Here is a 238,250-nt window from a genome sequence, read left to right on the forward strand (position 1 = left end):
TGTGTGCCCTGACCCCCAGGAAAACACTGACCCTCACTCATGGAAAAGCCTCCAAAGCTTCAAAATAAACCAGAGACCACAAAAGTGTGAAATAGTAGAGATGAGAGTAGTTTAGTATTAGTCACATGGGTGAGAAATTTAGATTTTAGGATTTTTAGCGTGTTGTAGATGGGGACAAGATGGAGAACACAGGGTGTTGTCTCATGTTCCTTTCTTCTTTTTGAGTTTGGGTGGTATCTTGTAATTGGGGAGTGTTGGAACCCAGGGCAAGGGGGATATTCCCCAGGAATATTCAGTGCTCTGACCCCCAGGAAAACACTGACCCTCACTCATGGAAAAGCCTCCACAGCTTCAAATAAACCAGAGACCACAAAAGTGTAAAATAGATTGTAGAGATGAGAGTATTTAGTATGTCACATGGGTGAGAAATTTAGATTTTAGGATTTTTAGTATGTTGTAGATGGGGACAAGATGGAGAACACAGGGTGTTGTCTTGAGATTCTTTCTTCTTCCTTCTTCTTGGGTTTGGGTGGTATCTTGTAACTGGGGAGTGTTGGAACCCAGGGCAGGAGGAATATCCCCCTGTGTGCCCTGGGGTGCTCTGACCCCCAGGAAAACACTGACCCTCATTCATGGAAAAGCCTCCAAAGCTTCAAAGTAAACCAGAGACCACAAAAGTGTAAAATAGATTACAGAGAGTGGTATGGCATGTCACTTGGGTGAGAAATTTAGATTTTGGGTTTTTTAGCATACTGTAGATGGGGACAAGATGGAGAACAAAGGGTGTTGTCTCGAGATCCTTTCTTCTTTCTTCCTCTTCTTCTTGAGTTTGGGTGGTATCTTGTAATTGGGGAGTGTTGGAACCCAGGGCAAGGGGGATATTCCCCTGAGTGCCCTGGGGTGCTCTGACCCCCAGGAAAACACTGACCCTCATTCATGGAAAAGCCTCCAAAGCTTCAAAATAAACCAGAGACCACAAAAGTGTGAAATAGATTACAGAGAGTGGTATGGCATGTCACTTGGGTGAGAAATTTAGATTTTAGGATTTTTAGATGGGGACAAGATGGAGAACACAGGGTGTTGTCTCGAGATCCTTTCTTCTTCTTCCTGGGTTTGGGTGGTATCTTGTAACTGAGGAGAAGAATCCACACTTGAGGATTGGGCCTTGAGGGGTCAGTTATTGGGTTAGAAAGGGAAATAATCCAGGTGTCACTCCTTAACTGGGCAGTTTTTGATTAGGTTTAAAAGGCCTTGTGACTCGAGGCTGTCAGGCATTTTGTGCCTGCAGGGTCTGGGTGCAGCCAGCGCTGAAGTTTTGATAAGATAACAATAAAACAAGAAGCTGAAGACTGAGGAAGTCCTGTGTGTCTCCTTTTCCTGACACAAAACTGCTCCAGGAGGGTTTCCCCTGCCAGGGGAGCACTCAGGGACTTGTCCAGAGTGGGGCTTTGGAAGCTTGGGGTGAGCATACACCTCTTTTAAAAAAAAAAAAAACCTGAATCAGTCACCACTGCACAGCTGTGAGCAAGCAGGGCAGGAATTCCACCTGCTGAGCTCCACTCCGGGCTCAGGATGGGATTTTGGGAGGAATTCTTCCCTCTGAGGCTGGGGAGAGGTTGGGATGGATTTCCCAGAGAATTTGTGGCAGCCCCAGGGGTTGGAGTAACCTGGATAAGTGGGAGTGTGCCTGGCCATGGTGAGGATGAATTTTAAGGATTCCAACCCAAAATATTCCAGGATTCCATGGCTCTCTCCTGCTTGTGCCACCCACAGGCTCAAAAGTGGCACTTTCTGTAACAGCAAGGAGAGGGAAATTTTATCCACATCCTGAGAAAAACAACAGCAAAGCCAAAAAAATGCTGTGGCCAAAGACAGGGAGCAAACCAGGCTCCAACCACAGGGCTGAGCACCAGATATTACCTAAATATTATACAATAGTATACAAAATATCATACAAAAATAATCACTAAAAAGCAAAACAAAATACCTCAACAAATCAAAAATCCAGTGAGTTTCTCAAACCCACCTTTACCTGGTGCTAAATTTTTTTTTTTTTTTGGCCAAGCTGGACCAGCCCCAAGCATTGAAGAGATTCCCCACAACTTGTAGAGGTGAAAATTCACATTTTTTTTAGCCAGTTTTAAAGGCAACTCACTAGAACTTGGATTCCTTCTTTCTCGATTGGAGCTTGATCATAAGTGGCATCACAAACTCGCACCAAGGTCGTCACCCCATATTTCTTCAGCTCCTTGAAGAGAAAGGAAAACACCTGAGCACTGCTGAGTGAGAAATCTCTTCTTATCAGCTCTAAAACTCAACATTTTTCAGGGCACCAAAGTGGAAAGGGGCAAAAGGGGTAAAAAGTTGTGAGGAAATTTAAAAAGCGACAGGAAAAAATGAGAAACGTTTCTGAGGGTGGGGGGGGGGGGGGAAATAAATTGCAATTATAAGAGTAAAATTGCAATTATAAGAGTAAAATTGCAATTAGAAGAGCATTAAAATAGCTGCTTAAATGCTCCATGTGGCTTCTCCTCCTCTTTAAATAGAAGCCTGGGGCTGTTTGCTTCAGCCAGCGTTGACATTTGGAGGCAGGGAGGAACAGAACACACACCCCACCATAGCCCAGCTTCCTGGTAATGCACTAAAATTAGTGGGTGCCACATAAAGCAGCAGAGGATCAAACAAAAGCTGCTCCAGCTCACTCTGAAGGCTCAGAAATGAGAATTTCCTCTGCTGTTTGGGGCTGAGTTGCACCTCATCATTAGCAGGAATGTCCATTGCAGAGAGTGCTGAAAAAGGGAGAAAATTCTCAATAATTGGGGGGGAATAAAAACAGAAGGATGGGAGGGGAAAAGAGCAGGTCCATGGGAAGGGACACTCAGGATCCCTCTGGAGTGACAAAACCCTGCACACAGCAGATTAAAAAAAAACCCTCCTGAGAGAAGGGCTCAGAGATGTGAAAGCCACTGTGCTGCTGGCCCAGAAAATGGAATTTTGCTGTGTGACCCAGCAGAGGCCGCTTTCCATGGCTCAGTTCTGGCTCCTGAAACCCCTGCCAGCTCCGGGGTGGACACTGGAGTTAAAAAACTCATCCTCTGAACCTCAACTTCAGCTTTTTATTTCATTTTCTGAGCAATGGCTGATTTATTTATCACACACGGCGCATTGCTCAATGGAAAACAACATTTAGAGGCGCAAAATCAAAATGTTTTTATCATGGGATGGGAACTCAAAGCTCACCCAGTTCCACTCCTCTGGCTGGGGACACCAAGCTGGCCTTGGACATTCCCAGGGATCCAGAGCTCCTCTGGGAATTCCATCCCACAGGGGGAATTCCCTGTGTTTTTAACCTAAAAATCTCCCATTTTTCTCTTTGAACCCATTAGGATGCTTTGTTGGGAAGGGGGATGTGTTTGTATCCCAAAACTGCAGCTCATCCAAGCCAAGGAATGCAGGAATTCACAAAAAAACAAAAAACAAAAAACACCCAAACACCAGTGAATTCTGCTCTCATACTGAGGAGAAGGTGAAAAATAAAGAGAAAAAAACCTGAAATTTCAGGTAACAGCACTGAGGGTAAAAAATAAAGACAAAAAAATTTAAATTTCAGGTAACAGCACTGAGGGTAAAAAATAAACAGAAAAAACCCTGAAATTTCAGGTAACAGCACTGAGGGTGAAAAATAAAGAGAAAAAACCCTTTAATTTCAGGTAACAGCACTGAGGGTGAAAAATAAAGAGAAAAAACCCCTTAAAATTCAGGTAATGGGCAATGAGGGTGAAAAATAAAGAGAAAAAACCCTGAAATTTCATGTAACAGCACTGAGGGTAAAAAATAAAGAGAAAAAAACCTGAAATTTCAGGTAATGGGCACTGAGGGTGAAAAATAAAGACAAAAAAACCTGAAATTTCAGGTAATGGGCACTGAGGGTAAAAAAATAAAAAGAAAAAAACCTGAAATTTCAGGTAACAGCACTGAGGGTAAAAAAATAAAGAGAAAAAAACCCTTAAAATTCAGGTAATGGGCACTGAGGGTGAAAAATAAAGAGAAAAAAAGTTTAAATTTCAGGTAACAGCAGTGAGAGGGGAGGAAGGAGGGGTCAGCAAATTCCTGGCCAGGAATTTTGAGGGATTTGAGATTTTTTTTTGGACTCCTTACCTCGATGAACTTGCTGAGGGTTGCATTGGTTGGGTTGTGAGTGATCAGGAAACGCAGATTCTCATAAGTAATTTCCACAGGGGCTGGACGGTTCATAATGGCAAAGAAAATGTGTGAGGGGCCAAAAAAAGAAAAAAAAAAAATACCCAAAAGAAGAGAAATAAAGGGGGAAAATAAACCAAAAAAAAAAAAAAAAAATCAATGACCTTGGAAACTTTTCACAGCAGAAAACATCAAAATATCACTAATATGCCTGGGATTGATCAGAGCTTGCTTTGATGGGTTTGTTCCTCGGGGGATTTTGCTCCTAGAAAAAGGAAATGCTTCCAAATCCTCAATTCCTGGCGGGGTTGTATCCTTCAGATTCCCAAAATCCCCACGGCACGCCAGGCTGGGCAATTCTGCATCGAGGCACTGCGGAGGTGAGGGCAGGGTGGTGTCTCCACTTGGTTTTCCACTTGAGCTGTGGCAGAGTCAGTGCCAGGAATGTGCTGCCAAGGGCCAGGAGATATCCCATAAATCTGAGCCGTGTCCCGCTGCGCTGCCGGAGTCTCGGAGGCCAAAAAAAAAAAAAATAAAAAAAATAAAAAAAAAATGGGAATTCTGGCGCTCACACACGCGTGGGGAGCACCCTGAGCTCACTTGGCAGGCAGGGTGCTGTGCTGGGCCTGGCAGAAGTCTGCCCTGACGCTCAGAATCGCCATAAATGTGCCAAGTGTCCTCCAACAGAACACCTGGAATGGGGAAAACAGGGGGGAAAGTTAGTGGGATCTGTCCTCATCACTCACCCACCCCAGAGAAATTCACATTTTAGAAAATGTGCCAAGTGTCCTCCAACAGAACACCTGGAATGGGGAAAAAACAGCAGGAAATGTTGGTGGGTTCTGTCCCTGTCAGTGATTCCACCCCAGAGAAATTCACATTTTAGAAAATGTGCCAAGTGTCCTCCAACAGAACACCTGGAATGGGGAAAAAACAGCAGGAAATGTTGGTGGGTTCTGTCCCTGTCAGTGATTCCACCCCAGAGAAATTCACATTAAAGTAAACCCCAATAAATCAAAGTCCTGATAGGCCTAATGATAAATATTATGAATATTCTCCTGGGATATTGTGCCAAGTATCCTCCAACAGAACACCAGGAATTGGGGAAAACAGGGGGAAAAGTTGGTGGATTCTGTCCCCATCACTCACCCACCCCAGAAAACTCAAATTAAAATAATCATTAAAAAAAAAAAAACAATAAATCAGAAATCCTGACAGGCCTAATGATAAATATTGTGAATATTCTCTTGGGATATTGTGCCAAGTATCCTCCAACAGAACACCTGGAATTGGGAAAACAGTGGGAAAAGTTGGTGGGTTCTGTCCCCATCATTGATCCCCCCCAGAGAAACTCAAATTAAAACAAACCCCAATAAATCAAAGTCCTGAATCATAAATATTGTGAATATTCTCTTGGGATATTGTGCCAAGTATCCTCCAACAGATCACCTGGAATGGGGGAAACAGGGGGAAAAGTTGGTGGGATCTGTCCCTGTCAGTGATCATCCCCAGAGAAATTCACGTTTTTAAAAATGTGCCAAGTGTCCTCCAACAGAACACCTGGAATTGGGGAGAAGCTGCAGGAAAAGTTGGTGGGTTCTGTCCCTGTCAGTGATCCCACCCCAGAGAAACTCAAATGAAAATAAACCCAAATAAATCAAAGTCCTGAATCATAAATATTGTGAATATTCTCTTGGGATATTGTGCCAAGTATCCTCCAACAGAACTCCTGGAATGGGGAAAACGGGGGGAAAAGTTGGTGGGATCTGTCCTCATCACTCACCCACCCCAGAGAAATTCACATTTTTAAAAATGTGCCAAGTGTCCTCCAACAGAACACCTGGAATGGGGAAAAAACAGCAGGAAATGTTGGTGGGTTCTGTCCCTGTCAGTGATTCCACCCCAGAGAAATTCACATTAAAGTAAACCCCAATAAATCAAAGTCCTGATAGGCCTAATGATAAATATTGTGAATATTCTCCTGGGATATTGTGCCAAGTATCCTCCAACAGATCACCTGGAATGGGGGAAACAGGGGGAAAAGTTAGTGGGATCTGTCCCCTTCAGTGATCCCACCCCAGAGAAATTCACATTTTAGAAAATGTGCCAAGTATCCTCCAACAGAACACCTGGAATGGGGAAAACAGGGCGAAAAGTTGGTGGGTTCTGTCCTCATCACTCACCCACCCCAGAGAAATTCACATTTTTAAAAATGTGCCAAGTGTCCTCCAACAGAACACCTGGAATTGGGGAGTAGCTGCAGGAAAAGTTGGTGGGTTCTGTCCCCATCACTGATCCCCCCCAGAGAAACTCAAATTAAAATAAACCCCAATAAATCAAAGTCCTGAATCATAAATATTGTGAATATTCTCTTGGGATATTGTGCCAAGTATCCTCCAACAGATCACCTGGAATGGGGGAAACAGGGGGAAAAGTTAGTGGGATCTGTCCTCATCACTCACCCACCCCAGAGAAATTCACATTTTTAAAAATGTGCCAAGTATCCTCCAACAAAACGCCTGAAATTGGGGAGAAGCTGCAGGAAAAGTTGGTGGGTTCTGTCCCTGTCAATGATTCCACCCCAGAGAAATTCAAATTAAAATAATCACTAAAAAAAATCCCAATAAATCAAAGTCCTGAATCATAAATATTGTGAATATTCTCTTGGGATATTGTGCCAAGTGTCCTCCAACAGAACACCTGGAATTGGGGAGAAGCTGCAGGATGGATTCTGTCCCCATCACTCACCCACCCCAGAAAACTCAAATTAAAATTATCACTAAAAAACCCCAATAAATCAAAGTCCTGACAGGCCTAGTGATAAATATTGTGAATATTCTCTTGGGATATTGTGCCAAGTATCCTCCAACAGAACACCTGGAATTGGGGAAAAAACAGTGAGAAAAGTTGGTGGATTCTGTCCCCATCACTCACCCACCCCAGAAAACTCAAAATAATCATTAAAAAAAACCAATAAATCAGAAATCCCGACAGGCCAAATGATAAATATTGTGAATATTCTCTTGGGATTTGTTGTAATTCCTGCTCCTGGAGCCACCAAGGATAAGGAATTCTGTGCTCCCCTCCCCAGCGAGGCGTCCTGGAGTTACAGAAAACAGCACAAAGCCAAGCCCACCCTTGGAAATGCCACGGGCACAGCCCCACCTGTGGGGATTAATCCCAAATCCATCAAAAACAGCCCTGCTGCGGCTCTATTTTCTGAACAAAACCAGCAGCAGGAGCAGAAGTAAGGCCATCATAAATAAAATTATTTAATATAATCCATTTTTCATGTATTTCTACATCCTGCTAGCAGATAAATTTCACCCAACTCGAAATATCCCCCCCAGAAATCCATCAAAGTGATGGCCAAATGGTCATTTAGCAGCAATAATTTTTAGTTATTCTCAATTATTTCTGTTATAACCATAATAACTTGGGGTTATTCGCTGCCTTATCTCTATTTACAGACCTGGGCTTTAAAGGCAGCCACAGCTCTCAGTTTGAAAAGCCAGAATTCAAAACACAAAAATTCAGCAATAAAGGATGTGGAAATTCAGGGGGAGGAAAACGAGAGTTATCCCAAAGTACCTCAAATCACAAATATGAAATTATCAGCGTGGCTTTTAAAAATAATGAAGCTGCTGGTGCTTCTTCTTTTTTTTTTTTTTTTTTGGTTTTTTTTTTTGTTTGTTTGTTTGTTTTTTGGGGTTTTTTTTGTTTTTTGGTTTTTTGGGGTTTTTTTGGTGGTTTTTTTTTATTTTTTGGGGGTTTTTTGAAGGGGAAAAAAGGTGGAAATCAGCTGGCTAAAATCCCAGCCTGCAGGCAGGAATCACCAACCCCCAAGTGGAGTGGAAAGGTCAAGGTGGCACACTGGAGTGAGGATAATTAGGGAAAAACCCACCCCCAGGAGTGTTTAATGAGCTCCTCACTTTCAAACAGGCAAATTAAGCACCCCCAAATTACCCTTTTTCCGCTGCCATCGAGTCAAAAATCACCCAAAGAGCAGCAATCACGGCCTCGAAGTAGAGCTTTCAGTGCCAAAAATGCTATTAATTAGCTGGCCAGAGGCAAGGGAAAAGCTGTTTTCAATCACCTCCCCCTGACCTCAAGGCAGCTCCTTCTCCGAGGGACTGAAATTCAAATTCCCAATTTCATCCACGGGATGGGAAACACATCCCACTGCAGTCCTTGCATTTATCAATTCACTCTCTCACACAGCACAGACAATTAAAGAGGTGAGAGCCCAATTAGGATAATAAAAAATGGTTTTATAAATAATTTAATGGCAAAATGAGGAGAACCCCCATTCCTAGGTTTTCTCCTCTCAGATTTGGGTGGAAGAGCCTCATCCAGAGCTGGTTTTGCCCTGAAGTTGTATCAAATCGGGCTCATTTTGGATATCCTTTGAACCAAAGAGGGAATTTCACCCCAGTTATTTTAAAAGGCAGTTGTACAAACAATTCACCAAGCGATCAACAAGTGGAATATTTCATTTCCAGAGAGTGGCAAGGAGTCAGCAGCTCCTCTGAAAACCAGGAATGACACCAGCTCCCCTTCCCAGAGGAATATTCCTGAAGTATTTAATTAGCTCCTAGCTCAGGAGTGATTAAAAATGTGTTTTTACTAAAGCACTGTATTTAAGCCTGAAAAAAAAAAGCTATTTCCAGCAGGATAAGGAGTTGATGCAGCATTTTAAAAGTTTGGGTTGCTGACAGATATTGAGTTTAAAAAGAAAAATCAGGCTTCTCATTAAGAAAATTAAAACTTTTTATCTACACTTTCTGATTTTTCCCAAGTAAGCATTTAAAAAAAATGCTTTAAAAAAGTAGATTTGCACTTCAAAACCCCGATGAGAATAAATTGTAACCGGGTCTGTGGACAGCAGCAAACAAGGAATGGCTTTGCAGCCAATTAACCCTTCAGATTTTCTAGTCACAGAGCGAGACAAGGCATGGAGAGAAACCAAAAAAAAAAAATGATGGGGCTGGGCTGGAAAAGGGAGCAGAAGCATCCAAGGAGGAAGAGCAGAGACCCAGCAGGACAGAGAGCTGGGAATGAACATTCCTGGAGCTGGGAGGGAGCTCCTGCTGGTGTCACCAGGGAATTCTGCCCAGTCCAGGTGTTCTCTGCCCAATCCAGGTGTTCTCTCCTCAATCCAGGTGTTCTCTGCCCAATCCAGGTGTTCTCTGCCCAATCCAGGTGTTCTCTGCCCAATCCAGGTGTTATCTCCTCAATCCAGGTGTTCTCTGCCCAGTCCAGGTGTTATCTCCTCAATCCAGGTGTTCTCTCCTCAATCCAGGTGTTCTCTCCTCAATCCAGGTGTTCTCTGCCCAGTCCAGGTGTTCTCTGCCCAATCCAGGTGTTCTCTCCTCAATCCAGGTGTTCTCTGCCCAATCCAGGTGTTCTCTGCCCAATCCAGGTGTTACCTCCTCAATCCAGGTGTTCTCTGCCCAATCCAGGTGTTCTCTGCCCAATCCAGGTGTTCTCTCCTCAATCCAGGTGTTCTCTGCTCAATCCAGGTGTTCTCTGCCCAATCCAGGTGTTCTCTGCCCAATCCAGGTGTTCTCTCCTCAATCCAGGTGTTCTCTGCCCAGTCCAGGTGTTCTCTCCTCAATCCAGGTGTTCTCTGCCCAATCCAGGTGTTCTCTGCCCAATCCAGGTGTTCTCTCCTCAATCCAGGTGTTATCTCCTCAATCCAGGTGTTCTCTGCCCAATCCAGGTGTTCTCTGCCCAATCCAGGTGTTCTCTGCCCAATCCAGGTGTTCTCTGCCCAATCCAGGTGTTCTCTCCTCAATCCAGGTGTTCTCTGCCCAATCCAGGTGTTCTCTCCTCAATCCAGGTGTTCTCTGCCCAATCCAGGTGCCACCCGTGCAGGTGGGAGGGATTTTGGGATATTTTTAATTGAACACGCACACACAGATCCCACCAGGATTTCCTCCCCTCGCTCACAGCCTGACCCAAGGTAAATTTGAGAGGAATTTCTTCTCAAATGGGCAAAAATAAGCTGAAAAGCTACGGAAAGGGCAGGCATTAAGCAGCATAAATTAATCAAGGTAACAACTTGATCAGGGGAGAAATGAATTCCTGGCTTGACAGGAGTGAAATCCCAAACAGCCACGATGAATTTAGGATTCCTAAATGTGAGATCCCAGCAGCAGCCCAGGGTAAAGGGAAAACAAGGAATGACACCGTGAGGAATTCCCAGTTCCACCAAGACTACACGGAGAGGGAGGGAGAGGAACAGCTCAGAACAGCTGCAGCCTGCAGGGATTGCAGAACCAGGATCCCCCTGGAAAGGTCACTGGGATCCCCTTTCCAACGCCCCAGGGCACAGGATGCAACAAGCACTCCCTGCTAATTTGTTACTCAGAATTAAAAGGATCCTTGGGGAAGGCCTCGAGCAAATCCCAAATCATTTTGTTCCTCTAAGGGAGGATCCACGTGGAATTCATGAGCTGCTGGATTTTCCTCTTCCATGAAATCTCTGGAATTTCCACACGTGAAATCAGCACCATCAAACTTCCATCCTGCCTCAGGATTTTGGCTTTTCCTGCCAGGTTTTACTTCCCCTTCCTAAAAATTCCCCGCTGACTTTCCCCTCTCTATCCCTACACTGCCAAAATATTTCACCTGCAACATTCTCCACGTGAAAGAAGCCAGAGACCTCCAAAACGAGCCTTAAATCAGCCAAAACAAAAGATCTTTTTCTAAAATATCCTCTCAAGGAGAAAAAAAAAAACTGGAATTCAATGGTTTTGGATGAACTCCTGGCTGAAGGAAGCTTGCTCAGACTGACACGTGCCCCGGAGAGGGGTGAGGTCAAAAAAATTTCACTGTTCCACCCTGTCCACCCCCGCGGGCTCCTTCCCAGTTCCCTCCCAGTTCGCTGACAAGCTCTGGGGTGACTCACTCGTTTCCTCTGTGGCAGCAGATAGGGATCTGCCCGAGCAGGAACAAGAAGCTCAAAGAAGCCTCGAGTGACAAGTGACACTGTCAGGAAATGGTGACAATTGTCACCTGCCCCCAGGGGGGGAGGACAGCCCTGAGGCAAAGCTCATTCCCTAAACGGGAAAAATCACCCTGGGAACACTGGGAATAGCTGGACACTGCCACAATTCTTCCAGGAAAGTGCTTCAGACTTTTCCCTGTTAATGCTGTTCTGACATTGGGATTATTTTTAAAAAAACACCTTCCCCACCCATCACTTAAGTTTTTAAAGGACGTGTTTGAATGGTATTTGCATTCCATGCCCAAAAAGTTGAAAGTTGCTAAAAGTGTTTGAAGTCCAAGTTGCTAAAAGTGTTTGAAGTCAAAAGCAAAAGGCTCTGCTAAGAAAAAAAAAAAAATAAATAAAACTTGAGCTACAATCCTGTTTAAGGCACGGAATTATATTCAAGTGAAATCAAAAATTACTTTCAGAAATTTGTTTGTGACATCAATAAGTCTTTCCTAAAATCAGAAGGCTGAGTTGTCTAAGCTGGGCTTTGAAAACAAGGTCCTGCCTGATCAACAGCTCAGCCTAAATATTCTCACACGAAATATCAAACCCAACACCAAAACCCCATTAACGAGTCGAGCAGGACTTAAAAGCAACTTCAAAAATCACACAGAAAACACAGAAGCTGCAGAGTTGAGTCACTTGCACCTTGCTCATCTCCCTAATTTGAGTTTCCATCCACCTCTGCTGGGAAAACGCCTCGGTTTGGAGCCGAGGAGTTAAACCAGGCTGACAGCTGAGCCTGGGGCTGACTGATAAATGTCACTGCCCGGCCACAAAGTCCCAATTGTTCCCAGGCACAGCCCATTCTCAGGGGCGCAGCTCGGTTTTCAGGAGCAAAGAGCTGAACTTTTTAGGAGGGCACAGAGAGAAAACAAGAAGCAACAAAAAGCTACCAAGTAACAGTGACCCGAGTGGAGGCAAGCCGAGGAGCTCGGAGAGCTGGGAAAGGACATCCCGCACCCCTTTGGCCCCTCAGGGTCAGCAAAAAGCTGGGAGATGATACCAGGGTCACAGGCACTCGAAGGGGATTTGATATTTCTTATTTAAGAGGTGCTCCAGCTCTCAGCTGGCCCCAAAAGAGCAACCTCCAAGGCACGGGGGCTGATTTCCAAGGTTCACACGGAGCTGCTCTGAATCCCCAGCTGCCCGAGGAACCCAGAGGCACCACGAGCCCCCAGCAGGGCAGCAGCAGCGCTGAAATCGGGTCTTCCCCTCCCAGGATCCACAAACATCATTTGGAATCGCAGCGTGGCTCACCTCCAGCCCTGCCAGGTGACTCCAAGCTGGCCTCGGGCACTTGCACAGCTTCTCTGGGAATTCCATTCCATCCCCATCGCCTCACAGGGAATTCCTGCCCCACCTCTAAAGGCACTGTCAGTGTGAAGCCACTCCTGGCACTCTTGCAGGAGCTCCCTGCTTGCCCTGCACCCCCAGAGCTCCTTTCCCAGCTCTGCATCCCCCTCCTGGAGCCTTTCCAGGAATCACCCGGCTCTGGGCTGCTCCACAGGTAACAGACCTGGAATTCCAGAGGGGGCAAAGTCCTGGCAGGAGCCAGGGGAGCACCCTGAGCTCTGCCCTGACACGGGGAAAGCTCCGAGCACTGCAGTGGGGAAGAGCAGGATGGATCTCTGCAGGGAATTCATCCACTGAAGTTTATAAGGTGTTTTAAAAAAAAAAAAAAATCACAACTAGACCCTGAGTAAGACCCACATTCCTGGCTGTGCATCCACACTCCTACCTTAACTCCAGCTGAGTTGATTAAATCCAAGTATTTCTACATGTTGAGTCATACGGAGACAGAGTTTTCTGGCTGCTGCTAGTGGTGGGTTTCTCTTTTTTTTTATTTTTTTTTTTCCCCCTCTCTCCTTTAAATCCTAACTGCAGTTCTGAGTCAGACCCTGCCTGGTTCATTCGGGGAGTTTCGAGGCGAGTTTCCATTTATACAGGAGCTTTACAAAGCCAAATTTCTGCCTTCCTCCTCCTCCTCCTCACCCCGAAACCAGCGAGCACACACTGCCCCGGGAGAAAACGCAGATGGTGACTAATCACACCCAGGAACCATCATGCCACGGAAGGAAGCCACTTCCAGCACTTCCCCACAGCCTCACCTGTGCTCCAAATCCCCCAAATCCCAAAGCTCAGCTCCTTCTCACCCCCCCCAGCACGCCCCGAGCTGACATTCCCCAGAAATCCGCCCCTCCCTGACTCAGACCTTCCCGCGGGTCACTCGCAGCACCCTGGGCCACGCCAGGACTTTTCCCGAGGCATTGCTCGGCCCAGAATCCATCGGCTCCCCCCTTTTCCCAGCCCCAAATCCCACAGGGGCAGCCCTTTATGCAGACAAACCGGCCCCACAGCCCTGCCCCCAATTCCCACCCCAGGAAAACCACCACATCCTGGACACCCTTCCTTTCCTGCTCCCCCTCCAGCCTGAGAAATGCCAGCTTTTTCCAGCCCTAAAAACAAAAAAAAAAAACCCAAAAAAACCCTTCACCCTTTGCAGACCACCTCGAGGCTTCCCTTTCCCACCCCCCCCCCAAAAAAAATCCCCAGCTTTTATCAAACTGGTCCCCCATCCACACAGGAATCAGTAACACCCCTCCCCTCAAAACCCTGCTCCACATGCCCCCCAACACCAGGTAAAAAACCCCAAAGCCAGGTACAAATTCCCCCCAAAGCCAGGCACAAACCCCTCAAAAAACAGGTAAATTCCCCCCCAAGAACCAGGTAAAAAAACCTCAAAAACCAGATACAAATTCCCCCCAAAACCAGGCACAAACCCCTCAAAATCCAGATACAAATTCCCCCCAAAGCCAGGCATAAACTCCTCAAAAACCAGATACAAATTCCCCCCAAAAGCCAGGCACAAACCCCTCAAAATCCAGATACAAATTCCCCCCAAAACCAGGTAAAAAACCCTCAAAAACCAGATACAAATTCCCCCCAAAAGCCAGGCATAAACCCCTCAAAAACAGGTAAATTCCCCCCAAAAGCCAGACACAAATTCCCCCCCCAAAGCCAGGCACAAACCCCTCAAAATCCAGATACAAATTCCCCCCAAAGCCAGGCACAAACCCCACATTCCACCCTCCTGCAGCCTCCCTGTCCCCCCACTGTTTCCATCCCCCAGGGAATGCCCTCCCTTCCTGAACATCCCCCCAAAAACCGGCTGCAAGGGGGGGCTTGGGGACCCCCAGGAGCCCTGAGCCCCCCCCACATCCCACAGGTGAGGGAGAACCCCCCCAAAAACCATCCCTGCAGGGAGAAGGGACCCCCAAAGCTGCAGGTCAGCAGGCAGCCCCTGGGGGTTGGCAGCCCCCCAAGCACAGGGGGGGACCCCAGAGGTTTGAGGTGCCCCCCGAACCTCCTCCTCGCACGCAGGGAGCCCTCAAAGCCCCGCAGGATCCCCCAGACAAACGCCACAGGCCGGGAATTTCCTCCACAACAGGAAGGACTCCCCGAAGCAGCCCCTCGAGGACCCCCAAACCCCCCTCCAAGCGAGCCCTTCGACCCAGAGGGAGCCTCCTGCACCCTCAGCCTCCTGCGACCCTGAGACCCTCCCAAAGCGTCTCCAGGAGCACCAAAGCCCCTCCAAACCACCCACAAGGGCCTAAGGAGACTCTCCAGGCCAGAGCGGCTCCCCCCGAGCAGGGAATCCCCTCCGAACACGCCAAGCAACACCCGGGATTCCTCTCTTTGCCCAGCTCCCGGGGCGGCGGCTCCAGCCTCCCCCGGTCCCCTGGGTTCCCCCGAAGCCCCCTCGGTTGGCCGCTCACCCTGGGCATTGAGCGGGCCGGGGGCCGGGCGGGGTCGGGCAGGGTCGCGGGCGGGCGGCGGGGCCCGTGACGGGGCTGGGGCTGCGCTGGGCCCGGTCCGGCCGGAGACACCGAGAGCCCGCGCGCCGCCACACGGCTCCTCGCGCACAGGCCGCGCTCCTCCCGCCCGCGGCCCCGTGGTACGGCCCGCCCCTCACACCCACGGCCGGCACAGTGGTACGGTCCGCCCACACGCGCCCCCGCCCCGGGGCAGCGCGCTGGGCGCGTCCATTCGAGGCGTGCAGGGGGGGACGGGGGGGGAAGAGCCGGGAATGGAGGGCTGCGGGAGGAGCTCGCAGCACTTTTCAGTGCCTGGAGTGGCCTGCGGGGAAACCGGGGGGATCCTTCGTCACGAACTGCAGTGGCGAGACAGGCAACTATAGAGGTTAGGTGTTAGGAGGAAATTCTTCCCTGTGAGCGCGGCGAGGCACTGGCACAGTTGTGGAATGCCCCGAGCTTGGCATAGTTCGAAGCCAGGTTAGGTAATACCTTGAGCAACTCGCTCTAGCGGGAGGTGCCCCCTCTCCATGTAGCGGAGAACGGCTCCTTCCATCCCGCTGCTTTTATAGCAACCCCCCCTTATGCCCTATGGTACAGGCCTGTCCCCCCCGCGTTGGGCATTGGTATGGCCCGGGGGCGGCTCGCCCTGACCAGGCACGGACCGTCCCCAGTCACCCTTGGTACGTCCCGCCCCCCCCCCCGCAGCCCCCGCGCACTTGGACCGGCCCTCTGGCCGCACGTGCACACGGAGCCTTCCACGCCAGCATTCCCCCCCACCGCGCTAGCGCAGTGGTACAGCCCGCTCCTCCCCACCGCGGCCAGTGGTTCGGCCTGCCCGGGGGTTCCCGCGGCTTCCGCTTCCCGGAGCGCGCGGCGGGACCGGGACCGGGACCGGGACCGGGACCGGGACGGGGATCGGGATCGGGATCGGGGACAGGGACCGGGGACCGGGGATCGGGATCGGGGATCGGGGACAGGGACCGGGGACAGGGGACAGGGACAGGGGACAGGGATCGGGGATCGGGGACAGGGACCGGGGCCGGGATCGAGGTCGGGGCCAGGATAGGGATCCGGGATCGGGGACCAGGATCGGGATCGGGGACTGGGTACCGGGAGCGGGGACAGGGATCGGGGACCGGGGACAGGGATCCGGGAGCGGGATCGAGGACAGGGGTCGGGGCCAGGATAGGGATCGGGGATCGCGATCGGGGCCAGGATAGGGATCCGGGATCGGGATCGGGGACCGGGATCAGGGACCGGGACCGGGGACAGGGATCCGGGATCGGGGCCAGGATAGGGATCGGGTACCGGGATCAGGGACCGGGATCGGGGACCGAGGACCAGGATCGGGATGGGGGCCAGGATAGGGATGCGGGATCTGGGATCAGGACCGGGGACCAGGATCAGGATCGAGGACCGGGATCAGGGCCAGGATAGGGATTGGTATCAGGGACCAGGATCGCGACCAGGCATCGGGATCAGGGACCAGGATCAGGATCGGGGCCAGGATAGGGATCTGGGACTGGGATCGGGACTGGGATTGGGGACTGGGACCAGGGACGAGGATCGCAATCAGGGACCGGGATCCGGGAACCGGTTCCCGGGTCAAGGACGCACGGGGAAGCGCTGGGGCGCCCAGCCGCGTCCCCCGGTGAAACGTCGGGAAATCGCTGAGCCGCGGATCCGCTGCCCCGCTCCCGGCCCGAGCGCGGCACTCCGTGCCTCGGATCCTGGCAGCCCCGCGCGCCTCGGGGGACACGGGGTGACACCCCTGTGCGGCCAGGTGTGCCAGTGTAATCAATCCCACCTGGAAAAGGGAGGCTGCTCCCCGTCACAGTCCTGCTGGGACGGTGCCAGAACCCGCTCAGAGCCAGCTGGGGCCGCCGAATGGAGCCAGCGCGGTGGCCCCAGCGTCGGGTGGCAGCTCAGGGAGAGGTGGATAAACAAGGATCCCTTGTTTCCTGCACAGGCTGGAGGAGATGTGTGATTTCCCCAATTATAAAAGCTGCTGTCTTCCCATCTCCCTTGCTCTGACTGTGGAATTATTAATAGAGGGCCGTGTTGTATACTAATTTAAGCAACTGGAGTGTGTCTGTGCTGGCGAATTGCTGCCTCCACACACAGTAACAGAAACCCCTGCAAAACAGACTTCTTGCATTTATAGAGTCATGGAATAGCTCGAGTTGGAAGGGACTCACAAGGGCCACCAAGTCCAACTCCTTGCCCAAACCCATCAGCAAAGAAACTCGAAGAATCATCCATGAAGGGGCAAAACTGAGGGTGAGAAAAAAGGAACCAGCAAACCTTTGTCCCTCCAAATACACAGAGAAGCTGCTCAGTGCCACTTTGCTGGGTTTAATGGCTCTGCAAAGTCGTAACTGGAGTCACATAAACTTAGGCCTTAGGGCTCTTTTCTTTCCTTCTTCAGCACTGTGTGACACCACCTGATACGAGCAGCTTCGTCCTTCAGGGACACCGAGGGTTTTAACCCCAGAGCGAGCCGTGCCCCACAGCACCGTGAGGGCAGCGAGGGGAAGGCTCAGCTCCCACAGGGCACTGCCAAGGCCCTGCCGGCCTCTGGAGGCCGGGGGGGGGACACGCTGAGCCCTCACAGCGGCACTACCCCTGTACCTCAGCGCAGCGCTGTGATCCGGGCAGGCCAAAGTCCCGGTCGCCATGGCCCGGTGCCGGTGCCGGTGCCGGTGCCCCCTCAGGCACTTCCCGCGCCTCAGCGCCGCCGCCTGGCGGGAATTCGGAGCGCGCATGCGCCGTCCCGGCAGAGCCGCCGGTTCGAGTCCCGCAGTCGGCGGTTCGCGTGTGGCCGCGGGTTCGAATCCCGCCCGCGCTCCCCATGCCGGCATCGGGTCTCTCACAACTTTGATTTTTATGGTTCTCTTTACTCGAGTGCTGCGTTCAGCTCTGGGCCCCTCAAAGGCTCGTGAAAGGTCGAAGAAAATGCCTTGTGAGGAGCGGCTGAGGCAGCTGGGTTTAGTCTTAAGGGGAACCTCATTGCTCTCCACAAGCACCTGCCAAAGCCAAGGTACAAATTGTCAGGAGCTTGTGGTGAGGTGGGGCCGGTCTCTCTGCTGTGTGAAGAGTGATCTAACTGAGGGGAAACGGCCTCAAGCTGAGACAGGGCAGATTCACAGCAGATATTTAGATTTTTTTTTTTTTTTTTTCGCCGTCCGGGCGGCCAGACATTGGAAGGGACTGCTCGGGGAGGTGATGGGAGTTTTAGAGGCGCTGAGCGACGCGGCTTAGGGATTCCAACGGCAGCGCCGTGTGGGTGAGTTACTCTCTTCCCACATCCACGATTCCCTGCCTCCATCACCCCCCCGCTCCCACGGCTCCCCTCACGCCACCGGCAGCGCGCCATTCCCGCGGGGGCGGCGGCGCGCGGCGCATGCGCGCAGCGCTCCCGCGGCGGATTCCCCCCTCACACACACACACAACGGGGGTGGGCGGGGCTTCCTCCGCGGCACTTCCGGCCCGGGCGCTGCGCGGGCGGTGTGGCCGCTGCGCTCCCGCCGCCGTCCCCGGCCCGGCCCCGCGTTCCCCTCCGCGGCACCGCCTCATGCAGCGCCGTGACGACCCCGCCGGTCGTTTAGCTCGGGGACAGGGCCCCGGCGGCCGCGCGCCGCCTCCGCGCCGGCCGCCCCGTGGCGGAGGGCCCCGCGGGGCCGCCAGCGGAGCGCAGCCGCCGCCCGGTGGGGCCGCTGCCGGCGGGGCCTCAGGGCCGGGGGGATCCGGTGCTTCGGCCGCTATGGTGGGCGGCAAGATGGAGCCTGAGAACAAGTACCTGCCCGAGCTGATGGCCGAGAAGGACAGCCTGGACCCGTCCTTCACGCACGCCATGCAGCTCCTCAGCGCAGGTACCGGGAACCCGGGCGGGGCAGCGGGTCCCGGTGGCCGTGCGGGAGGGAAAGGGTGGATTTATTTCCCTGGGTAATCGCAGCTGAATCCGCAGAGCCGCGAGTTTAGTGCGTGTTTTATTGGTGGTTTTATGTTGCATTGTGTGGTGTGGCCTCAGCCGGACAGGAGAATCAAACCCCCTTGAGATAACTGAAATTAAATAGGGGGTTTTTTTTAATAATAATTTTACTATGTGGGTTTAATAGTTGAAATAAAACGTGGCGGTATTTATTTGGGTTTTTTTTTTAATAATGATTTTATTATTCAAGTTTAATAATTGAGGTAAAATGCCGTGGCAATTAGTAAATCCGCTGGTGCTAATTGTGATGTTCGGAGGGAGTAGAAAACAAGCGATGCCCGTTCTTCCTTACGCCGTCCCCGAGCTCCTCGCAGCTTTTTGGGGTGGGATGGAACGTCCCTTGGGACCGTTCTGGTGACCTGCTTTGGCGACAAGTCATGAGTTAAAGGCAGCTCGGCAACAGCTGTTGGTAATAAAAACCAGCCGAAATCAGGGCAGCGCTTCCACCCCTGAGGGACAGAGGAGCTCAGAAAGCGCCTTGAGGAGCAGGGAGGGGGTGGAGGCACTGAGGTTTGGGGTTTTTCCCCCCCCCCGCTGGAAATGCGGAGGCCGGCGGAGGAAGGGATGGCAGCGGCGCTCTTTGTTCTGTGCCCGGGATTGTCCTTGCCCAGCGCTGTGCAGCTCGGCCCTGCCGGGCCCTGCCTGGTTCTCCCTGGCCCTGCCTGGTTCTGCCTGGTTCTGCCTGGCTCTGCCTGGTTCTGCCTGGCTCTGCCTGGTTCTGCCTGGTTCTGCCTGGTTCTGCCTGGCCCTGCCTGGTTCTGCCTGGCTCTGCCTGGTTCTCCCTGGCTCTGCCTGGTTCTGCCTGGCTCTGCCTGGTTCTGCCTGGTTCTGCCTGGTTCTGCCTGGCCCTGCCTGGTTCTGCCTGGTTCTGCCTGGCCCTGCCTGGTTCTGCCTGGTTCTGCCTGGCCCTGCCTGGTTCTGCCTGGCCCTGCCCGGTTCTGCCTGGCCCTGCCTGGTTCTGCCTGGTTCTGCCTGGTTCTCCCTGGCTCTGCCTGGTTCTCCCTGGCTCTGCCTGGTTCTGCCTGGCCCTGCCTGGCTCTCCCTGGCCCTGCCCGGTTCTCCCTGGCCCTGCCTGGCTCTCCCTGGCCCTGCCTGGCTCTCCCTGGCCCTGCCTGGCTCTCCCTGGCCCTGCCCGGTTCTCCCTGGCCCTGCCTGGCTCTGCCTGGCCCTGCCCGGTTCTCCCTGGCCCTGCCCGGCCCTGCCCGGTTCTGCCCCGTTCCCACCGGCCCTGCCCGGCCCTGCCCGGTTCTGCCCCGTTCCCACCGGCCCTGCCCGGTTCTGCCCCGTTCCCACCGGCCCTGCCCGGCCCTGCCCGGTTCTGCCCCGTTCCCACCGGCCCTGCCCGGCCCTGCCCGGTTCTGCCCCGTTCCCACCGGCTCTGCCCGGCCCTGCCCGGTTCTGCCCCGTTCCCACCGGCCCTGCCCGGTTCTGCCCCGTTCCCACCAGCCCCGGGCGGGCGTTCGCGGGCTGCGCTCGGGGCTCGGTGCGGAGCTGGGGGGCTCCCGGAGCGAGGAGCTGTTCCGGTCCCACCTCCAGCGGTGCTTTTCTTGCTGCTTCATTTTTTCCACCTGCTCTGAAAATTGTTGTTGTTCTATTTATTAGCATTCTGTTTATCGTGATTTTTACCATTATTATGTTATTTTTTTCTCATTATATTTATTATTAAATTTATTCTTATATCCATTATAATATTTTTATAATATTTTTATAATACTTTATTATATTTTTATTATATTTATCATTATATTTATAATATTTATAATATTTATCATTGTATTCATCATTATATTTATTATATGATAATATTTCCCATTATATTTATCATTTTATTTATTATTATATCATTATATTTATTAGATTTATTTTATCATTAGATTTGTCACATTTATCATTAGATTTATTATATTTCCCATTATATTTATCATTAGATTTATTATTATATAATTATATTTATTTTATCATTAGATTTATCATATTTGTCACATTTATCATCATATTTATTATATTATAATATTTCCCATTAGACTTATTATTATATTTATATCATTATATTTATTATATTTATTTTATCATTAGATTTATCATATTTGTCACATTTTTCATTTATTATAATATTTCCCATTATATTTATTATTATATATTACATTTATTTTTATTATGTATTATATAATTATAGACATGATTATATTATTATATTCATTGTTATATTATTATAATTTTTATTGGGATTTTAAAAATCATTAGAATTTTAAAATTATTTTAATTGGTTAAATTATTAAATTTTATTTTATTAAATTTAATAATAATTTATATAGTAATGAGTAATCATAATTTATTTAATCATAATTTATTTAAGTTATTTTAATTAATAATTTTTAATTATCAATTGGATTTTTAAAAAAATATTTATTTCTCCTCCTGCTTTTTTTTTTTTTTTTTTAATTTTATTTCTTTTTCTCGGGGCTTAAGAATGCAGAGTTTTGGTGCAGCTCTGGAGCTTTTAGGAGCTCGTTTTATGCAGGGAATAATTCATAATTCTTGGGAATTGCTGCCTGTCCCATTGTGCAAACAACTCTTCACCCGCCAGCACCTTGCTGGAAATAAATGAGTTTTGTAATCCCATTTTCCATCGGTTCCGTGGCTTTGATAAATCAAATTCTTCACCTGACTCCTCCCAGCCCAAGGAAACCCAGGGAGTTTGCAAATTCCCACATCCTGCAAAGCCTCCTTCACCCGAGGGGTGTAACGAGGCTTTTTTTCTTCATTAATTTATTCATTGAACGCTGGCAGCTTTGGGGGATGTAAAATTGCAGCAGCTCCAGCTGTGAGGATTTTGAAAATAATTTTTGTTTTTTGGAGGGGGGAGCATTCCCAATCCCAGCTCGGGGTGAGCTGAGCAGGAAAACAATGAGGAAGAATTGGAGGTCAAATTATGAGTTTAGGTGAATTTTTTTTTTTTGCCCAGAGCACTCTGGATTCCTTGGAATTTCAGTCTGGGCCAAAGCTGTGATGCACAACTGCAGCAAAATGATTTCCAGACACAGAAACCATCCTGAGGGTCAGCACAATTCTCATTCTGGTTTTTTTTCCTTCCCAGAAGTGGAAGTTGCTCAGGCTGCCTGCCTCGGGGAGGGAGCCCTGCTGGAATTCTGCGTTCATTTCTTTTCAAACAACATCTTAAACTTGTCCAAAATACTGTGGTGCTTCTGTGTTTTTAGAGGAAATTGGCTTTTTTTTTTTTTTTTCTCACTGTCAGTGATGGGATTCCTATTGATTCCATGGACTCTGAGGGTTCTGTTACCCTAAAGAGAAACTGAAAACTGGGATTTCTTGCATTTTCAGATATATTCCTTGTTTCCCTCCTGGGATTTGGGGTCTGTGTGACCTTCCTTTTCCACAGGAACAAGAAAATCCTTTTTTTTTTTTTTTTCCCTTTGGGTTTATGCTGTGGAAAGAGCAGGGGAGGTGTGAAGGGCACAGCCCTCTCTGCTTCCCTGCTTTGGGAAAATGTGTGTTAGCCAGGTGTGGGTTTTTGGGGTTTTTTTTGGGGAATTTTAGCCAGTTTTATTTCATGGAGAAACTCCAAGGGAAAAGAGCTGAGCTTCCCAGGGATGTGGGGTGCCCGGGAGGGGTGGGAATGAGAGCAGGAAGGAGCAGCTGGAGGTGCCAGGGATTCCCCCAGGGAATTCCCTGCTGGATTCAGGCCAGACCCAGGCTGTGCGCTCCTGGGGAAGGGTTGGGTGGCGATGTCACACGGGGGGTGGTGGCTCCTGGGACACAAACAGGGCTGAGGTCACTGGAAGTGAGGGGGTCACCCTGGAGCTCATCGCCCGTGGAGCCCAGGCTCTCCTGGGGTGGAGATTCCCTCTTCCCTGTCCTTCCCAGTGGATATCCTGCCCCCACACGGCCACCTGCCGGTGTCCCCAGCTGTCCCAGGCTGGATTGTTCCGAAACCGTTTCACTTTGCGCTTTTCAACTTCTATTTTGTTCAGCCGTGGCAATGTTCTCAACTGCTGGCACTGCTGTGGCCACTCCTGTTCCCAGAGCTGTGGCCATTCCCATTCCCAGAGCTGTGGCCACTCCCGTTCCCAGAGCTGTGGCCATTCCCATTCCCAGAGCTGTGGCCATTCCCATTCCCAGAGCTGTGGCCATTCCCCTTCCCGCCTCTGTGGCCATTCCCATTCCCACTTCAGTGGCCATTCCCAGAGCTGTGGCCATTCCCCTTCTCACCTCTGTGGCCATCCCTGTTCCTGCTGCTGTGGCCATTCCCATTCCCACTTCAGTGGCCATTCCCATTCCAAGCTGTGGCCATTCCCATTCCTGCTGCTGTGGCCATTCCCGTTCCCACCTCTGTGGCCACTCCTGTTCCCACCTCTGTGGCCATTCCTGCTGCTGTGGCCATTCCTGTTCCCACTTCAGTGGCCATTCCTGCTGCTGTGGCTATTCCCATTCCCACCTCTGTGGCCATCCCTGTTCCTGCTGCTGTGGCCATTCCCCTTCCCACCTCAGTGGCCATTCCCCTTCCCACCTCTGTGGCCATTCCCATTCCCAGAGCTGTGGCCATTCCCATTCCCAGAGCTGTGGCCAGTCCCGTTCCCACCTCAGTGGCCATTCCTGCTGCTGTGGCCACTCCCGTTCCCACCTCTGTGGCCATTCCCATTCCCAGAGCTGTGGCCATTCCCATTCCTGCTGCTGTGGCCGTTCCCAGAGCTGTGGCCATTCCCGTTCCTGCCTCAGTGGCCACTCCCGTTCCCGGTGCCCTCCAGGAGTTTCTCCCACCTGTGCCACATCCCAACCCTCACCTTTCCCTCCCCGTGCCCCTTCTCCAGGCAGTGCCCTCAGAGCCCCAAAGGCAGAGCTGCCCGCCCGGGAATCCCGGGCTGCAATTCCAGGCTGGGGGGTGTTTTGGGGTGGGAACAGTGGGATTAGGATTGCCAAATTCATGGAAATTGGCCAGGAACTGCTTCCCCTTCCTGAGAAATCAAACCAGCTGGGAAGCAGGGACGGATGGAGGAGGCTCTGCTTGGAGGAGCTTGGAATTCCCAAAGCTTGGAGGAGCCTGGAATGCCCAGAGCTTGGAATTCCCAAAGTTTGGAATTGCCAGGGCCTGGAATTCCCAGAGCTTGGAATTCCCAAAGCTTGGAGGAGCCTGGAATGCCCAGAGCTTGGAATTCCCAAAGTTTGGAATTGCCAGAGCTTGGAATTCCCAAAGCTTGGAGGAGCTTGGAATTCACAGAGCTTGGAATTCCCAAAGTTTGGAATTCCCAAACTTGGAATTCCCAAAGCTTGGAGGAGCCTGGAATTCCCAAAGTTTGGAATTCCCAAACTTGGAATTCCCAAAGCTTGGAGGAGCTTGGAATTCCCAGAACCTGGAATTGTTTTATGCAAAAGTTTTATCCCAAAGTTTGAAATTCCCAGAGCTTGAAATTCCCAAAGCTTGGAGGAGCCTGGAATTCCCAAAACTTGGAATTCCTAAAGCTTGGAGGAGCTTGAATCGAATTGATTTCCCAGAGCTTGGAATTCCCAGAGCCTGGAATTGTTTTATGCAAAAATTTTATCCCAGAGCTTGGAATTCCCAGGGTTTGGGATTCCCAGGGTTTGGGATTCCCAGGGTTTGGAATTCCCAGAGCTTGGAATTCCCCTGCTCCTCCTCCTCCCTTATATTTTATGATCCATTTCAAGGCCTGGAGCTGCTGCCGCCGCTTTTTTAAAATTTTGTTTCGTTTTCCTCAATTTCGTTTCGTTTTCCTCAATTTCATTTTGTTTTCCCCAATTTCTCAATTCCCTGTGGCGCTCCCAGCCCAATTCCCAGATGTTTCTGCAGCTGTGGCAGGAGGCAGGAATGGATTTCGCTGGCTGTGAACTGGGATTTCCTGCTTTGCAGAGGTTCTCAGGAGGCAGAAAATCCCCGTGTTGATTTCATTTTAATTGAACTGTCATTAATTAGTTCCGTTTAATTTTATCAAGGAAATTTGTGGGTGTTTTTATTCTGGATGTGTGTGTGTAAAAAAACATTTCTTGTTTGTCTGCAGGGTGCATTTTTCAGGAATTATTTAAGGGTTTTAAGTTATCCTTAACCAGGCAACCAGTGCAACATTTAATTTCGAAATCTTGGTTATCTGCTCTGTTCTTGCAGCTAAAATTAAAAAAAAAACCTCCATAAAACGAACCAAGGCACCTCTTTTGTCTTATTTTATAAATTTGGCAGCGTGTGAACTTGAGGTTTTTTGGGTTTTTTTTACTTTTGCTTTGTACTTTCAGAAAAATCACTTCTTACAGTAAAATTCAAGAGATTTCTTTTAATTTTGAAAATTAAGGAGTCGTGGTAACACTTTTGTGAGGGAGCCAAGGGGCTGCTGGGAGTAGAAATACAAAATTCAGCTTTTTTTGCACAATTTTTGTGTCATGGTTTGAGGCCCCACCAAAATCCCTGAATTCTGTGTTCAGATCTTCCAAATAAAACCCAATTTATATCATTGATCCCATTAAAAAAATTAAAATAGAGATGATTTAATGATTTTCCATTGAGGTTGGATTTAATTCTTTTGGTAACACTTTTGTGAGGGAGCCAAGGGGCTGCTGGGAGATCTTCCAACTAAAACCCAATTTATATCATTGATCCCATTAAAAAAATTAAAATATAGATGATGATTTTTCCTTGAGGTTGGATTTAATTCTTTTGGTAACACTTTTGTGAGGGAGCCAAGGGGGCTGCTGGGAGTAGAAATACAAAATTCAGCTTTTTTTGCACAATTTCTGTGTCATGGTTTGAGGCCCCACCAAAATCCCTGAATTCTGTGTTCAGATCTTCCAAATAAAACCCAATTTATATCATTGATCCCATAACAAAAAAAAAAAAAATATAATTAAAATAGAGATGATTAATGATTTTTCCTTGAGGTTGTATTTCATTTTTTTGGTCATTTTAATTCTTTTGGTAACACTTTTGTGAGGGAGCCTAGGGGCTGCTGGGAGATTTTCCAAATAAAACCCAATTTATATCATTGATCCCATTAAAAAAATTAAAATTGAGATGATTTAATGATTTTCCATTGAGGTTGGATTTAATTCTTTTGGTAACACTTTTGTGAGTGAGCCAAGGGGCTGCTGGGAGATCTTCCAACTAAAACCCAATTTATATCACTGAACCCATTAAAAAATTAAAATACAGATGATTTGATGATTTTTCCTTGAGGTTGGATTTACTTCTTTTGGTAACACTTTTGTGAGGGAATCAAGGGGCTGCTGGGAGTAGAAATACAAAATTCAGCTTTTTTTGCACAATTTCTGTGTCATGGTTTGAGGCCCCACCAAAATCCCTGAATTCTGTGTTCAGATCTTCCAAATAAAACCCGATTTATAGCATTGATCCCATAACAAAAAATATATAATTAAAATAGAGATGATTAATGATTTTTCCCTTGAGGTTGTATTTCATTTTTTTGGTCATTTTAATTCTTTTGATAACACTTTCGTGAGTGAGCCAAGGGGCTGCTGGGAGATCTTCCAACTAAAATCCAATTTATATCACTGAACCCATTAAAAAAATTAAAATACAGATGATTTGATGATTTTCCATTGAGGTTGGATTTAATTCTTTTGGTAACACTTTTGTGAGGGAGCCAAGGGGCTGCTGGGAGTAGAAATACAAAATTCAGCTTTTTTTGCACAATTTCTGTGTCATGGTTTGAGGCCCCACCAAAATCCCTGAATTCTGTGTTCAGATCTTCCAACTAAAACCCAATTTATATCACTGAACCCATTAAAAAAATTAAAATAGAGATTAATTAATGATTTTTCCTTGATGTTGGATTTAATTCTTTTGGTAACACTTTTGTGAGGGAGCCAAGGGGCTGCTGGGAGATCTTCCAACTAAAACCCAATTTATATCATTGATCCCATTAAAAAAATTAAAATACAGATGATGATTTTTCCTTGAGGTTGGATTTAATTCTTTTGGTAACACTTTTGTGAGGGAGCCAAGGGGCTGCTGGGAGTAGAAATACAAAATTCAGCTTTTTTTGCACAATTTCTGTGTCATGGTTTGATCCCAAGACACAATGAAGGCCCAGCAAAATCCCTGAATTCTGTGTTCAGATCTTCCAAATAAAACCCAATTTATATCATTGATCCCGTAACAAAAAAAAAAAAAAATAGAGATGATTTGATGATTTTTCCTTGAGGCTGGATTTAATTTTTTTGGTAATTTTAATTTTTTTGGTAACACTTTTATGGGGAGTTGGGAGATCTTCCAACTAAAACCCAATTTATATCACTGAACCCATTAAAAAAAATATTTATAATTAAAATAGAGATGATTAATGATTTTTCCTTGGGGTTGGAATTATTATTTTTTTTTTTGGTCAGGGGTTGTTCACAAGGGTGGTGGTGACCCTTTATTCCTGCTTGGATGATCCCTAATAGATAAAATCCCAAATATCCCAAATATCCAACGTCTTCGAGGCCTCGGCCCCACGTTGGGCGCCAATTGCGGCGGCGCGGGTTTTCGCTCTCCCCGGCTGCACGCAGCTCTTGGGAGCCCGGCCAAAAATCCCTGGAAATACAAAATATTGCAGCTGCTGTGGTGGCAATGCTGCCTGAGCAGGCTGCCCAGCTCAGTCCCAGTGCTGTGGATAATTTTGGGTTAATTATCTTTTATTTGGGTTAATTATCACCTTGGGAAGTGTCTCCTTCCTTTGGAAAAGGCTCAGAAATTAAATGTCCAAGCCATGGGTTTGGTGCTGAAATGGCGCAATTGGGGGTTTTTTTGGGGTTTTTTTTTTTCACCTTTCCTGATAAACAACTTAAAATGAGGATTTTTGGGGTGGATGTTTATGATGGGATCAATTTGGGGGTTTTTTTTTTGGTTTTTTTTTCACCTCTCCTGATAATCTAAAATGAGGATTTTTGGGGTGGATGTTTATGATGGGATCAATTTGGGTTTTTTTTTTTTGGCTTTTTTTCACCTCTCCTGATAAACAACCTAAAAAGAGGATTTTTGGGGTAGATGTGTATGATGGGATCAATTTGGGTTTTTGTTTTTTTCACCTCTCCTGATAAACAACCTAAAATGAGGATTTTTGGGGTGGATGTTTATGATGGGATCAATTTGGGTTTGTTTTTTTTTTTTTTTCACCTCTCTTGATAAACAGCTTAAAATGAGAATTTTTGGGGTGGATTTTTATGATGGGATCAATTTGGGGTTTTTTTGTTTTGGTTTTTTTTCTGTTGGACCAAAGGCTCAGCACTAATTTGGCGTCGTTAACGATGGATTGACTCCAGATTTGGTGGGGATTTGTTGGCCTTGAAATAAAAATTGTGGTTTTATTCCCCCTGAGGAGGGAAATCCAGGCTGTGTTCTCACAGTAGATGCTGGGAAAACAGGAAAATTCATTTTTATTCACTCAGAAATGCCTGGAATGAGGATTTTCTGCTGGCTTCTCTCAGTAAAAACTGAATTTAATCCTTAATTTAATTCCCTTCAGGACCTAATTCCAGCAGGTTTTTGGGAATTGTCACCTCAGGCCGCCTTTAAAACTCATTTTTAATTAAAAAAATAATAATAATTTTAATTTTGGGAGATTAAACAGTCATAATGATGTTGCTGAATTAAGAATTTCTGGGAGTCACTTTTACTGAGGGATGAAAAACCCACTCAGGAATAATTTGTGTGATAAATCTGACTTTATTGCATGAAATGAAGCTGGGAGAATTTCCTAACCAACACCACACCGAGTTAGGAAATAAAAACACTATTCCAAATAATTCTATTCCAAATAATCACACTAATCCTGGGAATATTGAAATATTGGGAATATTTCAAATATTTTAATATTAATATATAATATAATACATAATAATTATATATAGTAAAATTATATAATATATAATAATCTATAGTAATATTATATATTATATAATAGTATAACAATGTATTGCATATTAAATATTATATTAATATATAATAAATTAATATATAATTATATATTAAATATAGAAAATCTATAATATATATAACATATATTTTTATATATAATTATATATTTATATGTAATTTTTATATATATAATCTAAATTTATATAGATTTTTATAGATATAATTTGTATATATATAAAAATATATAATATATATTTTATATATAATATATAATTTTTAATATTTTTTAATTTAACCAAAATTTAACCCAAAACGCATCACTGGACGTGTTGCCACCACTAATTAAAGGGCGGATTTCAAAATAAATTTGAGTTAAATGATGAAAATTTGCTGATTTCTGTCACAATTTAGCAAAAATATTGAATTTTGATGTGGTTTTTGGGCTGGTTTCCTTGCAGATTTAGATCCCTTCTGGTATTTGTAGGGTTCTGTCCTTGTGATTCCATCTCTGGTCTGATGCTTAAGCCTTATTTTTATATAAATTAATAATATTCTATGTTACATATATAAAAATATTAATACTCTTATATAAATTAATAATATTATATATTAATATAAATAAATGTATATAAATTAATAATATATGTTAATATTAATAATTTTTATATAAATTAATATTGTTATTATTTATATTTATAACAGTTCTATTCTTTTTTATATTTTTTTTATTTCAAATTTTACAGATAAATTCCAAATAAGCACCCCCTTTATCTCAAAAAATATATTATTTTCTATAATTATTTCTATTATTTTAATTTTCTTTTTACATTATTCCTATTTATAATAGTTATTTTTATATATTATTTTTTAAATATCTAATTTTAAAGATAAAACCCAAATAAGCACCCCTGTTATCTCAAAAATATATTATTTTCTATAATTATTTCTATTATTTTAATTTTCTTTTTACATTATTCATATTCATAATAGTTATTTTTATATATTATTTTTATTTTTATTTCAAATTTTACAGGTAAAATCCATATACGCACCCCCTTTATCTCAAAAAAAATATTATTTTCTATAATTATTTCTTATTATTTTAATTTTCTTTTCGCTCAGAAATTGAAAAAATTCAGAAGGGTGAGACAACAAAGAAGGAAGAGGAAGAAAATTACCTGGATTTATTTTCCCACAAGAATATGAAGCTGAAGGAACGAGTTCTGATCCCTGTCAAACAATACCCCAAGGTAAGAGCCAGAAAAAATAAAAAATAAATCAACCAAATCTTTTTTTTTTTTTTTTTGGGATTTTGTAGCTGGCAAAATGACAGCAGGAATAAAAAAAATTTCATTTTTCACCCTAAAATTCAATTGAAAAAATCAAGAGTTGGATTGATTCTTTGCAAAAAATTCAGATTTTCTTCTTTTTTTGGGGGATTTTGTAGCTGGCAAAATGGCAGCAGGAATAAAAAAAATTTCATTTTTCACCCCAAAATTCAATTGAAAAAATCAAGAGTTGGTTTGATTCTTTACAAAAAATGCAGATTTTCTTCTTTTTTTTTTTTTTTTTTTGGGATTTTGTAGCTGGCAAAATGGCAGCAGGAATAAAAAAAAATTCATTTTTCACCCTAAAATTCAATTGAAAAAAATCAAGAGTTGGATTGATTCTTTACAAAAAATGCAGATTTTCTTCTTTTTTGGGGGCGGATTTTGTAGCTGGCAAAATGGCAGCAGGAATAAAAAATCTTCATTTTTCACCCAAAAAATCAAGAGTTGGTTGGATTCTTTGAAAAAAATTCCGATTTTCTTCTTTTTTTTTGGGGGGGATTTTGTATCTGGCAAAATGACAGCAGGAATAAAAAAAATTCATTTTTCACCCCAAAATTCAATTGAAATATCAAGAGTTGGTTTGATTCTTTACAAAAAATGCCGATTTTTTTCTTTTTTTTTTTTTTTGGGATTTTATAGCAGGTAAAATGACAGCAGGAATAAAAAATTTTCATTTTTTCACCCTAAAATTCAATTGAAAAAATCAAGAGTTGGTTTGATTCTTTGCAAAAAATGCAGATTTTGTTCTTTTTTTTTGGGGGGGGATTTTATAGCTGGCAAAATGGCGGCAGGAATAAAAAATTTTCATTTTTTCACCCTAAAATTCAATTGAAAAAAATCAAGAGTTGGTTTGATTCTTTGCAAAAAATGCAGATTTTTTTTCTTTTTTTTTTGGGGGGATTTTATAGCTGGTAAAATGACAGCAGGAATAAAAATAATTTCATTTTTCACCCCAAAATTCAATTGAAAAAATCAAGAGTTGGTTTGATTCTTTACAAAAAATTCAGATTTTCTTCTTTTTTTGGGGGTGGATTTTGTAGCTGGCAAAATGGCAGCAGGAATAAAAAAATGTCCATTTTTCACCCAAAAAATCAAGAGTTGGTTTGATTCTTTGCAAAAAATGCAGGGTTTTTATTTCTAATATATTGAATTTTTGGACTATTTTGGGCTAAGGGATCTTGGATTGCTGGAACAGATAATTCTGTGTGTGGAGTATTTTTTTTTTAAATTTTTTTTTTTGACATTTAACTCCTTAAAGATTTGCTGAAAAGCTGCTGCAGGGTAAAATTGAAGCACTTAATTGAGCTTGAATTTTCTGCTGGGGCTTTTTTTAAATTTTTTTTTTCATGAAAAGAAAGGTTAGAAACTTGAATTTCCCTTTTGAAAGTTAAATTTTCCTTTTGTACCTTGAATTTTCCTTTTGAAACATCTTGAATTTTCCTTTTGAATCTTGAATTTTTCCTTTTGAAAGTTAAATTTTCATTTTGAACCTTTAGTTTTCTTTTCAAAACTTAAATTTTCCTTTTGAAAGAACTTGAATTTTCCTTTGAAAGTTAAATTTTCCTTTTGAACATTGAATTTCCCATTTGAAAATTAAATTTTCCTTTTGAACCTTGAATTTCCCATTTGAAAATTAAATTTTCCTTTTGTACTTTGAATTTTCCCTTTGAAGGTTGATTTTTTTCTATGAAAGTTGAATTTTCATTTTGAACCTTTAATTTTCCTTTGAAAATTAAATTTTTCTTTTGAAACATGAATTTTCCTTTTGAAAGTTAAATTTTCATTTTGAACCTTGAATTTTCCTTTGAAACTTAAATTTCCCTTTTGAGCCTTGAATTTTCCTTTTGAATCAACTTGAATTTTCCTTTTGAACCTTTAGTTTTCTTTTCAAAACTTAAATTTTCCTTTTGAAAGAACTTGAATTTTCCTTTGGAAGTTAAATTTTCCTTTTACATCTTGAATTTCCCATTTGAAAATTAAATTTTCCTTTTGTACTTTGAATTTTCCTGAAAGTTGAATTTTCCTTTTGAACCACCTTGAATTTTCCCTTTGAAAGTTAAATTTTCCTTTTGAATCAACTTGAATTTTCCTTTTGAAAGTTGAATTTTCCTTTTGAACATTGAATTTTCATTTTGAACCTTTAGTTTTCTTTTCAAGACTTAAATTTTCCTTTTGAAAGAACTTGAATTTTCCTTTTGAAACGTGAATTTTTCTGAAAGTTGAATTTTCCTTTTGAATCTTGATTTTTTTCGTTGAAAGTTATATTTTCCTTTTGAACCTTTAGTTTTCTTTTCAAAACTTAAATTTTCCTTTTGAACCTGGAATTTTCCTTTTTAAAGACCTTGAATTTTCCTTTTGAAAGTTAAATTTTCCTTTTGAACCTTGAATTTTCCTTTGAAACTTAAATTTCCCTTTTGAGCCTTGAATTTTCCCTTTGAATCTTGAATTTTCCTTTTGAACCGTGAATTTTCCTGAAAGTTGAATTTTCCTTTTGAACCAATTTAAATTTTCCTTTTGAACCTTTAATTTTCCTTTTGAATCAACTTGAATTTTCCCTTTGAAAGTTAAATTTTGATTTTGAAACACCTTGAATTCTTTCTTTGAAAGTTAAATTTTCCTTTTGAATCTTGAATTTTCTTTTTGAGCTTTGAATTTTCCCTTTGACTCAACTTGAATTTCCCTTTTGAAAGTTAAATTTTCATTTTGAACCTTGAATTTTCCTTTCAAAACTTAATTTATCCTGTACATTATTTTTTCGTGAGGTGAGGACAAAATTGAAAATAAATTTTTTTTTTTTTTATCAACTGACAGAAAATTCACAAAAAATATCTGTTGACATTTTTAAGCTCTGCATCTGATTTTTATTTTTTTTTTTTTCTTTAATTTCCAGTTTAATTTTGTTGGGAAGATTTTGGGACCCCAAGGCAACACCATTAAAAGACTTCAGGAAGAAACTGGTGCTAAAATCTCTGTACTGGGGAAAGGCTCAATGAGAGATAAAACCAAGGTAAGAGAAAAACCAAAAAAAAATCCCATTTATGCTGGGAGAATTCAAGCATTTTATTCAAAATTAAACCAGAAAAAAGCTTCAATTAAAGATTAATTAAAAACTTGATAAAATAAGGATTATTCTCCTGAAGAGCCATTCACTCAATTTTTTTTTTTCCCTTTATAAAAAGATAAAAATCTCTTTTTTAGCTTGAAATATGTAAATATTTACATATTATTTACATATTATTTACATGTTATTTACATATTTGCATATTATGTGATATTTAAATTATATATTTAAATATTTCAAGCGAAATATTTAAATTCTCTGAAATATTTAAATTCTTCTGGTTCCTTTTTAATTTTTAATTAATTTTTAATGAATTTTTAATGAATTTTTAATGAATCACAAAGTTCCAGGAGGGGTTTTTAAACAGCAAAAAAGAAAAAAAAAAAGGGAAAAAATACATTTTTATTTCTTCCTGCTTATTTTGAGCAGAGCTGTGGCTTAATTCTGATTTTATTTGAGCAGCACAAAAAGGTTTTATATTTTCAGATTGTTTTGTAATTTCTTAAATAACTGCAAAAAAAAAAAAAACCTGAAAAATAAAAATATATTTAAGATAGCTGGAGGAGCTGCTGGGGGAAAAATTTTCCTGGCATCAATTAAAAACTGTTGATTTAGCAAAAAAAAAATAAAATAAAATAAAATAAATAAACCAGCTGCAGAGGGAGCAATAAAAAAATGGAATTTTTTTTCTTTTCAATTTTTGTGCCCTAAATGTCTTTAAACGCCCTGTTAAAACTAAAAGAGGTAAAAAAAGAGAGAAAAAAATCGGATTTTAGGCCCTCCTGGGTTGGTTTTTTACAGAGATTGGGCAAGTGAGAGGAGTTTTAAAAGATTTTATTCCTTTAGCAGTCTTGATGATATAAAATATAAATAAAATTAATAAAATTAATACAATAAAAATGGTAAGAATAAAATATAATATAATAAAAATGGTAAAAATAACATTTAAAAAATAAGAAAATTAATTTTAAAATGGAATGAAATGAAAATAACGGAAATGAAATTTTAAAGAAAAAGTGAATAAAATAAAACGAATAAAAATAGAATTAAAAAAATGAAATTAATCAAAAATAGCAAAAAAATTAGAAATAAAATAATGGCAATAAAAAAATAAAAATTAAATATATATAAATGTAATATATATATTTAATATAATATATACATAAAAATATATTGTATGTTTTATTTAATATATATAATATATATATTATGTGTAATATATATTTAATATGATATATATTTAATATAATATAATACATTAAATATGTATAAATTAATAATTAAATAAAATAAAAATAGTAAAAATAAAATTTAAAAAATAAAATGAATAAAGTAGAAATGAGAGAAAGAAAATTTTTAAAATTAATGAAAATAACCATAAAAATAAGTTTTAAAATCTAATTTTAAGAAAAAGCAATGAACAATCTCTGTGTTTCCACACAAAAGAAAATGTTGAAATTTAAAGCAAATAATCATAAAAATAAATTAAGAAAAATAAATAAAATAAAATTTAAAAAATGTCAGTGTTTCCACACAAAAGAACATTTTTTAAATTAATGAAAAAAACTATAAAAATACATTTTAAAACCAAATTTAAGAGAAATAAATGAAATAAAAATTAAAAAAAACTCAGTGTCTGCACAGAAAATAAAATTTTTAAAATTAACGAAAATAATCTTAAAAATAAAATTTTAAAGCAAATTTTAAGAAAAATTTTAAAATCTCAGTGTTTCCACACAAAAGAACATTTTTAAAATTAACGAAAGTAATCATAAAGATAAATTAAGAAAAATAAATAAAATAAAATAAAAATCCCAGTGTTCCCACACAAAAAAACACTTTTTAAATTAACGAAAATAACCATAAAAATAAATTTTAAAACCAAATTTAAGAGAAATAAATGAAATAAAAATAAAAAAATCTCAGTGTCTGCACACAAAATAAAATGTTTTAAATTAACAAAAATAACCATAAAAATAAATTTTAAAATGCAATTTAAGAAAAATTAAAAATCTCAGTGTTTCCACGCAAAAGAACATTTTTAAATTAACGAAAGTAATCATAAAGATAAATTAAGAAAAATAAATAAAATAAAAAAAAAATCCCAGTGTTTCCACACAAAAGAAAACTTTTTAAATTAACACAAATAACCATAAAAATAAAAAAATAAAATAAAAAAAATCTCAGTGTTTCCACACAAAAAGAACATTTTTAAAATTAACGAAAATAACCATAAAAATAAATTTTAAAACCCAATTTAAGAAAAATAAAAAATCTCAGTGTTTCTGCGCAAAAGAACATTTTTAAAATTAACGAAAGTAATCATAAAGATAAATTAAGAAAAATAAATAAAATAAAATAAATCTCAGTGTTTCCACCCAAAAGAACATTTTTAAAATTAACGAAAGTAATCATAAAGATAAATTAAGAAAAATAAATAAAATAAAAAAAAATCCCAGTGTTCCCACACAAAAGAACATTTTTAAATTAACACAAATAACCATAAAAATAAAAAAATAAAATAAAAAAATCTCAGTGTTTCCACACAAAAGAACACTTTTTAAATTAACGAAAGTAATCATAAAGATAAATTAAGAAAAATAAATAAAATAAAAAAAAAATCCCAGTGTTCCCACACAAAAGAACATTTTTAAATTAACAAAAATAACCATAAAAATCAATTAAAACCCGAATTGAAGAGCAATAAGTGCAATGAAACGCCGTGCCGCGCTCCGCGGCTCCGCCTGCAGGAGGAGGAGCTGCGCAAGGGCGGCGACCCCAAGTACGCGCACCTGCACATGGAGCTGCACGTCTTCATCGAGGTGTTCGGCCCGCCCTGCGAGGCCTACGCCCTCATGGCCCACGCCATGGAGGAGGTCAAGAAGTTCCTGGTCCCCGTGAGTTCTGGGGTGCTGCTGGGATCTCCTGGGAGATCTGGGGTGGTGCTGGGATCTCCTGGGATCGTTGGGAATGGTGCTGGGATCATGGGGAATGGTGCTGGGATCATGGGGAATGGTGCTGGGGTCTCCTGGGATCATTGGGAATGGTGCTGGGATCTCCTGGGAGCTCTGGGGTGGTGCTGGGATCTCCTGGGATCGTGGGGAATGGTGCTGGGATCATGGGGAATGGTGCTGGGGTCTCCTGGGATCATGGGGAATGGTGATGGGATCATGGGGAATGGTGCTGGGATCTCCAGGGAGATCTGGGGTGGTGCTGGGATCTCCTGGGAGATCTGGGGTGCTGCTGGGATCTCCTGGGATCATGGGGAATGGTGCTGGGATCATGGGGAATGGTGCTGGGGTCTCCTGGGATCGTGGGGAATGGTGCTGGGATCTCCAGGGAGATCTGGGGTGGTGCTGGGATCTCCTGGGATCATGGGGAATGGTGCTGGGGTCTCCTGGGATCGTGGGGAATGGTGCTGGGATCTCCAGGGAGATCTGGGGTGGTGCTGGGATCTCCTGGGATCGTTGGGAATGGTGCTGGGATCTCCTGGGAGCGCTGGGAATGGTGCTGGGATCTCCAGGGAGATCTGGGGTGGTGCTGGGATCTACAGGGATCATGGGGAACGGTGCTGGGATCTCCTGGGAGCTCTGGGAATGGTGCTGGGATCTCCAGGGAGATCTGGGGTGGTGCTGGGATCTCCTGGGATCGTTGGGAATGGTGCTGGGATCTCCTGGGAGCGCTGGGAATGGTGCTGGGATCTCCAGGGAGATCTGGGGTGGTGCTGGGATCTACAGGGATCATGGGGAACGGTGCTGGGATCTCCAGGGATCATTGGGAATGGTGCTGGGGTCTCCTGGGATCATTGGGAATGGTGTTGGGATCTCCTGGGATCATGGGGAATGGTGCTGGGATCTCCAGGGAGATCTGGGGTGGTGCTGGGATCCCAGGGAGATCTGGGGTGCTGCTGGGATCTCCTGGGATCATGGGGAATGGTGCTGGGATCTCCTGGGAGCGCTGGGAATGGTTCTGGGATCTCCTGGGATCATGGGGAATGGTGCTGGGATCTCCTGGGATCGTTGGGAATGGTGCTGGGATCTCCTGGGAGCTCTGGGAATGGTGCTGGGATCTCCAGGGAGATCTGGGGTGGTGCTGGGATCTCCTGGGATCATTGGGAATGGTGCTGGGGTCTGCTGGGATCATTGGGAATGGTGCTGGGATCTCCAGGGATCATGGGGAATGGTGCTGGGATCTCCTGGAATCATGGGGAATGGTGCTGGGATCTCCAGGGAGATCTGGGATGGTGCTGGGATCTCCAGGGAGCTCTGGGATGGTTTTGGGATCTCCAGGGAGATCTGGGATGGTGCTGGGATCTCCAGGGAGCTCTGGGATGATTTTGGGATCTCCAGGGACCTCTGGGATGGTGCTGGGGTCTCCACGGACCATTTGGAATAGTGCTGGGATCTCCAGGAAGCTCTGGGATGGTGCTGAGATCTCTGGGGACCATTGGGAATGGTTCTGGGATCTCCAGGGAGCTCTGGGATGGTTTTGGGATCTCCAAGGAGATCTGGGGTGGTTTTGGGATCTCCAGGGAGATCTGGGGTGGTTCTGGGAGCTCTGGGATGATGTTGGGATCTCCAGGGAGCGCTTGGATTATTTTGGGATCTCCAGGGTTCACTGAGATTATTTTGGGATCTCCAGGGAGCTCTGGGATGATTTTGGGATCCCCAGGGAGCTCTGGGATGGTGCTGGGATCTCCAGGGAGCTCTGGGATGATTTTTGGGATCTCCAGGGATCATTGGGAATGGTTCTGGGATCTCCTGGGAGTGCTGGGGTGGTGCTGGGATCTCAGGGAGATCTGGGATGGTTTTGGGATCCCAGGGAGCTCTGGGATGGTTTTGGGATGTCCAGAGAGATCGGGGATGGTTTTGGGATCTCCAGAGAGCTATGGGATGATTTGGGGATCTCCAGGGAGCTCTGGGGTGGTGCTGGGATCTCCAGGGATCACTGAGATGATTTGGGGATCTCCAGGATCCTTATTTACCTTTATTTTGTCCTTTATTTGTCCTGCTGTGTGCTTGGTGCAGGACATGATGGATGACATCTGCCAGGAGCAGTTCCTGGAGCTCTCCTATCTCAACGGGGTCCCGGAGCCCAACCGCGGCCGAGGCGTCCCCGGGCGGGGCCGGGGGGCAGCGCCACCTCCCCCTCCACCCGTGCCAAGGTATTCCCAAAAACCCAAAAACCAAAAAGCCCAGCCCTGGCAGTGCTGCCCTCACCTCTCACAGAGGTTGAGCTGCTGCTTCTGGCACTTCAGCTAAGCCTGGCTTTGGGGCTTGTTGGGACACCCCAGCAGTGTGAAAGTGCTTTCCCCCAGCCCGGCAGCGAGGAAAAAGTCTGCAATGTGTGAAGCTGAGTTGTCAGGGTTGTTTATTTCTCCTTATCTGTAACTTTCTGTCTCTGACCTGCCGAGCTCTGCCTGGTACAGAAGCCCTGGCAGTCTCTGCTCAGCCCCGGGCGTCTCCCACATTTCAGACTCAAAACTACGTGTGCCACGTTCCCAGTTCCCACAGCAATACCTAAAATCTGTGCTGGGCAGTGTGTCCCTGTCCTAAACCAACAGAAAAGTGTCACCAGCACACCCAGACATGGAGGGCAAGGAGAAGGGAAAAAAGACCCAAATTCTTCCATCTTGTACCCCTGAATCCCATTCTAAAAACCCCAAAATTGTGCTTTTGCACCCTGTGTCAATTCACCCATCACACTGCTCAAACCCTTGTGGTTGTAATTCCTCAGAGAAGGTTGGCAGCCTCTCCCACGGGCTAAAATCAAAGCCACAGGGGGTTTTGACTTCGTGCCAAGGTCCCCGAGCCCCCTGGAGGGTCTGGAGCCAGCCAGGGCAGCCCGAGGGATGCGCTGGACTCTAACAGGGGTTCTGCCCAGCTGGCTCAGAGCACCGTGTTTGGGGTGTCACCCAGCACTGGGGGGCATTTGGGGTGGGTTTAAGCAATAGTTTCCTAAAGGAAGCTCTCAGAATTGGGATGGATGTGCTGTAGCCCCCTCAGCATTCCCAGTTTGAAATGCCCATCCCTGCAGAGCTCTGGGGTGGCATCGTTCTGGCAAAGCTTGGGGATAAATTGGCAGCAAAACGGTTCCTTCAGTGCTTGCCTCACTCCCTGATCCGTTTTCCTTCTGCTTGGAGTGTGCCTGCCCATGTCCTCAGTGATCCCGAGGGATCTGGAGTGATCCCAGGTTTATTTCTTCGTCTACAGCCTCCTTCATCCTCACAGTCCCTGATCCTGACTCTGTAGATCTGCTCCAAAATTGGATTTAAATGTCACGAGGAGCCTCTCCTTGGCTGTGTGGAGCCAGTTTGACTCAGTAGGCAAAGCTTAGCTAATCTAAATTATGTATAACTCCCAATTCAGGCTGGGCTGAACCAAAATTTGGTGATTTAACCCCAAATGACAACCAAGCCTCACTCACTCCCTCCCCACTCATGGGATGGGGAGAGATCTGAAAGGATAAAAGTGAGGGAATGAATGGGCTGGGATAAAGTCCAACAAGAAAAGCAAAATAAAACAAGGAGTTCATTCCCTGCTTCCTTGGGAAGACATTCCAGAAGTGCCCCAGTGCCTCCTGCTCTTTTCAGCTCTCCACCTCCAGCAGCAGAATTTTCACCCAGAGGAGAATTCTGTGCCTCTCACAGCAGAACAATTTTCACTTCTGTGCCTATTGTAAATTCAGGCAAACCCAGAGGGAAGAAATGCTGATGTGTGACTGCAGCTCAGAAATTGAATGATTTCTTTATTATAACTATGCTAAAATACATTAATATATTACTTAAAGGAGATACTAAAACTACAAACCTACTGTTCTAACTACCAAATCTAACTACTCACAACTTGTGACCCTCTCTAGAGATTGGATTGGATTGGATTGGATTGGATTGGGTTGGAATGGATTGGGTTGGAATGGATTGGGTTGGGTTGGAATGGATTGGGTTGGATTGGGTTGGATTGGGTTGGGTTGGATTGGGTTGGATTGGGTTGGATTGGATTGGGTTGGACTGGATTGGATTGGATTGGATTGGGTTGGATTGGATTGGGTTGGGTTGGATTGGGTTGGATTGGATTGGGTTGGATTGGGTTGGATTGGGTTGGGTTGGATTGGATTGGGTTGGATTGGATTGGATTGGGTTGGATTGGGTTGGATTGGATTGGGTTGGATTGGGTTGGATTGGGTTGGGTTGGATTGGATTGGGTTGGATTGGATTGGATTGGATTGGATTGGATTGGATTGGGTTGGATTGGATTGGATTGGGTTGGATTGGGTTGGATTGGATTGGATTGGGTTGGATTGGGTTGGATTGGATTGGGTTGGATTGGGTTGGATTGGATTGGATTGGGTTGGATTGGATTGGATTGGGTTGGGTTGGATTGGCCACCAGCCCCAAACAATCCTCACCAGAATCCAACCAAGCATCACCCCAGGTAAACAATTCTCCAAGCACATTCCACATGGAGAAAACAAGGAGCAGAAACAGAAATTGTTTTCTCTTTGTTTCTCTCTGTGCTCTATGAAAATCCTGAGAGGGAGAAGAATGTCCCTGCCACGCGTGCCCATCCGCAACCCCAGCTCCGCTGAAAATCCCCATCCTCGGCCTGTCCAGAGCAGCAGCAGCTCCTCACCAGCCTTTCTCTCTCCTCCGCAGGGGCCGTGGGGTTGGTCCTCCCCCTCCTCCTCCTCCTCCTCCTCCTCCCCCGCGGGGCGCGCTGGTGCGGGGAGCGCCGGTGCGCGGGGCCATGGCGCGGGGGGCCGCGCTGGCCCGGGGGGTGCCCCCTCCCCCGGCGGTGCGGGGCGCTCCTGCCCCCCGGGCACGGGCGGCTGGCATCCAGAGGATACCCCTGCCCCCTCCCCCCGTGCCGGAGACCTACGAGGAATACGTGAGCAGTGATTAATTAGCGGGATTAACGGGGCTCCCGGCGGCGGGGGAGCGGGCGGCGCGGCCGAGGGAGGGTTGTGCCGGGATGGGGATCACCAGGGATCATGGGGTCACCAGGGATCCCTGGGAATGGTGCTGGGGTCACCAGGGATCCCTGGGAATGGTGCTGGGATCACCAAGGATCAGTGGGATCACCAGGGATCCCTGGGAATGGTGCTGGGGTCACCAGGGATCAGTGGGGTCACCAGGGATCCCTGGGAATGGTGCTGGGATCACCAGGGATCCCTGGGAATGGTGCTGGGGTCACCAGGGATCAGTGGGGTCACCAGGGATCCCTGGGAATGGTGCTGGGATCACCAGGGATCCCTGGGAATGGTGCTGGGATCATCAGGGATCAGTGGGAATGGTGCTGGGATCATCAGGGATCCCTGGGAATGGTGCTGGGATCACATGGGAATGGTGCTGGGATCACCAGGGATCAGTGGGGTCACCAGGGATCCCTGGGAATGGTGCTGGGATCACCAGGGATCAGTGGGGTCACCAGGGATCCATGGGAATGGTGCTGGGATCACCAGGGATCCCTGGGAATGGTGCTGGGATCATCAGGGATCAGTGGGATCGCCAGGAATCTGTAGGATAGTGCTGGGATCACCAGGGATCAGTGGGGGGCTGTTGGGATCAATGGGATCACCAAGGACTGCTGGGAATGGTGCTGGGATCACCAGGGATCAGTGGGGTCACCAGAGATCCCTGGAAATGGTGCTGGGATCACCAAGGACTGCTGGGAATGGTGCTGGGATCACCAGGGATCCTGGGAATGGTGCTGGGATCACCGGGGATCAGTGGCGTCATCAGGGATCCTGGGAATGGTGCTGGGATCACCAGGGACCATTGGGATGGTGTTGGGATCACTGGGGACTATTGGGATGGTGTTGGGATCCCACCAACTCCTGGAATGGTGCTGGGATCACCAGAAGCCTTTAGGATGGGTCTGGGATCACCAGGGACCATTGGGATGGTGCTGGGATCATCACAAATACTGATACACCTGAACATTTGGTTTCTCTTCGCTGCAAAATGGGTTTTTTTTTTTTTTTTTCCCACTGAAAAATTCAGAGTTTGGGGGTTGTAAGTGTGTGGTCTGGATGACACAGAATTATGGAATATCCTGAGCTGGGAGGGATCCCCTGGGATCATCCAGCCCAGCTCCTGGCCCTGCACAGACACCCCAAAATCCCACCCTGTGCATCCTTGGGAGCATTATCCCGGAGCTCAGGGGAGCCTGTCCAGTGCCCCAGCATCTTCTGGGGCAAAACCTTCCCCTGACAACAATCCCAGCCCTCCTGGCACGTGGATTTATCCCTGGAGATGGAACGATTCCCAAACACCAGCGGGATTCATCCCTTCCCAGCCCCGGGGCTGTGCCTGAGCCCTTTCCCTGGGGCAAGCCGGGATTTCCAGGCTCCTCTGGAATCTGTGCCTTGGATTTGGTTCCTTTTTGGTCCTTCCCTGGGGAAAGCCAGGATTTCCAGGCTCCTCTGGAATCTGTGCCTTGGATTTGGTTCCTTTTTGGTCCTTCCCTGGGGAAAGCCAGGATTTCCAGGCTCCTCTGGAATCTGTGCCTTGGATTTGGTTCCTTTTTGGTCCTTCCCTGGGGAAAGCTGGGATTTCTGGGCTCCTCTGGAATCTGTGCCTTGGATTTGGTTCCTTTTTGGTCCTTTTGTGACATTTTTTGTGTCCCCATCCTCGCCAGGGCTACGATGACACGTACGCAGAGCAGAGCTACGAGGGGTACGAGGGCTACTACAGCCAGGGCCAAGGGTGAGCTGCATTCCCTCTTCCCAAAGGGGCTCTGCATGGCCCTTTCCCCCTTTTTTCCCCCTTTTCCCCCCCCTTTTCCCCCCCCCTTTCGCCCCCCTTTTTCCCCCCCTTTTTCCCCCCCTTTTTCCCCCCCTTTTTCCCCCCCTTTTTTCCCCCCCTCTTTCTTTCCCCCTTCTTTCCCCCTTCTTTCCCCCTTCTTTCCCCCTTCTTTCCCCATTTTTTCCCTTTTTCCCCCCTTTTCCCCCCCTTTTTTCCCCTTTTTTCCCCTTCTCTCCTTTTTCTCCCCTTTTTCTCCCCTTTTTCTCCCCTTTTTCTCCCCTTTTTCTCCCCTTTTTTCCCCCTTTTTCTCCCCTTTTTCTCCCCTTTTTCTCCCCTTTTTCCTCCCTTTTTCCTCCCTTTTTCCTACCTTTATCCTCCGCTTTTTCCCCCGCTTTTCCCCCCCTTTTTCCCCTTTTTTTCCCTCTTTTCCCCCCCTTTTTCCCCCTTTTTTCCCCTCTTTTAAATCCAATTTGAAGCCAATGGAAGCACTGCTGAGCTGTAGAGCTCAGCTGGAATCCAGGGAATGACACAGAGCACCTTCTCTTTTCCTGTTCTTTTTTATTTTTGGGGTTTTTTTTTGGTTGGTTGGGTTTTTTTTTTGTTGTTGTTTTTTGGGTTTTTTTGGGTTTTTTTTGTGGCACTGTGGCAATGCCATTTCCCTGTGTGTAACCCCCTCGTTGCTTTTCCAGGGATACAGAATATTATGATTATGGACACGGGGAGGCACAGGAAACCTATGAAGCTTATGGTATGTCTGGGAATTCTGGGATCAGGAAGGAGTTGGGAATGGTTTGTGGTCAATTCTGCAGTTTTCCAATGTCTGGATAAAAAATTGAGGTGTTTTTATTTAGGTCTGAACAACCTCTCCGTGGGTTTAGGTTCTTCTCAATTTTGATCGTCTCAAAGGTGATGCTTTTTTTAAAAAAAAAAATCCATTTTTTAACTCTGGAAATGTCTTCATTTCCTTGTAGCTTTAGAATATTTCAGGAGGTCTGGATTTCCACCCACAGCACTTGTGCTGCACTCTGGTTTTCATGGGCTGGATTTTATAGGGTTCCATCTGCTTCTTTCATCCTCACAGTCCCTGATCCTGGCTCTGTAGATCTGCTCCAAAATTGGATTTAAATGTCACGAGGAGCCTCTCCTTGGCTGTGTGGAGCCAGTTTGACTCAGCAGGCAAAGCTCAGCTAATCTCAATTATGTAAAACTCCCAATTCAGGCTGGGCTGAACCAAAATTTGATGATTTAACCCCAAAGGACAACCACGCCCCACTCTCACTCCTCACCCATGGGACAGGGAAGGGTAAAAGTGAGGGAATGAATGGGTTGGGAAAAAGTTCCCCAGGAAAAGGAAAGTAAAAGAAGGAATTCATTCCCTGCTTCCCTGGGAGGACATTCCAAAGGCCTCTCCCTGCCTCCTGCTTTTATTTTGGGAGGCAGTTCCCATATCCAGGCTTGGATATCCACACCCTGGCTGTGGCAGTGAGGGGGAATCGTTGTCCCCTGTCCCCAGAGCTGGGCCAGAGTTCATTTTCCTCCCCAGGCCTGCTCTGGGATTGCCTCTGGATTGGTGCTGATGATCCAGAGGCTTAGACACATCCAAGGATTTTCCTGCTCCTCACACAGGGAAACTGGGAGGGACCCCAAGGAATTTTCCAGACCTCATTCGACATCCCAAATTCCCAAAGCTCTCTGTAAATTCTATCCTGGCAGAATAAAGGAAGCAGAGTTGTTGTTGTCTCACCTTGCTCCAGGTTTGAATTTAAATCCAGGTGTTCCCTGCTCCAGGTTTAAATCCAGGAGCCTCAGGACCTTCCAGGTTTAAATCCAAATTCAGGAGCATCAAAACATTCCCTGCTCCAGGTTTAAATCCAGGATCCTCAAGGTGTTCCCTGCTCCAGGTTTAAGCCCAAATTCAAGAGCCTAAGGACTTCCCCTGCTCGAGTTTAATCCCAAACCCAGGAGCCTCAGGACCAGGTTTAATCCCAAACCCAGGAGCTTTGAGACCAGGTTTGATCCCAAACCCAGGAGCCTCAGGACCAGGTTTAATCCCAAACCCAGGAGGCTCAGGACCAGGTTTGATCCCAAACCCAGGAGCCTCAGGACCAGCTTTAATCCCAAACCCAGGACCTTTGAGACCAGGTTTAATCCCAAACCCAGGAGCCTCAGGACCAGGTTTAATCCCAAACCCAGGAACTTCGAGACCAGGTTTAATCCCAAACCCAGGAGCTTTGAGACCAGGTTTAATCCCAAACCCAGGATCCTCAGGACCAGGTTTAATCCCAAACCCAGGAACTTCAAGACCAGGTTTAATCCCAAACCCAGGATCCTCAGGACCAGGTTTAATCCCAAACCCAGGAAATTCAAGACCAGGTTTAATCCCAAACCCAGGAGCCTCAGGATGTTTTCCTCCAGCTGCTCCCAGGAGCTGTTTTGGGGGTCAGGAGCTGGTTTTGGGAAGCTGTTTTTAGGGAGCTGTTTTGGGGGATCACAAGCTGGATTTTGGGGGTTCAGGAGCCGTTTTTGGGGAGCTGTTTTGGGGATCAGGAGCTGTTTGTGGGGAGCTGTTTTCAGGGAGCTGTTTTTAGGAGCTGTTTTGGGGGATCAGGAGCTGTTTTTGGGGAGCCGTTTTTGGGATCAGGAGCCATTTTTAGGGATCAGGAGCCGTTTTTAGGGATCAGGAGCCGTTTTTAGGAGCCGTTTTGGGGGGATCAGGAGCCGTTTTTGGGATCAGGAACCGTTTTTGGGGATCAGGAGCCGTTTTTGGGATCAGGAGCCATTTTTGGGGATCAGGAGCTGTTTTTGGGTATCAGGAACCGTTTTTGGGATCAGGAGCATTTTTGGGGATCAGGAACCGTTTTTGGGGAGCCGTTTTTGGGATCGGGAGCCGTTTTTGGGGATCAGGAGCATTTTTGGGGATCAGGAACCGTTTTTGGGGATCAGGAGCTGTTTTTGGGGAGCCGTTTTTGGGATCGGGAGCCGTTTTTGGGGAGCCGTTTTGGGGGGATCAGGAGCCGTTTTTGGGGATCAGGAGCATTGTTGGGGAGCTGTTTTTGGGGATCAGGAGCATTTTTGGGGAGCTGTTTTTGGGGATCAGGAGCTGCTTTTGAGGAGCTGTTTTTGGGGATCAGGAGCTTTTTTGGGGAGCCGTTTTTGGGATCAGTAGCCATTTCTGGGAATCAGGAGCCATTTTTGGGGATCAGGAGCTGTTTTTGGGGAGCCGTTTTTTGGGATCAGGAGCATTTTTTGGGATCAGGAGCCGTTTTTTGGGATCAGGAGCTGTTTTTTGGGATCAGGAGCATTTTTGGGGAGCCGTTTTTTGGGATCAGGAGCCATTTTTGGGGATCAGGAGCCGTTTTTTGGGATCAGGAGCCATTTTTGGGATCAGGAGCCATTTTTGGGGATCAGGAGCTGTTTTTTGGGGATCAGGGGCCATTTTTGGGGAGCCGTTTTTGGGGATCAGGAGCATTTTTGGGGAGCCGTTTTTGGGGATCAGGAGCATTTTTGGGGAGCCGTTTTTTGGGATCAGTAGCCATTTTTTGGGATCAGGAGCATTTTTGGGGAGCCGTTTTTTGGGATCAGGAGCCGTTTTTGGGATCAGGAGCCGTTTTTGGGGATCAGGAACCGTTTTTGGGATCAGGAGCATTTTTGGGGATCAGGAGCGTTTTTGAGGAGCCGTTTTGGGGGGATCAGGAGCCATTTTTGGGATCAGGAGCCATTTTTGGGGATCAGGAGCCGTTTTTGGGGAGCCATTTTTGGGGATCAGGAGCATTTTTGGGGATCAGGAGCATTTTTGGGGAGCCGTTTTTGGGGATCAGGAGCCATTTTTGGGGAGCTGTTTTTGGCGATCAGGAGCTGTTTTTGGGGAGCCATTTTGGGGATCAGGAGCCAATTTTTGGGATCAGGAGCCATTTTTGGGGATCAGGAGCCGTTTTTGGGGATCAGGAGCCATTTTTGGGGAGCCATTTTTGGGGATCAGGAGCCGTTTTTGGGGATCAGGAACCGTTTTTGGGATCAGGAGCCATTTTTGGGATCAGTAGCCGTTTTTGGGATCAGGAGCCATTTTTGGGATCAGTAGCCGTTTTTGGGATCAGGAGCCATTTTTGGGATCAGGAGCCGTTTTTTGGGATCAGGAGCTGTTTTTTGGGATCAGGAGCCGTTTTTGGGGATCAGGAGCCATTTTTGGGGATCAGGAGCTGTTTTTGGGGAGCCGTTTTTTAGGATCAGGAGCATTTTTGGGATCAGGAGCCGTTTTTTGGGATCAGGAGCTGTTTTTTGGGATCAGGAGCCGTTTTTTGGGATCAGGAGCTGTTTTTTGGGATCAGGAGCCGTTTTTGGGGATCAGGAGCTTTTTTGGGGAGCCGTTTTTTGGGATCAGGAGCCGTTTTTTGGGATCAGGAACATTTTGGGGATCAGGAACCATTTTTGGGATCAGTAGCCGTTTTTGGGATCAGGAACCGTTTTTTGGGATCAGGAGCATTTTTGGGGATCAGGAGCTGTTTTTGGGGAGCCGTTTTTGGGATCAGGAGCATTGTTGTGCAGCTCTCTCGCTGCCCTATTCTGCAGCTCCCATCCCCGCCTCCCCCAGCCCGTTTTTCCCTCCCTCCCTCCCTGACTCTCTCTCCTTTTCTCCGCAGGCCAAGACGACTGGAACGGAACCCGGGCGTCCCTGAAGGCGCCCCCGGCCCGGGCAGTCAAGGGGGGCTACCGGGAGCACCCCTACAGCCGCTACTGACCCCAAAACGGGGCCAGAATCCCCATTTAGGGGCAAACTCTTGTTTCTGGTTCTTGTATCTCCCGGGATTCCCGTTGCTTTACCCACAGCAGACAAGTAATTGTCTCCCTGTTTTTTGTTTTTTCTTCCTGGCCCCCTTTTTTTTATTATTATTTTTATTTTTTTTTTTTTTTTTCCTCCCACTTCATCCTCACTTTGCATTTTGGCTTCTGGAGGTGAATTTAAATAGATTTAGAAGGGGAAAAACTTTAATTTTTATTATTTTTTTTTTTCTTCTTCTTCAGTGTTGTAGATGGCTTTTCTTTCTTTGTCGTTTTAGGTTAAAAAACAAAAAAAAATAATGTACCTTTTTTAAAGGAAAAAAAAAAAAAAAAACAGACTAAAAAAAAAAAAAACAAGTTTTAAAAATGTTAGTTTCCAAAAGTGACATGCTTTGCTTAGTTCTGAAATTAAGGTTTTGTTAAAACTTTTAAAGTTTGTTTTAAAGGAACCCATAAAGGTTGTAGTTGCAGAATCCCAAAGTAGGCTACATTTCAAAATTCAGGGTTATTATTATTTTTTTTTTTTTAAGAATTAAAATCATAATGTAACAGTAGTGGCTGCCACCATTAAAAAAAAAAACCAAAAAAAAATAACTTCAGTTGCCAAACCTTTAAAAGGAGATTGCTGGTGAATCTTGAAATTTAAATTTTAACCCAAAGGATCCTCCAAACAAATTAAATAGCATTTCTTCTAAAGAGAATTGACTTAAAAAGAAAAAATTAGGTTGGTAAAAAAATTGACTTTTCTCATGTGGATTTTGAAATCTAGCCCCCCCTGTGCAGTGTTGAGATATGCTTGGGAATATTCTCCCAGTGGAAAGGGATTTTAGTTTAATTCTAAATGAACAATTCTTAAAAAAAAAACAAAAAAAAAACCAACAAAATATGGCTCTAATTGCCCAGTGTTTAATAGAAAGAATATTCCGTGTAGGTCTGTAAAATTCTCATTTTTTGTCGCCCTTTTGGGGCAGAAAATCTGATGAAAATTCCAAAAAATTTAAAAAAAAAATCAATTCCAAGCAATCCCAGCCACTTGTTCAAGTGTATCTCAGCACGAGCTTTGCATAAAAAGGGACACTGCAGCTGTAAAAAAAAAAAAAAATATATAAAAACCAAACAAAAAAAAAAAAAATTAAAAATAAAAAAAAAAAACCAGACAAAAAAAAAAAAAAAACAACCCAAATTTCACTTTGTACATAAAATAAAGTCCTAATTGGATTTGTTACATTGTCCTCCCACTCTGTTCTGGAAGAGAAAAATGCAACATTTTGTGTAAAGTCTGCCTAAGTAGGTAGCTCCAAACGTGTCAAAATGTCTGTCTCAAACTGTCAATAAAGTTTAGTCCTTTTTTAATCAAAGTCAATGTGATGAATTGTCATTTGTTTTTGGAGGTTTTTTGTTGTTTTTTTTTTATTCCAAACTACTTTAAATCCATGCTAAACTTAATTTGTCATTATTATTATTATTATTATTATTATTATTATTATTATTATTATTACTCTTATTAATATTACTATAATTACTATAATTATTATTATTATTATTATCATTACTATCATTATTACTATTATTAAAATTACTATAATTACTATAATTATTATTATTATTATTATCATTATTACTATCATTAATATTACTATAATTATTACTATTATTATTATTACTATCATTATTACTATCATTAATATTACTATTATTATTATTATTACTATCATTAATATTACTATAATTACTATAATTATTGCTATTATTATTACTACTATTATTATTATTATTATCATTATTATTAATTTTAAAACCATGGAGGCATTTCTTTTAAAAAATGGTGGTTTTTTTGGGTAATCCTCGTGACAAAACAAAAATTTTTCGAGCTCGTCGAGCTTCGATTTATTTAAAAAAAAAATACAAAAAAAGACCAAAAAAAAAAAATTTTGTTTTTCACCCCCTGGGAGTTGCTGAAAGCAGTTTTGAGCCCGAAATCTGAATTTGGAAAGCTTTTGATTGTTCTTTGCTTGATGATTCAGATTTCAGGAGGCCTCAGAGAATATTCCAGAGGCTGCTTTAAATAGGAATGCTCAGTTGCTTTCTGGTTGATGCTTCCAAGCAGCTTTTCCTTGGAAAAAAACACTTTAAAAATGAATTTATATTTTTTTTTCTGTTGGTGGAAAGTGCTGCAGCTGCTCCTTAAATCCTGAGAGGGTGTGGATGTAGAGATATTTAATATATTTCTTATTTTAAAAAAATATAAATTCTTCGTGGTTTGTTATTTCCCATCCTGCAGATGAATTTGGAATTTTAGGGGGAGAGGATTAAACTGCTCGGGGGTGAAAAATAGAATTTTAGAGGGAAAAAAAAAAAAAAAAAACACACAAAAAAAAAAAATTAAAAATAAATTAAAAAAAAAAAAAACATGCAAAAGTTGTATTTGTAGATTGTTATTAAAATGCAAATAACTGAATTTTCAACACTGGTTTGGAGTCAGCTTTCAGGGCATAATGAGATGAAAAGATCAGCCTATGCCCCCCCTTTTAAAGGAAAATTATCAGCAGGAGAAATCAGGATGTGTAAAGCTAACAGGCACCGCAAAGCCCAAAAGGTAACCTAAATGTCTGATTTTAATCCAGCACATTTCTCTTTTTCCATAAACCTGTCACGGAAACTTTTTTTACCCAGCCGTCCCTTCGGATGTTAATTTAATGTTTTAAAAAAAAAACATCAAAACAACAAAAAAAATGTTTTAAATATAAACGTTTAAACCGACCCACGTGGCGTAAATTAGAGATAATTTTTTTAATAATTTGCCCTTTGGGCAGATGCACTGGGATGGAATGTGGGCCAAAAGGAATCTTTAAATATCCTGGATTTTATTCAAATATAAAAGATGTAAAATGAACACGAATCCGAGCTAGTCCTGCTACTGCCAAAACAACGACGACAACAAAAAAAAACCAACCCCAAATTGTGCTCAGTTGCTTGAAAACCCCAATTTTTAGCCCCCCCAGCATTGCTGTGAAATGTCCATAGCTCAGCTGAACTTGCATGTCCTTCCCTCATGTGTAATTGCATGCAGGAATTTTTCTTTTTCCTTTTTTTTTTTTTTTAATTTTTTTTTAAATTTTTTGTGTGTGTGTGCGTGTCTCTTTGTGAGGATCCTCACTATTTTTTTCTTTTTTTTTTTTTTTTTTTTTTTTTTTGGATTTTGCAGGAATTTTGGGGCCGTGACTCAGCGGGGTGAGGAGGAGGAGGAGGAGCAGGGCCGGCAGCAGCTTGGGTGAGTTTTGGGGGATTTTTTATAAAACCCCCCCTTGTTGAGTTCCCAACGTGGGGGTGGCACCATCTGAGCTGCTAAATTCCAATTTTTTCCTCGGATCCACACCAAAAAAAAAAAAGGGGGAAGCTGCTTCCCTGAGGTCACAGCGTGGAGGAAGCTCCTGAGCTGAGTTTTTAGGGGATTTTAAGGGATTTTGGGGTGAGATCCGTGCCTTGGGATGCAGGGATTTCATGGAATCACAGGCAGGCCTGGAAAGCTTTGGGATTTTGTTCCCCCGTGCTCTGGGAATGGCTCAGGAATTCCCCAAAATCCAGGGAAAATTCCAAGCTGCAGGTCTTTCCTCATCCACGGATTCTGGAATGGGATGTGGCTGCTGGGATTGGGTTTTTATGGAATGCTGCCAGGGAATCTCCCTCAGTGATCCCACACAGCTTTTTGGGGTTCAATCTCACCCCGTTCCTTCCCCTGGCCCGAATTGCTCCAGCACTTCCAGGGATGGAGCACTGGAGATGCTTCCCTAAAAAAACAACAAAAAAAAATCTCTTTGCTGAGTGGCTGGGAGTGGTTGGGGGGTGATCACATCAGCAAGGACACAATTCCTTCCCCCCCTTCCCTGTGGGGTTCCTTTGGGAACAGCAAAATGCTGCCCCTGAGCTCCACAAATAAAAACCACCAAGGAATCTACCCTTGGAATGGTGGAGAACCCCAAATCACCAAGGGATCCACCCTTGGAATGGTGGAGAACCCCAAATCACCAAGGAATCCACCCTTGGAATGGTGGAGAACCCCAAATCACCAAGGGATCCACCCTTGGAATGGTGGAGAACCCCAAATCACCAAGGGATCCACCCTTGAAATTCTGGAAAAGCCCAAACCACCAAGGGATCCACCCTTGGAATGCTGGAAAAGCCCAAATCACCAAGGGATCCACCCTTGGAATGGTGGAAAAGCCCAAATCACCAAGGGATCCACCCTTGGAATGGTGGAAAAGCCCAAACCACCAAGGGATCCACCCTTGGAATGGTGGAAAAGCACAAATCCCAGCTGAGCAGGGGATGTAAAAGGATAAATCTGATTTTACAGGGGGATCATAAAGCTCCCAAAGGAGCCCCTCTCACCTCAGGAGCATCTGGAACAGGGGAGAGCCAATTTGTGGGAATGCTGTAGCAGGGAGTTCACCCTGAATCCCTGCACTTGAAAAGTGAATTTCCCTCCTGCCAGGAGGGGAATGATAACAAGCCTGGATTTGTGCTCATCAAATCCATCTTCATTTGCGGTGGAATTGGAAGAGCAATTTTATTTTTTTTTTTTTTTATGGCAATGCACCAATCTTTCCCATTTCTCTCCTAATAGGCCCAGCTTTTAGATGAAGTGGAAAGGATTTGATAGAGAATCACCTCTTAGGAAGCAATTTATTCCCAAGTGGATCTTGTGATGCTGCCTTTGGAATAACCCAGCTCGTGCCTTGCTTTTTTTTGTGGGATGCTGATGGGAAAAGGATGGAAATGCTGAAATGACTGGATGTGCTGGGAGTGTTTTGCAAACATTCCTTGGATCAGACAGCTCCCTCCCTCCTTCCTTCCCTCTCCCTGCACTTTTCCAGGCAGGATTTAGCCCTGGAGCCTGCCAGAGCCCATCGGAGATCCCAAAATAACCCCTCAGCATCGGAATCGGCCAAACATTCCGGGGTGATGCAGGGATTTGGGAGGGATGGAGATTCCTGGGAGTCTGAGGCACCTCAGTGACCTGGAGAAGCTTCCCTTTCCTGCTGGAATTCTGCTCCCAAGTGCCAGGGATCTTCTCCTCCCCCTTTTTTCCCAAAGGGCTCATCCACATCTTGCCCTTTGTAGGGTTTTGGGCAAGACCCCGACCCAGAGAAAATCCCCCCGATGTTCTTGGCTCTGTTCACATCTCCTCTCTGGAAGTGTTTCCCAACAAAAGCCTGGTTTTGTCGGGAGAAGCTTGGCTCTGGGAACACCCTCCTGCTCCGTGGCTCGGCATTCCCACCATCCCAGAGTGGGAACAACTGCTCCAGCCTCCAGGGCAGCCCTGGGGTGTAAAACCCCAGCCTGGCCTTGCTCTGAGCTGCCACAAACCCGGATTTTGTCCTTAGCGGGGAGTGAATCCGAGGAAAAAAACCCTCCAGCTGGAATTCCAGAGGTTTCCCCAGCAGCTTTTCCTGGTGGGAGCCTCATCCCCTGCCCGTTCCTTCCCCCTGCTTTCCATTTGCTGTTGGGATTAGTGCAATAAAGCGAGTGGCTCCGAGCTTCATGCGATGGAATCGTGGATTCAGGGAATGCTCTGGGGTGGGAGGGACCTTCAGGCCACCTCCCACCATCCCAGCACTCCAGGGATGGGAATTTCACAGCTTTCCTGGGATTTTTTTTTTTTTTTTCTCTCAGCTTCACAGTGGTTTCGTCTTTTACCTCCAAAATTCCAGCTGAGTTGGAGAGCACAGCTGCATTCCCTGTCCACATCTGAATAAATTGGAATTTTCTATGAGAGCATCTGCCACCAGGGAAAAAAAAAAAAAAAAAAAAACAGCTGGAATGTGCATTTTTACCTCCTTAACCCCTCCTGCTGCTCTCCCAGAGAAAACTTGGGATCAGGGGGATTCCAGCAGCCTGGAGAGACCCAGGAGGAGGAGGGAGAGGAGAGCAGGGGATGATCCAGCTGGAGCTTCTGGGGAGGAAAATTTCTCAGGGAATTCCTCCTTTATGGATCAGGGAATTCCTTCATGGATCAAGGAATTCCTCCTTCATGGACTGGGGAATTCCTTCTTGGATTGGGGAATTCCTCCCCCTTGGATCAGGGAATTCCTCCTTCATGGATTGGGGAAATCCTCCTTGGATTGGGGAATTCCTCCTTGGATCAGGAAATTCCTCCTTGGATCACAAAATTCCTCCTTCATGGATCAAGGAATTCCTCCTTGGATCAGGGAATTCCTCCTTTGGTCAGGGAATTCCTCCTCCATGGATCAAGGAATTCCTTCATGGATCAAGGAATTTCTCCTCCTTGGATCAGGGAATTCCTCCTTCATGGATCAGGGAATTTCTCCTCCTTGGATCAGGGAATCCCTCCCTGGATCAGGGAATTCCTCCTTGGATTGGGGAATTCCTCCTCCCTGGATCAGGGAATCCCTCCTCCCTGGATCAGGGAATCCCTCCTCCTTGGATCAAGGAATCCCTCCCTGGATCAGGGAATCCCTCCCTGGATCAGGGAATTCCTCCATGGATCAGGGAATTCTTCCATGGATCAAGGAATTCCTCCTTCATGGATCAGGGAATCCCTCCCTGGATCAGGGAATCCCGCAGGCCGGGCGGTTCCTGGGGGCTCCCAGCTGGCACAAAGATGTTTTTTCCCCTCATTTTTTTCCCCTGCTGTGAGCACAGCTCAGCTGAGCCTTCCATCTGCTCCCATGGGAATGTTCTTCCACGCTCCTTTTGCTCCTTTTTTGCCAAGAGGGAGCTGATTCCAGAGGATCAGTTCAAACTCTCTTTGCTGTGAGTGGGAAATGGGAATCTGCCAGTTTTTGGGGGTTTTTTTTTGGGAGTGTTGGAGGACACCAGAGCTTCCCTTGGATCCTGGGAACTCCCTTGGATCTCCAGCTGCCTGTTGGAAAACTGCAATATAAACTGTTTCCTGATGGAGCTCTTCATTCCACCGCGCAGTTTGGAATTTTACCACTGATTTTGGACCCAAAAAAAGGTTCACATTTTTTTTTTTTAGCCTGACTGGGTTTTTAGGGATTCCCTGGTACCTTTAGAGCATTCTCTTAAATATCAGGTGTCTGATATTTCATGATTTGATGATCTCCTGATTTTGATGATTTGATGATCTCCTGATTTCATGATTTGATGATCTCATTATTTGATTATTTTATGATCTCCTGATTTTGATGATTTTATGATCTCATGATTTGATGATTTTATGATCTCCTGATTTGATGATCTCCTGATTTTGATGATCTCCTGATTTGATGATTTGATGATCTCATGATTTAATTATTTGATTATCTCCTGATTTTGATGATCTCCTGATTTTGATGATCTCCTGATTTGATGATTTGATGATCTCATGATTTAATTATTTGATTATCTCCTGATTTTGATGATCTCCTGATTTTGATGATTTTATTATCTCCTGATTTTGATGATCTCATGATTTTGATGATTTTATGATCTCCTGATTCGATGATCTCCTGATTTTGATGATCTCCTGATTTGATGATTCGATGATCTCCTGATTTGATGATTGGATGATCTCCTGATGTTGATGATTTGATGATCTCCTGATTTTTGATGGTTTTGCACAGTCCCAGAACCAATTTAAGCTGGAAAAGCCCTCCAAGCTCTGTGTCCCATCCCCACAAAGTCATTCCTTGGACACCTCCGGGGATGGGCACTCCAAACCTCCCTGGGCGGCCAAAAAGAGACTAAAAAAAGCAGCAAATTTTGGCTTTGTACAAATCCATTCATTCCAGGGCCGCTTTTTCCTCCAGCTTAGACAGGGCTGGCTCTCAACTTCGTACCGAAGCCTCAAACCCCCCACAAAACCGACAGCAAATAATTGGGGGAAAAAAAAAAACAAAAAATAACCCAAACCCCAAACTGAGGGCGCTCTGTGGAGAGGCCGAAACCCTTCCGGGAGCATCCCAGCGGCGGAGCAGCCTGGAGCCGCGCGGGTGCCACCGCTTCCTCCCGTTCCCCCGCGGTGACACCGGGAGGCGACACCGGGAGGCGACACCGGGCGTGGCCGCGTGGGCGTGGCCGCGGGCGGGGCGTGGCTTTGCGCGCGTTCGCTCCCCGCGGCGGCTTGTCCCGCGCCGGCCGCCGTCGCGCCCCGCCCGCCATATTGTGCCCGGCGCAGGCGGAGCGGCGGCCGGCGATGGGTGAGGGGAGCCGGGCCGGGGGGACAGCGCGGCCGGGAGGGAACGGGCGGAACGGGCTGTGGTGGTGATGGGGGGGAACCCGCCCGGCGGCCGGCGGGGCGCGGGAGAGCGCCGCGGGTCGCCCCGCCCCGCCGCGGTGAAGGGGGCGGCTCCCGCGGCGCGGCCTCGCCCGCAGCCCCCGAGCCCCTCACGGAGCCCCTCACGGAGCGCCCCCGGAGCCTTCCGTGGCGCTGCCGCGCGGGTGCTGAGGAGCCCGGTGGGGTTTTGCGAGCCGCCCAGGGTCCCGCTGAGCCCTCACAACGCCCGGGGCCCTCTCAGCTTTTGTCCCCCCAGATTTCTCCCTCACGGCTGCCCCGCCGCTCCCGTGGCCCCCGGTGTTCTCCTGCAGCCCCCGCATCTCCCCGTACAGCCCCGGCTGCTCCCCCAGCCCAGAGCCACTTTGAGCCCAAATTTTACCCCTCAAAATTCCCCTTTTCAGCCCCCCCACACCCACACATTAACAGTTTCCCTCCTGGAGCCTCGTGGCTCCCAAATCCCCCCCTCAGTCCGTGCCCTCACAGCTCCCAGAGCTCCTCCAGTTCCCAAAATCCATCCCTGCAGCTCCTAAAAACAGCTCTAGGACGGCGATTTTGGAGCATTCCCCAGCTCAGCATCAGCTTTAAAACTCCCTCGAGATCGGTTTCTAAGCTTTCAGCGCGGGTTTTGTTGCTCCAGATGCAAATTCCAGAGCTGGAAATGATCCACCAGGAAAAAGGAATGTGCCTGAGTTTCCCTCACAGCTCAGATTTCGCTTGGAAATGGGGATTTTTCTCACTTGTGTGGATTCTCCCGAGGTTAACGGCATCCAGAGGAAGTTTGGAAAAGCTTGGGATGAGTTTTATGTGTGGCAAACAAGCCCTGGAAAAGCTGAATTTGGGCTGACCCCGTTGACCTCAGTGCCATCAAAACATAAAACAACAAAAGCCCTAAAAATGTGTTGGTTTTTCCCTCATCTTAAAGAGCCAAAACCAAAATAATAACTTTAAAAAGCTTCAATTCCAACACAAAACGAAAACCAAAATATCCCAAATTCCTGAATTTTTGGGGCCAGTTGTTGAGCATCTCCAGAGTTTGGAAAACAGGGGTGACAGCACAGGGATGCAGATGGAATTCCTTGTGAGGTGAGGAATTCCCAGCACCTCAGCAAGGCTGGAGGAATGACCTGGAGAAATGTGGGAGACAGGGAAAAAACAAGTGGGGAAATTTGGATTATCGTGGAGCAAACAGCTCCAAAAATTAAATTGAGAAAAATTTGGATTATCGTGGAGCGACAAGCTCCAAAAATTAAATGTGGAGAAATTTGGATTATCCTGGAGTGAAGGTGAGGCCTGGAATGCTCCATAAGGAATGCTAATTAATACATACTCATTAGTACATCCTCATTAATATGGAAAACAGGGAGGACCACATACCCTGATGATTCCAGCACAGGGATGCAGATGGAATTCCTTGTGAGGTGAGGAATTCCCAGCACCTCAGCAAGGCTGAGGTTGCATCCTTGACCTGGAAAAATGTGGGAGACAGGGAAAAAATAAGTGGGGAAATTTGGATTATCCTGGAGCGACCAGCTCCAAAAATTAAACCTGGGGAAATTTGGATTGTCTTGGAGCAACAAGCTCCAAAAATTAAATGTGGGGAAATTTGGATTATCGTGAACAGCTCCAAGAATTAAATGTGGGGGAATTTGGATTATGGTGACCAGCTCCAAAAACTAAATGTGGGGAAATTTGGATTGTCCTGGAGCGACCAGTTCCAAAAATTAAATTTGGGGAAATTTGGATTATCATGGAGTGACCAGCTCCAAAAATTAAATGTGGGGAAATTTGGATTGTCCTGGAGCAACGAGCTCCAAAAATTAAATTTGGAAAAAATTGGATTATTGTGACCAGCTCCAAAAATTAAATGTGGGGAAATTTGGATTATCGTGGAAGGACCAGCTCTAAGAATTACACCTGGGGGAATTTGGATTGTCCTGGAGTGACCAGCTCCAAGAATTAAACCTGGGGGAATTTGGATTATCATGGAGTGACCAGCTCCAAGAATTACACCTGGGGGAATTTGGATTGTCCTGGAGTGACCAGCTCCAAAAATTAAATTTGGGGAAATTTGGATTATCGTGACCAGCTCCAAGAATTACACCTGGGGGAATTTGGATTGTCCTGGAGTGACCAGCTCCAAGAATTAAATGTGGGGGAATTTGGATTGTCCTGGAGTGGCCAGCTCCAAGAATTAAATTTGGGGAAATTTGGATTATCGTGACCAGTTCCAAGAATTACACCTGGGGAATTTGGATTGTCCTGGAGTGACCAGCTCCAAGAATTACACCTGGGGAATTTGGATTGTCCTGGAGTGACCAGCTCCAGGAATTACACCTGGGGGAATTTGGATTGTCCTGGAGTGACCAGCTCCAAGAATTACACCTGGGGGAATTTGGATTATCATGACCAGCTCCAAGAATTAAACCTGGGGAATTTGGATTGTCCTGGAGTGACCAGCTCCAAGAATTAAATTTGGGGAAATTTGGATTATCGTGACCAGCTCCAAGACTTACACCTGGGGAATTTGGATTGTCCTGGAGCGTCGCGGTGGCGGCAGCGAGGCTCCATAAGGAACGCTGACGAATCCGTGCTAATGAACACGTGCTCCGTGTCTCCCTGCAGTGGTGAGGGCTGAGCCCAGCCCGCAGTGAGCAGCCAGAACCCCCAGACCCCCGGGGATGGCCGGGGGACGCCGGGGTCCCAACAGAAGCTCCTACTGCCGGAACCCCCTGTGCGAGCCCGGGGCCGCCGGGGCCGCCGGCCACTCCTCGGGCTCCTCGGTGAGCGGCGTGCGCTCCCGCACCAGGTACGGCACGGCACGGCCCCCGCTGGGGCTGGGGGCCTTGGAGCTCCTCACCTCGCCTTCCTTGGCCTTAGAGCTCGTCCCGTTCCCTGACCTTAAAGCTCGTCCCGTTCCCTGACCTTAAAGCTCGTCCCCTTCCCTGACCTTAAAGCTCGTCCTCTTCCCTGACCTTAAAGCTCGTCCCGTTCCTTGATCTTAAAGCTCGTCCCATTCCCTGACCTTAAAGCTCGTCCTCTTCCCTGACCTTAAAGCTCGTCCCATTCTCTGAACCTTAAAGCTCATCCCATTCCTCAGTCTTAAAGCTCATCCCATTCTCTGACCTTAAAGCTCGTCCCATTCCCTGACCTTAAAGCTCGTCCTCTTCCCTGACCTTAAAGCTCGTCCCATTCTCTGAACCTTAAAGCTCATCCCATTCCTCAGTCTTAAAGCTCATCCCATTCTCTGACCTTAAAGCTCGTCCCGTTCCCTGACCTTAAAGCTCATCCTGTTCCCTGACCTTAAAGCTCGTCCTCTTCCCTGACCTTAAAGCTCGTCCCATTCTCTGAACCTTAAAGCTCGTCCCGTTCCTTGATCTTAAAGCTCATCCCATTCCTCAGTCTTAAAGTTCATCCCATTCTCTGACCTTAAAGCTCGTCCCGTTCCTCAGTCTTAAAGCTCATCCCATTCCTCAGTCTTAAAGCTCATCCTCTTCTCTGAACCTTAAAGCTCATCCCATTCCTCAGTCTTAAAGCTCGTCCCATTCTCTGAACCTTAAAGCTCGTTCTCCAGTCTTAAAGCTCATCCCGTTCTCTGACCTTAAAGCTCATCCCATTCCTTGATCTTAAAGCTTATCCTATTCCCTGACCTTAAAGCTCGTCCCATTCTCTGAACCTTAAAGCTTGTCCCATTCCTTGATCTTAAAACTTGTCCCGTTCCTTGGTCTTAAAGCTTGTCCCATTTCTCGATCTTAAAGCTTGTCCCATTCCCTGACCTTAAAGCTCATCCCATTCCCTGATTTTAAAACTTGTCCCGTTCCCCAACCTTAAAACTCATCCTATTCTCTGACCTTAAAACTCATCCAATTCCCTGATCTTAAAGCTCATCCCATTCCCCAACCTTAAACCTTGTCCCATTCCTCAACCTTAAAGCTCCTCCCATTCCCCAAGCTTAAAACTCATCCCATTCCCTCATTTTAAAACTCATCCCATTCCCTCATTTTAAAACTCATCCCATTCCCTCATTTTAAAACTCATCCCATTCCCTCATTTTAGAGCTCATGCCATTCCCTCATTTTAGAGCTCATCCCATTCCCTTATTTTAAATCTCATCCCATTCCCTGACCTTAAAGCTCATCCCATTTCCCCCCCACCTTCCCCTATCCCAGGTTGTTCCAACCCCAGCCTTGGACACTCCCAGGGATGGGGCAGCCACAGCTCCTGTGGGAATTCCATCCCAGCCCCTCCCCACCCTCACAGGGAGGATTTTTCCCCCAATATCCCACCTGACCCAACCCTCTGGGACTGGGAAACCATTCCCACCTCACTTTCCTGTCAACTCCCAGTTCCCTTTTCCTACATCCCAGTTTGTCCATCCTTGGAATGGGGATGGGTGTCCCTGAGACTCTTCAGAACAGGCTCCCAGGGGAGTTCAGAACCCTTCAGTGACCAAGGAATGAGAAATAAAATTGGAGACAATTTTGCATCCAAAGCCCAGCTGGGGTTGTTGCATCTCCAGTGCCCTGAAGTTCAGAGTTTAGCTCAGGGGTTTTTTAGGATCAGCTGGATTCTGAGGCAGAGCAGGAGGGAGAGGCCAAGGAGCAGCAGCATGAACTGGAGGTTTTTTATTTACTCTGCAAAGAAAATGTTCAGTCTGCCTGAGCTGAGGGCCCTGAGCCAGGGCTCTTTAGGGATACAGTTATCCAGACAAGTCATTGCAGGGCCACGGGAGGTGGAGCAATGCAGCTTTCCTGGGAAAAGCACACAGCCAGGGCCTGATCCAGGCAGGGGATGCCTTCCCTCTGCCAGGTGGGATTTTAGGGAGAAATCCTCCCCTGGGAGGGTGGGGAGGGGCTGGAATGGGATTCCCAGAGAAGCTGTGGCTGCTGCATCCCTGGAAGTGTCCAAGCCTGGAGCCACCTGGGATAGGGGAAGGTGTCCCTGCCCATGCCCTGGGTGATCCTTGATGTCCCTTCCAGCCCGGAGCATTCTGTGATTCCATGGTTTACCAGTCCTGAGGATCTGAATCACCGTGAGTTTGGGAATCTGGGCATTTCAGGGAGACAGCTCAGGCTCCTCAGGTTCTCCCCTCGCTCATGGCCCTATTTTAGGTTCTCCATCTCCTGTTTTAAACCATGGCCTGATCCCCCTGCATCCCCCTGGATCCACACTTAGGATTTCATTTGGGGATTTACAGCAGCACTTTGTGCCCTGCAGTTCCTTTGAGGCCCACACCCAGATTCCTTTGCCTGTTGTTATTTAGAGATTGCAGCTCAATCTGGGAGATATTAATTCCCTTTGATGCAGAGGATCAGTCTGGGATCCTGTGCCTGCTCACACAGGAGGAGGCACCTCTGGCTAAACTCGTTTTGTCTCCTCAGGTGAGCAGAAGGTGAAGAATGAACAAGGGCTTGTGTGTAATTGCTCTGCCTTTCATGTTCAAGCACTCTTAGATATGTAAACACCAACTTGAGCTCTGAAAGCTTCCAATTAATTAAGAGAGCCACTGAGTAGCACAACACAACCCTGGGTCTGAACAACACACGGGATTTAATATCAGACATGGTTCCAAATACTGCTTTGTGTGGGCAAATCCCTGCTCACATCTGCCTGAAATCTGTGGTTTGTGCCAGCCCACTGATAGCTTGAGTTTCCCCATCAGTCTCAGAGCTGTGGGGGCAGCTGGAGGACATTCCCCTGTTCACCCCTGGCTCTTGGCTCCCCCTGGCAGGAGTGGCTCAGGGACAGGCCTGTCCAGCCCCCCTCTGGCAGCTCAGACAGTCGTCCCCCTGCGGCACTGCAAGATCCCCGAGCTGCCCGTGGAGAGGAGCATCCTGTTCGAGCTGCAGCTCTTCTTCTGCCACCTCGTCGCCCTCTTCGTCCACTACATCAACATCTACAAGACAGTGTGGTGGTACCCACCCTCCCACCCTCCTTCCCACACCTCCCTGGTAAGCACCAAAGGGCAGCTGGAGCTCCCAGGCTGTCTCTTGGGTCAGTAAACATAAAGTTTTAGAGATAATGTTTGATAAAAACTCCATCTGACTCTTCATGGCTGCTCCTTCCACTCTCCGTTTACCACAGCTTCAGGCTGTCTGCTTGGCATTCTCTTGGAAGAGAGATTCTCCAAAGAGAATAATTTGGGACTTTCTGTGTTGAATGTGGGTTCCTGGTGCTGATGGAAATGGAATAATTTTGGTTTTGTCCCCACAGAACTTTCACCTCATTGACTTCAACGTGCTGACGGTGACAACCATCGTCCTGGCACGGCGGCTCATCGGTGCTGTCGTCAAGGAGGTAAAGTCAGAGCTGTCCTTCCAGGAGATTTGTAAAGCCCTGTGACCCTTTTGCCATTCCCAACCCCTCCATCCTTCCCTAAAGACCTCTGTGATGTTCCCAAGTCAGAGTCCCAGGCGAGGTTTCCAGTGGGAGGAGCAGAGAGCAGAACTGAGCTCCCCAGATCACTGCTCCTCCTCTGAATTTCTGTCTCAGCCAGACTGTAGTGACTGATTCCCTCCTCCCTTCTGCCTCTTTTCCTGCTCTCTCCATCACTCCAGCTTTCCCCAGGGAAGGGCCAGGGGATGCTCCCTGTGGAAGCATCCCATGGGGAGCAGTGCCAGAAGAGTGTGCTGGGCACTGCTGACTACCAGACCTTCCCTAGAAACTCTCCTCACTCCCCGAGCAATGAAGCCCAGATTCCAGAGGTTTTGGAGAGCCCAGATTCCACAGAAAGCCTCCTTGTCCTGCTGTCAGCTTGACGCTGGCACTTCCTTCGTAGCTGTGATTTTACACACTGAGTTTTCTCCTTTTGAGAAGAAGGACTGCCCAGCTGTGCCCAGCTCTCTGCTGTGTCCCACAGGCTTCCCAGAGTGGCAAAGCCTCCCTGCCACGCTCCATCTTCCTGGTGGTCACTCGCTTCGCCGTCCTCACGGGCACGGGCTGGAGTCTGTGTCGCTCCATCATCCACCTCTTCAGGACCTACTCGTTCCTCAACCTCCTCTTCCTCTGCTACCCGTGAGTATCCCTGGGTCAGGGCTGGGGGATCCACCCGAAATCCAGGGGGAGGGTTCTGAGCTGGGAGTCTGCAAGGCTTGGAGCAGCCTGGCCTTGTGGAAGGTGTCCCTGCACCTCTCCCTCCTGCTGTGTGACATTCCATGGTGGCAGGACACATCTGTGACATTGAGCCCTCTTTCAGCTTGATGTGAGCATTAATTATTACTCATTATTGCTGCTGAAAAGGGTTGTGTGCTTTTCCCACGGCGCTCACAGAACTCAGGGCTTTGTTTTCCCTTTGTTCCTGGGCTCCTCTGCCAGGTGGAGGGATTCAAACAGCTCCTGGGTTTTGTTACCTATCAAAAGGAAATGTTTGGAGTGGAAGTAGCTCCCTCCTCCCTGCTAGATGCAGGAGGAAACATCCCCAGAGATTTGCTGCAGGAGGAAACATCCCCAGAGATGTGCTGCCTGTGGTTGAGCTCAGAGCTCTTTTTGGGAGTTTCCCTTTGGAATCATGGAATCCCAGACGGGTTTGGGATACATTCACCTTCCACTATCCAGGTCTCTCCAAGCCTTGAACTCATCCAGCTCAGAGCCCCAGAGGGAAATGTGGGATTTTGGATGGGATGCAGCTCCTGAGCCCTGTGCTTTTCCAGGTTTGGGATGTACATCCCCTTCCTGCAGCTGAACTGCGACTTCCGGAAGGCGGGGCTCTTCGCCCAGGTGGCCAACATTGGCCCCAGGGACACGGGGGAGGTGACAGCCCGGGGCAGGGACTACCTGACAGTGCTCAAGGAGACCTGGAAGCAGCACACGAGGCAGATGTACGGCATGGAGGCCATGCCCAGCCACGCCTGCTGCCTGTCCCCGGACCTCATCCGCAACGAGGTGGAATTCCTCAAAATGGACTTCAACTGGCGCATGAAGGAGGTGCTGGTGAGCTCCATGCTCAGTGCCTACTACGTGGCCTTCGTGCCTGTGTGGTTTGTCAAGGTGAGGCCTGGCTGGGAGGTGACACTGGGCTGTGGTGGCACCACGAGGGAGGACAGTCCTTCCTTGTGCTGATTGACTTCTGAATGTCCGCTGGTCAATGGGGTGAGGCTGTCCCTGTCCCCTGAGCATGGGCAGCATCAGGAGCTGCCTCCCTGGTTTTGGTGATGATGGCACGAATATTTTGCAGGAATTCTCCATCCCCCGTCCCATGTGGGCTCTTCCTTTCCAGGCAGGATCAGCAGCTCCACGCAGAGCCCTCGTTTTACCTGCCTGCCCGAGTGCTTTGTGTGGTGATGCCTTGGGCAGGTGAGGCTGTCCAGACGTGTCCCACAGTGTCCAAACACTGTCCCACCTTCCTGTCCCCCCCCAGAACACTCAGTACTACGACAAACGCTGGTCCTGTGAGCTCTTCCTGCTGGTCTCCATCAGCACCTCGGTGATCCTCATGCAGTACCTGCTCCCTGCACGCTACTGTGACCTGCTCCACAAAGCTGCAGCACACCTGGGCTGCTGGCAGAAGGTGGATCCAGCCCTCTGCTCCAACGTGCTGCAGCATCAGTAAGGAATTCTCTCCTGGGCTTAAAGGCTGGAGTTTTCTTGTTGCTGGGTGGGTGGGGAGCTCAGCCTTCAAGTAAAGCAGAGAGAAGTGGGAGCAGAGTTGCTGGCTGACCCATCCAGCAGCACAGACGCTCTGGGCACTGCCCCCTGGCAGGCAGAGCTGATTTTTGGCAAGGTGCCTGCTGCTCCTGGCCACAGCTACCTGCAGTTTGTCACTGCCACGGTGACAATTCCAAACAGGGAGCGGAATTCCCGTACTCCTCACTGCTGGTGGGGAGGCAGCAGGGCCCAGTGCCCCATGCAGGTGGGATTAAGGCATCTCTTGTTCCCTGCAGGTGGGATTAAGGCATCTCTTGTTCCCTGCAGGTGGACTGAGGAGTGCATGTGGCCTCAGGGGGTGCTGGTGAAGCACAGCAAGAACGTCTACAAGGCCGTGGGCCACTACAACGTGGCCGTGCCCTCGGACGTCTCGCACTTCCGATTCCACGTAAGCTCCCCTCTCCTTCCTGGCAGCAGGGAGAACTCGGCAGGATCGTGGTCCTGGTGGCCTGGACACCTTGGGCTGGGCGGGTCAGTGCCCAGGGTGGGGTTCAGCCCCATGCCACGAGGGTGACTCCATCCAGAGCCAGTGTGTCCCCAGAGGAATCCTCACATCCCTCACCCAAAGGTTTCACCTCCTGCCCGGTGCCTCACGCTGCTCTCCCACAGTTCTTTTTCAGCAAACCACTGCGAATCCTCAACATCCTGATCCTGCTGGAAGGAGCTGTCATCTTCTACCAGCTCTACTCGCTGATTTCCTCGGAGAAGTGGCACCAGACGATCTCTCTGGCTCTGATCCTCTTCAGCAATTACTACGCCTTCTTCAAGCTGCTGCGGGACCGCCTGGTGCTGGGCAAAGCCTACTCCTATGCTGCCAGCAGGGACTCAGAGCAGAAGTTAAATTAAAACAATTGCACTGATGCTCTCAGCATATTACAGAACAAACAAAAACGAGAAACCCTCAGAGCTTTGTATTTTTGTTACCACTGCTTTTTTTTTGTTGTCGTTTTCTTTGATAACTGATGTAATTAAAAGGAAAAAAAAAAACAAAACATATTTTTTTACTCCCAACAAGTCGTTTGTGTGTTTGTTGTTTGGATCCACCTCCACCAAAAGGTTTGCTGCTGTTTGGGTGTGAGGAGGGGTTTTTTTAATGGTGCTGAGGTTTGACAGGGGTGGGGTGGGAGGAGGAAGGTGAGAGTTACAGGTGTGTTAAAGGCCCCAGCTGGGTTCCTTTAGGAGGGGGTAAACCCTCATCCCGTCCTTTTGGGGGTCCCCAGGAGCTCCTGTGCCCCCTCCCCATGCCCTGCGTAGGGAAAGGTGGTGCCATTTCTCTGAAATGTTTCTTTTCAAATTGCTGAGCTCCAGCTGCTGCAGCGCCCTGCTTCGAGGGTCCCCTGTGGATGTGGGACACGGGGGGGGTTTGGGGGAGCCCCAGCCGCTCCCCTTTGCTCCTTTACCCGCGGGTCGGGTGTTCTCCCCAGGCTCCTCCTGCCCCACCTGCCCGTCAGGGTCTGCGGAGGAGGAGAAAGACGAGGAAGAGGAGGAGGGGGAGGAGGAAGGGACGCGGCGCAGCCCCGAGAGCCCCGGCCCGGGGCCCGAACCCGCTGCCGGGAGCAGCGCCCGTGCGGCCGCGGCAGGGGCTCGGGGCTCCCCCTGCCCGCAGGAGGATCCCGGGGGGTCCTAAAAGGGGTCCCGGGGGTCCCAAAGGGGTCCCGGGGGGCTCGGGAGGGTCCCGGCTCCGGCCTTTGTTCCCGCAGGGCCACGCGGCCGCCAGGGGGCGCCCGGCGCGCGCGCTCCCGGTCCCGATCTCTTGATCCCGGTCCCGATCCCGATCCCGGTCCCGATCTCCTGATCCCGGTCCCGATCTCCTGATCCCGGTCCCGATCCCGATCCCGGTCCCGATCTCTTGATCCCGGTCCCGATCCCGGTCCCGATCTCTTGATCCCGGTCCCGATCCCGGTCCCGATTTCCTGATCCCGGTCCCGATCCCGGTCCCGATTTCCTGATCCCGGTCCCGATCTCCTGATTCTGGTCCCGATCTCCTGATTCTGGTCCCGATCTCCTGATTCTGGTCCCGATCCCCTGATCCCGGTCCCGATCTCCTGATTCTGGTCCCGATCTCCTGATTCTGGTCCCGATCCCCTGATCCCGGTCCCGATCTCCTGATCCCGGTCCCGATCCCGATCTCCTGATCCCGATCCCGATCCCCTGATCCCGGTCCCGATCCCGACTCTGATCCCGGTCCTCATCCAGGTCCCGGTCCCGATTCCCATCCCGATCTCATTTCGGTCCCGGTCCCGGTGCTGATCCTGGTCCCGGTCCCGACACCGCCCCCGATTCAGCCCCGAGCACGCCGGGGGAATTATTGCCGCTGAAAGCGGAGATCAAACACCGGAGCGGGTCCGGGGGAACCGGGACCGGGAGCAGAACCGGGATCGGGATCAGGACCAGGAAAGAACCGCGACCAGTCGCAGCATCGCCCGTGGCGCCGGGGAGGGGAAAGGGGGTGTCGGTGCCCGGCAGAGCCCGGGGGACGGCGGGGACAGGGCAGGACCAAAGGCCACCGGAGCGGAGCCGCCGCCGTTTCTCAGCGCTGCCGTCAGCGGGGCAAAGGGCGAGGAAGAGGAAGGAGCAGCGGGAATAGCGAAGGCTGGAGGGAAGCCAGAAGCGGCGAGCCCACGGGATTGTGCCTTCCCTCACCCCCACCCCACACCGGGACCGGCACCGGCAGGGAGCGGGACCCCCCCCCATTCCCGGGGACACGGAGGGGCTCCGCTGCTTGGAGCGGCTGCGGGAACCCCCGAGCCCCCCCGGCAGATCCTGCGGGTCTGGGGGGCACAGAGCGGCCCCCCAGCCTGTCCTTGTTTCCCGTGTGACCCCAGCAGGACCAAACCCGGTGTCCGGCCGGGATTTCCAGCCGGGTGGGGCGGGGGGTGATGTCGGGGCCCCGGCCCCCTGCCCAGCACGGCGGGAGGAAACGGCCGTGTCCAGCCTTTCCCGAGGATGAGGATTTCCTTCCTCCCATTGAGCGGGGACCCTGGGGTTAGCACGCAGCCGTGGGGCACTCGGCCACAGGACGGGGGGCCTGGCTGGGAATTGGGGGGCAGAGACCCCCGACACAGCCCTGGGGGCGTCTCCCTTATTCCCCTCTGCCTTGCCGCGACCCCGAGAATGATTTGCGGGGGCACAGGGTGGAGACACGCGGCCATTTCCTCCTCTCCTTCCCTTTTTCCCACCCTGAGAGCGCTGCGGATATTTCGGGGGCGAGAAGCAGCTGGACACGGGGGCTCTTGGCTTTCCCAGAAGCCGGGAAGAGCTGTCACCGGGAGCAGTGACACGTCTCATTTCCCTTGAACCGGGGCTTTCCCAGGGCCCCCGGGCAGGGCTGATGTCCCGGGGGAGATCCCGGTGGGAATCCCCCTGGGAGCACCACGGAGGTGGCTCCGCTGGGGACTCAGCTGCCGTGGTCACCTCGGGGGTCCCGGGCTGCCCCCCGGGGGTCCCGGGCTCCATCTGCCGCGCTCCCCGCGGCCGCTAATCCCGGGATTAGCAGCCAGATGCCAGGGGCAGGTTTGCCGCAGGTAACGAGGATCCCTCGGGAGGAGGTGATGACATCAAGGTGCGGGAATTGTGGCCAATCCCACCCGGCCTGGGGTCCCCCGGCCAGCAGGGCAGCGGGGACAGGGAGCTCCCATCTGCCAGGACACATCCTGGGGTGTCCCCAGGCACAGAACCCCAGCAGAGCGGCCACGCTGGAGCAAAACTCCCGGCAGAAATTCCCTCCGTGTGCACACCCGAAATGGGCAAACTTCACCCTCCTGCTGCCCGCCGGGAATCCCCTCCCGCTTCCCAGCGGATGCAGCTGATGGGAAGTGGTTGTTTTCCCCTAAAAAGCCCGTCCCAGCATTCCTGGGAAGCCGCGGCTCCCACCCTTATCCCAGTTCCTGGGACCTCCAAGCGGCCAATTCCTGCCTGCTCCCAGCCCAGCTCGGCACAGACGAAGGATTGCGGGGCCCTGGATTTCTGGGTGATCCTGGGTTGCTGCACCCCGGATTTCTGAGCGACCCTGCAGCTCAACCCCCTCACTGGGGACCTGTCAGACACCTCCCAGCTCCTCCTCATCCATCCCAAACCCCCAGCCCATCCCTGGCCGCTTCACTGCCAAATCCAGCATCCAGCAGCTCCTGATGTGGACAAGAAAGTGGGAAGGGAAGGAGCGTCCCCCAAAACCAAAGGTGATCCCACCTGAGCTGTACCCGGAGACGGGCAGCTTTAATTCCTTCCTAATAAATAATTTTTACATTAACAAAGCCAAATCCCCAAAGTGGTTAATTAGGGATTCATTTACTCACTGTCACCTCACACCGCAGCAGGTTTGGGGTGAGACCAAGGCGGGGGAAAAGCATCAGGGAGGGAAAAATATCCCAGTGCCGATCCTGTCAGCATCCCCCCGGGCTGGGGAACCCCTGAGCATCCCCCCGGGACCAGAGCCGCGGGGTCCCCTCGGGACACCCAAATTTTGGAGATGCTGAACTGGCCACAACAACCCCGACCTCGCCCAGCGCTCACCTGGCCAAAACCGGGGCAGGCCCCGTCCTGCCGTAATTACAAGCCCTTAATTAGCATACGCGCATCCTCATTAATAATTAACACGTCCTCATTTCCTCATTGAAACAAACCCGCGGTGGGGACCCAGGAGCTGGAGGGGACCCCGGGCCACCCCCCGGCCTCTCCCATCACCTGAGGCCACCACAGCCGTGCCCGGGAGCGGGGACAGCGCCCGCAGCACCCCGAGCCCCCCGGCAGCGGCTCCCGCGGGGACCAGATGGCGACTCCGAGGCGGGGGCCAGATGGACCCTCCCGCCCGTGATCCCCCCTCCGCTTCCGCTGCCATTTTCCCCGGCAGCCGCTATAAATATTTAACAGCTCCGTTCCCGAGCCCGCAGGAGCAGGGACCGCGGCTCCCGGCGCTGCAGCTCCTTTGCTCCGGCCTGGGGACACCTGGGTGACACCCTCGGCAATGGGGACGCGGCCCCCGCGGCGCTTTGAGCTGGATATTCCCGGTGATCTGAGCTGGAGGTGCTGAAAGGTGGCGAATGGAGGCTCTGGAGAGTGCTGGGACATTTCCCAAAAGTTGTGGAGAAGAGGGGGAGCGGTGTCAGGAATGCCGCCCACCCCCCAAGTGGGTGTCAGGCTCTGAGGTGGCCCCATCCCTAAAAGACTGAGCCCTAAAAGTCCTCACAGAAGTCCAAAAGGGCATCAGAAACCCCAGCCCGCCCTACAGCCCAGGAGGTTCTGAGGCCTTGGCCAGACCCCAGCCAGACACCCCACGAGTGGCAGCGCCACCTCCACGGCCACCAAAGGGGTGTCCCAAGGGTCCCGTTCCCCGCTTTTGGGATCTCCCACGAGGCTGCGAGTCCCGAGGTGTGGCTGACACGGGGCACGCCGGGACCTGCAGCCCACGAGGGGCGTTTGCAGCCGGGCACGGGCGAGTTTCGGTCCCACCGCGGGCGCGGCCGTGTCCCATCCCCTCCCCTCCCGCGGGGACAACGTGCACCGGGACAGCTCCTGGCCGGGGCCAGGCTTCCTCCCGCCGCCACCACGGTGGCCTCGAGCCTTTCCTCCGCTCTTCCTCCGCTTTTCCGCCGAGCCGGGGCTGCCTTCCTGCCCCGGCCCCGCTTCCTGCCCGCCGGCGCTGCCTCCTCCGCGCTCAGCATTCCCGGCTTTTCCATCCTCCCCGGGGCTCCTTCCCGAGCTGCACACAGGGGGACCTGGCCTCCACGCGTGTCCCCAACCGCTGTCCGAGCTCCCTGCGCCCTCCTCGAGCCTCCGGTCCCCAAAGCTCCACGTGGGACCTGTCCCCGACGCCGCTGCCGGGGGTCCCGGGGGTCCCCGTTCCACCGGCAGCTTCCTTCCAGCTCAGCGGGAAAATCATCGAGCGGCGCGAATCTGCCCCCGGGCTCACCCCAGGGAGCGGCAATTCCCCGATTCCAATCACTTTTGGGGATCTCCCGCTGAGCCAGTTTGTAATCCCCGCTCCGGGCATGGCACGCAGAGCGCCGGGAACGAGCGGGAGCTTTCCGGGAGCATCCCCACCCCCCCAGCGCGCGGGTTTTGGGGAGCTGGGAGCCCCGGGGCTGCTCCCGGCTCGGGGTGCTGCTGAGGGCAGGACATTCCCACGCTGAGCCCGAGGGTGTCCCCCAGAACCGGTCGGACGCGCGGGGCCGTGACTCAGCCCGGCGGGAGCGGGCGGGCGGCGGCAGGACGGGACCTGCGCGGGGCCCCCGCTTCCCCGGCAGCCCTGAGCAAACAGGGAAGTGAAAAATTTTCCTTTTCCATCCTCCCGCCGAGCTGGGTGTCACCGCGTTGGGGTGACCTTCCCCTGCACTCCGCTGCCTCGAGCATCCCCCCCGCCTCTCCCCGCCGCTCCCTCCCGGCTCCGGGTGAGGGCTGGGCCGGGCTCCTTATCTCCCTTCCAGGCTGACGCAAGGTTTGCTCATTCTGCTGCTCCCCGGGGCCGTGCTGTTGATGGTGTCACCTTCCCCCGAGGATTCACCTCTCTGCGGGGCTCACCACCCCCTCCTGGGCTTCACTCGCTGCCCCACGGCCGAGAGCAGCGAGGTTTTGCCCGCCGGGGCCGGGAGGGTTCAGCGCCCGGCGGGTGCGGGGGGCCGGCTGCCGGCCCGCTGCTCCAGCCAGGAATAAGTGGATTAGGAGCCAATCTCGTTATCGCTGCTGGCAGCCTCACAAGGGCCGTGGCATGGGGACAGTGACGGGGACAGGGGTGGGGACGCTCCCGCTGAGGGGGGACAGGGGTGGCCGGTGCCCGGCGCGGGGTGGAACGCGGCCACCATGCGTCGGTAGCCAGGGCTCGGCTGCCTGCTGTTCCCAGGGATGCGGCTCTAATGAGGCGGGACGGTTAATTAGTCAGTGTCAATTTATGCTAATTAGCCGGGGAGGGAGTGGAGACACCGATGGCTCTGCCACCTGGCTGGCACCGGGGCGCGCAGGGCCGGGCTGGGGGGACACGCGTGGGGCTGAAGGTGTCAGGGCAGGACAGCGGAGCTCCCTGAGGGTGCTCCCAGCCCTGCCTCGCCTTCCCCGCCCGGTGAGTCAGGGCTGAGACCCCGCAGGAAGCCCCAGGGATTTCCAAAGCGCCCTGGAAACCCCCCGCGCTGTGATTTCCTCCCTCTTCCTGAGGCTCTGTGGGTGACGGCAGCAGCACGCGGCGGCCGGGCTGGGAATTTCGGAGGGAAAAGGATGGGAAGCACGGATCCGGCCAAGGAATGAGCCCCTCTCCGGCAGGGATGGAGCAGCTCCGTTGTTTACTCAATCCAGCCTGCGCTGCTGTTGGCTCCTGGGGTTGTTTCTCCTTCTCCAGACAGGGCTGTGACCGCAGAGACAAAGGCAAAACTTTAATCCCGCAAATCCTCCTCTCTTCCCACCGAAGGCCGCGGCTGTTTGTCCCTCTCCGAGGGGACGCTGGGGTCGGACACCGCCCGGGGGCTGCCCGGGGGCCGCTCAGCCGGAGCGCAGAGCAGCTAAAAATATCCCCGCGTCTTCACGGAGGTGTTACGGCCGCAATCAGCCATGCAAACGAGAGCGAAATGAAATCAGCCGCATGCGACAGGAGCTGTTAACCCCTGCCAGCGCGGGGACGTGTCCCTCCGGCACCGCGTGGGTCCCGGGGGGGGGACACGGGGTGCTCGGAGCGCGGGGTCCGTGTCCCCCCCGCTGCCCTCCCCCCCGGGCTCGCTGCCATCTGCTCGGGGTGTGTTAAAGGCGAGGAGGAGCTGCAGAGAAACGAGGTCAGGGCTGCGATGGCAGGGCCGGGGCGAGGCTGAGCCCGCCTGCGAGGACGGTGCCACCCGCCCGTGCCACCAGCGGGACGCTCCGGTGGCACCGAGGGAGCGGGGGCGGGGGTGACTCTTTGGGGTGTCCCTGGGCTCCAGCGGCAGCTCCCTGCTGGCGCTCCGGGTGGATTTCGCTCCGCCACGGAGCTCCCACATCCTGCTGCCAGCGGCCCCGTGCCACCCCCCGCCCTGCCCGGCGATGCACCGCGATTCAAACACCGCCAGCCCCCCAAACCTGGGCAGCCAGAGCAGCGCACCCCTTCCCTCCCTCCCCAGGGGGGGCTCCCCGTGCCCGCCCCGGTGCCCACCCGAGCCCCCGCCCGTGCCCGCCCCGCTGCATGTGCCAGCCCCCGCGGCAGCTGCCTGCATTTCATGCATTTTTAAGGAGAAGAAGGTTAGTGGGTCACTCCAGCGCCGCAGGCTTTTCTCCAGCTGAGCTGCTCTGCTGCCAAGCGCGGCCGGGCTGGCGGCGCGGGGGCTGGGCCGGCCGGGGGGGCGGGCAGGTGGGCAGCACGAGCCTGGCACGGCCACCCCCGGCTGCCCGGTGTCCCCGGTGTCCCCACCGCTGGGAGGAGCGGGATGCGCCCGGCGCGGTCCCCCCAGCAGGCACGGGGGGGGGGGGGACACTCAAGTTGGGGGGGGGGGGGGGGTCTCTGCAGCCCCCCGTGGTGCTGAGGGGGGGTGCAGCACCCCGAGGTTCAGAGTCCTGGAGAGGAAAAACAGCCGAGAGTTCAAAGTTAACGCGGAGCCGAAGCGCGGCCGAGCCTAAACAAACAGCGGCGGCTTTTATGGCGCCCGCGGGGCCCCCCCGCGCCCTGCCCGCCCCTCCCGGGGCGCTGCACCCCCGGCACCCCGGGACGGGGGCGCATCCCCGTCGGGGGGAACCCGCGCGGGGGGAGCCACAGCCGGGGGGACGCGGGAGAGGGGTGAAGGCGGCTTTGGGGTGGTGGCAGATGTGGGGTGAAGGCAGGCCTGCGGGAAGCTAAATGTGGGGCGAGCCCACACCTGGGGAAAGCCAGATGTGGGGTGAAGCCAGACCTGGGAGAAGTCAGGTGTGCGGAGAATCCTGGTGTGGGGTGACCTCAGGTGTGGGGTGACCTCAGGTGTGGGGTGACCCCAGACTCGGAAAAAAACAGATGGGGGGCGAATCCAGAGCTGGGAAAAAGGCAGACCTGGCTAAAACCAGATGTGGGGCGAATCCAGACCCAGGAAAAGCCAGATCCCAGATGTGTGCAAACCCAGATGTGGGGCGAATCCAGACCCAGGAAAAGCCAGATCCCAGCTGTGTGCAAACCCAGATGTGGGGCGACCCCCGACGCGGCCGAGCCGGCCCTGGGTGCGATGGCAGCGCTGCAGCCCCGCTCTCCCCCACTCTCCCCCGGTCCCCCCGGTCCCCCCGGTCCCCCCGCTCTCCCCCGGTCCCCCCGGTCCCCCCGGTCCCCCCGCTCTCCCCCGGTCCCCCCGGTCCCCCCGGTCCCCCCGCTCTCCCCCGGTCCCCCCGGTCCCCCCGGTCCCCCCGGTCCCCCCGGTTCTCCCCGCATCCCCCCGCGCTGCCGTTGCCATGGCTACGGCCATGCGACTCTGCCCGAGCTGCATCCGCCGCTGCATCCCAGCGAGCCGTGGGGGCGGGGACGGCCCCGCTGCCCCCAAAACCGGCTGGAGACCCCTCCGGGAGCTCACCCAGAGCGGGTGGGACTGGGGGGGGGGCTGCCGAGCCCCTTCCAGCGGGGACCCCTGGAAGCCGTGCGGGAGCAGCTCCTGATTCCCGAGGGTCCAAAACCCCTCCGCGCCCCCCCCCAGCATCCCGCCAGCCCCCAGCGGGATGGGAGCTCCTCGGGCACGGCTGGAACGCCTGGGAGGGCAAAGCGCTGCCCAAAAACCGCCGGGCTCGGCGCGGACCCCCGCCCCGGAGCCACCCCCGAGCTCTCCGTGGCGCGGTTTGCTCGGAGGCCAAGGGGGAATTCTGCTGCCGGCGATGAAGCAATCCCGGCCGGGGACAGCCCGGGATAAAGGGAAGGAGGGGAATTCTGATGGAAAGTTGCGGACAGCCCTGGCACCGCCGGGATTCCCCCCCCGGCCCCTGCCCCACCCCGCCCGCCTGGGATTTTGGGGTGAGGTTTTTTCCCTGGATTTCCCGGGGGTTCAGGCGCCCCCCAGGAAAGCCGGCAGGACCTGGGGGGAGAGGGAGCAGCAACGCTCCCGTTGGTGGTGCCGATGATGCAGGCTCCTGATGAGGTTTTGTAATTAATATTCCACCAGGACGAGGGGCGCGGGAAGTTTGTGGCTCTCGGGGATGATTTTCCACACAAACAACACCCCCATCATCCCAACGCTCCTTAAGCTCCCTCCCAGCCCCAACCGAGGCGATTTTAGGCGCTCAGCATCCCTCCGGCGCTGCCCATCCCGACATCCAGGCTTGGTTTGGGTGTCCCTGCGCCTTCCCTGCCGCCCGCCCGCCCGTCCGTCCGTCCGTCCGTCCGTCCGGTCCCTTCCCCCCTCACGCCGGGCTCCCACTGGCCTCTTCTCCGCGTCAGATGTTGCTGAAAGGGAACAATGGCACGCATTGTCTGTCCCCGCTCGGCGCTATCAGCGCAACAAAACCCGCATTGAGTTGCGGGGAGAAAGGGGCCCTCACATCCCGCGGCTCCCGGGGGAGGCAGCGCGGCCCCGGAGCGGCCCCGGAGCGGCCCCGGAGCGGCCCCGGGGACACGGCAAAGGGGGCGGGGAGGGGCGCGGGGTGGTGTCCCCCTGCCGAGGGAGCTGTGGGGTCTGTGGGGTCTGTAAGGTCTGTGGGGTCTGTAGGGATTCGTGGGGTCTGTGGGGTCTGTAGGGATTTGTGGTGTCTGTGGGACCTGTGGGATCTGTGGTGTCTGTAGGGATCTGTGGTGTCTGTAGGGATCTGTGGGATTTGTGGTGTCTGTGGGGTCTGTAGGGATTTGTGGTGTCTGTGGGAGCTGTGGGGTCTGCAGGAACTGTGGGATTTGTGGGATTTGTGGTGTCTGTGGGAGCTGTGGGATCTGTGGGAGCTGTGGGGTCTGCAGAAACTGGGGAACTGTGGTGTCTGTGGGGTCTGTAGGGATTTGTGGTGTCTGTGGGAGCTGTGGGGTCTGCAGGAACTGTGGGATCTGTGGGATTTGTGTTGTCTGTGGGACCTGTGGGGTCTGCAGGAACTGTGGGATTTGTGGGATTTGTGGGATTTGTGGTGTCTGTGGGAGCTGTGGGGTCTGCAGGAACTGTGGGATTTGTGGGATTTGTGGGATTTGTGGTGTCTGTGGGAGCTGTGGGGTCTGCAGGAACTGTGGGATCTGTGGGATTTGTGGGATTTGTGTTGTCTGTGGGAGCTGTGGGGTCTGCAGGAACTGTGGGATCTGTGGGAGCTGTGGGGTCTGTGGGAGCTGTGGGGTCTGCAGGAACTGTGGGATTTGTGGGATTTGTGGTGTCTGTGGGAGCTGTGGGGTCTGCAGGAACTGTGGGATTTGTGGGATCTGTGGGATTTGTGTTGTCTGTGGGAGCTGTGGGGTCTGCAGGAACTGTGGGATCTGTGGGATTTGTGGTGTCTGTGGGGTCGGCACCCAGTGGGAGCGGGGGTTGTCCCTGCGTGGTGTTGCCCTGCTCAGGTGAGGCCACACCTGCAGAGTCACCTGGGGTGGGACACCGGGAGGATCTGGAGCTGCTGCAGCGAGCCCGGAGATGCTCCAAGGGCTGGAGCCGGGCTGGGAGAACTGGGGGCGTCCCCCTGGAGAAGGGAAGGCCCAGAGAGCTGGAGGGGTTTGGACAAAGGCCTGGAGTGACGGGAATGGTTCCCCACTGCCAGAGGGCAGGGCTGGCTGGGATGTTGGGATCCCAAATCACACACACCCCTCCTGTCCCGCTGGCCCGGCCGTGGCGTGCGGGAGCCAGGAAACGGCACGGGAAAAGCTTCACCCGGGGCCAGCCTGGCTTTTGTTTCCATTATAAACTTCCCTCTCGGCCAGGAAGGATGCTCTGGAACCTGTCCCTGCTCGGGCCCGCGCTGGGGGCCCTGCCCGGGTCAGGGGAGCCGAGCCCTTCCCAGCCCTGCTCCCGGCTGGATGCTGCATTCCCGCTTTCCCGCAGGCACCCCCTGGCAGCCGTCCTGCTCCCGAGGCGGCAGCTCAGGGTCAGGCAGCCCTTTATCAGCCTAAGGCCGGGAGAGGGAGATAAGGAGCGAGGGATGAGCGCGATGCCCGGGCCAGGGCCCTGTGGGGGTTCCCGTTCTGTGCCAGGAGGGATCCACAGGCTGGGAAAGGCCGTGCGGGGGTGCTGATCCCCCAAATGCCAAAACTGCCCCGGACCACGTCACACGGTGTCCCCAGTGTCACCCTGGGGCGCACAGCCCAGCCTGAGGGCGAGGCTGGAGGGGTTTGAGTTTGGGGTCTGGCTCCGTTTGCAAATACCCCAACTCCTGACCCCAGGGAAGGGCAGACGGGCTCCGAGATAAGACACGGGGGAGATTCCTCTCTTCTTCCTTCCTGCTCAGTGCCCCTGAGCACCTCAGCACGAGCAGGGAAGGGGGTGAGGGGCTGGGAAAGGCCCAGGGCTGGGGCTGATCCCACGGGATGATCCCACAGGAGGGGGAAAAGCGAGCCCAGAAATAGCAAGTGCAGTTGCAGAAGGCGCTGGTTGCCATGGGATCTTCACAACCAAAAATGACGGGGCTCTGGCAAACACAAGAAGGGGCCCTTTCATGGTTTCTATGGGAAGTCAGAGCCTCTCCACAGCCTCCCGGGCTGGAGCCCTGCCCAGGGCAGGAAGGATTTGGGGACACTGGTGCTGGGGCCTGCTGAATTCCCAGGAGAGCTTTGCTCGGTCCAGGAGGCTTTTCCCAGGTGCACCTCAGAGGTCACTCGGTACCACGAGCTGTGCCCAGCTCCTGCTTGGCACAGGGGGGAGATTCCCTGCTCCTCCTGCTGGGCCTTGTTCCCACCAGGAGTCCCCCAGCACGGAGGATTTTCCTGCTGCAGCTGAGGAAGCTCAGCCCCTTCACCCTGAGCCCCCATGGGATGCACATCCGGAGCATCCCAGGTGAGGTTCCACCTCCCGGGAAGGCCAAACTGCTGCAGCACGGAAGGGGCAGCCCCCAGACCCTACAGGGGCAGCCCCCAGACCCTAAAGCAGCTCTGGGCTGTCCCCAAGGGCTGTGCCCATCACTGCCGTGGTGGCAGAAGCCTTCACCGTCCATCCAGCCCGACTCTCCCTGCTGGAATTCCCTCCCCGGAGAGATCTAATTAGCTAATTCCCTTGCTATTTATAAATCAATGTGGAAATCCCTCTGTTTTTATTCCCAGCGCTGTCGGTCGCCCTGGCTGGGCCCCTTTAACTCGGGATAAAATCCCGGAGAGGATGATCCGGGTCCATGAATAAATAATTGCCTTGATTCCTCGTTAGGGGCTGCGGGAATGCGGACGAGGGGCTGGGGCCGGTCCCTCCTGCCCCTCTCCAGCCCGCCGGGGCCGGGGCTGAGCTCCCTGCTCTGCCCTGCAGCCTCCCAGCGCTTAACACCCAATAAATTAATAATCAGCCGCAGTTTAAGTAGGTCTGGAAAGTGGAAAACAACATCCGCAAGGATCCGGCGTCCCCCCCGGCCTGGCGGGCAGGAGCAGCAGAGATTTGTCTGCCTGTCCATCTGCTGGAGGAGCAGACAGAGCATAATCTGCCCGTCTGCGGGGATCCTGCAAATTCCTGCCCCTTCCAAAGCTCCTGGAGGCACCTCCTGCCCCGCTCCAGCTCCCCAGCAGGGCAGGGATGGGATCCACCACGGGGCTGGTGGCCGCTGGTTTCCACTGGGAGGGTTTGGTGGTGTTCGGGTCATGCTGGGATTCAGCGATTTCTGGTTTCTGACAGCTCCTGTCCTCCACCGCGGCGTCACCACGTGTCCCCAGCGACACGGGGAGGAGGAAAAGCTGGGAGCTGGGAAAGCTGGGAGCTGGGAGCTGGAGAAACTGGGAAAACTGGGAAAGGTGGGAGCTGGGGAAACTGGGAGATGGGAAAGCTGGGAGATGGGAAAGCTGGGAGATGGAGTAAGATGGGAGATGGGAAAGCTGGGAACTGGGAAAACTGGGAGATGGGAAAGCTGGGAACTGGGAAAACTGGGAGATGGGAAAGCTGGGAAAGGTGGGAGCTGGAGAAACTGGGAGATGGGGAAGCTGGGAGATGGGAAAGCTGGGAAATGGGAAAGCTGGGAAATGGGAAAGCTGGGAGATGGGAAAACTGGGAGATGGAGAAGCTAGGAGATGGAGAAGCTGGGAATTGGGAAAGGTGGGAATTGGGAAAGGTGGGAGCTGGAAAAGCTGGGAGATGGGAAAGCTGGGAGTTGGGAAAGGTGGGAGTTGGGAAAGCTGGGAGATGGGAAAGCTGGGAGATGGAGAAGCTGGGAGATGGGAAAGGTGGGAATTGGGAAAGGTGGGAGCTGGAACAGCTGGGAGATGGAGAAGCTGGGAGATGGAGAAGCTGGGAGATGGGAAAGGTGGGAGATGGAGAAGCTGGGAGATGGGAAAGCTGGGAGATGGGAAAACTGGGAGATGGGAAAACTGGGAGATGGAGAAGCTGGGAAATGGAAAAGCTGGGAGATGGGAAAGCTGGGAGATGGAAAAGCTGGGAGATGGAGAAGCTGGGAGTTGGGAAAGGTGGGAATTGGGAAAGGTGGGAGCTGGAAAAGCTGGGAGATGGAGAAGCTGGGAGATGGAGAAGCGGCTTTGGATGTGCCTGGGGACAGGCAGGGGCACCTCTGGTCCTGCCCCGCCCTGCTGCACGTTGCCCTTTACACATCACATCCGTGTCCTGGTGCTCCGGGACAGGGGAGAGGCGTGGGATGAAATCCTTTGTCCCCTCTGGCAAAACATGGAAAAGGTGAAGTGGCCACGGGGTGGCTGCTGACCCCAGCCCCATAAATCCCCTTAAATCCAAGGAAACACCTCCCCACGAGCACAGGGGACACACTGGTGTCCCCAGCCCGACAGCCAGGCTGCCACCAGCGTCCCCCAGCAGTGGGAATGGTCCAGGGGGGATGAGCTGCTGGTGCCATTCCCGTGTGGGGTTCCTCATGGCTTTGGGATGGGACATGGGAATGTCTCGGGGCTGTTGTGTGCAGGGATGGATTTGGGGGGGGCCCTGCGAGGGCTGGCGCTGCTTGAGGTGGTTTTGGCACAGCCAGAAGGGGATGGGATGGGATGGGATGGGATGGGATGGGATGGGATGGGATGGGGTGGGATGGGATGGGATGGGATGGGATGGGATGGGATGGGATGGGATGGGATGGGATGGGGTGGGATGAGATGGGATGGGATGGGATGGGATGGGATGGGGTGGGATGAGATGGGATGGGATGGGATGGGATGGGATGGGGTGGCACAGCAGCACAAGGCCTGTTTGCATTCCAGGATGAAATGGAGGTGGGAAGAGAAGTGTGGATTCACCGTGGATATTTCCCAAGGCTGAAGGGCTGCTGGGACAGCAGGAAGGGCTCCCCAGCCAGGTTTTCCTCCCCAGCTGGGAACACCAGCCTGGAGCTGGGATTGGGAACAAACGCCCAACTCTCTTGCACTCCTGATCTTCCCAAACCCAAGAACCTCCCTGGAACTGTGTTTTCCAGCAGGGAACACCCTGCCCAGCTCCCGTGGCTGCTCGGGACACTCCGGCCCTCACGGCCAGCCCGGCAGCCGGCCAAGGGCTTTTTATCAACTGGCACCCAAAAGTCAATAAGGAAGATGCCGCCTGTTTTAATTAACAGCAATTTCGCTCTGCCGGGGGTGAGCCGATGTGCTGGGGGGGAGGGAGGGAGGCCAGAGACAAAACATGACCTTGTTGGTGCAGCACACACAGCGGGACTTTGTTTTCCCCTCGGAGTCTGGCCTTGGATGCTGCTGGGCTGGTGGCACAGCTGGGCGCTGGGGACAGGGGGTCCTGCCAGCCGTGGTGGCTCTGGAGCAGCTCTGGTGGGAGCAGGGTGCCTGGAAAACTCCAGAGCTCGGGATGTGGCACCTGGGAGCTGTCCTCGGGGAGAGCTGGGGGCTCGGGGCTGGCACAAAAGGGGTTTGGGGAGCCCCCAGTGAAATGCAGGGGTGGCTGGGTGCTGAATCCCCGCTGGCACTGCTGGATCCTGGCAGGGATCCAGGGATCCTGCAGGCCCCAAGCCAGTGCAAAGAATCCGTCAGTTCAGTCCCGTTTTCCCTTTCCCCTCAGCTCTCCCATTCCGGGAAATCAGAGAGGAGGAAAAACCCAGAGGGGGAAAAACTCCCTGTGCGTGTGCCAGGGTGCTCAGTGAGGTGGGGTGTGACACAGGGCACAGCCTGGCCCCACAGCAGGACCCGGCCCCACAGCAGGACCCGGCCCCACAGCAGGAGCTGGTCCCACAGCAGGACACCCCGGGGATGATGGGGATGGGATGAGCAGGTCCTTGGAAAGAGCAAAACCCCGGGATGAGACACCCTGGGGTGACAGGACCCTGGGGTGACAGGACCATGGGGTGACAGGACCGTGGGGTGACAGGACCCTGGGGTGACAGGACCCTGGGGTGACAGGACCCTGGGGGTGACAGGACCGAGGCCACCTGCACCAGGACAGTCCTGGGGGGGACAGGAAGGGGCCGAGTGGCACCATGGGACCCTCCCAGGGGTGACAGGGATGGGGTGAGCAGCACCCCAGGGGCGACAGGGCTGGGGGCACGAGCACTGCAGGGGTGTTGGTGATGGGGACAGAGGCACCCGGGGGTTCTGCGCCTGGGGGGGGAGCAGCGCCCTAAGGCTGTCAGGGATGGGTGAGCAGCACCCCGGCGGTGACGGAGCTGCCGTGAGACCCCACCCAGGACGGGGGTGCCCCCACCCCAGCCCAGCCCACCTGCCCCGACCTTCGGGGGCGCACAGGCGGGGAGGGGGCTCGGAGACCACCAGAACCCCCCGGTGCCGGGCGGGGCGGCGGCTCCGCCGCGCTCCCCCCGCCCCCGGGGCGGGCTCGGCACCGTCCCGCCCCCGCCCCTCGCCTTATCAGCGGCCGGCGGGGGGCTCGCCCCACTCCCGCCCAGCGCAGCCGCCGCGGCGGGGCCGGCACCTCCCCAAGTGCCGCACCATGGGCAGCCAGGGCTCCAAGGCGGCGGGCGGCGACCCCGACACCGCCAAGGCCAACGGGCAGGTGGGTACCGGGGGGCACCGTGCGCCCCGCCGGGACGGGAGGCGGCGCGGACAAAGGCGCGGCGGGGAGGGCGCGGTGATGGAGCCCAGGGGAACCTTCCAGCCCCGGTGGGGGGCTCTCCGGCCCGGCGGGCACCGGGGGATGCGGCACCGCCCGCGCCGCGCCCCGGGCTTCCCCCCGGCACCGGGCGGGTCCCGTCCGCCGCCGCGCCCCGGTACCGGGAGTGGAGCGCGGGCGCCGCCCGCTGGTGGCGCGCTGGCCCCCCCCCACACCGAGCGGATCCCCCCGTGAGACCCCAACCCAGGCTCGCTGCACCCCTTTTTTTGGCTCGGCACCCCCCGGTGCGCTCCTTTCCCTCGGGGGAGCCCCGCTCTGTGCCCGGTGCTCCCCGTTCCCACCGGCTGCAACCCCCTCCATTCTCGCCGTCGCGGTGCTCCCCGTGGACCCTCCCCCCCGTCCACCGCCCCCCGTTTTCCCGGTCGGGAGCCCTTTGTGGGGTGCGGGGGATTTGGGGAGGGGGCGCGGGGTCCCGGCGGTGCCTAACGCGCTCCCCCCGCAGGAGAACGGCCATGTGATCTACAACGGGGACATGACGCCCAAGGCGGGGGTCGAGGTGGCCCCGCAGAACGGGAACGGCTCGGCGGAACCCCCCAAGGAGGAGAGCGAGGGCGAAGCGGGCGGCGCGGACGCCATCGAGCCCGCCCCGGCCGCCGCCGACGGCGCCGAGCCCAAACCCGAAGGCGCCGCGGCCCCCAAGGACGCCCCCAAGAAGAAGAAGAAGTTCTCCTTCAAGAAACCCTTCAAGCTGAGCGGCATCTCCTTCCGCAAGAACAAGAAGGAAGCCGGGGACTCCTCCGGCTCCTCGCCCACGGAGGAGCAGGGCAGGAGCGAGGAGACCCCGCCGGGGGGGCTGCAGCCCTCGGCTCCCCCCGAGGAGGGGCCGGCCGAGGAGCAGGAGGGCGGCGAGCCCAAGGATGGAGGAGAAGCCGCGGGCAGCCAGGAGGAGGAGAAGCAGCAGCAGCAGCAGGGAGGGGAGAGCCACGGAGACACTGCCAAACCCGAGGAGCCCTCGAAAGCCGCGGGGCCGGAGCCCGCAGCGAGCCCGGCGGCGGAGCAGAAGGAAGAGTAGAGGCCACTCGGGCATCGTCCTCAGCGGGGACTCTCACGCCGCCCTCCGACCCTCCCTGAGCAGCCCGGATCGCCACGGACTCGCCCACACCGCCCCGGCCCCCTAGGACTGACAGCACGCCCCGCGCACCCCCGCCCTCGCAGGTATTTCTCTCCCCGTCCCTGGTAGAAAAGCTGGTTTGGATTCCCACCACCGCCGCCACTTGGAGTAGTTCGAGCTGAATTCCTTGGGAAAATGAAAAAAAAAAAAAAACCAACAATAACAACAACAACAAAAAAAAACCCAACTGGGGGAGGAAGATTTGTCCCGGACGCCCCTGGAGTTTACAGTTTGTGAGAACCCGGATCCCAAATCCTGCTCTGGATCTCTCCAGCCTCCAGACTGTCCCCTCTCCTCCCGCTCCCACTGACTGTTCAATGGAATTTTTGATTTTTTTTTTTTTTCCCGTTTTGTATTTTTTTTTTTTCTTTATTTCTCAGTTGACATTCCTGGTTCTGACTTTTCGTTTCAAGTATTTCGTGCTTTTTATATAGAAATCGATGGTTTAAAAAGCTAATCTGGTTAGTTTTTTATAATGTCTTCTCTTGGCTTAAAACCATAAAGCTTGTAAGTCCGCTGTGTTTAATTCTGCTTTAAGGGATAACTTTTAGGGTGTGGGGTGGAGAGAGGGGGCCCTGCCAGCTGTATAATGTGAAGCCAACGTTGTTTTGTTTTGTTTTGTTTTTTTTTTCTCTGTAAATAATTTTTTTAATGGCCAAAAAAAAAAAAAAAAAACAACCGCTTGATTTGCAATTTTCTAACTTGTAAAAAAAAAATAAAAAAAAAAAAAAAGAAGGAAAAAAAAAAAAAAAAAAAAACCAACCAAACCACCAAACAAAAGCTGTAACATTTGAAAGGAATAAATGGTGACCCCTTTATGGGAGAGCTCGAGTCCTTCTTGTCCCGAGCGCCAGGGAAGGAAGATGGCAGTTGCTTATTTAGCCCAACAGCTGCTGCCTTTAATCAGCGCTCGCCGTTAATTGACTCGCAGCAGATGCAGAGCCCGGCCACAAAGGACTTTCCCAGCCCAGCCCCATCGCTGCTCAGCTGCCTGCTCCGGACCTGCTTTCCTCCCAATCCCTCTTTTTTTCCCGGGAAAACCCTGGGGGTTTGACTCGGGCATGAGGCGAAATTCCCCATTTGAAGCTTGGTTTCTTTTCATTTAAATCAGTTTTTTTTTTTTTTTAAGAGCGGGATTAGCTCCTCTGGGCTGAAAGGAGCACAAAAGGCGAGGGCTGGGAGCAAAGATTTCCTGAACAAAGGGAAAAGGAGGCGACAATGGAGCCTCTGTCCCTGCTCCTGTCACCTGCAGCGGGGCCCGGGATGGATTTTTTTCCCCGAGGAAGGAGCAGAAAGGATGGATTTTCCTGGGAAGGAGCTTCCCTGGAAGCTGCTCCTGTCACGGGGATCTTTCCCATGGAAGCTCCTCCATTTCATGGCCTTGCTCCCGATTTTCCCAGCCCAGCTGTTAATTAAAAAAAAAAAAAAACAAAAAAAATTAAAATAAAATAAAGCCCAAGCCATTGTTTGCCCAACGGGCGCCACCCTGGTAAGGGCAAGGGCTCGAGGTAGGTGGGAATACCCTGAAAATTCCATGGTTTATGTAAGGAAGCCAAAATCAGGGATCTGCTTCCCAAAGGGATTCATTTATTCAAAAAGAGGAGTGAAATAAATGGGGTTTTTTACCCAATTTTGAAGGCAAAGTGGGATTTGGGAGCATCCAGGCTCGAGGTAGGTGGGAATATCCAAAAATTCCATGTTTTAGGCAAGGAAACCAAAACCAGGGATCTGCTTCCCAAAGGGATTCATTTCTTGGAGCAGAGGGGTGGAATAAATGGGTTTTTTACCCACTTTTGGAGGGGATTTGGGAGCATCTGGCGGAGCTGCAGCCTGGCAGCCATTTTAGGAATGCTGGAAAAGGGAAGGGCTCGGGAAGGGGGAATTCAATGGAGATCCCATTGAAATCCCAGGGGTTTTGTTCCAAAAGGGGAGGATTGAATGGTGGGAGGGAGGATGGAGCTTCCCGGGGCTGTTCCAGCACCCAAAGTCTGCTGAGCACACACAAAAAGCTGCTTTTTTTTTTTTTTTTTGACTTCAAAAAGAGCAGATTTGGGGTTTTGTGGCCATTTCAGGTGTGATCAGAACTCAGCTCCACAATGGAGCTGCTCCTAATTAAATAAAGGAATTTTTATCCTCTTGGATTCTGGATAAAACCACTTAAATCCAGCCCAACATCCCTTCCCATCACTTTATTAATCCCAAATTGCTCCACTCCAACCACAGGGATGAGGAGCCAGCTGGAATTTGGGAAGAAAATCACCCAGGTGAAGCTGTGAGCAGAAAGAAAAAAAATCCCCAAAACCTCTCACATTTTGGGGTTCTTTTTTCCAGGGAAAATCTCAAGGCTGTTTTGGAGAAACACTTGGGGAAAAGGCAAAAAAAAAACCCCAAATAATTTACAAAGGAAATAACAATTTACAGAAGAGATTTAAGCAGTTTTTCAGGTGTAGGATAAATAATGTTGTGGTGGATGGAATTAAACCAACATTCCTCAAAGAAGGAGGGAATTCATGCCTCGTTTTCCTTCCCAAATTCTGATTCCACCTCTGATTTTTTGTTGGGATCTCCATGAGATCCAAGAGCAGCTCTGAAAATGAATTAATTAAGCAAAAAGCAGGCCAGGCTCACACCAACCATAGAAATGGAGCAGTTTTATTACAAAGGTTCTGAAAATTCAAAATAAACGCATCTTTAAAAAACCACAATAGATTTTCCCCCTCCCTCCCACGTTCCCCAGACACAAAGTTACACTGATCTCTCTCTTGCTTCACATAAAAACACTGAAAATCAGAGTGAAAAACCTCACTCAGACCCCAAAGAGACTAAAAAAACTCCACGGTGAGGGGAGGGAAAAAAGAGGTGAGGATGGGGGAAAAAAAAACCAATGAGTTAAAAAAATAAACCCTTTGAAAAAGAACCTGTGTGAAGTTTTAGCAGCATTATTGGAGTTGAAACCCTCAGCAGTGCTCCCGTGGGAGGGTGCAGAACCTCTGGAATTCCAGAGGGATCCCCCTGAGAAAAGAGAGCAGAGAGTGGGAACTGCCTGGAAAAAAAACAAAAATTAAAAAAAAAAAATCTGAATTTCTCCTCCCCACCACACACAAAAGTTGTTTTCCCCCCCCCCCCACTCCAAAAAAGCTCAGCTGTACAAAAGGTCACAAAGATTTGAGGGTGAGGATGTGTGGGAGGAGGGAGAGGAGCTGTGAAAACGCTCAGAGCCCCATCTGCTGTTCCCTCAGAAGGCAGCGGGATAAAAAGGGTGGGAGTTACTGGCCCTGGGAGGGAAATTCAGCTGGAAAACTTGGCTTCAAAATCAGGAGAAAATTGGTTTTTTTTTAGGGACACACGTGAAGAAAAGCTGGCTTTGAGGGGATTTCTGGGGAAAAATGAAGCCAAAAGGGGAGGAATTTTCTCCCCACCCAGAGAGGGGTAAAAAAAACCCCAAAAAAACCAGGTAAAAATCCCATCCCTTCCCTCCCTCGAGGTGCATCAAATGCTGCCACACTCCCTGGATCCAGGAGATCTTGGAAAACTGAACCACCCCCTGAGGGTGATTTTAATTTTACATTTTCCAGATCTGGGCTCTGGGGTTGATTCACTTTCAAAAAAAAAAAAAAAAAAAAAATTTAAAAAAAAGACTTTCCAGGTTTCTTTTCCAGCTGCTTCATCTCCTTCCCCAAGTTTGCTGCAGGGAGGAGCCAACTCTGTTCAAGAACTGCACAATTTTGACCCTGAGAAGTGGCACCAGCTGGTAGGATTTTGTTTTTTTTTGTCGTGGTGGAATCCAGCTGAAGACCACAAAAGTCTCTCCCAGGCTTCGTTTGGGAATTCTCCCATGAAAAACAACAGCAAAAAAAAAAAAATCGAGGAAAACCAAGAATTGATGGCCATCTTTCCACCTAACCTGAAATGCAGACACTGCTTCTACTTAAATTATTCTTTTCCAAGGTTATTTCAGAGGAGAGAGGGAAGGGGAGGAAGGGATTTTTGTGTTTTTAGAGCCACACCAAGGAGGGGCAGTGGAAGGCAAAGGGTGAAACTCCCTGGTCACCAAACCTGGGCTGCTCAGCAGAATCCTCCCCTGCCTGCTCCCAGTGGAGTGCAGCAAGGAATAATTTACAGTTCTCCAGTCATTTATACAATTATATAGAAATATATACAGAAAACTTATATAAAATAGAAATCCTGTGGGGAGGAGGCAACCCAGGAGCTAAACCTGTGACAACCAGCCAGCTGCAGCCACTCAGGTGGATTTTGTCTCTTCCTTCACCCTGGGGAAGCAAAAAAGAAAGAAGGATTTGGCTTAAATCAACAATTTGGGTTTGGATCTAACAACAAGGCTTAAAAGTGTCGCTAAAATTTTCAGCTAAAATTTAATAAAACTGAATTGAATTGATTTTTTTAATATACTGCTGAAGGAAAGAGCAATGTTTTGATTTTTCAGCCCTGCAAATTTCTTCCAATGAGGAACCTGTGACAAAGCCACCCAAAGTGCCACCCAAATTGTCACTTCAGCCCCTCAACCCTCCCAAACCCCCCAGGCTCACCCTTTGGGTTCTGCTGCTGCTGCTGCTGCTGCTGGTGCTTTTTCCTCTTTTGCTTTTTCCTCTTCCTTCTCATCTGGAAAAAAATAAATAAAATTCAAGACACAGAGCAGTGCAGGAGGAAAAATTCCAGGCAGAATTGCAGGAGGTGCCAGCTCTGCTGCTCACCTTTCTTCTCCTCTTCCTCCTTCTCCTCCTCTGCCTTCACACGTTTGGCTTTCTTGAAGTTGGCGACGTTCTTGCGGCCTCCCTCCCCCTCGTCCTCGGAGTCGGAGAATTCCTCATCACAGGATATTCTCTTGTTGGAATTTCGGACTGGAAGGGGAGAGGACAGAGCTTGGCTGAGCACATTTTCACCATCAGGAGGTTGCCAGCATTGATGCTCTGAGTGGAGCTCACAGAAATCAGGATTAGGCCACGATAAAAGCATTTTTTTTTGTGGGATCTGCTGCAGCGTTGAACTCGTCCCTTCCCACCTGCTCCACGGGGACAACTTGGATTAGGCACAGAGGGATGTCTAGACCTGACAGCAGGTTTAGAACCACTGCCAAATCCCAAGGGCCAAGCTGGATAGAAAACTCCATTTTTCACTGCTGGGATCACACCCAGGATTCTGCCAGGGATTCTGGCCCAGCACTCAGCAACTGCTGGAGTTCCCCCTTGAAAATCAAAGTTTTTTCCCATTATGGAAATCACCTGGCAGGAGAGATCCTGCAGTGCTCTGTCCTACAAAAATCCAGCAGGGAGGTGGGAATGGATTCAAATCAGAGAGGTTGAGGGACAGAGCTTGAGGTGAAGCTCCAGCCCCTCCCTGGGTTTTTTGGGGGCTCCACAAAGCTCCAGCCCAAAGGTTTGACCCTGGATGTCCCCACAAACCAAGTCAGAATTGCATTTAAACCCTACATCCTCCTCATGGAGAGCTCATGGATCCTGCTCAGCTTTGGGCTTTTCCCAGCACAATTCCCAGCACAATTCAATTCCCAGCACCTACTGGAAATGCGTTTTTCAGGATCATCCTCCTCCTCATCCCCACTGTCTTCCTGGACAGCATCCTCAGGAATTGGCTGCATCTGGACCCCGGGAGCATGAGGCAGCATCCTCAGGTTCTCGAAGAGCCGCTGCCTGGAGCCAGCCAGGGAAGGACACTTTGTCACCAGGGGCCACCCAAGGCCACCAGCCCCCGTGGAAGGGTCGTTCCCCCAGCACTCACTTGATTTTCTCCAGGTATTCGTTGGTGTTCTGGTTGGTCATGTTGGAGGGGCTGATGTGGAGCTTGAAGTCTGGCCCAAAGTACTCAAAGTAGTCGTTGTATGGAAGTTCTGGGGGGGAAATTAATGGTAATTAACATCAAATTCTCATCAGGAACAGCTGCAGCACTCAGGGCATCCAAAAGGGATCATCCAGAGGTAAGCAAAGCCCATCAGCAGCATCTCCCTGAGCTCTTGGGGGTATCAGTGGTGCCCAGCCCTGCTCCAGGGGGGAGTTACCATTGGGAATCTCAGTGTCCAGAGCCACAGCAGTCTCGTAGGTCCAGCAGCGAGCCACGTTGCGGATCGTGTACCCCCCTCCTCCCAGCATCAGCATGGGCAGGTTAAAGCTCTTCACAAACTCCACACACTTGGCATGGCCTGCAGTGCAAAGAAGCATAAATGCCAGTTTCCCCACGGGATCTCCTGCTGTGCCCGTGGCAGTTCAGCTCCTACCTTTGATGGTGAGGTTGAAGCAGCCCAGCCTGTCCCCAGACAGGGAATCGGAGCCGCACTGCAGGACAACGGCGCTGGGCTGGAACGTCTCCATCACTTTGGAGATCACCTAAACAACAAAGGCCCTGTCACCCCCTGCCCACAGGCCACTGTCACAGCAGCACAGTGACAGCCAGGCACGTGAAGCCATCCCTGGTGCTCCCACAGCTGCCCTGCCAACACTGGGGCTCTCACACCCAGGAGCTCCCGCACAGGCCCCGATTGTTCAGGGGAACAGAGCCCTTGGTGAGTCTTGTCACAGGAAAAAAAAAAAAAAAAAACTCAATAAAATCCCCCAAAGAATGGCCCTAAGGACAAAATGGGAGCCACAGAGAATCCCCCAGCAGAGGAGGCTTCACTCACAGGCTTGAAAATGGCTTCGTAGGACTCGTCGTCGATGCCGTCGCGCAGCGGGTAATTGACGGCGTAGTACTTCCCTTTGCCTGCCCCGATGTCCTGTGGGGTGAGAGAGGAGACCAGAGCTCACCACAAACCCAAATTCTGCCCCAAACTGGGAAACGAAGCTTGGAACACAGCCTAATCCAGATATTAAGCCAGAGTAATTAATATTGTTAAATATTAACGATTTACTGCAGAGATGCACAGCAGTGGTCTGGGCTGGTCAGAGCAGTCACCGAATCTATTCAGTCACTGAATTCTACTTTAAAATAAAACATTCTACACTAAAATATTATGTATTTTAACATTTCTTTTATCAATCTCACAGCCAAAGTGGTTTATTAAAAATAGTTATTTCATTTATGGTGCAGCACCAAGCTCTTGGCAGGGCTGAAGAAATAAACACAAATCCTGAGTGAAAGATGAGAGGATTTAGATCAAAAAACCAGAGTTCCTGTAAAAATCCTATGAAAATAAGTAAAGGACCTTTCACCCCTGAGAACAGAAGTTCTGGCAATGTCACAAGCCACAGGTGACACTTTGAGTCACAGCAGGAAACGCCAATAAAAATCCACTCCCTGAGGAACCTTTGTGTCACCAAGCTGGGGCTGCGAGGTGACCAAAACGTCACCTTCGGAGTCATTTTCCTGAGCACAACCCCACCAGAGAGACTGAGAGCAAAGATTTGGGTTTAATAAACGCCCATCCACCCCTGTGCCCTCAGAAAAGCAGTGTCACACAGGAAAGCTGGAGAAAAGCCCACATTTCCTGGGGATTTGGTGGCTCTCACCCTCAGGTCCCCAGTTCCTGGGAAATATTCGCCGTATTTGTGGAAGGACACGGTCATGACCCTGTCTGTGGTGTAAAAAGCCTCCTCCACCCCATCCCCGTGGTGGATGTCGATGTCAATGTACAGCACCCGCTGGTGGTACCTGGAAAAAAATCAGAATATTGCATTTATTCCAAGGAAAAAGTGTCTCCAGAGCAGAGGAAAGTGGGAGGAGAGCACGGAGTTCAGGCCAGGATTTAGAGGGGAAGGAGCTGCAGGGAAGGGACAGAAAAATAAAGGGACTTTTGCTGCTGAGGTTGTTTCAGATTCAGCCAATAAAGTGCATTTTTAAGCACATTTTTCTGCACATTTTTCTGCCCATGCCTCCCACAGTGAGGTTTGCCCAGAGCCAGAAGCTGTCACAGAGCCATGGGTGGGACAAAGAACAGCAGGAGAAAAATGTAACACCCAAAAAGCTCCAAAAATCCTCGGCCTCCTGCTGGGGCAAACCTGGCACTGGGGGGGATATTCCAAATTCCCTGCCTCAAATTCTGAACCCAAGCATGTCCCTGTGCCAGGAAGGTGGGAGACCCCAGCCACTGCTGGAGGAGAAATAAATCCCAGAGGAGCTGGGATTTATTTCTAATCCCAAAAATCAGAATTTAATTAATTTCGAATAAATATAATTTAAGTATTATTTATCATACTATAAATATAATATATAATAGTATAAATTATTTCTAATAAATAATAATATATAATTATATTACATAATTATCTATAGTAGAATTATTATAATTATAGATATTATATATATAATGTATTGTTATAGAAGTATATTATATGCAATATTATAGAATATATTTATATATACTATTATTATATAATAGTATATATGACATTATATATATTATTATAGAAGATATATGCCCGAATATAATGTAATTATATAATATAATATGGTAATACTATAATATAGCAATATTAATATCATATATATTATATAATGATATACTGTAATACTATAATACTAATATATTATATATAAACTAATATATTATAATACATTATTATATGTAGTAAATACTGCATAATATAATATGATATAATATGATATAGTATGATATAATATGATATAGTATGATATAGTATGATATAGTATGATATAGTATGATATAATATAATATAATATAATATAATATAATATAATATAATATAATATAATATAATATAATATAATATAATATAATATTATATAATATAATATAATATAATATAATATAATATAATATAATATAATATAATATAATATAATATAATATAATATTACATAATATGATATAATATTACATAATATAATATGATATAAGATTATATAAGATTATATAATGTAATATGATATGATATAATATGATATAATATGATATAATATAATATTATATCATATAAGATTATATAATTGATATGATATAATACTAAATAATATAATATTATATTATATATCATCTTATACCATATTATATATTGCATCATCTTATATCATATTCCCAAAAATCCCTTTTGGCTTTTTTTTTTTTTTTTTCCAAATCTCCCAAAACCCCTTTTTGGGAGAGAGGGGAGCAGAACCCAAAAAACCCAGAAACCAAAAAAGCAGCAATAAATAAGAAATGCTGAGGAGAAGGCAGAGAGGAAGAGGGGCCAGCGGTGCTGCCCGTACTTGAGGAGCTCCAGGATGGCCAGGACGATGTCGTTGACGTAGCAGAAGCCAGAAGCCTCTGATTTTTTGGCGTGGTGGAGGCCTCCTGCCCAGTTCACTGCAATGTCTGTCTGCTGCTTGTTCAGCTTCACGGCACTGGCTGTGGGAGGAAATCACAGACAGGTTAAACACGAGGGGAAAGCCTGAGGCACAGCCTCAGGGGAAGCTCCAGCTCCTCCCCGGGGTTTCTGGGGGCTCCACAAAGCTCCTGCTCAAGGGTTGGACTCCACAAAGCAAGGGAAAATGGGAAATGTTTCTCTCATCATCAAATGTTTCTCCCATCAATCATTCCTGCTTTTGCCTCAGAGCAGGAAAATCCTCACCAACCCAGCAGGCAGCTGGGGCCACACTGGAGACAATGGGGATTTCTCAGAGCCCTGAACAGATCAAGGTTTTAGCTGAGATAAATTCAGGTCATCGAGTGGAAATGCATCCAGGCAGAGGAAGTTCTCCTCCCCCAGCCCCTTCCACCAACTCTGTGCACGTTCTGCAATCTCCCAGGATCCAAATAAACCAGGAATTCTGTGGAATTCTCCAGGCCTGGGAGCAGAGAGAGCACAGAGCTGCTTCAGAACCTGCTGCAGTCAGTGCTGGGGTGCTGCTGGCACAGGAAATACAGACTGGAGGTGTCATTGTGGCAGCAGCCACAAAGCTCTCAGGCTGTGCACACAAACAGCTTTGCTGTGAGCTGTGAGAAAATAAAATTAAAAAAAACACTTCAATGTTCCAGCTCTCAAACCTTTCAGTTTCTGCTCTGCCTCATGTCCAGAGTTGTGGTTTTTTAAAAACAGCAGCTAAGTCACCCTGGTCTTTCCTTTCCAGATTGTGCCTGCTCAGAGTGAGATTTTTACAGCTTTTATTTCAATGTAAAGCACAGGTTGATTTTTTTTTTTTTTTAATTTAACTGTGCTGTTGTGGTTTTGTTTTAACTCTTTTTTAACTTTTTGTTTTTGTTTTTAACTCACTGGTGATGTTACAGAGCCATTCACACCTGCAGTGATGTAACCCAAATTAGTGATTAACAAATGGAAAGGGATTCAATAGGCAAAGCTTGGAGAAATCTGGATTTCATTATTAAATCAGCAACAGGTTCACAGAGACAGAATATAAAACACAGTAAAAAGCACACAGGATTTGTGATCTTACCAACAGAGCCTCCAGCAGAGAGCTGACAGAACTCAAAGAGCCCATCAAACACAGGGCAGTCCTCCCCAACATTAACTGGAAGAGAATGGAGAAGAGTCATTAAAATAAAAGCAGAAATAAAACCCAAATTTTGCACCAATATTTGGATTTGGAAAGTGGCCAAAAGTGTTAAACAAAATGCTGTGATCAAATGGTGCAATGGAAACGTGTGGCTGACACTTTGCACACTCCTTTAACTTCAAATCACACAGTTTTGGGTTCTCAGCACAAAGGGAGTTTTAGCTTCAATAATTTTTTACTGCAATTAATTCCACTATTAAAAATAGTTACTCATTACAAGAAATTAAACTGCAGGCCCTTTGATTTACTCTGCCCAAGTCTGGCATGCAAAAATGGAATTAGAGACTGTTCATTCCCTTTCCAGCAGGTTTTGCTGAAGAAAAGCTCTGTCCTTTGCATGTTTAATTCTCACATTTTGGCTTTTTCAGGAATCAGCAGTGCACAAAACACTGAGCACCAGAGAGAGCAGAGTGCTCATGAGCTGTGGCTGCTCCAGGGGTAAACAGATCAGTTTGGGTAAAAAATACAATTTTGCTGGATGTCATTTGGTGGATTAAAGAGTATCAGGGACTGGGGGAGGCTTTCAGTGTGTATTAATCATGAACCCTGTGCAGAAATATCCGTCCCCTTCAGCTCACAGGGGGTTTCCAAGAGTGAAATGTTGTTTAAATGAAGCTTGAGCTCTCCCCACTGGTTGTCTGGGCTTGTTAGAAATCTATTTTGCCAAAAAAAAAAAAAAAAAAAACAAACATCAGCTCAGAGTGGCTGAGACACAAAATCCAGGTTTTTGTACCATTAAAGAGCCTCTCCATGGATTGGAGAGGTTGGAACAAGACATCAGCTCACAATTAACCTACAAAATCATCAGGGATTGATGAGTGTCTCACCCTGCCCCATTTCCAAGCTGCCACTGCCCTGAAAATCCCTCAGATTTGGGGTAGAATTGAGAGGTTGGGGCTTTTTAATTTGTTGGTTTTAAGTGCCCCAACTCTTCTGGTTGAATGAGCATTAACACAAAATCCACACAGGTCAGAAATTGAATAATTCTGTCATCTCCAAGCCAGGAAAGGAATTTAGGCAACAAGAGAAACCCAAAATACAACCAGGCCAAAGGATTTCCCTCAGCTGCTTTAGCCTGAGAGAGAAACCTGGTTTTAAATGTTTTATTCACCAGAAAAAAAAAAAAAAAAAAAAAAAAAAAGCCAAGTCAGGAGAACAACAACTGATAGAAGTTTATCCCAAAGCTCTGGAGCTGGGCTGGGATTGCCAGATTTTCAGCTGCAGCATCACTCACATCTTTGCATCTGCTTGCTGTACTCAGACATGTTGTCAGGGCGGATGGACCTCAGGAATTTGATGTAATCATCACTGTGGTACTTGGTCATCTCCTCTGCATTGGCCTTGTGAGGACGCTGCAAGGACAGCAACACAGCAAGGATTGCTCTGGGATTCATTCCCTCCCTCACTCCCATCTCCAGTCCCAGATTTACCCCCAGGAACTGTGAAAAGTATCAAAGCAGCAGTGTTAAATCAGAAAAACTGAATTTGGAAGGCAAGAATGGCACTGTTGGCGAGTGTTACATGGAAATAAATTTAATTTCAAGGATAAAAACCAGTTTTCCAGTCTCCAAAGCCTCTCTGAAGCACAGAACCCCTCACTTCACCACTGAGACGAAACCAGCACAACTGATTGGGGTTTATTCCTTTCCTCTCAGAGAAAAAGCTCCAGTTAAAGCCTGAAACAACAATGATGACATCCAATAACGAGCAGCCCCACACTTACATAGATCTCCATCTTCCTGTAGAGCCCATAGTTGAGCAGGAGGTTGTGGGTCATGCGGATCCTGTGGGGTTTCATGGGATGTCCTTGGCCGTAATAATAATTCCCAACATCCCCTGGAAGCACAAAGGAGTTCATCAGCAACTCCTGGAGAGGGAATGGCCAGCTCCTCTGGGATTTATTTCTCCTCCACGTGGGGGATTCTCCTCCAGTGGCTCAGGGCTATCCAGGGGTTCAGGGTTCACCCTCAAATTTGAGAGAGGGAATTTGGAATTCCGCCAGTGCAAGGAGTGCCTGCCTTTGGGAAGGGGCTGGAATTGGATCACTGCTGCTGGATCATCTTCCAACCCAAAGCACTCCACGGCTGTGGCAGTACAGAGGGAGAATCTCCAGGATTTTGGGCCAGAGGAGCTCAGGGCTGAGTGCCAGGGATGTCTCCCAGGTTCCAGGGGGTGCTGGGAGCAGGAGCCCTGGAGTTAATCCCAGCTCAGACAGTGACTCAGCCCAGAACACCCGGCCTGTGCCTCACTTTCCTCCTGTTTACCCAAGGGAAACGGGATCCGGGGAACTCTGGACTCTGCAAACACCACCCAGCTCTGCTTTTACAGCTCCACACTTGGTTTCACCCCTTTTTATTCCTTCAAATCCTCCAGAGGATTCCCAGGCCTTTCCAGCCACCCCCCAGGAATTATTTTATGGGACCAGGGGAACAAAGTCACCTCCCCACGTGGATTTTCTCCTCCAAACTGAGCTCATGCCTCCCTGATAAATTTATTATTTATTCCACCTCCTTTCCCAGGGGCACTCATTTCCCTGAAATTCACAGGAATTTCCCTTTCAGATTTCTGCCTGCTGCCTGATTTGGCTGCAGGGAGCAGGAATCTCTCCCAAGCCTCATTTTCCTGGGAAACCAGACCAAGCTGTTCCTGGGCTTGAACAACTCCTGCTCCTTTTGGGAAGCAGGAGATCCAATCCGGTCTGGCCGGTGACTCAGAGGGGAGAATTCACATTTCATCACCACTCTCCACCTTCAGCAGAAGCAGTTTTTTCCTCCTGTGGACACGGATCTATTTTCAGGCAGGAAAAGGAGATGCCAGAAGTGCAAATCCCACATCCAGGCAAGTCTGCTGCTGGAATTGACCTGTCTGTGGAGCTCTGGGGGAATGTTCTTTCAGTAAATAGAATTTTTTTTGCAGTTCAATACATTTTTTTTTCGCCCCCCCACTGAAATTAATTCTATTTTCTGAAATTTTGGCAATCTAAATTTGGTGTAACCACCCTGCCAGTTTTAGGGGTGTATTTTACTCCCTCTAAATCAAGATTTGGAGCTATGTTTGAGGCTCTGCCTGGAAAATACAAGCACAGAACTCAGAGAAGCTTTTAAAAAATCACCATCAGCTGTGCAGGGAATGCCCTGGGCCAAGCCTGAGCTCCTGTTCCCTGTGCTGAGCACATCCCAAGCCCTGTGGATCCCTGGATGAGCTCAGCTGCTCCTGGACGTCAGAGCAGATTAAGGAGTGTGAACTTAGCAGGCTCTGCTGGGATCAAACAAATCCCTCCAAGGGGAGCTCTGAATGGAGAAATTCCAGCCAAACCTTTCCTCAGCCCCTCAGGATTGCAGGGAAGGACCCCAATTCCCTCATGCCATGGAATTTAGGGAATTCCCACAGCAGGTTGGGCTGTTCCAACCTCCCAGCGTGGAAAAGAAAAGGCTCCAATGAACAAATTATTTATTTCCTCTCAGGAAAAGCAGTTTTTTACCCCTCAGCTGTGGATGTTCAAAAGCTGCTCAGGAAAAGAACAGTGAAAAAGAAAAAAAAATTTAAAAAAAAAAAAAAAAAAAAAAAAAAAGGCACTAAAACCTCACCACAAAGTATGGAGCCCAAATTTGTGAAATTCTTGTGCAGCAAAGACCTGCAGGGCAGCAGCATTTCAAACAAAACAACTGCTTATTCCATATTTCAGATATAATTCAATGCCTTTAAAAATTATAACCCAGCAGGGCTGAAAACCTCCTATTTGAGGGGGGGGGGGAAAAAATCACATTTTTAGAGGGGAAAAAAACCTCCTCAGCACAGGATTTAGAAAAGCCTCCAGCACTGGGCACATCCTTAGAGAGGGAAAAAGTAGCAAGAAGAAGTTTTTTTATTTGATTTCAGGCCAAAAACTGTGTGGGAACAGAGAATTGCACAAGGTCTCTGACACAGGGTGAGCACAGAGCCAGTGAAAAACGAGCAGGGGAAGGGAGAGGGGATTTCACAGCCCCACAGCACAGCCAGTGAGGGCTTTGGGATCTGTTCCTTCCCTGCTGCACAGGGATGCTGAGGCAACCCCAAAAGGAGCCACAATCCACACTGCAGAGCCACAGCTGAAGGCTGCTCCTGGCCAGGAGCTCCCTGCACACAGCCACGCAGCCACCCTGGCTCCCAAAACCTTTCTGTCCCCTCCTGACCCCAAAATCTGTCCCAGGAGTGGCTGGTCCTCCTCAGAGCCCTCACCAAAATCCTCCTCCAGCACCTCAGCACCCAAAGCCTCTCCTGGCCTCGAGCTCCTCTCAACAACCCCAGACTGTTCCCAGCCTTTCCCATCTCCCAACCCCCCACATTTCCCCATCCCACCCCCTGATCTTCCCCCAAATCCCCACATTTCCCCATCCCACCCCCCTGACCTTCCCCCAAATCCCCAAATCCCCACATTTCCCCATCCCACCCCCCTGACCTTCCCCCAAACCCCCACATTTCCCCATCCCACCCCCTGACCTTCCCCCAAATCCCCACATTTCACCATCCCACCCCCCTGACCTTCCCCCAAATCCCCACATTTCCCCATCCTCTGATCTTCCCCCAAATCCCCATCCCCTGATCTTCCCCCAAACCCCCAGATCTCCCCATTTCCCCATCCCACTCCCTGACCTTCCCCCAAATCCCCAGATCTCCCCATCCCCTGATCTTCCCCCAAATCCCCACATTTCTCCATCCCCTAATCTTCCCCAAAACCCCCAAATCCCCACATTCCCCCATCCTCTGACCTTCCCCCAAATCCCCAGATCTCCCCATTTCCCCATCCCCTGATCTTCCCCCAAATCCTCACATTTCCCCATTCCCTGATCTTCCCCCAAATCCCCAGATCTCCCCATTTCCCCATCCCCTGATCTTCCCCCAAATCCCCACATTTCCCCATCCCACCCCCCCGATCTTCCCCCACTCTTCCCATTCTCCTCCCCAGTGCTCCCCATATCCCTGCCATGCCCCCCACACGCTTCCTATGCCTCTCAACCCCATTAAAAACCCCACAAAACCCTTGATCGCCATGCCCTGAGCGCCCCTGTCCATCAATGCCCCCAAACATCCATCCCAAAACCTCTAAACCCCCTCACCAATGATCCCCCATCACCAACCTCTCATCCCACCCCCAGCACCCCCATCCTCCCTCAGTGACCCCTCACCCTCACCCCACCATTCTCCCCTCAACCCCGCCTCCCTTGTCCCCGATGCCCCCTCAGCCCCCAACTCCCCCCCGCCCCGGGACGGCTCCCCGGCGGCCCCGGCGGGTTCCCCCAGCCCCTCACCATCGTAGTAGTAGCAGACTTTGCGCTTCGTGCCCTGCGTCAGCGCCATTTTCCTGCCTCCCCTCACAGCGCCCGACCCGCCGCCGCGCCGCGCAACCAACCCTGCCCGCCCCGGGCCCGCGGCCCCGCCTCCCGCGCCGCTCCGCCCAATCGCAGCTCTCCGTTCCGCCCCCTCCCGCCTACTGACCAATCGCAAGCCGCAGCGGCACCTAGCAAGTTAGGCTGAGCGCCGGGGGCGCCTAGGCTGTACCACTGCGGCGGGGGATGGGGGGGGCGGTTGTACCATCGCTGAGGGGGGGGGGAAAAGAGGAGAGGGTCCAGGTGGGCGGGGAGGAACCATTCCCTCGGGGGGGGGGGGGGGGCAGGTGGGGCTGAACCATCCCAGGGGAGGGGGGACCCCAGGGCAGGGTGGGCGAGTGAGGGGTCGGGGGGGACCCCCAGGGCTGGGGGGGGTCCCGGGGTGGGTTGGTGCCAGCGGGGTCCCTGTGCCCCGCACTGGGGTTCGTGTGCCCTGGGCACCCCCCCCCGCGTACCCCAGCGCACGGCAGCCTGGCCCCCGCCGCTGAAAAGGCCTTTATTTCCCCGAAATCATGGCGGGACGAACGCCCTGAGGGGAGAGGGAGCGTCCCGCAGCCGAGGGGTGCAGTGGCCGGCGCTGCCGGGGGCGCGGGGGGCTCCTGCCATCCCCGGGGGGTGAAGGGGGGCACAGGTGTGGGACCCTGAGGGGTCCCTCAGGCTCAGCCACCCTTGCCCGGGGGGCTGGAGCCTGGATGTGCCCCCCGGGGAAGCGCAGGGACGGCGGGGCGGGCAAGCTGCGCGGCGCCCCGGCCTTCGGGGTGCTGCTTTGGCCGTGCAGCCCCTCCTGAAGGCGTCAAACCCGCCGCTCCCGAGCTCTGGAGCGCTTCAAATCCTCACGGAGATCCCCCCGCCCTCACCCCGCCACCACCAGCCTGGGGTGATGTCCATGGAGTCCGCACCCCGGAGCAGCGCCCTCAGGGCTGCTGCTGGTACTGGCCCTCGGTGGCCGTGAAGAAATCCTCGAGCACGCTCTTCATGAAGTCGAAGGTGGGGCGCTCCTCGGGGCTCTCCTTCCAGCACTGCCGCATCAGCTCGTACAGCTCCGCCGGGCAGTTGTCCGGCTGCGGCATCCGGTAGCCACGCTCCAGGTTCTGGATCACCTCGGGGTTGGTCATCCCTGCCAGGACCCAATTTGGGTCACCTCCATGGTGTGGGTGGCACCCTGGGGTTGGGGCACCCCTGCCAGGACCCAGTTTGGGTCACAGGGACCACCCTGGGGTTGGGCATGCCTGCCAGGACCCAGTTTGGGCCACAGGGACCACCCCAGGCTCGGTCACCCTTGCCAGGACAATGCCCAGGACTCAGTTTGGGTCACCCCAGGTTATAGGGACCACCCCAGGCTCAGTCACCCCTGCCAGGACAATTCACAGAACCCATTTTGGGTGGCAGGGACCACCCCAGGCTTGATCACCCTTGCCAGGACAATGCCCAGGACCCAATTTGGGCCACAGGGACCACCCCAGGGTTGGTCACCCCTGCCAGGACAATGCCCAGGACCCAATTTGGGCCACAGGGACCATCCCAGGCTCGGTCATCACTGCCATGACAATGCCCAGGACCCATTTTGGGTGGCAGGGACCCCACCCCAGGCTCAGTCACCCCTGCCAGGACAATTCACAGAACCCATTTTGGGCCACAGGGACCACCCCAGGCTCGGTCATCCCTGCCAGGACAATGCCCAGTACCCAATTTGGGCCACAGGGACCACCCCAGGGTTGGTCACCCCTGCCAGGACAATGCCCAGGACCCAATTTGGGCCACAGGGACCACCCCAGGGTTGGTCACCCCTGCCAGGACAATGCCCAGGACCCAATTTGGGCCACAGGGACCACCCCAGGCTCGGTCACCCTTGCCAGGACAATGCCCAGGACCCAATTTGGGCCACAGGGACCATCCCAGGGTTGGTCACCCCTGCCAGGACAATGCCCAGGACCCAATTTGGGCCACAGGGACCATCCCAGGGTTGGTCACCCCTGCCAGGACAATGCCCAGGACCCAATTTGGGCCACAGGGACCATCCCAGGCTCGGTCATCACTGCCATGACAATGCCCAGGACCCATTTTGGGTGGCAGGGACCACCCCAGGCTCGGTCACCCCTGCCAGGACAATGCCCAGGACCCATTTTGGGTGGCAGGGACCCCACCCCAGGGTCGGTCACCCTTGCCAGGACAATGCCCAGGACCCAGTTTGAGCCACAGGGACCACCCCAACCCTCCCAAACCCCGCATGTGGGGGGTCCTTCCCTCCCCTTCCACCCTCCCCAACCCCTCCCCGGGTGGCTTTGGCGACCGTGCCCGGTGAAGCCAGGCCGGGCGGGGCGCCAGGCTGGCAGCAGCGTGCGTGCGGCTCTGCATGCACACACACACACCGCGGGCGTGCCAGCCCCGCAGCTGCCCCAAAATCCTGACCTGGATACGGGATCCGGCCGTAGGTGACGAGCTCGGTGAGCAGGATCCCGAAGGACCACACGTCCGACTTGATGGTGAACGTCCCGTAGTTGATGGCCTCGGGTGCCGTCCACTTAATCGGGAATTTGGCCCCTGGAAAGCGGCGGGAGGGGGGGGATAAAGCGCTGGAATCAGCTTTAATCCCATGTGACAGCCGCCAGCCGGGCTCTGTCGCTGCCTGGCGACCGGCTGGCTTTGGTGGCTGAGCCCCCTGAGCCTGCGGTAGCCGCACAAAGCAGGAGCCCCGCTCCAGCTGCGGAGCGGGGAGAGATGGAAAAGGAAAAAACATCCTTGCACCCCCCTCTCCTGCAGCTCCCCGGGGATCCAGGCTGGCTGCGGGTCCCTCTCCCGATGTCCCCAAGCCCGGTGACCCCCGGGGCTGGGCGGGGCTCACCCTCCCGAGCCGTGTACTCGTTGTCCTCGATGAGCCGGGCCAGCCCAAAATCGGCGATTTTGCAGCACAAAGTGTCCGAGACGAGGATGTTGGCGGCCCTGAGGTCCCTGTGGATGTAATTCTTGGCCTCGATGAAAGCCATGCCTTCAGCAATCTGGGATTTGTAATTATTAATGAATTGCAGTTGTTAATTAACAGCTCCGGAGGTCTCCCAGCTCCATCCCCAATTCTCTGCTCCCCCCTCACCTGCGCTGCCATGTCCAGGAGTTTGTTAATGCTGAGCTTCACTCCTTCCGTGGTCTTGAGGAAGTCCACGAGGCTGCCTGTGATGAAAGCAGCAGTTCTCAGCTCCTGGGGGGGTTACAAGGGTACTGTGCCCCCCAAAAAAGCTCTGGGAATGTGGCCAGGAGAACACAGAAAATCCTTTTTGCCCCAGCTGGAGGTGGGAGAGCACAAAGACAAAGCTTCCCCAGGGCTGGAGGCAAAGGAACCTCTAAAATGAACAGATTTCCACGCTGCCAGCCTTTCATTTTGACTGGTTTTGGAGCCTGCACTGGGAGGTGGGTGCAGGGACCACCCTAAGATTGGTCACCCCTGCCAGGACAATGCCCAGAACCCAATTTGGGTGGCAGGGACCATTCCAGGATTGGTCACCTTTGCCAGGATAATGCCCAGAACCCAATTTGGGTGGCAGGGACCATTCCAGGATTGGTCACCTTTGCCAGGATAATGCCCAGGATCCAGTTTGGGTCACCCTAGATTTTAGGGACCACCCCAGGCTCGGTCATCCTTGCCAGGACAATGCCCAGGACCCAGTTTGAATTTTAGGGACCACCCCAGGCTTAGTCACCCTTGCCAGGACAATGCCCAGAACGCATTTTGGGTGGCAGGGACCCCACCCCAAGCTCGGTCACCCTTGCCAGGACAATGCCCAGAACCCAATTTGGGTGGCAGGGACCATTCCAGGATTGGTCACCTTTGCCAGGATAATGCCCAGGACCCAGTTTGGGTGGCAGGGACCACCCCAGGGTTGGTCACCCCTGCCAGGACAATGCCCAGGACTCAGTTTGAGTTTTAGGGACCATTCCAGGATTGGTCACCCTTGCCAGGACAATGCCCAGGACCCAATTTGGGCCACAGGGATCATCCCAGGCTCGGTCATCCTTGCCAGGACAATGCCCAGGACCCAGTTTGAATTTTAGGGACCACCCCAGGCTTGGTCACCCTTGCCAGGACAATGCCCAGGACTCAGTTTGGGTCACCCCATGTTTTAGGGACCACCCCAGCATTGGTCACCCTTGCCAGGACAATGCCCAGGACCCAGTTTGAATTTTAGGGACCATTCCAGGATTGGTCACCCCTGCCAGGACAATGCCCAGGACCCAGTTTGAATTTTAAGGACCACCCCAGGCTCGGTCACCCCTGCCAGGACAATGCCCAGGACCCAGTTTGGGTGGCAGGGACCCCACCCCAGGGTTGGTCACCCATGCCAGGACAATGCCCAGGACCCAGCGCTCTATTGAGGTGGGAATTTTTCACAGCTTGAACTTTATCCCGAAGATCTTTTCCAGCCTTAAAGTTCCAGAGCTCTGTGGCCACATCCCTGTGGATGGGGCAGCACCTGGAGCCCCCGGGGTGGCCTCACCCTTCTCCATGAACTCGGTGATGATGTAGATGGGCTCCTTGGTGACCACGGCGTAGAGCCGCACCAGCCGCCGGTGCTGCAGCTTCTTCATCAGGTTGGCCTCGGCCAGGAAGGCGCTGGGGGACATGCTGCCAGCCTTCAGGCTCTTCACTGCCACCTTCGTGTGCCCGTTGTAGAAGCCTTGGGGGAAAAACAGGCAAAAAAAAAAAAAAAAAAAAACGGGATCCGGACACCGGGCAGCGGTGCCAGCCAAGGAGGGCGGCTCCACGGAGCACGCCGAGCTGAGGAGGGGATCTTGGAGGTTCCAAAAGCTGGGTGGGAGCTGGAAAGGTTGGCTGGAGATGGAGTTTCACGGCCCAAAAGGCCGTGGTGGTGCGGCTGGAGGGGTTCTGGGGCGATCCCAGCTCGGTGGTGCCGTGGCCGCGCTGGAAGCCACAGCAGGCACTGATGGTTCTGTGTGGGGTGTTCAGGGGCACAGGAGGGTGGGGGGAGCTGGGTTTGGGGTGGCAGGTGGGGCTGGGGGAGCTGGGCAGGGCTGGGAGCACTGGGGGGACTTTGTGGGACAGGCAGGACGTGTGGGAGTGGAAGAGGAGACCTCCAGAGGGCTGTGGGGCAGGATGGAGGGAAACGGGGAGGGATGGAGGGAATCAGAGAGGGATGGAGGGAAAAGATGGAGGGGAAAAATGGAAGGAAAGGATGAGGGAAGGGATAAAGGGAAACAGGGAGGGATGGAGGGAATCAGAGAGGGATGGAGGGAAAAGATGGAGGGAAAAGATGGAGGGAAAAAATTGAGGGAAGGGATAAAGGGAAATAGGGAGGGATGGAGGGAATCAGAGAGGGATGGAGGGGAGCAGGGCAGCCCCGGTGGCTTCCCCACCGCAGCACTCAGGGAGCAGGAGGGTTTTTTTGCAGCTGGATCTGCCTCCAAGCCCCCACAGCTGCCCCAGCATTCCAGCCACAAGGGACACTCCCAAGTGGGGACAGAGCCAGCAGCTCTCCAGCTCCAGGATCCCACACATCCCCTCTGTCTCCACCAGCAGAGCAGGGATCCAGGGATGGGGGAAAGTGGAAATTTGGGCTGGGTTCTCCCTTCTTCCAGGGCCCTCAAAGCCGCAGTCCCACACCTTGGGCTGTGCTGGCTGCTCCACGTGAGATCCCAGCTGGATCCTTCCCGGCTGGAGGATCCCGCTGCTCACTCTGGTGTCCCAGTTTCACCCTGACTCACCCATCCAGACCTCTCCGAACTGCCCCGCTCCCAGCTTCTCCACCAGCTTCAGCGACTCCCGCGGCACCTCCCACTCGTCCTGCCACCACGGCTTCTGCGGCTTCTCCGTCCGGCAGGGCTTGCCCAGGCGGCAGCAGAGCCCGTCGGAGCTGCCTGGGCCACAGGGAGGCAGAGCTGGGCCAGCGCGGGGCACCCGGCACTAGCCAGGGCTGGGCTGGGGCACTGGGGGCAGCGGGTCCTGCTCATCCCATCCCACCTCATCCCCACCCCAAACTATTCCATTCTCCCATTCCCATTCCATCGTGTCCCATATTGTCCTGCCTCATCCCGTCCTGTCCCTATCCCATCCCAGCCTGCCTGGTCCCATCCCATCTGCTTCTGTCCCATTCCCATTTCAACTTGTCCCATAACACCCTGCCCCATTCCATCCTCTCCGGCCCCATCCCATCCCGTAACATCCCCTCTTATTCCCTCCTATTCCCATCCCATTCCCATCCCGTTCCCGCCCCGCTCCCGCCCCGTTCCCGCCCCGTTCCCATCCCGTTCCAGCTCCGTTCCCATCCCATTCCCGCTCCGTTCCCATCCCGTTCCCATCCCATTCCTGCTCCGTTCCCATCCCATTCCCGCTCCGTTCCCATCCCGTTCCCGCCCCGTTCCCATCCCATTCCCGCCCCGTTCCCGCTCCATTCCCATCCGGTTCCCATCCCGTTCCCATCCCGTTCCCATCCCGTTCCTGCCCCGTTCCCATCCCGTTCCCGCTCCGTTCCCGCCCCGTTCCCATCTCGTTCCTGCTCCGTTCCCATCCCGTTCCCGCCCCGTTCCCGCTCCGTTCCCGCCCCGTTCCCATCCCGTTTTCCCATCCCGTTCCCGCCCCGCTCCCGCCCCGTTCCCATCCCGTTCCCGCTCGGTTCCCATCCCGTTCCGCCCCGTTCCCGCCCCGTTCCCATCCCGTTCCCGCACGTGTGTAGTGCTGCACCAGCTCCCTGAGGCTGCCGAAGGGGGCGCGGGGGGAGATGTAGAAGCCGCCGCTGTCCAGGTTCCGGATCTTGTAGTGCTTCACCGTCTCTCCCTGGCTCTCGTCCAGGTCCCGCACGGACAGCGAGTACGAGCCTGGCGACAGGGACACCCGTGGGACCCCCGAGCCCTCCCGAGCCCCCCAGAGCCCGAGGGACCCGCGGGCGGCACCTTTGGAGGTCTCGCTCTCGCGGATGAGGAAGGAGCCGTGGGTGTTTCCCGAGGCCAGGAGCTGCCGCTCGGCGTCCTTGCGGCTGATGTTCTTGAAGAACCACCTGGGGACACGGGGCAGGCTTGGGGCGGAGGGGACCCGGCCACTGGGGTTTTGTGGGGTGCTTCAGGCTCCTTCCCAGAGCTCAGATCCCTCCGGGACACATCCATCCATCATCCATCCATTCATCCATCCATCCATCCATCCATCCATCCATCATCCATCATCCATCCATCATCCATCCATCCATCATCCATCCATCATCCATCCATCCATCCATCCATCCATCCATCATCCATCCATTCATCCATCCATCCATCCATCCATCCATCCATCATCCATCATCCATCCATCATCCATCCATCCATCATCCATCCATCATCCATCCATCATCCATCCATCCATCCATCCATCCATCCATCATCCATCCATCCATCGATCCATCCATCCATCCATCCATCATCCATCCATCCATCCATCCATCATCCATCATCCATCCATCCATCATCCATCATCCATCCATCCATCCATCATCCATCCATCCATCATCCATCCATCATCCATCATCCATCCATCATCCATCCATCCATCCATCCATCATCCATCCATCCATCCATCCATCCATCATCCATCATCCATCCATCCATCATCCATCATCCATCATCCATCCATCCATCATCCATCATCCATCCATCCATCATCCATCATCCATCCATCATCCATCATCCATCCATCATCCATCCATTCATCCATCCATCATCCATCCATCCATTCATCCATCCATCATCCATCATCCATCCATCCATCCATCATCCATCCATCCATCATCCATCCATCATCCATCCATCATCCATCATCCATCCATCATCCATCATCCATCCATCATCCATCCATTCATCCATCCATCATCCATCCATCCATTCATCCATCCATCATCCATCATCCATCCATCCATCCATCATCCATCATCCATCCATCCATCATCCATCATCCATCATCCATCCATCCATCCATCATCCATCCATCATCCATCATCCATCCATCATCCATCCATCATCCATCCATCCATCCATCATCCATCCATCATCCATCCATCCATCCATCCATCCATCCATCCATCCATCCATCTATCATCCCATCCATCCATCCATCATCCATCCATCATCCATCCATCATCTATCATCCATCATCCATCCATCCATCATCCATCCATCCATCATCCATCCATCCATCATCCATCCATCCATCATCCATCCATCCATCCATCATCCATCCATCCATCATCCATCCATCATCCATCCATCATCCATCCATCATCCATCATCCCTCCATCCATCCATCCATCCATCCATCATCCATCCATCATCCATCCATCATCCATCCATCCATCATCCATCCATCCATCCATCCATCCATTCATCATCCATCCATCCATCCATCATCCATCCATCCATCATCCATCATCCATCATCCATCCATCATCCATCCATTCATCATCCATCCATCCATCCATCATCCATCCATCCATCATCCATCCATCCATCATCCATCCATCATCCATCCATCCATCATCCATCCATCATCCATCCATCCATCCATCCATCCATCCATCCATCCATCCATCATCCATCCATCCATCCATCCATCATCCATCCATCATCCATCATCCATCATCCATCATCCATCCCTCATCCATCCATCCCTCATCCATCCCTCCCCACCTGCTCTCTCCCTACTCACGGCTCGGGCTCCAGGCTGTTCACCACGGCCACGAAGTTGTGTGGGATCAGCCCCTCCTGGCCCGTGGTGAGCGACTGCGCCTTCCACCACTCCCCGCTCCTGCAAGGACACAGCGCCGTGAGACCCCCGCAGGCCCTGCCCCGACCCCCGGGGGCACTGGGACGCCGCTGGAATTCGCTCACTCTTCCAGCACACGGAGCTTCTCCCCCTTCCGCAGCCCCAGGTCCCCGTCGTGCTTGGGCTCGTAGTTGTACAGGGCCACCACCAGCTTGTCTGTGGGGACAAGAGGAGGGACGGGGTGGCAGGGACCACTCTGGGGGTGTCACAGCCCCCCCTCCCCATGCCACAGCCGTGCCTCACCTTGCACAGGGGAGCACGGAGGTGACGAGGACTCGTAGGACACCAGAGGGTCTCGGACCTCGGAGCCGTTGCGGATCGGCCTCTGCCAGGGGACAGGAACCCCGTGAGCCCCCGGCTCGTGGGATTTGGCCACCTCTGGGGGTGTTTCGGGGTCTGTCACCCCCTCCTCACCTGGCGCTTGCTGTCGGGCTCGATGGGGTAATTGCAGTGCTCACAAATGTCGATGTTCTCGATCCAGTCCTCGTCGTAGTCCGAGCTGCAGCAGCAGCCCATGGTGGCTGTGGGGGACAGAGGTGACACAGGGAGCCTTGGCACCCCCATGGCTGCCTCTCCTCCTGCTCCTGCACACCTCCATCCAGCATCCATCCATCCGTGATTCCATCCATTATTCCATCCATGATTCCATCCGTCCACCCATCATCCATGATTCCATCCATCCATGATTCCATCCATGATTCCATCTAACCATCAATGATTCCATCCATCCACCCATTATTCCATCCAACCATTCATCCATTATTCCATCCATCCATGATTCCATCCATGATTCCATCTGTCCACCCATGAGTCCATCCAACCATTCATCCATGATTCCATCCATCATCCAAGATTCCATCCATGATTCCATCCATCCATCATCCATTCATCCATGATTCCATCTGTGATTCCATCCATGATTCCATCCAACCATCACCCATGATTCCATCCATCCATCCATCCATCCATCCATCCATCCATCCATCCATCCATCATCCATCCATCATCCATGATCTGATCCATGATTCCATCCATCCATCCACCCATCCATCCATCCATCATCCATCCATCCATCCATCCATCCATCCATCCATCCATCCATCCATCCATGATCCCATCCATGATTCCATCCGTCATCCATGATTCCATCCATCCATCCCACCCCACCTGGCCCATCCCAGCTCCTCAGCCGAACTGTGGGCATTCCCTGACTCTGCCACCAGCCGTTACTTCCTCCTCATTTACCCTGCCTCCGTTAATTAAAACCACTGAAGGCAATTAGCGCCCAGCCCGGGGGTCCCCCGTGCCTCCTGTGCCAGCTCCTCCCGCCGTGCAGCTCTGCGCTGATCCCTGCACACAACCACCCCATCATTAATACCCCATCAGCAATTAACACACTCCTGCAGCTCGCCTTGAACGAGCAAGCCCCTCCTCAATCCTCACATCAGCTCCCAAACCCCTTTTCCCACAAATTCCCACACCCCATTCCCGCTGCATCGGGGACGTTCCTAAACCCCCCCCAATCCCTGCAACACCCTCAGGGCTCGGCCACGCCGAGCCCACGGTGCCACCAGGGCGTGGGCACCTTTGTCACGAGCTCTGCGAGCCCCGTGGGCACCTCTGGCCTTGCCGAGAGCGTGGCACAAGCCCGGCAGCGGCGCGGGGGCCCCGGAAAAGGCTCTTCCGCAGAATCCCCCGCGCCCACGGGGGCCCGGCTTTGTCCCCAAACCCCTTCCCGGCGGCTCTTTAGGCGCGACTTCCGCAGGGTTTTGTCACCACCAGCCAGCCCAGGTGTGTCACAACCCCGGCCGCGCCGGCTCTGGCACGGCAGCAGCTACGCGCGCTGCCCGTCCAGCGAGAGCTGCTTTTCTGGGATCGGTTTTTTCCTCCTTTTCTGGGATCGTTTTTTCCTCCTTTTCTGGGATCGTTTTTTCCTCCTTTTCTGGGATCGTTTTTTTCCTCCTTTTCTGGGATCGTTTTTTTCCTCCTTTTCTGGGATCGTTTTTTTCCCCCCTTTTCCTTCCCGGGAGCCTGGGTTTGCAGCAGCACGCCCAAAAATCCACCTTTTCCCGCTGTGCCAAGGGGGACACAGCAGTGGGGGCTTCGTTTGGGCTTTGCAGGGGGTCCCCAGGGAGGGTTTGGGGTCTCTAAGGAGGGTTTGGGTTCCCTAAGGAGGGTTTTGGGGTCCCTAAGGAGGGTTCTGGGGTCCCAGGGAGGGTTTAGGGTCCCAGGGAGGGTTTAGGGTCCCTAAGGAGGGGTTTGGGATCCCTAAGGAGGGTTTAGGGTCCCTAAGGAGGGTTTAGGGTCCCCAGGGAGGGTTTAGGGTCCCTAAGGAGGGTTTTGGGGTCTCTAAGGACGGTTCTAGGGTCCCTAAGGAGAGTTTGGGATCCCTAAGGAGGGTTTAGGGTCCCTAAGGAGGGTTTTGGGGTTCCTAAGGAGGGTTTAGGGTCCCTAAGAAAGGTTCTGGGGTCCCCAGGGAGCTGCCAGCCCCCGGTGCCAGTCCAACCCCCCCAGCCTGCGCTTCCAGGTTTGATTTTGCAGAGCAGGAGCTGCCTCCCTCGGCTGCAGAGGTGGCAGGAGCACAAGGACTGTCCCCAGAGTGGCAGGAGAACAAGGACTGTCCCACAGTGACAGGAACACAAGGACTGTCCCACAGTGACAGGAGCACAAGGACTGTCCCACAGTGACAGGAGCACAAGGACTGTCCCCAGAGTGGCCAGAGGAGCACAAGGACTGTCCCCACAGTGACAGGAGCACAAGGACTGTCCCCACAGTGACAGGAACACAAGGACTGTCCCAGAGTGGCAGGAGCACAAGGACTGTCCCTACAGTGACAGGAACACAAGGACTGTCCCAGAGTGGCAGGAGCACAAGGACTGTCCCTACAGTGACAGGAGCACAAGGACTGTCCCTACAGTGACAGGAACACAAGGACTGTCCCACAGTGGCAGGAGCACAAGGACTGTCCCCAGAGTGGCCAGAGGAGCACAAGGACTGTCCCCACAGTGACAGGAACACAAGGACTGTCCCAGAGTGGCAGGAGCACAAGGACTGTCCCACAGTGGCCAGAGGAGCACAAGGACTGTCCCTACAGTGACAGGAGCACAAGGACTGTCCCACAGTGACAGGAGCACCAGGACTGTCCCACAGTGACAGGAGCACAAGGACTGTCCCTACAGTGACAGGAGCACAAGGACTGTCCCACAGTGGCAGGAGCACAAGGACTGTCCCACAGTGGCCAGAGGAGCACAAGGACTGTCCCCAGAGTGGCCAGAGGAGCACAAGGACTGTCCCCACAGTGACAGGAGCACCAGGACTGTCCCACAGTGACAGGAGCACAAGGACTGTCCCTACAGTGACAGGAGCACAAGGACTGTCCCACAGTGACAGGAGCACAAGGACTGTCCCTACAGTGACAGGAGCACAAGGACTGTCCCACAGTGGCAGGAGCACAAGGACTGTCCCTACAGTGACAGGAACACAAGGACTGTCCCACAGTGACAGGAGCACAAGGACTGTCCCACAGTGGCCAGAGGAGCACAAGGACTGTCCCCAGAGTGGCCAGAGGAGCACAAGGACTGTCCCACAGTGGCAGGAACACAAGGACTGTCCCACAGTGGCCAGAGGAGCACAAGGACTGTCCCCAGAGTGGCCAGAGGAGCACAAGGACTGTCCCCACAGTGACAGGAACACAAGGACTGTCCCAGAGTGGCAGGAGCACAAGGACTGTCCCTACAGTGACAGGAACACAAGGACTGTCCCACAGTGACAGGAGCACAAGGACTGTCCCCAGAGTGGCCAGAGGAGCAGGTGACAGGCGATTTTGGCCAGGAGAACACTCAGGAGCGAGGTCCCCATGCCCTGCAAGGCCGCTCTGGGCACTCAAATCCCACCCTGGCACCCTCAGCTCCTGGTGACACCCATCTGGGGACACATTTCAGCACCCAGGAAGGGCTTTGGCCACACTGCAGGCAGGGTGATTGGTTGTCCAAACACAAATTTTCTTTTGCTGACCCTTTCCTTACAATTCCCAGCACCATCAAGACTTCCTACATCTCAGCTAGGTAGCCAGAAGAGTCAAAAATCCAAAATTCATCAACATTTTCAGAGCCTTTCTGAGCAGGACCCAGCTCAAGCCCAGCTTTTATGGACAAGAACAACAGCAAAGTGCCCACATTTCTTGGCTAGAGCAAAGGGACAGCTGAGAAATCCCAAATCCATCCCCCTGACCCCATGGAGGAGCCCCCCAGAGCTTTTCAAACACCTCCAGCAGTGCTGGCAGCTGTTTTTTCCTCCCGGGGTGAGGAGGGAGGTGCTGCTATTGTGCTTTTTTTTTTTTTTTTCTTACAGCCCAAAGCCACAGCGTAATTTCCACCAGCAGCAGCAGCAGCCGTTTCACCTGCGCCAGGGCCACGCCGAGGAGGGAAAAGAAAAAAAAAAAAAAAAAAAAAAAAAAAGGCGTTTGAAGTCGGCTCTTTTTTTTTTTTTTTTTTTTTTTTGGTGGCTGCATCTGTGCAACCGAATTTCTCTGTGCCAAAGGGGCCCGGCAGGGAGGTGCCCCCTGTGCGTGTTCAGGTGTGCACGGGTGTCCTCGCCAGGTGCGTGCCCCTCTCGTTGTGGTTTTTTTTGGTTTTTTTTCTCTGCATTTGGGGCTCCCCGTCCTGTCCTGCGCTGGCCCTTCCGCCCACGTGGCCCTGGGCAGGTCCTGTTGGTTTGTCACCAGGGTGGGCGGGCGTGAGGAGCGCTGAAATCTGCGCTGACCCCCGGCCCTGGTGCTCTTCCAGGTTCACCTTGAGCCAGCTGTGAGCCAGCTGTGAGCCAGCTGTGAGCCCTCCGGACGGACCCCCAGCGCTGGCACAGCCTGGCACTGCCACCACGCACCGTGTCCCCAAGGCTGCCACTGCAGCAGGGAGGTGTTGGCACTGCGCCAGCAGCCAAAAAAATGGGAATTTCTGAGCGCCTGAACCCCCAAACTGGGCACCAACCCCGAGGGAGCGGCACCGAGCCGCTGCCTGTCCCTCAGGCACAGCCCTGGGGACAGAATTGCTGTGCCCTGGGGACAAAACTCCTGCTGTGCCCTGGAAATGGAGCTTTGGGGACAGCCCTGCGAGGGCACCATCACTGCCACCCCCGGCAGGACCCCCGGGCGGGCAGGGGACATGGGGACAGCGCCTTTGCCCCACCTGGGAGCCCCCAGAGGGATGGAGAGCCCAGCCTGGCTCCCCCCATCCCCACCCGGCCTCCAGCGCTCTCATCCCCCCGAGAACGAGCCCGGACCCCCATTTCCATTCCTCCGAGGGGCACTGGGAGAGCGCAGCTCACCCCCCCCACACACACACCCCACAGGTGCTCCCCAAATCCCACCTGGCCGCTCAGACCCCTTCCCCCGGCTCTCACCTGTTGGCAGTGAGGGGAGCAGCGGCCGCTCTCACAGTCCCATGTCCCGCTGGGGCCGCGCCCGTCACGTCCTCCCCATCCCCGGGAGCCGGAGAGGAGCCCCCCGAGGCTTGTGGGGTGCGGAGAGGAGCCCCCCGAGGCTTGTGGGGTGCGGAGAGGAGCCCCCTAAATCTTGTGGGGTGCAGAGAGGAGCCCCCTAAATCTTGTGGGGTGCGGAGAGGAGCCCCTTAAATCTTGTGGGGTGCAGAGAGGAGCCTCCCGAGGCTTGTGGGGTGCGGAGAGGAGCCCCCCGAGCCTTGTGGGGTGCGGAGAGGAGCCCCCTAAATCTTGTCGGGTGTGGAGAGGAGCCCCCCGAGCCTCGTGGGGTGCAAAGAGGAGCCCCCCGAGCCGGGTGGGACCCTGTGGGGTGCGGAGAGGAGCCCCCCGAGGCTTGTGGGGTGCAAAGAGGAGCCCCCCCGGGCCCGGCTGCGCCGCCGCCGCCGCTCTGCCCGCCTTGCCCCGGTTTCCTGCCTCATGAGCAAACTCAAGAGGAGCCCGTTCTCAGCTCGCCCCCGACCGCAAGAGCGAGTGACAAACCCCGATGGCTTCCTGCCATCCCCGGCCACGCGGGTCCCCCTGGCGAGGGGCTGGCACCCGCTGCCAGCTCCCCTGTGTGCCCTGCGCTGTCCCCTCGCCAGCCTGGCAGTGCCCTCCACCCCGGGGTCCCCTCCCGGCGCTGTCACCCTCCTCCTTGTGCCACAAGGTCCAGCCGTGTGGGACACAGAGCTCACAGCCCCGCACCGGCTGCCACCGCCGTGCCACCGCCGTGCCACCGCCGTGCCACCGCCGCCCTGGGCAGCCCGAGAGCCGCGGTGACAAGGGCCGCGGCTGAGGGGACACGCGGTGCCCCCGGCGGGCTGGCAGCGCTGTTTTGGAGGCAGCTCGGAGCGCGGCAACCACAGCAGCATTGTGCTGGCTTCTTTGATGGAGCGTCAAGCCGCAGCGAGCTCGGCGAGGCACAGGCAGGAAGCTCGGAGGTGACAGTGCAGGGGGGGACCGTGGCAGCTTGGAGGGCACATTCGGGCCCTGGGGAGGAGAAACAGCGCCCGAAATGATCCCCACGGCTTCCCTGGCACTGCTTCACACGGGGTGCTGGGAAAGTCGCGTCCCCACGTGGCACCTGGAGCTGTCAGCCGCCCCAAAAAAATAAAAAAGGCCGGGAGCCACATCTGGAGGCACAGATCAGGGAAAACCATCAGCTCTCACCCTCACCTCCTTTTATTCCACCTCCAAGGGCTGCTCCCCACGTTTCCCACCGGGCTGAGCCCCACCACCCTCAGGGCCAGGCCCCAGGACGCCCCGGGGGGGTGGTGACACTCCGGTGCTCCCGGAGGATGGCGACATTCCCCTGCCACCGCGGCAGTGGCATCGCCCTGGGGGCAGCACGACCTGCCCCGAGTCCCGAGGGACCCCAAACACCCTCGGGTGCCCTCGGGGCTCCCCCGCAGCCTCCGGGGGGGGGGCTCAGCACAGGGAGAAGCGGCGGGAGTTGATGTTCATGCGGGTGACGCCGATGTGCTTGAGCGGCGTGGAGAGCAGGAAGGCGGCCTTGGGGGGGATGGTGCACAGCAGATCCGAGTCTTCCTCGCAGCCCTCGAGGCCGAAGGTGGCGTCGTCCAGCATCTCCTTGTGCTGGTGGCAGGCCTGCTCCACCTTCAGCCGGTGCAGCCGCGCCCGCAGCCGCATCAGCTGCTGCGCCAGCCGCTGGTCCAGGGCCTGCATCTCCCGCTGGGGGCAGGAGGGAACAGGCATGGAGCGGGATCGGCTGCCCGGGCAGCGGGGATGGGGCTCGGCCAGGGCACAGACCCCGCTGTCGGCCCGCGGTGCCAGGCTGGGCACAGCCACGGCTCAGCCCGTGCCCCCTGTGCCGCCCCCAGAGCGGCAGGAGGGGGGTGACAAGCGCTGACCCCCACAAGGCCACGACCCCCGGTGCCGTGCGGGGTCAGGGGCAGAGCTGTGGCGCCGCAGAGCCACCAAAAATCTCGGGAAAACCCGCGTACACCCAGAGGAGCTCAGACCCCGCCGCCCTGCCGCCTCCGCTGGGGTCGCGCACGGGGTCCCCATCCCGCTCCTTGTCCCCGTCCTACTCACCAGCTCCGTCCTGAGCCACTCCAGAGCCGCCTCCACGGTGGCAAAGCCACCAACGCCGCCGCCCTGCTGCTCCTGGGGGTGCCCGGGGCTCTGCTCTGCCCCCCGGGTGCCCCCGGGGGTGCCCCAGCGCTGCCCCCTCACCCGGGCCTCCCACTCCAGGTACGAGGGACGGCGCGTCTGCAGCTTCAGCTTGGCCGCCAGCGCCTTCACGCTCTCCAGGTTCTCCTCCTCCCAGGTGGGCTCCTCCTCGCCCAGTTCCTTGAATTTCAGCTGGCTGAAAGCCATGGTGGGACAAAGCAGAGCCCTCCCCCAAGACCCCCGCTGCTCTGTGCCCCCTCAACACCTGCCCGCGGGGAAATGAAGCCCCCAGCCTGACCACGACCACCCACCCACTTCCCTGCCCCAGCTGCACCCGGTTCCCGGCTATTTATCCACCCCAAGGGCGATGGGCAGGAATTTCCTTATCCAGAGGAGTATTTTTGGCTTGTTGCGTTTGGGTTGGCGTTTTTGGTTTTTTTTGTTTTGTTTTGTTTTGTTTTGTTGGTTTTTTTTTTTTTTTCCCTTTTCTTTTCTTTTTTAACATCATTGTCTCCGCCTGGGAGGAGACTCCCCGTTCCCGGACGGAGCCTTCACCGGGCACGGAGGAGCGGGAATGATTTATCCCCGGGCTCACCCGCCCCTCCCCGCTTCTTGGGGGGGGCCCAAAAAAGCCCGAGGAAGGAAAAAGAAACGGAGGGGGGGGGAGCCCACGGGGGGCAGCCAGGGTCCCGCACCCGGACGGGACCTTAAGGTGGAGCCGCGTCCGGATCTGTCCCGTGCCACCTCTCCCCTGCCCGCGGGGCTCCAGGGGCAGCGGAGGTGGCTCAGGGGTCTCACCTGCATCCCCGGGTCCCACCTGCTCCGTGCGTGCCCACCCCCGTCCCCTCCAGCCCCCCCAGAGTAGCCCCCAAATCCCCCGCGTGCTCCCCCCGCGCTGCTCTCGAGTCCCGCTGTCCCCTCGCGTGTCCCTTCCCACGCCCCCCCCCGTGTCCCCTCGCTGTCGCACCGCACGCAGTGACCCCCCCCAGCCCCAGCTCCAGCCCCGGGCATCGCCGCGTCCCTCCGGGCCGGGCCACCTTAAACCCGACATCCGCCGGCCGGGCCGGGCCGGGCCGGGCTGTGCGGGGACATCGCCACCCCCCGCTTCCACCCCGAGGTGCCCGAACTGCCCGAGGTGCTCCTGCACCCCCGAATCCCCGCCCTCGCACCCCCAGCTCTCCCGCTGGCACCCCAGATCCCCCCTCCTTGCGCCCTGAGACTCTTCCTTGCGCCCCAAGGAAGAGTCTTGCACCCAAATTTGTCTGCTTGAACCCAAAATTCCCTCTTGCAACCCCGAAAGTCCTCTCTCCTTATGGCCAGCGCTTCCCTGCTGGCACTCTGAGGTGCCCGCCTGCCACCCAGCCCGAGCAGGTAAGCAGAGGTGTGGCCGGGGCAGGAGCGCCGCCACCCTCCTCCTCCTCCTCCTCCCCTGCCCCGTCCCCCAGCCCCGGGGGTGGCTTTGGGGACAGCAGAGCCCGTGGGGACGCTGGCAGCCGGCTCGTGTCGGGGCCGGTAACGGGGGTGCCGCCCAACGCGGCGGGGAAGGACCGGGAGCTGCTCCCCGCGATCCCCGTTCCCCCCCGCAAAAACCCCCTCCAGCACAGCCGGTACTGGGGAGACTGCAGCCAGCTCAGCCGCCCGTGCCTCAGTTTCCCCACTGCCTGGCGGAGGGCGCGTGGCACTGCCGCGCGCTGGAGGTGACAGCGTCAACACGGAGAGGGGACAGCCCCGCAGGGCGCCGCGTGACGCGCAGGGAAGGGGTTTCCAGGCGGGCCGAGAGCTGCAGGATTTCCCCTTTTTCCCCTGCCGTCCCTCCCCGGCCGGGCCGAGGCAGCGCCCATGGAGTTCTCGGAGCTGATCAAGACGGCGACGGTGGAGGACGTGCTGCTGTCGCGGCCGGGGCTGCCCGCGGTCCGGGGCACCCTGTGCATCACCAGCCACCACCTGCTGCTCTCCTCCTGCCCCCGCGGCGACCTGGAGCTCTGGCTGCTCATCCGCAACGTGGACGCCGTGGAGAAAAGGTGGCCTTGTCCCCAGGGCTGTCCCTGTCCCTGTCACCCCTGCCTGAGCTGGAGGATCCCCCCCACCCCCGCCTTTCTCCCGGTGGGCGCCCCACGGGCACCGCGCTGCCCCGCCCGGCCGTGTCCTTCCTCTTCCTCCCGGCCCACGCGGGGCAGGGCGGGCATTGACTCCTCTCCTCCCCAGAGTGCAGAATTTAGGCTGGTACCAACCCCCCCGGACTGGCGGCTCCCTGCGGGACACCAGGTTTGGCTTTTTTGGCTCTCCCGCCTCTGCCACCCACCCACCCACCGGGCTGCGGTGGCACACGAGAGCCCGGAGTCCGGCACAGCCCCCGGGGGGAGAGGGCAGCTCGGAGCTGTCCCCGTGTGTCCCCCAGCCAGCCCTGACCCCCCCCGTCCCGTCCCGCAGGGTCTCCGGCTCCTCCGGCACCATCACGCTGCGCTGCAAGGACCTGAAGGTGCTGCAGCTGGAGATCCCGGGCATGGAGGAGTGTCTGAACGTGGCCAGCTCCATCGAGGTGAGCAAAGGGTTGGCCGGGGGAAAAGCGCCGCCGTGTTTGCTCTGGGTCTGGCATTAAGCGGGTAAACACGCGGCTCCGGCAGCGCTGGCGCACGGCCACCGTGGCAGCCGCGGTGCCCCTGAGCAGCCCGGCGTGCCCCCCGCCGCAGGCGCTCTCCTCGGTGGACTCGGTGATGATGATGTACCCGTTCTTCTACCGCCCCCCGAGCCTGCGGCTGCAGCAGGGCTGGCACCTGTGTCCCCCCGAGCGCCACTTCCAGCAGGTCGCCTCGCAGGTGAGCCCGCCCGGGAGGGACCCGGCGCCTCCCCCGCGCTCTGCCGCTGATGTCGCCTCTCCCCCAGACGAGCCAGTGGCGGCTGAGCACCGTGAACCGCGACTTCAGCGCCTGCCCGTCGTACCCCCCCGCCGTGATCGTGCCCGCGGCCGTGGGCGATGACACCGTGGCAAAGGCGGCGCGGTTCCGGCAGGGCGGGCGCTTCCCCGTCCTCAGCTACTTCCACCCCAAAAACGGCACCGTGAGTCCGTGCCGCCCCTCTGCCAGCCCGCCCTGCCCCCCGGGCCTCTCAGAAAGGGGGATTCCATCTTCATAGGATCCCAGAGCTGGGTTGGAAAGGATCCTAAAGCTCATCCAGTGCCACCCCTGCCATGGCAGGGACACTTCCTGCTGTCCCACGTTGTTCCAAGCCCTGTCCAACCTGGGCACTGCCAGGGATCCAGCTGCTCTGGGAAAGCCATTCTGGCCCCTCCACACCCTCCCAGGGAACAATTCCCAATTGCCAGTATCCCACCCATCCCTGCCCTCTGCCAGTGGAAGCCATTCCCTGTGTCCTGTCCCTCCATCCTTTGTCCCAAATCCCTCTGCAGCTCTCCCGGAGCCCCTTTAGGCTCTCTAAGCTCACCCTGGAGCTTTCTCTCCTCCGGGCTGGACATTCCCAGCTGTCCCCCCCCGTCCCCCAGGCCCTGCTCCGCAGCAGCCAGCCCCTGACCGGGCCCAACCGGCGGCGGTGCCGCGAGGACGAGAAGCTCCTGGGGACGATCCTGGCCGAGGGCGAGCGGGGCTTCGTCATCGACACGCGCTCGGCGCAGGCGGCCAGGCAGGCCCGCATGAGCGGCGGCGGCACCGAGCCCAAATCCTCCTACCCACAGTGGCGGCGGCTCCACCGCGCCCTGGAGAGGTGAGGGCTGGCTGCTGTCCCCCCCCCCAACCCCGTGTGACACGGGGACCCCTCCACACACCTCCGTGCCCTCTGCCAGGGGCCGCCCGCTGCAGGAGAGCTTCGCCAAGCTGGTGGAGGCGTGCGGCGAGCCCGCGCCCAGCATGGAGCGCTGGCTGGGCCGGCTGGACGGCAGCCGCTGGCTGAGCCACGTCAAGGCCGCCCTGAGCACGGCCTGCCTGGCTGCCCAGTGCCTGGACAGGTGAGGGGGGCTGCGCCTTGCCCGCCTTTCCCCTTGGCCAGGCCCCTGGTGTGGGCTGAATGCTGGCGTCACCCCGGCAGGGAGGGCTGCAGCGTGCTGGTGCACGGCGCGGAGGGGACGGACACCACGCTGCTGGTGACGGCGCTGGCCCAGCTCATCCTGGACCCGGCCTGCCGCACGCTGGAGGGATTCCAGGGGCTGCTGGAGCGGGAATGGATCGAGGTGAGCGCTGTTCTGAGGAGGGCGGGGATCCCAGGCTGGCTGGGCGCCCTCAGCCCAGCTCCCCGTGCGGGTCCCGCAGGCCGGGCACCCCTTCCAGCTGCGCTGCGCCCGCTCCGCCTCCTCCCACGCCCGAGGGAAGCAGGAGGCGCCCACCTTCCTCCTCTTCCTCGACTGCGTGTGGCAGCTGAGCCGGCAGTTCCCCTTCTCCCTGGAATTCGGGGAGCAGCTGCTCCTCACCCTCTTCGACAACGCCTACGCCTCGGCCTACGGCACCTTCCTGTGCAACAACGAGAGGGAGAGGTCGGTGTGTGACCCCTCCTGTCACGGCGTAGGTGACACCAAAGCCTGCTGGGGACTGGAATGCGCCCCACCTGTCCCCCCAGGAGCCTGTGTAAGGTGAAGGAAAGCACACACTCGCTGTGGGCCTGGCTGAACCAGCCTGAGGAGAAGCAGAAGTACCTGAACCCTCTCTACTCGCACAACCCCCTGGTGATCTGGCCCTCCGTGGAGCCCCAGAGCATCCAGCTGTGGCAGGGTGAGCGGGATCCTCCCAAAATCCACCCGCAGCTCCCAGCTGGGCTGGCTCAGGAGAAGCTGCTCTGCCCTTCCCTCTCTGACAGGGCTGAGATAACCCCCAGCCCCTTCCCTCCCAGGTTTCTTCCTTCGCTGGATCCGTCCTTCCCAGCACCTGGATGAGGCCTGGGTGGAGATCCGGAGGTTGGTGGAGGGAAACAGCTCCTCCATCAAGGAGGGAAACAGCTCCTCCATCAAGGAGGGAAACAGCTCCTCCACCAAGGAGAGCACAGGGAAAAGGCTGAGCCAGTCCCTCCCCGAGCCCCCGGCTGGGACAGAGAACGACGCTGAAGCCTGGACAGCTGGGACAAGGTGACACTGGATCTTCCCATGGGAAGGGCTGTGCAGGACACAGAGCCCGTGGACAGCTCTGGGAGAGGGGACAGAGCCTCTTTCCCAGCCTTTAGCTGCCCACCCTGAGCTGGTTTCAGTAAATCTCTCTCCCAGCCCCTGCCTGAGTCTTGCTCTTCCATAAGGGAGCTGCTCCTTCCCACTGGGATTGCAGCAGTGCCCGTGGATGGCTCTGGAGCTAAAGGGCAGCAGATCACACAGAAAACCCAGCAGATCACACCAAAAAACACCAGCAGATCAAAAAACCCTCAGATCACACCAAAAAACCCACAGCAGATCACACCAAAAAACCCACAGCAGATCACACCAAAAAACACCAGCAGATCAAAAAACCCTCAGATCACACCAAAAAACCCCAACAGATCACACCAAGAAAACCCCAACAGATCACACAGAAACCCTCAGATCACACCAAAAAACCCACAGCAGATCACACCAAAAAACCCACAGCAGATCACACCAAAAAAACCCAACAGATCACACCAAGAAACCCCAACAGATCACACCAAGAAAACCTCATAAGATCACACAAAAAACAAACACTCCCCCCCAAAATCACAAAGGCTGCAGCCTCGGTGCTGTGCCAGCAGCTCCGAGCCAGGAGCCAGCCTGGGAATTCTGCCCTTGGGCCCAGTTTTGAGGAAGGAAAGAGAAAAAAAAAAAAAAAAAACCAAAAAAATAAAAAACAAACCACCCCTCTGGAGAGACAGGAGGGTGAGGATCTGCAGCAGGAGCTCCCAGGGAGGAAATAACTGTTCCATGAGGGAAGCTGGCTCGGGGTCAGCCCAGCAGATAAACAGAGCGGCGGGGCCGGGCGCGTGCGTGGCAGCTGGAAAACAATTCCTGGCTGCTGCACTTCCAGCTTTTTCACACTTCAGGGCAGGGCCTGAGGCTGTGGAGCCTCCCTGGGAAGGAGTTCATGGATGGGCAGAGGTCCCAGGAGGAGCAGCAGTGCTCCACGGGTGTGGAACAAAGCACTGACAACTGAGCTGGGAAAGCAAAGTCCTTGGGTTAATTTTGGTCCAGATGGGGAAAACCAACCTAAAAAAAAAACCCCACAGAGGTGCTTTTCCTTGTGTTTAGAAAAGATTTCTATTTATTTCCTCTTTTTTTTCCCCTCCCCTGGTTTATAAATATGCCCAGCAGGCAGGCAGCCAACCCAGTTCCCTTCACTCTTGTTCCAGTAAAAGCCATTCCTGCCCTTTGGAGCTGCTGGAGTTCCCACTTCCCCAACTCCCCACAGCCCCCAAAATCGCTGCCAAGAACAACTTCAGGCCTTTCCAACAGTCCTGTGGTGGAGCCCCTGGACTGGGCAAGGGGTTGGAGAAGGGAAAAGAAGAGGAGAGGAGAGGGAAATTCTCCTTCAGGCTTCAAACTCGAACTCGAAGTACTGGGGATCGAAGTAATGGATGCGGACGTAGCCATCCTCACCCCCACTGCTGTAGCTGCAGGGAGGAAAGGGAAAGTCAGGAATGCTGCTGGCAGCAAAGAAGGGGAAGTCTGGCCTCACCACCCCCTCCTGAAACTGATACAGGAATCACAAAGGGGAAAAAAAGGATCAGTGACGTGGCCCAAGTGTGGGGCAGGGTGTGAGTGACCCCCTGGGCTGGCTCAGAACGGGAGAATTCAGGTGCTGGTTCCATTCCCACCACAGAAATCCCCTGAGTCTGGTCATATCCCAGTTAAAAAGTGGGATTGGGTGGACTGGGGATGCTGCAAGGTCCCCAGGGAGGCTCTCACCTCTTCCCATCAGGGTGGAAGGCGACGCTGTTGATGGGCCCGAAGTGCCCCTTGACTCTGCCAAACTCCTCCTCGAAAGCCAAGTGGAAGAACCTGGGAGGAGGAAGATTGAAATTGTCACAAGCCCAGCAGGGACATAACAAAACAAAAAAAAGGAGCTCCTCCAGCACTGCCAACTTCCCAAAAGAAAGGGAAGAGCAATCCTTGGGATGTCAGGAGTGCTCTGGGTGAGGATTTGGCCCAGCCAGAGGGAAAAGGACCAACCTGGCCTCGAATTTGCCAATCCTGGTGGAGGTCGTGGTCACATCCATGGCCTCCTGCCCTCCACCCAGCACCACCTGCAGGGGAGAGAAACCAGAGAAATCCCAGCCCTTCAGTGCTTCCCTGTGGGATTTAGGGAATCCTGGGATCACCGAGGTTGGGAAAGACCTCCGAGATCAAGCCCAACATTGGTCCCCACCTTGAAACCAGTTTAGAGCAGTGAGTGCCAGGTCTAGAGGTTCCCTGGACACCTCAAGGGGTGGTGACTGCCTCCAGCACTTCCCATTAATCCCAGAAATCCCACAAATCCATCAGCAGCCCTCCAGACCCTCTGAGGAATTCCCACCTCTCTTACACAATTGATCAGAGGACACCAAACTTTCCTCCCAGTGCCTGACCCAGCAAAATTCCCCAGGCTCATTCCAGAGTCCTGGTTTTAGGCTGGACTGGGAACTCTCACAGTGCAGGAATCACAGGATTGGTGACACCCTGAGGGAGCTCATCCTTACGTGGTCAAAAATGGGGGAAAGGGCGGCAGAATTCACCGGCCGCTCCGTCCGGAACGTCTTCAGGTGCTGCAGGGATGTGCAGTCAAAGAGCTACGAGGGAAAAAGGAGAAATTCATGAATTAGCTCCAGACCAGGAGCCTCACCTGCATGGATGTTCCCTCTTGCAAGCTCAAATCCCAAAAATATTCCCCCCAGAAAGGGAAATCTCCCACCTTCCAGAGGCGACAAACTGCAGACGTTCCATGGAAATACCCAAATATTTCATTCTCAGAGCTTGCCTGTTTGTTTAGCACCTCCTCTTCCTCACTGAACATTCCCAAGCAGCAAAACTCCCCCTGAGCAGAGATCCTGGCAGGAAATCTCCAGGAGAAGCTCACCTTGGCTGTGTTATCCTTGGAAGCAGTGATGAACATGGTCATGTCCCGGGAGGTCTGGATGTCGTTGATTTGCTTGGTGTGCTCCTTGATATTCGACAGCTGCTCCCCTGACTGGAGGAGAAGAGGAATTTTCAGGGAGTTGGGAAGTGATTCCCTCACTAAAAACAACATGGAATAGAATCCTGGAGTGCTCTGGGTGGGAATTTAGGGATGGATTGAGTTCCACATCTCTGCGCTGTGTCAATTCCAGCCTCGCTCAGGGGAGACTCAGATTTTAAAAGGGAAGAGGAATTTTCAGGGAGCTGGGAAGTGATTCCCTCATTAAAAACACCTTGGGAGAACATGGAACGGACACTGGAATGCTCTGGGTGGGAATTTAGGGATGGATTCAGTTCCACAGCCCTGCACTGAGGTGCCACTTCCAGCCTGGCTTGGGGAAGCCTCAGATTTTAACAAGGGGAGGGGGAAAAGGAGTTTTCAGGGAGCTGGGAAGTGATTCCCTCCTTCAAAACACCCTGGGAGAACATGGAATAGAATCCTGGGAGAACATGGAACAGAATCCTGGGAGAACATGGAACAGAATCCTGGAATGCCTTGGGAGGGAATTTAGGGATGGATTCAGTTCCATGTCCCTGCTCTGTGTCACTTCCAGCCTTGCTCAGGGAGACTCAGATTTTAACAGGGAAGAGGAATTTTCAGGGAGCTGGGAAGTGATTCCCTCACTAAAAACAACATGGAACAGAACCCTGGAATGCTCTGGGTGGGAAGAGAATTTAGGGATGGATTCAGTCCCACATCTCTGTGCTGTGCCAATCCCAGCCTCACTCAGAGCAGCCCCATATTTTAATGATCCTTGCTGAAGCTGCTGTTTGGAGCCCCAAATCCCACATTCCAGCCCCAAATCCCCCCAGGAATGCTGCTCCAGCCTGCCCCAGGCCCTGACCTTGGCACTGAACTGGTTGAGCTCCCCATTCTCGTGGCCAGCAATGATGAACTCCCCGAGAGGGCCCCACACGGCGCTGGTGATCTTGGAGTCGCTGCAGGGAATCTTCATGTAGGGCTCGTTGTTCTCTGTGGGAAGGAGCCAGCAGCCACCCTCAGGGACTGCACCCACCTCTGTGCTTTTGTGTCCCCTGCTCAGCTGGGATTTGGGCTCTTCCAGCATTCCAAGGGGAGATTCATTGGGGATTTGGGCTTTTCCAGCATTGCAAGGGTGGATTCCTTGGGGATTTGGGCTTTTCCACCATTCCAAGGGTGTTTTCCTTGGTGATTTGGGCTTTTCCACCATTCCAAGGGTGGATTCCTTGGTGGTTTGGGCTTTTCCACCATTCCAAGGGTGGATTCCTTGGGATTTGGGCTTTTCCACCATTCCAAGGGTGGATTCCTTGGTGGTTTGGGCTTTTCCACCATTCCAAGGGTGGATTCCTTGGTGATTTGGGCTTTTCCAGCATTTCAAGGGTGGATTCCTTGGTGATTTGGGCTTTTTCCACCATTCCAAGGGTGGATTCCTTGGTGATTTGGGCTTTTCCAGAATTTCAAGGGTGGATCCCTTGGTGATTTGGGCTTTTCCAGAATTTCAAGGATGGATTCCTTGGTGATTTGGGCTTTTCCAGAATTTCAAGGATGGATTCCTTGGTGATTTGGGCTTTTCCACCATTTCAAGGGTGGATCCCTTGGGGATTTGGGGTTCTCCACCATTCCAAGGGTGGATCCCTTGGTGATTTGGGGTTCTCCACCATTCCAAGGGTGGATTCTTTGGTGATTTGGGGTTCTCCACCATTCCAAGGGTGGATTCCTTGGTGGTTTTTATTTGTGGAGCTCAGGGGCAGCATTTTGCTGTTCCCAAAGGAACCCCACAGGGAAGGGGGGGAAGGAATTGTGTCCTTGCTGATGTGATCACCCCCCAACCACTCCCAGCCACTCAACAAAGAGATTTTTTTTTGGTTTTTTTAGGGAAGCATCTCCAGTGCTCCATCCCTGGAAGTGCTGGAGCAATTCGGGCCAGGGGAAGGAACGGGGTGAGATTGAACCCCAAAAAGCTGTGTGGGATCACTGAGGGAGATTCCCTGGCCCCTCACCGATCTGGCTGGGGTCCCTGAGGTCGAAGAAGCTGACGAAGCACTGGTAGCCCATCTGCTTATCCGTGGAAAACATGATGATGTTCCCTCCGAAGTCGAAGCCGCACGTCCTGACGGCCGAGCTGGTCTTCACCAGGGCCAGCTGCTTCCCTGGGGGAGCACAGGGGGACAGGAGGGAGGTGATGGCAGGGAGCTGGGAACTCGTCCCCTCACTCCAAACTGACTGGGAGGTCAGGGACTGGAGCCTGGAGTGCTCTGGGTGGGAATTTAGGGATGGATTCAGTTCCACACCCCTGCACTGAGGCGTCACTTCCAGCCTTGCTCAGGGGAGAGTCAGATTTTAACAGGGAAGAGGGGTTTCCATGGAGCTGGGAAGTGATTCCCTCACTAAAAACACCTTGGGAGAACATGGAACAGAATCCTGGGAGAACATGGAACAGAACCCTGGAATGCTCAGGAATGGAATTTAGGGATGGATTCAGTTCCATGTCACTGCTCTGTGTCACTTCCAGCCTCGCTCAGGGGAGTCTCAGATTTTAACAGGGGAGGAGAAGAGGAATTTTCATGGAGCTGGGAAATGATTCCCTCATTAAAAACACCTTGGGAGATCATGGAGTGGAATCCTGAAATGCTCTGGGTGGGAATTTAGGGATGGATTCAGTTCCACAGCCCTGCACTGAGGCGTCACTTCCAGCCTTGCTCAGGGGAGACTCAGATTTTAACAGGGAAGAGGAATTTTCAGGGAGCTGGGAAATGATTCCCTCACTAAAAACACCTTGGGAGAACATGGAACAGAATCCTGGGAGAACATGGAACAGAACCCTGGAATGCATTGGAAGGGAATTTAGGGATGGATTCAGTTCCATGTCACTGCTCTGTGACACTTCCAGCCTTGCTCAGGGGAGACTCAGATTTTAACAGGGAAGAGAAATTTTCAGGGAGCTGGGAAATGATTCCCTCACTAAAAACACCTTGGGAGATCATGGAGTGGAATCCTGAAATGCTCTGGGTGGGAATTTAGGGATGGATTCAGTTCCACAGCCCTGCACCGAGGTGCCACTTCCAGTCTTGCTCAGAGGAACCTCAGATTTTAACAGGGGAGGGGAAAAGGAATTTTAAGGAGCTGGGAAATTATTCCCTCATTAAAAATAACATGGAACAGAACCCTGGAATGCTCTGGAATGGAATTTAGGGATGGATTCAGTTCCATGTCCCTGCTCTGTGACACTTCCAGCCTCACTCAGGGGAGACTCAGATTTTAACAGGGAAGAGGAGTTTTCAGGGAGCTGGGAAATGATTCCCTCATTAAAAACACCCTGGGAGAACATGGAATAGAATCCTGGAATGGAATTTAGGGATGGATTCAGTTCCATGTCACTGCCCTGTGTCACTTCCAGCCTTGCTCAGGGGAGACTCAGATTTTAACAGGGAAGAGGAATTTTCAGGAAGCTGGGAAAGGTTTTCCTCATTAAAAATAACATGGAACAGAATCCTGGAATGCTCTGGGTGGGAATTCAGGGACGGATTCAGTTCCATGTCCCTGCTCTGTGTCACTTCCAGCCTTGCTCAGGGGAGACTCAGATTTTAGCAGGGAAGAGGGGTTTCCATGGAGCTGGGAAATGATTCCCTCACTAAAAATGACACAGGACAGAACCCTGGAGTGCTCTGGGTGGGAATTTAGGGATGGATTCAGTTCCATGTCCCTGCTCTGTGTCACTTCCAGCCTCACTCAGGGGAGACTCAGATTTTAACAGGGAAGAGGGGTTTCCATGGAGCTGGGAAATGATTCCCTCATTAAAAACACCTTGGGAGAACCTGGAATAGAACCCTGGAATGGAATTTAGGGATGGATTCAGTTCCACATCCCTGCTCTGTGTCACTTCCAGCCTTGCTTGGGGAGACCCAGATTTTAACAGGGAAGAGGAATTTTCAGGGAGCTGGGAAAGGTTTTCCTCATTAAAAATAACATGGAACAGAATCCTGGAATGCTCTGGGTGGGAATTCAGGGACGGATTCAGTTCCATGTCCCTGCTCTGTGTCACTTCCAGCTTTGCTTGGGGAGACTCAGACTTTAGCAGGGAAGAGGGGTTTCCATGGAGCTGGGAAATGATTCCCTCACTAAAAATGACACGGGACAGGACCCTGGAGTGCTCTGGGTGGGAATTTAGGGATGGATTCAGTTCCACAGCCCTGCTCTGTGTCACTTCCAGCCTCACTCAGGGGAGACTCAGATTTTAAAAGGGAAGAGGAATTTCCAGGGAGCTGGGAAGTGATTCCCTCACTAAAAAACAACTTGGGAGAACATGGAACACAACCCTGGAATGGAATTTAGGGATGGATTCAGTTCCATGTCCCTGCTCTGTGTCACTTCCAGCTTTGCTTGGGGAGACTCAGACTTTAGCAGGGAAGAGGGGTTTCCATGGAGCTGGGAAATGATTCCCTCACTAAAAACAACACAGAACAGGACCCTGGAATGCTCTGGGTGGGAATTCAGGCACGGATTCAGTCCCACATCTCTGTGCTGTGCCATTCCCAGCCCAGCAGGGCCGGCACAGAGCTCAGGGATGATGGCAGGGCCAGCAGCAGGGGGGGAGGCACTCCCAGCTCTCCTCGTGGAATGCTTGGGCTTGGAAAAGCCCTTCCAACAGCACCCCCAGCTCCAGCCAGCCCTTCCCCGCATCCTGTCCCTCCGTGGAGAGCCAACTTCTGCTTCTTCTGACCAGCGGAGCAAAATGCATCAAACAATTCTTTTACTGGCTTGAGCTGCATGATCGGAGCCACCAGCAACTGTCTCCTCACTGCCCTGCAGGGCACGGATCTCCTTCTTACCTGTCCTTCTCTGAGCTTTCAACTTCTGGTCAAGAAACTGATCGAGAAATCCATCAACTTCTGATCAAGAAACTGATCAACTTCTGATCAAGAAACTGATCAACTTCTGATCAAGAAACTGATCGAGAAATCCATCAACTTCTGATCAAGAAACTGATCAACTTCTGATCAACAAACTGATCAACTTCTGATCAAGAAATCCATCAACTTCTGATCAAGAAACTGATCAACTTCTGATCAAGAAATCCATCAACTTCTGATCAAGAAATCCATCAACTTCTGATCAAGAAACTGATCAACTTCTGATCAACAAACTGATCAACTTCTGATCAAGAAATCCATCAACTTCTGATCAAGAAACTGATCAACTTCTGATCAAGAAATCGATCAAGAAATCCATCAACTTCTGATCAAGAAATCCATCAACTTCTGATCAAGAAATTGATCAACTTCTGATCAAGAAACTGATCAACTTCTGATCAAGAAATTGATAAAGAAATGGATCAACTTCTGATCAAGAAATCGATCAACTTTTGATCAAGAAATTGATCAACTTTTGATCAAGAAATCGATCAAGAAATCGATCAACTTCTGATCAAGAAATTGATAAAGAAATGGATCAACTTTTGATCAAGAAATCAATAAAGAAATTGATCACCTTTTGATCAAGAAATTGATAAAGAAATCGATCAACTTTTGATCAAGAAATTGATCAACTTTTGATCAAGAAATCGATAAAGAAATCAATCAACTTTTGATCAAGAAATTGATAAAGAAATTGATCAACTTTTGATCAAGAAATTGATCTTTTGATCAAGAAATTGAAAAAGAAATTGATCAACTTTTGATCAAGAAATTGACCAAGAAATCGATCAACTTTTGATCAAGAAACTGATAAAGAAATCGATCAACTTCTGATCAAGAAATGCCTTAATTTCCCTGGTTTTTTTTTCAGTGAGGCACCACCTGCTTTGCTTCTTGTCCTACCTGCTGTGAGGTCTTGACTGAACTTAACAGAGCTCCCTCACCAGCTCCAGGATGTGACCCTTTTATCACCCTTGGCACTCTCTGAACCCAACACGTGCACAAAGGGAAGTCCCCCCCAGGCTCGGGAGTGTCCCAGGGCAGCTTTTTGCCGTTCCTCACCTGTCTCACAGTCCCACAGGCGGCAGCTGTTGTCTGCAGAGCCCGTCAGGACGTGCCTGGTGTCCCCTGGGCCAGCACTAAGGGAAAATCAGCCCCAAATTTCCACTGCCTGGGCACTTAAAGGATGTTGCTGCACCCAAAAATTGATTTTTAGATTTTTTTTTTGAGGGGGGGGATCCAGCCCAGGAAAGGCAACACAGAGCCCAAGAGCTCCCGTTGCAAAATCCCGTGAAATTTTAAAGGAAAGGCTGAGTTTGTTGCATTTTGCCCACATTTTTATCCCTGCTGCCCGTGGGGAATCTTCCCAAATATCCAGGGAAGCAGCATTGAAATATCCTTCGGGATGTTATCCCAAATGGAAAACCACCCAAAGGGTGGGAAAAGAAGAGGCAGCACAAGAGTGAGCTGCTCCTCTTTGAGAGGGAAATGAGGAGCGGCCGGGAGGAATCGCCGGGAATGATTCAGCCGCTAAAACATGGAATAAAACCGGTTTTTTTGGTTTTTTTTTGGGGGGGGATCAAAGGATACAGTCGGCATCCACACACCACACAGCTCCCGTGTGCCCATTGTAAGTTCCCAACCTCTCGCCATTCACCGAATACCAAACATTGACAATCTGCGAGGGGGCAAAATTTAAAAAAAAAATTAATTAATTATATGAAAAAATTAACGTTCATTAGCGGCGGTGGGGAGCACTCACGGGATCCTTGGCCACGGTGAACAGCAGGTCTCCCTCGCGGTTGTATTTGATCTGAGTGATGGAGCGCTCGTGGCCTTGCAGCAGGATGGGCTTCTGTAATTAATGATTAAATAATTAATGAGCGGCGGGAGGGAAATGGGGGGGAGGATGGGGGGGGGGGCGAGCGCGGCCCCCGGTCCGGGGCTCCTGGGACGCGGGGGGGCGGCCAAGCCGCCCCCCCGCGTCCCAGGAGCCCCGGACCGGGGGCGTGGAGCCGCTAAATCATCGGTGGCGACCAAAAATCGCGAGCCACGAGCCCGTGGCGATCCCGATCTCACCATGGCGGCCACGCTGAGGCGTGAGGGGGGGCGGCACTTCCGGGATGGCGGCGGCGCGGCGGAAACGCGTCACCGTCTCCATGGCAACCGAGCGACTTCCGGGTAAAGCAGGAAGTGCCATGGCGACCGTGGGTGAGTGGCGGGGGAAGCGATGGCGGCGGGGAGGATTTGTTTGGGAAGCGGGGGGAAAATGTGGCTGAGGGGAGAGCCTGAGGGTTGAGGGGGTGGTGGAGAGGGGAAGGAGCCTGGGGATCCGGCGGTCCCGCGGGCGGGGACAGCGGGCTGCTCCCAGCGCCGTCCGGCCGGGCCTTGGGCACTGCCCGGTGCTCCCCGGAGCAGAGGCTGGGCAGAGTTAAAGAAATAAAGCAAGGATTTATTAAAAGCCCTTTACAGGACGCACCTTGGGCAGTGCAAGAGCCCGGCCTTGGCTACACCCAGAGTCAGGAGTTTCACACTTTGTATAAGTTTTGTTCCATTTCCATGCTGGGTTCATTGCCCAGTTCCAGCTCCAGGCGGTGCAGCCCCATCCTCCCAGGCTGCTCTCCTCCATCCCCTGCTGTTTGCACTTCTGGGGCTGAAGCTGCAGCGCTGTGCTGGGCTCTGGGGCTGCAGAAGGATTGCTCTGTGTGCCTGAGCTGTGAGCAGAGCTGCTGGCACTCTGGGTGGAGTTCGGAGTCACAAACCCAGGCCGTGCAGAGCCTGGGAAAGGGGAGAGCAGAAGCTGAAGGCATCGGGGGGGCTGAGCCTGGGCTGGCTCCACGGCTCTGATCCCGATTCCCAGGGCTGATCCCGGGTTCCCTGGCTGATCCTGATTCCCAGGGCTGATCCCGGGTTCCAGGGCTCTGATCCCGGGTTCCCTGGCTGATCCCGATTCCCAGGGCTGATCCCGATTCCCAGGGCTGATCCCACAGCTCTGATCCCACTGTTCCATAGCTCTGATCCCAGGTTCCCTGGCTCTGATCCCGGGTTCCCTGGCTGATCCCGGTGTTCCAGGGCTGATCCCACAGCTCTGATCCCGATGTTCCAGGGGCTGAGGCTGGGCTGATCCCATGGCTCTGCTCCCGCTGTTCCATGGCTGATCCCGTGTTCCATGGCTGATCCCGATTCCCAGGGCTGATCCCACAGCTCTGATCCCGATTTCCAGGGGTTGATCCCACAGCTCTGATCCCACTGTTCCAGAGCTGATCCCGGTGCTCCAGGGCTGATCCCACAGCTCTGATCCCGGTGTTCCAGGGCTGGCTCCATGGCTCTGATCTCGGTGTTCCATGGCTCTGATGCCGAGGTTCCAGGGGCTGATTCCATGGTGCTGATCCCAATGTTCCAGAGGCTGAGGCTGGGCTGATTCCACAGCTCTGATCCTGATGTTCCAGGGGCTGATCCCAATGTTCCATAGCTCTGATCCCGGGTTCCAGGGCTGATCCCACAACTCTGAGCCCGCTGTTCCAGGGCTCTGATCCCGGGTTCCATGGCTGATCCCGGGTTCCCTGGCTCTCATCCCGGGTTCCCTGGCTCTCATCCCGGGTTCCCTGGCTCTCATCCCGGGTTCCATAGCTCTGATCCCGGGTTCCATAGCTCTGATCCCGGGTTCCAGGGCTCTGATCCCGGGTTCCCTGGCTCTCATCCCGGGTTCCCTGGCTCTCATCCCGGGTTCCAGGGCTCTGATCCCGGGTTCCATAGCTCTGATCCCGGGTTCCAGGGCTCTGATCCCGGGTTCCATAGCTCTGATCCCGGGTTCCCTGGCTCTCATCCCGGGTTCCCTGGCTCTGATCCCGGGTTCCATAGCTCTGATCCCGGGTTCCATAGCTCTGATCCCGGGTTCCCTGGCTCTCATCCCGGGTTCCAGGGCTCTGATCCCGGGTTCCCTGGCTCTGATCCCGGGTTTCATAGCTCTGATCCTGGGTTCCCTGGCTCTGATCCCGGGTTCCATGGCTGATCCCGGGTTCCAGGGCTCTGATCCCGGGTTCCCTGGCTCTCATCCCGCGTTCCCGGGCTGCCCGTGCGGCTCTGACTGTGCTGTTGCCCGCAGGGCAGGCGCTGGCGCTGGCGCTGGTGGCCACGCTGTGGGGCACCACGGGCCCGTTCCTGCGGGCGGCGGCGGCGGCGGGCACGGAGGAGCCGCGGGGCACGGAGGAGCCGCGGGGCACGGAGGAGCCGCGGGGCACGGAGGAGCCGCGGGGCCGGGGCCTGCGGCGGCTGCTGGCCGAGCTGCGCTTCCTCAGCCTCAACTGCAGGGTGAGAGTCCCTCCTTCGCCGGGCTCCTTCCCAAAACTCCAACAGCCCCACTTCCTCATCCTCAGGGGGTCAATCCCGCAGAATTCCCACCTCTCAAACCCCTGTGCCAGCACATTTCTCTCTCTCTCTCTGGATTTTTATCATAGAGGAGCACAGAGAGAAAGAAAGAGAAAATTTCTATTCTGCTCCTTGTTTTTCCCCTTGTGGAATGTGCTTGGAGAATTGTTTACCTGGGGTGATTCTTGGTTGGATTCTGGTGAGGATTGTTTGGGGCTGGTGGCCAATCCAACCCAATCCAATCCAATCCAACCCAACCCAATCCAACCCAATCCAACCCAATCCAATCCAATCCAATCCAATCCAATCCAATCCAATCCAATCCAACCCAACCCAACCCAATCCAATCCAACCCAATCCAATCCAATCCAATCCAATCCAATCCAACCCAACCCAACCCAATCCAACCCAATCCAACCCAATCCAACCCAACCCAACCCAATCCAATCCAATCCAATCCAATCCAATCCAATCCAATCCAATCCAATCCAATCCAATCCAACCCAATCCAACCCAATCCAATCCAATCCAACCCAATCCAACCCAACCCAACCCAATCCAACCCAATCCAACCCAATCTAATCCAATCCAATCCAATCCAACCCAATCCAAGCCAATCCAATCCAACCCAATCCAACCCAATCCAATCCAATCCAATCCAATCTCTAGAGAGGGTCACAAGTTGGGAGTTAGATATGGGAGTTAGAAAAAGTAGGTTTGTAGTTTTAATATCTCCTTTAAATAGTACATTAATGTATTTTAGCACAGTTATAATAAAGAAACCATTCAATTTCTGAGCTGCAGTCACACATCAGCATTTCTGCCCCTGGGTTCACCTGAATTCACAATAACCCCCCCGAGCCTGTGGCTGGGGTGAGCTCAGGGGTTGGCACTGGCACCCCCAGGTGCCCCCTTGGGGGTGCCAGGGTGGGGACCCTCACCCAGCTCTGTGTTCTCCTGCAGTACCTGGTGCCCTTCCTGCTCAACCAGGCTGGATCCCTCCTCTTCTACCTCACCTTGGCCTCCGCAGGTCAGCTCCTGCTGCTTTTTTTTTTGGGATTTTGTGGCTCGGTGACCCGGCCAAACAGCAAGCAGCTCCCTTGGAATAATCCCAAATAAAGCGAATTTCTCCACTTGGAACTTGTATTTCAGAGCTGTCCCTGGCAGTGCCACTCTGCAACTCCCTGGCTTTGATTGTGACCCTGGTGACTGGGAAAATCCTGGGAGAGGACATTGGTGGCAAACGTGAGTCCCACTCCAAGCATTTCCTCAAGAAATCAGCTTTTACTGGATTGAGATTTGATTTTTAATGTGGGGGATTTGATTTGCAATGTATAGTTTAATTTATAATGTATAATTTAATTTGTAATATATTCTAAATTTTTTTATAATTAATTTATAATATATAATTTATAATGTATAATTTAATTTCTAATCTGGTCTGAAGACACCAAACACCACACAAGGCTTGAAATGGGTCACAGCAGCTTTGGTTGCAGGACCTGAAAGGGAATTGAAACAGATTTTTGGGCAGGGCTGGTGAATTTAAAGCCAGAACTGGCTGTTTTAAGCTGAAACAATTTATAGGCTTGAGCTTTTCCCTCAGGCCATGAATAAAATGCCCACCATGGAAAAGAAGTGGCCCAAAAGCCCCCAGAAATCAACCTGCCCTGCTCAGGTGGTCAGCAAAAAGCAGGAAATTGGGAAATTTCAAACTCCAGGACCTGTGAAACCAAGTGGAGCTTGTTGTTTGAGGCAGATTCCCAGTTTATCCCGATTTATTTGTTCCTGATCTGTTCACTCCCACAGGAGCCATGGCAGGAATGCTGCTCACCATGCTGGGCGTGTCCCTGTGCCTGGCTGCGGCCTGAGGGAGCAGCAGGAACTGAGCCAGGGCAGCAGGAGCTGATCCAGGGCAGCAGGAGCTGCTCCAGGGCAGCAGGAGCTGATCCAGGGCAGCAGGAGCTGATCTAGAGCAGCAGGAGCTGATCCAGGGCAGCAGGAGCTGATCCAGGGCAGCAGGAGCTGATCCAGAGCAGCAGGAGCTGATCCAGGGCAGCAGGAGCTGATCCAGGGCAGCAGGAGCTGATCCAGGGCAGCAGGAGCTGATCCAGGGCAGCAGGAGCTGCTCCAGGGCAGCAGGAGCTGATCCAGGGCAGCAGGAGCTGATCCAGAGAAGCAGGAGCTGATCCAGGGAAGCAGAAGAAGTTGATCCAGGGCAGCAGAAGAAGTTGATCCAGGGAAGCAGAAGCTGATCCAGGCCAGCAGGAGCTGATCCAGGGCAGCAGGAGCTGATCCAGGGCAGCAGGAGCTGATCTAGAGCAGCAGGAGCTGATCCAGGGCAGCAGGAGCTGATCCAGAGCAGCAGGAGCTGATCCAGGGCAGCAGGAGCTGATCCAGAGCAGCAGGAGCTGCTCCAGGGCAGCAGGAGCTGATCCAGGGCTCCTCCCCCGTTCCTCAGGGGGCTCCTGGCTCAGTCCCACCTGGGAAGGAGTTTTTGGGATGGCCAAAGACATGGATTGCTTGCCCTGAGTGCCAGGGTGGCCCCGGTGCAGGGACAGCCAGTTTTGTGCCTTAAGGGGGGGTTTGGTGGCTCTTTGAAGACCACAGGGATTCAATTGTCTTGTCCAGCAATGGAGGGGTAAGAAATGGTTCATAAATTATCCAGTGTGACCTCCTGGCACTGATGGATTTTTGATAGCCCAAAGCCTTCTGACCACCCCAAAAGCCTTCAACCAGCCCTTCACTGAGCCCAAACCCTTCCAGCCACCCTAAACCCTTCCAAGCAAGCCCTCACTGAGCTCACACCCTTCTGCCAAGCCCAAAGCAAACCCTTCTGGCCACCCCAAACCCTTCTGACAACCCCAAACCCTTCTGGCCACCCCAAACCCTCCCGTGCATCCTCCTGAGCACCTCAAACCCTCCTGGGCACCCCAAACCCTCCTGTGCACCCTCCTGGGCACCCCAAACCCTCCTGAGCACCCCAGACCCTCCTGTGCATCCTCCTGAGCACCCCAAAAGCCTTCAACCAGCCCCTCACTGAGCCCAAACCATTCCAGCCACCCCAAACCCTCCTGTGCATCCTCCTGAGCACCCCAAACCCTTCTGACAACCCCAAACCCTCCTGGGCACCCCAAACCCTCCTGAGCACCCCAAACCCTCCTGGGCACCCCAAAGCCTCCCTGCTGAGCCCAGCCCCGTTTCCATGGATGCAAAGGCAGCAGCAGGAAGCTGTGGCCACATCCAACACCCCCAGAGCACCAGGAAGCACAGGGCTCTTTGATCCTCCAGGATCTGCTCCTGGTCCAGGAGCAGCCAGCAGGTTGCCACCAGCATTTCTGGATCAGCAGCTCGTGTGCCCCCCACCCCAGGTGCTGTCACCTCCCTGTCCTGTCCTGGACACCTCCTCCTCAGCCATGGACACACCTGGAGAAATCAGGGGGCCAGGCAGGAACAGGCTCAGCATCAGGAAAAGTTTCTTTATTCCCAAAAAATAAAAAGAATTGCAGAGCAGAAGGATCCAGGGAACCACAGCACCACGTGGGAAGTCCCTTTCTGAGGGACCTGGAATGTCCCTGAGCTGAAGGAATTGACAAAGCACCAGGTCCTTTCCTGCCTCTGGCCCACGAGACAATTCCAGAGGCAGAGGAAAGGCAGGAATGAGCCTCATCCCAAGGATCAGTGGGACAGGCCCTCCCTGACTGCACAGCACAGCCAGGGAAGTGTCAGTGCTCACTTGCACAGCCTGGGCACTGCAGATTGCCAGCTGGAAGGCAGAGCTGCGTGCCAGGAGCTCCTTCCTGCAGCTCCACTCCAGCTCCACACAGCCCCAGCAGCACCACTGGCACTGCCAACCCTGCCATTCCCACCTGGAGCACCCAGCTCAGCCACCTCCCACCACCCACGTGGGCACAGCTCCCTCCAGGGCTGATCCTGCTCGGAGCAAACGTCCACAAAAGATTTGTTGCATTTTTTTTTTTTGCATGCCAGGGAGGCTCAGGGCTGCTGCTGCAGCAGCTGCAGGGCCTCTCCCCAGCAGTGCAGGAATTCAGGAATGCTGCTGCCATGGTGGGGAATTCCCAGCTTCTGCTTCAGCAGCAGGAACTGCCAGAGACACAAAACATAAAGGTCTGCTTTCTATTCTCTTTGGTGTTCCTTTGTATTTTCTTTTATGTTTTTTATTTCCTCTTATATTGTCTTTTAAATTTCTTTACATTTTTATATTGTCTTTGATATTTCTTTAGATTTTCTATTCTCTTTTATATTGTCTTTGATATCTCTTTGTATTTTCTTTCTATTATTTTCTTTTATATTTTCTTTGATATTCCTTTACTTTTTCTTTGATATTCCCCTATATTTTCTTAGATAATCCTCTCTATTTTCTTTGATATTTCCTTTACATTTTCTTTGATATTCCTTTCTATGTTCTTTGATATTCCTCTGTATTTTCTTTGATATTCCTTTCTATTTTATTTGTCATTCCTTTCTATTTTCTTTATCATTCCCTTCTATTTTATTTGCTACTTCCTCTCTATTTTCTTTGCCATTCCTTTCTATTTTCTGTGCTATTTCCTCTCTATTTCCTTTCTATTTTCTTTGCCATTCCTCTCTATTTTCTTTGCCATTCCTCTCTATTTTCTTTGATATTTCCTTTCTATCTTCTTTGCCATTCCTTTCTATTTTATTTGTTATTTCCTCTCTATTTTCTTTGCCATTCCTCTCTATTTTCTTTGCCATTCCCTTCTATTTTCTTTATCATTCCCTTCTATTTTCTTTGCCATTCCCTTCTATTTTCTTTGCCATTCCCTTCTATTTTCTTTGCCATTCCTCTCTATTTTCTTTGCCATCCCTCTCTATTTTCTTTGCCATTCCTCTCTATTTTCTTTGCCATTCCTCTCTATTTTATTTGCTATTTCCTCTCTATTTTCTTTGCCATTCCTTTCTATTTTCTTTGCCATTCCTTTCTATTTTCTTTATCATTCCCTTCTATTTTCTTTGCCATTCCCTTCTATTTTCTTTGCCATTCCCTTCTATTTTCTTTGCCATTCCCTTCTATTTTCTTTGCCATTCCTCTCTATTTTATTTGCCATTCCTCTCTATTTTCTTTGCCATCCCTCTCTATTTTCTTTGCCATTCCTCTCTGTTTTCTTTGCCATCCCTCTCTATTTTATTTGCCATTCCTCTCTATTTTATTTGCCATTCCTCTCTATTTTCTTTGCCATTCCTCTCTGTTTTCTTTGCCATTCCTCTCTGTTTTCTTTGCCATCCCTCTCTGTTTTCTTTGCTGTTTCCCCTCTGTTTCTCTTGCCCCCCAAGCCCCCCCGAGCCCCTCACCTGTTTCCTGCTGGCCAGGGCCTGCTGAACCCACAGCAGCTCCAGCAGGAGCTGCTCCCTGCGCTCCTGCAGCTCCCATCGGGGCAGCCCCCGCAGCTCCTGGGGGATTCCTACACCCCAAAAAACAAAACCCACAAGAACCCCAAAGATCAGCACAGTGGGAGCTGCTCCAGCACCCCCAAATCCTCCCCCACAAAAAATCCCGCTGCTCACCCGGGCGCTCGCTGCTCTGCACATCCCCCTCCTCCTCCTCCTCCTCCTCGGGGCTTGCAGCAGCTGCACCCCCCGAATTTTGGGGGTTTTTGGGGTTCCCAAAGAGCAGGGGGGATGAGAGGGGGGTGTTCCCCCAGCTGCCACCAGCAGCTGCCTTATCCTTTGTTTTCCTGGGAATGGTCTCGTTCTCCGCGGCCTCCGCCGGGTCCCGGGGATTCCCTGGGGAGGGCTGGATGAAGGGAAAGAGGGGGTTAAAAAAAATCATAATGTTGTGGGGAAATGGTGAGGAAAATGTTAAGAAAAAAGGGAGAAAGTCTAAAAAAAAATATGAGGGGAATAGGGAGACAATATAGAGAAAATAGGGAGAAGATATGAAGAAATATCAAAGAAAACATAAAGAAAACAGGGAGAAAATATGAAGAAAATAGGGAGAAAATGTAAAGAAAACAGGGAGAAAATATAAAGAAAATAGGGAGAAAATATAAAGAAAATAGGGAGAAAGTATAAAGAAAATAGGGAGAAAATACAAAGAAAATACAAAGAAAATAGGGAGAAAAGATAAAGAAAATAGGGAGAAAATAGAAAGAAAATAGGGAGAAAATATAAAAACAATAGGGAGAAAAATATAAAGAAATATCAAAGAAAATATAAAGAAAATAAGGAGAAAATATAAAGAAGGATCAAAGAAAATATAAAGAAAATAGGGAGAAAATATAAAGTAAATAGGGAGAAAAGATAAAATAGGGAGAAAAGATAAGGAAAATAGGGAGAAAATAGAAAGAAAATAGGAAGAAAATAGGGAGAAAATATAAAGAAACAGCAAAGAAAATATAAAGAAATAGCAAAGAAAATATAAAGAAATATCAAAGAAAATATAAAGAAACAGCAAAGAAAATATAAAGAAATATCAAAGAAAATATGAAAGAAAAGAGGTGTGGAAGGAAGATTCTCTGGGGCAGGGCCCGGGGAATCACCTGGGCCGCGCCTGGAGCGACAAATCCTGCCGGGGCCGGGCCGGGGCCGTGCTGCCGGCCGGGGTCACACGGTGAGCCGCGATCGGTGCCGGTGCCGCTCCCGGTGCCGCTCCCGGTGCCGCTCCCGGTGCCGGTGCCGGTGCCGCTGCCGGTGCCGCTCCCGGCGCCGGTGCCGCTGCCGCGCTGCTCCCGGAGCTCGCGGCCGAAGCGCGGCCGCTGCAGGACGCGGCCGCTCCAGCGCAGCTGCCTCAGGTCGCCCTCGATCTCCAGCACCGCGGCCTCGAACTCCTCCCGCACGCTCCGGAGCCGCCTCCGCAGCAGGAACCCCCTGGCACAGGCCTGGCACGGCGCTGGAACCGAACCGCACCGGCACCGAGCGCCGGCTGCAGCATCCCCCCGCGCCCAGATGTGCCCAGATGTGCCCAGATGTGCCCAGACGATGTTGCCCTCACGGCCGCTCCAGATGCGCCACCCCAGGGTCTCACCCCCAAGTGCCCCATCCGCCTTTCCTTCTCCCCAGCCCCGCTCCCCCGCCGGCCCCGCGTCCCCCCCCGGGCCCGTCCCGCACCTGCAGCCGGGTCACGGCGCGGAGGAGCCGCCGCCGCTCGGCCTCGGCCCCGGCCCCGGCCCCGGCCCCGGCCCGCGGGCCCAGCACGGCCGCCATGGCCCCGCCGCCGCCTGCTGACGTCATCGGGCCGCGACCGCCGCCGCCATGGCGGGGGGGGCCCGGCCGGGCCCGGTTCCGGGGCCCGGGGATGGCGGGGACGGGGACAGGGCCGGGGTCAGGGCGCCGCGTCCTCGGGGTCCGAGCTCTCGGCCAGGTGCAGCTTCTGTCTGAGAGCGGGTCAAGGGGAAGCGCCAGCAGCGTCACTGGCACCAGTGTCATTGTCACTACTGGCATTGCCACCACCGTCCCTGCCACCACCGTCCCTGCCACCACTGCTACTGTCACCATTGCCACTGTCACCATCATCACGGTCACCACCGTCACTGCCACCACTGCCACCACTGTCACTGCCACCACTGCCACTGCCACCATTGTCACTGCCACCACTGCCACTGTCACCATCATCACCGTCACCACTGTCACTGCCACTGCCATCACTGTCACGGCCATCACCATCACCACTGGCACCATTGCCACCCACCACCACCATCAGTGCCACCCCTGCCAGAGCCACTGGCACCCCTGCCACTGCCACTGCCACCCCTGCCACTGCCACCCCTGCCACTGCCACTGCCACCCCTGCCACTGCCACCCCTGCCACTGCCACCCCTGCCACTGCCACTGTCACCCTTGCCACTGCCACCCCTGCCACTGTCACCCGTGCCACTGCCACTGTCACCCCTGCCACTGCCACTGCCACCCCTGCCACTGCCACCCCTGCCACTGCCACTGCCACCCCTGCCACTGTCACCCCTGCCAGTGCCACTGCCACCCCTGCCACTGTCACCCGTGCCACTGCCACTGCCACCCCTGCCACTGCCACTGCCACCCCTGCCACTGCCACCCCTGCCACTGCCACCCCTGCCACGGTCACGGTCACCAGCCAAGGATACATGGAGCTGCTGAGCTCTTCCAGCTGTGGGAGCAAAGGCAGAGGCTGAGGGAGCGGAGGGGACGCCGGGGTGCCGCAGGGCGGGCAGGGGACAGGGGGACACAGCGTGTCACAGTGTCACAGGGGTGACGCTCACGTGTGCCAGCAGCTGGTCCAGGTTCCTGTCGGCCGCCGCCTTCTTCTGCTCCTCGGGCAGCTCCTCCACGCACACGTCCAGCCCGAAGTGGAGCCGCGCCAGCTTCTCCTGCATCTCCCGCACGTGCTCCAGCTGCTCGAAGGAGCACTCCTTCCCTGGGGCACCCGGAACGTTCCAGCACGTCCCTGCCGCCCTGGGCAGGACCAGCACAGCCCCAGAGCACCTTCCCTGTGGATCAACCCCACCTACACCTGCTCTATGGATCCGTCATCCATCATCCATGGATCCATCATCCATCATCCCTGGATCCATCATCCATGGATCCATCATCCATCATCCATCCATCCATCATCCATGGATCCATCATCCATCCATCCATCATCCATCATCCATCATCCATCCATCCATCATCCATCATCCATCATCCATGGATCCATCATCCATCATCCCTGGATCCATCATCCATGGATCCATCATCCATCATCCATCATCCATCATCCATGGATCCATCATCCATCCATCCATCATCCATCATCCATCATCCATGGATCCATCATCCATCCATCCATCCATCCATCCATCCATCCATCCATCCATCATCTGTCCATCCATCATCATCATCATCCATCATCCATCATCCATCCATCATCCATCCCCCAGTCCATTCCCTCCCTATGGATCCAACATTTTCCCCATCCCACCCCTTCCCCGTGGATCCAAAATTCCCCACCCTCAAAATTCCCCCATCTGCTCCTTCCCTGCCCATCCCATCCCATCCCATCCCATGGATCCCATCCCATCCTATCCATCCCATCTCACCCCACCCCACGCCATGCCATCCATCCCATCCCATCCCATGGATTCCATCCATCCCATTGATCCCACCCCACCCTATGGATCCCACCCCATGGATCCCACCCCACCCCATCCCATCCCATCCCACAAATCCCATCCCCTTGATCCCACCCTACCCCATGGATCCCACCCCATGGATCCCACCCCATGGATCCCACCCCATGGACCCCACGCCCCTCCCTCACCGAACGCCTGCAGCTTTCCCGAGTGGAAGTCGCTGAGGAGGCTGAGCAGCCCCCGCTCCATCTCGCACACGTCGGACACGTCCGTGAGGAAGCTGTGCTGGAGCGGGGCCCCCCGGGACGCCCCCGCGCCCGCCCGCGCCCGCTCCTTGCTCGCCCTGCGCGGGGAACGCGGCGTTGGCACCGGCCCGGCGGCTGCCCCGGGCTCCCCCCGGCTCCCCCCGGGCCGCACTGACCGGCGGGGCCGCGGCCGCTGCCGGGGCGAGGGCAGCGCGGGCAGCGGCAGCGCGAAGGACGTGCTCTTGCTCGGGGGCAGCGGCCGCGGGGCCCCGGCGGGCAGCGGCTGGGCCAGGCAGCTCTGGGGGCTCCGCTTCTTCCTCCGCTCCTCCATGGCCGCGGCTGCGGGGGCTGCGGGGGCTGCGGGGGCTGCGGGACCGGGACCCTGCGTGCCACGGACACGGCGCCTGGAGGCTCCTTCCCTGCACGGAGATGACGGCTCGGGGAGAGGACGCGGCTGCCCGGGACACGGCGGGAGGGCTCGGGGAGCCCCGGGACAGGCGGGGACAGTGAGGAGCTGGCGGAGCCCCGGGACAGGGAGGGGGAACAGTCAGGGGCACCGGGACCCCCAGGTTAAGGAGTGACACCCACGGCCACCGCGAGCCGCACCGGGGCTCGGTGGCGGCGGGAGGACCGGAGCAGGAGCTCCGCTCCCGGGGGGCTCCGCTCTCTCTCCGCGCCCGGAGCATCCCCGCAGGAGCTCGGCCGGGGCCTGAACCGCAGCCGCAGCTCCGGCCGGGCCCCGTCTCTCGATGGAAAAGAGGATTTCGGCCCCGAACCCCCCCGGCGAGAGCGGAGCACATGGGAACCGTCACCCCTTTGTCCCGCCGAGCCCCCCCCGGGCCCCGCGCGGCGCTGGGACGGGGCAGCTCTGGGGGCTGCGGAGCCCCTTTGTCCCCTTTGTCCACAACCTCCGGCCGCCGTCCGGAGCGCCACGGCCGGGACTGACCTGCGCCAGGCCCGCTCCGGCCTCCGGGAGCCGATGGACACCCCGAGCCCGCCGGACACCGTCCGCACAGCCCGGGATTTGCATTTAAAGGGAAAGGGAACTCCCTCCAGGCTCCGCCGGACAGCGGCTGCCCGCAGGATCCCCGGACGTGACCCCGGGATCAGCTCCGGGATCAGCATCCCGCAGGACCGGGAATGCGGCGGGATCCGGTCCCCGAGCCCGCGGAGCCCCCGGGACGTTCCCGCCACCCCCTCCCGGCCCCGGGCTTTACCCCGAGTCCTCTCCGGTGTCACCGCGGCGCCGCAGGATCCGTCCCTGCTGGAAGGAGCCGGGAAGGGCCTCCAGCCCTGGCGCAGGGCCGGGATTAAGCAAGTCCCGTTCCCCCCCCCTTCCAGCCCGAGCGCGGCTGCTCCTGTAAATCCCGGATTTTTAACCGATCCTGGACATTTTGGAGCCGATGGGGACACAAGGGACCAGCCGGGAGGGGAGGGGTTGATACCCCCAGGGCCGGGACCCTCAGGGCTGGTGGCTGCAGCATCCCGGGGAGGGAGAGGCCAGGTCACGCTGGGGACCCCCCAGTGTCCCCCCCGAGCAGGGACATCCCATCTCCACTGCAGCAAAACGTCCCCCCCAGCCTCCCCAAGCTCCTGGGAAGGAGGAGCAGAGCTCAGGTGAGTTTGTGGTGGTTGGGAGTGGGGCTGCTCCCCGCGGGCACAGCTGTGAAGGGCAGGTGAGCAGCACTGACAGCAGTGAGCCATGGAGTGCCAGGTGTGCTGAGAGCCACCAAAGGGAACCGAGGGCACACGGGGCACTGTGTGAGCATGAGGGGGTGAAAGGTTGGGTAAAGAACAACAAGGGCAGCTGCTTGCAGCCTTCTGAAGTGACTCTGTATGGGTTGAAGCTTTCTGAAATTGCATGGTGACACTGCAGATGATGTGACTCCGTCTGCAGGCAGCAGGAGCTGGGATGGGTTTGCTTCTGAATCACAGAGAAGGCTTGGAGATGAGGAGTATTAGCACACCTGGGCAAAATCTCACCTCCAGTCCTCACCAACCGTGCAGGAAATCCCAGAAACTTTCCTGGGCAAGTTTGGGGTGGTTGGGAGTGGGGCTGCTCCCCGCGGGCACAGCTGTGAAGGGCAGGTGAGCAGCACTGACAGCAGTGAGCCATGGAGTGCCAGGTGTGCTGAGAGCCACCAAAGGGAACCGAGGGCACACGGGGCACTGTGTGAGCATGAGGGGGTGAAAAGTTGGGTAAAGAACAACAAGGGCAGCTGCTTGCAGCCTTCTGAAGTGACTCTGTAAGGGTTGAAGCTTTCTGAAATTGCGTGGTGACACTCTGGGTATCGTGGCCGTCTCACCTGTGACATCTGCTGTGACGGGACACAGGGAAGTTGTGTCCCACAGACACCCCACAGCCCAAAATCTTCACTTTACCCCCCCACGTGGTAAAGAAGAGACACACCAGAGGCAGCAGCGGGGTTGGGAGTGTTTCTATTGGATACAGGATACACACGAGGAGGTTTCTGTACCTTAACAGGGAAAAGACAGAAAAAAACGGGGTTTGGTCAATTTCTAAGGGGTTTTGCTTTTACTGAAGTCCAGATCTCGGCAGCAGCCCTCGCTCAGCCCGGCCGGGTTACATTCATGGATCACCCCAGAGGAACCATGCTGGGGCTGGGGGACAAAGCCACCACAGCTCCAGGGACTGTCCCAGTGGGTGTCCAGCCACGGCTCTGTGGAGCCTCAGAGCCTGTCCATGCTGCCCTCCTCAGTATTCCCTGGAACCCCCTGCAGGAGAAGGGGACACGGAGGCAGGTCCTTCGTGGAGGGAAGATGTGAGAGCAGCTGTGGTGCCAGAAGAGAATCCCAAAGGGATCCACTGGGTACGTCCACGGTGGGGATCAGCTTCCAGCACAAGGAAGGCAATGCTGGGAATAAAGTCTGTCACAAAGAGAAGCTGCGGCGAGCTTTGAAGCGAGTCGAGTCTTCCAAAAGAACAGCAAAAAGACAAAGTCTTGACAAACCAAGGAAAATCCCAAAACCTGGTGCCAGCAGGTCCCATGTCTGTCCCTAAACTCCCTCCCAGCACATCCAGGCCCCGCGGGGTGAGGCAGCACTGGGGAGATGCTCTTCCAAGCAGAGAGGGAAAGGAAAAGTGGGGCTGGGACAGCACAGGCACCCCCAGGCCGGGGGGGTGGAAGGAGCAGCCCCAGGAGCTGATCCTGGCTGGAGCAGCAGCTCGAGGAGCACACACAGCTCTGAGCTTTGATCCTCCTGGAGTCCCAGCTCCGTGGATGCCTCCAGGGCTGGGGCAGAGGGGCTCGGGGGCACCTCCCCAGTCCCTGTGCACAACGATGCAAAACACTTGGGAATTAGACCTTTGGGTTAACTGTTTAATACACTTTGTGCACGTGTGCGTTCAGCAAAGAGGCAACTGTGAATTGTAAGGCGGTTTTGAGATTGGCAGGGCCTGGGAAGAGCAAAAATTCCCGAGGGTGGGACCAGGCACCCCCTTTCCTGCTTCTCCTCGTCCCCGTTGCAGACACAGAACCCACAGAGAGCGGGGGAACGGCCTCTTGCGCCCTCAGCTCGCACACGAGCTGCCAGCAAGAGCCAGTCTGGGAGCTCCCTCCTGCCTGGCAGAGGGAAGAGGGAGAATCCAGCACTGGGAATGCTCTGGAATTCTCCCAGCTCTGCTGTCACTCCAGGGTGGAGTCCTTGTGATGATGGAGGTGTCCCTTGTAGCTGTGCAGGGGCACAGATCCCTGGCTCTGCTCTCCTGAGCCTGCCAGCGACAAGGTCCTTCAGCGAGAGGGACGATCAGTGGAGGCTCCATATTTTCAATATTCACACAGGCAGGGAGCTGGGCCCTTCTTATGGATATCCATAAAGTGTTGCCCTGCACATTTTTTATATCTTATATATATATATATATATATATGTATATATATATATATATATATATGTATAAAATCTTAAAAAAACCTACACTAGGAAATCTCACATCCCCAGGAGGGCCGTGCCCTGTCCTTTCCCACCAGGACAAGGAGAGTGGAATCTAAAGCAGCTCCCAGGTCACCCTCCCTCACCCCACCTGTGTGTGCTGCCCGGGGCTCAGTCAGTGCCCCGAGTGCCCTCCTCGGTCCCGCTCTGCCCCGCGCCTCCCGCGCTCAGTTCTGCCGGGATTGCCGGGATTGCCGCGGGATCCGGGCTGGGCGTGGCCTTCCCCGAGCTCAGGGAATCCGGAGCTGCCTCGGAGCTGTCCCGGGGTGGCTCCTTCAGAGGCTCCAGCAGGTCCGTGTGGGCACACAGGTCCTGCACCTTCTTGTTGAGGTCGTTGCGCTCCGTCTGCAGCGCCCGGCACAGCTTCTCCAGGCGCTGGATCTTCACCTGCAGCCCCTCCAGCTCCTTGTCCCGCAGCGTTTTCTGCAGGGAGAGGTGAAACCCCACAGGGATATCAGGGACAGCAGCATGGTTTGACACGGAGGGAGGACAGGGTTAGGTGGGATATTGGGATGAAGTTCTTCCCTGTGAGGGTGGGCAGGCCCTGGCACAGGGTGCCCAGAGAAGCTGTGACTGCCCCTGGAGCCCTGGGAATGTCCAAGGCCAGGCTTGGAGAAACCTGGGATAGTGGAAGGTGTCCCTGCCCACGGCAGGGGGTGGAATGGGATGAACTTTAAGGTCCCTTCCAGCCCAAACCATTCCTTGACTGATTCCAGTGAAGCCCGAGGGGAAACCAAGCAAACCTTCAGCACCCAAAGCACTGAGGAGCTTCTTCCTCCCTTTGCCCTCACAGAGCACCGAGGCAGGAGCTGTCCTGTCCCCACCCCACCCTCCCCAGCTGCTCCAGAGCCTCCCCTCACCTCTTCTGCCATCTCCAGGAGGGCTTTGTTGCTGCTCTCCCAGCGGGAGCGGTACATGGTGGTCTCCTTCTCCAGCTTCTTGATTTTCTTGGTCATCTACAGAATCACAGAAAGGGCACAAATCGAGTCACAAAATGTTCTGAGCTGGAAGGGACCCACAGGGATCAAAATAAATTAACCCCCAGGGAGAGCAGTGCAGTGACATCCCACAGGTCCTCACCCCAAATTTTGGGTGTAGACCCAAAATTAATTGAAATTACAGAGCTGGGGCTCTCCCAGCTCCCAGCAGCATCGAGGAAAAAGCACCACCCACCTTCTCCATCTCCTGTTTGAACGTTGTGAACACTTCACTGCTTTTGGAAAGGGTGTTCTGGAACTCCTCAAACTTCTCTGTGTACAGAGCCAGCTGTGGAGAGAGACAGGGAGCTCATGGCACCCATGCCTGGAGAGGGGAGAGGCCAGCCAAGGGCTGAGCTGCTGCCCTGGGACATGGACAAACAGCAGGAGCTGCTCTGCCAAAGGCAAATTCTGTCCTAGGGAAACATCCTCAGAGCAGAGTGTTCTACAAACTCCTCCTGGCTGTGGCAGGCTGATCCCATGACTGCTCCCAGCACTGGGAAACAATCCCTGAACAAAGTCTCAGCTCATAAAACCAAACCCAGCAGGGATCCTCTGCCCCTCTGTTTGCCAGATTAAGGAACTTTGGGTTGTTCAGGGACGGAGGGAAATCCCCAAACAAAACAGGCTGAGCAGGGAACTCACCTGCTGCTTGAGGTGGGTCTCCTGCTGCTTCATCAGCTCACACATCCTCTGTGATTCCACAGCTTCCTTCAGCAGCTGGGGAAGAGCAAAGCAGTTATCTGGGAGCGCTCTTGGCACAGCCCTGCACGGGAGAGGCACAAGGAGCACAGCAGGGCTCCAGCCTGGCTCCTGGACATGCCAAGATCGGGGACAACACCCTGGGATCCACACTAACAACCAAAAAGTGCCCCGAGCAACTGCTCCAACACTTACAAAATCCTTCTCCCGCTGGTGCCTCTCCTCTGCCTCCTTCAGCATCTCCTGGGCCTGCTGCAGTTTGGCATCCACCAGCTGCTGCTGCAGCTCCTTGTGCTTGAACACCTTGTCAATGTGCTGCCGGGGGAACACCACAGCTCAGGGGACACGCAGAGCTTCCTCCTCCCCTCTGGCAGCTCCCTGTGCCTGACCCACCTCCTCCCGCAGCTCGTACTGCTCGATGAGCTTCTTGAGCCTCTCTGCCAGCTCCATGTTCTCCTGGCGCAGCTTGGAATTGCGCTCGTTGTGCTGCTCCATCTGCAGCTGGATGTCGTTCAGCGTCACCTGGAAGTGTGAGGTCACCTCCTTCCTCTTCTCCTCCTCCTCCCTGGCACGCTGCACGCCCTCCTCCTGCGTCAGGGAAGGGAGAAACTTCCCAAAATGATGTTCCCGACCCACCCGGCCTCCCATGATTCCTTATATCCATCAGGGAAACTTCCCAAAATGATGTCCTTATATGCATCAAATAAACTTCCCAAAATGATGTCCTTATATCCATCAGGAGAACTTCCCAAAATGATGCTCCCAACCCATTCAGCCTCCCATTATTCCTTATTTCCATCCCAAAATGATGTTCTTATTTCCATCAGAAAAACTTCCCAAAATGATGTCCTTAAATCCATCAGAAGAACTTCCCAAAATGATGTTCCCAACCCACCCAGCCTCCTGTTATTCCTTATATCCATCAGGGAAACTTCCCAAAATGATGTCCTTAAATCCATCAAAAAAACTTCCCAAAATGATGCTCCCAACCCATTCAGCCTCCCATTATTCCTTATTTCCATGAAAAAAACTTCCCAAAATGATGTCCTTATATCCATCAGGAAAACTTCCCAAAATGATGTCTTTAAATCCATCAGGAAAACTTCCCAAAATGATGCTCCCAACCCACCTGGCCTCCCATGATTCCTTATATACATCAGGGAAACTTCCTAAAATGATGTCCTTAAATCCATCAAAAAAACTTCCCAAAATGACCCAGCCTCCCATTATGCCTTATTTCCATCAAAAAAACTTCCCAAAATGTTGTCCTTAAATCCATCAGGAGAACTTCCCAAAATGATGTTCCCAACCCACCCAGCCTCCTGTTATTCCTTATATCCACCAGGAAAGGACTCTGGGCCTTCCCCCTTCCCTCCCTTCTGCACAAACCCTGAAATAACAACTCGGATGCTGCAGGCGACGACGGCTCAACACCAAAATCCAAGCAGTGCCCTGATGGCAGAGTGGGGGCAACCACTGGGAAAGCTGAGGTTGCCCAAATGGCTCCTGGAGAGGGATCCAGGAGCTCGGGAAGGAGCAGGGCGTGCGGGAAGTCACCTTGAGGGTGCGGTTGTGCCTCTGCAGCTCCCGGCACAGGCTCTCCAGCTTGCTGCGGGCCAGGATGGCCTTGCTGTGCTCGCTCTGCAGGTGATCCTTCTCCTGCACCAGCTGGCTCTGCTTCTTCTGCAGGATCTTCATCTGCTTCTGCGAGTTGCGGTGCTCCTCCAGCTGCCAGAGGGGAGCAGAGGGTGTGGGGGGCAGCAGGGCAGGGCTGTGCCCCAAGGACGGCAGCTTTGCGACACCTCTGGGCAGAGCAGGAGTGACACAGAGCCCAAGTGCCTTTCTCCTTCCTCAATTCCCATCCTGCTGGAATTGGAAGGAGTCCCACGTTCCCCCAGCACAGGGAAAAGCCACCCACGGACACTCTGGACACGCACAGGCAGCCCCAAACCTCCTCCAGTTCCAGATCCCTGCTTGCAACTCCACCTTGGCTCTGGTTAAACGTGGCATCAGCCTTTGTGTGGGTGAAAACAGACCTGAGCTCCTCTTGCGCCCAGATCTGCCAAAATTCCTCCTGTCCACGCTTCACAAACACCACCAGGGCTGCACCCAGCAACACCCACCCTCTCCCAGGCAGAGATCCAGCACTGCAGGGATCCCAGCACACCACAAAGCTCCAGTGTGTCCCTGGAATGTCCCTCTCAAGCTGCCACAGCCTCCCCCAGCCCCAGGACTCACCAGCTCAGCGTATTTCTTGCAGAGAGCTGCCAGCTTCTCCTCTGACGTGCTCAGGGTGTTCAGGGTCTGCATCAGCAAAGTGATTTCCTTGCCTGGAAGGAGGTGTGGAATGGGAATAATGCAATAAACGGGATAAAAGTGGCTTTACACAGAGTCCTGGCTTGGAAAAGGCGAGGAAAGGAGGGGCTGAGCAGGTTCCCAGTGTACTCGAGGATTTCCCCATGGTGGGAGAACTGGAGCAGCTGAATTTTGGAAGGGAAAACCAACCCTGGGCTGGCTGGAGCCAGCTGTGCCCAGCAGAAGAGAAACCTATAGAATTCAGAGGCGGCACTGGGTGCATTCCTCACCCCCACAGTACAGGAGGCTGTTCCCAAAGGCTCTGACTTCCCCCAGGATGATAAAAGTGGGATAAAATCAATTTATCCATGCAATGATATCCTTGGGCACAGCTGGAGCAGGGAATCCATCCCCATAACCCTTGGGGAGCTGGGAGTCCTTTACCTAAACCCTTGGGGAGCTGGGAATCCTTTACTTAAATCCCTGGGGAGCTGGGAATCCTTCCCCATAACCCTTGGGGAGCTGAGAATCCTTCCCCATAACACTTGGGGAGCTGGGAATCTTTTACCTAAACCCGTGGGGAGCTGGGAATCCTTCCCTAAAACCCTTGGGGAGCTGGGAATCCTTTACGTAAACCCTTGGGGAGCTGGGAATCTTTTACCTAAACCCGTGGGGAGCTGGGAATCCTTTACCTAAAACCATGGGGAGCTGGGAATCCTTTACCTAAACCCTTGGGGAGCTGGGAATCCTTTACCTAAACCCTTGGGGAGCTGGGAATTCTTTACTTAAATCCCTGGGGTGCTGAGAATCCTTTACCTAAACCCTTGGGCAGCTGGGAGTCCTTTACCTAAACCCCTGCGGAGCTGGGAATCCTTTACTTAAATCCCTGGGGAGCTGGGAATCCTTCCCCATAACCCTTGGGGAGCTGGGAATCCTTCCCCATAACACTTGGGGAGCTGGGAATCTTTTACCTAAACCCCTGGGGAGCTGGGAATCCTTCCCCATAACCCTTGGGGAGCTGGGAATCCTTTACCTAAATCCCTGGGGAGCTGGGAATCCTTTACCTAAAACCAGGGGGAGCTGGGAATCTTTTACCTAAACCCCTGGGGAGCTGGGAATCCTTTACATAAACCCTTGGGGAGCTGGGAATCCTTTACCTAAACCCTTGGGGAGCTGGGAATTCTTTACTTAAATCCCTGGGGAAGCTGGGAATCCTTTACCTAAACCCTTGGGGAGCTGGGAATCCTTTACCTAAACCCTTGGGGAGCTGGGAATCCTTCCCCATAACCCCTGGGGAGCTGGGAATCCCTCACCTAAGCCCTCAGGGATCAGGGAATCCCTCACCTAAACCCTTGGCTTTCTTCTTCTCCTGAGCTTTCTTCTGATCCCTGTCTCCAGCCTCCTCTCCGGGCCGGAATTCCTCGCTTCCCTTGGAGTTCTCCTTCTCCCCGTTCAGCTCGGGGCCGCCTGGCTCCTGCTCCCCGTTCCTGGGGGATTCACTGCGGCCCTTCTCGGGCTCCTCGGGCTCGGGGGCATCCCCCTGCCCCCCGTCCTCGCCCGGGTTCTCCTGGCTGGCATCCACACAGTAGGTGTTCAGGATATCCTCCAGCTGCCGGCTCAGCTCCTCGGAGACGTCGCGGGAGGATTTGGGATCCTCCTGAGTCAGGGGAGCTTGGAAAGGAGGGAAAAAAAAAAAAAAAAAAAAGAATTGAGGCTCCCATTCCCTGCTCTCACCCTGCTGGAAGCACGCAGGGAATGGGAGGTTTTTCCTGGCTGGACTTGCAGCAGGATAAGCTGCTCTGTTCCATTGTCAGGGCATTCCCAACAGCCTCTCCGATCTGCAGAGCATGACCAAGCCCTTGACATCTGTCAAGAGGGAGAATTTCCCCCTCTCCCCTCTTTTTTTTTAAGGAAAGCAGGTCATGCGTGAGCTTTTTCCTCTCAGAGGAACTGGCAGCTCCAGGACTGGGCTTTTTAGCATGACAATGGATTTTAAACCTGGGTGTGAGCAGCTGGGATCAAACAGGGATGGAGAAGGCAGAACATCCTGGCAGCAGGCTGGAGAGGGGAACTCCTCCAGGACTGCACACACACAGAAATAGGGGGAAAAACCAGGATTTTCTGCCCTGGAAAACCACAGTTTTCTGCCCTGGAAAATCACATTTTCCTGCCCCTACAAAGAGCTGGAAAAAAAGCAGCTCCCTGGCTCATCCCAGACTCAAAGCTGCCCTCACACATCCCAGGGAATGCCAGCACTGCCCCCAGCCGTGGGCAGGGACAGAACCCCCCAGTCCCCGGGGATCCCCCACCTTCTGGGGGAGCTGCAGCCTCTGGTGAGTCTCCCTCTTCCAGCCCCATCCCGCTGCTCGTTCTGGAAGGACGTGGAGCTGCTTTGGTCTCCACTCCCTGGTTCTTCATCACAGCCTTTGCACCCTCTCAGGCCCTGCAGGAACAGGAGGGGAGAGGCTTTGAGGACATCTGCAGGATTTTAGGAGTCATCAGCTCTGGCTGGCAAGGAAGGAGCCTGTTCTCAGCAGAAGCTGTCTGCTGAGGAAAGCATCTCTTGATTCCCAGTTTGTGTCAGGATAATTCCTGTTGGAATCCCCTTCTGGAGCAACCAGCAGAGAACAGAATTTTCCCACTGGGCACAACCCCCAGCCCTTTCTGCCCTTCCCAACTCTTGGATTTTTCACACCTGGCCCAGAAATCAGAGCCTGCACAGCACAGAGGTCAATTCCTACTGAATCCCCTGGCTAAGGAGAGCCTGAAACCCCAGCTCCTCATCCTCATCCTCACCCCTCTACCCCGGAGGGGTCTGGATGTTCTCAGTCTTCCCATTATCACCCTAATTAGGAGCTGGGGGTGCTGCCGCTGCTGGTCCGGAGGGAAAGAAGGGGCCGTTCCCCGGTCACACCGGGACCGGCCCTGCCGGGGCTCCTGGAAGGAAAACCCGAGGGCAAAGCGGCGGCAGAGCCGGGCCCGCGTCACCGCCCACGTGCGGGGTGTCCGGGGCAGCGCCCTTCACCGGCACCTGCCCCGCGCCGCGGGCGCTCCTTTCCCGCTGCTGCTGCTGCACCCGCGCAGCTCCGGGCCGAGAACCGGGGCACGGCAGCGAGAACCGGGGCACGGCGGCGAGAACCGGGGCTCGGCGGCGAACCGGCCCCGCAGCACCCCGGCCCACGGCGGCTCCCTGGGCAGCGGCAGCCCCGGCCCGCCCAGCCCCGCCGCCCCGGCCCGAGCCGCCCGTGGTGCCCCCGTTACACCGGGACCCCCCCCCAGCCCCGTTAGGGCCCCGGGGCGCGGCCCAGCCCCCGGTGCAGCCTCCGCCTTCACCCCATGGAGACCCCCCCTCCCCCGTTAAAGCCGCCCCGCGCTGCCCCCTCCCCGCACCGCGGTGACGTCACGCGCGCACCCCGTGACGTCAGCGCCGGCGGTCTGACGCAGGTGTCGCCTCGCTCCTCAGCCAGCGGGCGCGCAGGGCTCGGCGGGGGCCCGGCGCATCGGCGGGGCGCTGGGTGCCGGTGCCCGCCCGGTGCCGGTGTGGCGGCGGTTGCGGCGGTACCGGCGCTGAGGGAGCGGCTCGGCCCGGGGCCTCCAACGGCCGCGCGTGCGCCCGCCCGCGCCGCCGCCCAATCAGCGCCCGCCGCGCGGGGGCTGCCGGGAAGCACCGGGGAGACGCGGCAAGCGCGGCGGGAGGCGCTGAGGGGACTACAGCTCCCGGCATGCCCCGCGAGAGAGCAGCCACAGAAACTACACCTCCCGACGTGCCCAGCGCGGGGGTCTCCATAGGAACCGCGGCTCCCGGCCTGCTCTGTAGGCCTGGAAGGAGAAGAGGACGAGGAGGAGGAAGAAGGGAAAGGGGAAAGAATGCCTGGCGCATGGCTGCCCTGGGGAACAATTCCCGCCCTGCTCCTCTGGAGGAAAAGCAGTGAGGAGGAAGAGGAAGGGAAGGGCGGAAAAGGAAAAAAACTGTGGCCTACAACTCCCAGCACGCCTTGCGAATAACCCTCCCGCAAACTACAACTCCCAGCACGCCGCGCGCGCCGCCCACCGTTCCCGGGCACCGGGGGCCCTGCCAAGGTCACCGAGCACCCCCCGGTACCCCCATCACGCCACAGCCGGACACCTGCACAGGTGGAGTTTATTCGTTCCACAACAAGGGCCCCGCAGCCCAGCACCGGGTGTTTGCTCCTCTGTTTTTTTTACCGAAAGCGCCGCGGGGGCTCGGGGAGCTGCGCGTTCACCGGCAGGAGGAGCGGCAGGACACCCCTGAGCGCGGGGGTTTCCAGGTGTGCCTGCCTCACAGTGCTTCTTTAGAGGAATCACAGCAATTTCATATGTAGTTTTCCTCTGTGGCCCGATTAGACAAATATTTCCCTATCTATGATATAAAAAAATACAGAGATTTGCCGGTTTTGGAAGTAAAATGTGCATTATCTGACTGTGAGCAGGAGGTAAACCTGAAAACCTGGTGCTGTTGGAGCTCCCATCACCGCTGGCAGGTGGAGCCAAAATCTTCCTCCACCCCTAAACCACCCCAAGGCAGGAAAAAACCCAGAATTCAGCCCACGTTTCTCATGGCAAATAAAGTATTTCAAGTAAAGATGAAGGTGGGTTTCAGCATTTCAGAGCTCTGAGATCAGTCAGTACAATGCAAACCAAACCTGTGCAACAGCAGCTGTGCTTCCTGCTCCAAAAAAATCCACCCCAGTTCCCATCTTTGGGCTCTTGTTGCTTTTTTTTTTTTGTTGTTGTTGTTGTTTTTAATCCTTGGAAATACCACTAGCAGTTCTTAAAAAAAAAAAAATCAAAAAACAAAAATAAATCTAGACAAAGGGAAGCAGCAGAAAAAAAAAAAAAACTTCCCAGCAGTGAGAAAACTTCTCATTTTTTCTGTCCATTTTCAGTATTTTTCATCAGGGAACTGGTCCTGGGTTCACCAGGACTGTCCACCTGAAGGAGGAAAGGCCAGGGCTAAATTTTGCTCTTGGCATATTAAAGAGTCTTTAATAAAGAGTAACATGTGCAAAAAAAAAAAAAAAAAAAAAAAAAAGAAAATTTAAATAGATCAAGCCAGGTTTTGCAGAATTACTGTGGCCAGAACAGCTCCCTCCTCTCTGTGTCCTCACCCAACCCAAGGCTGGAGGTAAAAACTGCACTGGGGAGACACCACCACAAAGAAGAAGCCACCAAGAGGTGCCACCTGTCACCTCTGTGTCCTCCCTGCCTCCAAAGACAAGGTGAGCAGCAGCCCAAAGGAACCAGGAGCAGAAATTCCCCTTCTCTCCGGGAGCACCGGGCGCTCTCTGCAGTTGTAGAGTTTTCCCAAACAGGTGTGGAGTGGCTGTCCAACCTTCCCAGCCAGCACCAGCAGCTGCTCTCCCAAACTTCCCAGAGAGTTTGTGGTGGGGTTTTGTTGTTTTTGTGGGGTTTTTTTGTGTGGTTTTTTGGAGGGTTTTCCCCCAGGATTATAGCTGGAATCCTTCCATGGGAGCCTCGGCTTGCTGGAAGATGTATTGCTGCTGGTTCTCGTCCACCTGCGGAGCCACGGCCGCGTCGTCCTCCACCCCAAAGTAGTGCTCAATCAAATCAAAGGCTTTCTGGTAGATCTCCTGGTTCTCGTGGCTCTGGAGGAATTCTATTTTATCCAAACCTTTGAAAGAAAAAAAAAAAAAAATTAGTGGAATGGGATGAAAGGAAGAAATCCGCTCTCCGCCCTCCGAAGGATTCTGTGAGCAGAATAAATCCACACCTAAACCCAGCTGTGCCAAAGGTGGATCTCAGCCCTGCCAGGCAGGGTTAGCTCATCCAGATGTGGTCCCAGCTGCAGGCTAATCCCACATTCCAGTGGGATTTGGTAGCTGCAGGGCTTGTCCCAGGAGCCTCGAGCTCTCGCTGCCCCAGTTAAATCCAGCACTGCACAGAAAGCATCCATGCACAGTGCACCCTCAGGAATTCCAGGAATTATCCTTCCAGGGACAATCAGGACACTCAGAGTAATGAGAGGGCAGAGCAGACACTGCCAGCTCACAGGGAGTTTCAGACCAAAATAGGAACTTGTTCCTCCTCAAAGCATCCAGAGCAGGACCAAAAAAAAAAAAAAAAAAAAAAAAAAATCCATCAGCACCAAATTAAGTCACTCCAGGGAAAAGCAACGTCTCCCTGGATTTCAAGTGTAAAATTGGGCACAGTCAGAGCAATTTTAGACCCAGAACTGTCACTTTTTCCTTAGCTCAGCTCATTTCTGGTTCATATTCCCACCTGGTGCAAGCCACGATTTTCAGCTTGGACTCCAGGTCAGAGTTTTTACTCCCAAGTATTTTCTCATCACCTGCTAAATGAGTTTGAGAAGATTTTGGAACAAATATTGGCTATTTTGGAATATAATAAACCCTTCAACAGAGCAGAAAAGCAACCAAGAGACCCCTGCAGTGCCCAGAGCCCCACCTACCATAGGCCTCCTCAATCAGGCTGCAGTAGGGGTTGATCCCAGTCCCACTCTGGTTGGCTTCCTGCTCTCCCAGCCTCAGGATGTTTTCCAGCCCGTTCAATGCCACCAGAACAATCTTGGAGTCCATGACAGTCAGCAGGTCACACAGAGGTTTGATACAACCCAAATTCACCAGGTACCTGCAGAGAGAGAGCAGCACTGACATCACTGCCTGCTCAGGAGCATCACCTTTGCTCCCTGGGAAAGCAAAGGAGATGAGTCCAACTAAAATGAACAAATTTACCTAAAAATACACATTTACTGCTCTGCAAGGTTAATTTTGATCCATTTATTTGCATTTGTATGCAGCCCTATTTTCAGAAATCTTTTTTTTTTTTTAAGGAAAGGAGCCACTTTTGAAATCCAGGTGCTGCTCAAGTTAAGTCCACACTGGCATTCAATCTGTCATTAAATTTGGACATTTAGCCTCAACTACCCAAAGAGAGATGGAGAAAATCTGGGATTAAATTCTCCTCATCCAGAAGGCAATTACAAATCACAACCCAGCTCTGCCCGTCTCAGTTACTCTCCAGAATCTCTCCAAATTCCTCCTTTGCCTGGAAATTCCCCTGAAGGCAGAGCTGCCAGGTGTGGCCCCAGGAGGAGAGGCTCAGGGAATACCTGATCTGCTCGGGGGTCCCTCCTGAGGTGGCGTTGGTGATGGCCCAGGCTGCCTCTTTCCTCGTGCGGAATTCCGCTTTCTGCAGGATTTCGATCAGCACCGGGAAAATGTTGGCATCTATGACTGCCTGGGAAAAGAGGGCAGGGAGAGGGGCTTGGGATTGGCAGCACTTCCCAAAAGCCTTCCTGAAAGAAACCTCCACTTCCATATCCCCATGTGAAGAACTTCCCAAGCTGAAGTGACTGCTGTGGTTTATTCCTCAAGCCAAATCCTGTTAAAAGCAGATATTCCATAACCAGCTGTGCTGGATATGGAATAACCACAGATTCCAGAGCATCCCAGACATTCCATAACATTCCAGATATAACCATAGATTCCAGATATTCCATAACCATAGATTCCAGATATAACCATGGATTCCAGATATAACCATAGATTCCAGATAATTCCAGACATTCCATAACCATAAATTCCAGATATAACCATAGATTCCAGATATGCCATAACCATAAATTCCAGATATAACCATAGATTCCAGACATTCCATAACCATAGATTCCAGATATAACCACAGATTCCAGATATTCCATAACCATATATTCCAGATATAACCATAGATTCCAGATATTCCATAACCATCACAGCTGGTTATGGAATAACCAGAGATTCCAGAGAATTCCAGACATTCCATAACCATATATTCCAGATATAACCATGGATTCCAGATATTCCATAACCATCACAGCTGGTTATGGAATAACCATGTATTCCAGAGAATTCCAGACATTCCATAACCATATATTCCAGATATAACCATGGATTCCAGAGAATCCCTGGAATTGCATCAGTACTGGGGGAATGCTGAAAGCTCTGCTCCGCTTCCCTACAGAGGTCAGGAAAGGGATAATTAAACCTCAACCAGCTCCAGCTCTTCCAAGGAATTGAGGATGGAGAAATAGGGGCTGAATCTCCTCTAATTCCAATCTGATCCAGCCTGTGGGGTTCAGCCCATGTGCTGCTGCCATTCCCAATTTTCATCCCCATTTTTTTTTTTTTAGCTCGTTTGGCAGCAGCAAATTTGCAAATGGCTGCAGAGTAAGAGAAGTGAACCAATCCAGCCTCTGAGGGTCAGGGAAAGGGAAAAGCTGCAAATCCTTAATGCTTGAGCTTGGAATGTGGGATCACTGCAGGCAGGCTGGGGGAGACTGTACCTGGATCTGTGCTCTGTTCCCTGCTGTGATGTTGGATATGGTCCAGCACGCCTCTTTCCTGATGGATTCCTTGGGACTGCTCAATAAATGGAGGAGGCAAGGCAGGGCTGAGCAGTTTAGAATCACCTTTGGGGGAAAGGAAGCACAAGTGAGATCACCAGTGGCAGGCACTGCATTCCCTGCAGGAAATTCCTCTCCTCTCACCTGGGTCTGGATGTCATCCCCTGTCACGATGTTGCCGACTGCTCGCAGAGCTGGAGAGGCCACTTTGTAATCGTTGTGCCTGCAGGGAAATTGTGCAAAGACAAACCCAACTCCATCAGATCACTGGGATATTCATGTTCCCTCCCCGTTATCCCATCTGCACAATTTCCTTAGGATTCCATCCCCTGCCATACAGAACACAGGGTAAGCTGAGCACATTGCCACTGAAAACAAAGCTGCAACACAGTTTGATCTTTTGCATCCCAACTCCATCCCCTTTTCCACACAGATTTTGGAGAAATAAAGCCAAGCTGATTTCTCCTAGCCACTGTTCTTTGATTTGCCTCATAACCAGGTGTCCCTTTGAAGCTTGAGAGCACACAACACTCTGCAATCATTAAGGAAATCTGGGAAAGGAGAGAGAAAGTTCTTCCCAGTTGTCTGTGTGGTTGGCCCACACTCAAAAAATGGTTGAATTTCAGAAATTTATTGGGATAATGTTTGGTCTATCAATGAATTTGTAATTTTTGGGGCAGATGTTGAGACCAGCACAGGTATCTTTTCACAGTGTAGAGCAGAACTGGAAAATCTTCAGCTCAGGAAGCCAAGCCAGCAAATTCCAGCTGTGAACCTGCTCCAGATCCTCCTGGGCCAGCTCAGGTGCCTGGATCCCGTGTGCACGGGAGGTTTGGTGGGACATAGAGATGGATTGTCACTCAGTCTCCTGACAGATACTCACATTAAGAGCTCCACCAGCCTCCTGCACACCCCTGAGTCCACCACAGCCTGGATCTTCTCGTTGGGACCATCGGACAGGTAGGACAGAGCCCAGCACGCGTCTGCCAGCAGGTCAGAGTCACTGTTGAACAACAATCGGGACAACACTGGCAGGCAGGGAGACACCTGCAACAACAGCCACCACCCAGGGTTAGTCACCAGGCCAGGACCACCACACCTGCAGGCAAACACCTCCTGCTCGTGCTCACTGCTCAGGTCAAGTCCTGCATGGCCACAGAGCCCTTCTCCCCACAGCTCCAAAGCCACCTCAGCAGCTTTGTTGCTACGCTCAAATGACACTGAGGGCGCTTTGGGAGCTCCTGTTAAAGAGCTCTGCTCCATTTCTGACTCTCAATGTTCACACCAAGTTCACCTCAATTATTTAGAAGTGGGTTTATATCTACACTCAATTCAGATTTCACCCTTCAGCACAGGGTTCCCAGCTTTGATATGGGAGGTTTCACTTTAAAAAGTGAAAACATGCTGATTTAAAGCATTTTTGTGTTGCCAAAGGAGGATGAGATACCTGAAAAGCCAGCAGGACCTTTAGTTAGGTTCCCTGGACAGGGAAAGGGAAGATACCACAGCTCACAGAAGTTCTGGTTTTCAACATTTCCAGATCTCAGAAGAGCTGTGGGTCATAACTGAAGTCTCAAAATTCCAGAGTTCATAAGAAAATGGTTTAGAGAAACTTTCTAGGGAAGCCTGGGCCTGTCCCTTATTTGAGGGGTGCAGCAGAAAGGTTGGGAAAAATTAAACGTGCAGATCAACCTCAGCAGGAAAAACCTCATCCTGTGCCCTCCTCGAGTTCTACAGCCCAAAATAACCCAGCCAAACCTCTGAACTGGGTGTCTCCCCATCACCTGGCTGCCAACAGGGCATTTCTTCTCACCTTATCAAATTCAGGAGGTGGGCTCTTCCCTCTGCACAGGTTGGACAAGGCCCAGACAGCGTTTCGTGTCATTGTCAGCCTGGTGGACGTGGTGAGGAGCCTGGACAGAGAATTACCAGGGATTATTGTCCTTGGTGTGGAAGCAGAGGGAACCAAAAGAATTAAAGCTAAACCATTTAGCTCCAGCTCAGCCCAGGAGGACACTCCCAGTCATCACCACAAAGCAAGTGACACAAACTGCTCAGTCTGAGCTCAGAGTCCTGTGGGGAGAGGAGTCAGGCTGACACCAGGAGCAGCAAAATCAGCCACTGGGACAAAGCCTCACTTCTCCAGGGTGGGATGAAGATTAATTCTTGCCAGAGCAACAAGAGCCCAGGCCTGACAGAATTATGTTATCACCACGTTGAGGGAGGTGGTGTGAGAGACCTGATCTTACTCTAATCCCAAAAAAATCCCAAGCAGAGAGCAGGAGCTGAGGGACACCCTGTGACTCCAGAAGGAGCAGCACCCCAGAGCAGCATGAAGGAATTTTATCCACAGATTCCCACTCCTCTGAGGCAGAGGTTTGATTCCCGGGGATCCCACACTGACAGAGACTCTGTAAGGAATTTTATCCACACAATTCCACTCTCTGAAGCAGGTTTGATTCCTGGGGATCCCACAGTGCCAGAGACTCTGTAAGGAATTTTATCCACAGATTCCCACTCTCTGAAGCAGGTTTGATTCCCAGGGATCCCACAGTGCCAGGGAATCTGTAAGGAATGTTATCCCAGGACAAAATCCCACTCTCTGAAGCAGGTTTGATTCCCAGGGATCCCACACTGACAGAGACTCTGTAAGGAATTTTATCCACAGAATCCCACTCTCTGAAGCAGGTTTGATTCCCAGGGATCCCACACTGCCAAGGAATCTCTAAGGAATTTTATCCACAGATTCCCACTCTCTGAAGCAGGTTTGATTCCCAGGCATCCCACACTGCCAGGGAATCTGTAAGGAATTTTATCCACAGAATCCCACTCAGAACCAGAGGTTTGATTCCCAGGGATCCCACAGTGCCAGGGAATCTGTAAGGAATTTTATCCCAGGACAAAATCCCACTCTCTGAAGCAGGTTTGACTCCCAGGGAATCTTGGCCCAGCTCCAACACTGCTGCCCTGGTACAGTGGCACTCCCAGAACTGCTCGTGGCTACTCACATGAGTAAGGGAGGAAGAATGGCACAGTTCAGGACATAATCTCTACACACAGAGCTGTCTCCAGCAATGTTCCCCAACGCCCAGACAGCCTGGAAGGAAACAGCAGCAGCTTCAGCATTCATTTTCTGACAGGGAGAGACAGGCAGCGTGCTGAGAAAGCAATTTTCCTGTAACTCCAGGTGACAACCTGTGCTCTGCAGCCAGCTGGGATCACTCCTTTTAAACACTGCATTTTTGAACATCTGCTTCTCCCCAAAATCCCAAAGTGAGGAGAGATCCTTACCTGCTCCTGAACATCCTCAAAGTCAGAGTTTAAGAGCTCTATAAAGATGGGAACTGCCCCAGCCTCGATGACTATTTTGGTTTGTTGGGAAGTCCCCGAGGCGATGTTCGTCAGGGCCCACGCTGCCTCAAACTGAAAGGAGAGAGAAATTGGAATAAAACCAGCCTGATCCAGCAAAATAAAGGAATAAAACCAGCCTGATCCAGCAAAATAAAGGAATAAAACCAGCCTGATCCAGCAAAATAAAGGAATAAAATCAGTCTGATCCAGCAAAATAATAAAACCAGCCTGATTCAGCAAAAACTAATAAAATTAGCCTGATTCAGCAAAATGAAGGAATAAAACCAGCCCGATCCAGCAAAATAAAGGAATAAAATCAGCCTGGTCCAGCAAAATAATAAAATCAGCCTGGTCCAGCAAAATAATAAAATCAGCCTGATCCAGCAAAATAATAAAATCAGCCTGATTCAGCAAAAGAATAAAATCAGCCTGATCCAGCAAAAGAATAAAATCAGCCTGATCCAGCAAAATAAAGGAAATAAAATCAGCTTGATGCAGCAAAAGACATTCTGGCTACAATTCTGCTGCAAAGGTTTTAGGAGAGAAAGGAAGAGAACACTTCAGTACTCAAAGGTTTTTATTTTCTTGAGCAATAAAAGAGCTACAGCTGCTCAAAGGATGAAGTGGTGGTGACATCTCTTGCTCATTTCTCTTCCATAAGCACTTCCCAGCAAGAAACACAGTGCAGGAACACACAAAATAGAAAATTCCCTATATTTCATCCAACACCCCAAAGATGCTGCGAGTTCAAGGGAAGCTGAGTAGAAATTCCCTCCTTTTGCCTCTTTTTTTTTTGTTTCAAACCAGATTTCCATTCAATTCTCCAAAAGCCCCTTTGCCCCATGGCCTGGGGCCAGAGGGGAGGGAGAAAGAGGAAAGCAGTCATCAACTTGAATTAAATTCCAAGTGTGGAAGCTTCTTTATCCCCTCCAAAGAAACCAGGAGTTATTAGAGTGCTGGAAGGAATCTCAGGAAGCCACCCAGGCCTTCCCTCTGCCCCAGGCAGGATCAGCACTGGCCAAACCCATTTCTAACCTTTTTTTTTTCTTTTTTGGCCACTCTGCCTCCAGCAATGCAGGTTTTTCCTCACACAGTTTCTTCCTGCAGCTTTATCCCATGGCTCCACCAGCTCCCAGCAGAAATATCAGCTAGAGGAAGGGGAAACTTTCTTCTGCTGCAGCTGAATTAAGGAATTTTTGCCAGTATTTTTAATTCTGAGTCATTTACAATTTTTTTTTTTTTTTTTGCTTGAGCATTACAGACTAGTTTTGTTTTTTGTCTTCTCCTACGGGTCACATTTTTGGAGTTCAAAATATCATTTTCCTCTCACAGCACCTGTGGGTTCACAGGATAAACAGCTCCACACCCTGAAGAATTAATAACAGACCCTCCTTTACCTGTAATGTGCAATTTTCACTTCTTTTCAGGAATTCCACGAATCTCTCCACCACTCCCTGAGTGTTTATCACCTCATCTATTGGAGGATTTGGCTCTGAAAAAGCAAGGCAGTGTCAGGGAGTGAACAGACCTCATGCAGGGGAGTAACAAGCCTGAAGTGTTAATTAAATGATCTCAAACTGGGCTGAACTCATCAGGGCAGCTTGGCAAAATCATTTTCTGTATAAATTGCACAGCTGGCAATCATCAGCAATACAAAAGATTATCACAGTTCTCAATTATGGATATTTTTTCCCCCCAGCCTGCCCATTTTTTGTGCACAAACCCCTGTAAAAGGCAGGCTCTGTTGGATCCTGGGGCAGGGATGAGTTATTTTTACCTTTGGAGAGTAATTTCCTGAATTTCTGAGTGGTTGCTAGCTGAAGGTCAGGGTCATCTGAGAAAAGCATCTCCACCATCTCTCCTGTGATCAATCCCTCCTGAAAAGAGGCAGAGGAGAACAGAGGAATGGTTTCATTTCAGACTGAGATTATTCCAGGCACCACAGGCATGACATCCTACAATTTGGGTTTAGCCAGAAATCCAAAACTGGGGATCCCAGCACAACACACTCCTCCAGTTCACATCTGCAATGCTGGTGAGGGGAATGGGATAAAAGGGGATAAAATGGAATAAAAGGACACTGGAGGAGGATTTTCAACATGCAGCTGGGAATAACCCTTGATAAACCAGAGTGAGCAGTGGGATGGGGATTCCCTGGCATGGGAATAATCCTTGATAAACCAGAGTGAGCAGTGGGATGGGGATTCCCTGGCATGGGAATAACCCTTGATAAACCAGAGTGAGCAGTGGGATGGGGATTCCCTGGCATGGGAATAACCCTTGATAAACCAGAGTGAGCAGTGGGATGGGGATTCCCTGGCATGGGAATAACCCTTGATAAACCAGAGTGAGCAGTGGGATGGGGATTCCCTGACATGGGCTGAGCTTTGCAGGCCTCATGGCACCATTGGTGTCCCTCTGGATCCCTCAGGAATAAATTTTCCCCTCAGGAATGAAATTTCCCCTCAGGAATAAATCTCCTCTTTGCATTTTAGCCAAGGGTTTGTGGCTGTTCCAGCTGCCTGCACCAACTCACACAAAGATTCCTGAAAGTAAGGGAATAAAACCATTGGAGTTTGGCAGTTCCATACAAGCACAGAATCCCAGGATGGTTTGGGTTGGAAGGAGCTTAACACCTTCCACTATCCCAGGCTGCTCTAAGTCCTGTCCAATCTGGGATAACTCCAGGCATCCAGGGGCAGCCACAGCTTCTCTGGGAATCTCTGCAGGGCCTCAGCAGCCCCAAAGGATGAAATCTGAGGGCACCTTACCCCACACGTTGTGGAAGTGACATAGGAATCCACCAGGAGACTGTCAAACATGGAATCATCTTCACTGATCAGCTCCACATTCCTCCTTTTGAAGAGCTGGTGGGGACCAGAACCAGGCATTGTAATTAGAAAGCAACGATGAACAGGTTCCACAACTCCTCAGCCAAGATCCCTCCTGGACTGAAGGTAAGCTGAGTAAAAAGGGGTCATTACCAGCAGCTCTGCACTCTCAGGGTTAGTCTGGCACACAAACTAAGCACTAATTCTTGCTCTCAGATATGCAAATGACCAAATCACTGAGCCACCACGGAAGGCAAGTGTAGAATTTGACCAAAAATCAGGAAAACTGGGCAAAAAAGTAGCTTGGATAAGGTGCTAATAAAGCAAATATTTAGTTCCAGACATAGCACTTGGTAATCACTTCGTGCTTCCGAAAAAGAAATACACACAGGCCATACTTTCACTTGCTCTTCCTGTTTCTCCAGGAAATAATCCCATTCACTAATTATATCTAAAAAAAACCCCACCACCTTTAAAATGAAGGATCTATCAACAAAAAACACCAACCCCCCCCAAAAAAAACCCAAACAAACAAACCAAAAAGCCACCAAAACCAAAACAAAACAAAACCACCAAAAAAAACCCCTTGAGTAGCCCAAGAACAAAATGTTTGGAAAGCTCTCCATGTGAGCTGGGTCCAGAGAAAAAAAAGAGAAAAAAGCAAGATCTCAGAACAGAAAAAATGACTGCAAACAAACTTTAATGTACAGATCCTTGAAGATTGCAGCAGTCTGGGCAGTGTTAGGGCTGACACAACCTGCCCCAGGTGAGTTACCTGCTGCAAGATCTGAGTCAAAATAGAACAAAATAAAGACTGCAAACAAACTTTAATGTAGATCCTTGAAGATTGCAGCAGTCTGGGCTTTGCTAAAGGCTGACCCAGGTGGGTGAGTTACCTGCTGCAAGATCTCAGAACAGGAAAAAATGATCACAAACAAACTTGAATGCACAGATCCTTAAAGATTGCAGCAGCCTGGGCAGTGTTAGGGCTGACCCAAGCTGCCCCAGGTGGGTGAGTTACCTGCTCCAAAACCTCAGAACAGGATAAAATGATCACAAACAAACTTTAATGCACAGATCCCTGCAGACTCCAGCAGTGTGGGCTGTGCTAGGGCTGCCCCAGGTGGGTGAGTTACCTGCTGCAGGATCTCAGAACAGGATAAAAATGATTGCAAACAAACTTTAATGCAGATCCCTGCAGTCCCCAGCAGTGTGGGCTGTGCTAGGGCTGCCCCAGGTGGGTGAGTTACCTGCTGCAGGATCTCAGAACAGGATAAAATGACTGCAAACTTTAATGCAGAGATCCCTGCAGACTCCAGCAGTGTGGGCTGTGCTAGGGCTGCCCCAGGTGGGTGAGTTACCTGCTCTAAAACCTCAGAACGGGATAAAATGATCACAAACAAACTTTAATGCAGATCCCTGCAGTGTGGGCTGTGCTAGGGCTGCCCCAGGTGGGTGAGTTACCTGCTGCAGGTTCTCAGAACAGGATAAAATGATCACAAACAAACTTGAATGCAGAGATCCCTGCAGTCTCCAGCAGTGTGGGCTGTGCTAGGGCTGCCCCAGGTGGGTGAGTTACCTGCTCCAGGATCTCAGAACAGGATAAAATGATCACAAACAAACTTGAATGCAGAGATCCCTGCAGATTCCAGCAGTGTGGGCTGTGCTAGGGCTGCCCCAGGTGGGTGAGTTACCTGCTCCAGGATCTCAGAACAGGATAAAATGATCACAAACAAACTTGAATGCAGAGATCCCTGCAGTCTCCAGCAGTGTGGGCTGTGCTAGGGCTGCCCCAGGTGGGTGAGTTACCTGCTGCAGGATCTCAGAACAGGATAAAATGACTGCAAACTTGAATGCAGAGATCCCTGCAGTCTCCAGCAGTGTGGGCTGTGCTAGGGCTGCCCCAGGTGAGTGAGTTACCTGCTGCAGGATCTCAGAACAGGATAAAATGATCACAAACAAACTTTAATGCACAGATCCCTGCAGACTCCAGCAGTGTGGGCTGTGCTAGGGCTGCCCCAGGTGAGTGAGTTACCTGCTCTAAAACCTCAGAACAGGATAAAATGATCACAAACAAACTTTAATGCACAGATCCCTGCAGACTCCAGCAGTGTGGGCTGTGCTAGGGCTGCCCCAGGTGGGTGAGTTACCTGCTCCAGGATCTCAGAACAGGATAAAATGATCACAAACAAACTTGAATGCAGAGATCCCTGCAGTCTCCAGCAGTGTGGGCTGTGCTAGGGCTGCCCCAGGTGAGTGAGTTACCTGCTGCTCCCGTTTCTGTTTGCGCAGCTGAATCCCCTCCTCCTCTCTCCTCCGGCGCATCTCCTCAGGATTCAGGGCTTTGTTCTTGTAGCTCTTCATTCGATAGTTTTCTGTGAAAACAGGAGGAATTCTGCCTCAGGGCTCCTGCCACTGCTCCTGTGTGTCCTTCCCGTGTGCACAAGGCATGGCATAACCAGATGGAGTACATTTATTTACTGAGTTTGGTTTGGCTCCTTTGGTTTTCAGCAGCAGTTTGTATTTCCCTGCTATCAGCACAGCATTTTCCCCCAGATATTTATTCCCAGAGAGCACAAACCCAGCAGAGTGAAGGCATGGAGTTCATAACAACAGAGCAGAGCTGCAGGTGAGGGACAGGACTGTGTCCCACCAGGTGTTCAGGACCTGACCTACTTCTGCTGCTGCTCCAGAGCTGACAAATGCAGCAATTCCAACCAGATTCCTTCAGAGTTTCTCTCCCAGTCTGTTTTTTCTCCCTCCCAGTCAGGGAAGGGACACTCCAGTTTTTGGCACAGCTGAAGGCAGCCAGGGCCAAGCTGTAACTGAAGCAGGGCAGGATGGCAACCCCTGACTGCCCCAGCTGGAACCCCCTGCTTTGAGCATGGCAAAAACTCCCCAAACTCTCCCATTTCTGACATTACTTGCACAAATAATTTGTTTATCCTTTCTCAGGATAAACCTCAGAGGCTCAACTAGCACTGAACCAAGTTACTCCTTCAGAACTCATTTGAAAAACAGTATTTTTGTTTTTTTTTTTCCCCAGCTGCTAAGGGCAGGAGGAAGTTTGCAGCTTTATCTCCTCCTCATTTCGAGCCTGAGGCACCCTCAGCCCTGTGGCTCACAGAAAGTTTCAGTCCCACTTATCAACAACCTCCAGCCACTCTGGAGCACTTCCAAGTGTCAGACCCAAAACTCCACAGGCAACCCAAGAAAAAACATCTACTAAATACAAATATCCAGCTTTTCGTTACTAAGGAGAGAGAAAACAACACGAAAAAAATTAAAATTTTAACAGGAGAGGAAACAAAATACTTTCAGTTCCATCATTTCCCAAAACCAGCTAAAAAGACACCAAAAAAGAGAGAAACCTCCAGGCTTTAGGGGTTTATAGCTGACCATACAATATCCAGGTGTCACCTAGATATAGATTTTCATTCAGAAAATGTATTTAAGCACCACTGTTATGTTTTTATTTGTATTTCTACCCCGTTGTGGCTCATGCAGCCACACAGAGGGAGTGACAGCTTAGTTCTCCAAACAATTTAAGAATCTCAATCCTCCCTTTTGGAAAGCAAAGCCTCCAATGAAAAGGTGGTTTGGAAGAATAGGAGGAAGGAGAAGTGAGGATGCCCAGGATGACCAGGCAGTCCCATAAATAGCCAAGGGACATGTGACAGCTCAGCTGCCTCCAAACTCAGCTGTGCCAGAACAGCCAGACTCAGGAACACTCAGCACCTTGTCCTTTAAGGGTTTTTTATGTCCCAGAGCACCAAAACCTTTAAGATTTTTTGGTTTTGTCCCTCTCATCCTGCAGGGAAACCCCAAAGATAACTCTTCAGGGAGTCACAAAACTCCCTGGTTTTTCTCTCAGAGTTTATTCCTGCAGATGATTTCCATTGATTTTTTTTTTTTTTTTCCCAGCCCATCATCTCTGGCAGTGCTTTAATAGCACGAGAATGCTGATTTGGGACATTCCACCCCGTTTCCATGGCAATGGGTGTGAGAAATGCAGGATCAGGACCTCACAGTGAGCTCTGGACTGCAGCAGGACCAAACTCATGGAATGAAACACAGCAGGACAAAATGTGTGTTTGGAATGTTTCAGTGCCAATCATTTGTGTTAACTCTGAACTCCAATTCCATCTGTGGGAATATCCCCAAACCCAAATTAATCAGGGCCTGGGAGTACCTGGGCTGTCAGGAATCCTCTGCTCTTAAGGAAGAGACTCCAGCCACAGATTTTCACTTGTTGCTTTTACAGAAGTGCCAGTGGGCACTGAACTCTGAGAGTTCACTCAAGAAAACAACAAATCTTGCAAGATTCATTCCATTTTAAAAAGTTCTGATCCAGCTTAGACAAATCTTTAGGAATCCCATTTCTCCAAGTTGTGATTTTTGTAGCTCCCTGGATTAGTGAACATCAATCACAACTCCAGTAAAAAATAAAAAAATAAATTTAAAAAAAACCCCACAGTGTTTGCATTTCAAACTTAAGGATGGAACTGAACAACACCTTCCCAATTTCCTGTGCAAAGGAAATCCCCTTCAGGAGCTGGGAGAAATTTGGCCCCTCTTGCCTTCACTGAGGGGAAAAAAACTCCTCCAGCTGTCAAAGAATTACGAGCCCAAGTTGCCACACTTATAAATAGGATGAGAATGTATTTCCCACTTAAAAGAAAAGAAAAACGGGGTGAAAGTTTGACTTTGAAGGCTCAGCAGGGCACTCAAATCCCTGTAAATCCAGCACAAGCCACAGCAGGAAACTGTAATTGCAGAGTTGTTACTCTAACAGCTTCTGGATGCTCCTGGATGGGGAATCCGAGCCTGCCTCTTCCCAGTTTTCTGCAAGACAAGAAACATTTGCTTCCAACGTTTTTCTTCAGCTGCTGATTAAGGCCTGGGAGCTGAGTCACTGCAGGATTTGTGCTGCTGAGTCAGGCCCAATGGAGCCCTTCCCACAGGGAATATTCCACAGGGAATCTTCCAAAGGTGGCTCTGAGCACACAGCAGGGCTGACAGCTGCTCCCTGCTTGGGGAATTATGCAAGTGTAAATAAATACACTTGAGGAACTTCAGCAGCACTGATCTGCCAATTAGTGCCTGCTGGGGACATTCCCAGCTCTCAGGTGACCTCCAAAGGCCCTTTCCACCCAAGTTTTCCCTGGGATGGGATAAAGTTGGTGATTTACAATTTAAACGCCTCTAAATTAGACAAATTGCAGCAAAATAAATGGAGTGAACTGCTGGGTTTCACCTCATTCCTCATATTTCTCCAATTCCCTGAAATCCCAGAGGGTTCTGCCATCATTGACATCTCCAGAGGACTCTTCTAGGGGAAACAAAAAAAACAAAACTGGCCAGGACAACTTTATTAAGTGAACTGAAACCCTAGAAAAAGAAGACTAAATCATCTGTATTATTTAAATACAAATCAAATGAATAACTACATAAAAGTAGTTGAATTAATGTGTAAAAGAACTGAGCTGCTAGCAGAATTCAGTCAAAACCACATTTTTTTACTGTCACCAATAGTTTTGCAGCGAATTAATAAGAAAAAAATTAAAGGGAAAAAGATCACTTTGTTTGCTCAGAAGACACAACAAATGAAGCTAAACAGGAGAACAACTACACCAAAAAAAAAAAATAATAATCCTGTCAAATAATGCCAACTCTGGCTGTGCCCACAACCCTGCTGCACTTAAACCCTGGAAAAGCAGCAGAATTCTGCTGTGCTGACACTGGGGCGGGTCTGGTTTGCTCTCCCAGGGGTTATTGGGGTGTTTGGCAGCACAAAACTCCTGCAGAGGCTGTTCTAAAGGTGTGCTGGAGCAGGCTGGCCGTGTCGCCGGGACTGGCTGTGCCGGTAAATCCCCGGTAAATCCCCGGTAAAGCCCCGGGGCTCTTTGGCTCGCTCAGCTCCCGCAGCCAGGGATGTGATATCACCGCTGGAATGTGCAGCGCTGCGAGGGGGAAGGGACAGGGGAAAAGTTCTCTTCGGGGGAAATTCACTGGCAGGCAGCGTTTGTCATTCCCCAGGGTTAAAACAAGATTAGGAATCCTTTTGGAATGTCCCTGCCCTGCTGGAAAAAGAACCCAGCAACTCCTCAGGCCAGGTCTCAATGCTTCCTACCCCTCATTTGATCTTTTCATCCCAAAATTTGAGGGCTTTAAGTCCTCTTCAAGCTGGTTTATCCATTCTGATTTCCTTTCAAAATGGACTGATCAAGCACAAGTGTCAGCTGGGAACAGTCCCTAAACCAGGGAGAAACAAACTGAATCCACTCAAACTCGACCCAGGAGAGTTCCAGATTAAAACCGACCAGAAACACTCAGAGACAATTACAGAAGGATATGAAATTCCAATAAATCCATCCCTTCCAACATGTGCTTTGCCTCAGAAACAAACAGGACTGTGTGATTTGCTAAGCAGATTTACCTGCACCTCTCCAGCCCCAGGACTGAAAGCCTGAAGGAATCAGGACTTTCACTCTCGCAGGATTTTAAAGATCAAACTCTCCCCCCTTGACAAAGTTCGTGTTTGCTCTGCTGAACTAAAGCAAACAAAGCAAACCAGCCAATTAACTGTTAAATTCGTCAGCCACGGGGCTTTTATTGAGAATTGAGCATTAACACTGCTCCACGGGTTAAGCAGCACTAAAAAAAGGCATTTAAAGATGTCATCAGTTCATTCCTCGTTTGCCATGCAAATGACAATTCCAAACAGCATCATTAACTTAAAATAATGGAAAAAAAAAAAAAAAAAAACCAACAAAAACAACCCCAGCCTTAGCTGGGTTTAAAAATAATAAAGCCTTGTTTAAAAATAATAAAGTTCCATGAGGATAATTCAAACAGGGGGGATATTCAGCTCTTACAGGGGTGGGAAGAAGGGGAAGCTCCTGTGCACAAACTTCTCAGCTCCACATAAAACTGCCCCAAGAATTTCCAGACGTTCCCACCAGGCTCCAGGACATTTTTCTCCTCAGAGCTGCCAGTCCAGGTTTTACATCTGAAGCCATAAATTAAGATTTCCAAGCTGTCCAGGGCTGGGAGACACACAGACTGATCACTGATTTCTCCTGGAGCACCTCAGGAGGCTTTGGAGGGGGGCAGAAAAGCTCCTGATGAGATCATGACAAGTAAGATAATTTTTAAATGATCATTTTTAAATGACCACAGAGTAATTTTGAAGCTTCACTGAATCCCTGGAGCTGAAAACTTCCACCATGCCAGGCTGCTCCAAGCCCTGTCCAACCTGGTCTGGGATAATTCCAGCCACAGCTTCTCTGGGAAATCCATCCCAGCCTCTCACAGGGAAGAATTTCTTCCCAATATCCAACCTAAATTTGCTACTTTAAAGCCATTAAGCTTCTGAAGCAGCTCTGCTTAAAAGACAACATTGGAGGTGGAAAATGGAAACATTTTAATCTTTATTTCCAGAAGATCCTCACTCAATTTTAAGGAAAACACAGCTGCTACAAGGCTGGGGCTTTTCCACCTCATCCTTCCAAACCCTACAGGAATCCTCAAAAAAAAAATCAAATAAAAACCCAATAAAATCTATCTCTCCTCCCTGAGCTGGGACCTCCCACATCAAACCAAAAAGCTGCTGGAATTAAAGCACTTTTTGAATGGGAAACACTGAGCTGGGATTTATTTGGGACAGCCCAGCCCGTGCTCAGTGACACAGAGAGCTGGAGTTTGATTTTTATTTAATAAAAGTCCCACCAAGCAGAGCCCCGCTGGGTTATCAGAACTGCAGAGAGTTTTTGGGGGGGTCTCACCTGAACCCCGAGCTCTGGGGGAGGTCAGAGCTGAACCCCAGCACCTGTGGGAGGATTGGAATGGAGCAGAGAGAGCTGACAGCCCCAAACAGCCCAAAGGGACAGCACTGACACCCCAAACCCGGCCTCTCACAGCTCCTGGCACCCCAAAAACCGGGATAAGTCATCCTGGCACCCCAAAAACCGAGCACTGCAGCCCTGGCACCCCAAAAACCGGGGTAAGTCATCCTGGCACCCCAAAAACCGGGCACTGCAGCCCTGGCATCCCAAAAACCGGGCACTGCAGCCCTGGCACCCCAAAAACCGGGATAAGTCATCCTGGCACCCCAAAAACCGGGCACTGCAGCCCTGGCATCCCAAAAACCGGGATAAGTCATCCTGGCACCCCTAAAACCGAGCACTGCAGCCCTGGCACCCCTAAAATCGGGATATTTAACCTGGCACCCCAAAAACCGGGCACTGCAGCCTTGGCACCCCAAAAACGGGATAGTTCACCCTGGTACCCCAAAAACCGGGCACTGCAGCCCTGGCACCCCAAAAACCGGGATAATTCAACCTGGCATCCCAAAAACCGGGTACTGCAGCCCCGGCACCCCTAAAACCGGGATAATTCATCCTGGCACCCCAAAAACCGGGATAATTCACCCTGGCACCCCAAAAACCGAGCACTGCAGCTCTGGCACCTCTAAAATCGGGATATTTCACCCTGGCACCCCAAAAATCGGAGTATTTAACCTGGCACCCCAAAACCCGGGCACTGCAGCCCTGGCACCCCTAAAACCGGGGTAATTCACCCTGGTACCCCAAGAAATGGGCACTGAAGCCCTGGCACCCCAAAAAGCAGGGTAATTCACCCTGGTACCCCAAAAACCGAGCACTGCAGCCCTGGCACCCCAAAAAGCGGGATAATTCGCCCTGGTACCTCAAAAACCGGGCACTGCAGCCCTGGCACCCCAAAAAGCGGGATAATTCGCCCTGGTACCTCAAAAACCGGGCACTGCAGCCCTGGCACACCGAAAACGGGATAATTCATCCTGGCACCCCAAAAAGCGGGGTAATTCACCCTAGCACCCCAAAAACCGGGCACTGCAGCCCTGGCACTCCTAAAACCGGAGTATTACAGCCCTGGCACCCCTAAACCCGGGGTATTTCATCCTGGCACCGCAGCTCTAGCACCCCTAAAATCGGGGTATTCCACCCTGGCACCCCAAAAACCGGGGTATTGCAACCCCAAAGCCGGAGTCTTACAGCCCTGGCACCCTAAAACCGGGGTATTTCACCCTGATACCCCCAAAAACCGGGCCCTGCAGCCCTGGCACCCCCAAAGCCGGGGTATTTCACCCTGATACCCCCAAACGCGACGTTCTGCAAGCCCGGCACCCCCACAGCCGGGCTCTTTCGCCCTTAACCCCCCCGCGGCTCCCGCCCCAAGCGGAGCTCCCCAGAGGCGCTGCCCGAAGCGCTCAGAAGCCGCGGGCCGCCCTCACCGAGAGCCCCCGAAGACCCCCACGCCCCCGGGATGACTCAGCGGCCGCGCCGGCCCCGCCGCCCTCAGCGCCGGGAGCGCCCGGGACGCCGGTGAGAGGCGAGGGAGGCGGCAGCGCGGGGCGGACGGGCTGTGCGCGCCGCCCGGCCTCGGGGCGGCTTCTCCGGCTCCACCCCATCCCCTCGCCGTGCCCGGAGCTCCCCGGGCCGCGCCCGCCCCTCAGGGCCCTCACCCATCGCGGCGGCGGCGGCGGCGGCTCCGGTGGTGGCGGCGGCGGCCAAAATATGGCGGCACCGGGCGGGGCGCGGGCCGGACGGCGGCCGCGCGGGGCCAAACCTGTGCGGAGAGCGGTGGGGCGCGGCCGCGGCGCTCGGGCGCCCCCAGCGAGCGGAGGCGGAACTGCCGCGGCGGTCGCGTCCTGTCACTCGTGTCCTGTCACTCGTGTCTGTCACTCGTGTCTGTCACTCGTGTCTGTCACTCGTGTCTGTCACCTCTGTCCTGTCACTCGTGTCCTGTCACTCGTGTCTGTCACTCGTGTCTGTCACCTCTGTCCTGTCACTCGTGTCCTGTCACCTCTGCCCTGTCACTCGTGTCTGTCACTCGTGTCTGTCACCTCTGTCCTGTCACCTCTGTCCTGTCACTCGTGTCTGTCACCTCTGTCCTGTCACTCGTGTCCTGTCACTCGTGTCTGTCACTCGTGTCTGTCACCTCTGTCCTGTCACTCGTGTCCTGTCACCTCTGCCCTGTCACTCGTGTCTGTCACTCGTGTCTGTCACCTCTGTCCTGTCACCTCTGTCCTGTCACTCGTGTCTGTCACTCGTGTCTGTCACTCGTGTCTGTCACCTCTGTCCTGTCACCTCTGTCCTGTCACTCGTGTCCTGTCACTCGTGTCTGTCACCTCTGTCCTGTCACCTCTGTCCTGTCACTCGTGTCTGTCACTCGTGTCCTGTCACTCGTGTCCTGTCACCTCTGTCCTGTCACTCGTGTCTGTCACCTCTGTCCTGTCACTCGTGTCTGTCACTCGTGTCTGTCACTCGTGTCTGTCACCTCTGTCCTGTCACTCGTGTCCTGTCACTCGTGTCTGTCACTCGTGTCCTGTCACCTCTGTCCTGTCACTCGTGTCTGTCACTCGTGTCTGTCACTCGTGTCTGTCACCTCTGTCCTGTCACTCGTGTCCTGTCACTCGTGTCCTGTCACTCGTGTTCTGTCACTCGTGTCTGTCACCTCTGTCCTGTCACTCGTGTCCTGTCACCTCTGTCCTGTCACTCGTGTTCTGTCACTCGTGTCCTGTCACCTCTGTCCTGTCACTCGTGTCTGTCACCTCTGTCCTGTCACTCGTGTCCTGTCACTCGTGTCTGTCACCTCTGTCCTGTCACCTCTGTCCTGTCACTCGTGTCTGTCACTCGTGTCCTGTCACTCGTGTCCTGTCACCTCTGTCCTGTCACTCGTGTCTGTCACTCGTGTCTGTCACTCGTGTCTGTCACCTCTGTCCTGTCACTCGTGTCTGTCACTCGTGTCTGTCACTCGTGTCTGTCACCTCTGTCCTGTCACTCGTGTCCTGTCACCTCTGTCCTGTCACTCGTGTCTGTCACCTCTGTCCTGTCACTCGTGTCTGTCACTCATGTCTGTCACTCGTGTCTGTCACCTCTGTCCTGTCACTCGTGTCCTGTCACTCGTGTTCTGTCACTCGTGTCCTGTCACCTCTGTCCTGTCACCTCTGTCCTGTCACTCATGTCTGTCACTCGTGTTCTGTCACTCGTGTCCTGTCACCTCTGTCCCGTCACTCGTGTCTGTCACCTCTGTCCCGTCACTCGTGTCCCGTCCCTCTGTCCCCTCCCTCGTGTCCCATCCCTCATGTCCTGTCACTCGTGTCCCGTCCCTCATGTCCGTCCTTCGTGTCCCGTGCCTCGTGTCCGTTCCCTGTGCTCCCTCTCCCGTGTCTGTTCCCTCGTGTCCGTTCCCTCGTGTCCCGTGCCTCGTGTCCCGTCCCTCTGCTCCCTCTCCCGTGTCCCGTCCCTCGTGTCCCATCCCTCGTGTCCTGTCCCTCGTGTCCGTTCCCTCATGTCCTGTCCCTCGTGTCCGTTCCCTCGTGTCCCGTGCCTCGTGTCCGTTCCCTGTGCTCCCTCTCCCGTGTCCCGCGCCTCGTGTCCGTTCCCTGTGCTCCCTCTCCCGTGTCCCGTGCCTCGTGTCCGTTCCCTGTGCTCCCGGGGCAGTCGCCGCTGCAGCCCAGCGTTCCCGCAGGCAGGTCCCTCAGGGATGCTCTGGGGCTGCAGGGAGCCCTTGGGACAAAATCCCGCGGTGCCAGCAGCCCGGGGTGCCTGGATCCCGCAGTCCCCCCTGGAAGGGGCTGTAGGGTGGTGTTCTCCATCCACCCAAGCTCTGGGTGGTTTTGTGGGGTCACTCAGAGCACTGAAAATGGGGACAGAGTTTGAGGAGCCTGGGGCAGTGGGGGTTCCTAATGCTTGGTCTCTTTGAGCCAGGCCTTATAAACTCTCAGAGCCAAGTATCACACCCTTGATAGCTCAGCTGCCTCAGGTGGCATGAAAGAAGCAGGATGGCTCCTGTGACAGTGTTGGAAACAAAAAAGTTTTAATAAAAGGCAAAATAAAAAAGCTCTTTACACGGAACAAACCAAGCCAGTGCAAGAGGTTCTTGCTCCTGCTTAAACACTTCACAAAAGCGATTTACTTCTTTTGTGCTCTTCTTTTTCTAGTGAATTGCTCAGGCGGGACTTTTTGGCTCTTGTCTAATTAGCTATCCTTAAGTTTGAGGTGAAATCCCCAAGGTCCTTTGAGGTGTCTTTTAACCAAATTGAGAAGAGAAACTTCTGGGCTTTTTTTCCTTTTTAAGGAGACAAAGGGTAACTTTTTTACTCCATCAACAAGGGATGCATTCCTACAGGTCCCTTTCCCTCTCCTGAGGGAGATGGGAGGAAAGGAAAATTGTGTCATCCCCACCCTAGAGGAAATGAGAACACCTGGGACAGGCAGAGACTCTGAGAACTCCTTTAATTGCTGTTAACTGCAAGTCTGTAAAAGGTTTGGAGAAAGTCATCGTTACAAAACTACCAGCTGTTAGAATTGTTCCTGGTTTGTCACCCCAGCTAGAAAAGGCTCAGGGAGATGCGGAATAGTTCAAGAACAGAGAATATTGCACAACCAACCCAACGGTTAATTCGACTAAAGAAGAAAAGAAAGTGACACAGATGCTGCACCCTCGAGCTCTGCTGTGGGATCAGCTGGGGCTCACAGCAGCCCCAGGTCCCCTCTGGTGTCCCCTGTGTCCCCTGCCCACCATAATCCGAGCCAGGACAAGGTGAGGCTCTGCTGGACCCAGGGCTTTGGCAGGAGAGGGATGCTCCCACCAGGAGTCACCCTAAAAAAGGAAAACCCAACTTTAAAACCCCAACTCTTCCAAGTGCACCTCGTTTAGTGCTGTCCAAACCCAGCAGGAAACCTCCAGCCCTGGAAGGGGCAGGACAAAGGCAGAAAGTGTCACCCCACCACCCCAAAGGCCAGGGAGAGCAGCACTGTCCCCTTGGGATAACTGTGCATTAGCAACATCTCGTGTTGTGACAAGGAAACTGCCCCAAAAAGAGGCCGTGGGGCTGAGAGAAGTGAAGCGAGCAATGAAGGAACCCAAGTGAGCACAGCAAAGCTCGTGGTGGCTGCAGGGCCTGGCACGGGTGGGACAGGGGTCAGATGGGGACACACAGCCTCAGCCAGCAGGGACCACCCACGTTTGGGAGCCTCTCTCTCCCCAGGCTGGCCAAGCAGAGGTTGAAGTGCTCAGTGGGTCAGGCTGGGCCTTTGCAAGGGCTGAACTGGCCACCAACACGAGGGGTTCTGTTCCCAGCTGACCCAAACCACTGCCAGCCCAGCAGGCCTCGAGTAAGAGCAAGCCTCGAGGATTTTGCTTGGAGAATTTAACTAGAAAGACACAAAACCCAGAGCAGGAAGGTGGTGCAGCTGCAAAAGTGGGGGAGCAGCAGGCCTTGGCTCTTCGAGGAACTGCTGGAAACGGGAGTTTCCATGAGAAAAAGCTTCCAAGACAAAAAGCCAGGCAGAAGCTCAGGGTTTGGCAGGGGGTTTGGCTCCTTCCAGGGTCAAAGCCACGAGCCAGGTGCCTTTTTCTGCAGCACCTCCAGCCCTCAGCCCTCCCTGGGTGCTGCTTTCCAGGTGGGAATTGCGGAGCAGCGAGCGGAGCAGGCACAGCCACGTCCAGGAGCCTCTCAGCTGTAGGTTACACGTGCACACACAAGCAAGGAGGGAGCCAGCTGGCAGCCTGGCAGCACCCAGCACACCTGGCTGGGCTCTGAATGCCCAGCTGGCCCCAGGGACCCCTCACTCTGCCTCTTCCCAACACACCAGGGTCAGTTTTGGCTTGGCCAGTCTCTAGGACCTATGGAGAAGTCGGGCTCCTGTGTGCCAGTGACCTCCTGCTTCCTCCTCCTGGATCTGAAGGGGTCACTTGAGTTGCCCCCAGGTTTTAGCAGGAGTGGAACTCCTCCAGCCTGGAACTGCAACCCCCAGCACAGTCACACACAAAGGAACAGCCGGTCCGAGATTGAATTCACATTCGATGGTGGAAATGAGCCTGTGACACACACTGGAAGCAGCTGCTTTATTCCCAGTCTTCCCACTCTTCATCTTCCAGCTGCAAACAAGAGGAAATCCGTTTCTGAGCTGTTTTCAACTGTTTGTTTTCTGTAACTCAACAGCTCCTCCTGCCCAAGGCACCTGATGTATCCTCACACTCCCACAACAGGGATTTGCCTGCTCTGTTCCCCTTGGGAAACCTGCACACTCATCCCACCAGCCCCTCAAGGGCTTGGTGATGATTTTTGGGGGGCAGTTTTGCCTCTCCTGACTCACCTCCCCAGACATTTCCACCTTGGAGAGCGCCAGCTGCACCTCCTCTTCCGTCATGTCCAGATCAAAGTCCTTTTCCCAGTCCTCGCTGATATCCGTGCTGGAACCTGGAAGCACAAAAATCCCCACTGAGCCACCAGAGCTGGCCCCAAAGCCCTGGAACTCCCAGGGCTCAGAGCTACCACAGCCTGCCTGAGGAGGGAAAGCCTCCACACTCCCAGGGACAGCCCCCTGACAGAGATGGGATGGACTGAGCTTGCTTCCCTCACAGCCAGGGCTGGTGCAGGACCAGTGGGATGCTGAAATATTTCCTCCTCTGGCCTGGGAGAACTGGGATGTGTCAGGTTCCAGCCACACAGACAATGCAGCAGATAAGGAATGACAGGAGGGACTTAGATATGGGCTCTGTCATTGTCCCAGCAGGGACACTCCTAGGGATGACAGGCAGAGGGAAGGAATCACCACATTCCCTCCACAGAGCACAGCCTTTCCTGGCATCCAGGCACCAAGGGCCTGTTGTGCTCAGCCAGCAGACCTTTGATTTCTTTCCCTTTCCTCTCCCCCACCACCAGAAACCCAGAGCTGCCCCTCCCAGCGGGTTCCCAGCCCCACACAAACCTTTCTTGCCGTTGTTGGAGGGGGTGGATTTGCCACTGTCCGAGTTGAGCTCGAAGACTCTCAGATCTGTGGGCCCTTCCTCCCTCAGAGTCTCTGTCCTGCCCTGGCCTTTGCTCTCCAGCTCTCTGAGCTCCGTTCCAGCCGCCGGCTCCGAGGATGCTGCTGATTCCTGGGCAGGTGCAGAAGGCTGAGCAGCTTCTGGGGGCTTTGGCAGGGAGCTCTGCTCTTCCAAGGTGGCCTCCACCAGCCTCTGGGAGAGGTGGCCGGTGCCCACGGGCGGAGCTGCAGTCTGTAGCTGGGTGGCAGGCACAGGGGCAGGGTTTGCAATCTGAGTCACAAGGGACACGCTCTCGCTGCTCTCCGAGGGGCTCTGCTCCACTGGCACCAGCTCTGGGGGCAGCACAGCCCAGCTCTCCCCACAGGGGCCCTGGGGAGCAGCGGGGTGGTTTCCCTCTGAGGTGGGTTCTTTCTGTGCTGCTCCTGGAAATGTGGTGTTTGCACAAGGCAGGGGGGACATCCCCAAGAACTCCTCTGTAGGGAGGCAGAAGAGAAGCGAGAGATTTTTCAGCAAGTGCAGCAGCAGCTGGGCTGGGAGCTGGATTCCACAGAATGTCCTGAGCTGGGAGGGACCCACAGGGATCATCCAGTCCAACCCCTGGCACAGACACCCCAACAACCCCACCCTGGGCATCCCTGAGAGCGCTGTCCTGGAGCTCTGCCAGCTTTGGGGCCATGCCCATTCCCTGGGGAGCCTGGGCAGTGCCCAGCACCCTCTGGGGAAGAACATTTCCCTGATATCCAACCTCAACCATCCTGACACAGCTCCAGGCATTCCCTCAGATCCCACCACAGCTCACAGAGCAGAGATCAGAGCTGCCCATTGGGATTTGTGGGAGTGAGGAGGAGCCACCACCCCACGACAAGTTCTCCACAAAGCCTCCCAGAGCCCCAAAACCTGTCCCACCTTCATCCTCCTCCCAGCCAGGCTCCTCTTGGTGCATGCTCTGCTCTGCTCGCTGCTTCAGAGCCTCCCTCCGAGCTTCATCCTGCAGGAATTCAACACCAGCAGCTGCTCACATCCCCATCCCTTTCCTCCCCCAGCCATTTCAGCATCAAGGGTCAGCCCAGATCCCTGTTTTCCCAGGAAAAGCACCCCCAGGGAGCCCCCCAGCCTGGCCCACCTGCTCCAGGCGATGCAATTTGTAGAAGTAGCGCTGCCAGAACTCCAAGTGGGAAACAGCCACAGGGACCTGGGAGAGAGGGATCAGGGAAAGGGATGAGCCCCTCAGAGGGAGAGCTGCAGCTGCTGCCGTGCCCCTCTCTCCTCCTAAAGCAGCTCCCATTTTATTGCAACCATTTTTCCATTGCAAACTATTTTTCCATAGTTTCCATTCCAGCTGCAGGGGACAAAGAGCTCAGGGCTTTCCTGCAGCATTCCCCACGCCAGGAATTGCCCAGGCAGGGCTCACCATTTTGGTGTAGAGTGCCCGGATGGAAGGGCTGGTTGCCAGCAGCTCTGCAATCTCCCCTTTCTTCTCCTCCAGGTTGAACTGAGCGAGCCAGGCCTCGAGCAGCTCAGCAGGGCCTGTTTGGGACAAGCACAGGCATAACAGTCCTTGAATTTGGGGAAGTTTCACTGGAGAGATGCTGGGGCAAAGGAGGAGGGAGATACAGTGTTGCCCTGATTTTTAAAAGTGTTAAGTTTTCTTTCATAGTGCTTTTCAAAGTTTTAAAGTTCTCATGAAACTCCTTTAGCCTTCTGATAATGTTTACATATTTCTACTGGAGTTCTCACGCACCGTTCATGTAAATAATTATTGTTTTGCATTCTTCTTTGTGAGAGGAGAGAATTGATGGACTGTTGGTTTGACCAGTGTGGTTGGAGAGGTGCCAATTTCACCCTCCAATCCACTGCCACTTTTGCAATTCTATATATTTCGAGGTCAGAAATAAAACTGGCTCTTTTTTCTCTCTTGAACTCACCAAGCTTCCGTGTGCTCATTTCGTGTCCAATAGCGACAACACAGGGCTCAGAACTCCTCTGCCAGCCCAAGGCCATGTGGCACCAATTTCAATTAAATTTAAATTCAGCCTAAGCTGCTCCCTGAGGTAAGAGCCAGCTATGAGGAGCAGAACTACAGCCCAGCTACAGCCCAGCCAGCCCTGCTGGCCAAAGGCTTCAGGGAATTCCAGCTGGCCCCCAGACCCCCCAGGGCCAGCACCCTGGACCCCCTGAGCCCTCCCATACCATCGGGCTCGTTGCAGTAGGTGGCTGGGTCGGACTGGAGGCTGTAGAGACGAGCCTGGAGGAGACACACAGGGACAGCTGTCAGGGGAGGGCCAGCAGCAGGGACAGGGCTCAGGATGCCACGTGCCAGAGTGGGACACTGACCTTGGCACTGTCGTAGGGCTCGGTGGTACCCGAGGGCGTTGCCATCAGTGTGATAACGTCACAGTCAATGGTCTTGTCCGGAGACGGAGCAAAGGTGTCCGAGATGACCCCCAGGAAGTCAGACAGGCCCTTCCTCACCTTCTCAGTGGCACCTGAGCCTTCTGCCCTCTTCAAGGGAAGAGGCAGCACATTGTCAGTAACACCCCAGGATTTCTGGGTGGGATCCTTAAGGAAGCAGGGTCTGTCCCTTCGGGAAAGTGCTGGGCTGGAAGGGTGTGGTGGGAGGCACCTGCCTCAGAGGGGAACTGAGCTGAGGCTTTGTGGGAGAAACACAGCCAGGTTTGGGGCTGCCTGGTCTGGGGTGGGGCTGTCCCAGCAGCAGCTGTGCAGGCTCACAGCTCGTGTGGAGAGCCCATGTCACCCTACAGGGACACTGCCAGTGTCCCCCCTGCTCAGCACATTGGAGAGGGAACCACAGGCACCTTCCTGTGCTCCACGAGGGAGTGACAGAACAAGGGAGAATGGCCTTAAGCTGAAGGGAGGTGGGGTTAGATGGGATATTGGGAAGGAATTCTCCCCTGTGAGGGTGCTGGGATGGAATTCCCAGAGAAGCTGTGGCTGTCCCATCCCTGGAATGATCCCAGGTCGGGCTGGATGGGGCTTGGAGCAGCCTGGGATGGTGGAAGGTGTCCCTGCCCACGGCAGGGGTGGCACTGGATGGTGTTGGAGCTCTCCCAGCCCCTACTCACTGCCAGCTTGTCCTTGACCACGCTGGCCGTGGCGGCGATGGTGCAGGCGGTGTCGTGCTGCACCACCTGGGTGAACTCAGCCAGGTCCCTCTTCATGAATTCCAAAGCCTCTGTGGACTGCAAGGAGACAGCACAGGGATTCTCCAGGCTTTTGCTTCCCCAACAAAGCTGGGATCGCTCCCAGCACGTTGCAAAAACTCAGGTGTGAGAGTTTAGCCCAGCTGAGCCCTCCCCCCAGCCTGGGCAATGCGTAAGACCAGAATAACCTGAACAACAACAGCAGCTGCTAAACCCAAAACACATTCCAGGAGGTTTTGAAGCCAAGACTGGGAAAAAAAACACAGGCTGGGAAAAGCCTGGGTTTAAGTTTTGTGTATAATTAACCCAAGCAGCGCTGCCACAGGCAGGAAGTTACACACCACAAAGCCATGCTGGAAGCACAACCCCCCTGGGCAGAGCCCAGCGTGACCCAGTGCTCGCTCAGCCAGAAGATCCCCAGCAAACCCATGGCAACCCCACTCTGGGGAGACCCTCCCGGGGCTGTGGAGGAACCTCGCTGGGCTCCGGGGGCTGCGTTCCCAGTGGTTCCCAGCAGTTCCCAGTGGTTCCCAGCAGATCCCAGCAGTTCCCAGCAGATCCCAGCAGTTCCCAGCGGTTCCCAGCAGTTCTCACCTTCTCCTTGACAGCCTGGTAGCTCTGCTGGAGCCAGCTCCGCCACCAGCCGCCGTCCTCCCTGCGCGGGACAGGCCGGGGCGTCAGCGCACGGCCACACGCCGAGCCCCAGCCCCAGCCCAGACCCCGACCCCAAACCGGGATCCCAGAGCGAGCTCCCAGACCCTGAGCCCACATCCCGACCCCAGATCCAGACCCTAGATTCTGATCCCAGACCCAAATCCCGACGCCATACATAGATCCCAGATCCCAACCCCAGATCACGATCCCAGATCCCAACCCCAGATCCACATCTCGAATCCAAACGCAGATCCAAACCCCAGATCCACATCCCAACCCCAGATCCAGACCCTAGATTCTGATCCCAGACCCAAATCCCGACGCCATACATAGATCCCAGATCCCAACCCCAGACCCAGACCCCAGATGCAGACCCGGACCCCAGATCTCGACTCCAAACCCAGATTCAGACCCCAACCCTGGGTCCCAACCCCAGATCCACATCTCGAATCCAGATGCTGATCCAGACCCCAGATCCATATCCCAAATCCAGATCCCGATCCCAACCCCAGATCCACATCCCGAATCCAGATCCAGATTCCAAACCCAGATCCAAACCCCAGATCCACATCCTGACCCCAGATCCAGACCCTAGATTCTGATCCCAGACCCAAATCCTGATGCCATACATAGATCCCAGATCCCAACCCCAGATCCAGACCCCAGATCATGATCCCAGATCCCAACCCCAGACTCAGACCCCAGATGCAGACCCTGACCCCAGATCTCAACTCCAAACCCAGATTCAGATCCTGACCCCGGATCCCAACCCCAGATCCAGACCCCAGATCCAGACCCTAGATTCTGATCCCAGACCCAAATCCCGACACCATACATAGATCCCAGATCCCAACCCCAGACCCAGATCCCAGATGCAGACCCTGACCCCAGATCTCGACTCCAAACCCAGATTTCAGATCCCGACCCCAGATTCCAACCCCAGACCCCAGTCCCGGATCCCAACCCCAGATCCACATCTTGAATCCAGATGCTGATCCAGACCCCAGATCCATATCCCAAATCCAGATCCCGATCCCAACCTCAGATCCACATCCCGAATCCAGATCCAGATTCCAAACCCAGATCCAGACCCCAGATCATGATCCCAGATCCCAACCCCAGACTCAGACCCCAGATGCAGACCTGGACCCCCGATCTCGACTCCAAACCCAGATTCAGATCCTGACCCCAGATTCCAACCACAGACCCTGACCCCAGATCCACATCCTGAATCCAGATCCCGACTCCAACCCCACATCCAGACCCCAGATCCCGACTCCGACCCCACACCCAGACCCCAGACCCACATCCAGACCCCAGATCTCGACTCCGACCCCACACCCAGACCCCAGACCCACATCCAGACCCCAGATCCCGACTCCGACCCCAGATTCCATCCCCAGACCCCGATCCCAGATCCCACCCCCAAACCGCAGCCCCGGCCCGGCCCCGCGGCCCGGCCCCGCTCTCGCCGCCCCCATCCCACGGCGGTCCCCGTCCCGCTCCCGTTCCCGTCCCCTCCCGGCGCCGCCGCCCCCCGGCCGTGCCCCGCTCACCCCTCCGCCATCTTGGCGGTGTGACGTCACCAATATTTACCGACCCCTCACCCCGCGGGCCCCGCCCCGGAGCCGTGCCCCTCGACGTCACTTCCTGCCCCGCCCCGGGGGCGCGGCCCGGGTACGGCGGCCGGGCGGGACCGGGAGCGGGGCCGGGAGCGCGGCCGGGCGGAGGTGAGCGGTGGGCGCCGAGCGCTCCCCGGGGCGGGCGGGGACGCGTTCCGGGACACCCCGGTACCGGGCAGGGCGGTGCTTACAGCAGGGAAGGGTCCCGGTACCGGGCAGGACGGTGCTTGGCGTGCCGGGCGATGCCGCCACCGGGAGGTCGGTCCTTAGCGCGGCGGGGGATCCCGGGACCGGGCAGGGTGGCCCTTGGCGTTCTAGGGGATGCCGGTACTGGGAAGGACCGCCCTTGGTGTTCCGGGCCATCCGGTGCGTACCGGGCAGGATGGACCCTCGGTACCGGGTCCTTGGCGGGGTGTGGGACCCCGGTACCGGTCCTTGGAGCAGGGAGGGATCCCGGTACCGAGCAGGACGGTTATGGCGCGGTGGGGTATCCCGGTACCTTGGCGTTCTAAGGGATGCTGGCACCGGGCAGGACGGAGCTTGGTGGGATGTGGGACTCCTGGCACCGGCCAGAACGGAGACGCGGTACCGGCTGGGACGGCCCTTGGAGGGGTGTGGGACCCCCGGTACCGGGCGGGACGGACCCCAGGGGCCGGGCAGGACGATCCTTGGCGGTGTCTCCGTCTGTCCCGGTAGCCGCGGTGTCCCCGCAGTGCTGGGAAGGGGTGGCAGTGCCGGTGTCCCCGCGGTGCCGGTGTCCCCCTGTCCCCGCCGTGCCGCTGTCCCCGCAGGTGCCGGTGTCCCCGCAGCTCTAGGAAGGGGTGGCAGTGCCGGTGTCCCCACAGGTGCCGGTGTCCCTGCGGTGCCGGTGTCCCTGCGGTGCCGCTGTCCCCGCGGTGCCGGTGTCCCTGCAGCGCTGGGAAGAGGTGGCAGTGCCGGTGTCCCCACAGGTGCCGGTGTCCCCGCCGTGCCAGTGTCCCCACAGGTGTTGGTGTCCCCGCGGTGCCGCTGTCCCCGCGGTGCCGCTGTCCCCGCGGTGCCGCTGTCCCCGCGGTGCCGCTGTCCCCGTGGTGCCGGTGTCCCCGTGCCGGTGTCCCCGTGCCGGTGTCCCCGTGCCGGTGCTGACGTCTTGCTCTGTCCCCGCACAGCCATGGAGGTGCAGTCGTACTACACCAAGCTGCTGGGGGAGCTGAACGAGCAGCGCAAGCGGGATTTCTTCTGCGACTGCAGCATCATCGTGGAGGGCAGGATCTTCAAAGCCCACAAGAACATCCTGTTCGCCAACAGCGGCTACTTCCGAGCGCTGCTCATCCACTACATCCAGGACAGCGGGCGCCACAGCACGGCCTCGCTGGACATTGTCACCTCCGAGGCTTTCTCCATCATCCTGGATTTCCTCTACTCGGGGAAGCTGGATCTGTGCGGGGAGAATGTCATCGAGGTGATGTCCGCCGCCAGCTACCTGCAGATGACCGACGTGGTCAACTTCTGCAAAACCTACATCAGGTCCTCCTTGGACATCTGCAGGAAAATGGAGCGGGAAGCGGCGTTTTACCAGGCTGACAGCGGCAGCTCGGCCAGGGAGGGCACCTCCGTGGGCTCCAGGAGCGCTGCCTCCGCGTCCTCCGTGCAGGAGAAGATTCCGGAATGCCGGCGGGACCCTCCCTGCGGCGACTGCGGCGGCTGCCAGCCCCTGGAGCTGGTGGCCAGGGAGCCGCTGAGCAGCGGCTCCCCCGATGGCTCCTCGCTGCCCAGAGGGGTGGAACCCAAGGTGGAGTTCGACCCCGACGAGGCGGAGGCGGAGGCGGGCGGGCGGCTGGCACAGTACCCCGCGCCCGCCTCGCTGGAGCAGGTGGAAGAGGGGCAGTCCCTGGAGCTGGCCTGCAACAATTTCCACATGAAGCAGTTCCTGGAGGCTCTGCTGCGCAACAGCTCGGCCCCGAGGAAGGAGGACGTGGTGCATCACTTTGTCCGGGGATTTGAGGGTAGGGCTGAGGATGCAGGAGTAGCCGTGAGCTCCATGATGGACATTCACAGCGACTGGTATGGTGAGGACACAGGTGAGAGGACTCGGGGGTGCAGGCTGTGCAGTGGAGGAGGGGACGGCTTTGCTGGGCTTCTTTTGTTACTCTTGTCCGAGAATATTTTGCTGAATTTTTTTGGCACGGTGAAATAAACTCTTGTTGTGCACTTTTAAAGCAGCTGTACTTGTTTGTTTGGTGCAGCCCGTGGCAGGTGAGTATTGCTGACAGCTCTGCAGCTCCCAAATCACCCCCAGACTCCACTTGGGGTGATTCTTCTTTAATAAACAAACTCACTGGGACCTCGTTGAATGTTTTTAAAAAAGGACTTTTCCCTCCTGATGTTCATAAGGAGCAATCCAAGAGGAGCTGAGCTGCCACAGGAGGGATCTGCTGCAGGACCTGGTGCAGCAGGAGGAGCTCATCCCATCCCAGCTCCTGCCAGTGCTGCTCTGTTTGCTCCTGCTTTGAAATTCAGGGAACAGGAATCAGTTTTGTCCGACACTGAGGGATTCCTGCAAGCCCTTTAGGAGCACTCAAAGCTTTCAGCTCTGTGGTATGGCATAAAGATGAGGCTTTTTTTCATTTTCCAACTGCCCCGAGGCCAGCACCAGTTGGAATACCTCAGGAACATTTCCTGGCAGCACTTTCAGGCACCTGGAGAAGAAGAAAATCATGCCCATGTGCATTTCTTTTGATGTGGACAATAAAGATTTGGGCATTTAATCTGGTTTTTCTTAAGTGCCTTGTCCAAACAGCCTTGTGAGGACAGGAGGTGGCTCTGACAAAGTGCCACAGGTGCTGAGGATGTGACAAATGCCACAGGGCTGCCACTGACTGTAGCCAGCAGATTTATCTTCCTGTCATCTCCAGCTCAAGCTGCCTGTGTGACTTTAAAGCCAATAAAAGTGACAAATGCTCTCAGTGCTTTCAAACAGGGCACTGATAAAATCACAAATGCAGGTTTACTCTCAGAGCAGGGCTGTCACCACTCACGCTGGTGCTTTTTGATGTGTGGCAAGGCAAGAACATCCAACACACAAATTTCACTTCTCTTTTTCCTCTCTCAACACCTCCAGACTGTTCATGAGTCATTAAAAGGGAAAGGCTTCCAGAGTTTGATAGGGAACATCGGGAATCCTGACAGTGTATCAGAAATGTTAGTGGGAGATGGGGTTTGAGTAGGAGTGAGGGAAAAGAAACCAAACCTTCCATTCCTTCTGTTTCTGTGCTAAAACAGGTCTTTGTAGCAGTGAGGAGAGTGGGAGTTTCTCAGCTTTCAGTGGTGCTGCTGCCTCAGCTTCTTCACAAGGCACCAGAAATGGGAAACACAGAGTCCTGATAAAAGAATGGTGCACTCGGGTTAAGAGATGAGATAAATATCACTTCTTTTCAAGTGTCCACCTCTGTTCCAGTCATTTTTCACAGCAGAAGGAGGGGAAACAGGCACCTGTAGAGCACTGGAAGCAAGGCAGGACTAAGAACTGAGTTTAAATGAAGCTCTAAATGCCCAGCAGGGATTTGCAATCCCTTGGGAAGCTCCAAAACAGGGTGAGCTGACTCTCACTCACATCATTAATACCAGACACACCTTTTTTGATAGTAGGTTGGATAAACCTTAATGCAAAGGATGCTTTGCAGCCTCACCTGCTTGACACACAAAAACATTTCCCTGACTCAGAGCCTGGAACAGGGAAAATTAATCCTTTGGCATCACATCTCCACCTTTCTGCTGGAAGGAAAGCTGGGCTGGTGCTGAAAAATTTGGCAATGCCCACGTTTCTGTAAAATGGGATCTTCAAATTTAATTCTGTTCTTGCACCTGACTCCATAAATTGTGTATTACTTGTGGTTTGTTTTTAAGAACAGTAAAATATTGTCAGGAAATGTATTTGAGTCCTTCATCTCGTTATTCCCAACAGGAAGGCAGTAGAAAAAAGAGTCATATTTTCATATCTAAATATGAAAGAACATGGACAAAATGTGCTATTCCTGCCTGCAGTTTGTGTTAAAGGTTTTGGTTTCTGACGCTGTTTAATGCTAATGGTTTAATAATTTTATAAAAAAGGAAGTAGCTGAGATGGAGCAGAGACCCCACTTCACTAGAAGCAGATTGTTGGTACTTAATTAAAAGATTTCTTAAAATAAAATGAATGTTTTGCTGTCTTGAACAACAGACAGGCTGATTTTCCAGGGCACTGCAGCTGCAGGAATCCTGCAATGGCACAGCTGAGGAAATCCCAGGTAAGGCGAGCAGGGGCAGAGGGGAAAAGCGCAGCTCCCACCTCAGATTTGCAGCGAGCAGCACGAGGAGCCCGAGCAGCAGCTCAGAAGGTGCCCGAGCTCACGCGCTGTTGTTCTTCTCCCCCAAAGGTGACGTGCTGGTGGTGCCCATCAAGCTGCACAAGTGCCCGTTCTGCCCCTACACGGCCAAGCAGAAGGGGATCCTGAAGCGCCACATCCGCTCGCACACCGGGGAGCGGCCGTACCCCTGCGAGACCTGCGGGAAGCGCTTCACCCGCCAGGAGCACCTGCGCAGCCACGCCCTGAGCGTGAGTCAGCCCTGGCCCGAGCAGGGCTCACCCTTAACACTGCTTCAAGTTTAGAAGGGATAGAAGAGGCTTATGCTGGCGCCTCAGGGTTTAGCTTTTGTGTTTTTCAGGTTCTCTGCTGCTTTAGGGGGTGGGTCTGGGGTTCGTATGAGGGGGTGGTGAGCTCTCTGCACAGAGCAGGAAACAAAATAATTCCTGCTCCAGCTGGGGACCAAGGACAAATGATCCAAACCTCAGGCCCAAGAGCATGAACAGCGTGGACTGATGAAGGATGGGACTTCATGGGCTGGAGGTGTAATTAAATAATTAACTCAAATATGCAAATGGACCAAAACCTATAAAAATGTGAGATCTCATGGCTGAGCCCTTTTTTTTGCTTCCGTCTTGGAGCCACCCAGGCAGAGCCAGGACTGTGGCTGTGGTACTGCCAGGGTGTGGCCTTTGAAAGCACTTCAATAAATCTCCTCTTTATTCCACTTAACTCCATCCAGCCTCTGTTCCAGCTCCTTAAGGCATCAACACAGCACTGAGGTGCTTGGTAATCTGCCAGAGGCATGCAGTTAGCTTAAAATAATTTTCTTGTATGCTTTTTCATTACATTGGTTAAATGTAATGAAAATGAGGATTATATAGGATAATATGTGAGGATTACATATATTCAAACATTCCCGTGAGTTTACATGTTTAAAAGAATTATTGTCTTATTGTCCATAATAAGTGCATATTATGCTGAACACCCTTCTGAATTTAACAAGTTAAAACTATGTTCATGTTCTGTTAAAACCAAAACCAGAAGTGAGTACTGATAACCCGTTCAGCTACCACAGCAAACAGAGCTTATTTGCCTTGACATAAAACATCTAATTAGTGCTGTACAGTGAAATGACAAATAGGCATCATGATTAACGAGTGCTCACCTGCAGAGGTTCCATCCAGCAGTCCCACTGCCATGTCAGATTCATTTGTGATTCTGCTCTCACAAGTGTTTGATATTTCTCCTGAACTGCACAATAAGGATTTGGGTGTTTTGTTCTCTCAATCTGTTAGGTTAGATTTTGGGAAGGAATTCTGCTCTGTGAGGGTGGTGAAAGTGTGGATTCCCCATTGCTGGAAGTGTCCTGGGCTGGGTTAGATGGGGCTTGGAGCAACCTGGAATTGTGGAAGGTGTCCATGGTCTGGGCAAGCTCTAAGATCCTTCCAACCCAAACCAGTCCATCATTCCTACGCTTGGCTAGCCCAAATCTTTGTGGTCACAATCACAGTGGGGATTCCACTCTCCTTCAGCTGAAGTGTGGCTGTTTCCCTGTTGTGGAACCAGCAAATTGCCTTTTTTCCCCCAAGTTTGCTGTTTTCCCTGCAGGTCCATCGCTCCAACAAGCCCATCATCTGCAAGGGCTGCAGGAGAACCTTCACCAACAGCCTGTCCCAGGGCATTTTATTTTCCCAGTCTGTTAGGTTAGATTTTGGGAAGGAATTCCGCTCTGTGAGGGTGGTGAAGGTGTGGATTCCCCATTGCTGGAAGTGTCCCAGGCCTGGCTGGACAGGGCTTGGAGCAACCTGGAATTGTGGAAGGTGTCCATGGTCTGGACAAGCTCTAAGATCCTTCCAACCCAAGCCAGTCCATCATTCCTACACTTGGGTAGCCCAAATCTTTGTGGTCAAAATCACGATGGGACCCCTTCAGCTGAAGTGTGGCTGTTTCCCTGTTGTGGAAACAGCAAATTGCCTTTTTTTCCCTCCAAGTTTGCTGTTTTCCCTGCAGGTCCATCGCTCCAACAAGCCCATCATCTGCAAGGGCTGCAGGAGGACCTTCACCAACAGCCTGTCCCAGGGGCTGCGGCGCTTCGGGCTCTGTGACAGCTGCACCTGTGTCACCACCACCCACGAGGACTCCCTGCCCATCAACCTCAGCCTCGTGGAGACGGCCTCAGAAGGGCAGGAAAAGGGGGATGCTGACAATGATTGGCCCATCTATGTGGAGTCTGGAGAGGAAAATGACCCAGCGGAGGATGATGATGGCGATGACAAGCAGGAAATCCACCGGAGTTTGTCAGACAGAGAGACTTTGATGTAGCAGTGAGAGGAGAGGGGGAGCACTGAGAGGTTCCCTGGCAGTGTCTGTGACAGAAAACTGCACATTTGCTCAAGCAGTGACACTGTGCTGGTTTTTATTATTCTGTTTTTTTTAAATTCAATTGCGGGGCAGAATTGGAATTTTTAATACTTTTAAAGTTTTCAGTGCTGTGCACCAGAAATCTGTGAAGAATCTCCTGTCTGGGGCTCACAGAGGTTGGACTTGAGCAGTTTCTCTGCCTGCTGGTTTTGGGTTTGCAGGTGGAACACCTCTGGGTTGTTTTGGGGACAGGTTTCTTCAAATAATGAGTCATGGTCCATAATCCCTGATCTGAAAGGGGCGCCACCTTTTCTCCGAAGATGACATAAAATGTGGTTTACATCTCTTACCTTGGGACTTTTCCAAGCTAATCTGTGATTCTTCTGTCTTAGGACAGTGTTATCTAAATTATGAACCATAAATGTTTGCTGAGACTGGATTTGACCTGGAAACCAGGGCAGAAAAACCAGGATAACAAAAAAACAAAACAAAAAAACCCACAAAAAACAAAACAAACAACAAAAAACCACCAATAAAAATGTGCTGCTGCTGAAAAGATAGACAGGAAGAATAAATCTATTTCTCATAATTAATTGCAGGAATTTAGAGACCAAGTTTTTCTTTATGAATTTTTACTGCATCTTCCTCTCTTCAGGCTCAGGCTGTAGATCTTCAGCTGTGTCTTTAATGTCACTCAGGTTATCAGATATCAGTAGTCTTGGCTTAAATATTAAGCACAAATAATGGCATTTTAGTGGCCAGGACTAAGAGAAAAGCCCAAATTCTTTTCAGCTTCTCACAATAGGAATTAAAAGCTGTCAGGCAGGTTCCTTGGGAATTCTGACTGTGGCAGATTGAATAACCAGATCCACACCTGGTGTAGCTGAGGAGCAGTGAAATATCTGAGCTATGCTATAAAAGAGCTCTGAATGCCCTTTTGGAATCCTTTCCTTCCTCTTTTCCTGTAATTTCTTTTCAAATTCGGGGATCCTCTCATGATTTATGCTTTGTGATTTTATCCAATATTTATTTAAAAAAAAAAAAAACCTCCACTGTGGACCTCCTGTTTCTTTGCTGGGGCAGCTAAAGCTTTAGAAAGGAGGTGAGATTTTGTCACCTTTCCAGCAGCAAGTTTTTAAGAGTTATCAAAACTCAGGCTGGGAAGCTTTAGAAAAAAACCCAGCACCACCAGAAAGCCTGTTTGCTTAGGGGTGACCTCCTGTTCCCTGACAAAGGGACAAAACTGAAATATACTGTGAAATAAGACTGTTAATACTTCTTCACTCTGCTGTTCCTAAGTGTTTCACGAAAAGGCAAATTTGATGAGTCTTTTTGGCTGGAGCAGAATTCTGTAGACAGATTTGGCTGACAAAGAGTGAGCAGTTCCTCCCACTTGGTGCTGTTTCCTGAGGGTTTTTGGTGTAAAGATTTTCCACTTGGCAAACCTAAAAAACCCAAGAGCCCTCTGATTTAACCAGGGTTTTTTTCTGCATACCTCGTGCTTTTCTTGTACACGTTGACAAAGAACAATTCAGCTTCTCCCTCTGCTTCATCCAGCAGTGAAACAGTCCCATTGTCGTGTCAGATTTATTTGTGAGAGGTGATTCTGCTCTCACAAGTGCAGCCAAGGGTTCATTGCCACACCAGGTAGGATGAGGAAAGAAGAAACAAAGTTCTTTTTAAAGAATTCACTTTATTGGTGGCTGCTGAACAGAGCAGAAGGTGAAGAGACTTCTTTTGGAATGGACTGGTCCAAGTCCTTGATGAGTGTCACCACATAATGTGCTGGTTTTATTTTCTGTCCCTTAATTTGGGTGAGTTTCAGTCATTCCTGTTCCAGGTCAGCTGGAAATTTGAGTTTGTAGGAGCTGGAACACAGGACAAGACCTTTACAGAATTCCCTGCTCTAGAGCCCCTGTTTTAGTCAATCTGAATTAAGGGACATTGGAGGGACAGCTCAATGAAGGTGCCATTTTTGGGGTTGAGCTGCTCTGAAAATCCTGCTGTGGTTTTGGCTCCTTGGTGCTCTTGAAAACCTGAGCAAAATGTGGGGCTTGTAAATCTTGCTGGAATGTTTGGAAAAGCACCTTCCAGCCTCCCAGGGCTTGTCTTTTGGACTGCTGGATTTTTGGTGAGTCCACCCAGAACCACAGGGTGATAAAGGTGATAAAGGAGGGACTTCCTGCCTTGAGAGCCATGGATAATCTGATTTTTTTTTTTGGGAGACTCGCTGATGGAAGTGGGGCAGGAATATAAATAGGGATCCAATTAATATTTAGTGACCAGACTCCCCCAGCTCTGGTCATGAAGATTTCACCTCATTGTAAATATTGGTAGAAGCCACTAGACCTGGAATATCAGCTGAGCCTGCTTCTGGCTCGTGCTCCACAAGGCTGGGAAGTTCCTGGTGTGGCCGAGCTCTGCTGGCTCTGAGCTTGTGGAGACACTTGGAGCAGGGAAAATGAACCCTTTGGAAGCTGCAGGAATGGCTGCAGAGACCTTTTCCTTCACCCTGCTGTCTTTGGTCTTAGAGATTGTCCTCGTGTGTTTGTGCCTAGAGAATGGAGCTGTCAGGGGTCCGGGGCGGGCGGGGGGAGGCTTTTCCACAGGGAAAGTTCCACCAAACTCGGTGTTTCCTGTTAAATTGTCATTTTGTGCTGCTTTGTTTTGTTTTCCGTGGAGTCTTTTCAGCCTTTGGATGTAGAAGAGGATGGAGTTTATTTATCCACATTCTTGTGACCGGGGTGTTCATGTAAATCCGTTTGCTTGTGCTTTCCACTTCGTTTTCTGGATGTTTTTTCCTGAAATCTTCCATTCGTAGATCCAGCCTCTACAAGCTTTGAGAAAATGATGTCAGCTGTTTAAAAAAAAACCTTCCTGTGGTGCTTGATGAAGAATCAAAACTCATGTTTTTAGGGGAGTTATTCAAATAGAATCTCTTTCTCAAAGGTTTTTAAAGGCCGTGAAGATGACATATCTTAAAATTTAGCTCGTTGTACTTGACTTTGTTTAGGAATACACATTTTAATGTATTTTTGCACAGAAATGCACTGTATTTCACTGAAGGAATACATGCTGCACTGGTGTTTGTAGTGCATTTAACCTCTTGGTGCAAAGCCCTTGTAAATCTTCCAAATGTGGTCGTTGAATTTCCTGATGTTTTGTAAGACAGTTTCATAACTGAAGTCCTTTGGTCCAGTAACAATGACAAATTCTTATAAACTGAACCTTATTTGTGGAAGTGACTGAACTATATTTGTGGATCTTGGAGCATTCTGGAGTTTTTTGATTGTCTAGAAAATAAAACTCTCTGAGAGGGTTGCTTTGATTTTTTTTTTACCATTCCAATGTTGACTGAGTAAACCTGAGAGTGTCTAGATTGAGGCTCACATTTCAATTTCTGGCATTAATATTAAAGAATTATTTCCATTTAATTAATTGGGTTTGAAAATTAATATATCCATTTTTTGGGACAGCTAGTTTGCAAGAAAAATCAGGTTTTTGCAAGGAAAGGCCTAAAAGAATTCTGTTCACTTAAATCCCAGCCAAGTGAGATTTTTAGAAAATCTTTTATTTTATTAACATTGCCTTCTTTTTTTTAAAACAGTCTTTGTAGTTTTATATTAATTCAACTTTTTAAACTCCTTTTAAAACTTCTCATTTTTCTTGCTGGGAAGCAGACACTGATCCCAGCTAGGAGGAACTGCATATGGGGAGGACAGCATCCCAAATATCCTTTCCAGAAAATTTAGTATTATATCCAATATTTGACAAAAAAAATCTCCCTGCAAGTAGACAATTTTTCCTTTTTTTTTTTTCCCATGAAAGATGTGAGATGCTGAAGAACTCAGAGAGGATGAGGGTTGTTATCTGCACCCTTGGTGAAAAGGATTCTTTGTGGGGGAAGGGGACAGCAGGGCAATCAAGGGCGACAAAGAACTCGGGAATGATTTGGGGAGGAGAATTGTTTGGATCCAGCCCTAAGTCATCAACATGAGCTGTATGCAAATGTGGGACAGTTGGGTGTTCTGGGAAACTGGGTGAAGATAAGAGTTTAAGGAGGGTTTTAATTGTCCTGCTGGAACAGGATTAGGATTTGGGGTTCCACCAAAGCTCAGGTTTTTCCTAAACTGGATGTTGCTGCCAGAGGGAAGATTCCTCCCTTGACTCGGGGGTTTAGGACAGGACATTCCAATTTCCTGCTCATTTGGAAAAAGGAAGAGATCTCCTGGTGCCCTCATGGATTTGTACTCGAGATTTGGATTTGTGCTTGGAGATTTGGATTTGAGCTTGAACACAAAGGTGGAACTCAAACCCTGGGTGATTCAACTCTCCTGGTTTGGTCCTTGGGAAAGGTGAGGAGAGGAATGATGATGCAAACGAAGAGAACCCAAATCTAAGCTGGCAGTGATCACATGAAAATTGTAATCTCATGCCTAATTAATTCCTAGGCTTTGAACAGTTCCTTAAGTTGTTCTAGTATAGGCTCTTGAGTTTTCCTTGGTAAAAAAATATCCCTGGATAATTAAAGTTACAAGATGCATCATAACTGAAGGCTGTGATTCCTGAGGAACATTTATTTTGAGGAGAACTGAAATCTTTAAATTGGTGCCACTGTTAATTAAACTATTATAATATATTACACTATACCATTATATATGATTACTGTTAATCCTATTTGGTTACCAAACCCAAGGAGAAATGTACATTAATTTTTCTATTAACAAGAAAAATGTAAACATTTTTAGTGTGATTATTCTCTGAAGAGCAGACTCTACATTCTGGCTGTAAGGAGCAGCTCCTTCACCTCCTTCACACAGCTGCCAAGCACATTCCCTCTGGATAAACTCTCCAAACAGCATCTCAAGTGGAACTTTCTCAGCTGAAAATGGCTCTAAAATTTAGTAACACAACCTAAAAAAACTCTCTGATGTCTGGGATTGCTCGGGATGCATTATTGTGCACAACAAGATGAAATCAGCCCCATGGATGAGAAAACCAAAGTTTGTTCCGTGGCTGTTCCTGGATCCACAGCACAGCAGGGAGCAGGAGGTGCTCTGAGGAAAGCACTTGTAGCATCTTTAAAAATTCTAATTAAGCTACTCCAGATAACACTGAAATCTCCCCCCATATTTTTTAAATTCTCTTGCCTGTTCCTGGCAGAAGGAGAACCCTCGAGCTCCTGTTGACATTGATACAAAACCCCACTGACAGAGGAGTGAAAGCACCACCCAGGCAAGTCAAACAGAACAAATACCTCCAGATAATTCTTTTCCAAGGGAAGCTTTCAGCTGATTAAATAATTTTGGGCAGAAATGTGGAAAAAAAATCTGTAGAATCTTGAGAAACAAGGTGTCCCTGCCCATGGTCTTTAAGGTCCTTTCCAGCCCAAACCATCCTGGGATTCTGTGATTCCACATTAAATAAAAAGAGATGCTACTTACTTGGCTTGACAGGCAAAAATAAACTTTAAAGGAATTAATTCCAATGGTATTAAAACCTGATACTACAAATAAATGTTCTGGTTTATACATTAAACAATCTGATGGTTTAGTTGATTGCATTCTTTATTTCTCAGTGGTAAGAGCTGTGAGAAGCTGGTGTGAATTCCAGTTGTTTCATGTTCAAGAATGGTTAATTTAGAGCAGAATCTCACAGAAGCAGAATGGGTCTCATGAACATTTTAAGAGCACGGCCTGAGTTTGAAAGGAGAATCTACAAAACTAAGAAAGTTTATGAAAAAAGGGGAATTGAGCTGGAAAAGAATATTATTACATATACATATATATCTACAAAATATGAATGGATATAAATTACAGATGAATAAATGTATATGAATTAGTGGGAGAATGGTTCTAATGAACAAAGGAAAGAGTCTTTGGGTTGTTATCTTTAGATAAAGTCTTTAGTCAGTTTTGCTACAATGGGGAAAGAAAGATAAATTGTTTCAAGGTGGAATGTCTGAAGTTAGAGAAGGGAAGGCCAAAAATGCCACAAAGGGCTCGGTTAGGGAAGAATGGTTTCCATGGGAAAATAAATATTTATGAAAAATAACTAGGGCGTCAAAATCACAGAAAAGACCCTGGTGGTAAGAAGAGGAAGGGGAAAGATACTAAACTTCGAGGGAGAGAAGGTGAGAGGTTCAGGTTTCGCTTTCAGCCATGCTTTCTTCAGAAGATAACAGATACCAACAGAGAAAAGAAGATGTCACATCTCCTTTGGAGGATGCTGCAAGAGAAAGGAGAAGGATTTGGGTCATCGAGGCCCCTGCTATAGATAAAGGTGTGAAAAGGAGGCATCTAGGGCATCCCATCCCCTCCCGGGCAGCATGTGGGTGTGGGAAGCGGCGAGCGGCGGCGGCCGCGGGGCGCTCGGGCCGAGGCAGGCGCTGGGCTGCGGCTGCAATCGGTGCGTTGCCCCTTTAATTGTGTCCCCAGCCCTCGGGCGTCTCTGTCCAACGCCCACGTCAGCAAATACCTTTTGTTTCTCTCCCGTTCGGGCTTGCAGGGCTCGGGGCTGCGGGAGCAGCGGCGCGTCGCCTGGAGGCACGGCGAGCCCCGAGGCGGAGCCGGGGATCCCGCAGCCACCGCCCGCTCCCCCCGGCTCGGCGGCAGCCGCCCGCAGCACCCCGCCGGTGAGTGGCGGCTCCCGCACGCCGGTAGGCCGGGCAGGGCGCTGGGTTTGGGGCGGAACGGGCCCCGCAGCCAGCCCGGTTGCGAACGGGCGGCGAGGAGGGCGCGGAGCTCCGCAGCGGCCGCGGGCGCTCGGTGCCGCCCGGTGCCGCCCGGAGCCGCTCGGTGCCGCCCGGAGCCGCTCGGTGCCGGCGCTGCCGCGTCCCCGGCGGGCGCCATTTGCAGCCCCGGGCGCGGACACAAAGGGGCTGCGCGGGGCGGGCGGCGGAGGCGCTGCCGGCGGAGGGGGCGGCGGGAGCGGGGCGGGAGCGGCACCGGGCGCTGGGCACCGGGCACCGGGCGGGGACACGGGGGGCTCTGGCGGAGCGGCAGCCGCGGTTCCGTTCCCGCGGGCGGCTGCGGGCGGCACGCCCGACCCGGGGCGGTCCGAGCGGGCGGAGGGGAGCGCGCAGCCGGCCGGGGCAGGCGGGCGCTGCGGTCCCCGAGGTGGGAGCGGGGCCGGGCGGCTCCGGCGCCGTCGGGCGTCCCGGGCTGCCGGGGACCGGCCGGGCGGGTGAGTGACGGCGGCCGCGGCCAATGCCGGGGGGGCCGGGGCGCTGCCGCCGAGCCTCCCTCCCGAAGCCTTCGGCGGCGGCGGGAGCGGGGCCCGGGCGGAGCGGGGCGAGGCGGAATTGCCGGTTCGAGGCACGGCCGCGGTCGCAGCCGCAGCTGCTCTTGGCTCCTCGTTTCCCGGAGCTGCCTGAAGGCTGCGCAGCTCCAGCGGGCGGCACGAGTCCAGCCCCGCATCCCGGGAATAGATTTAGTCCCAGCTGTAGCACAGCGGTCCGTGCCAAATAACGCGGTCTTGGCTTTGCCATCCCTCTTGTCCTGTTGGAAAATGAATCTATGGTTGAGCGTATCGTGGTTTAAATATATTTGTAGATTTAAGGAAATGCTATTATTTGTAAAGATAGCTGTAAAATTGGCTCTGACATGTTTGGCTGAGTTACACAGCAGTGAAGTCAAGAGTGTAATAATTCTAATAATTTTCTTCATTTTTTAGAGGAACGTTTCATTTCACCTTTTCTGGGATGGAGATTTCTTCTCACCAGTTTCACCTCTTGCAGCAACTAAATGAGCAGCGCAGGCAGGACTTGTTCTGTGACTGCAACATCCTGGTGGAGGGCAAGGTCTTCAAAGCCCATCGCAATGTGCTGTTTGCCAGCAGTGGCTACTTCAAAATGCTCCTTTCGCAGAGCTCGAAGGAGACGAGTCAGTCCACGACAGCCACTTTCCAGGCCTTTTCTCCTGACACCTTCACAGTTATCCTAGATTTTGTGTATTCAGGCAAACTGTCTCTCACTGGTCAGAATGTCATCGAAGTCATGTCAGCTGCCAGCTATCTGCAGATGACCGATGTGATCAGCGTGTGTAAAACCTTCATCAAGTCGTCGCTGGACATCAGTGAGAAGGAGAAGGATCGCTACTTCAGCCTGTCAGACAAAGATGTGAGTTCCAACGGCGTGGACCGATCCTGCGTGTACAGCGGAGGGTGGAGGGCAGAGAGCAGCCCCCCGCATTCCCACTCGAGCCCAGACCCTGGGACGTGCATGATGGGCGGCAACACTTGGAGCAATTTCAACTATTACCCCAGCTCTCAAAGAAATGCCCAGCAGCAGCTGTCCAAACACGAGCAGCGGCAGGATTCCATCAAGAAATCCCGGCACCTGGGGGTGCAGCAGCCTTCGGACGTCCCCCACTATAAATCAAGCAAGCTGGAGGACAGGGCTGCCGAGCCCGCCGGCCACGCCGCGCCGCCCGAGGAGCAAGTTCACATCGACACGGAGGTGGAAGCTCCTCACGTGGGCTACCAGTTTGGCCAAGGGGCTGAGGTGATGCCCAGGGGCTTGGCTGTGTCACAGCAGGAGCACGAGTCACCCCGCTCCTCCAGTAAATCCAAGTCCTCCAAAGCTGAGGAGCAGTATGGGAACATGCCCTCCATCCTGGGAGTCATGGGGAGCTGGGCTGAAGGTGAGTGAGGTTTAAACACCTGTGAATCCTCTCTTCTGGCTCTGAGAAAATAGTTCTTACTCAATAGTAAAGCACAACCACCAAAAAGACAGCTGCATTGTCCAGAAATGTATGTTTGGAAAGTTTAACTCATTACCTTGAAATAATTTTGAGTTCTTGAAGTACCTGGGGTATTAAATTTAAAAATAAATATAAGTTGGGATATTTTTAAGCTCATTTTCATGAAATCACAGAATAGTTTGGGTTGGAAAGGACCTTAAAGCTCATTTTGCTCCACTCCCTGCCATGGGCAGGGACACCTCCCACTATCCCAGGTTGCTTCAAGCTCTGTCCAGGCTGGCTTTACCAGGTCTGTGTTAATACAGCCAATGATCCACTCCTCCTTTGTTGCACTCCTGTGTAATCTACAGGCAAACACAAAACCTTTGTGCTTGAAACAACCCATGAATATTATTTTAATAAAAGTGATGTGCTATTCTTCTCATAAAACACCTTTTCCTAGAGCATTGCGTGACACGATTTTGACCTTTTTTTTTTTTTTTAATTTTCTGACAGATGACCTGGCCAGGATGAGGTTCAAGTGTCCATTCTGCAGCCACGTGGTGAAGAGAAAAGCTGACCTCAAGCGTCACCTTCGCTGTCACACGGGAGAGCGGCCGTACCCCTGCGAGGCGTGTGGGAAGAGATTCAGCAGGCTGGATCACCTCAGCAGCCATTTTCGAACTGTGAGTATTTTTAGCAACTGCATGATTTATTTAACATGTAAATCTGGCTAATTAAACACAGTGTGAGTGTATCTGGTTGAGCTAATGACTCCTGTAAAGAAGAGGGGAATAGAACATTAATTTGGTTTGGTTGCAGTCAAATTGAAGGATAATTTGCAGGAAAGGGGAGGAATTTGTTGGGTAATTGATGGCTTGCAGAGGGTCTGCTCTGCAGCCTGTGACAAATCCAGCGGGCAATTACCGTGCCTGGGCTGGTGCACTTCAGTGTTTGATGTCTCTCAAATTGAGGCAACGCTGCGATTTGATTTTTGTCATCTCCCAAAAACCCCGTTTGTGGCTGCTTTACAAATCCATCCCGTCTGGTTTCCCCAGATCCACCAGGCGTGCAAGCCCATCTGCAGGAAGTGCAAGCGCCACGTCACCGAGCTGACGGGACAAGTGGTGCAGGAGGGCACCCGGCGCTACAGACTGTGCAACGAGTGCCTGGCCGAGGCTGGCATCGACAGCATCCGCATTGACTTGGAGGCTGAGGCGCCTCTGGAATTCCCACAGGATGGGGACAAGGATTCCAGGTGGCACTACGGGGACGACAACAGGTCCGACGTGGAGATCGTGGAGGACGGCTCGAACGACTTGGTCATCCAGCAAGTGGATGACAGCGAGGATGAAGCGGAGGAGAAGGAAGTGAAACCAAATATTAGGTAGTTGGAAGACAAGGATTGGGAATTCCGTGGAAGAGGGAGGATGTACTGTGACCAAATGCCCTCTGCCAGCTGATCCTACAGAGACATGTGGTTGAACAGGTCCAGACTTGCATGTATTTATGGACACGTCATTGAGGCCATGCTGGTTTGTTAGGAGAACCCCCATGCGTTGTTTGGTTTAAAAGAATCCATCCTGAAATTATGGATAAACAAGGAAAATGCAGTATTATGTGGATAATTTTTATAGCAGGCAATGGGGCACGTCTCAAAGCCTCTTGCAAGGAGGTCTAAATACTTTTAAAAAGTCACAGATTATTGTAAATTGCCCATTTTTTACACTTGTAGAGAGGTGGGGTTTATATCACTGGGCTATAAACAAAGTATAAAACCCCTCACACCAGACAACCTCTCTTGAGTGTTCAGAAGTGAAGAGAATCTTCCATGAAATTTCATTAAATCTTCATGTTATGATAAGGAAAAAGGCAATTAATTAAGAAAGAGCATTTAAAATGTTTTGGCACTTTTGTCTGGAAAAGGACTTATGCAAAATTTATTAGGATGAGGTGAATCTTTAGTAGATCATATGCTCAAAACCTATTTCTTTAAAAAAAAATAAGCACATAAATGCTTAACACATCAGAGACAAACAGATTAAAAATTTGGATCATTAATTGATGGCAGTAGATGTTTTAGTCTCAAAATTAGGATCTCAGACTGGCATGTTTTCATAAGCACTATTAAAATACTCTTTTTTTATATATTTTGAAACCTTTCAAAAGTGCCCAGACATGGTGGGATTGTTGGGGTGCAGGGCCAGGAGTTGAATTTGGATGATCCTTGCGGGTCCCTTCCAGCTCAGGATATTGAATTCTGTGCACCTTTTCCAGTCTGTACCAGTGAGACCAAGATGTACTGGAAGTTCTAGACACCATATTTGTGTCATTTCACCCACAATTAGGCTACAGAGATGAGTAATGATGAAGAGATTTTACTTCTCTAACAAAATGAGCTTGGTTTTGCTGCTTAGTGAGTTTCTCTTACCCAGCACTGTCAACAGGAGAGGAGCAGGAGATGCTTCTGCTGCTCTGCATTCCTTGGGCATACCTGAGTGTTATTCCAGTTCTTGGGATCATGGAACTCAATGGCTGTAGACTTAGAAAATTATATCTATTTTTTTCTTTTTTACAGCTTTGTAAGCATGTTTGGCTGAACCCCGGGGTTTCTTACACAACAATCCCATATACATATATACATATGTATATATGTGTATATATACTATATAATCTTTCCCAGGGACAGCTAAAAAGTCACTATTTTATTTTTAGTTGTGTAAAAACTGTATAACTTTCTTGTATCCTCATGACCAGAGAGTGCAGCATTTTCATTCCAGGCTGCAGGTGACCAACAAATGACAAGTTGAGAACTTCATGCTAAATTCAGTGTAAGCATTAAGCACCCTCCTCTCCAAGGGAAGCATCCCAAGGACACAAGAAATGGTGTTTTATTGTTCCTACAAAAAGTACAATTTATTGGCTTAGGTTTGGGGAAGGGGTGACTTAAAAATCTTTGTGATCTTAAGATGAAAACGTCTTAAACAAGACTTACACTTGATTTTATGGATGACACTTGGTCAGCAGCCCAAAAATGGACTTGATGTGAAAACAGACATTTAATTTCTTGGAGCTTTTAAACTCCTAAAATGCCTGTTATTAAATGATTAAGAAATATTCCTGAGCAACCTGGACTAAATCAAATACACAGAACAAGAAATATTTCAAAGAATATGGAGTAACTTTGCTCAAATTTCATAGATGTTTCCCTTTCCCTTTCCATTAAACAGTTTGACAACAAATCCCAGGTATCAGTGCCTGCTGTCCCAGGGTAAAAACGTGGCTGGAATTGGTTTGTGTTTGTTTGGGGATGGATGAAGGGGAGGGGAAAATAAAGTGTTCTCTCCAGGCCTGAAATCTTAACTGCCAACTGCAAAGGTCAGACTATTAAGTGTTTCTTAATAGTGGGGGTGTTTTTAGAAGCAAAGGGATTTTTGGATCAATACTCAGTTTAATTAGAGATCATAAATCTAACAATACTGAGGAGCAGATGCTTCAGAACGAGATCTGAAGTGGCTCTAAGTGGGCAAATGGAACAATCTCTCCATAGGAAGACTTTTACTTTTTAAACACAGGCAGATTAATTGTTGATTTGCTGGGCAAATAAGGGCTTCTTTTCTGGATTTATATGTTGTTAATCTCATTAGTATAATTAGATATCTGTAGTCATTTTTAAAGTATCATATTAAGCTTGGAGTTTAGCTCAAGACTGCGATTCCCACAGGTCAATGATGTTTTCCTGTTTTTTAAAAGTTACCATTTTTACATTTGTTTCTTAATTTTGGTCATTGTTTCCTTCTTTTTGTATTGCAAGACAAGATAAATGTTAAGTGCCTTCTGTTTTCCATGTCCTTCATTTTACACTCACGTATTTTCCTTGGTTGGTTTTTTTTTCCTTTAAATGAAAGTATTTGTTTTCTTTTTGTCTCCTTCCATTGCCTCAGATTGTCTTCTTCATATTTCTGTGAGGATCACATGCCCCTCATCAACACAAGGAACATTTCCTTTCCTTTCAAGGAGGAAAGTAAAGACCACATAGGGATGTTCCCACTGAATTTATTTATTTCCTTGTATTTCTTTCATCTTTATATCTTAGGGACAAGGTTTAGTGCTGGACTTGATGTTAGGGGGTCTTTTCCAAGAATTCTGTGATTATTTTTGCTTGGTTTGTGTTTACTTTGTATTCACAAAACCACAGTCAAGAGTGAAGACAGATTTCATAATCCTCTGATTAATGTCTCTTAACTATCCTTATTTTCTGACAGTATCTTCCCATCCTTTCAAAGGCTGAAATACTTTTAAAAATTCCCTCTCCTCCTTTTTAGGTGTTTCTTACAGAATTCTCTCTGCCCCAAAAAACCTATGACTTGTGTGATGCTCAATTAATTCTTTCACATCATTTCCCTTTTTTTTTTTTTGTCTGCCATTAAATTACCTAAACATCTGTCCAAAAAATGTCACTTGTCCTTATCTTAAAGGTTAAACAGTTGGGTAGCCCCCTTTAAAAAAAAAAAAAAAGATCCCAAAGACTTCTAAGACTTCTGACTTCAGAATGAATCTCCCTTTCCAACCTTTTGTAATTTGGATTCTATTCCAGTTCTAAAGAATTGACATAAGGAAAAAAAAAAAAACAAAAATATTGATTTAGGGTGGCTTTGAAAATACCTGAAAGCCCACAGATCTCAGAGTGCTGACTGACTGCTACAGGTATCCTTCCCTTACTCCTGGCTCTGCAGAATGTTCCATCCTCCACGATTTTGGGATCCATCTCAAGTTTTCAGTGATGACTTCAGGGGAAAAAAAACTCCACAAAACGCTCTGTTGGATATAAAATGATGGAATATACATTTCTTCCCTGAAGCATCTGGTCACTGTCAGAGTTATCCCATTACAGAGCCATGCCAATGTCTACCTTTCTTATATTTTAATTGCTGTTGCTTGGAGGCAACAAGTACAAAAATGAAATAGAAGAAAAAAATCTCCAATTCTGCCCAAAAGGTTGAGTTTTGAAGAAAAGGATGTTCTAATCCTACAGCCCTTGCCTTGCAGAATTTTTCCATTAGGTACAAATTTGTGCCAACACTGTCTGTTGAGTGATGGGTATAAGTTGATAAACTACTAAGAAAAGCTTATAATAGCTTATAATTTAGTTAAATATTTTCTATACTGTTTAACTTAAAACCTTTCTACATTGGAGGCATAACCTTTCATCCTATTTAACTCATGAAATGCAAAGAGGAGGCTTATTTGGTGCATCAAGAATTTTAAACAGAGCAAGAGCACAGAACAAGAGATTTTGTAAGGAAAATTGGGAGGAGTGGCTGGAAAGAGCCTTCTCTCTCTTGGCTTAGCTGCTGGAATAAATTAAACACTACTGACGATCTCACCCGACGCTTGCCGTGGAAATGGGAACTGTTCTTTGCCAGGTTCTTGCAGCCTGCTCTGAGGAGGGGACTGTACCGATGACTGCAAAGCTTCCTTCTCAAAATTATTCCATGGTCTCCAAGAATACGACTGAAAAGAATTTAATCTGATGAGAATCTCATCTTATCTCAGGCACGAATTTGAAAGTGTCTTGTCTTCTAACAGGCATCCTGATTCAATTTTCCACCCAGAAGGGAAAACAGGACAATCTGTGTATTGCACTCCTACGTGCAGCGCTTTGCTTTCGGATTATCCTCATTGTTTGAATACAAAAATCCCGTTATAAAAATGCTGCTATCTCGAGTTAATATCATTAATCCTACACCGCGGAGCTCCGGATCTCTGCCGTTCACCGTTCAGGTGGCGCCTTCCCTCCACACACACAAAGGTAGCAACAACAAAGCCTTGTGTGAGCGGGGCAGCGGCCTCGGAGCAGCATGTGGGTGTGGGAAGCGGCGAGCGGCGGCGGCCGCGGGGCGCTCGGGCCGAGGCAGGCGCTGGGCTGCGGCTGCAATCGGTGCGTTGCCCCTTTAATTGTGTCCCCAGCCCTCGGGCGTCTCTGTCCAACGCCCACGTCAGCAAATACCTTTTGTTTCTCTCCCGTTCGGGCTTGCAGGGCTCGGGGCTGCGGGAGCAGCGGCGCGTCGCCTGGAGGCACGGCGAGCCCCGAGGCGGAGCCGGGGATCCCGCAGCCACCGCCCGCTCCCCCCGGCTCGGCGGCAGCCGCCCGCAGCACCCCGCCGGTGAGTGGCCGTTCTGCTTCGCGCTGATGGGAAGGACCGGGCGGGCGTCGGGGCTGACGGCGGCTGCGAGCCGGCGGCGGCGAGGAGGGCGCGGGGCTCCGCAGCGGCCGCGGGCGCTTCGTGCCGCCCGGAGCCGCTCGGTGCCGCCCGGAGCCGCTCGGTGCCGGCGCTGCCGCGTCCCCGGCGGGCGCCATTTGCAGCCCCGGGCGCGGACACAAAGGGGCTGCGCGGGGCGGGCGGCGGGAGCGGGGGCGGCGGAGGCGCTGCCGGCGGAGGTGAGAGGGGGCGGCGGGGCGGGAGCGGGACCGGCCGGGGTAACCACGGGCGCCCGGCACCGGGCGGAGACACGGGGGGCTCTGGCGGAGCGGCAGCCGCGGTTCCGTTCCCGCGGGCGGCTGCGGGCGGCACGCCCGACCCGGGGCGGACCGTGCGGGCGGAGGGGAGCGGGCAGCCGGCCGGGGCAGGCGGGCGCTGCGGTCCCCGAGGTGGGAGCGGGGCCGGGAGGCGCCTCCGCGGTGCCGGAGCGGCTCCGGCGCCGTCGGGCGTCCCTGACTGCCGGGGAGCGAGCGGCCAATTCGGCCGGGCGGGCGGGTGAGTGACTGCGGTCGCGGCCAGTACCGGGGGGCCCCGGCCGGGAGGGTGGCGACCCCGGGGCGCTGCCGCCTCATTCGAGCGGTCCCGATGCGCCGGGGCGGAGGCTGTGCCCACCGTGGACCCGCGTCAGCCGCGGCTCTGCCCACGGCGGAGGGGCCAAGTTCTCTTACAGAGTCGAAGAACCACCATAGCTTGGTCGACATAATTTTCCTTCTTTTGGGATACGGAGTAATCCCGCTGGGACATCTTTTCACTTCTTTTGGAGTTGTTAAGTTTCTTCTCTCTTGTTATGCAGAGTAGTGGCCGCAGGGAGATTGGAGATACGTTGGGAATGCGATAGCGCTTTTTTAAACGAGAGCTCATCTTTTAAATTAGGATTCAGCATCATTGATTTAGATTATCATGATGATGTTTTTTTCCTTTACAGCAAACCTTCCTCTTCCTCCCCGCCTGGAATGGAGATTTCTTCCCACCAGTCTCACCTTTTGGAGCAGCTGAACGAGCAGCGGAAGCAGGACTTGTTCTGTGACTGCAACATCCTGGTGGAGGGCAAGGTCTTCAAAGCCCATCGCAATGTGCTGTTTGCCAGCAGTGGCTACTTCAAAATGCTCCTTTCGCAGAGCTCGAAGGAGACGAGTCAGCCAACCATAGCCACGTTTGAGGTCTTTTCTCCAGAGACGTTCATGGTCATCCTGGACTTTGTGTATTCAGGGATATTGTCTTTAACGGGTCAGAATGTGATCGAAGTCATGTCAGCTGCCAGCTATCTGCAGATGACAGATATCCTCAATGTCTGCAAGACCTTCATTAAGTCCTCACTGGATATTAATGAAAAGGAAAAGGATCATTACCTCAGCCTCTCGGCCAAAAGTGTGAGCACTGAACCCACCCCTGCCCGCCCGGCTCTTTATCGCTCCAGAAGGAAAGCAAAGAGCAACCCCCGGCGTTCCTACTCGATCCCAGATGAAAAACCCAACGGGAATGAAAACTCCTGGAGCAGTTACAGCAGCTACCTGTCCTCACAGGTGATCCTGCAGCGGGCAGAGACCCAGCTGTCCAAAAGAGGCAGGAAACAGGGCTCCACGAGGAAGCGCCGCAAGCACCTGGGGCTGTCGCAGAGCCGGGAGCTGGGAGGGTGCAAATCGGACAGAGCGGAGCGAGCCGGAGCCTCGGATCCCGCTCACATCTCCCACGGGGGAGAGGAGGCCGAGTTTGATGCCGAGAACGACGTGGATCGGGATGATTTTGGATATCATGCCGGAGCAGAGGCCACAGCCAAGAGGTGGTCGGTTGCTCAGCTAGAACAAGAACTTTCCAGAACTCCTGAGTTCATGGAGTTAAAGGCAGAAGAACTGTACACCTCAATGCCCACAATTTTAGGGGTAATGAGTAGCTGGAATGAAGGTAAACAACAGAAACGGCTTGGAAAAGTTTGGTTTTATTTAGGAGTATTCATGTGATGATTTGGAAGGAATTTGTACAGCTTCATGGAAACCAAAAACCTGCCTGGAATGATAGGTGATTTTATCTGCTCAATTTTAGTGCTAACACTAAGATTTTCAAGCCAGAACAGGGCATGGGAATTGGAATGGGACTGACCTAGGTATTCTGTAAATTTCAACCCAAACATGCCTGATTATTTGGGCCCAAGTGGAGTTCAATGAAGCCTTAAGGGCTGTAATTGACTTGGGGACCTGAAGGACTGAGTTTCTCCAATATCTGGCAATAACAGAGGTGTTCAACCTCAACCCAAGTCCTTCACATGAGAGGTGCTGGCATTGCTGGGATGTTGCATTTTGGGGTCCAACCAGCCCAAACGTCTGTCATCACCTGCCTGAGAGGGTGGAACAAAGCTGACACGTTTATTCCTTTGGAAATGAACACATCTGTAGATCATAACTGCATATTCTAAAGACATCTTTGTATATCACACAGAGATTACAAATGTCAAAGCTATGAACCATTAGCTGGTGGAAGAGTCAGATATGATGGCTATGTATAAATAGCTGCATATTTATGATAACCTTTATATCTAAAAAATGTTGTCAGGAAGAAAACACTATCAAGTGGTAAATTGACATGTTAAATAAGAATAAAAATGCAAGCTGGGGGATGTACATACATATATATATTTAACAAATCTATATCCCCCTTATTTATAAAACCATCCTTTAAAACTTATTTTTAATTCAATTTCTCTCTCAACAATATCTGTCATTCCATAACATTTCTAAATCAACATTTCTTGTCTCAAAGTTTACATATAAATACATACTTTGTAAACCTTCTATCAAACTTTGAACATTTTCTATATTTTCAAAAATTTTCAATTATATTTTCTCATTTTCTTTCTATTTTCACATCCTCCAAAGCCTGTGTTTTATGTATCATTATATACTATATATAATATAATACATATACAACCATCCAAATATCCCAAATGTTGGGTTTTTTTTTCCCTATTTAAAGAAAACTCGAGCTGTCAGATATTTTAAACTGAAAACTGATGGAAGTACAGCAAGAAAGCTCTGCTCTGTGCCCTGTCCCTGCCAGGTGACCTGCCCCGGATGCGTTTCAAGTGCCCGTTCTGCACCCACACGGTGAAGCGCCGCGCGGACCTGAAGCGCCACCTGCGGTGTCACACCGGGGAGCGGCCCTACCCCTGCGAGGCCTGCGGCAAGAGGTTCACCCGCCTGGAGCACCTCCGCAACCACTTCCAAACGGTAGGAAAACCCCCCCTGGGTTTAGAAGATTTGGTTTATAGCTCAGCAAAGACTCGCTCAGAGCTCGTTGTGAAAGTGTGAATTAATTCGCTGGTGGTAGCTGTGTAGGCATCTCCGAACCCAGCACCAGAAAAGCAGTGCATCAGCTTGAATTGTTCATTATTTAACGTGGCAAACTGTATTTAAAATTTAATTTTTTAGCGCGATTCAGCACAACTTGAATTGTTCATTATTTAACGTGGCAAATTGTATTTAATATTTAATTTTTTAGCACGATTCAGCACATTTTCTGTCAGTGCAACAGGCCAGGACCGGGTAATAATTGACTCCATGCATTTACAGAAGGCTCATAATAATCTTTATTAAGAAACCCATGCTTTTATACCCTAGTTTGCAACATGTGGACCTAATTGGTCCTTTAATTAAAACACCATCAGCATTGGCTAATTAAGAAACCACCCTTTGGTAAACAAATCTCTGTAAACACATTCCACATGTTCACAACACCAGGTGCAGCAAGTTAAGAATTGTTTCTCATTCTTTTCTCTGAACTTCTCACAGCCTTTCCCAGAACGATGCCTGGGAAAGTTGTCTCTGTGACCAGAGAGCTGCTGCGACAATTTTCATGGTCTAAAAATAAAATTTAAAAATGGGTGAAGGCTCTGAATTTGTAAATTTTAAATCCTTTCAGATACACCAAGCTGGCAAACTGATCTGCAGGAAGTGCAAGCGCCACGTCACGGAGCTGACGGGCTGCGTGGTGCAGCAAGGGACGCGGCGCTACAGACTGTGCCACAAGTGCTTGGCAGAAGCCAATTTCGACAGCATCCCCGAGGATTTCAATGCATCTGAACATTCTCCTGTCTCCTCCACGGGAAACAAACGCCCCAAATGGGCTTTGGAGGAGGAGCAGAAGTCAGATGAAGAGACAGTGGAGGAGGAGCCCTATAATTTGGTTGTCCGACACAATAATGATGATAATCCGGATGAGGTAAAGGAAAAGGTGAAGCCAAATCTTAGGTAGATCTTTGTGTCTTTGTTATTGTTGTGTTCAAGATTAAATGACTTGTGTCCTCCCAACTAATGCTGGTATACTGCTTTTCATAAAATGAAGTATCACTAAAATTCTGTTCTGAGAAGGAAATTTTGGACCAAAACAAGTTGTTTTGCAGACATGGAACGGTGTAACTGCTTCTAAATGTCATCCAGAAAGTACTGAGCATCATAAAATAGCCTGAGTTGAAAGGGACCCACAAGGAACATTGAAGTCCAGCTGCTCACTTATTATCTGGAAACTGTTTAGGAGAATTGGTTTATATTTCATCAAAGACTTGCTCAGAGCTCCTGCTCGTTGTGGAAGTATGAACCAGTTTACAATTCTACAAAGGTTCTGTATGATACAGATTTTTGAAGACCAAATATTGCTAATTTGCTTTGGAAAAACTCTTACTGAGGTGAGCAGCTGAGAAATGTTAAACCACTTTTATTTTTTTGCTGATATTGTAATTAATTTGTACATAACACATCAGAAACTTCCTAAGAAAGGAGCGAGGGAAACAAGTGGAGTTCTTCCTGTTGAAGAACCTTTTTACCAGAGCTTTGTTTTCTCAGTGTACTTCCAGCTTCTTATAGTTGAGAAAAGCATGATTTAGGAACTCCCACAGCCAGAGTAGAGTAGGTGACCAGAGCATCTGTAGTGCACTTGGATAGTATGAATTTGCCTTTTTTTTTTTTTGTACTGTGAATTTTATAGAAAGATACACCAACGTGGTTCCAAGGAAATAAAAAGTGCAATCACTGGAAGTGCAGTTGTCAGGTTTTTTCCATTATTTTTTTCCCCAGGATTGATGCAAGATTTGCTTAAACCCATCTAACTTACTCTAGGAATAAAGAAGCCAAGTCCCTTGAATTTCAGTGGGACATTTGTGATCAGAGCTTAAGATCATGGAGCTACTTTAGAAAGGCTCTCCTGCTCGTATAACTTTAGGGTGCTTGACAGTATAAAAACATTTTTAATAGCACAATTTCCCTCAGAGGTTAAGCAACTCTTGTAGTTCTGGAGTCTCTTAAGCTTTTTTTAGTCGTATTTATTTCCCCAGTCACTTGAATCAGAGTGCACTTGCACTTGGTAGAGAAACTAAAAATGCTCACTATTAAATTATTAAAAAAGAAAAGCTCAAGGAGTGCACAAAGAAACCTTCTGCCTGAGAGCAGAGAATGGCATTCCCAGTGGGTACTCCTGATAAAGAGCCACTCTTTGGTCTCATGTCTCATTTGATGCTGTGTTTCCCTTCCCGTTAGCAGCATCTGTAGTGTGAGGTTCCTGCCAAGAAAGCAGAAAATTCCCCACAGAGAATTTGAGAACAGCCATGTTGATGCACATCCAGGTTCTGCCTCCAACAGCTGCCATTAAACTCAGCAAAAGGGAGAATGGGGCAAGCTCCTGTAATAATTCCTTAATGCTCTCCCAATCTCCAGCCTTTTTTAGCGCTCCTTGAGATTTGTACATTTAGTAACCACCAATGCAGGTCTTTTCCAAGGAGTTCACCACTCTACCCTTGAACTTCCTACATCTGCAGGATCCTCTGGCACCCCCAGAAAGGTTTGCAGTCTAAGGGTGTTTTTTAATGACCCACTTTCATGGGTCCTGTAAAGCCCTGGGAGAGCAGCACTGTGAGCTGAAACTTGCCACTGCCACAGCTGTGCAAATGGAACAAGGTGGATTTAAGGCCTGTTTTATAGTAAGTACTTAATAAATATTGAAAAAAAAAAAAAAATATGAATAACACTTACTTAATTCCAAATGTTTTCCTAGCAAGTTCCTGACAGCATTTCAATAAGTAGAGCATTTCAGTATGTTACTATAGCGTGAGACTGATCTTGTGGCACCTCAGCATTTGTCTGCAAAGTTAAAAATTTAACCACATCAATTTATTTTCTCACGTTTTAGAGAGCTGGGCTAAAGGAAGGCTGCCCTCAGCTCCTACACCCACCTCCCCTCAGTTCCTTGCCCATCTCCCCATAGCCCCAGCCCCTCACTCACCTCCCCATAGCTCCAGTTCAGGTCCTTGCCCAGCTCCCCTCAGCCCCTAGCCCAGAGCCCCTCAGTCAGTGTCCACCTCCCCAAAACCATACTGACCCTCAGCCCCAGCTCAGCCCCTTGGTCTGTGTCCATCTCCCCCCACCACTGACCCTCAGTCCGCGTCCGTCTCCCCACACCACTGACCCTCGCTCAGTGTCCATCTCCTCACACCACTGACCCTCGCTCAGCGTCCATCTCCTCACACCACTGACCCTCGCTCAGCGTCCATCTCCTCACACCACTGACCCTCGCTCAGCGTCCATCTCCTTACACCACTGACCCTCAGTCCATGTCCATCCCCCCACACCACTGACCCTCGCTCAGCGTCCGTCTCCCCTCAGGCTGTGGAGAACAAAAGCCACCTCAACTCGACGCCCGATTGGCCGAGCACAGTCACGTGACACCGCCAGCCAATGATATTCCAAAGTGACGCCTGAGGGGCCGCAATGGCGGCCGCGCCCTCACTGCCCTTGGGGCTCTGCGTGAGGAGAAAAAAACCCCAAGGTGTCAAAAATCACACTTATTTTGTACCATTAAACTGGCGTGTTGCAATTTTTACTGATAAAAAAGAGTCTGCTCGCCTTAGCACAAGTGTAATTCATCAGTGTCTGAACTGACCGGTCAAGATCACTCACAAAGCCATTAATTGTTTCTGTCCAAGTTTTATTTTGGCATTGAGGCTTGCTTAAAAAAACGAGAGAGGTTTTAGCCCTCAGTCGTTACAGCATGGAAATAAAACCTGAACTATTTAAGTTGATTTTTCAAGATGAGACACCACAGGGAGGCACTTGCAGCATTTATGGGAACAGAGCAGGCCAGGCCTATGCTCCTCATGTTTAAATTAAATTAAAACAGCACATAATGCACATTTGTCATCTGTGATTTAAAATAAATACAACACACTTTTGATTATTTTTGATTAATTTTGATTCAGTCAAGTCCATAATCCTTTGACATTTAAGGATTGTCTATATTGCTCTTTTTAAAAGACAAGTAGGCTGATCCAAAACATGCTTTTTAAAAAAGAGTTTTCACAAGATACAGCTGGGAGTGAATTCAGGGAGAACCTGGGACATCCCTTTCCATCCCCTTCTACCACAGCAGCAAAGCTGCCAACTTTTTAGAGTTATCGTGGGTGATGAAAGGATTTCAGGTACACAGTCACACGCTTTAGGATTTCACGTGGCAATTTATTTACAGCAATCCAGCACCACCTGCTGGCACGATTTCTTTTTAAAGTAGCTTAAAAGATGTGGTGGTTTGTTTGTTTAATTGGCATCATTTTTTAGGTGTCTAATTTTAAACACTCAGATTTTTTTTTTCCCCCCACATTACATCTGAGCCACTGCAGCTATTTTGGATTTATGAAATATGGAGGAGGGATGTCAGCTCAGAATTAGAACGTGAAATATGCAAATGAAATCAATCTAGATGAACATTATCTCCTGCCACGCTGCAAAAAGGGAGTATTTTAGTTATCAGCTCCACCAATTTCTGTATTTTATACAGCTCCTAGCAGATGTACCAGCCTGAAAAGCTGACTGCCAGCACTCCTAGGAGACTTCCAACCTGTACAAACCTCTCCTTCTCCATACCCCCCAAACCTCACTTAATTCTTAATCTCTGTCTCAGTGAAAACAGTCTGACATTCCCTGCAATTAACTCCCTTCAATTTCTCATTTTAACTGGCCAATTCCGTAGTTTTTTCCACAGGGTTTAGAGTTTTAGGGGGCTTTTGCCAGGTGATGACCAATACCCACTCAACCACACCGTTCTTGCTTTAAATATCAATGATGACAAAAACTTCTGGCTTTTCATCTTCACAGATCTGCATTGCTGAGTAAGTTATGGCTTTGACCTCTGTGCCCTAGAAAAGAGACACAAACCATAGATTTTCTAAATTTTATCCCTTTTACCAGTTCAGAATCCCCAGTTCTCATCACTTGCCTCAAATGCTACCCATTTTTTTCCCCCAAAAAAGCTGTTAGCTATATATGTTCTGATGAATAATGAAGTTTTACTAATGGCCAGGTCAAACAGTGAAAAGGGAACTCTTCCCTTATTTTCTTGCCTCTTAATACCACAAATTCCTTCTCTTACCTCTGACAGACCATCAACATTTTCTATGCTAAAAATATCACAGTGCAAGACAACAGATTTTGCTTCTAACAATTCTTTAGGGAAAAAAAGAAAGAAAAAAAAGCAAAAAAATAAATTGACTAAGCAGAAATCTGTACTGATAGCGTGAAACCCAAACACATAAATTCTGAATATAGATTGATTTTCTGTATTATCAACATCACAAAAAGGAAGGCAATTGAGTTAATTTGTTGAGTTTTGCTAGTGCTGAGGAAATGTCATGCTCAGGCCAACAGTTTCAGGGAGATCTTGAGTTCAGTGGTACTTCAGCCACGTTTATGTTTTGATCTCTGCAGAACTCAGAGGTCTGATTTAAAGGCCACCACACATCCTCCCCCTAAAATGGAAAAGAGGAACCACTGCATACCTGTGGGTGTTTGTCTAAAGAGAACTCTTCTCCCCACCTGTAAAGGCAAAAAAAAAAACCAAAAAAAAACAAGAGAGGTGTTGTAATTTTGGTAATATTTACCAAGTGCTATGATTAGTTTTGGTGATGAGCACAGAACAGTGAGATTTTCATTTAAAGCCTCAAAGGAAGCAAGAAAAGTGCACAATCCATTTTCAGATGATGGTTTAAGCTCACCCAATTGATCTTATTTTGAACTGCCTTCGGTCAATGTGAAGCACTTTCACTTCCTGAGTGAAAGAGAGAGAGGGAGGAGAAATGTGTCAATCACACCTTCTACCTTCAGGCAGAAATTCCCAGTAAATCCCACTTACAAAGGTTATTCCCACTGTTTAGACACCTTCCACCAAGCCCAGCTTGCCCCAAAAGCCCCATCCAGCCTGGCCTTGTGGTTTTTATGTTCCTTTTTCCTCTAAAATACCATTGCATTCAGAGCTGGGATTATCAGGGAACAGCTTTGTCCTACAAATGGAAAAAGCTGAAACCAGAACACTTACCCTGGGTATAAAAAACTCATCAGCACTGAATTTATACAGCCACTCATCCAGGAAGTGGAAGAGAAGAGACAACAGGTCATGCCCTGTGTGGTTGAAGCAGAGATTGCCTCAGCAAAAAACATTTTTAAGAGCACCTCAGATGTACAGGAGATTCAGATAACGATGCTTAATTATATTTTAATTAACTACCCTAAGGCTACATGTAAAGATTGAGATTTTTGGTGCTTTTCTGCCTCTCATAACTCTGCATAGAAGAAGTGCAGCCCTCACCTTCTGCCTCTACCTCCACAGTATCCACAGGTTCCACAGTGCCTGTGTCTGTCATGTAGCCAAACATGGCCATGGCACACTGCTCAAAGGCTTCTTCCAAGGTGTCTCCCCAGGCATGGAGCCTAAAAACACATGGAACAATCACTGGAGCCTAAAAACACATGGAACAATCACTGCAATAAAATACTGGGTCACAACAAAAAGAAACAGCCCCAAAGTCACCTGCAAATGGGCAATCAGAACATTGGAATTCAGGCAGAGGTGGTGAATGTGCAAAAAACCACCTGGTTTTTCTAGAAGGAGAAGTTTGTCAGAAGAGTTTCTTGGGAGAATGTGGAAAATAAGTGTTTTATTAGCCACCAAGAAAGTTCTTTCCTAATGTGGCTCATTGGTGTCTATAAAAGTAAACCACACAGAAGAAATTTTGTTTAAAAGGAGATTTCAAAAGACATTTCCAAATAACACAGGGGCTTAGTCAGAAGCACCACTGAAATACTAAAAAAGAAACCAAACATAATTCTATGGTGTCCCAAAAGCAGAGACAAAATTGACCATATCAAAGCACCCAGTGAGTGAAATTTCAGAGCTCCACAAGGTGTTACACCTGCAAAGTGTCCTTGGCTGTTACTCCAGGCTTAAAGCAGTGTAAAAAACCAATCAATTTGTCACCCTGGGAAATCCCAGCTGCCCACACTTACTGCACATCTGCTGTGTGATCCAAATCTGAGGGGAAGCAAAAAGAAAAGGAATGATGTCACCAAATGTATTTATAACATGCAGATTAAAAATAAAATAATATAAATACCTGATTTTTAACAAAACATTTTTACATTCATCTGCATATGTGATAAATTTACTTTGTAGTACATTAGAAAAATTTAGCACAGGTGGAATTTTGGATTATTTCTGCCAAAAAAAACCTGTTTAATGTGATTATGTCAATGCAGGGTTTGGCTGCTGTAACCCAACAGGCTTCCACAAGTTAACTGCAATAAAAAGGAACTTTCACCAGGAGTAAAGAGTTTATGCTGAAGTCTACAGGACTGAAAGTTATTCATGCAGAGGATGAGATTTGCAAATATTTCCAGCTCAGTGAGGAAATCTACCTGTCCACATCCAAAAGCAGCCATTATGCAAAGAGAAGAATTTAAAACATAGGATGGAATATAAAATAGAAGGCAAACTTTACTCATGGAGCATGATTAACATCCCATGTATCCTAATTTATGTTTATTCAGAGGAATGAAAGAAATGCAAAATTCCAGCAGAACTAAGCTGGGATGTGAAATAAATGCTCACTTCAACTGAAAAAAAAAATTATTAAATTATTCTGGTGCTGTTTAAAGAGATCACACACTATTAAAGGGTTCTCAACAAGAGTCTCTAAAGCAAACCAATTCCTTTGGGTGCAAAAGAGGGATAAAACCTCCTCCACTTATGGAAACTGCATGGCTGTTGTGATGTGTCACAATGTCTGCACTTCTATCAAACAAAGACCTGAACACAGCATAAAAACAGGAATTCTCTCAGAGGTAACAAAAGCTGTCCCTCCAGACAGGCACTGGTGACACAGAAATCAGGCAGGGAATGATCCCCTGCCTTAGGGGATCTGATCTCCTCCTCTGAGGAGACATCCCAGGGGTGGGGAAAGGGAGAGAGAATCATCTTTAAGTAGAATAAAAACACCACACACAAAAACCCAGCACGCTTTTGAATGTCCCTTCCTACATGAGAGGTGGAAAAATTGCTAAGAAATGGCTCAGAAAAGTTTTCAGGGTGAGACTTGAGTAATTTATTTCCATCGTGATTTTGTTTTTTCAGTGCCCATACCAAGAAAAATTGTTTACATGAAGAAAATATGAAGGAAATAGAGAATATGGAGAGAATGAATATGGAGAAAATATGGAGAGAATGAATATGGAGAGAATGAATATGGAGAGAATGAATATGGAGAGAATGAATATGGAGAGAATGAATATGGAAAAAATATGGAGAGAATGGATATGGAGAAAATATGGAGAGAATGGATATGGAGAAAATATGGAGAAAATATGGAGAAAATATGGAGAAAATATGGAGAAAATATGGAGAGAATGAATGTGGAGAAAATGTGGAGAAAATGTGGAGAAAATGTGGAGAGAATGGATATGGAGAAAATATGGAGAGAATGGATATGGAGAAAATATGGAGAAGATATGGAGAAAATATGGAGAAAATGGATATGGAGAAAATATGGAGAGAATGGATATGGAGAAAATATGGAGAGAATGGATATGGAGAAAATATGGAGAAAATATGGAGAAAATATGGAGAAAATGGATATGGAGAAAATGGATATGGAGAAAATATGGAGAAAATGGATATGGAGAAAATGGATATGGAGAAAATATGGAGAAAATATGGAGAACGTAACATGAAGAAAATTGGTTTTTCATTCCTATATTTCCTGTTATCTTCCTTGCCCTCACTACAGCACTGCCACATGCTGCATCACGATAACATTAAATAAAAAATAAATAAAAATACTCACATTCATATTTCTTGCAGAGAGGGGGGTACTTGTCTTTCACAGCCTTCTGCTCCTGGGTCAGGTTGTAATCCCTGTCCTCAGCTGCCATGGCTCACAGGAATCCCTCCCTTCCTGCGGCTGGGGCAGACCCAGGGATTCTCCCTCACTTCCTGCTTTCCCCACTGTGAAAAAATGCATATTTTATGATTGGCTTTATGCAATAGTTACAATGAATATTATATGTGTAACGTTGGGAAGTTATGCTCTATTAATTCTCTCAAGTGCTGTGTTGAATGTATTTTTAGGTTATAACACAATGTTAAAATAGAAACTATACTATGTAAAATGTTTTTTAACTAGCTCAAGAAAGAGATGGGATAATCAAGGAATTCTTCACACAGAGATAACAATTACAGAAACCCCTAAATTTTCCAGAGAAGAGGAATTTATGATTTTCCTTATCAACAGAAATGAACTTCTTCAAGACTGACTTAGACTCGAAGGCACCTGGGGATTAACAGAAACTTTTTGACAAGTACCAGATGAATTTCTTGTTTTAAATAAAATATATGCATAATCATGAAGTGTTTTTAAGGTTATTCCTTTGTTCACAAGGGATGCTTGTCGTGGCTTAAGAGCATCTGGACATCTGTAATTCTTTGCTTTTTTATTGTCTTGTAATTGTCCTAACTCTACATTTTTATTACTCTAATTGTATTACTATTTTTATGACCATTTTATTATTATTAAACTTTAAACATTTTAAAAACCAAGCGATTGGCGTTTTTCACAGCCACGGAGGGATTCAACAGGGAGGATTCCAAACTCAGCTGGTTTGTGTCAGACTGCCAAGGTGAGGATGTTCAATCCCACACCCATGAAGTGATGTTTGGTCAGGCACCAGAGCCAAGGGAAAATATTCCTTATTCCTTTTGTGGGAGGAACTGTGGTTTTTTTCCTCCTTGTGTACACTGAGCATTCCATTCATTCACAATTAATAAAATACTCTGATGGGAACAGCTGTGAAGTGAATTAAAACTTCCATGCTTCAGGTTCATTTTAATTTTCTAATTAATTCTTTTTTGAGGGCGCTCAGCCCATTGCACGCCACACACTTGAAGTGGCACTGCCCCCAAAAACTCCTGATGTGACCTTACTGAAGATTTTTCCTCAGGAAAAATCCTCCTTGTTCTCTTAGGACAAGGATTACATTTAAACCTCCAAACCTTAAAGCATGTGCGTGGCAAATCCAGCTGTCACCCAAAGTGCCAGGGGCTTCCTGTGTTCCTTCTCTGGCTGATTTTTTAAATAAAACAAATTAAAAAAAAAGAACTGTATCCACTGTAAAAAACTGCACAAAAAAGAACTGTACAAAAAAAAAAGAGAACTGTACAAAAAAATCTGCATCAACTCCCCCATATAAAAGTCAGACTCTCACACCTGATCTCATAAATTGCTGTTTTCCTGTTCTTTTGTAAATCCAACAAACACAAACTGAAGATTAACTTCAGGCTAATTAATTTTCCTCTCCAGACTCCCAGCTATCACAACGATTCTTTAATATTTTTGTGCATTATAAGAATTATCCACAGCTGAACCCAACACTTCCCCAAACAACACAAATAATTTACAGATACCCCTTAACTTTTACACAGCAGCTGCTTCTTACTTCAAAGCTTAGAAATAAGGCATAAGATTTCCAATTTTTAATTTCAGCTAAAAATAGAAGTGTGTTGGAAAGAGAAGTCTGAAATTGAGAACTCGGGGTACCCCATGAGGAATAAACCCAGATATTGATTTGATATTTGATTTTAAACCTGTTAAGCCCCAGCTGTGGACAGTCAGGTCCCGGGTTACCCTCAGCAGCCGACCAGAACCAACAAATATCGCGCCTCTAAAACTCACCGCGGCACCGAATTGTGGAAAAAGGGAATATATTCGTGATTATAGAGAATTAATAACACGCCGGGGACGCCCGATGGTGTCAGGGCGGCCCTGTATGGAGGCCTCGGCCCACACACGCACCGGTCCGGTCCCGCTCTGATACGCACTGCCCACGTCTGTGGTGACCGGAGGAGCCGCAGCCACCGGTTCTTCCAAATCGGGGACCGGGAGCGGGGACCGGGCACCGGGACCGAGCACTGAACCCTCAGCGGGGGGCGCGGCCCCTTTAAGAGCGCGCTGAGGGCGCTCCGGAAAATGGCGGCTCCCACGGGAAGCCCGCCCACGTGACCGCGGCGCGCGCTCCCGTCCCCGCCCCCTTGCCCTCCGCCGATTGGCCGGCGCCTCCCGGCGGCGGGCGCTGATTGGGCGGCGTTGGCGCGCGAAGGGGTGCGCGGCGCCGGGAGCCGCACGCAGCGGGGGCAGGAAACAATAGACGGAGCCGCGGCCGGAGGGGTCGGAGCAGGGAGCGCAGGAACCGCCTCGCCTCGCCTCGCCCAGCCCGCCCCGCCTCGCGCCCCGCGGCCGCCGCGCTCCCCCCGCGCCCGCCATGGCGGACAAGGAAGGTAAAGGCTCCGTATGGGCGGCGCGGCCTCCGCCGTGAGGCGCGGGGTGCCCCCCCCTGTCACGGCGTGAAGGGAGCGGGGCGGTGCCGCCAGGGGGCGCGCGGGGGCGGGGCCTGAGGGGCCCTCACCGGTCATGGCCGCCGCTGCTTCCCCGCGCCCGCGGCACCGACCGGGGAGAGCGGCCCGGGCCGGCATCCTCTGCCCGCCCCTGCGCCCCTAGGAGGGGTTTGTGAGGCCGGGAGAGCCGGGCCGTGCCCTGCGAGGGGAGCGGGCGGACACAGGGGTGTCACCGGCCGCTGCCGCGCGCCCGGAGCGTGCCCCGCTTCGGCGGGGGTGCCTCCGTTTCATGGGTGAGCTCCGGTTCCGCGAGGGGTTCTCCCCTCCCGTGGGCGAGCTCCGGTTCCATGGGGGTGTCCCCGGTTCCGCGGGTGAGCTCCCCCAGGTCTGCCCGTCGCCTTCTCTGCACCGGAGGCTGGTGACAGAAGGGCCCAGAAAGTGTTTGAGAGCTACAGGGCAGCAGAAGGAGCCTTGGGAAACTGGATTTTTGGGAACAAGGCTGCACCCAGACCGGTCTGTTAAACAGCAGTTGTTGGATCTCCTGTGTTTAAACAGCGTTACAAGCCTGGGTTTTGCCTCCCTGCGCTCTGAGTCTCAGAATTTTATTGTGCTGCTCCAACAGCGTCATCATCAGATCATCCCAGAATGGTTTGGGTTGGAAGGAGCCTTAAACTCATCCCTGCCATGCAGGGGCACCTTCCACTATCCCAGGTTGCTCCAAGCCCTGTCCAGCCTGCCCTGAGACCATTCCAGGCATGAAACATGACATATGTTAATTCCCAGCCATAGATGCAGAAAAAACTATTAGCATGTGCAACAGGGGATTTTTAACCATTTAGTAACTATTCCAGTAGAGCAAATAGCAAGCCAGGGTGTGACTGATGTACTTGACTCTAAGCCATTGCCTGCCCACAGCGCCGTGTGTCTGTAAATATGTTTATAAATAATTAATTGCGTGTGTTTCTTGAAAAAACACTTCAGCAGCCTTTGATGACGCAGTGGAAGAGCGTGTGATCAACGAGGAATATAAGATATGGAAAAAGAACACCCCGTTCCTGTATGATCTGGTGATGACCCATGCCCTGGAGTGGCCCAGCTTGACTGCTCAGTGGCTTCCTGATGTCACAAGGTAAAGGGGCCCTTCTGCTCTCTTTAAAAAGCAGAATAAGCAGCAAACCCAGGATTGTGCTGACTTTTAGGTTGAGATCACAGAATCCCAAGCTGGTTTGGGTTAGAAGTGACCTTAAAGCTCATGCAGGGACACCTTCCACTATCCCAGGTTGCTCCAAGCCCTGCCCAACCTGGCCTTGGACACTTCCAGGGATGGGGCAGCCACAACTTCTCCTGTGCCAGCACCTCCCCATCCTCACAGGGAAGAAATGTTGTGCTCCCTGTTTTGTTTCTCTTCCCCTACAGACCTGAAGGCAAAGATTTCAGCATCCACAGGTTGGTGCTGGGCACCCACACCTCAGATGAACAAAACCACCTGGTGATTGCCAGTGTGCAGCTGCCCAACGACGATGCCCAGTTTGATGCTTCCCACTATGACAGTGAGAAAGGAGGTAAGAGCCCCCCCAAAAAAAGGGATTTGAACCATTCCCCCCCTTCCTTTCTCAATAGGAAATTTTGTCTTTCCCTAAAGTTCAGGCAGCAAAGTTCAGATTTTACTTCTAGAAAAATTTATTTCTAAGTGGTGCCTCCTTAATAGACAAATTCTCTGTTTTTTGAATGTGTTACTAATCTATTGTGATAAATCTAATATTTTTGATGATGAAAACAGACAGTGGAGGTAAATTGCAAAAATATTTGTGTGTGGGGAAAACCTCTCCCTTCCCTGTGTCTCAGGAACTGACCTTGAATCCCACGCAGTGCTTTTAATTGGTATTTTTATTACCACATTTGCATTACTCAAAGCCACACAAAACATTTTTACACAAACTCTTGTAAAAGAATACTTTTGTTTCAGAGGGGTGTAACCTTTCAAACATTCTCCATTTGTCTGTGAGTTCTGCTGCCTGATTGCTGTCCCAGTTCCTCTGGGATGAAATTATATTTTATTCCATGTATCAGACTTGAATCTGATGCTTTGTAAGCTTTGTGGCTGTCCCAAGTTAGATATTTCTCCTGTTTACTTGGCTGAATCAGTCTTTCCACCTGGTGAAAGTCCTTAATGATCCAGTGTTTGCTCTGCTTTTTACAGGAAGTTTGGATTGTGCAATGAGTATTTTGATCTTTGGGCTTCTTAAAGTTATTTATGAACATGGGGTTGTCTAATAAATATGTGTTTCTAGTCTATTTTAGTATTTCTCAAAAATATTTAAAATGTATTCTAAAATAATCCAATTATTTTTGCCCAAATTTTTCAGTTTTATGAATTATTAAGTTATTTTGTGTATAAAAATAAGGGAGCTTTAACAAGTCATATCACAGTCCTAAAATTGCAATTTGTTTTTACCACAGCTTTGTCTGTTCTGAGAGCTTGGTAGCAAAGCTTGAATCAACTCTTTGTACCTTTTTCTGAAACTGCCTTTATTATTCACAACTCTCTCACTCCTAGAGTTTGGAGGCTTTGGCTCAGTGAGTGGAAAAATTGAAATTGAAATCAAGATAAACCACGAGGGAGAGGTGAACAGAGCCCGTTACATGCCCCAGAACCCCTGCATCATCGCCACCAAGACTCCCTCCAGCGATGTCCTGGTCTTTGATTACACCAAACACCCCTCCAAACCAGGTCTGTGTTCAGAGAGCAGCCAGCTCTTCCCCCGAGGGGTAAAAAAGAGGTTAAAAACGGTGTGGGTTGCCCCTTATTTGGGATTTTAGGGATTTGTGGGTGTTTTATTCAAGAGGTTATTTTGTATGAAGCTTAAACACGTGTTTCCTTGGATAAGGAAACCTTTTCCTGCACCTCCACTGTTTGTTTGGTCACCTCACTGTGAGGTATTTGAGGTGGTGGAAGGTGGGTTTTTAGAAACTATGATTGATTTGGTGTGCAGCTGATCTGTTCCCCTGATATCCTGTAAATACATTAAGAGTCATTTGCCTATGAACTCATCAAGATTGTTTAAAGCAACTCCTTTTGCTGCTTGTGGGGAGGACCAGAAGTGCCTTCCTCACTTTAGAAGCGCAGTTGGAGATGATGGGAGGAAGAAAAATATCCCACCTTATATTTCTGAGTGTTCAGGAGAGGTTTTTTTGAGTTTTTGAGCTGAGCTGCTCTTCCTCCCTCCAGCTGGAACTCAGGCCAAAGCATGGACGTGGCTGCTGGGTTAAAGTAAAGCTCCATAAACTTAGTGCCAGGTATTCCAGGGTGTGCTGGGAATGATTCCAGGCACTGGAATCCTTACCCTGCCTTGTTCCAGATCCTTCTGGAGAGTGCAACCCAGACCTGCGTCTCCGTGGGCACCAGAAGGAGGGGTATGGGCTGTCCTGGAACCCAAACCTCAGCGGGCACTTGCTGAGTGCCTCTGATGATCACGTGAGTACTTGGGGTAAACCTGAACTTGCTGCGCCCTGGGAAGGGCAAAAACATCCTGGGTTTGAGGGGGAGGAGGGAAAGGGAATCTAAAGATGTAATTTTTTACGTTTTTTTGTTGTTTTAAAGACCATTTGCTTGTGGGATATCAGTGCTGTTCCCAAAGAAGGCAAAGTGGTGGATGCCAAGACCATCTTCACGGGGCACACAGCGGTGGTGGAGGATGTATCCTGGCACCTGCTCCATGAATCCCTCTTTGGATCTGTTGCTGATGATCAGAAGCTCATGATGTAAGTGGGGGAACCCCTTCACAGCTACTTTCTGCCCCTCAAGCTTTCCCATCTGCATAATCAGTGAAATGGGCTACAAACCTTGGTTGATTCCATGTTTTCCCTTCCCAGCTGGGACACGCGGTCAAACAACACCTCCAAACCCAGTCATTCCGTGGATGCTCACACAGCTGAGGTGAACTGCCTCTCCTTCAACCCCTACAGTGAGTTTATCCTGGCCACAGGATCAGCTGATAAGGTACTTCTGCCTGCATCTTGGAACGTCCTTGCTCACCTTCTGGGGTGGATGTTCTTGTTGGTTGCTTCAACAAAATATTTTTATATTTTTTTTTTTTCCTAGACTGTTGCTCTATGGGACTTGAGGAACCTAAAACTGAAGCTGCACTCCTTTGAATCACATAAAGATGAAATATTTCAGGTATAAAAAAAAGTCTTTATCTTTTATCCTCACAGACACAGTCCTATTCAGCAACCTGGAAAAGGAAAGTAGTTCTTCCACAATATTTTTGCACTTAAAAACTCATATTCTATTCTTATATCTGCTTATGTTTTTCTGGGTGTTGTTGTTGTGGACCTGCAGAGCTCCCATGCAGAAAGAGAGTCCAGAAAGGGATCAGGGAAAAGCTCTGGAGCTTTAACCACAGCAGGAGGATGAAATGGTAGCAGTGCAGAGTCCATTAAATTATTCATGGCAGCAGATTGAAGCAGGAGGCCCAGGGAAATGGCTGCAGTGTTTCCATCTCCTCAGCCTGGTCCTGCAGGAAGCTTTAAAACTCTCTGACAAAAGATAATTGCTGATTTTGCTGCTGTAAATTGAGAATGTTCACACCATGGGCAGCACTTGCTTAGCAGATTAAATATTTCCATCTCCAACTCGTGCCTTAATCAGAGGAAAAATATGTAGAGTTTTTTTTTTTTTTTTTTTTTTTGTGTAGGGATTATCATTTCAGACTGTGTTATGTCTAAATAAAATTACAGAATCCTGAAATGCCACATTAGTGTGCAGAATTCTGTGTTCCTTCCTAATCCTGTGATCCTATTATAAGTGGTGTGTTCTGGAGAGCTTTATCTCCAGCAGAAGCAGTAACTGTGAGCTTTTGGGCAGTTAAGCTTAATTACAGTGATTTCTTTTCATGTGAGAGCTGTGCCTACTGCTGAAGGAATCTGTGGGTTCTATTTGTGCAATCCTTATTAAGATAAGGAGCAGCCAATACCCTTGGGAGCTGTTTGCACTGGGAAACACGTGGGTTTTGTTAGAGGGAAAATTCCAGGTGACACCTTTTTTGCTGAAATGTCTTTTTTAGTGTGTGAATATTCACAGTTCTTCCCGTGGTAAATGTTATTTACACGTATTTGTGTTGGTATCAATTGGAGTTCTTGTTGAGCTTTCAGGGTACAAAAATGAAGTGTTGGGGAATGTCACAGCTTCTCAAAACTCACTTTTAAATTTATCCCTGTCTGCAGGTTCAGTGGTCTCCCCATAATGAAACCATCCTGGCCTCCAGTGGCACGGACCGCAGGCTAAATGTTTGGGACTTGAGGTAAATCCCAAATTCCTCAAAATATTAATTGCATCACACCTCAAAAAAAAAAAAAAAAAAAAACACCCCACCCAAACCAACCCCCATCTTTTCTTTTTTTTTTTTTTTTTTGCAGTAAAATTGGAGAGGAGCAATCCCCTGAGGATGCTGAGGATGGTCCCCCAGAGCTGCTGGTAAGTCTTTTCAACTCTCATTAATAATTTTCACCTATTACTCACCCTGCAGTGCAAATTTCAAACCATTCCCCTTTTTGTTTCCCCGATCCTAGTTTATCCATGGTGGTCATACTGCAAAGATCTCTGATTTCTCCTGGAATCCCAATGAGCCCTGGGTCATTTGTTCTGTATCAGAAGATAATATCATGCAAGTCTGGCAAATGGTGAGTTGTTTGGGAAGGTGCAGTGGGTGATGGTGTTGAAATTCCTGGATTTCAGCATTCCTGCTTTTATTTACAGCCCTCAGAATTACCCAGTTTGTAGCACTGCTGAAATCTCAAAGGGGCAGTGAAATCCCCTTTAGCTTTGGCCAGAGCAATGGTTTCCAAATACTCAGGAGATGTTTTGTATTAAAAAAACAAAAAAAAAAAAAAAAGAAAGCACTGGTGCAGAAGGACATTTTTCCCTTCTGTGTTTGAATGAAAACACTGTGAGAGAACCAAGGATGAAATTGAGGTTTCTGTATTATTGTCTTAAAGGATATTTGAGATTTCATTCTCCAAAGATGAAAAGGGTGCTGGTGAACAGGAACAGTTTGCTGGCCCCTGCATCCCCAGCTGTTGAAGGTTTTGGAATTAACAATCTTGACCTTTGACAAGACCATTTTCCTTTTTTTTTTTTTTTTATCTCTAAATTTTGTTTTTGGCAGCTTTCTGTGTAGCTCTTCTAGAAAGTGCTGCTGAGTAGAAGATCTACAAAACAAATACTTGAAACTCTTTTGGGAGCCTTGCAGTGGACTCACCTTTAGCAGACTCATTTTTACAGGACATTTTTGAGACCTGGATTTATGGATAAGATTCTTTGTGTTGCTGCTTTAATAAATGTGACCAGGGATCAGCGATCCATATCTGCAAATAAAAAAAAAAAAGACCAGAACTTTCTGAGAGTGGAATCCTGTCCAGAGGGGTGGGAAATGCTCCCTCAGTGTCTCCATCCCTGTCTTGCAGGCAGAGAACATCTACAACGATGAAGATCCCGAAGGAAGCGTGGATCCAGAAGGTCAAGGATCCTAGATGACAACTTCTCCTTGGTTTTACTCTTTCTCCTCCTCTTCCCTCTCAGCCCTGAGATTGACTTAACACTGGTTTTGAGACACACACGTAGACTTTGTGTTCAGCCATCCTCCTGTAGATCCCATCACAGGCTTTTTCCACCCACACACGGAGAACCCACCACCCAAAAAAAAAAAAAAAAATAAGGGCTCAGCCCCCTCAACCTGCTGTGGCTCCTTGGCCAGAATTCCTACAGCAGCCTCCTTCATTGGTCTGGCTGTCCCTTTTTAACTGCCTTCATCACACAGCAAGCTTGGGATTAGTTTTTTTTTTTTTTTTTTCTCTCTCTCTTTTGCTTGCTGCAGCCACAGGCTTTTGCCTAATTTAAACAAAAGTCAAATTGGCAGAGCTGCCCGAGTGGGCTTGAGCCAACAGAGATGATCCAAGTGTTAATCCCCTGACAGCTCAGAAATGGTGTGGAAGGTCTTGTCCTCCTCAGTACAACTCAGAAGCCTTGGAATTCCTTTAGTTATCTGTACTTTGTTGCTTTTTCTGCCTTTGCAGATACAAGACTTGCAAGTTCTGACTTGAACTGAAATTTTTCCTTTTTTTTTTTGTCTCTCCTGGCAATTCTGGGTTTTTCATTCCTTCCTTCCTTTCCCTTTCCTCCCTCCTGCTGGGTGCCAGCGGTTTGGTTTTAGCTATTCCTGCAGAGCCTCTTTCACCTCCCATGTTTTTTGCTCTATTGTGTGTTTCTTGAGCTGTGTTTTCACATAATGTTTCTTTCCTTTCTGTGAAATGGTTTTTTAAAACTTGAGGGAGCCCTCAAGTCGTAAAAGGTGTTTGTTTGTACCAACGGATGACCCCGGTGCCCTCAACAGCTGGTGGAAAACAAGTGAAATGTGGATGAACTCACTTTTTTTAGGAGTTCAGTCCTTGACCACAAGGTCCTGCACGTCTTCCACTCGGGTGTCCAGTGCCACCAGCAGCCTGTTACTCTCCATCTCCTCATGACTAACTGCGTGTAAGTCCTTCAGTTGGAATAAAGTTTTTCTACGTAAACGCTGCCAAGGTTGGGGAGTTCTGTGCTTTTTTCTGCATTTACTGCTTTGTTGAGGGTGTTTTCAGGGAGATGAATGTGGTTTCTACCTATGTGTGTCCATGAGGTTGGGTGCTGGTAGAGATATTTTATAATTTTTTAAGACAAATTGGATATTTCCCCCCCCGCCCTTTCATTTCTGCTGCTTTGTGAAATAAATTAATGAGCACTCGAACCCCCAGGCAGACACCAAATCACTGAATTGTTCTTCCCTTCAAAGCCCTGCTGCTTTCTGCATTTTAACTCTGCCTTTAGCCCTTTCCACAACTGTTTTTTGTTATCCTGCAGCACGACTTTGATGCAAACACCTCAGTTTGGCAGACAAATTTGGGCCTTTGAGACGCAGCTCAGAGTGAAAAGGCTCCTTAAACTCTGACCTTTTATTTTCAGTGTGAGACTCAATATAAAGTGGAAACCTCTTCCCCACCACCTCATTTCTGTGGAGCATGTCCCAGTACAGCAGAAACTCTTGAAATACAAAAGAAAATCCTCTTCAAAGGAGAAAGCTTCTCTTGCATGTAAACTTTAAAATTAACCCCCCCTCCCCCGCTCAACACCAGCTTCCAGAACTTTCTGTGCAGGCTTAAACAATCTGGAACAAGACAAGAGTTTTCCCAAACACAGCAAAACATCAATCAGTTATTCCTCATCCATCTCCATTGTTCAGTACTAAGATTGTTTGCTCTGCTCCTCTGGGGAAAAGCAGTTTTACTACAGGAGCAGCAGCAGCACCTGGGGAAAGAGCCAGGGAAAGGATTGTCTGGTATTCCCAGCTCCAGGCAGCTGCTGCACACCAGGCAGGGTCAAGCAGCACGAGGAGACATCCCTTGTATCCTCTGTCCACTGGTTTTTGCTGCAAAGAGGAAAATTCCGTGGTTCTAAGAGTCCTGCTCTGCTTTTTCCTCCGATTTGCAGAGGTGGCCGTAGATTTCTAAGCAGCTCCTGTGAGGGGAGAAAGGAAATTCAGGCTATGGAATATGTACATCAATGCTTTGGCTGGAGAAAAGAGGAAAGAAAAGTTCTTTTCATAGCATGGAAGAAAAAGGAATTGGGAAACACTTCAAGAGGCTCAGTCCATGAGCATGTGGGCCCAGCCCAGCCCTTCCAGAGCCCTTGGCAAACAGGATTTAACAGAAGGGAATGTCATTTTTGGTGGGAGCTCATGGAAAAGGCAGCTCAGAGCTGCACTTAACTCTGAGCTCCCCAGAGCAAATGTGAAAGCTCATTTCAAGGTGTCACTCCCAGGGCTGACAATTTGTAAATTCCAGGAGTTAAGAGATTCCACTGCTGTATCTGGGATTAAATGTTGGGCTGTGGTTTAGGAGAAGCCAGGCTGCAAGGACAGGGTGGTGTTGGGATCTGGGCTGAATCCTAAATGCAGTTTGACCCCTTGGCCGGTGACAGCACAGGCTGAGAGCTCATCCATGTGCTTGGATAAAAACCTTTGGGGTAGGGGATGTCCTCCTGTGGTGTGTTTGGGTGGAGAAGGGGAAAAAGGAATGCTCAAGGAGCAGTGAGGCTGCAGAAAATGGTTAAGAGCTCGTCCAGCTGAAGCTGGAATAACACAGCAGCTCCAAGCTGGGTGAGTAAAACAATCCACAAACTCATGGACGTTTTCTGGAGCTTCAGGGATCCACAGGCAATGAAAAGCTGAGTGAAAGCAGGAGAGGACAGCTCCAGCATCCTCAGCACAGCTGCCCAAAGCCAAACCTCGGCTCCTTTCCACATGTTCCTAAGGAAACCACCACTTAAGTTGCCACACCTGCTTCTTGGGAAGCCACTCCACTCCTCTGTGGGAGTTTCCAGCAAATCCCTCCCTGCTGTTGTGCAAAGGAGCTGGAATTCCTGCTGGGGAGCGGGAGGAGGAGCCTGTGCTGTCCCCCAGCTGTGTGACCCCACTGGGGGCTCCTCCCCACCATCCCTTTCCTCCTCCCAGCCCCGCAGGGATGAGACCCAAACGCACTTGTAGATGGAGAGCTCCCGATGGAGGCTGGTCCTGAGCTCCTCCAGCTCCTGGTTCTTGCGCTGCTGGAGCTGGACCCCGTTCTTGAGCTCCTTCAGCCTGTCCTCCAGCTCCTCCACCTGCTCCTGCGGGGAGAGAATCAGTGCATCAGCTGAGGGAGGAGCAGCAGTGCTCCCCTGCTCCGCTCAGGGATCTGCCTGTGCATGGTGCTGCTCGGGACAAGTACAGCCAGGCTGCCCCTGCCCAACCACCCTCTTTAAAAACCTCTGCAAAAAAAAAAAAAAAAAAAAAAAAAAAATTTTAAAAAAAATCTATGTTTTAATACAAAGGTGGGGATTTAGGCTGGGCTGGGCTGCGTTTTGTCCTTAGGCTTCTCCTGGCTGCTTGGTCTTGTCCCCTGAACTACTTCGTGTGTGTTTTGAGAAGCTGCCAGAGCTGTATAAACCCGTGAGTCAGAAGGAGATAAATAAAGAATTTAGGAAAAGGAAAATGTGGAGGCACACCAGGGGTCCAAGGGACCCTGAAAATCCAGGACAAGCCATGGCGTGGGTGCTGGTGCTTCTGATCCCCATCCCAGCAGGGAGGAGCCGTGATGGAAGGGGAATGGCAGCTTCCAGAAACTGCTGGGAGGAGACAGCAACTGCGAGCCGAGAACAGAGAGCGTTGAAAGGGGGGAGATTAATTGTGGAGCCTCTTTGCCAAATGTGCTCTTGGAGATATTGAATTGCCTTGTCCCTCAGGCCGAGGGGATGCCTGGCCCAGCCAAATGACCCTCCCAGGAGGCAGCCTGGCCTGGGGCTGTGGGGACATGGGTGAGACCCTTCCTGGCAGCAGGAAGGGCAGCACCTGCCCCAGCAGGAGAGGGATTTGTAAGAAAAGCCACCTGTATTTAAACCTGGCTTCTCCAAGCATCTTGGCTCAGTCCTGTGCTCGGAGGAGCTGCGGGAAGTGTCTGGTGCCCATGCTCAGCAGCATCGCTGAGCTTTGGGAAGGAAATCCCCCACCCCTTCCACCTCATCCCTGGAGCTATTCCTGAGGGGCCAAAACCAAGTGAATATATTCAGGAGAAACCTATTTTCCAAGCTGGGTGAAGCCCCACCACATCTCTGGGTTTGCCTTATGCCTGGGGGCTGCTGTTTCACCTGGCCCGTGCCAGGGTGTGGGATCATTTTTGATTCCAACCAGCAGGAGATGTTCCACATCCTCCCCATCCTCATCCACCCCACTCCTTCCCTGGGCCCTACAAGCAAATCCTGCAGCACCCACACTTCCCTGGATGCAAAGCACAGCTCCCACTCTCCAAAGAAGGTGGAATGATGCCCTTTGGGGCACGTACCCGGTACTGCCCGACCTCCTCGTCCCTTTTTTGCTTGACCAGGACAATCTGCTCCTCCAGGCTGCGGTTCTGCAGCCGCAGCCGGCTGACCTCGCCCTGCAAGGGCCTCAGGGCTTCCTTCATGCCCTGGATCTCTCCCTGCATCTCCTGCAGCGCCTTGGCCCCGGCCTCGCGCCGCTCCAGCAGCCGCAGCAGCTGGGGCTCGTAGTGCTCCTCCAGCCCCCGCCTGCTCTCTGCCACGAAGCTCTCGAACTCCAGGGACAGCCTGCGGCTCTCCTGGAGGTACAGGTTGTCCTGCCGGCAGGGCGGAGCCTCCAGGCGCTGCCTCAGAACTTCCTTCTCCTTCTCGCAGGTCTCCTTCAGCTGGGACAGCTCCCCCGAGAGCTGCCCGGCCTGGCTCTCCAGCTCGCCCTGGTAGGCGGCGTGCTGGGAGAGGTCGTGCCGCCGGCTCTCCAGCTGGTACTGGCAGGCCACGCATTCCTTGGTCACCTTGAAGAGCTTCTGCTTGATCTGGCGGATCTCATCCCGCAGGTTGTCCCTCTCCAGCTCCACCTTGGCCAGCAGCCTGCAGGCTGCCTGGATCTCCTCGTGGGCATGGCGGATCTCCTGCAGCGCCGGCTCCCGCAGCTGGGCCAGCTCGGCGATCAGCCTGTCCCTCTCCCTCTCCAGCTGCTCCACGACCTCAATGCACTCCTGGAAATAATTCCCCAGCTCTTCCAGGGTCAGGCACTGGTGCTCTGTGGCACCAGCGTCCAGAGGGCTGCCTGCTCCCTCTGTGTCCATGTCCAGAGGGATCCCTGCTCCATCTGCATTGTCTGGGATCCCTGCCCTGTCTGTGTCCATGGCCAGTGGGATCCCTGCTCCATCTGCATCCTCCTCCGGTGGGATCCCTGTCCCACCTTCATCCACATCCAGTGGGACTCCTGCTGTATCCTCATCCAGTGGGATCCCTGTCCCACCTTCATCCACATCCAGCAGAATTCCTGCTGTATCCTCATCCAGTGGGATCCCTGTCCCACCTTCATCCACGTCCAGCAGAATTCCTGCTGTATCCTCATCCAGTGGGATCCCTGTCCCACCTTCATCCACGTCCAGTGGAATCTCTACCCCGTCTGCCTCCATGTCCAGTGGGATTCCTGTCCCATCTGCATCCACGTCCAGCGGGACTTCTGCCACATCCACGTCCAGGGGGATCCCAGCCCCGGCTGCACCCTCATCCAGCTGAGTCCCTGGTGTGTTTATCTCCAAGGAAGGATCCCTGCTGGCAGCCTGCAGCTCCTGGCTGGACTCTGGGCTGCCCTTGTGCAGGGGTTTAGATCCGTTCCCCACTGGATCCAACGGGGCGTGGGGACATTCTGGGGCTGGAGCAGCTCCTTCCGCTGCTCCCTCTGGGGCAGGGGATGCTCTGGCTTCATCCAGCTGCAGCTCTGGAGGGGGCTCGGGCTGTGCCATCAGGTTCCTGGGAAGGAGAGGGGATGTGAACAGAGCAATGAGTGTAACAGGTCTCAGCCTTTCCTCCCCACCCTGTGAGACCCCAGAGCCAGGGGGTTCCGCCACGGCCCTGTTGCTGTGACCACCCCTGTGTCACCCACAGGGCTGAGCTCAACACTCTGGTGACAACTTGGGCCCAGACTGTCCAAAACAAGGAAAAAAAAAAAAAAAACATTAAAACCCTATTAAAGTGTCTGACTGCCATGGAGGAGGAGTGAGAGATGCAAAGCCAGACCCCAAACCCAAGAACTGCTCCTGTGCCAACCTGTCAGGACCAACCACCCCAGCGGCACCGACCTGACCCGTGCGAGCGCTCCCTGGAAAACTTGCCGGGATTTTCGCGGCGTGGCATAACCTCACGGCAAGGGAATGCGCTGCTGGAAGCACAGGCAGGCTCCGGGATGACTGAGACGGAGCAAACCCCGCACGCAGAGCCCCGGGCGAGCGGCAGCGCCTGCAGCAGGAGCCGCTTTGCAGAGTCATCCGATCCCGGCATTGTCCCCAGCACGGCACCTGCAGCTGCCGCCACCAAAACCCTCTCGCATTCTCCCGGCTGCCATTTGGGGTGGGATGGACACAACGACGCTCGGGGCTTTTCCTGCCGCCTCCAGGAGCCGGTGGGATCGGTGGGAGGATGCTCTCACCTCTCGACCACGCTGCTGAGCTCATGTCTAGTCATTCCCTGAGGAATGAGCGCAGGCTGGCACTCACAGGCAGCCCTCGGCTCGGAGCAACGGCTTTAAGCAAAGAACTGATTTTCCCCGATAGTTTCTCTCCTAATAAGGCAGTTTTCGGCACTGCTGACACATCGCAGCCTCGGACTCAACGGCCGGCGGCTGGAGAAGGGGCAGCCCCTGCAAAGGTGGGCAAAAGGCTCCTCTGGCCCGATTTTCCGTGCCCTCCCCGCTGCCAGCGCTTGTTTTTGGAAGTTCTTGGAGCCGCTTCGCATGGGCAGGACGGGAGGGGAGGGCGCCGTGTCCTGCCTTCCCAGCGGGCCGGGGGGGGCTCTCTCCCTCCCACCCCCCCTCATCCCAGGCCCCCCAGAACTCCTGCGTGCCCCAGAGGGACCTCCCCCCGCACCTGATCATTGCTGAGGCTCCAGGAATGCTGAACCTCAGATCCCCCCCACCCCATCCCTGGCCCCACGCCTGCCCCACGCCCCGCACCTCGCCGAGGTTCCCGCACCCACGGGACCCCCCGGAGGACCCCGGCCCCTTCCTGCCCAGCCCTGCTCGCCCGGGTGGGCTCTTACCTTCCTCCCCTGGAGCCCAGCGCCGCCGGCTCTGCGCTGCACATGGGCTTAGCATGGGGCGGAGAGGGGTTATTAATAAACAGGGCTGGAAATCAGACTCCCCGGAGCAGCCGCTTCCCCCGGCCACCGCCTGCAGTGCCAGCTGCGGGCGCTGCCTTCCTCCGCCCCGGGGAGGAGGAGGAGGAGGAGGAGGAGGAAGAGGAGGAGGAGGAGGGCGGGGAAGGCCCGGCTGGCTGCATCCCTGGCAGAGGCAGCCGCAGGGACGGGCTGCAGCCAGCCCGCAGCCCCGGGGAGCAGCCCCCATCCCGCCCCGGCTGTTCCCAGCTCTGATTTATTGGTTTTGTGGCCCCTTCCCGTGCCACTGGCGGATCCGCAGGTCCCCATCCCGCTCCCCATCCTGGGCAGGGCTGGGATGGGGACAGTGGTGTTCCCTGGGGCTGTGGGGTTTGGCTGTGATGGGAGGGGAAATGCCAAAGGATGCAGCTGGTGGCCCCCAAATGCCACGGGCTCATCCCGAGGATGGAATGGGATTTGTGAGGCTGCTGGCAGCACAGTGCTGCACTCCCCAGGCATTGATTATCGATGGATTCAATACCAATATCTCAGGGTCCTTTCTAGGCCCCACAAAGCCACAAACCTCAGTAATGGCAGAGCACAGCCTCTGCTTCCTCTTCCGCCCCATAAGCGATCCCTGCCACCCTTTTCCCTCTGTTTTGGGGATGCAGAAGGTGACGTTTCTCTCTGCAAAGCCCCGTGGTGGCCGTGGTCACACTCCTGGGTGCCCAACACTGCCCTCACCCACTTGATTTCCCACCTCTGCTCACCCACAGTTCTTCCCTCCCATGGTGCCCATCCACATTTTCCCCACTCCGTGGATCCTAAACCCACGTTTACCCATCATATCACCAACAAGTATTTATCCAAAATTCCAATTTTAGATAGATTATGATGGGTGCATCATCCTGGGGTCGCCGTTTGGCCTGGTGGTGCCCCCTCCCCGAGCCTACCTGTGCCCGCTGCCGCTCCTGCCGTGCCCAGGAAATCGGCACTCGCCTCTCAGGAAGTCTCCGTTTTACGTGCCCCAAAAGCACTCGGCAGCGCACAGCACAGCCTGCGCCACCGCCGGTGCCACCCCGCCACTGTCACCGTCCCCTTGCCCATGGCTCGCTGGCCACGGGGCTGCAGAAATCAGGTTTAAAATAACAGCGCTGGTCCATCCTTCGGGAACAGAGCTTTAAAAGGAAAAGGGAGATTTGAGTGGGTTTTTTTTTTTTTTCTCTCTTTTTTTGGATCCCGTTGCTTTTTTTCAGCGTGACACACCTTCTTTTTCTCTCTCTTTTTTTTTTTTTTTTCCATGAAGCGCCTCTATTTTTGACTCAATCGGAGAGGAATGCCGTTAATTCGCACAAGTTGGGTGTATAAATATCTATCTAGAGCTGCGACTGCCAAGGGGTGAAACCTGCGGATCACACGGGCTGGGCCCAACAACCCTTGTAGGGCCTGCAGGGGACAATGACAGCGGCGAGCCCGGGCCGGGGCTTTTCTGATGAGCTGCCAAGGGCAGGGTGGGGAGTGAGGAGGCTCAGCTGTTCCCGCTCCGTAAGCGGATACCCCGGCCCAGGCCCCGGCACGGGGATGTTTTGTGGATATAACCAGGCAACGGTGTCCCCGGTGTCGCCGGTGTCCCCGGCAGAGCCCGGCTGGCCGCGGGCACACGGGCGGTGCAACGCCAGGCAGCGAGCAACGCGGACTTTGCTCGGGTAAACAGAGCTGGCGGGGTGGCACCGGCGCTGCCGGAGGCGAGGAGAAAGGCAGGAGAGAGTTGGAGGCACGGAGAGTTTGAGATGCGGCTGTTGGCATGAGCGGCAGCGCTGCCAACACGGCGTGCCCCGGCTGAGAGGGGTCGTGGGGAGCAAAGAGCGGCTGCGGGGCGCTGCACCCCCTCTCTGTGCCCTGGGGCTGTGTCTCCTTTCCTGGTGGATTTTTCCTTCCTGTCCCGCACGGCAGATCTGCCCCAAGGGCAGGGACCCAGCCGGCAGCGCGGTGGCACCACGGTGGCACCAGCCTGGCACTGCCCTGTGCAAAAAAAAAAAAAAAAACCTGCTGGAGTTTCAGATCCTCCTGTTGTGAGTGTGTAGGAGAGGCGTGTGTTCAGTGATGAAAAAACACTGAAATGTTCCAAATCAAGTGTTTCACAAGAAATGCAAATGCCTGGGCTCAGGTGCTTGATAAAACTGAAGGACTGTAATCATTCTGTGTTTCTGAAATGCATCAGTGCTCTGTAAAACAACCTTTTCTCCCAACCTTTGCACGATCTTTAGGGAGGCACCAGCCCGACTTCGGGGCTCTGGCAGCGCCGGCAGCTCCGTGGGGTGTGCACACGGTGGGATTCCAGCTCCCGGTGGGATTCCAGCTCCCGGTGGGGTTTAGGAGCGGCGATGCCGGGCAGCGCTGCCCGCGCTGTGCCCTCGCTCGCTCTGTTTGCCGAGGGCGCGGGGGTCCGGCCGTGCCAGCGAGAGCGGTGCCAGATCCGGCCCCTCGAGTGTAGGAGCTGCAATCTGATCCCGGGGGGAAAGTGTGATTCATCCCTGGAGCTGGGAGCGCTTCCAGGGAAGGTCCTGGCTCCGAGGGCGGTGGCACCAGGCGCCACTCCTGCCCTGCCCTGCCCTCGCACGGTGGCCCCCGCCGGGTGAGAGGTCCCTGGGTGACTCCCTAGCTGGGATTCACCCAGGTTTGAGGGGTTGGATGCCACTGTCCCCTCGGGAACAACCTGGTCTTCTTCACCTCCTGCCTCAGTTTCCCCAGCTGAGAGCTGGGGTGGCCCCTGCAGAGGGAGGGGAGGTTGCCCAGCAGGGATGGAGGAGGAGGAGGAGTGAAACGTGGGCATGTGCCCAGCTGGGGCAGGGATGAAAAGGGAGCCCGAAGGCGCCGTCTGCCCCGCAGGGACCTTGGGATCTCCACGGGAGCAGGGCCAGCCCGTGCCCCGGTGCCGCAGGCGCCAGCGGCTCCCGCTTATCTGCGGGCTGGGTCCCGCTTTCCCTGCGGCGAGGGGGATGAGGAAACATCCCAGCAGCTCCCGAGGGAGACACCGGCCCAGCCAGGGAAGCAGAGGGGTTGAGGGGCGGTTCCAGCTGCGGGGGTTCTTGGAGTGTGTCCGCTCCCACATCCCGCTCTTCCTGCGTTGCTCAGCTCAGATATTGGGATTAAACATCTGCCTCAAGGCTGCCCGTCCCGGCAGCTCCCCGGGGTGTCACCTGTGTCACACCCGCGGGGATTTCACACCCCAGGCCGGGGCTGGCACTCGCTGTCAGCCCCATCACGCCTGTGCCAACCCTGGGGGCAGCTCTGGTGTGTCCATGGCATCCCGCATGGCACCGAGGCTGTGCTGACATTCCCACAGGCTTCTCTCTTCCCAGGAAGGTTCAGGATGCTCACACGAGCAGGAGATGCCTCTTGTGGCCACCTGTCCCTGTCACCAGGACATGGGTGATGCTCCTGGGCTGCGCCAGAGCTGTCCCTTCCAGCTGGGAAGGAAGAGACCCTAACTGCTGTTTTTTCATCCCATTCCATGTGCCGGGCACCTGAGCAAGGCCACCAGTGCCTCCCTTTTCCTGCGACGTTTTAAAAACCCATTTTTACAGCTGAGCTGATTTTCGGCACCACCACCGACAGTGCCCGTGTCCCAACGATCGCCAGCGGGGTCACCGCGGCCCAGGCTCCGCGCTGGCTTTTTCCATAGCCCGGGGCAAGGAACGGGGAGCAGGAGGCGCTTCCTGCAGAAGGG

At 51.6% G+C, this 238,250-nt stretch overlaps 20 protein-coding genes across 51 annotated transcripts in view; 9 read left to right on the forward strand and 11 right to left on the reverse strand.

Annotated features, from left to right (window-relative positions):
• Positions 1–4,890, reverse strand: part of PTP4A2 (protein tyrosine phosphatase 4A2) — a 17,500-nt gene extending 12,610 nt beyond the window's left edge. The window contains exons 1-4 of one of the 3 annotated variants that reach the window (XM_053999076.1): positions 4,773–4,884; positions 4,365–4,709; positions 4,159–4,241; positions 2,156–2,248 (exon numbers count right to left, since the gene is read on the reverse strand). In XM_053999076.1, coding sequence (XP_053855051.1) covers positions 2,156–2,248; positions 4,159–4,241; positions 4,365–4,392 — 204 coding nt within the window. In that variant the 5' untranslated portion in view covers positions 4,393–4,709; positions 4,773–4,884. Of the gene's footprint in view, positions 1–2,155; positions 2,249–4,158 lie in introns of all 3 variants that reach the window. The other 2 variants (XM_053999075.1, XM_053999077.1) reach the window with 2 other exon arrangements.
• Positions 4,891–18,563: 13,673 nt separating this feature from the next.
• On the forward strand, positions 18,564–53,341 carry KHDRBS1 (KH RNA binding domain containing, signal transduction associated 1). 3 transcript variants are annotated; one of them, XR_008440646.1, is made up of 12 exons: positions 18,564–18,890; positions 30,009–30,136; positions 33,108–33,224; positions 36,029–36,175; positions 38,306–38,442; positions 40,933–41,164; positions 42,917–42,984; positions 43,713–43,771; positions 47,661–47,854; positions 50,282–50,395; positions 51,005–51,070; positions 52,424–53,341. XR_008440646.1 is itself a non-coding variant. In XM_053999067.1 (9 exons), the coding sequence occupies exons 1-9, from the start codon at positions 18,593–18,595 to the stop codon at positions 47,756–47,758; spliced, it is 1,284 nt and encodes a 427-aa protein (XP_053855042.1). In that variant the 5' UTR covers positions 18,564–18,592; the 3' UTR covers positions 47,759–49,157. The 3 variants fall into 3 exon arrangements, 1 of the variants encoding a protein (XP_053855042.1); XR_008440645.1 differs by lacking the exon at positions 50,282–50,395; XM_053999067.1 differs by lacking the exons at positions 50,282–50,395; positions 51,005–51,070; positions 52,424–53,341 and having other exon boundaries at positions 47,661–49,157.
• A 2,552-nt stretch (positions 53,342–55,893) lies between these two features.
• Positions 55,894–65,682, forward strand: TMEM39B (transmembrane protein 39B). The gene is made up of 9 exons (XM_053999065.1): positions 55,894–55,961; positions 58,661–58,844; positions 61,767–61,986; positions 62,249–62,332; positions 62,895–63,049; positions 63,685–64,021; positions 64,392–64,579; positions 64,946–65,066; positions 65,288–65,682. Exons 2-9 carry the CDS (start codon positions 58,717–58,719, stop codon positions 65,522–65,524), a joined length of 1,470 nt encoding a protein of 489 aa, XP_053855040.1. The 5' UTR covers positions 55,894–55,961; positions 58,661–58,716; the 3' UTR covers positions 65,525–65,682.
• Positions 65,683–81,487: 15,805 nt separating this feature from the next.
• On the forward strand, positions 81,488–83,611 carry MARCKSL1 (MARCKS like 1). The gene is made up of 2 exons (XM_053999070.1): positions 81,488–81,618; positions 82,178–83,611. Exons 1-2 carry the CDS (start codon positions 81,556–81,558, stop codon positions 82,745–82,747), a joined length of 633 nt encoding a protein of 210 aa, XP_053855045.1. The 5' UTR covers positions 81,488–81,555; the 3' UTR covers positions 82,748–83,611.
• Positions 83,612–85,482: 1,871 nt separating this feature from the next.
• On the reverse strand, positions 85,483–98,692 carry HDAC1 (histone deacetylase 1). Its single transcript, XM_053999066.1, has 14 exons — positions 98,611–98,692; positions 95,046–95,158; positions 94,557–94,674; positions 93,203–93,277; positions 92,018–92,156; positions 90,322–90,463; positions 89,496–89,588; positions 89,094–89,202; positions 88,878–89,018; positions 88,601–88,709; positions 88,382–88,512; positions 87,559–87,705; positions 87,394–87,466; positions 85,483–87,117 (listed from the first exon to the last, which is right to left on the reverse strand). Exons 1-14 carry the CDS (start codon positions 98,657–98,659, stop codon positions 87,090–87,092), a joined length of 1,467 nt encoding a protein of 488 aa, XP_053855041.1. The 5' UTR covers positions 98,660–98,692; the 3' UTR covers positions 85,483–87,089.
• Positions 98,693–99,168: 476 nt separating this feature from the next.
• Positions 99,169–112,907, reverse strand: LCK (LCK proto-oncogene, Src family tyrosine kinase). The gene is made up of 13 exons (XM_053999064.1): positions 112,880–112,907; positions 107,897–108,003; positions 107,726–107,807; positions 107,548–107,638; positions 107,366–107,464; positions 105,586–105,689; positions 105,361–105,510; positions 104,401–104,553; positions 103,176–103,355; positions 101,777–101,853; positions 101,531–101,684; positions 101,098–101,229; positions 99,169–99,805 (listed from the first exon to the last, which is right to left on the reverse strand). Exons 2-13 carry the CDS (start codon positions 107,996–107,998, stop codon positions 99,603–99,605), a joined length of 1,527 nt encoding a protein of 508 aa, XP_053855039.1. The 5' UTR covers positions 107,999–108,003; positions 112,880–112,907; the 3' UTR covers positions 99,169–99,602.
• A 1,181-nt stretch (positions 112,908–114,088) lies between these two features.
• Positions 114,089–115,294, reverse strand: FAM167B (family with sequence similarity 167 member B). Its single transcript, XM_053999071.1, has 2 exons — positions 115,010–115,294; positions 114,089–114,646 (listed from the first exon to the last, which is right to left on the reverse strand). The coding sequence occupies exons 1-2, from the start codon at positions 115,292–115,294 to the stop codon at positions 114,383–114,385; spliced, it is 549 nt and encodes a 182-aa protein (XP_053855046.1). The 3' UTR covers positions 114,089–114,382.
• Positions 115,295–116,270: 976 nt separating this feature from the next.
• On the forward strand, positions 116,271–120,428 carry LOC128819109 (myotubularin-related protein 9-like). 5 transcript variants are annotated; one of them, XM_053999052.1, is made up of 12 exons: positions 116,271–116,458; positions 116,922–117,108; positions 117,293–117,352; positions 117,518–117,626; positions 117,778–117,903; positions 117,971–118,144; positions 118,587–118,804; positions 118,884–119,045; positions 119,126–119,267; positions 119,347–119,567; positions 119,651–119,802; positions 119,921–120,428. In XM_053999052.1, the coding sequence occupies exons 2-12, from the start codon at positions 116,927–116,929 to the stop codon at positions 120,154–120,156; spliced, it is 1,782 nt and encodes a 593-aa protein (XP_053855027.1). In that variant the 5' UTR covers positions 116,271–116,458; positions 116,922–116,926; the 3' UTR covers positions 120,157–120,428. The 5 variants fall into 5 exon arrangements, with proteins under 5 accessions (XP_053855027.1, XP_053855028.1, XP_053855029.1 ...); XM_053999053.1 differs by having other exon boundaries at positions 119,452–119,567; XM_053999054.1 differs by lacking the exon at positions 117,971–118,144.
• Positions 120,429–121,258: 830 nt separating this feature from the next.
• EIF3I (eukaryotic translation initiation factor 3 subunit I) lies at positions 121,259–130,244 on the reverse strand. Of its 2 annotated transcripts, none has more exons than XM_053999068.1 (11): positions 130,149–130,244; positions 129,832–129,924; positions 129,660–129,747; positions 129,132–129,197; positions 125,157–125,306; positions 124,022–124,149; positions 123,079–123,189; positions 122,702–122,791; positions 122,196–122,269; positions 121,932–122,024; positions 121,259–121,636 (listed from the first exon to the last, which is right to left on the reverse strand). In XM_053999068.1, exons 1-11 carry the CDS (start codon positions 130,149–130,151, stop codon positions 121,555–121,557), a joined length of 978 nt encoding a protein of 325 aa, XP_053855043.1. In that variant the 5' UTR covers positions 130,152–130,244; the 3' UTR covers positions 121,259–121,554. The 2 variants fall into 2 exon arrangements, with proteins under 2 accessions (XP_053855043.1, XP_053855044.1); XM_053999069.1 differs by having other exon boundaries at positions 130,107–130,189.
• Positions 130,245–130,256: 12 nt separating this feature from the next.
• On the forward strand, positions 130,257–134,649 carry TMEM234 (transmembrane protein 234). The gene is made up of 5 exons (XM_053999078.1): positions 130,257–130,280; positions 132,175–132,380; positions 133,401–133,467; positions 133,590–133,682; positions 134,247–134,649. Exons 1-5 carry the CDS (start codon positions 130,268–130,270, stop codon positions 134,306–134,308), a joined length of 441 nt encoding a protein of 146 aa, XP_053855053.1. The 5' UTR covers positions 130,257–130,267; the 3' UTR covers positions 134,309–134,649.
• A 5,008-nt stretch (positions 134,650–139,657) lies between these two features.
• On the reverse strand, positions 139,658–143,121 carry CCDC28B (coiled-coil domain containing 28B). Of its 3 annotated transcripts, none has more exons than XM_053999073.1 (6): positions 142,968–143,121; positions 141,927–142,169; positions 141,694–141,848; positions 140,654–140,808; positions 140,519–140,541; positions 139,658–139,792 (listed from the first exon to the last, which is right to left on the reverse strand). In XM_053999073.1, the coding sequence occupies exons 2-6, from the start codon at positions 142,079–142,081 to the stop codon at positions 139,741–139,743; spliced, it is 540 nt and encodes a 179-aa protein (XP_053855048.1). In that variant the 5' UTR covers positions 142,082–142,169; positions 142,968–143,121; the 3' UTR covers positions 139,658–139,740. The 3 variants fall into 3 exon arrangements, with proteins under 3 accessions (XP_053855048.1, XP_053855047.1, XP_053855049.1); XM_053999072.1 differs by having other exon boundaries at positions 141,927–142,132; positions 142,968–143,027; XM_053999074.1 differs by lacking the exon at positions 142,968–143,121 and adding an exon at positions 142,697–142,816.
• A 1,052-nt stretch (positions 143,122–144,173) lies between these two features.
• On the reverse strand, positions 144,174–153,212 carry TXLNA (taxilin alpha). 2 transcript variants are annotated; one of them, XM_053999058.1, is made up of 11 exons: positions 153,066–153,212; positions 151,985–152,118; positions 151,020–151,346; positions 149,619–149,710; positions 148,938–149,108; positions 147,774–147,968; positions 147,576–147,695; positions 147,324–147,398; positions 146,875–146,967; positions 146,562–146,657; positions 144,174–146,124 (listed from the first exon to the last, which is right to left on the reverse strand). In XM_053999058.1, the coding sequence occupies exons 2-11, from the start codon at positions 152,091–152,093 to the stop codon at positions 145,813–145,815; spliced, it is 1,590 nt and encodes a 529-aa protein (XP_053855033.1). In that variant the 5' UTR covers positions 152,094–152,118; positions 153,066–153,212; the 3' UTR covers positions 144,174–145,812. The 2 variants fall into 2 exon arrangements, with proteins under 2 accessions (XP_053855033.1, XP_053855032.1); XM_053999057.1 differs by having other exon boundaries at positions 153,088–153,174.
• A 659-nt stretch (positions 153,213–153,871) lies between these two features.
• On the reverse strand, positions 153,872–173,814 carry KPNA6 (karyopherin subunit alpha 6). 4 transcript variants are annotated; one of them, XM_053999059.1, is made up of 14 exons: positions 173,746–173,814; positions 166,506–166,615; positions 164,181–164,276; positions 163,187–163,286; positions 162,807–162,901; positions 161,350–161,481; positions 161,067–161,155; positions 159,872–159,971; positions 158,942–159,105; positions 158,203–158,281; positions 157,999–158,124; positions 156,787–156,914; positions 156,127–156,305; positions 153,872–155,328 (listed from the first exon to the last, which is right to left on the reverse strand). In XM_053999059.1, the coding sequence occupies exons 1-14, from the start codon at positions 173,747–173,749 to the stop codon at positions 155,144–155,146; spliced, it is 1,587 nt and encodes a 528-aa protein (XP_053855034.1). In that variant the 5' UTR covers positions 173,750–173,814; the 3' UTR covers positions 153,872–155,143. The 4 variants fall into 4 exon arrangements, with proteins under 4 accessions (XP_053855034.1, XP_053855036.1, XP_053855035.1 ...); XM_053999061.1 differs by lacking the exon at positions 173,746–173,814 and adding an exon at positions 173,515–173,537; XM_053999060.1 differs by lacking the exon at positions 173,746–173,814 and adding an exon at positions 169,498–169,545.
• Positions 173,815–176,502: 2,688 nt separating this feature from the next.
• Positions 176,503–185,187, reverse strand: BSDC1 (BSD domain containing 1). 2 transcript variants are annotated; one of them, XM_053998542.1, is made up of 11 exons: positions 184,689–185,187; positions 182,816–182,876; positions 182,144–182,260; positions 181,395–181,562; positions 181,251–181,305; positions 180,472–180,587; positions 180,184–180,252; positions 179,967–180,048; positions 179,003–179,533; positions 178,388–178,491; positions 176,503–178,169 (listed from the first exon to the last, which is right to left on the reverse strand). In XM_053998542.1, the coding sequence occupies exons 3-11, from the start codon at positions 182,237–182,239 to the stop codon at positions 178,137–178,139; spliced, it is 1,254 nt and encodes a 417-aa protein (XP_053854517.1). In that variant the 5' UTR covers positions 182,240–182,260; positions 182,816–182,876; positions 184,689–185,187; the 3' UTR covers positions 176,503–178,136. The 2 variants fall into 2 exon arrangements, with proteins under 2 accessions (XP_053854517.1, XP_053854516.1); XM_053998541.1 differs by lacking the exon at positions 184,689–185,187 and adding an exon at positions 184,432–184,514.
• A 460-nt stretch (positions 185,188–185,647) lies between these two features.
• On the forward strand, positions 185,648–191,220 carry ZBTB8B (zinc finger and BTB domain containing 8B). The gene is made up of 3 exons (XM_053998562.1): positions 185,648–186,557; positions 188,892–189,070; positions 190,833–191,220. The coding sequence occupies exons 1-3, from the start codon at positions 185,648–185,650 to the stop codon at positions 191,142–191,144; spliced, it is 1,401 nt and encodes a 466-aa protein (XP_053854537.1). The 3' UTR covers positions 191,145–191,220.
• A 6,522-nt stretch (positions 191,221–197,742) lies between these two features.
• Positions 197,743–203,797, forward strand: ZBTB8A (zinc finger and BTB domain containing 8A). Of its 2 annotated transcripts, none has more exons than XM_053998540.1 (4): positions 197,743–197,817; positions 198,858–199,825; positions 200,381–200,550; positions 200,923–203,797. In XM_053998540.1, the coding sequence occupies exons 2-4, from the start codon at positions 198,886–198,888 to the stop codon at positions 201,253–201,255; spliced, it is 1,443 nt and encodes a 480-aa protein (XP_053854515.1). In that variant the 5' UTR covers positions 197,743–197,817; positions 198,858–198,885; the 3' UTR covers positions 201,256–203,797. The 2 variants fall into 2 exon arrangements, with proteins under 2 accessions (XP_053854515.1, XP_053854514.1); XM_053998539.1 differs by having other exon boundaries at positions 197,770–197,841.
• A 1,950-nt stretch (positions 203,798–205,747) lies between these two features.
• Positions 205,748–211,151, forward strand: LOC128818854 (zinc finger and BTB domain-containing protein 8A-like). Its single transcript, XM_053998538.1, has 4 exons — positions 205,748–206,031; positions 207,053–208,029; positions 209,179–209,348; positions 210,040–211,151. The coding sequence occupies exons 2-4, from the start codon at positions 207,081–207,083 to the stop codon at positions 210,370–210,372; spliced, it is 1,452 nt and encodes a 483-aa protein (XP_053854513.1). The 5' UTR covers positions 205,748–206,031; positions 207,053–207,080; the 3' UTR covers positions 210,373–211,151.
• Positions 211,152–213,076: 1,925 nt separating this feature from the next.
• Positions 213,077–220,472, reverse strand: ZBTB8OS (zinc finger and BTB domain containing 8 opposite strand). 11 transcript variants are annotated; one of them, XM_053998557.1, is made up of 9 exons: positions 220,157–220,472; positions 219,478–219,547; positions 218,273–218,421; positions 216,441–216,465; positions 215,743–215,864; positions 215,473–215,555; positions 215,153–215,205; positions 214,937–214,973; positions 213,077–214,297 (listed from the first exon to the last, which is right to left on the reverse strand). In XM_053998557.1, exons 3-9 carry the CDS (start codon positions 218,358–218,360, stop codon positions 214,211–214,213), a joined length of 495 nt encoding a protein of 164 aa, XP_053854532.1. In that variant the 5' UTR covers positions 218,361–218,421; positions 219,478–219,547; positions 220,157–220,472; the 3' UTR covers positions 213,077–214,210. The 11 variants fall into 11 exon arrangements, with proteins under 11 accessions (XP_053854532.1, XP_053854528.1, XP_053854531.1 ...); XM_053998553.1 differs by having other exon boundaries at positions 218,273–218,433; XM_053998556.1 differs by having other exon boundaries at positions 220,069–220,472.
• A 112-nt stretch (positions 220,473–220,584) lies between these two features.
• Positions 220,585–228,396, forward strand: RBBP4 (RB binding protein 4, chromatin remodeling factor). 4 transcript variants are annotated; one of them, XM_053998543.1, is made up of 12 exons: positions 220,585–220,758; positions 221,797–221,944; positions 222,232–222,377; positions 223,373–223,546; positions 224,175–224,290; positions 224,417–224,577; positions 224,689–224,815; positions 224,918–224,995; positions 226,042–226,118; positions 226,234–226,291; positions 226,387–226,497; positions 227,281–228,396. In XM_053998543.1, the coding sequence occupies exons 1-12, from the start codon at positions 220,743–220,745 to the stop codon at positions 227,344–227,346; spliced, it is 1,278 nt and encodes a 425-aa protein (XP_053854518.1). In that variant the 5' UTR covers positions 220,585–220,742; the 3' UTR covers positions 227,347–228,396. The 4 variants fall into 4 exon arrangements, with proteins under 4 accessions (XP_053854518.1, XP_053854519.1, XP_053854520.1 ...); XM_053998544.1 differs by having other exon boundaries at positions 221,800–221,944; XM_053998545.1 differs by lacking the exon at positions 220,585–220,758 and adding an exon at positions 220,868–221,108.
• Positions 228,397–228,789: 393 nt separating this feature from the next.
• Positions 228,790–235,553, reverse strand: SYNC (syncoilin, intermediate filament protein). 2 transcript variants are annotated; one of them, XM_053998535.1, is made up of 4 exons: positions 235,474–235,553; positions 231,724–233,182; positions 230,388–230,512; positions 228,790–229,366 (listed from the first exon to the last, which is right to left on the reverse strand). In XM_053998535.1, the coding sequence occupies exons 2-4, from the start codon at positions 233,173–233,175 to the stop codon at positions 229,303–229,305; spliced, it is 1,641 nt and encodes a 546-aa protein (XP_053854510.1). In that variant the 5' UTR covers positions 233,176–233,182; positions 235,474–235,553; the 3' UTR covers positions 228,790–229,302. The 2 variants fall into 2 exon arrangements, with proteins under 2 accessions (XP_053854510.1, XP_053854509.1); XM_053998534.1 differs by lacking the exon at positions 235,474–235,553 and adding an exon at positions 234,467–234,616.
• Between the last annotated feature and the right edge of the window lie 2,697 nt (positions 235,554–238,250).

Source organism: Vidua macroura, chromosome 25 (genome assembly GCF_024509145.1).
Source record: "Vidua macroura isolate BioBank_ID:100142 chromosome 25, ASM2450914v1, whole genome shotgun sequence".
Lineage (NCBI taxonomy): Eukaryota > Metazoa > Chordata > Aves > Passeriformes > Viduidae > Vidua > Vidua macroura.

Bases quoted from the DNA above. Each gene is read 5' to 3' on its own strand.
- KHDRBS1 (XM_053999067.1), top strand. From the start codon at position 18,593: ATGCAGCGCCGTGACGACCCCGCCGGTCGTTTAGCTCGGGGACAGGGC. The intron at 33,225-36,028 runs GTAAGAGAAAAA...CTCCGCCTGCAG, and splicing joins CAATGAGAGATAAAACCAAG to GAGGAGGAGCTGCGCAAGGG. The intron at 36,176-38,305 runs GTGAGTTCTGGG...TGCTTGGTGCAG, and splicing joins TCAAGAAGTTCCTGGTCCCC to GACATGATGGATGACATCTG.
- TMEM39B (XM_053999065.1), top strand. From the start codon at position 58,717: ATGGCCGGGGGACGCCGGGGTCCCAACAGAAGCTCCTACTGCCGGAAC. The intron at 64,022-64,391 runs GTGAGGCCTGGC...GTCCCCCCCCAG, and splicing joins TGCCTGTGTGGTTTGTCAAG to AACACTCAGTACTACGACAA. The intron at 65,067-65,287 runs GTAAGCTCCCCT...GCTCTCCCACAG, and splicing joins TCTCGCACTTCCGATTCCAC to TTCTTTTTCAGCAAACCACT.
- MARCKSL1 (XM_053999070.1), top strand. From the start codon at position 81,556: ATGGGCAGCCAGGGCTCCAAGGCGGCGGGCGGCGACCCCGACACCGCC. The intron at 81,619-82,177 runs GTGGGTACCGGG...CTCCCCCCGCAG, and splicing joins CCGCCAAGGCCAACGGGCAG to GAGAACGGCCATGTGATCTA.
- HDAC1 (XM_053999066.1), bottom strand. From the start codon at position 98,659: ATGGCGCTGACGCAGGGCACGAAGCGCAAAGTCTGCTACTACTACGAT. The intron at 94,675-95,045 runs GTAAGTGTGGGG...CTGTCCTTGCAG, and splicing joins ACAGGAAGATGGAGATCTAT to CGTCCTCACAAGGCCAATGC. The intron at 87,118-87,393 runs GTGAGCCTGGGG...TTGCTTCCCCAG, and splicing joins GCAGCAGCAGAACCCAAAGG to GGTGAAGGAAGAGACAAAAT.
- LCK (XM_053999064.1), bottom strand. From the start codon at position 107,998: ATGGGCTGCTGCTGCAGCTCGGACTACGACGAGGACTGGATCGAGAAC. The intron at 107,639-107,725 runs GTGAGGCACGGC...TTGTCCCCACAG, and splicing joins TCCGTGCTCCCCTGTGCAAG to ACAAGCTGGTGGTGGCCCTG. The intron at 101,685-101,776 runs GTGAGGGGGGAG...TACAAATCCCAG, and splicing joins TCCTGGACATGGCAGCGCAG to ATTGCTGAAGGCATGGCTTT.
- FAM167B (XM_053999071.1), bottom strand. From the start codon at position 115,294: ATGGCTTTCAGCCAGCTGAAATTCAAGGAACTGGGCGAGGAGGAGCCC. The intron at 114,647-115,009 runs GTGAGTAGGACG...TCCTGCCCCCAG, and splicing joins AGTGGCTCAGGACGGAGCTG to CGGGAGATGCAGGCCCTGGA.
- LOC128819109 (XM_053999052.1), top strand. From the start codon at position 116,927: ATGGAGTTCTCGGAGCTGATCAAGACGGCGACGGTGGAGGACGTGCTG. The intron at 117,109-117,292 runs GTGGCCTTGTCC...TCTCCTCCCCAG, and splicing joins GTGGACGCCGTGGAGAAAAG to AGTGCAGAATTTAGGCTGGT. The intron at 118,805-118,883 runs GTGAGGGCTGGC...GCCCTCTGCCAG, and splicing joins CTCCACCGCGCCCTGGAGAG to GGGCCGCCCGCTGCAGGAGA.
- EIF3I (XM_053999069.1), bottom strand. From the start codon at position 130,151: ATGGTGAGATCGGGATCGCCACGGGCTCGTGGCTCGCGATTTTTG. The intron at 129,925-130,106 runs GTCGCCACCGAT...CATTAATTACAG, and splicing joins CTCGTGGCTCGCGATTTTTG to AAGCCCATCCTGCTGCAAGG. The intron at 122,270-122,701 runs GTAAGGATGAGC...TCTCCCCTGCAG, and splicing joins TTTCCCCCATTTTTGACCAC to GTGGTGCTGGGTGGAGGGCA.
- TMEM234 (XM_053999078.1), top strand. The intron at 132,381-133,400 runs GTGAGAGTCCCT...GTTCTCCTGCAG, and splicing joins TCCTCAGCCTCAACTGCAGG to TACCTGGTGCCCTTCCTGCT. The intron at 133,683-134,246 runs GTGAGTCCCACT...TCACTCCCACAG, and splicing joins AGAGGACATTGGTGGCAAAC to GAGCCATGGCAGGAATGCTG.
- CCDC28B (XM_053999073.1), bottom strand. From the start codon at position 142,081: ATGGAGGAGCGGAGGAAGAAGCGGAGCCCCCAGAGCTGCCTGGCCCAG. The intron at 141,849-141,926 runs GTCAGTGCGGCC...TTCCCCGCGCAG, and splicing joins CAGCGGCCGCGGCCCCGCCG to GGCGAGCAAGGAGCGGGCGC. The intron at 140,809-141,693 runs GTGAGGGAGGGG...CGGGTGCCCCAG, and splicing joins GGGAAAGCTGCAGGCGTTCG to GGAAGGAGTGCTCCTTCGAG.
- TXLNA (XM_053999058.1), bottom strand. From the start codon at position 152,093: ATGAAGAACCAGGGAGTGGAGACCAAAGCAGCTCCACGTCCTTCCAGA. The intron at 151,347-151,984 runs GTGGGGGATCCC...CTCCTTTCCAAG, and splicing joins GGCTGCAGCTCCCCCAGAAG to CTCCCCTGACTCAGGAGGAT. The intron at 149,711-151,019 runs GTGAGGGATTCC...ACCTCCTTCCAG, and splicing joins GAAGAAAGCCAAGGGTTTAG to GCAAGGAAATCACTTTGCTG.
- KPNA6 (XM_053999059.1), bottom strand. The intron at 162,902-163,186 runs GTAAAAATAACT...TTGCTTTTTCAG, and splicing joins CAGGAAATTACTCTCCAAAG to AGCCAAATCCTCCAATAGAT. The intron at 155,329-156,126 runs GTAGGTGGGGCT...TTTCTTTCAAAG, and splicing joins CCTGATTGAGGAGGCCTATG to GTTTGGATAAAATAGAATTC.
- BSDC1 (XM_053998541.1), bottom strand. The intron at 181,563-182,143 runs GTGAGTAGGGGC...CTTCCCTTGAAG, and splicing joins TGGTCAAGGACAAGCTGGCA to AGGGCAGAAGGCTCAGGTGC. The intron at 180,588-181,250 runs GTATGGGAGGGC...TGTCCCAAACAG, and splicing joins CTACTGCAACGAGCCCGATG to GCCCTGCTGAGCTGCTCGAG.
- ZBTB8B (XM_053998562.1), top strand. From the start codon at position 185,648: ATGGAGGTGCAGTCGTACTACACCAAGCTGCTGGGGGAGCTGAACGAG. The intron at 186,558-188,891 runs GTGAGAGGACTC...TCTCCCCCAAAG, and splicing joins CTGGTATGGTGAGGACACAG to GTGACGTGCTGGTGGTGCCC. The intron at 189,071-190,832 runs GTGAGTCAGCCC...TTTTCCCTGCAG, and splicing joins TGCGCAGCCACGCCCTGAGC to GTCCATCGCTCCAACAAGCC.
- ZBTB8A (XM_053998540.1), top strand. From the start codon at position 198,886: ATGGAGATTTCTTCTCACCAGTTTCACCTCTTGCAGCAACTAAATGAG. The intron at 199,826-200,380 runs GTGAGTGAGGTT...ATTTTCTGACAG, and splicing joins CATGGGGAGCTGGGCTGAAG to ATGACCTGGCCAGGATGAGG. The intron at 200,551-200,922 runs GTGAGTATTTTT...TGGTTTCCCCAG, and splicing joins TCAGCAGCCATTTTCGAACT to ATCCACCAGGCGTGCAAGCC.
- LOC128818854 (XM_053998538.1), top strand. From the start codon at position 207,081: ATGGAGATTTCTTCCCACCAGTCTCACCTTTTGGAGCAGCTGAACGAG. The intron at 208,030-209,178 runs GTAAACAACAGA...TGTCCCTGCCAG, and splicing joins AATGAGTAGCTGGAATGAAG to GTGACCTGCCCCGGATGCGT. The intron at 209,349-210,039 runs GTAGGAAAACCC...AAATCCTTTCAG, and splicing joins TCCGCAACCACTTCCAAACG to ATACACCAAGCTGGCAAACT.
- ZBTB8OS (XM_053998559.1), bottom strand. From the start codon at position 218,360: ATGGCAGCTGAGGACAGGGATTACAACCTGACCCAGGAGCAGAAGGCT. The intron at 215,206-215,472 runs GTAAGTGTTCTG...TCTTTCACTCAG, and splicing joins ATGAGTTTTTTATACCCAGG to GAAGTGAAAGTGCTTCACAT. The intron at 214,298-214,936 runs GTATGCAGTGGT...TCTCTTTTCTAG, and splicing joins CTTTAGACAAACACCCACAG to GGCACAGAGGTCAAAGCCAT.
- RBBP4 (XM_053998543.1), top strand. The intron at 222,378-223,372 runs GTAAGAGCCCCC...TCTCACTCCTAG, and splicing joins CTATGACAGTGAGAAAGGAG to AGTTTGGAGGCTTTGGCTCA. The intron at 226,292-226,386 runs GTAAGTCTTTTC...CCCCGATCCTAG, and splicing joins ATGGTCCCCCAGAGCTGCTG to TTTATCCATGGTGGTCATAC.
- SYNC (XM_053998534.1), bottom strand. From the start codon at position 234,510: ATGTGCAGCGCAGAGCCGGCGGCGCTGGGCTCCAGGGGAGGAAG. The intron at 233,183-234,466 runs GTAAGAGCCCAC...TCTCCTTCCCAG, and splicing joins CTGGGCTCCAGGGGAGGAAG to GAACCTGATGGCACAGCCCG. The intron at 230,513-231,723 runs GTACGTGCCCCA...CTCTCCCCGCAG, and splicing joins AGGAGGTCGGGCAGTACCGG to GAGCAGGTGGAGGAGCTGGA.